This window comes from Homo sapiens, chromosome 7 (assembly GCF_000001405.40).
Source record: "Homo sapiens chromosome 7, GRCh38.p14 Primary Assembly".
In the NCBI taxonomy this organism is placed as follows: Eukaryota; Metazoa; Chordata; class Mammalia; order Primates; family Hominidae; genus Homo; species Homo sapiens.
This window is the reverse complement of record NC_000007.14, coordinates 19,669,977-19,918,539: the sequence shown is the minus strand read 5'-3', so window position 1 is coordinate 19,918,539 and position 248,563 is coordinate 19,669,977. Positions and strand designations below refer to the sequence as shown.

The window sequence follows — 248,563 nt, the reverse complement described above, 5'->3', positions numbered from 1 at the left end:
GGCTAATTTTTCAAAGAGAAGAGACTGACAAGTTTGTATAGATATTGCATCTTTTTGAGTGTTGAGTCATAAACTAATTGTATAAGTCATTCTTCTCAGGATAATCCATAAAACTGTTAGCAATTTTGAAGTGACTGCCTTGTCAGAGATGCTGTTTTAATATTGATTATATCATACTGGCTTAGAATATGATTTAAAGACTTCACATTTAAGACACTGCTTAGCCTGGAGGATTAAGAGCAAGGAGACTGAAGAGAACCCACTGAGAAAATGAGATGTCCAAGGGACGAGGTATGAATTGGAATCAAGTCATCAACTAGGAATAATAATATGGACACTGATAACAATAATAATAATAATAACTAATATTACTGACTGCTTTATATATGGTAGGGATTGTTATTTAATTCTCACTACTGTCTCTATGAATTAGGAACTTTTACCATCCAATTTTACAGATAAAGGAACTAAGTGGTTTTGGACTTGTGGGGCTTACATTTTCTATAGGGATCCAAATTGAGTTGCCCGATAGGCATTTGGACATATGAATCAGAACCTCAGGTGGAATATCTGGTCTGGAGTTATAGATCTGGGAGCGAGCTGTTAGACTATAATTGATAATTCAAGTCACAGAAGTACATGAGATAAAGTTTTACGCCACTGGATGGGAAATTACCTTTGGATTTTTGGTCATTAATGATCACAGTAAAAACTAATTTGGGGCAGGGCGTGGTGGCTCATGCCCGTAATCCCAGCACTTTAGGAGGCCAAGGCAGGCAGATCACCTGAGATTGGGAGTTTGAGAACAGCCTGCCCAACATTGTGAAATGCCATCTCTACTAAAAATACAAAAATTAGCCAGGCATGGTGGCACACGCCTGTAATCCCAGCTACTCAGGAGGCTGAGGCAGGAGAATCGCATGAACCCAGGAGGCGAAGGATGCAGTGAGCTGAGATCGTGCCTCTGCACTCCAGCCTGGGTGACAGAGCAAGACTCCTTCTCAAAAAAAAAAAAAAAAAAGACTAATTTGGAACCATGGAAGGGACCAAAGCTATGTGGTGCTGGACTAAAGAATGAAGTGTACTCTTCTAAGATGTTTACCTATTAATAAAAAAGAGAAACAGATTAATCATAGTTTCATTTTAACAAACTATCTGGCCATGGAGAAAGTTGTTAAATAGGCACATTGACTGATAGTATGACTGGAAGTGCCAACATCTCAGCTTTTATCTAACAAATAGGCCTTTGTTACCTTTTGAAAGTAGTAGAAATACAGTATTAAAACTGCAGCTGTTTCTTCCATCTTCTTCAGTCTTGGCTTAGGAAAAGAATACCATGCAGAACCCGTGATGAAATAAATTATTAACAGACCCTACAATCTTTTTACCTAGACCTTAGAAAAATAATTATGAATCCCCCAATTACATGTTAACAATGAGCAATGATTGATATGAATTTGAGGATCTATGTTTATTAGATGAAGATCATCACTAAAAAATCCAATTTATTCATAAATAAATGAATAAATTACCCTTTTATTTATTTGTCTTTGTTGAGACTTACAACAGTCTCATGTTCACTCATTTTAAGATTCAAATAACTAAGCAATATTGCACTTATATTAGAAAACAATCATCCTTCTGGATTTTCTGTCTAATAACAGACAATAAAAATGTGCAAAATAATTAGCAATTTAAAATATAAGTGAGAAATTTTGTACATCTTACAGAATGATTGGATAAATTTAAAATTATATTTTAGTAATCACTGGTAATGTCATTGCAAAGATATGAACTTGCATGAAATTGTTCTGGCCCTTATTCTGTAATGGGCATTGCCATCTGTTCAGCATAATCAGTTCTTTCATACTTCCCTGATAAATGAAAACAATACAAATTTCTATTGAAACAATATATCAGGGAAAGAATATGTTCTACTGAATGAGGAAACTAAAAAAAGAAAGTCATATTCAGCAACCTGGGATGATTTCTTTCAATTTTAAAAGTTCTGAGACCAATAACTTTCCTTAAGAGGAAAGCTTTATAAAATTGGTTGAAAATTCAACAAAAAATAGCTCCTGTTATCAAGTCCATAAGTATCTTATGTCCATTTAAAAACTGAAGGAATAGCTTTTTCCATAATCCTTTGACATTTTTATGCGCACTGCTTCCATGATCAAGCCATTTGGCAGTAATAAAACAGAAAGCTGGCTCAACCATTATCCTCCACATTAAAAAAAAAAACTGTTTTGTTCTTTTCTACTAATGCCAACTCATTTGATGATCTGCACACACATTAATTAGAGCTGTTAGGTATGTGCAGAATGTAATGTGTCAACCAGGTCAAGGCTGATTCTAGATGTGACTCACAGGCCAGAAATGAATGGCAATTTTTACTTTTCCTTAAGTGTGAATCCACACTTTCAATCAGTTTTTATCACCATGCATAATTCCACCTTTCATCTTCATTTTTATTACCAATAAAAATATCAGACCCTAACTTTCTATATGAATTTTTTTTCTGCTGCCTAAAGTCCCCATTTTCCTTCTTAAACTGTCAATGGCATTTAGTTTTTAACTTTTAAAATTACTCTTCAAAGGTTTTTATTGATTTGACACTTCTTCTCAATTTATTGGGCTTCTTCTCAATTCAGAAGTAGACAAAAAAGGAGACAAAAAGCAACTCACTGCTGTAAAGGGTGATAATAAAAGGGAAAGTGCAGAATGCTGCTAAATGATTGATAAGGAAATTCCAAGGTAAGTCTCCTGGGAACAGGAAAGTCCTCCTTGAAAATGCAGGCTTTAGTTAGAATCTTAAAGGAAAGGAGTCAGCTAGGAAGAGTCAGGCAAGGGGATAGAGAGAGTGTTCCAGGTAGAAACAGAATGCACAAAACATGCAAGATGAGCTTTTTTAATTTTTATTTTTTAAAGGCATATATGTCTCTGTTTTCAGCTAAATTGAGATCCCTGTGGACAAGAAGACAAGGCATAGATTTTTTCTTCTGTCTCTCGTATCTTTTAAAACACCTCCACTTAGTAACTTAATACAGGAATATCTCATTTTATACTGTTTAACTTAATTGTGTTTCACAGATACTGCAGTTTTTAACCAATTGAAGGTTTGTGGAAACTCTGTATCAAGCAAGTCTATTGGGGCCATTTTTTTTGTAACAGGATGTGCTCACTTCATGTCTCTGTGTCAGATTTTGATAATTCTCATATTATTTACAATATTTTTATTATTATTATACCTATTATGGTGATCTGTGATCAGTGACCTTTGATGTTACTTTTGTAATTGTTTGAGTGCACCATGACAATGAACTAAATCAATGAATGTGTGTTTTCCGAGTGCTCTACCAAATGGCCACTCCCCCATTTCTCTCCTGCTCCTCAGGCCTTTCTATGTCCTCAGACACAAGAATATTGAAATTAGGCCAATTAATAGCTCTGCCATGGTCCTTAATTGTTCAAGTGAAAGAAATGGTTAGATGTCTCTTACTTTTAATCACAAGCTATAAATGATTAAGCTTAGTGAGGAAAGAACATTGAAAGTTGAGACAGGTCAAAAACTTAGCCTCTTGCACCAGTTAGCCAAGTTGTGAATGCAAAGAAAAAATTATTTAAGAGAATTAGAAGTACTACTCCAGTAAATACATGCAAATAATAAGAAAGCAAAACAAACCTATTGCTGTTATGGAGAAAGTTTTAGTGGTATAGATAGAAGATCAAACCAGCCACAACATTCCCTTAAGCCAAAGTCTAATCCAGAACAAGGCCCTAACTCTTCAATTCTGTGAAGGCTGAGAGAGAAGAGGGAGCTGAGAGGAAAAGATTGATGCTACACAGGTTGATTTATGGGGATTAAAGAAGGAAGCCATCTCTAGAACATAAATGTGGAAGGTGCAGCAAGTGCTGATGGAGAAACTGAAGCAAGTTATCCAAAAGATCTAGCTAAGATAATTGATGAAGGTGGCTACACTAAACAACAGATTTTCAATGTAGATGAAACAGCCTTCTATTGGAAGACGATGCCATCTAGGACTTTCATAGCTAAAGAGAAGTAAATGCCTGGCATTTACTGGATAGGCTGACTCTCTTGTTAAGGGCTAATGCAGCTGGTGAATTTAAGTTGAAACCAATGTTAATTTGCCATTTCAAAAATCCCAGGGCTCTTAAGAATTATGCTAAACCTATTTTGCCTGTAATCTATAAACAAAACTACAAAGTCCTGATGACAGTACATCTGTTTACAGAATGGTTTCCTGAATCTTTTTAAGACCATATTGAGACTTACTGCTTAGAAAAAATATTTCTTTCAAAATATGACTGGTCCCTGGCCAGGCACTGCGGCTCACACCTGTAACCACAGCACTTTAGGAGGCTGTAGTGGGTTGATCACCTGAGGTCAGGAGTTAGAGAAGAGCCTGGCCAACAGGGCATAACCCTGTCTCTACCAAAAATACAAAAATTAGCTGGGCATGGTGGCAGATGCCTGTAATCCCAGCTACTCAGGAGGCTGGGGCAGGAGAATCACTGGAACTGGGGAGGTAGAAGTTGCAGAGAGCCGCGATTGTGCCACTGCACTCCAGCCAGGGTGACAGAGTGAGACTCCATCTCAAAGGAAATAAATAAAATAAAATAAAATATTACTGCTCCTTGACAGTGTACCTGGTCACTCAAGAGCCGTAATAGAGTTATGCAAAAATATTAATGTTGTTTTCATGTGTGCTAACACAACATTCATTCTATGGCCCATGGATCAAGAAATCATTTGACTTCCAAGTCAGATTATTTAAGAAATACATTTTGTAAAGCTATTGCTGCTATAGATAGTAATTCTTCATATGAATCTTTGCAAAGTAAACTGAAAACCTAGAAATGATTCACCATTCTAAACGTCTTTAAGAACATTCATGATTTGTAGAAGAAGGTCAACATGTCAATATTAACAAGAATTTGGAAGAAGTTCATTCCATCCCTCATGGATGACTTTGAGGGGGTCAGGAATTCAATGGAGGAAGTCACCGATTATGGGATAGGAATAGCAAAAGAACTGCTGAAGATATTGTGAACATTGTTGAAATGGCAACAAATGATTTAGAATATTACATAAACTTAGTTGATATAGAAACAGCAGGGTTTAAGAGGACTGACTCCAATTTTGAAAGTTATTCTGTGGATCAAATGCTATAAAACAAGATTTCATGCTCTTTTGTGATAGGAAAAGCCAATCGATATGGCAAACTTCAATGCTGTCTTATTTTAAGAAATTGCCACTGCCACCTTGGCCTTCAGCAACCACAACCATAATCAGTCAGCAGTCATCAACACAGAGGCAAGACACTCAACCAGGAAAAAGATTATGGCTTGTTGAAGGCTGAGATGATTGTTAGCATTTTTAGCAGTAAAGTATTTTTTAATTAAGGTATGCACATTGATTTTTTAAACATAATGCTATTGTACATTTAATATACTATTGTATAGGGTAAACATAACTTTTATATGAACTGAGAAGCTAAAAACTTCAGTGATTTGCTATATTGTGATACTTGCTTTATTGTGGTAATGTGAACTGAGCCCACAACATCTCTGAGTCGTGCCTGTAGTTGATTACTAGTTGATGTAGAATAAAAGTACACAAAATTTCAAATGTGTGACAGTCATAATTTTTTATTTAAAGAACCACTTTGTAGATTGAGTTAAAATTGTTAGCATTAGACTCAGTGCTTCTCAGGGAAGCATAGAAAAGTGGGTTATGGGAAGCACATTAAGTATTGTATAAAAAATTTAAGATCATTTGGAGGGCTTAAAGCATTTGTCCCATCCAGACTCTTATTTTTGAAAGTATTAATTTTCCATGCTTATACTAGGGGTGAGGGGAGCAAAAGAAAGGAATGGAATTGAAAAGTATGTGCTGATAATCAGGTACCCACTAGTAAAAGCTAGAGATTATAACTGTATATTTCTTTAAACATTTAAAATAATATTTTAGCTACTACCAATAAGTAGATATTGTAATTGTGAATGTTCAAAGCTAATCTTTGCAGACACAACACCAACAACAAAATAATATTTATCCCTTCAAGTTCATAGTGGGAATATCTCTATATTTCTAAAAAGAGCCCAAGAAATGCTGAAAAGCCAGTAACATAAAGAAAAATATAAACGAAGTTGGTGTAAAACAAAAATCATTACTGAACAAAGACAATAAGATACATATCTTAAAAATAGAAATTTATTCTGAGCTACACTATATAGGAAGGTATTTTAAGGTATTAAAATAACATTCATGAATTGTTCCTGCCATCCCAGCACAAGACTCTGTTACAGCAGCCTTTTGTACAGGTCACAGGGGACCAACTTGTTGGCAATACCTAGCAACAAGTCTCCCTAAATGACTTCTGCCAACAATGCCTTCTGGTCCTCAGCAAGACTTGTTAATCAGGGCTCATTGGCTCTCTTTCCTTTGATTTGTAGCCTAAATTCACAGTTGAGGGGAAAAGGAAATCAATACAGATCTACATACTGTATATTAGAAATAGATCTTTGCTAATTATGTTTTAATACAAAATATATTTATTAAGTTTTTCCATATTTGACTCTGTATTGTTTAATGACACATTTCAAAAACAGATATGTCTATAGAAAATGTTATATTTTAGATTATTAATTCCATGAAAGACAGAGACCATGATGTATAAATATTGAACTGAGGTGGCAGTAGACATACTCTTTGAAAATGTAATAATAAAATACTGCTGTTAATACTTATTATCATTGGTTACATTTATTAATAACATTCTTTTGTTAGGTACCATCTATAAACCAGGAATTATGGGTTTTTTTATTTTAGTGGGTACATACTTGGTATAAATACTTATGAGGTATTTTGATATGGGCACAAACTGTGTAATAATCACATCGTAGTAAATGAGGTATCCATCACTTCAAGCATTTATCTTTTATTTGTGTCACAAAAAATCCAATTATTCCCTTTTGGTTATTTTTAAATGTACAATAAATTTTTGCTGACTGTTCTATCAAATACTAGATCTTATTCATTCTATTTAACATTATTTTTGTACCCTACCATCCCCACTCCCCACTGCCACCCTGCCTACCCTTCCCAGCCTCTAGGAACCATCATTCTACTCTCTATTTCAATGAGTTCAATTGTTTCATTTTTTAACTCCCACAAATAAGTGAGAACATGCAAAGTTTGTCTTTCTGTACCTGGCTTATTTCATTTAACATAACGACCTCCAATTCCATTCATGCTGTTGCAAGTGACAGGATCTTATTCTTTTTTATGGCTGAATATTGCATCATTGTTTATATGTACCACATTTTCTTTATGTATTTGTATACTGATGAACACTTAAGTTGGCTCCAAATTGTGGCTATTGTGAATGGTGCCACAATAAACATGGGATTGCAGTTATCTCTTTGATATACTAATTTTCTTTTGAGTACATACCTAGAAGTGGGATTGCTGGATCATATGGTAGTTGCATTTTTAGTTTTTTGAGGAACCTCGAAACGGTTCCTTATAGTATTTGTACTAATTTACATTCCCACCAACAGTGTACAAGGTTTCCTTCTTCTCCACATCCTCACCAGCATTTGTTATTGCTTCTCTTTTGGATAAAAGCCATTTTAACTGGGGTAAGATGATATCTCATTGTACCTTTGATTTGCATTTATCTGATGATCAATGATGTTGAACATCTTTTCACATAGCTGTTTGCCATTTGTATGTCTTCTTTTGAGAAATGTCTATTGGGATTCTTTTGACCATTTTAAAATCTTATGAGATTTTTTTATTGAGTTGTTTGAGTTCCTTATATATTCTAGTTATTAATTCCTTGTCAGGTGAAATATGACAGCAGATTTGCAATCAAATGTCAGTTTGAAATATTTTCTTCCATTCTGTGGATTGTCTCTTCACTTTGTTTACTTTGTCAGGCAGAAGCTTTTTAACTTGATGTAATCCCATTTGTCCACTTTCGCTTTCATTGCTTGTGCTTGTAGGGTACTACTCAAGAAATCTTTGTTAAGTCCAATGTCCTGGAGAGTTTCTTCAATGTTTTCTTTTACTGGTTTTATGGGTTGATGTCTGAGATTTAAGTCTTTAATTAATTTTGATTTGATTTTTGTATATAGTGAGAGATAAGGATGTAATTTTATTCTTCTTCACATATATATCCAATTTTCCCAGCACTATTTATTGAAGAGACTATCCTTTCCCCACTGTATATTTTTGGCACCTTTGTTGAAAACGAGTTCACTGTAGGTTTATGGAATTGTTTCTTGGTTCTCTATTCTGTTCCACTGGTCTTATGTGTCTGTCTTTATGCCATTACCATGTTGTTTTAGTTACTACAGCTCTGTGGTATAATTTGAAGTCAGGTAATGTGATTCCTCCAGTTTTGTTCTTTTTGCTCAGGATAGCTATAGCTACTATGGGTTTTTTTTAATATGTATAAACTTTAGGGTTCTTTTTTCTATTTCTGTGAAGACTGTTATTGTTATATTGACAGGGGTTGCATTGAATTTGTAGATTTCTTTGGGTAGTATAGATGTTAAACAATATTGATTCTTCCAATCCATGAGTATAGAATATCTTTTCATTTTTTGTGTCCTCTTCAATTTCTTTCATCAATGTTTTATAGCTTTTATTGTAAATATCTTTCATTTCTTTGGTTAAGCTAATTCCTAGATGTTTTATTTTATTTATTTCTTTTTTATACTGTTTGCTTTGGGCATGTAGAAATGATATAGATTTTTGTATGTTAATTTTGATCAGTTCTAACAGGTTTTTGGCAGAGTTTTTAGGGTTTTTTTTAAAATATAAGATCATACCATCTGCAAACAAGGATAACTTGATGTCTTCCTTTTCAATTTGGATACCCTTTATTTATTTCTTTTGAATGATTGCTGTAGCTAGGACTTCCAGTATTATGTTGAATAACAGTGCTGAAAGTGGGCATCCTGGTCATGTTTTAGATCTTAGAGGAAAGATTTACTTTTTCTCCATTCTTTATGATATCAGTTGTGGGTCTGGTGTATATGGCTTTTACTGTGTTGAGGCATGTTTCTTCTATACCCAGTTATTTGATGGTTTTTACCATGAAGTGATGTTGCATTTTATCAAATGCTTTTACAGCATCAAATGAAATCATCGTACGGTCTTTGTCCTTCATTCTGTTGATATATTACATGGATTGACTTCTTTTATGTTGAACCATCCTTGCATCTCTTGGATAAATCCCACTCGATCATGATGAGTGATTTTTTTAAATGTGTTATTGAACTCAGTTTGCTGTATTTTTCCCAGCACTATTTATTGATTTTCTGTCCAGTGCTGAATTTTTGCATGAGTGCTCATCAGGAATATAGGCCTGTAGTTTTCTTTTGCTATGTTCTTGTCTGGTTTGGATATCAGAATAATACTAGCCTCATAGAATGAGTATGTATTCTTTCCTCTTCTGTATTTTAGATTATTTTGAGTAGGACAGATATTATGTCTTCTTTAAATGTTTGGAATAATTTAGTAGTGAAGGCATATTTTCCCGACTTCCTGGCTTTCCTTTGCTGGGAGACTTTTTTTTTTTTTTGAGATGGAGTCTCGCTGTGTCCCCGAGGCTGGAGTACAGTGGCACGACGTTGGCTCACTGCAACCTCCACCTCCCGGGTTCAAGCGATTCTCCTGCCTCAGCCTCCTGAGTAGCTGGGATTACAGGCATGTGCCACCACACCTGGCTAATTTTTTATATTTTTGGTAGAGATGGGGTTTCACCATGTTGGCCAGGCTGATCTCAAATTCCTGACCTCAAGTGATCCGCCCACCTCGGCCTCCCAAAGTGTTAGGATTACAGGCGTGAGCCACAGCGCCTGGCTGCTGGGAGATATTTTATTATAGCTTTGATCTCATTACTGGTCTGTTCAAGTTTTGGATTTCTACCTGGTTCAATCTTGGTAGGTTGTCGTTTCTAGGAATTTATCTATTTCTTCTAGATTTTTCAATTTATTGTTATATAGTTGCTCATAATAACCTTTGTTTCTTTGAATATCTTTGGTATCAGTTGTAATTTTTCATTTTTCATCTCTGATTGTATTTATTTGGGTTTTCTCTCTTTTTTTCTTAGCGAGTCTGGTGAAAGATTTGTTAATTTTGCTTATCTGTTCAAAAAACCAACTTTTTCTTTCGTTGATCTTTTATATTGTTTCATTGTTTTAATTTCACACATTTCTGCTCTGATCTTTATTATTTCTTTTACTAATTTTGGGTTTTGTTTACTCTCACTTTTCTAGTTCTTTAAGATGCATTGTTAGGTTGTTTATTTGAAGTTTTACTACTTTTTTGGTGGAGATGTTTAGAGCTATAAACTTTCCTCTTAGTACTGTTTTCGATATATCCCAAAGATTTTGGTATGTTGTGTTTCCATTATCATTTAAGACTTTTTAAAATTTTGTTCTTAATTTCTTCATTGATCCACTGGTTATTCAAGAGCATACTGTTTAATTCCATGTGTTCATATGGTTTCCAAAATTTATCTTATTTTGATTCTGCTTTTATTTTATTGTGATCAGAAAAGATGCTTCATATAATTTAAACTTTGGAACTCTTTAGGAGTTCCTTGTGTCCTAAAATATGGTCTATTCTTGAGAATGATTCTTGTGCTGAGGAAAAGAATGTGTATTCTGCAGTCATTGGATGAAATGTCCTGTAAATATCTATTATGTCCATCTGGTCTATAGTGCAGACTAAGTCCAATGTTTCTTCATTGATTTTCTGTCCAGTGCTGAAAGCAGGATGTTAAAGTCTCCATATATTATTATATTGGGGCCGATCTTTTTATCTCTAATAATGTTTTCTTTATATATCTGGGTGCTGCATTGTGTGTACATACATATTTACATTTATATCCTCTTGCTAAATTGACTTTTTCATCATTATATAATCACATTGTTTGTTTTTATAGTTTTTGTCTTGAAATCTATTTTGTCCGATATAAGTACAGCTACTCCTGCTCTTTTAAAATTTCTATTGGCATGGAATATCTATTTCCAATCCTTTATTTTCAGTCTGTGTGTGTTTTTACAGGTGAAGAGTGTTTATTGTAGGGAATAGACTATTGAATCTTGCCTTTTTATACATTTAGCTACTCTACGTCTTTTGATTGGAGAGTTTAGTCCATTTACATTCAATGTCATTATTGATAAGTATTTATTCCTGCCATTTTGCTATTTGTTTTCACGTTTTTTGTGTTCTTCTCTTTCTTCTGTCCTGTCTTCCTTTTAGTGAAGCTATTTTTTCCTCAGGTGATATGTTTTCTTTTATTGCTTTTTATTTGTGTGTGTGTCTATCTGTTGTTGTTTTTGATTTGAGGTACCCTGAGGCTTGCAAATAGTATCTTATAACCCAGTATTTAAACTGATGATAACACTGATTGCATAAACATATTGACTAACTGACTAACAAACAAGGAAAGAGAAAACTAATAAAACTGCATTTTAACTTTGTCCCCCCACTTTATTACATTTTGTTGTTTCTGTTTATATCTTATTATACTGTTTATGTATTTAAAAATTACTGTATTTATTTTTGATGGGTTCATCTTTTAGTATTTCTACCGTAGATATGAGTAATTTATACAGCCCAATTATGGGATTATAATATAACCTTAAAAATATAGTGTGCATCAAAAGCTGTCAGAAGATGTGCAGAAACACAAGAGGTCTATAGAGAACTGTCTTTAAACAAAGGGTAACAAACAGTTTGTGGATAACTTGCCACCCACGTTTAGAGAAATAGGGTTGTATCTCAACTCACAAAAGAGTTAACATGGGGTGGTGGAGCCAAGATGGCCAAATAGGAATAGCTCCAGTCTACAGCTCCCAGTGTGAGCAATGCAGAAGACGAATGATTTCTGCATTTCCAACTGAGGTACTGGGTGCATCTCACTGGGGATTTTTAGATAGTGGGTGCAGGACAGTGGGTGCAGTGCACTGAGCCTGAGCCAAAGCAGGGCAAGGCAGCGCCTCACCTGGGAAGCAAAAGGGGTCAGGGAATTCCTTTTCCTAGCCAAGCAAAGGGGTGACAGATCGCACCTGGAAAACTGGGTCACTCCCACCCTAATACTGCACTTTTCCAACGGTCTTAGGAAATGGCACACCAGGAGATTATATCCCGTGCCTGGCCCAGAGGGTCCTATGCCCACGGAGCCTTGCTCATTGCTAGCACAGCAGTCTGAGATCAAACTGCAAGGCAGCAGTGAGGCTGCGGAAGGGGCGCCCACCACTGCCAAGGCTTGAGTAGGTAAACAAAACAGCTGGGAAGCTCAATCTGGGTGAAGCCCACCACAGCTCAAGGAGGCCTGCCTGAGGGTAGACTCCACCTCTGGGGGCAGGGCATAGCCAAACAAAAGGCGGCAGAAACCTCTGCAGACTTAAATGTCCCTGTCTGACAGCTTTGAAGAGAGTAGTGGTTCTCCCTGCACACAGCTTGAGATCTGAGAATGGGCAGACTGCCTCCTCAAGTGGGTCCCTGATCCCCAAGTAGCATAACTGGGAGGCATCCCCCAGTAGAGGCAGACTGACACCTCACACTGCTAGGTACTCCTCTGAGACAAAACTTCCAGAGTAACGATCAGGCAGCACCATTTGCTGTTCACCAATATCCACTGTTCTGCAGCCTCTGCTACTGATACCCAGCCAACAGGGTATGGAGTGGACCTCTGGCAAACTGCAACAGACCTGCAGCTGAGGGCCCTGAGTGTTAAAAGGAAAACTAACAAACAGAAAGGACATCCACACTAAAACCCCATCTGTACGTCACCATCATCAAAGACCAAAGGTAGATAAAACCACAAAGATGGGGAAAAAACAGAGCAGAAAAACTGAAAATTCTAAAAATCAGAGTGCCTCTCCTCCTCCAAAGGAATGCAGCTCCTCACGAGCATTGGAAAAAAGCTGGACGGAGAATGAGTTTGAAGAGCTGAGAGAAGGCTTCAGAAGATCAAACTTCTATGAGCTAAAGGAGGAAGTTTGAACCCATCACAAATAAGTTAAAAACCTTGAAAAAAGATTAGACGAATGGCTAACTAGAATAACCAATGCAGAGAAGTCCTTAAAGGACCTGATGCAGCTGAAAACCATGGCAGGAGAACTATGTGATGAATGCAGAAGCCTCAGTAGCCAATTCAATCAACTGGAAGAAAGGATATCAGTGATGGATGATCAAATGAATGAAATGAAGCAAGAAGAGAAGTTTAGAGAAAAAAGAATAAAAAGAAACAAAAAAAGCCTCCAAGAAATATGGGACTATGTGAAAAGACCAAATCTACATCTGATTGGTGTACCTGAAAGTGATGGGGAGAATGGAACCAAGTTGGAAAACACTCTGCAGGATATTATCCAAGAGAACTTCCCCAATCTAGCAAGGCAGGCCAACATTCAAATTGAGGAAATACAGACAATGCCATAAAGATACTCCTGGAGAAGAGCAACTGCAAGACACATAATTGTCAGTTTCACCAAAGTTGAAATGAAGGAAAAAATGTTAAGGGCAGCCAGAGAGAAAGGTCGGGTTACCCACAGACCTTCTGCCCATCAGACTAACAGCGGATCTCTCAGCAGAAACCCTACAAGCCAGAAGAGAGTGGGGACCAATATTCAACATTCTTAAAGAAAAGAATTTTCAACCCAGAATCTCATATCCAGCCAAACTAAGCTTCATAAGTGAAGGAGAAATACTTTACAGACAAGCAAATGCTGAGAGATTTTGTCACCACAAGGCCTGCCCTAAAAGAGCTCCTGAAGGAAGCACTAAACGTGGAAAGGAACACCTGGTACCAGCCACTGCAAAAACATGCCAAATTGTAAAGACCAGGAGGCTAGGAAGAAACTGCATCAACTAACTAGCAAAATAGCGAGCTAACATCATAATGACAGGATCAAATTCGCACATAACAATATTAACCTTAAATGTAAATGGGCTAAATGGTCCAATTAAAAGACATAGACTGGCAAATAGGAAAAAGAGTCAAGACCCATCAGTGTGCTGTATTCAGGAAACCCATCTCATGTGCAGAGACACACATAGGCTCAAAATAAAGGGATGGAGGAAGATCTACCAAGCAAATGGAAAACAAAAAAAGGCAGGGGTTGCGGTCCTAGTCTCGGATAAAAAAGACTTTAAACCAAAAAAGATCAAGAGACAAAGAAGGCCATTATATAATGGTAAAGGGATCAATTCAACAAGAAGAGCTAACTATCCTAAATATATATGCACCCAATATAGGAGCACCCAGATTCATGAAGCAAGTCCTTACAGACCTACAAAGAGACTTAGACTCCCATAGAATAATAATGGGAGACTTTAACACCCCACTGTCAACATTAGACAGATCAACGAGACAGAAAGTTAACAAGGATACCCAAGAATTGAACTCAGTTCTGCACCAAGTGGACCTAATAGACATCTACAGAACTCTCCACCCCAAATCAACAGAATATACATTCTTTTCAGCACCACACCTATTGCAAAATTGACCACATAGTTGGAAGTAAAGCACTCCTCAGCAAATGTAAAAGAACAGAATTTATAATAAACTGTCTCTCAGACCACAGTGCAATCAAACTAGAACTCAAGATTAAGAAACTCATTCAAAAACACTCAACCACATGGAAACTGAACAAACTGCTCCTGAATGACTACTGGCTACATAACGAAATGAAGGCAAAAATAAAGATGTTCTTTGAAATCAATGAGAACAGAGACACAACATACCAGAATCTCTGGGACACATTCAAAGCAGTATGTATGGGGAAATCCATAGCACTAAATGCCCACAAGAGAAAGCAGGAAAGATCTAAAATTGACATCCTAACATCACAATTAAAAGAACTAGAGAAGCAAGGGCAAACACATTCAAAAGCTAGCAGAAGGCAAGACATAACTAAGATCAGAGCAGAACTGAAGGAAATAGAGACACAAAACACCCTTCAAAAAATCAATGAATCCAGGAGCTGGTTTTTTGAAAAGATCAACAACATTGATAGACCACTAGCAATACTAATAAAGAAGAAAAGAGAGAAGAAACAAATAGATGCAAGAAAAAATGATAAAGGGGATATCACCACCGATTCCACAGAAATACAAACTACCATCAGAGAATACTATAAACACCTCTATGCAAATAAACTAGAATATCTGGAAGAAATGGATAAATTCCTCAACACATACACTCTCCCAAGACGAAACCAGGAAGAAGTTAAATCTCTGAATAGACCAATAAAAGGCTCTGAAATTGAGGCAATAATTAATAGCTTACCAATCAATAAAAGTACAGGACCAGATGGATTCAAAGCCAAATTCTACCAGAGGTACAAGGAAGAGCTGGTACCATTCCTTCTGAAACTATTCCAATCAATAGAAAAAGAGGGAATCCTCCCTAAGTCATTTTATGAGGCCAGCATCATCCTGATACCAAAGCCTGGCAGAGACACAACAAAAATAGAGAATTTTAGATCAATATCCCTGATGAACATCGAAACAAAAATCCTCAATAAAATACTGACAAACCAAATCCAGCAGCACATCAAAAAGCTTCTCCACCATGATCAAGTGGGCTTCATCCCTGGGATGCAAGGCTGGTTCAACATACGCAAATCAATAAATGTAATCCAACATATAAACAGAACCAACGACAAAAACCATACGATTATCTCAATAGATGCAGAAAAGGCCTTTGACAAAATTCAACAGCTCTTCATGCTAAAAACTCTCAATAAATTAGGTATTGATGGGATTTATCTCAAAATAATAAAAGCTATCTATGACAAACCCACAGTCAATATCATACTGAATGGACAAAAACTGGAAGCATTCCCTTTGAAAACTGGCACAGCACAGGGATGCCCTCTCTCACCACTCCTATTCAACATAGTGTTGGAAGTTCTGGCCAGGAAAATCCAGCAAGAGAAAGAAATAAAGGGTATTCAATTAGGAAAAGAGGAAGTCAAATTGTCCCTGTTTGCAGATGACATGATCGTGTATCTAGAAAACCCCATTGTCTCAGCCCAAAATCTCCTTAAGCTGATAGGCAACTTCAGCACAGTCTCAGGATACAAAATCAATGTGCAAAAATCACAAGCATTCTTATACACCAATAACAGATAAACAGAGACCCAAATAATGAGTGAATTCCCATTCACAATTACTTCAAAGAGAATAGAAACCTAGGAATCCAACTTACGAGGGACGTGAAGGATCTCTTCAAGGAGAATTACAAACCACTGCTCAATGAAATAAAAGAGGATACAAAGAAATGGAAGAACATTCCATGCTAATGGATAGGAAGAATCAATATCATGAAAATGGCCATATTGCCCAAGGTAATTTATAGATTCAATGCCATCCCCATCAAGCTACCAATGACTTTCTTCACAGAATTGGAAAAAACTACTTTAAAGTTGATATGGAACCAAAAAACAGCCCGCATCGCCAATTCAATCCTAAGCCAAAAGAACAAAGCTGGAGGCATCACGCTACCTGACTTCAAACTATACTACAAGGCTACAGTAACCAAAACAGCATGGTACTGGTACCAAAACAGAGAGATAGACTAATGGAACAGAACAGAGCCCTCAGAAATAATGCCACATATCTACAACTATCTGATCTTTGACAAATCTGACAAAAACAAGCAATGGGGAAAGGATTCCCTATTTAATAAATGGTGCTGGGAAAACTGGCTAGCCATATGTAGAAAGCTGAAACTGGATCCCTTCCTTACACCTTATACAGAAATTAATTCAAGATGGATTAAAGACTTAAATGTTAGACCTAAAACCATAAAAACCCTAGAAGAAAACCTAGGCAATACCACTGCAGGACATAGGCATGGGCAAGGACTTCATGTCTAAAACACCAAAAGCAATGGCAACAAAAGGCAAAATTGACCAATGGGATCTAATTAAACTAAAGAGCTCTGCACAGGAAAAGAAACTAGCATCAGAGTGAACAGACAACCTAAAGAATGGGAGACAATTTTTGCAATCTACTCCTCTGACAAAGGGCTAATATCCAGAATCTACAATGAACTCAAACAAATTTACAAGAAAAGAACAAACAACCCCATCAAAAAGTGGGTAAAGGATATGAACAGACACTTCTCAAAAGAAGACATTTATGCAGCCAAAAGACACATGAAAAAATGCTCATCATCACTGGCCATCAGAGAAATGCAAATCAAAACCACAATGAGACACCATCACACACCCGTTAGAATGGCAATCATTAAAAAGTCAGGAAACAACAGGTGCTGGAGAGGATGTGGAGAAATGGGAATACTTTTACACTGTTGGTGGGATTGTAAATGAGTTCGACCATTGTGGAAGTCAGTGTGGTGATTCCTCAAGGATCTAGAACTAGAAATACCATTTGACCCAGCCATCCCATTACTGGGTATATACCCAAACGATTGTAAATCATGCTGCTATAAAGACACATGCACACGTATGTTTATTGCGGCACTATTCGCAATAGCAAAGACTTGGAATCAACCCAAATGTATAACAATGATAGACTGGATTAAGAAAATGTGGCACATATACACCATGGAATACTATGCAGCCATAAAAAAGCATGAGTTCATGTCCTTTGTAGAGACATGGATGAAGCTGGAAACCATCATTCTCAGCAAACTATCGCAAGGACAAAAATCCAAACACCGCATGTTCTCACTCATAGGTGGGAATTGAACAATGAGAACACATGGACACAGGAAGGGGAACATCACACACCAGGGCCTGCCATGGGGGGGAGGGACAGGGGAGGTATAGCATTAGGAGATATACCTAATGTTAAATGACGAGTTAAATGCAGCACACCAACATGGCACATGTATATATATGTAAAAAACCTGCACGTTGTGCACATGTATATAAAACAAAAGAGTTAACATGAATATTTAGGAGAACTAAATGTAAAGAGTAATTTTTTTTTTACAGAAAATACCATATAGTATCCTTATTAACTCAGAGGTAATTTCTTAAAAAGATGTAAACATTACAAATTATTATATTGAACTATATGAAATTTGGATATGAACAATTCTTAGACAATGAAATAATAAGAGAATAAGACCCACTGTTCTACTGCTGTGTGACTAATCCTAGCACTGTTTGCTGTTTCTGAGTAAATCTCTTCTGCTCCAAAGAAAGGTATAAGAGGAAGGACAGTATAAACTGTGCATTGCTGCCTTAACATTTATACCTTATACATGTCTCTAAACATGTATGCAGACTCATAGATTTGATTTATTTCCCACTCTCACCCTCATGAAAGACATACCAAGGTCTATGTGTTTTTTATTCTCTTAAGGGAAAGAGAACAATATTCAGAAGTGATTATAACAAAAGAGGTCTTGAAAACGTAAACAATAATGACCCCAAACTGGAATCAAAGGTTTACTTTAAAATACAACCAAATGATTTGTTAGTAGGCTTGTTCTCTATTTAGGATGACATTTTTTCAGTCAGAGATTTGTCAAATTTCCATCGAGTTATTCTTTTTCTGGGACCCAGAAAAGTGAGGGTTGAGAAAAACCAGCTGATTTAATAATTAACTATAGGCCTGCATTTTCATAGGCCTCAGAAACCCTAGAATTATAGAACAAATAGAGGTCATGCAATATGTCATCACTAATTTCCACTTTATCCCTGACTTGCTTTCTCAAAACCACAATTTGGCTTGCGTAAACATTCTATGATTTGTCTTTGGATTCATGCTAGTTTGTAATAAAAGCCAAATGTCATCAGAGGAATCAGAAAATAAATAATCTGGTAACCCATTTTTCCTCATGTTGTTACAGCAAAGCCAACATTTCTAGCCGATGAGCAGGGATCTGTACCTCCTGCCGCCCTCAATTAATAATTTCCCAGTTCCCACAGTGTGTAAAGGGCTGTAGCAAAGGAGGACACTCTTTGTGCCTTTAAATGCTCTACTACATACCTTTTAAGAAATAAAAGCACCCACTTTTAAATAAACATGTTATGCAATTGAAGTTAAGTTATCTTTGGTATGCCAATTAAGTTAGAACAGGTAGCCGGACCTTAGAAGAAAGGTAAATGGCTAGAACACCTAGTAATGATGAGATCAAATCTTAAGTTCATACTAGTGGTGGTCTCTTAAAACAATAGAAAAAAGTCTTCAATTTCCTTTAAGAAAATTTTTGACAGATAATTTTAACATGCTAGATACATGAGAAGTCATGCATTGACACGTCTTAATATAAAAAATTTAAAAAATATATTTTCAAAGAGACACTTCTGAAGTTAGCATTACCTTTTATATGTAAGTCCTTTTAAAGTTTCACACATTATGTGATTTCTTTCACTGAATTTAATTTGAAGAGCAAAGTTATATTTGAAGAAGACATTATAAACCTGACTATATTCAATGCTAGCTTTCTTGTCACAGAATTTATGTAACAGAATCTGTTTTTATAATTTAATAAAAAGTGTAGGGGAGGGGATTTTAACATAGATTAATTATTCCTAGAGATATAATCTCATAGTTGCATGTATGTAAACTAAGCTTTTAAAGATCATTTTCAAAAGCAATAAAATACATGCTTTGGTATGGAGAGCATAGGTAATGTACCTACAAACCCAGCTATACCACTACAGCTGAAGCATTGGTCAAAATGTGGAAGTAGTTCTGTGGTTCCCATCTACCTATTCCTCAAGGGCCTATATTCTGTGTTTGCTTCTCTCTCAGGGCCCCATGGACCAAGACTTGCTGAAGAAACAAAGAAAAGATAGAATACCTGGCATAGAGGGGGCCATCAGAATTCTGCTTCAATGCTGTGGCTATTTTTATTCTTATTGGTCAGCAACCACGCAATATCAGTTGATATTCTGAATATAACCTTTAGCTATAGACACATAAAATAAGAAAATTTTCGCAACCTACTCATCTGACAAAGGGCTAATATCCAGAATCTACAATGAACTCAAACAAATTTACAAGAAAAAAACAAACAACCCCATCAAAAAGTGGGTGAAAGACATGAACAGACACCTCTCAAAAGAAGACATTTATGCAGCCAAAAAACACATGAAAAAATGCTCATCATCACTGGCCATCAGAGAAATGCAAATCAAAACCACAATGAGATACCATCTCACACCAGTTAGAATGGCAATCATTAAAAAGTCAGGAAACAACACGTGCTGGAGAGGATGTGGAGAAATAAGAACACTTTTACACTGTTGGTGGGACTGTAAACTAGTTCAACCATTGTGGAAGTCAGTGTGGCGATTCCTCAGGGATCTAGAACTAGAAATACCATTTGACCCAGCCATCCCATTACTGGGTATATACCCAAAAGACTATAAATCTTGCTGCTATAAAGACACATGCACACTTATGTTTATTGTGGCATTATTCACAATAGCAAAGACTTGGAACCAACCCAAATGTCCAACAATGATAGACTGGATTAAGAAAATGTGGCACATATACACCATGGAATACTATGTAGCCATGAAAATGATGAGTTCATGTCCTTTGTAGGGACATGGATGAAACTGGAAATCATCATTCTCAGTAAACTATCGCAAGAACAAAAAACCAAACACTGCATATTCTCACTCATAGGTGGGAATTGAACAATGAGATCACATGGACACAGGAAGGGGAATATCACATTCTGGGGACTGTGGTGGGGTGGGGGGAGGGGGGAGGGATAGCACTGGGAGATATACCTAATACTAGATGACGAGTTAGTGGGTGCAGTGCACCAGCATGGCACACGTATACATATGTAACTAACCTGCACAATGTGCACATGTACCCTAAAACTTAAAGTATAATAAAAAAAATTTAAAAAAAAATCCAACTCTTGGTTGTGATTATTTTTCTGTTGCTTTTCTATTATATATTTCATTAATTTCTGCTGTAATATTTATTATTTACTCCTTCTGTTAACTTTGGGCTTAGTTTGTTCTTCTTCTAGTTTGTTGAGGTGTAAAGTTAGAGATATTTTTTCTTTTTTAATGTAGGTATTTATTAGAAATGCTTTTACTGCATCTAATTAGTTTGGTATATTGTGTTTTCGGTTTGTCTCAAGATGTTTTCTGATTTTCCTTTTGATTTCTTCTTTGACCCATTAGTTGCTCAAAAGCTATTGTATTGCAGTCTTATAAGTTAAGAACTTTTGACACACACACACACACACATACATACACACACAGACACACACACACACACACACATATATATATACACACACATATAACAAACTTCCCATTTAAGATGTAGACTATTTTCATCTCTTCAGAAAATTATTTTGTGTCCCTTTATGATCTCCTGTCCCCTCTTCACAGCTCTCAGGCAACCAATGATCTGATTTCAGCCAATCACTGATCTGATTTCTGTCATCATAGATTAGTTTTGCCAGTACTATAAATTCTTAGAAATGAAATCATACGTATATAATCCCTTATGTATGGACTATTTTGCTTAGAATAATGTATTTGCTGTTTATCCATGTTGTTCTATGTATAAGTAGTTTGTTTCTTTCTATTGCTAAGAATTTCATTACATGGAAATACCCCAATGTATTTGTTTATTTATTTGTAGTTGGTGATTTGTGTTGTTTTCCAAGCTTTTTACAAATAAAGTTGCTATAAATATTTGTAAAAAAAAAAAAAAAGAAAGAAAAAAGAAAATTTTCGCAACCTACTCATCTGACAAAGGGCTAATATCCAGAATCTACAATGAACTCAAACAAATTTACAAGAAAAAAACAAACAAACCCATCAAAAAGTGGGTGAAGGACATGAACAGACACTTCTCAAAAGAAGACATTTATGCAGCCAAAAGACACATGAAAAAATGCTCTTCATCACTGGCCATCAGAGAAATGCAAATCAAAACCACAATGAGATACCATCTCACACCAGTTAGAATGGCAATCATTAAAAAATCAGGAAACAACAGGTGCCGGAGAGGATGTGGAGAAACAGGAACACTTTTACACTGTTGGTGGGACTGTAAACTAGTTCAACCATTGTGGAAGTCAGTGTGGCGATTCCTCAGGGATCTAGAACTAGAAATACCATTTGACCCAGCCATCCCATTAGTGGGTGTATACCCAAAGGACTATAAATCATGCTGTTATAAAGACACATGCACACGTATGTTTATTGCGGCATTATTCACAATAGCAAAGACTTGGAACCAACCCAAATGTCCAACAATGATAGACTGGATTAAGAAAATGTGGCACATATACACCATGGAATGCTATGCAGCCATAAAAAATGATGAGTTCATGTCCTTTGTAGGGACATGGATGAAATTGGAAATCATCATTCTCAGTAAACTATCGCAAGAACAAAAAACCAAACACCGCATATTCTCACTCATAGGTGGGAACTGAACAGTGAGAACACATGGACACAGGAAGGGGAACATCACACTCTGGGGACTGTTGTGGGGTGGGGGGAGGGGAGAGGGATAGCACTGGGAGATACACCTAATGCTAGATGATGAGTTAGTGGGTGCAGCACACCAGCATGGCACATGTATACATATGTAACCTGCACATTGTGCACATGTACCCTAAAACTTAAAGTTTAATAATAATAAATAAATTAATTAATAAGCAGAGTATTATTATTATTATTATTTTATATAGTTAGGTACAGTGAGAGCATCAAGCATGAACTTAAGCTATTCTGAATTTTGAAAACCTTAGATACAATAAGAAAGAAAAGTGCTTTTTTAAAAAGGTATTGCGTGATTCAGAAAGGACTCTGCTGATTACTAATAGTCCAAAGTTGAAAGTACCTAAGAAAGAGTGAAGTGAGAAGAGTAAAGTTATCCAGATGGCAAGATAGAAGGTCCCCAGAACTCATTCCCCCACCGAAACACTAATCTGGCAACAACTGATGGATAAAATCTCCTTTGGGATACTGGTAGGAGACTGTGACACTCCAGCGGAGCCCAAAACCGAGAAAAGCCACTTTGAGAAAGTAAGCCCATGTTCCTGGCAGCAGGTCTGCCAACTGTGAACCTGCCTGCAGGACCAGAAGCAGCACCAAGACCTGGCTCCAACTTTGCTCTATGGTGGTCCTGAAAGCAGTCCCATTTGCCTAGAGTTTTATAAGGGCCACACACTCCATCAAGCCCCTGGTAACAGGCACATCTATGAGGCACCCCATTGTAAACAAAAGTAACTCATGACCCAGCTTCAAACCCACTTAACCATTGTCCCAGCAGCAGTCCCATTCTCCCTGGGGACTTGGCTGGAGCCGTAATTACAGATCTGAGGGGAGAAATAGACAGCCATATAATAATAGTAAGATACTTTCACATCTCACTCTCAGTAATGTATAGATCAGCTAGAAGATCAACAAGGGAACAGCAGAACTAAAGACTAAATGGACTCAACAGACATGTACAGAACATTCTACCCAATAACAGAAAAAAATACGCAACCTTCTCATGTGTACACAGTACATTTTCCAGGATAGATCACATGCTAGGTTAGAGAATAAATCTTTATAAGCTTAGAAAGTTAAAATCATTCCAAGTATCTTTCTGAAAAACAATGGAATGATGTAGAAATCAATCATAGAAAACAGAAACTTTCAAAAATATATAAAAGTTAAACAACACACTACTAAATAAGTATTGGGTCAAATACAAAAATCAAAACACAAATTAGAAAATATCGTGGGACAAGTGAAAATGAAAACACAACATACGGAAACTTGTGAGAGGCAACAAAATCAGTACTAACAGGGAATTATGTAGCAAGAAATTCACACATTAAAAAAAAAGAAGAAAGGTCTCAGATAACCAGACTAACTTTATACCTCGAGGAACTAGAAAGTTAAGAAGAAACTAAACACAAAATTAACAAAATAAAAAAATTACAAAGAGCAGAAATAAATTAAATTGAGAATAGAAGAATAATTTTAAATGTCAACAAAACTAATAGTTACTTTTTTAAAAGATATTTTAAAAATTAATAAACCCTTAGCTAGACCAAGAAAAAAATAGAAGATTCAAATTAATAATATCAGAAATGAAAGAGGAGTCATTAAAACTAAACAATTATATGCCAACAAATTAGACAACCTGTAAGAAATGGAGAAATTCATAGTAGCATACATTCTACTAAAAGTTAATCAAGAAGGAATAGAAAGGCTGAAGCAAATAATAGTAAATAAGAGATTGAAGAGTAAAACAAATGAAAACTTCAAACAAAGAAAATCCCAGGATGAGATGGCTTCACAAGTAAATTCTACCAAACTTTTTTTTTAATACTTTAAGTTCTGGCATACATGTGCAGAATGTGCAGGTTTGTTACATAGGTATACGAGTGCTATGGTGGTTTGCTGCAACCGTCAACCCTTCATCTACATTAGGTATTTCTCCTAATGCTATCCTTCCCCCAGCCCCCCACTCCTCAGCAGGCTCTGGTGTGTGATTCTACCAAACTTTCAAGGAACTACCTCTAACCCTTCTTAAACTTTTCCAAAAGACAAAAGAAGAGGGAATACTTCCAAACTCTTCTGTGAGGCTAGTGCTATCCTGATACCAAAGACAGACAAAGACACCACAGGGAAAGAAAATTACAGGCCAGTATCCCTGACGAACATCAAAGCAAAAATTCCCAACTACTAGCAGACCAAATCCACCAGTACGTTAAAAGGATTATACGTGGTGACCAAGTAGGATTGATCCTTGACATTCATGAAAGATTCATCAAACAATATGATAAACACCATGAAGAGAAGGTGGGATAAAAATCATACGATCATCTCAATAAATACAAAAGAAGCATTTGACAAAGTTTAACACCCATGACAAAAATGTTCAACAAATTAGACTTAGAAGGAATTTAACTCATCAAAGAGCAACATATGCAAACAACACAGCCAACATTGTAAGCAAGGTCAAAAACTAAAATCTTTTCCTCTGAGTTCCAGAAAAGGCAAAAATGTCCACTTTCATTACTTCTGTTTAACGTAGTACTTAAAGTCCTATCCAGAACAATTAGGCAAGAGAAGGAAATAAAAGGTATACACATTAGAAAGGAATAAGTTAAATTATCCCTGTTTGCAGATTACATGATATTATATGTAGAAAACCCTAAGAACTCCACCTAAAAGTTTTAGAACTAATAAATGCATTAGTAAAGTTGCAGGATACACAAGTGCCATGCAAAATTCCATTCATTTATATACACTAGCAATAATCTATCTAAAAAGGAAATTAAAATACAATTCAATTTACAATCACATCAAAAGGAATAAAATATGTAGGAATAAACTTAACCAAAGAAACAAAAGACTGTACTCTGAAAATTACAAAATATTAATGAAATAAATTTTAAAGTAAATGGAAGGGCATTTCATGTTCATGAATAGGAAGAATTAATATTGTTAAAATATCTATATTTGCCAAGGCAATTTTTATTAAAATCTCATAGCATTTTTATAGAACTAGAGAAAGCAATCTTAAAATTCATTTGCAATGAAAAAAGACCCTTAACAGATGAAGCAAACTTAAGCAAGAAGAACAAAACTACAGGTATCATGCTCCTGATCTCAAAATACATAACAAAGTTACAGTAATCAAAATAGTATGACACGGTATAAAAACAGACATATATACCAATGGAACAGAATAGAGATCCAGGGATATAAGCATGTATATATGATCAACTGATCTTCTACAAGTGTGCCAGTAATGCAAAAAGAGGAAAAGAAGTCTCTTCAATAAAGCATCCTAGGAAAACTGGATATCTGCATGCAAAATCAATGAAGTTGGACCCTTATTTCACAACATATACAAAAATAAACTTAAAAAGGGTTACAGACTTAAATGTAAAACTTGAAACACACCAAAACTCTTAGAAGAAAACATAGGAATAATGCTTAAAGACAGTAGACTATGCAAATTTTTTTTGGATATGACATTAAAAGCATAGGCAACAAAACCAAAAACAGAAAAGCAGGATTATAATTGGACTAAAAACCTTCTGCACAGCAAAGGAAAAATTAAAATGAGTAAATTATCTATGAAATAGAAAATTTTGCAGACCAAAAATTTTATCTATCTCTATCACTGTGTTTTATATTTTCATATAATTTCATGATATTAATTACTTTCATTTCATTTTTGGTTGAAGAACTTCAAGCATTTTTTGTAAGGCAGGTACAGTGTTGATAAATTCTCCAGATTTTGGTTGTCTGAAAAAGACTATTTCTTCTTAATTTCTGAAGGGCAGTATTACTGAGTATAGTATTCTTGGCCACCATTGTTTTTCTTTCAGGACTTTGAATATATTGTCCTATTCTCTTCTTGCCTGTGAGGTTTCTGCCGAGAAATCTACTAACAGTCTAATGGAGATTCCCTGTTATGACACTTGATACGTTTTATTGCTACTTTAAAATTTTTCACTTTCTCTTTAACTTTTGATATTTTGATTATAATGTGCCTAGATGAGGTCCTCTTTAGGTTGAATCAGTTTGAGAACTTTTAAGCTTCATAAACTGGACATTCACATCTCCCTCAGGACTTGGGAAGTTTTTAGTCATTATTTCATTAAGTACGCTTTCTGTGACTCCCTCCATCTATTCTCCTTCTATAACCCCCATAATGCAAATATATATTCACTTACTGGTATCCCATAAGTCCTGTAGGCTTTCTTCACTGTTTCTTCACTCATTTTTCTTATTTTTTTCTTCTTTTCCCCTGTTTAACTATACTATTTCAAAAGACTTGTCTTCAAGTTAACAGAGTCTTTCTTCTGCTTTATCTAGTCTGCTATTGTATTAGTCCATTCTCACTCTGCTATAAATAACTATCTGAGACTGGGTAATTTATAAAGAAAAGAGGTTTAATTGACACACAGTTTTGCATGGCTGGGGAGGCCTCAGGTAACTTACAATCATGACAGAAGGTATATCTTCACAGGGCAGCAGAAGACAACGTAAGTGCTGAGCAAAGAGGGAAGCCCCTTATAAAACCATCAGATCTTGTTAGAACTCACTCAGTATCACAAGAACAGCATGGGGGAACAGGCCCCTAAAAATTCAATTATCTCCACCTGGTTCCACCCTTGATATGTGGGGATTATTACAATTCAAGATGAGATTTTGGTTGGGGATGCAGAGCCAAACCATATCACCTGGTTCCCGCCATTACATTTGTACCAACCTAATATAATGCTAATCACATGTAGGAACATAAATGTTTAATGATTTTACTTAAGCACAAAAAATATGTGCAGAGTGCTGGGAAGATCCCAGAAATAAGAATTAGTAATTCTAGTTTGCTGGAGGTAATATTTGAACTGAGTCTTAAAATTTAGGTAGGAGCCCTCTTTAGAAAAATGAGGAATGGTACTTTAGGAAGATAAATAGCATGTACAAAGGCAGGATATTTACAATGAGCTGCACTTTACTGAGATGCAATAAGCACGCCTGTAATACCTGGGAAGACAGGGCTGAAATAATATAAGGATGAGAGGTAGTTAGCTACAGAAAGACTTTTGAGCCTCTTGGTCTTGAGCTCTATTTTTTAAGATATCTACATACAAAGGTTGTAGAGTAATAACTTCCAACACACACTTTTTCCACTACATATATATTTCAAAAAAATAATTAGGAGTTAGTACAGCAAATAAATCCAGTATAGTTTTATTTTACCTTATCAATTGGAAGTTTTACGGGCCACATAAAGATAATTTCTTCAGATAACTCTCTAAGTACTTTTGGCATAAATCTACAACCTATTTTAGTGTCTGTTACATAGTGCATGTTGGCAAGCAGTTCTCTAATTGATATTGTCACATATCTTAACTTCATTCCTAATTGCCTAAAGGGTTTTCATCATGAAAAACAGACAAAAATAAAATCACACAAATGCATGCATCCCCAAATAATTAATGCATCCCCAAATAATTAAGTGTGGTATGTTTAAATAATGAAACTATTTTACAAAAAGAAGAATGCTAAATTAGAATTTGTCCCACTTCTAGAATTTTAAGTAAATTGATATTTAAGGGTATGTGTTCCATAAATTCACTTAAAAGTAATTTAAAACTGCCTTCATAGTTTTTCTGGGTTCTATGTAACGTGAACAGTGAATGAGAAGTTATTAATAGGAAGCCACAAAGACTTGAAACACTATATCTGACCATTGTCACTAACAGTCATAAACTGTTACTGTGTTCTCTGTGGTGCCAAATTATTTTTATTGGCAATAATTTTATTGTGGGATTTGAAACTAAAATAATTACTGCAGCTAAATTTTTAGAAATCAGAACACCAAAATCTTAGCAAAATGATATATTAATGCTAGTTATTGTAACCAAAAAAGAAAACGGGGTGGGTGGAGCCAAGATGGCCAAATAGGAGCAGCTCCAGTCTACAGCTCCCAGCATGAGCGACGCAGAAGACGGGTGATTTGTGCATTTCCAACAGAGGTACCGGGTTCATCTCACTGGGGAGTGCCGGACATTGGGTGCAGGACAGTGGGTGCAGCGCAACATGTGTGAGCCAAAGCAGGGCGAGGCACTCCCTCACCCGGGAAGTGCAAGGGGTCAGGGAATTCCCTTTCCCAGTCAAAGAAAGGGGTGACAGATGACACCTCGAAAATCAGGTCACTCCCACCCTAATACGGCACTTTTCCAACAGGCTTAACAAAAGGCACACCAGGAGATTATATCCCACACATGGCTTGGAGGGTCCTATGCTCACAGAGTCTCGCTCATTGCTAGCACAGCAGTCTGAGATCAAACTGCAAGGTGGCAGCGAGACTGGTGGAGGGGCGCCCGCCATTGGCAAGGCTTGCGTAGGTAAACAAAGCAGCCTGGAAGCTCAAACTGGGTGGAGCCCACCACAGCTCAAGGAGGCCTGCCTGCCTCTGTAGGCTCCACCTCTGGGGGCAGGGCACAGACAAACAAAACGCAGCAGAACCTCTGCAGACTTAAATGTCCCTGTCTGACAATTTGAAGAGAGTAGTGGTTCTCCCAGCATGCAGCTTGAGATCTGAGAACAGGCAGACTGCCTCCTCAAGTGGGTCCCTGACCCTCGAGTAGCCTAACTGGGAGGCACCCCTCAGTAGGGGTGGACTGACACCTTACACGGCCAGGTACTCCTCTGAGACAAAACTTCCAGAGGAAGGATCAGGCAGCAGCATTTGCAGTTCACCAATATCCGCTGTTCTGCAGCCACCGCTGCTGATACCCAGGCGAAAAGGGTCTGGAGAGGTCCTCCAGCAAACTCCAACAGACCTGCAGCTGAGGGTCCTGACTGTTAGAAGGAAAACTAACAAACAAGAAAGGACATCCATGCCAAAAACCCATCTGTACGTCACCATCATCAAAGACCAAAGGTAGATAAAACCACAAAGATGGGGAAAAAACAGAGCAGAAAAACCAGAAACTCTAAAAATAAGAGCACCTCTCCCCCCACCAAAGGAATGCAGCCCCTCACCAGCAACACAACAAAGCTGGACGGAGAACGACTTTGATGAGCTGAGAGAAGAAGGCTTCAGAAGATCAAACTACTCTGAGCTAAAGGAGGAAATTTGAACCAATGGCAAAGAAGTTAAAAACCTTGAAAAAAAATCAGATGAATGGCTAACTAGAATAACCAATGCAGAGAAGTGCTTAAAGGACCTGATGGAGCTGAAAACCACGGCACAAGAACTACGTGACAAATGCACAAGCCTCAGTAGCTGATGTGATCAACTTGAAGAAAGGGTATCAGCGAGGGAAGATGAAATGAATGAAATGAAGCAAGAAGGGAAGTTTAGAGAAAAAAGAATAAAAAGAAATGAACAAAGCCTCCAAGAAATATGGGACTATGTGGAAAGACCAAATCTACGTCTGATTGGTGTACCTGAAAATGACGGGGACAATAGAACCAAGTTGGAAAACACTCTGCAAGATATTATCCAGGAGAACTTCCCCAATCTAGCAACACAGGCCAACATTCAAATTGAGGAAATATAGAGAACACCACAAAGATACTCCTCGAGAAGAGCAAGTGCAAGACACATAACTGTCAGATTCACCAAAGCTGAAATGAAGGAAAAAATGTTAAGGGCAGCCAGAGAGAAAGGTCGGGTTACCCACAAAGGGAAGCCATCAGACTAACAGCGTATCTCTCGGCACAAACCCTATAAGCCAGAAGAGAGTGGGGACCAATATTCAACATTCTCAAAGAAAAGAATTTTCAACCCCCAATTTCATATCCAGCCAAACTAAGCTTCATAAGTGAAGGAGAAATAAAATACTTTACATACAAGCAAATGCTGAGAAATTTTGTCACCACCAGGCCTGCCCTAAAAGGGCTCCAGAAGGAAGCACTAAACATGGAAAGGAACAACTGATACGAGCCACTGCAAAAACACGCCAGACTGTAAAGACCATCAAGGCTAGGAAGAAACTGCATCAACTAACGAGCAAAATAACCAGCTAGCATTATAATGACAGGATCAAATTCACACATAACAATATTAACCTTAAATGTAAAGGGGCTAAATGCTCCAATTAAAAGACACAGACTGGCAAATTGGATAAAGAGTCAAGACCCATCAGTGTGCTGTATTCAGGAAACCCATCTCAGGTGCAGAGACACACATAGGCTCACAATAAAAGGATGGAGGAAGATCTACCAAGCAAATGGAAAACAAAAAAAGGCAGGGGTTGCAATCCTAGTCTCTGATAAAACAGACTTTAAACCAAAAAAGATCAAAAGAGACAAAGAAGGCCATTACATAATGGTAAAGGGATCACTTCAACAAGAAGAGCTAACTATCCTAAATATATATGCACCCAATACAGGAGCACACAGATTCATAAAGCAAGTCCTGAGTGACTTACAAAGAGACTTAGACTCCCACACAATAATAATGGGAGACTTTAACACCCCACTGTCAACATTAGACAGATCAACGAGACAGAAAGTTAACAAGGATACCCAGGAATTGAACTCAGCTCTGCACCAAGCGGACCTAATAGACATCTACAGAACTCTCCACCCCATATCAACAGAATATACATTCTTTTCAGCACCACACCACACCTATTCCAAAATTGACCACACAGTTGGAAGTAAAGCACTGCTCAGCAAATATAAAAGAACAGAAATTATAAAAAACTGTCTCTCAAACTACAGTGCAATCAAACTAGAACTCAGGATTAAGAAACTCACTCAAAACCACTCAACTACACGGAAACTGAACAAACTGCTCCTGAATGACTACTGGCTACATAACGAAATGAAGGCAGAAATAAAGATGTTCTTTGAAATCAACGAGAACAAAGACACAACATACCAGAATCACTGGGACACATTCAATGCAGTGTGTAGAGGGAAATTTATAGCACTAATTGCCCACAAGAGAAAGCAGAAAAGATCTAAAATTGACACTCTAACATCACAATTAAGAGAACTAGAGAAGCAAGAGCAAACACATTCAAAAGCTAGCAGAAGGCAAGACATAACTAAGATCAGAGCAGAACTGAAGGAAATAGAGACACAAAAAACCCTTCAAAAAATTAATGAATCCAAGGCTGGTTTTTTGAAAAGATCAACAAAACTGATAGACAGCTAGCAAGACTAATAAAGAAAAAAAGAGAGAAGAATCAAATAGATGCAATAATACTGATAAAGCGGATATCACCACCTATCCCTCAGACATACAAACTACCATGAGAGAATACTATAAACACCTCTACACAAATAAACTAGAAAATCTAGAAGAAATGGATAAATTCCTCGACAGATACACTCTCCCAAGACTAAACCAGGAAGAAGTTGAATCTCTGAATAGACCAATAATGGGCTCTGAAATTGAGGCAATAATTAACAGCTTACCAAACAAAAAAAGTCCAGTACCAGACGGATTCACAACCGAATTCTACCAGAGGTACAAGGAGGAGCTGGTACCATTCCTTCTGAAACTATTCCAATCAATAGAAAAAGAGGGAATCCTCCCTAAGTCATTTTATGAGGCCAGCATCATCCTGATACCAAAGCCGGGCAGAGACACAACCAAAAAAGAGAACTTTAGACCAATATCCTTGATGAACATTGATGCCAAAATCCTCAATAAAATGCTGGCAAACCGAATCCAGCAGCACATCAAAAAGCTTATCCACCATGATAAAGTGGGCTTCATCCCTGGGATGCAAGGGTGGTTCACCATATGCAAATCAATAAATGTAATCAAGCACATAAACAGAACCAAAGACAAAAACCACATGATTATCTCAATAGATGCAGAAAAGGCCTTTGACAAAATTCAACAGCTTTTCATGCTAAAAACTCTCAATAAACTAGGTATTGATGGGACAGATCTCAAAATAATAAGAGCTATCTGTGACAAAACCACAGCCAACATCATACTGAATGGAGAAAAACTGGAAGCATTCCCTTTGAAAACTGGCACAACACAGGGATGCCCTCTCTCACCACTCCTATTCAACATAGTGTTGGAAGTTCTGGCCAGGGCAATCCGGCAGGAGAAGGAAATAAAGGGTATTCAATTAGGAAAAGAGGAAGTCAAATTGTCCCTGTTTGCAGATGACATGATGGTATATCTAGAAAACCCCATCGTCTCAGCCCCATATCTCCATAAGCTAATAAGCAACTTGAGCACAGTCTCAGGATACAAAACCAAAGTGCAAAAATCACAAGCATTCTTATACACCAATAACACACAAACAGAGAACCAAATCATGAGTGAACTCCCATTCACAATTACTTCAAAGAGAATAAAATACCTAGGAATCCAACTTACAAGGGATGTGAAGGACCTCTTCAAGGAGAGCTATAAGCTACTGCTCAATGAAATAAAAGAGGATACAAAGAAATGGAAGAACATTCCATGCTCATGGGTAGCAGGAATCAACATCGTGAAAATGGCCATACTGCCCAGGTAATTTATAGATTCAATGCCATCCCCATCAAGCTACCAATGACTTTCTTCACAGAATTGGAGAAAACTACTTTAAAGTTCATATGGAACCAAAAAAGAGCCCGCATCACCAAGTCAATCCTAAGCCAAAAGAACAAAGCTGGAGGCATCATGCTACCTGACTTCAAACTATACTACAAGGCTATAGTAACCAAAACAGCATGGCACTGGTACCAAAACAGAGATATAGGCAAAATGGAACAGGAAAGAGACCTCAGAAATAATGCCGCATATCTACAACTATCTGATCTTTGACAAACCTGACAAAAACAAGCAATAGGGAAAGGACTCCCTGTTTAACAAATGATGCTGGGAAAACTGGCTAGCCATATGTAGAAAGCTGAAACTGGATCCCTTCCTTACACCTCATACAAAAATTAATTCAAGATGGATTAAAGACTTACATATTAGACCTAAAACCATAAAAACCATAGAAGAAAACCTAGGGAATACCATTCAGGACATAGGCATGGGCAAGGACTTCATGTCTAAAACACCAAAAGCAATGGCAACCAAAGCCAAAATTGACAAATGGAATCTAATTAAATTAAAGAGCTTCTGCACAGCAAAAGAAACTACCATCAGAGTGAACAGGCCACCTACAGAATGGGAGACAATTTTTGCAACCTACTCATCTGACAAAGGGCTAATATCCGGAATCTACAATGAACTCAAACAAATTTACAAGCAAAAAACAACCCCATCAACAAGTGGGTGAAGGACATGAACAGACACTTCTCAAAAGAAGACATTTATGCAGCCAAAAGACACATGAAAAAATGCTCATCATCACTGGTCATCAGGGAAATGAAAATCAAAAGTACAGTGAGATACCATCTCACACCAGTTAGAATGGCAATCATTAAAAAGTCAGGAAACAACAGGTGCTGGAGAGGATGTATAGAAATAGGAACACTTTTACACTGTTGGTGGGACTGTAAACTAGTTCAACCATTGTGGAAGTCAGTGTGGCAATTTCTCAGGGATCTAGAACTAGAAATACCATTTGACCCAGCCATCCCATTACTGGGTATATACCCAAAGGATTATAAATCATGCTGCTATAAAGACACATGCACACCTATGTTTATTGCAGCAGTATTCACAATAGCAAAGACTTGGAACCAACCCAAATGTCCAACAATGATAGACTGGATTAAGAAAATGTGGCACATATACACCATGGAATACTATGCAGCCATAAAAAACGATGAGTTCGTGTCCTTTGTAGGGACACGGATGAAGCTGGAAACCATCATTCTCAGCAAACTATCATAAGGACAAAAAACCAAACACTGCATGGTCTCACTCATAGGTAGGAATTGAACAATGAGAACACATGGACACAGGAAGGGGAACATCACACACCAGAGACTGTTATGGGGTGGGGGGAAGGGGAGGGATAGGATTAAGAGATATACCTAATGCTAAATGACGAGTTAATGGGTGCAGCACACTGACATGGCACATGTATATATATGTAACAAACATGCACATTGTGCGCATGTACCCTGAAACTTAAAGTATAATAATAATAAAATTAAAAAAACAAAGGATGTGAGTATCCTTGATTTTTAAAATATGTCCTGAATAGTAAAGAAAATCTGAAAAGGGACTAATAACTACAGACTCACTTATATTTGTAAACAAATCATGTTTCCACAGTGTTTACCTCTAATTCACATATAATATTATAGAAAAGAAGAATGAGATTGGGGGCAGCCAAGATGGCCAAATGGGAACAGCTCCGGTCTACAGCTCCCAGCGTGAGTGACGTAGAAGATGGGTGATTTCTGCATTTCCATCTGAGGTACTGGGTTCATCTCACTAGGGAGTGCCAGACAGTGGGTGCAGGACAGTGGGTCCAGCGCACCGTGTGCGAGCCGAAGCAGGGCAAGGCATTGCCTCACTTGGGAAGCACAAGGGGTCAGGGAGTTCCCTTTCCTAGTCAAAGAAAGGGGTGACAGACAGAACCTGGGAAATCAGGTCACTCCCACCCTAATACTGTGCTTTTCCCACGGGCTTAAAAAACGGCTCACCAGGAGATTATATCCCGCACGTGGCTCAGAGGGTCCTACGCCCACGGAGTCTCGCTGATTGCTAGCACAGCAGTCTGAGATCAAACTGCAAGGTGGCAGCGAGGCTGGGGGAGGGGCGCCCGCCATTGCCCAGGCTTCATTAGGTAAACAAAGCAGCTGGGAAGCTCGCACTGGGTGGAGCCCACCACAGCTCAAGGAGGCCTGCCTGCCTCTCTAGGCTCCACCTCTGGGGGCAGGGCACGGACAAACAAAAAGACAGCAGTAACCTCTGCAGACTCAAATGTCCCTGTCTGACAGATTTGAAGAGAGCAGTGGTTCTCCCAGCACGCAGCTGGAGATCTGAGACCAGGCCGACTGCTTCCTCAAGTGGGTCCCTGAACCATGACCCCCGAGCAGCCTAACTCGGAGGCACCCCGCAGTAGGGGCAGACTGACACCTCACACGGCCGGGTACTCCTCTGAGACAAAACTTCCAGAGGAACGATGAGACAGCAGCATTTGCGGTTCATGAAAATCCGCTGTTCTGCAGCCACTGCTGCTGATACCCAAGCAAACAGGTTCTGCAGTGGACCTCTAGCAAACTCCTACAGACCTGCAGCTGACGGTCCTTTCTGTTAGAAGGAAAACTAACAAACAGAAAGGACATCCACACCAAAAGCCCATCTGTACATCACCATCATCAAAGACCAAAAGTAGATAAAATCACAAAGATGGGGAAAAAACAGAGCAGAAAAACTGGAAACTAAAAAGCAGGGCACCTCTCCTCCTCCAAAGGAATGCAGTTCCTCACCAGCAACGGAACAAAGCTGGAAGGAGAATGACTTTGATGAGTTGAGAGAAGAAGGCTTCAGATGATCAAACTACTCAGAGCTACAGGAGAAAATTCAAACCAAAGGCAAAGAAGTTAAAAACTTTGAAAAAAATTTAGATGAATGTATAACTAGAATAACCAATACAGAGAAGTGCTTAAAGGAGCTGATGGAGCTGAAAGCCAAGGCTCGAGAACTACGTGAAGAATGCAGAAGCCTCAGGAGCCGATGTGATCAACAGGAAGAAAGGTTATCAGTGATGGAAGATGAAATGAATGAAATGAAGCGAGAAGGAAAGTTTAGAGAAAAAAGAATAAAAAGAAACGAACAAAGCCTCCAAGAAATATGGGACTATGTGAAAAGACCAAATCTGTCTGATTGGTGTACCTGAAACTGACGAGGAGAATGGAACCAAGTTGGAAAACACTCTGCAGGATATTATCCAGGAGAACTTCCCCAATCTAGCAAGGCAGGCCAACATTCAGATTCAGGAAACACAGAGAATGCCACAAAGATACTCCTTGAGAAGAGCAAGTGCAACACACATAATTGTCAGATTCACCAAAGTTGAAATGAAGGAAAAACTGTTAAGGGCAGCCAGAGAGAAAGGTCGGGTTACCCACAAAGGGAAGCCCATCAGACTAACAGCTGATGTCTCGGCAGAAACTCTACAAGCCAGAAGAGAGTGGGGACCAATATTCAACATTCTTAAAGAAAAGAATTTTCAACCCAGAATCTCATATCCAGCCAAACTAAGCTTCATAAGTGAAGGAGAAATAAAATCCTTTACAGACAAGCAAATGCTGAGAGATTTTGTCACCACAAGGCCTGCCCTAAAAGAGCTCCTGAAGGAAGCACTAAACATGGAAAGGAACAACTGGTACCAGCTGCTGCAAAATCATGCCAAAATGTAAAGACCATCGAGACTAGGAAGAAACTGCATCAACTAACGAGCAAAACAACCAGCTAACATCATAATGACAGGATCAAATTCGCATATAACAATATTAACTTTAAATGTAAATGGACTAAATGCTCCAATTAAAAGACATAGACTGGCAAATTGGATAAAGAGTCAAGACCCATCAGTGTGCCGTATTCAGGAAACCCATCTCACGTGCAGAGACACACATAGGCTCAAAATAAAAGGATGGAGGGAGATCTACCAAGCAAATGGAAAACAAAAAAAGGCAGGGATTGCAATCCTAGTCTCTGATAAAACAGACTTTAAACCAACAAAGATCAAAAGAGACAAAGAAGGCCATTACATAATGGTAAAGGGATCAATTCAACAAGAAGAGCTAACTATCCTAAATATATATGCACCCAATACAGGAGCACCCAGATTTATAAAGCAAGTCCTTAGAGACCTACAAAGAGAGACTCCCACACAAAAATAATGGGAGACTTTAACACCCCACTGTCAACATTAGACAGATCAACGAGACAGACAGTTAACAAGGATATCCAGGAATTGAACTCAGCTCTGCACCAAGCAGACCTAATAGACATCTACAGAAATCTCCACCACAAACCAACAGAATATACATTTTTTTCAGCACTACACCACAACTATTCCAAAATTGACCACATAGTTGGAAGTAAAGCTCTCCTCCGCAAATGTAAAAGAACAGAAATTATAACAGACTGTCTCTCAGACCACAGTGCAATCAAACTAGAACTCAGGATTAAGAAACTCACTCAAAACCACTCAACTACATGGAAACTGAACAACCTGCTCCTGAATGACTACTGGGTACATAACGAGATGAAGGCAGAAATAAAGGCGTTCTTTGAAACCAACGAAAACAAAGACACAACATACCACAATCTCTGGGACCCATTCAAAGTAGTGTGTAGAGGGAAATTTATAGCACTAAACGCCCACGAGAGAAACCAGGAAAGATCCAAAATTGATACCCTAACACCACAAATAAAAGAACTAGAAAAGCAAGAGCAAACACATTCAAAAGCTAGCAGAAGGCAAGAAATAACTAAGATCAGAGCAGAAATGAAGGAAATAGAGACACAAAAAGCCCTTCAAAAATTAATGAATCTAGGAGCTGGTTTTTTGAAACGATCAACAAAACTGATAGACAGCTAGCAAGACTAATAAAGAAAAAAAGAGAGAAGAATCAAATAGATGCAATAAAAAATGATAAAGCGGATATCACCACCGATCCCACAGAAATATAAACTACCATGAGAGAATACTACAAACACCTCTATGCAAATAAACTAGAAAATCTAGAAGAAATGGATAAATTCCTCGACACATACACTCTCCCAAGACTAAACCAGGAAGAAGTTGAATCTCTGAATAGACCAATAATAGGCTCTGTAATTGTGGCAATAATCAATAGCTTACCAACCAAAAAGAGTGCAGGACCAGATGGATTCACAGCTGAATTCTACCAGAGGTACAAGGAGGAACCAGTACCATTCCTTCTGAAACTATTCTAATCAATAGAAAAAGAAGGAATGCTCCCTAACTCATTTTATGAGGCCAGCATCATCCTGATACCAAAGCCGGGCAGAGACACAACCTAAAAAGAGAATTTTAGACCAATATCCTTGATGAACATTGATGCAAAAATCCTCAATAAAATACTGGCAAACCGAATCCAGCAGCACATCAAAAAGCTTCTCCACCATGATCAAGTGGGCTTCATCCCTGGGATGCAAGGCTGGTTCAATATATGCAAATCAATAAATGTAATCCAGCATATAAACAGAACCAAAGACAAAAACCACATGATTATCTCAATAGATGCAGAAAAGGCCTTTGACAAAATTCAGCAACGCTTCATGCTAAAAACTATCAATAAATTAGGTATTGATGGGACGTATTTCAAAATAATAAGAGCTATCTATGACAAAGCCACAGCCAATATCATACTGAATGGGCAAAAACTGGAAGCATTCCCTTTGAAAACTGGCACAACACAGGGATGCTCTCTCTCACCACTCCTATTCAACATAGTGTTGGAAGTTCTGGCCAGGGCAATTAGGCAGGAGAAGGAAATAAAGGGTATTCAATTAGGAAAAGAGGAAGTCAAATTGTCCCTGTTTGCAGATGACATGATTGTATATCTAGAAAACCCCATTGTCTCAGCCCCAAATCTCCTTAAGCTGATAAGCAACTTCAGCAAAGTCTCAGGATACAAAATCAATGTACGAAAATCACAAGCATTCTTATACACCAATAACAGACAAACAGAGAGCCAAATCATGAGTGAACTCTCATTCACAATTGCTTCAAAGAGAATAAAATACCTAGGAATCCAACTTACAAGGGATGTGAAGGACCTCTTCAAGGAGAACTACAAACCACTGCTCAATGAAATAAAAGAGGATACAAAGAAATGGAAGAACATTCCATGCTCATGGGTAGGAAGAATCAATACCGTGAAAATGGCCATACTGCCCAAGGTAATTTATAGATTCAATGCCATCCCCATCAAGCTACCAATGACTTTCTTCACAGAATTGGAAAAAACTACTTTAAAATTCATATGGAACCAAAAAAGAGCCCGCATCGCCAAGTCAATCCTATAGTGACTTCAAACTATACTACAAGGCTACAGTAACCAAAACAGCATGTTACTGGTACCAAAACAGAGATATAGATCAATGGAACAGAACAGAGCCCTCAGAAATAATGCCACATATCTACAACTATCTGATCTTTGACAAACCTGAGAAAAACAAGCAATGGGGAAAGGATTCCCTATTTAATAAATGGTGCTGGGAAAACTGGCTAGCCATATGTAGAAAGCTGAAACTGTATCCCTTCCTTACACCTTATACAAAAATTAATTCAAGATGGATTAGAGACTTAAGCGTTAGACCTAAAACTGTAAAAACCCTAGAAGAAAACCTAGGCATTACCATTCAGGATATAGGCATGGGCAAGGACTTCATGTCTAAAACACCAAAAGCAATGGCAACAAAAGCCAAAATTGACAAATGGGATCTACTTAAACTAAAGAGCTTCTGCACAGCAAAAGAAACTACCATCAGAGTGAACAGGCAACCTACAAAATGGGAGAAAATTTTCACAACCTACTCATCTGTCAAAGGGCTAATATCTGGAATCTACAATGAACTCAAACACATTTACAAGAAAAAAACAAAGAACCCCATCAAAAAGTGGGTGAAGGACATGAACAGACACTTCTCAAAAGAAGACATTTATGCAGCCAAAAAACACATGAAAAAATGCTCATCGTCACTGGCCATCAGAGAAATGCAAATCAAAACCACAATGAGATACCATCTCACACCTGTTAGAATGGCAATCATTAAAAAGTCAAGAAACAACAGGTGCCGGAGAGGATGTGGAGAAATAGGAACATTTTTACACTGTTGGTGGGACTGTAAACTAGTTCAACCTTTGTGGAAGTCAGTGTGTCTATTCCTCAGGGTTCTAGAACTAGAAATACCATTTGACCCAGCCATCCCATTACTGGGTATATACCCAAAGGATTATAAATCACGCTGCTATAAAGACACATGCACACATATGTTTATCGCGGCACTATTCACAATAGCAAAGACTTGGAACCAACCCAAATGTACAACAATGATAGACTGGATTAAGAAAATGTGGCACATATACACCATGGAATACTATGCAGCCATAAAAAAGCATGAGTTCATGTCCTTTGTAGGGACATGGATGAAATTGGAAAATATCATTCTCAGTAAACTATCGCAAGGACAAAAAACCAAACACTGCATGTTCTCACTCATAGGTGGGAATTGAACAATGAGAACACATGGACACAGGAAGGGGAACATCACACTCTGCGGACTGTTGTGGGGTGGAGGAGGGGGGAGAGATAGCATTAGGAGATATACCTAATGCTAAATGACGAGTTAATGGGTGCAGCACACCAACATGGCACATGTATACATATGTAACCTGCACATTGTGCACATGTACCCTAAAACTTAAAGAATAATAAAAGAAAAGAAAAGAGAAAGAAAAAGATACTTGCACACTCATGTTTATAGCAGCACAGTTTGCAATTGCAAAATCTTGGAACCAACCCAAATGCCCATCAACCAATGAGTGGATAAAGAAACTGTGGTATATATATACTCTACTCAGCCATAAAAAGGAATGAATTAACAGCATTTGCAGTGATCTGGATGAGATTGGAGACTATCATTCTAAGTGAAGTAACTCAGGATTGGAAAACTAAACACTGTATGTTCTTACCGATATGTGAGAGCTAAGTGATGAGGACACAAATCCACAAGAATGATACAATTGACTTTGGGGTCTTTGGGGGTAAGTGCGGGAGAGAGGCAAGGGATAAAAGATTACAAATAGGGTACAGTGTATACTGTTCGAGAGATGGATGCACCAAAATATCACAAAGCACCACTAAAGAACTTACTTATGTAACCAAATACCACCTATGGAAAAATAAGAAGAGAGGGGAGGGGAGGGGAGAGGGGAGGGGAGATGAGAGAGGAGAGAGGAGAGGAGAGAGGAAAGAGAGAGAGGAGAGAGAGAGAGGAGAGAGGAGAGAGAGAGACGAGAGAGGAGAGATCTCACCTGAAGCTACTCCTACCCCTTATCTTTTCAGATATATCAGCCAATAAATTTCCCTTATTAAATAAAAAAAAGAAAAGAAGAATGAGATTAATTTCAAACTGCAAACCACAAAAAAGTAGTCCTTTATATTTTTAAATTTAAAATTATAATTAAAGACAGCTTATCAGCAATAATGGAGCTGTTAATAATCAAAGATATAGAGGGATGGAGAGGGAAATGAGGAGGTTTTCCGAGATTTTCATATAGCACAAAGAAAAAGCACAGAGATCAAAATATCTAATGTTCATTTAAATGAGCCACATTTAGTATGAAAATTGGGCAGCAGAATGATATGTTGAGTGGATAGTATAAAAATTGAAAACTATGAATAATTATATCAAATAAATCTTTAAAGAAAGAAACACAGAAGCTTGATTTGCTAAGACTTTAGCATCCCAAGTCATGTATTCACTGCATATAATATGGATTTTTAAAATACACTGGCGATGAGAAATTTGAGCCTGCAACTTACATGAAACATTCAGCCAAACAGCGATTGTCAGGTAATGAGAAAACAGCTCTGTGGTGGTAGTCTTTAATATTACAATTACAAAAGATGTGTGTCCAGGAGAATCCTAGTGCTAATCAGATAAATAAAGCAAACTCCTAGGTATCCATGTGCTCATTCTTTTTTTTATTTATTTAATAAACTTTATCTGCTGAGCTTTACCTCATATAGGACAAACACATTGATCATATCTCTCTGAGACTTCCGTCAGGCCACCTTCTGGAGTTCAGTTCCAAAAGATTACAAGGTGGACTCCAGAGAGTTTCCATGGTAACCTTGGTATGTTCCCATCTAAATAGCCAGAACTCTGACCCCTCATTCGCCTGTTAGCTCATCCAGGAGACCCAGAGCTTCCAGGGAACTCTACTTCCTTAGAACAGAGGTAGTAGGTAAAGTAATGCAAAGGGCAAGTGCTGGAACAAAAAATTTGACGACAGCAGTTTTATTTACCTCCTAGGAAAATGACTTTTCGTTTGATGATAACCATTTGTTATGGACCATGAAGAACTCACGAAAATGCAAGCTATTTCAAGATCTTATTGTGTAGTCACAATAGGCTTTGGTACTTAAAGTGTCCAAAGCAGACCTATTCCTCTTGCAGCCAACACAGGACTGCCAAAACAGGGCTCCACTGAGGGGTTTGCTCTCAGCTTCCGAAACATAATAGGTAGAATGAAGTGACTCTCAGACTCACAAAAATGTTAGAGATCATTTCAAATCATTCATTGATTGTTTGCCGTCTAACAATGTTATAAATAGATTCTTAACTTCTAAAAATATATTGTTGGAAAATATAAGCACCAGTATATAATATATATGCATATAAGAGCCGAGGAGTTTATTGCAGCTTTGTAGTTTTGTTTATAGTCAGAGGTGGAAGAAACTAAACTTAAGTACCCTGAATAACTATCAATAGAGAAATAATTTTTAAAATATGGTATTAAAATATGGAATATTATACCATTGTTAAAAATAATAGATTTATAGCTGTTGAATTAGGTAACTGTCTATTATGCATTGTTAAGAAAGAAGAGTAAATTGCAATATTTATTTGGACAAGCATGGAGAAAGTGTGGATGATTGACATAAACTCATTAATAAAATTTTCTCAGGAAAGGGTGAGAATAGGAAGAAAGGGCAGTCAGGGAAATAAAAAATAAAAGCACACTGGAAAAGTATGCACATTATAATAGTTGAAGTGTAAAAAACTATGGCATTTAATATTACTAAAAATGTTAAAATATGCATGAACACAAAAATTAAAAGTAGCAAGGATATATAAAAACATTGGTTTGAATTAATGATAAAATTTGGGATGTTTTTAATTTATTTTGTTATGTCAGTATAATCCTTAAAGAAAATGTCTTGTTTCTGGCTTTTAGTGCTAGAGTCTCAAAATCTGTATATTTTAAAGCTCCCAAGTTTGGAAAATACTTGCTGATATAAGAGAAACAAGTATTAGAATCTTTGTAGATAAGGGAGCCAAGAGATTTTAATAGTTTTTGAAGACACGACTTAGCTTTAAACAGTACATAGTTACATTCCTGGGACTCATATATATCATCAGTATTTTCATATATATCTTTTATAGTTATTATAAACCCAAGAGAATTAGTTTCATATTTTTCAGAAAACTCTGAATTCAGTTTAGCAGAATTATGTAGATTTAACAGAGAAACAAATGGAGGATTGTTTATTAAAGTCAATGACCTTTTTTTTTTTGAACTGTATATTGAGGCCTGTCATAGGAAAACCGTGAAGGAGAAACTTTCACTTTTCTCTTCCTGCTTCTTGTGATCGTTTTTTTAGAGTTCTTTCCCCATTCCCTTCAAAGACTACTCTTAATAGTTGCTCCCCTCTCCTTTTTATAAAACCTATTCTCCCCAAATGATATGGACCTATTATATCAAGAAGTAAATGACTGATTAGGTTAGTTCTTATTTTTTCCTAGACTTCAAGAATTTCTAATTCAATGGCCTTCCAATGTCTAATTTCTTGCCTTACTTTGGGTAGCTGTAAAATATTTAAGAGAGTCATACTCCAAGCTTCTGAACTATAGTAGCTTACAAGAGAAGTAGTCTGACCTTACTTGTGGACAGAGGTTTTTCATTCTGAGCTCAAAGCTGGCTTATAAGTTGCCAACATTTGAAACAGTAAAAGTTTACTTACCATTTGGATTATGTGGCAGAAATAAAAGGGGGCAACAGAAAATGTTCAAAGGCATAGGATTGAGTGATAGAGCAAGAAGTCCTTCAGACAATGAATAAGGCAGTGACATGAGTGGCACATCCCCACTTCAGCCATCATTTAATAATTTATCTGCTTCTGAGGTGGAGCTATAAGACTAGCAGAGAATGATGATATACTGCCATTTATAAAAGGCAAGACTTCCACTGTAGATTGGCCCAGGGTAAAATCTGAGGGACATCAGAATAGTGGGTCAAGAGATGAAAACTGAGACACATGTGAAAATGTCCTTCTTCTACACAGCTGAATTTTTTTAACTAATTCATAGATGAGAAAAATTAAACATTTGTACCAAACCACTACTGAATGTGCATTTTGATTATTATATATAGCATTATATATAGTTTCATGGTAAATTAAGCAGTTCTACATCTATTATGAGAGATGAGCAGAGCTAAGCAAAATTTTTTTACAAAATCCCAATTTATGAAACCCCTCAAGAACTATTAATTGTTGGGTTTTGTTTTGGGTTTTCGTTTTGTCATTGTTTTTCAGTTGAATTTGTCCCAGTTTAACAATGCCATCAAAATTCTGGTATCCAGAATGGGTAGCCAAGACAAATATGTCACCCAGCAAAATGCTGTCCTAAACTATTTATTCTTAAGTGGGTTCCTCATTACAGACACATAAACTGAAGACATGAAACTTTAATATCAGGGAGCAATGAGGAAGCAAGTATAAATAAGGATTTCCTAGGATAACAATTCTCTCCTCTGCCACAAAATAAATTTAATCAATTTGTATATCACAATTCCATAATCTGTTAGCTAATTAGAGTATGTATTCTCCCTTATAAGTAACATAAAAAGTAGATAAAAATAAAGTAAATGAGAAAAATCCAACTTCAAGCTCACAGAACATATCTTTAGTCAGGACTCTAGTTGTGAATGACTGAAAGCTAATTCAAACTAAATTAGAGAGATAGAAAACTATATTGGCTCTTGCAATCAAAATACAGGAATTGCTTTCTAGAGCTAACTGCAGGGCCAATCAGCACTAGTGACTGGACTCCATTAGAACCCTCTCGGCAGTCCTTATTTTTGCTTCTTTATGTGGGTTGCCTTAATTTCCTCCAACCTTTCCCACATAGTAGAAATGCCCACAGTATTAGTCTGTTTTCATGCTGCTGATACAGACATATCCGGGACTGGGCAATTTACAAAAGAAAGAGGTTTAATGGACTTATGGTTCCACATGGCTAGGGAGGCCTCACAATCATGGCAGAAGGCAAGGAGGAGCAAGTCACATCTTACATAGATGGCAGCAGGCAAACAGAGAGCTGGTGCAGGGAAACTCCCCCTTATGAAACCATCAGATCTCGTGAGACTTATTCACTGCCATGAGAACAGCATGGGAAAGACCTACCCCCATGATTCAAATATCTACTACCAGGTTCCTCCCACAACACATGGTAATTCAAGATGAGATTTATGTGGGGACACAGCCAAACCATTTCAGCCACCAACTCCAGATTCATGTATTCTCTACCAGAGAAGGACTGAAATACATGCTACATGGTGCCAAGTTTAAAGATACTAGGGAAACGATCTGATTTGCCTTCCTTCAGATAGATACCCAAACCTGAAACAATCAACTGTGTCCATAGTTACAGAGTCTGAAAATGGGGCAGCATGCACTCTAACCATATTGTTAACAGGAATATTTCTCAGAAGGGGAGTGAAAAAGCCATCCTGTCCACTATGGGTTATGATGTTTAATACACATAATATGTATGGGTAAATAATAACCCATACAGATTAAAAATTTTTAATGTTAAATCATAACAAACTGAAACCCAGAATTGAAAACAGGAAACTCTGTCTGAATGGTAAGCAGCTTATTCTGTGTGAATGTGTATGTGTGTGTGATGGATAAATAAGAGCCTGAGAGAGGCAAAGAGAGAAAGAGAAAGGAGACAGACGGAGTGAGAGAAAAGAGAAAAGCAATGCAATAATAGATTTGTAGAAAGCCCACATTCAGCACAGCATAATATTACAAATGCTGAGTAATCATAACAGTGAGCTTTACTCACCAAGAAAAAAGATCATTAAGCAGAATAATATTCAAGCAGATTCTGCTAGTACATTGAATAAGTTCCACTACAAGGTGATGAAATATAAGTAGCTCAGGTTTCAGCTGTCTTTTGCAGAAATAAGCACAGTTGAAGGTTAAAATACTTTAACATGAATCCAGTCATCTGTAGATGTTTTGTTTCTTTTATTGTTCAAGAACATATATTGGATGGCAGACTATGATTTAGAGCAGCAGTCCCCAAACTTTTTGGCATCAGGAACTGGTTTTGTGAAATACAATTTTTTTCACAAACTGGAGAGGGGAGATGGTTTGGGGACAATTCAAGTGCATTACATTTATTGTGCCCTTTACTTCTATTATTATATTATAATATATAATGACATTATTATACAACTCACCATGATGTAGAATAAATGCGAGTCCTGAGCTTGTTTTCCTGCAAGTATACAGTCCCATCTAGGAGTGATGGGAATAGTGACAGATCATCAGGCATTAGATTCTCATAAGGAGCATGCAACCTAGATCCCTCACTTACACAGTTCAAAATAGGGTTGTGCTCTTATGAGAATCTAATGCCACTGCTGCTCTGACAAGAGAGGGAGCTCAGGCAGTAATGCAAGCAATGGGGAGTGGCTATAAATACATATGAAGTTTTGCTTGCCCACCTGCTTCTTATCTTCTGCTGTGCAGCCTGGTTCCTAACAGGCCACAGACCAGTACTGATCCTTGGCCAGGGGGTTGAAGACCCCTAATGTAGAGGGCACTGTAAAGTGTAATTTTGGAGTTGTTTTATAGATTGCAGAAGAAACGGATGTTACATTTTGTTATCTCAATTAAAAAAATATTACCTCTCTGATTCATACTATTGGTGCCTCTTGACACCTCTACCCAAGTACAAGGAATTAAAATATAGTTTCCTGCCAGGTTTAGTTATTATCTAATTTGCCTCAGTATGCAAAACACTGTACCAGGTGCTGTCCATAGTTTCTGCACTGGTAATTTACAAACTAACCGGAGAGAGAGAACAAGTATGATAGTCTCTTTCATTTCCTTTCCTATTGCCAAGCCTGGAAATAGGGACTTGAGATCTGTAAGCATATTGTTTTAAAGTGAATTAATGAGAGTAGATGAGATACCAAGGGATATTCAGAAGAGCAGTAGAAGAGCAAAAAAACAGAAACATAAAAAAAAAAAAAACCATTTCACCTAAAGAGCTCTCTAAAGAGACAATGAAGGAGCATTCAGAGAGGTGGAAGAGAATCTACTGAGAGGTGTGCTGCGAAAACAGTGTTTCTGTAGCCAAGTGTGGGGAATTACATAAAATGCTACAGAGAAGACTAATAAGATACGGAGTAAACTGCATCCACTGGATTTAGCAACCAAGAAGTTATTGGCCTTGGAAGTGGAGGAGAGCACTGGTGGAAGAGTAAAAGGAGATGAAACTGAAGGTTGATTTCAAAGAACTGAAGAAAACTGAAGCTGTTAATGTACACTATGCTTTTCCCAAAATCTTGGCTGTGAATGCAATGGAAATAAAAGAGTAGACGTGAGAAGAGGGTGTAAATATGAGTGGGATGCATCTTAAAACATAGGAGAAGATGTAGAAAATGAGAAGAGAGTAAGCAGAAGTGCTAATGACTCTGAGAAGGTGGGAGAGATGGCACAGAAAGTGCAGGGAGGGAACTGAGGCTTCATATGCAGAAGGCAGCTCCCTTTCCAAGAGAAGGTAGTGAAAAATGTAGGAATGAGGACAGATGCGTGCATTTGTATTTGTCAGGAAGTTAAGGAAATTCAGATATAAGCATCTCAAATTTTAGGGAAGAAAGAGTAAGATCACCTGATAAGCTAATGAGAGAGGGGTGGAATTAAGTATTGAAGTGGTGTTACTATGTTACATGTCTATGGTGGACAATAAGAATATGTTTATCTGCTATCTGCTTGCCTGTCTACTTGTTTTTCTAGCCATCTCTTATTGCCCTGAGTACCCAGCTGACATTGCTTAGGAATAGAAGATTGAAAGCATTAGCTAGTGATGATTGAAGTGGCGCTCAAACAATAGAGACTCTAGGTTCATCGTTGAAGGAAATGAATGATAATGAAAAAAGGAAGCGAGAAGAAATTGGAGGCTTTGTTAATGTTGACCATTAAGACAGGAAGTAGAGTTTAGGCATTAAAGTTATGAGAAATATCTAAATTCAGAATAATGTCAAGGTTTAAGGTGTTGCTGTTTATGAAAGTGGCTAAGCTTCAGCAAAGGTAAAAACAGTCAGAATCCCAGCTGGATTAAGAAGCATTGACACTAATGTCGCAGATGAGTCTACCATATAGATGCCATGGTCACCCAAGACAGTCAAGAGAAGAATGTAAAAATCTCTGTAAGGCAGATGTCAAAGTCCTCAGGGATTCATGGGAGGGATGAGATATTGACAGATGACAGTGACAAAAAAGATTAGAGAGAGGTATTGCTTAAGGAAATGAGTCCTTCAAAGAAGAGAAGTTTGTTTGCACAAAGGAAAGAGTATTGAGCTGGAAGTGACACCAAAAAGTGGTGGATGCTGGAATAATATTGATGCAACCTCTGGGATCTGTGGGACAATGAGAGAGCTCTGAGACGGCCCAAAGGTAGGGGATGAACTGGTTCCAATCAAGACAAGGAGGTGAAAAGAGTAAAGAACTCAAAAATAAAATAATTCTCCTCCTCCTCCTCCTTCTCCTCCTCCTTGTTCTTCTCTTCTTCCTCTTTCTTTTGTATTTTTTACTAGTTTTTGTAATGTTGTGAGGATACCTGAAACAATAAAGTAAAGGGCTGAAAGGAAAATCAGTACAGATATACACTCACACAATTGGAGGTTGGTGAAATGGAATTTCTTCATGGACATTTTGCTTAATATCTCTGCAAGTTGTAATTTCCCCTTACTTGGTGATAACATAAAATTTAAGCTTCTTCTATTAACTAAACACTGTATTGGGATCCTTTCACTATGTTTTATATTTTATAGTATTTCTAAATATATGTATGCTCCTTGATTTAACAACCCAGATTATCTTTATAAATAATCTCAACACGCTTAACAGAGTTTTCTGCATGTAACTGGTACTCAATAATTCAATATCTCCTTACAAATTTTAGTTGAAAACACACACATGTAAATAATTTTAGAATATTTTCAAAGTTAATTATTAACAAGTATCAATCTGTGTGAAATAAGCCATATGGCACAGAGAACCAATGAACATTCTCCCCTTCTTCCTTAGAAATAAATATCCCATTTAAACTGGACACCTGATCACTCAGAACAGAGGCTACTTTTCCCAACCATATCATCATGTGATTAAGTTCTGGTCAATAGAATGCAAACAAAAGTTTCTTTTTAAGGTTCTGAAAAGTTTCATACAAGGGAGGGGGAATATCCCTCTTTCTACTTTCTGGAATGTGGATGTGATGACTGAAGTTCAAGCAAGTTTTATCGTCAATGAGGTAACACATGTAAACTGTGTGAGAGGCCACAAAGTAGAAGTAATACTGTAGAATTGGCATACTACCCTCTCTGTGCACCTCCAGACTTTTCCAACATGATAAAATAAAACTGCATATTGTTAAGCCACTTTTAATTCATTTGAGTTTTCTGTTACTTGCAACCAAATGCAATCTCAATTGATATCATGGATATCTTTGGAATTAGGTAGTTTAAGTGTAGCATTTTAAAAAATCTTTAGGCTAATATGTACAACTTTTCATCAAGATTGCAATGTAAAAATTCTTTTCTTTTGTAAAGTTGATATAAAGTTATTTTCCTCTTCCTGATATGAAAAGTTCTGAGTGACTTTTTGTTTCTTTAGCTTTCACCCTTTTGATTGAAGCAAAGGTTAAAATGTCCTATTAGAAATTATTTGCAGTAAAGTTATCATTACAGAATCAATGGCAAAATCTTATTCAAATTTAAGCTCTGGAAAGGTAATCAAAAGAAGAAAGCAATAGAATAATGAAATGTGTTTTCTTTAATAAAAGAAAAGAAAAACATGTGAGTATTTTACCCACAATGATCAAACTTACTCCTCTGATGTTCAATTTATTTTTTAAGTATTTAATTTGCTAATTCATTCTTGGTTTTACAAAACCTTCATACATTTAACACGTGCACAACTTTTTATTTTCTCAAGCACAGTGAACAAGGTAATTTGTTAATAATCTCAATATGCCTATGAATTAATATTTTCCTCTTTACTTCTGAAACTATGTAGAAGTCACTTTCTTAGAGGAACTGCAGAGATCGCTAAGTAGAATTGGGGCTGGGGTCTTGTATGCCTTAGTCATCTATTGTTGCATAACAACTACTCCAAAACACTTAAAACAGCAATCATTTTATTATTTCTGATGATTTGTGGGTCAGGAATCAGACAGGGCACTGCACGTATGATCCGTCTCTGCTCCATATGGTGTCTAATGGGACTGTACATTCAAGGTGGCTTCTTCACTGGAACCTCTGCTTGGGTAGCTATTCAACTGGGGTTAGATCTTGGGCCTATCCACTGAGTTTGCCAGTTCTCTTACATGTAGTCTTATCGAGGTTGTTGAGTTTTTTCTACGACAGTTTAGCACCCAAAGACCACAAGGGCAGAAGCTGCCCGGTGTCTCCAAAACTTATGCCTAAAACTGGCAGTGTTATCACTTTTGCTACATCCTTGTGGTTTTAGTAACAAAAGACCCAGTCCAGATGTAAGGGATCGGGGATATACTAGTGTGTGGGTATAAGGAGCTGCGTTTCATTAGGGGCCAGTGCTGGAGTTGCCAGGTAAAATATAAGATATTCAGTTAAATTTGAATTTCAGATAAACAATGAATTGTGTTCTAGTGTAAGTATGTGCTATGTAATATGCAGGATATATTTATACTAAAATATTATTTCTTATAAATCTGAAATTCAAATTTAACCTGGCATCCTGAATTTTTATTTGTTAAATCTCACAACCCTAGGATTTCCCATTGTAACAGATTACTAATGAATATAGACTGATATTCCCTTTAGACTTTCCAGAAGCACATTAGCAATGTGTATCTTAGTGAAACCACTCAGAAGACGCTCTAACTGCATCTTCTAATTCATATATTTACATTCTTAGCTATATCTCTGAGTTCAGCAAAAGTGATGATGGCAGTCAAATGAATTAATGAAGTGGATCTGAGCTGCTGGGAAAAGAGTCATTGCATTTTTCTATAAAGAAACTAGAAATAAGATGTCTAAAAGTAGCTTCCATACCCGAATTCTTCTGAGAAAATACCTTAAGCAAATATGATATTTTTCTAACATCTTTGGTATGAGTATTAGGTAGCATTGTAAGACATGATCTTTTGTTGTTGCTCTTTCATTTAAGCTAAATAATATTATGTAGGAAAGTAGTATCTTAAGACAAGAGACTTTACAGGATCCCTTTATACATTTTAATGATTAATTTTACTTCTTATTCAAAATATCTTCTAATTTTGATCTTTAGAAAATTATACTTCTAATCAGTTCTGACTTAGAAATCCTTCCTTTAAATGTTTCCAAAAGAGAATAACTAATCTGTCAGTCATTTGATCTAATCAACACTAGTTAAATCACCATAATCATTAGAAATCCACTTTCCTCTGCCAAGAACTCTTGTTCCATGTGATGTCACAAGGGCAGGTACCTTCAAAATTATGTCAGAGGTTGCATATAATTTTCTTGCATAAATATAATCAATTATCTAGAAAATTTTTATTTAAAATATAATAGTTTTCCATTGGGTTGACACTTATTTATCTAATATTTCTCAATCCCTTTTTAAACTTGACTCAAATTTTATAGCCACATTTTCAAAGCAAAGACACAGTGTTAGGCAAAAAGAATGAAGGAGAAGCTTGAGGCAACCCAAAGTCTTTTCCAGGCCAATACTATCCTCCCTAAATGTTCCATTCTTCTCACATCTTCTATCATTCCTGTTATAAGTTCAATAGTCTTTTTGATATTCAAGAATACCTAACATTGGCTATAGGACCTATGTTTAGAGAATAACCCATTGTCCAGACTGTGTATTAGAATCTTCCTAATAAACATGGAGACTCCCCATCCCTCAGAGGATTTGTGAGTAAGAAGAGACTGCTATATAGTACTTTATTCTGAAGGAATTTTGTTTGAAGTCTTTTTCAGCTGTTAAAGATGTGATCTCCCAAAGTATTAATATTAATGAAATAGTTGAGGTGGCAATGCTATAAAAGTTTATAAAACATTTGATAGCAATGGGTTCTTAGAGATTATACAATCCATGTGTGTAATTGTACAAAGAAAAATACAGTACAAAGAAATTCAGTGACTTGTCCAAAATTATGACAACATTGAGACTAATGGGACTGCAAGGCTTCTTAACTTCAACCAAATGTTACTTTCACTGAAGTATGTCCTAGTATCACTAATAATATACTACCTAAACACTGTATTACCTAGTCCTGTAACACTAATACATTACTTAAACACTAAAAGTAATGGCTTCTAAAAATCCATTTGCTTTAATGCTTTGTGCCTTCAAGAAAAACGTCTGAGAAACACTCCTGAAACACTTGTGTCAATAATTTTCCATTCATTTAAGGTACTTGGACACATGGCAGAAGTTTGAAGTTTGTGGCTACAGGTAAAACTTGTAACCAAGGTTCATTTTAACAATATGTGCATACAATTACCTGTTTACACAATGATATTTCATTATAAAAGTGTGCTGATTTTTATTTAACCAGTCTCTTCTTAATGATCATGTTGGTTTTTCCAATCTTTTGCTATGAAATACATCATTTACCATATGTGAAAGTATAACAATACATACATTTCCAGAGAGGGTTCTTACTCAAATTAATTAATTTCCCCTGTTGATTTGTTTTTGTGATATTATAAGCAATAAATAACTCTGAGTTGTGAAAATATATATATATACATATATTTGAGAGAGAATCTTGCTCTGTTGCCCAGCCTGTAGTGCAGTGGCATGATCACGGCTCACTGCAGCCTCCATCTCCCAAGTTCCAGTGACTCTCCTGCCTCAGCCTCCCAAGTAGCTGGGATTACAGGCACCCATCACCATTCCCAGCTAATTACTGTATTTTTAGTAGAGACAGTGTTTCACCATGTTGGCCAGGCTAGTCTCAAACTCCTGATCTCAAGTGATTCGTCTGCCTCAGCCTCCCAAAGTGCTGGGATTACAGGCACAAGCCACAAGCACCCGGCCTGATTATGAGTATTATGATGATGTTTAAGTGCTGATTTATCTACTTGAAATGTGAGATATCATTTTTTAAATTTTTTTCTCCCTAGATACATGACTATTATTTTAACTCATTTCTCATTTGAATTACCATTTTCATTTGGTTCCAACTGTTCAATTGGTGCAACCAATTTTACATAAAAAGAGAACCATGAATTTTCAGAGCCCATGAGATATGGAAAAATGGCCATCAATGACTGTACAAGGACACACATTAGTTTCAGAACTAATTTCAGATAGAAGCTCATTTAGTTTCCAGCCCAAATTAAGTGACTTTTATGTGACATAGCAGTTAAAAATCAATTTATGAGCTTTCTGGAATACCACTTAGAGCAAATATGCAGACATCCTCTTATTTAAAACCTGGAACACTGACAAACTCCAGCAGATTGAGTCTCATAGGTATTGAAACTGTGGGAACATAAACAATGGCAGTAGATCTACTTTTCATTTTCTAGATTCTCAATGACTTAACCGTGAAAACAGTGCAGCTATGTGCATAATTGAAAGTATTGGTTAAAATAAAGCTTTGGGTTAACTGAGATTTCAGCAAACTGTTTTATTCCTCCTTCTTTAATTAAAAACCCACTTTAATTTTTATTAATTCATATCTGCCAAGTATTGTACAGAATTAGGAATATAATAAAAGAGGGCAAGTCGGTATATGGGGCTTGTTTGGGAATTTCAAATTGTTTAATCACAAAACATAATTTTTTTTGAGAAACTGGATTTCAACATTAGTTATCTCAAAGAATGATTTCATTCATTAAACAGAAATATAATCATTTTGAAAGAAAAAGTGTCTGGTTTCTTCATATCCTTTTTTAATTGTATGACTTTTACTTGACTGAAGGAAGGTAATATCATTAGGCATTCCAGTTCAAATAGCACACTCTCAAATTCTGTTTCATTAAGAATATTTCATAGAACATAATCCTAAAGGTATGCTTATATTTAAAAAATATGTAGTTAAATGTGTTTGAGAAGCTTGGAAATTTCAGTATACATTATCATCTGAGGCTCGGAGAAGTCCTTAAGCAATGAAAATAGTTGAAGTGGGTTAAGTTAGTTGATCCCCTAAAGCACTGGTGCTCAAACTTTAGTGAACACTAGATAAATAATCATCTGAAGATCTTGTTAAAACTGATAACTGAGACCCACGTACAGGCTTTCTGATTCACTATGTCAGGATGGAGCCCAAGAAATTGAATTTCTAATAGTTTTCCAGGTGATGCTTATGCTGCTGGTATAGGGAGATACTTTGAGTACCACTGTCTACAGACCACTCCTACACTGTCTCCTACACTCCTAGGAGGCCAATTGAAATAGACATAATGAGTGGTTAAGACAGGCTATCCTGGTGGAGTGCAGAGATGGTAGATCAGAAACAGAGGCTGCCGCTCCACTGTGTCATACAGTTGCTTTCTGGAGGATCAGATGTAATTACTTTCATCATACTGGAGGAGGGTCTGTTCTTCTCCACTCATAAATACTAAGTGGCACAACAGAGCTGGAGGCAAGGTTTCCATTATGTCATAGCCATAACTTCAAGGCTTGGGTCTCAGTGTCTAATATCCCAGGGAAGGGAAAAGTTTTCCAACCAATAAATTTTAAGTTGGAAAAGTAGGGTTAGAGGTCAAGTTTTTCTTACTTTGTACTTTTATCTGTTGACTGCCAGCTCCTGATTATATCCTGTGAAGTTATTATTATGTGTCAACTTACAGGGCCTGGGGATGCCCAGACATTTCATCAAAAATTATTCCGGGGGAACCTGTTTCCTATCTGTTCTTTTTCTCTGGAGAACCCTGATTAATACAGCTTTTGGTACCGAGAGCAGTTGTAGAGGGACAGAATCTTAAGGATGAAGTCTCTGAATAGGTTCTGGGGTTTCTGGAATTGGCTTTCTAAATATAATTAGATTATATTTAAATATGCAAATCACTCTATTTCCAATAGTGAAAAGAGCACTCATAGTTCATGATGTGGTCTGGAAATACAGACACGCAAAATATCATCATTGGATATTCATAATCAACTGCTTATAAAAAATCAAGTATCTGGTTGACTGTATATAATATTATTGAACATTTTTGTCAAATTAACAAATAAAGGATTGACTAGTTGCTCCATTATTGTAAATGGGGAATAAATCCTTTTTGTGGGGTCTTTAAGGATTATTTCAACACAAATGGAGAAATTATATTCAGAGAGTGATTATTATACACACAGGTCCTAGAGGCAGCAGGCACAGCATGCCATGCAGGAGGCCATATGGGAGGAAATCTCAAGGAGTGAGCTCAATCAAGTAGATGAGGGCCTGAAAGAGAGAGAAGTTGGGGAGGGAGATTGGACCCATGGGCAAATGCTTTTACTGGGGGACAGGGTGAAGTACACAAGCAAAAACCATGAGGAGATTTTATTGGTGTGTTTGAATGTCACTAGGTCAGTAAAGGAAAGCCAAGAAGGGAATCTTGTGGCAGAGACCAGACTTACCCACACCAATGTACCTGGTTGTGTGGGCAATGTGTTTACAGATTATTTGTGGGGATGCTGAAGCATCAGGAAAACATAAAGTTTAAAAAATTTATAATATACTCCTAATGTCACCAGACAAAGTGCAAAAAGAAAAGGATAAGCTTAGGGATTTGAATCCCCAGCTCAAGAGCCTTACAAATGATCTGTAAGCTTCTACATATGCCCTGAATGAGACACTTATTGCCAGTAGTTGCAGGGCCGAGATTGCTGAATACCAAACCCCGAATCCCCACATTGGTTCCTTGACCTGTGGAGTGAGAGCTATTATTGTGGAAAGGGCAAATCCAATCCACTGGAACTACCTGTACCTAGGAAAATAATAAATTGAAAGCAATACCACATTCCTCAAGTGACTGTAGAATTGTGTGTCACTATGATGGATTGAAAGATGCAGGTGTGGTGATTTTCACCCATCACAATTCAACTCACCTATTTGGCCTATGCTGAAGACAGACAGATTTTCAAGAATAACTCTGGATTATCATAAGCTTAGCCAAATGGTGACTCAAATTGCAGCAGCTGTGCCACATCTGGTCTCACTGCTTGAGCAAATTGACACAGCCTATGGTATCTTGGAAGTACAATTTTTCCATCTCTGTTTATAAGGGCCATTAAAAATAGTTTGCTTTAGGCTGTCAAGGCCAGAAATATACCTCACAGTCTTTCCTTAGAAAGACACAATGCTTGTGGGTCTTTGGATTTTGGAGACACCATATTCTCATTTGTGTACGTTATCCAATCTTGTACCAAGTGACCCTAGAATCTGCTGAGTTTGAGTGGGGCCCAGAACAAGTGAAGGTCCTGCAACAGATTTACGCTTTTGTGTAACCTGATCTACTATTTGGCCATGTGATCTAGTAGATCCAATGGTGATTCAGGTGTCAGTGCCAGATATGGATGCTGGGTAGAGAATTTGGCAGGCCACTGTAGACGAATTGCAGAGCAGAGCCCTAGGGTTTTAAAGCAAAGCCTTGCACTCTTCTGTGGATAGTTATTCTCCTTTTGAGAATCAGCTCATGGCCTGCCACAAGGCCTACATAGAGACTGCCCATTTAACTATTGGTCACCAAGTTGCAATGAGATTGAGTTGAACTACCTATCATGAACTGAATGTAACATGATATATCAAGCCATAAAGTTGGGCATGCCCAGAACTCCATCATCAAATGGAGTGGTATATGCAATATGACTGAGCCTCATCAAGCACTGAAGCCACTTATGAAGAAGTGACCCAAATCAAAAATTGTATCCCTTCACTATGAAATTAGAATAGCAAAGAGATTAGTCAGATGGGATGGTCCCCAGGGAAGTCACCGATCAACTGAACCAGCAATCCCAGGACCATTTGATAATTTAGATCATAAATTGATGCTATTATTTTTTCCAAAGGCAAATTTTCACCACACAATTTAAGTATTAAATGAATAACTTTGTTTACTATTGGCATAAAAAATATTACCTGTCTAGACAATTCTGTTGGTCATTCAAGAGGATGTGTTTCTCATAACCAATATATCCTATAGAATATGGATTAACTGAGCTGGTTGGACAATAGTTTGAATCCAAGAGAGGTAAGGTAGTTGTTTTTAAGGCTTTGGGTGTTATTCTTACTCTTCCTTTCCTGTTTATTATAGGAACAATCCTCCAATGTTGCTAAGAGTGATATTAACAGGTACGATCTCAGCTTCTATTTGTTGAAATAGTACAGGTTGCTTAGAGAGGAAGGTGTAGTGTGCAACCCTTCAGTCGGGAGGGTGAGCTGAGAGGTAAGTGTTAATTTGACTAATTCCTTGCAAGTAAGACTCCCAGAAAGAGTGTTGACTTTTGTATTAAAATTAATAGAACTATACACAAATAATTGTTCATTTTACTGTTGATAATTTAATGGAGGAACAGTTTTACTTCCTGTCTGATTTTTTTTTCTTTCCTCTTTCTCTTTCTTTCTCTCTCTCTCTCTTTCCTTTCTTCCTTCCTTCCCTTCCCCTTCCTTCCTTCTTTTCTTTCTTTCCCTCCCTCCCTACCTCCCTCCCTTCCTTCCTTCCTCTTTCTTTCTTCCGTTCTTCCTTTCTTTCCTTGCCTTATTAAAATGTCTAGAACCTTTAGCATAATGTTGAACAGAAGTGGTAAAAGTGGACGTTCTTGCCTTTCTCCTGATTTTAGAAGGAAACAATTGATCTTTCACCACCAAGCTTAATGCTAGCTTTGCATTTTTTGTAGAGGCCACACATTAGATTGAGGATGTTCTCTACTAGTCTTATTTTATTGGTGTTGAAATTTGCAAAACACTTTTATGTATCTATTAAAATTATTACAGGATTTTTCTTTTTCTGTTAATTTTGCAAATTATATTATCAGCTTTCAGATAGTAAATCAACCTTGCATTATTAAATAAATGTAACTTGAGTTTTTATACCCTTTACATATTGTTGGATTTTATATGCTAATATTGCATGTTAAGTATATATTTATTAAGTAATATTGAGTTTGTCTATATTAATGAAGGATAACTTTGAATTTTTAATGTCTTTTTATAGTTTTATTAAGGTAAACTTTATTTTCAGTAAAATTCACAGATCTTAAGATTATGATTAAATGAGCTTGATATGTGATACTTCCCATGTAACCTCTAGCTCTATGAAGACATAGAAAATTTCTATAACCCCATAACATTTTCTTATGCCCCTATACAATCACACTGTATTTTCTTTTTATTCTCTTCAACTTTTAAGTTCAGGAGTACATGTGCAGAACGTGTAGGCTTGTCACATAGGTAAATATATACCATGGTGGTTTGCTGCACAGATCATCCCATCCCCTAGGTATTAAGCCCAGTATCCATTAGCTATTCTTCCTGATGCTGTCTCTCCCCTGGCCCTCCCTGACATACCTCAATGTGTGTTGTCCCTCCCCAATGTGTCCATGTGTTACCATTCTGCCCCCACTTCCTAGTGAGAACATATGGTGTTTGGTTTTCTATTCCTGCATTAGTTTGCTAAGGATAATGGCTTCCAACTCCATCTGTGTCCCTGCAAAGGGCATGGCCTTGTTCCTCTTATGGCTTCATAGTATATTCCATGGTGTTTATGTACCACATTTTATTTATCCAGTCTATTATTGATGGGCGTTTGGATTGATTCCATGTCTTTGCTATTGTGAATAGTGCCGCACCAAACAAATGCATACACGTATCTTTATGATAAAATGATTTATATTTCTTTACGTATATACTCAGTAATGAGATTGCTAGGTCAAATGGTATTTCTGCCTCTAGGTCTTTGAAGAATCGTCACACTGTCTTCCACAATAGTTGAACTAATTTACACTCCCAGCAGCAGCGTAAAAGCATTCCTTTTACTCCTCACCCTCTCCAGCATCTATTAATTTTTGACTTTTTATTAATAGCCATTCTGACTGGTGTGAGATGTTATCTCATTGTGGTTTTGATTTACATTTCTCTGATGATCAATGATGTTGAGCTTTTTTTCATATGTTTGTTGGCTGCATGTATATTTTCTTTTGAGAATCGTCTGTTCATGTTCTTTGCCTGCCTATGTTTTAATTGGGTGGTTTGTCTTTTTCTTGTACATTTGTTAAGTTTCTTATAGATTCTGGATATTAGACCTTTGTCAGATGGATAGATTGCAAAATTTTCTCCCATTCTGTAGGTTGTCTGTTCACTCTGATTATAGTTTCTTTTGCTGTGAGGAAGCTCTTTAGTTTAATTAGATCTCATTTGTTAGTTTTTGCTTTTGTTGCAATTGCTTTTGGTGTTTTTATCATGAAATCCTTGCCAGTGCCTATGTCCTGAATGGTATTGCCTAGATTTTCTTCTAGAGTTATTATAATTTTGGGCTTTACATTTAAGTCTTTAGTTTATCTTGAGTTGATTTTTTGTACATGGTTTAAGGAAGGAATCCAGTTTCAATGTTCTGCATATGGCTAGCCAGTTCTCCCAGCAGCATTTATTAAATGGGGAATATTTTCCCCATTGCTTGTTTTTGTCAGGTTTGTCTAAGATCATATGGTTTTAGGTGTGCAGTCTTATTTTTGAGTTCTCTATTCTCTTCCATTGGTCTATGTGTCTGTTCTTGTACCAGTACTATGCTGTTTTGGTTAATGTAGCCTTGTAGTATAGTCAGGTAGCATGATGCCTCCAGCTTTGTTCTTATTGCTTAGGGTTTTCTTGGCTATTCTGGCTCATTTTGGTTCCACACGAACTTTAAAATAGTTTTTTCTAGTTCTGTGAAGAATGCCAATGGTAGTTTAATGACAGTAGCACTGAATCTATAAATTCCTTTGGGCAGTATGGCCATTTTCACAACATTGATTCCTCCTATTAATGAGCATGGAATGTTTTTCCATATGTTTGTAACATCTCTGATTTTTTTGAGTAGTGGTTTGTAGTTCCCCTTGAAGAGGTGCTTCACTTCCTTTGTTAGCTGTATTCCTAGGTATTTTATTCTTTTTGTAGCAATTGTGAACAAAAGTTCATTCATGATTTGGCTCTCTGCTTGCCTGTTGTTGGTGTACAGGAATGCTGGCAATTTTTGCACATTGATTTTGTATTCTGAGACTTCGCTAAAGTTGCATGAGCTTAAGAAGCTTTTGGGCAGAGACAATGGGGTTTTCTAAATACAGGATCATGTCATCTGCAAACAAAGACAATTTGACTTCCTCTCTTTCTATTTGAATGCCCTTTGTTTCTTTCTCTTGCCTGATTGCCCTGGCCAGAACTTCCAATACTATGTTGAATAGGAGTGGTGAAAGAGGGCATCCTTGTCTTGTGCCAGTTTTCAAGGGAAATGCATCCAGCTTTTGCCCATTCAGTATACTGGCTGTGGGTTTTTCATATATGACTCTTATTATTTTGAGGTATGTTCCTTCAATACCTAGTTTATTGAGAGTTTTTAACATGAAGGGATGTTGAATTTTATTGAAGGCCTTTTCTACATCTATTGAGATAATCATGTGGTTTTTGTTTTTAGTTCTATTTATATGATGAATCACATTTATTGATTTGGGTATGTTGAACCAACCCTGCATCCAGGGGATGAAGCCAACTTGATCGTGGTGGATAGGATTTGTGATAGTCTGCTGGATTCAGTTTGCCAGTATTTTATTAAGGATTTTTGCATCCATCTTTATCAGGAATATTGGCCTGAAGCTTTCTCTTTTTTGTTGTATCTCTACCAGGTTTTGGTATCAGGGTGATGCTGGCCTCATAAAATGAGTTAGGGAGGAGTCCCTCCTTTTCATTTTTTTGGAATATTTTCAGTAGAAATAGTACCAGCTGTTCTTTGTAGCTCTGGAAGACTTCATCTGTGAATCCATCTGGTCCTAAGCTTTTTTTGGTTGGTAGGCTATTTATTGCTGCCTCAATTTCAGAACTCCTTATTGGTCTATTCGGGGATTCAATTTCTTCCTGGTTCAGTCTTGGAAGGTTGTATGTGTCCAGAGTTTTATCCAGCTCTTTTAGATTTTCTAGTTTATTTGCATAGAAGTGTTTATGGTATTCTCTGATGGTTGTTTGCATTTCTGTGGTGTCAGTAATGATATCCCCCTTATCATTTCTGATTGTGTTTATTTGATTCTTCTCTCTTTTCTTCTTTATTGGTCTAGGTAGTGGTCTATCTGTTTTATTATTTTTTTTTCAAAAAAACAGCTCCTGGATTTGTTGACTATTGAAGGGTATTTGTCTCTGTCTTCTTCAGTTCAGCTCTGATCTTGGTTATTTCTTATCTTCTGCTAGCATTGGGGTTTGTTTGCTCTCGGTTCTCTAGCTCTTTTAGTCATGATGTCAGATTGTTAACTTGTCAATCTCTACTCTCTATATGCAAACACTAATTGTGTTATTAAGATTTGTTTTGCCTTTTGAAAATCTTTGTATAAGTGGAATTACATAGTATTCTTATGTGCTTGACTTCTCTAACCCAAAATAAGATTTTTTTCTGATTTATCCATATTGTTGCATACATAAGTACTTTATTTATTTTTATTGCTGAGTAATAGTTTTGTCAGTAAGCATGTATATCACAATGATTTTTAAATGTATTTACTGATGGAAATTTGTGTTACTTCCAGGGTGTCACTATTAAAAATAAAGGTGACATAAACATCTTGGTATAAATCTTCTGTGGATGAATTGATTCATTTATTTGAGTAAATACCCATAGTAAAATTTCTGAGTCATAGTGTATATTCAGCTTCATAAAGAAATATGAAATGAAAATAATGGAGATGAAGTCCATAGGATAAAATTTAAAATTGTAATAAAAGTTCCCTCATCACTTGACAGAGCTGTGCTGGAAAGGAGGGATTGGTAAAGTACGGTACATGAACTGAATCTGATACTCTACCTATTGTTTTGTGTCATTTGAACTAAGAATGTTTTTTTCTTTACCTATTAAAGTGTGAAATTTAAAAACACTATTTGCCTTTTGTCAAGAACACTTTCTTGATTTTGGCTTTCGGGTCCTAAGGCCTTAAATATTTACCAGTTGGTTTTTAGAGAAAAATTTGCTGACCCCTGGGTCTAGTTTTAATAGTAGATACAATTATGGACTTAAAGATTATTCTAAGAATAATAATACAGATTGGTCAAGAGAAAAAAATGATTTTGAACCAAAAATATTATGAATAAAATATTGATTCAGAGATGATACATGAAAAAAATTGTTTCCAAAGATTAAATTGAAAGACCTAATAGATTCAAATATTGCCAAAGACAAACTAGATTGCCTACTATGACCAAATATGCCAGAATTATTAATTACTATGGAAATTAAATGTTCTATAAAATGAAAAGTAAAAATAATAGGAAAAAGGAGAGTCAAATAGAAAAACCACACCAAATTAAAACTACTATATCCAGGGCAATACTGCAAGGGAAAAAAAGGAGGACAGAAACCAATGATGATGATGATAATGATGATGATGGTCATGAGGAGGGGGAGGACAAGGAGAATGATTCATTGGAATAAAAAGGAAGCACAGAAATAATCAAAATTTCAAAGTGCAAAACCACCAAGCCATAAGAATAGCATAGTCTTCAAGTTGTGGTCATGTCAGGGAACAATTTCAACTCTACTATATCTGTACGTAAACACACTCAGTATTTTAAAAGGACCTCAAGCAGTATATAGGATCAATAGACATAGAATCCTAAGTAATCATAATCCTAGATGAATTTAGTCTTTGGGAAAATTTTCATGAACATAGGAGAGAAGAGTTGGGAGAATCTATAGCAAAAAGCAGCAGCCAATGCCTTTACTAGATTGACCCAAGGTTATATTAACAGCCCAGTAATACTGCATAACTTATGTAGAGAAAATGCCAATAATTTTAATAAAGGGCCTGGTATAATACACTGTATATATGGTATCATGATCAAGGGAAAAATAATACTTGCAAAGCAGAGAATGGTCATTAGCACAAGGAAAAGTATAATAGACAGAAAACTTAATACATTTCTTAAGAATAATTTGATAATCCAAAGGGGCAAAAGTGGTATTATCTTTTAAGCAGAAAATTGTGAAAATAGTTCAAAAGATAAAAAGAAAGATGAAAATTTTACCATCTGCTTGTTGTTATATAAAGATCTACTCACTTGGAAATTCTTATATGGGATAACAAGAAAATCCTGAGATTTTAAATGGACAGAAAAAAATGAAAGAATATTATAGGAAGTCAAATAGTCAATACAATATTCTATTTCCTGGTCCCTACACCAAAGAATCTGATTTTAAGTTAGAAGAAATTACCCAAAATAAATATGGATGTGGGTTTTACAGCTGAGACTATTAGGAATTAGGATTAAATCATATCAGTCAATTGGGTTTGAGCCTGAAAGATGGCAGAATCAATAGTTTGGTTTTCTCTGTTAGAAAAAGTGGCATGGACCATTAATGATCACTAAATAGCCACTGAAATCTTAACTAGTTCTAACTTAGTTAACCTTAGAACTCAAGTGCTAATCATCCAATGGGCCAAACTGGTACCATAACAAATAAAAGATGTGGTACAGCAGAATATGTACAATGGAAAGGGTACATCTTATAATGGAACAAATCCAGCCTTTCAGGTGTCTCATCCTTACATCATGAGGTTGCTGCTATTGAGATGTGCTTACTGAATCTTGACTAAATTTGAGGGTGTTGCCCTGGTTGGGATCCACAAAGAATTAAGGCAAAGAGTAGTACATGGATGAAGAAGCTCTGTTTATAGCAGAAAGCACAAAATAAAAAGCTATTTACTAAATGTTATTCCAAAGATGGAATAACATTAATCCAGGAAAGGAGACAGACTGTAAAGCAGACATGGCCATAAAGTAAGTAATAGAAAAATCCTCGAGATTAAAACAAAACTCAGTTATATTTACATGGACTCCTGAGCTGTTATTAATGGAATTCCCATAAGGTATGCTCAATGAAAAGAACAAAATTACAAAACTAAGTGTGCTGAAGTGTGGGGTAAAGACATTTGCTAAGTATTGAAAAAAAATTCAATACAGCCATACATCACTTAATGACAGAGATAAATTTTGAGAAATATGTCATTAGGTGATTTTGTTGTGGGAACATCATAGAGTGTATTAACATAAACTACATGGTATAGCCTATTGCTCCTAAGCTACAAACTTGTACAGTATGTTACTGTACTGAATACTGTAGGCAGTTCCAATACAATGGTATTTATGTATCTATGCATATCTAAACATATAAAGGGTACAGTAAAAATACGGCATAAGAGATAAAAAATGGCATTAATGGAGCTTGCTGGACTGAAAGCTGCTGTGGTTGAGTCAGTGTGTGAGTGAGTAATGAGTGAATGTAAAGGCTTAGGACATTACTGTGTACACTTAGGCTACACTAAATTTATTTAAAAACAAAGTAATTGTATTAAGATGTTATCACAGCTATGATGTCAGTAGGTGATAGAAAATTTTCAACTCCATTATAATCTTATGGGACTACTGTCATGTATGTTTTCCATCACTGGCCAAAAAAACCCCACAATTTTGCAGCACGTGACTGTATATGTAGGTCATGTTTCAGCCCATGAAAGGGAAGTGTATCCAGGCGTGGTGGCAGGTGCCTGTAATCCCAGCTACTCAGGAGGCTGAGGCATGAGAATTGCTTGAACCCGGGGGGCAGAGGTTGCAGTGAGCCGAGATCATGCCACTGCACTCCAACTTGGTGACAGAGCGAGACTCCGTCTCAAAAGAAGGGAAAGGTAGAACAATCAAATACAATGAGATGATGAACCAGTTGACTAGGAAGCCTCAATTAAAGAAAGTAAAGGAATGTACACAGCAGTTGTTCATTGAGCCTATGAGAAATTTTGACATTTAGGAATCAATGTGTCAATCCAATAGGTTAAAAAAAAAAAAACAAGAAACTCTGATAGGGAATCAGACTGTGAGTATATGATAAATAATTATTGTTTCTGCAAAAAGTCCAAAACTCTAAAACACAAAATAGAAGCAGCTACTATCCATAGGGATTACAACTCAATACAAGTAATTCAGGTTGATTGCATTGTACCTATGTCTAAATTGTAGGAGAAATATGCCATCTTACTATTGTAGATATTTATCAAAAGTGAGGATGACTTACTTCTCTTATAGGATTAATGCCTATACCACAATAAATGGACAGTGTAACAAACAAAAAGTTTACCTTGTGGGAGCAATTTATTGAAAATCACCTATAGATAATTTGTGGAGATAGATAAGGGAAGCAATTTTAATACCAAAAATTTGAGTAATCAAAATAATATAGTTTTAAAAAATCCATCTTGTAAATAGTCTCAATGAAATAAGAATCAGTGAGAGATAGGACGGCCTCCTAAAATGCAGATTTAAACAAAGCTTCTGGCTAAAGAAAATACTAGATATTGCATGATAGGCTAATCAAATCAGGGAGATAAGTGACAGAATAAAAGCAAATTTACAACCTTTGAAACATACGGTCATTTTGCAACCAATCCTTATGATGGAACATGACAAAGATAATGGCATATCACTCCTATAATTACATTGTTATATAAGAGTTTGTCTTAGCTGTCTGAAGAGAGAGGCTTTCCTGCTGGCCTTGAAGAAGTAAAGTGCTATGATATGAAGTGTTTATGCAGGCAGTCACATGACAGATAAATGTGAATAGCTTCTGTGAGCTGAAAGCCTCAGTCATAGCACTGCAAAGAACTGAATTCTGCCAAGAACCTAAATGAGCTTGGAGGTGACCTAGGTAACATCTTGATTGCACTCTATGAGAAAGACCTGAAGCAGAGGACTCAGCTAAGCAATGGCTGGATTTCTGCCCACAAAAATGGTGATATAATAAATGTGTTGTTTTAAGCTGCTAAATTTGTGGTAATTTGTTATGCAGCAATAGAAAACTAAACAGCTATTTTCATAAACATATGGCTATCTCATTAATAAAAGAAAAGGATCTGTCAGCGTTTAAGATTTAAACACCCCTAAAACTATAAACATATTTATGTAATACCTAAATTATAAATAAGCAACATCTGCTGTACACATCCCTAGGAGTAGAAGATACTGAGAAAGATGGTACTTGTGTACGAGAATGTGAAGACACTGATAAGAATAATGCAAGTTTCATTAAATAAAATATTAGGCATGTTGAAAATATCCAGGTCTCCAAAGAGCATAAAAGCCAGAATGCAAATGTGACACCACCAACCAAGCAACAAGTTTCCAGTATGCCTTCCTGGGTATGTCAAGTGAGCTATGAGTCATCTTTACATTGGCCATAGGGCAATCCTAACCCCTTGCGCAGATTGAGCAAACAAATCTTCCCATAGCGGCAGGTAGACAGTTGGGATGAAAATTGATAGATGAGGTTGAGAGACTGAGATTGACCAAACCCTGAGACTTAAGTAGTGGGCTTTCCTGTTTTGTTAGGTCATATTGCCTTTTAAATTGCTTACTTGAATTATTATTTGATCAACTTACTGAGTGTAAATATTTATATGGTAGACAATAAATGGTTCAAAGTTTTCTTGGTTGGCTCTTTTGATTAACATATTCTAACCTATTCTTTGTAGTTATGCAAGTTATAAAGCACATTCTCAAGTATAATAGTTGGCATTTGACTCAAATACAGTATGTATACTTTCCTAAATTTATTTCTAAGTATTTTATGGGTTTGATGCTATTACAAATGGAATTTTTGAATTTGATTTTCTAATTATTTTATAATAATATGAGGAATAACATTAAATTTTGTATTTTGATCTTGTATCAAGTGGTCTTCCTAAATTTACTTTTTAGTTCTGGTAATGAACTTCTTAGGATTTTCCAAATAAACAATGATGGCATATGTGAATAAAGACAGTTTTATTTCTTCCTATAGAATTTTTATCAATTTTATTATTTTTGTTTTATTGCATTAACTAGAACCATAAGAACAATGTTGAACAAAAGCAACCAAAATGGGTAACTTTTGCTTGCTCCCAAGTTTACTAGAAAATAATTCGATATTTTACCATAAAATGTGATACAAGTTGCAGTGTTTTTTGTTTGTTTGTTTGTTTGTTTGTTTGTTTAATAGAGGCTTTGTATCAGAGTAAGGAAGCTCCTTTCTATTGTTGGTTTGTTGAGAGATTTTATCATAAATAAGTGCTGATACTTGTCACATGCTTTTCTTGTATTCCTTGAAAGCAATGTAGAGCTTTCTCTTTTTCCAGTAAGATGGTACATTACACTAATTGGTTTTCCAGTGTTATGTCACACTTGGTGTTGCTAAGAAAAAACCCATTGGTTTATAGTTATTACTCTCTTGATGTATTCCTGAATTCAAGTTTCTGATATTCTGTTTCTGAAGTGGTTTTTAATCCTGCTATTATTTTTTTCCTATGCTTTAATCTTATCAAATATTTTTTAAATTCTATGTTAATTTTTATACTGACTTTTGTGTTTTTTTGTTTTGTTTTGTTTTCGAGAAGGAGTCTCACTCTGTCACCCAGGCTGGAGTGCGGTGACACCATCTTGGCTCACTGCAACCTCCACCTCCCAGGTTCAAGCAATTCTCATGCCTCAACCTCCCTAGTAGCTGGGATTACAGGTGCCTGCCACCACGCCCAGCTAATTTTTGTATTTTTGGTAGAGACGGAGTTTCACCATGTTGGTTGGCCAGGCTGGTCTCGAACTCCTGACTTCAGGTGATACGCCCACCTTGGCCTCCCAAAGTGCTGGGATTACAGGTGTGAGCCACCGTGCCCAGACTATATGACCTCTTAAGTATACTTTCCAGTATTTTTTATAGCTTCTCAATATTGTTTTTAACTTACCGCAGTAAACTTAGATTTGATACTCTACCACAGGAAATGCTATTTTTGACATATAATTGAAATTTACATTTGTTATATACTTCACAACATGCTCTCTCTCTCTCTCTCTCTCTCTCTCTCTATATATATATATATATATATATATACATATTGCTTTCAATAATTGTATTTTTAAAAAATTAATGGGAAAAAGATATTTTGTTTTACATTTACCAATACATTATGTTTCATGCTCTGTTCATCCCTTCATGTGTATCATTTAGTTTTAATTCACTTCACCCAGGAGGACTTCCTTTAGCATTTCTTATAGATCAGTTTTCCTGGTGACAAATTTTCTAGATTTCATTTATTTGAAAATGTCTTTATTTCATCTTTATTTTTGAAGAATACATTTGCTGGTTATGGAATTCTGGGTTGATAGTTGTTTTAATTAATTTTTCTTTTGGATTATTATTTTTAATAACTCTTACTGTTTTTAATAAAGAGGCAGTATAACTCACTGTTTCCTATAGGAAAAATGTCATTTTTCTCTGGCTGTCTTCAAGATATTTACTTTATATTCAATTTTCAACAGTATGACAATGGTGTGCCTACTGTCAGTTTTCTCTGTATGTATGTGGCTTGTGATTTGCTGAGCCTCCTGTATCTGAAGGTTGTTTTACATTATTTTTGAATGCTCTCAGTAATTAAATCTTCAAGTTTTTCTTCTGCTGTATTATCTATTTCTCTTTTCTGGGACTACAAATCTGTAAATGTTAGACTACTTGGTATTTTTGCACAGATCAGTGAGGCTCCATTTATTTATATTCAATATTTTCTCTTTGCTGCTCACATTGAATAATTTTAATTAATCTCTTTCCAAATTCACTGTCCCTTTAATTGTCCATTTTCATTCTTAAGTCCATCTACTAATTTTTTGTTTAGGATATTGTTTATTTTAGTTTTTTTCATAGTTTTCACTTTTTGCTGAGGTTTTCCCTATGATCATTCATTATGGTCATCTTTTTCTTTATATTCTTAAACATATTTGTAACAGTTGCTTTCAAATACTTGCCAGTTTTACACCTGGGTCATCAATGTGTCTGTTTCTATACGTTCTTTTTTTTTAATTACAGATAATGCGATCCTGTTTGTTTGCAAGTATGGTAATTTTTATTGAATGTTGGACTGTTGGTTTTGGGGAAAAAAAAGACTGGCTAATTACCTTGAACATATAGCAGTTTGGTCTTACCTATCTTAAAGATGGGTCTGCTGCAATTTTTCCCTCAGTCTCAGTCTACAGATTTTTTTTTTTTTTTTTTTTTTAGGTGTAATCTCGCCTTTGTTGCCCGGGCTGGAGTGCAATGGCATGATCTTGGCTCACTGCAACCTCCTGCCTCCCACGTTTAAGCAATTCTCCTGCCTCAGCCTCCCAAGTAGCTGGGATTACAGGCATGCACCACCACACCCAGCTAATTTTGTATTTTTAGTAAAGAAAGGGTTTCTCCATGTTGGTCAGACTGGTCTTGAACTCCTGACCTCAGGTGATCCACCCACCTCAGCCTCCCAAAGTGCTGGGATTACAGGCATGAGCCACCATGCCCAGCAGTCTACAGATATTTTTTGTAGTTCTGTTTATAGTATTAGTATGAAGGTGACCCTTCTGTGATTTCAATGGAAAGCTCAAGTTATATGAACAAGACTCAGATCTTAAATTCTATCTTCTCTGCAGCGGACAAGAGCTAGTTATTTGCCCTGTTTTTACAAATATTCAGCTATTGTTTTACATTAGACTTCTTGGAGTTTTCCTTGTGCTTTCAAAAGTCAGCCAAAGATTTGAAGGGAATTTATATGCAGATTTGGGAACATATTTCCTGTGGTTCCTCCTTTCTCAGAATTTTTCCTTTCAATTTACAGTTGGTCTGGTAGCACCAAACTCCCTTCTTTGACACTTAAAGCTAATAAAGCAGATTTCTGCTGGAATTATACCTGTCCTGGCTGATATGAATTGGGAAGTAGCTTCAGGAAGAATGCCAAATAAATGTGAATCTGACCCAGTGCCATTTAATTCTGGGCACAGAGATTGAATCCACTATCATTTCTGCCGGCTCTTTGTCATTTTTAAATGACTTCAAATTGGTTGATAGATTATTTTGTTATAATAATTATTTGCAGCAGAGTGAGTCTTATATAAGCTACTCTGTCTTACCCATAATCTAAACTCATTTTCCTTGTGACAATTACAGGCATTTCTCTATTGCCTTTTAGAATTGAAAGTTTCTTTGAAGTCACCAACTTCAGGTTGATTTTTATCCCCCTCCTAGTTAACTTAATGTTTTTGTTTTGACTTTAAAAGGATTTTTCTCTTTGTAGCCAAGGAAACTGATGAGGTTATCTCTTAACATATATTGCCACATATTAATTTATTTATTCTGCAAATATTTGTCACCTACTGTGTGCCAGCGATAAATCTTTAGAAATACAGCAATGAGCAAAACAAAAAAATTATATTACTATAGAAGATCTATTTGGTAGTAAAGGGAGTTAAAATTTTTTTTATATAAATTTCTTTAGAAAAAATAAAGAGAAGTGTTATGGAGAAAAATAAAGTTAAGGATACTGTGGAATTATACTATCTGCATATTTCTGTTACTTTTTTACTGCTGCTATAAGTACATCATAATACTTTATAAATACATTGTAATTGATAATAATTCACAATAGTATAGTTTCTTTTTGTCATAAAATGTTCTAATTTACCAATAACATTAAATATATCTGATATTCATTTTTGTAATTTTTTTCTATGAGAGTATTTTTTTTTTATTTTGGAGCAATGTAGTTGCCTTCCATAAAAATTTTATGGAAACTTTTAGAGAAATTTGATATTTTATATTCTTCAATCCATACATGAATATTCATCGATATTTCTTGAATAAAATACCCATGCTTCAATCTCACTTTTACTGTGAAAAAGAGAAATATTCCTTTTTAGGATAACAAATATGATTGCTTGGTTCCATGCTTATAATAAAGCAAAGTAGAGTAAGTGGAATTTCTGACTAAGTAGGAAAAAACTACACCCACAGTTAGTTACCAGGGCTGATGCATGCACATAAATGGTCACATATCTGTGCTGTAAGTGCAAAGAGTAACATAAAGACATTTTATTTGGCTTTGGGATGGATGGTATATTTGCACATGTGTGCACATGAAATATATTAACACATTTTCTAACAACTCAGCTTTCTTTTTATTTGATGTTAAAAGTTATTATTGATATATACATGAAATTTAAAAGGACCAAAATTAATTGTACATAACAACAACTAAAAGTATCTTAATCTTAGTAATAATGTATTAATTACTGTAGTTTTCATTTTTTTAGTTTAAAGTTAGCCTTTTTCTCCATCTTCTTCATGTTGTCTCTGCTCAACATTTCTTTATTTTAAAATTACTTTTGAAATAGAGAGGAGTTTCTATGAAATCGAATATTGTACTTTGTACCTGTCAGTAGGCTACTGATTGTTCCCTGCCTTATCATTCCCTTGCATTATATGTGCTTCATTTCTTTTGCTTTCTTCTTCTCTGGACTAGAAAAAGTCAAAGATCTGCCAACATTTCACTCACTCTCAGACTGTGTCCACATTATAGTGGAAACAACTCAGTCGAGTCAGCCAAACAGCTGGTCAGTTCATTCACACCATGAGTTCAAAAGATGTCTGTTCTAATTCTATTGATTGGTTACATAAGATGAAGCTGTCAATTTTAGAACTTTGACTAGACATGAACTCGGTCTGACCCAATATGATTTCGACCCAGTTCGAAGCATTGGCTTGTTACCTGAGGGGTTCCAGTTGCAGCCTCTTGCTCATTGCCCTGTTTCAGTACTTTCTGGTTTATCTCTACTACAATGTCCTGGAACTGAGAAGGAAGTTTTGATCCTATTCTTTCTTATTTGCGTTGGATTCTAAAGAGTGATGGGTAAGGATAGGAATATAGGCTCTTCTGAACTATATAATCAAAATTTTATAAGATAGTAAGGAGGAAGAGAACCTAGTGTTCCCCTTATCCACTTTGAAACTTTGATCACTGGGCTTCTAGCATTTTTCTGAGTTGTCTTAGAGGCTAATAAATTTGTGTACACAGTCAAGATGAGTGGGGTGGGAACAGCCTTAGAGGTTGCTCAATGAACCGTATTTTCTCCTTCCTTGAGGGATACAAATCGCCACACCCATACATAGACATGTAGACATATTTCCTGTACCAGTTCTGGTTTTATCGGTTTCATATAGTGGAGTTCCATAAGAGATTACTTTAGAAAAAAAGTTTCTTTTGTTTAGAAATGTTCTAACACCAATAATTTAATTTACATCTGTCATTTTACAAATCAGAATATTTGAAATCAGAGAGGTTACGAGTTTCCCAGGGTCATGCTGCGATTTAATATTAAAACTACACCACCAAACACCAAGAAAAAAAAAAAAAAGCTTATTCACCTAGTCTGTAAACCAAGTCAAAAAATTTGGGGGCACAGATCTCTGTTTAATTAGAAAAATTAAAGGAAAATTTTAGTTCAATTTAAGGAGTTCAATTTGTGCTGGCTGTAGTATCAGAAATTATTCTTACCTGTTTGATTTCTATTAGATACTCAATTTGATCTAAATATTCATTCTTCAAATAATTATAAAAAGGTTGATTATGGACATGTCATGTGCCAGGCAGTGAGCTAGATATTGAGGATATAAATCTGAGGGAAAATAGACTTAGTCTCTGTATTTATATATTCTACATTTTATTGATATATAAATAACATATAAATAAGCACCTTAGGGCATAACATTTTTCACTGTGATTTGAACAATAATAAAACATAGCCACTGTTTATTGAGAGATATGGCTGTTTCAAACAATATGTATGAATGTGTGCATATATATTTTTTTCTTACAATTCTACAAAATGGTTATTATTTCTTTTTGTAAATTTAATTTTATTTTCAGTTCTAGGATACATGTGCAGGATTGTTACAGAGGTGAATGTGTGCCATGGTGGTTTGCTGCACCTATCAACCCATCACCTAGGTATTAAGCCACATATGCATTAGTTATTTTCCTGATGCTCACCCTCCCCTCTACCTGCTGACAGGTGCCAGTGTGTGTTGTTCCCCTCCCTGTGTTCATGTGTTCTCATTGTTCAGCTCTCACTTATAAGTGAGAACATGCGGTGTTTGATTTTCTGTTCCTGTATTAGTTTGCTGAGGATAATGGCCTCCAGCTCCATCCATGACCCTACAAAGGACATGATCTCATTCCTTTTTATGGCTGTATAGTGTATGTGTTCCATGGTGTGTGTGTGCCACATTTTCTTACCCAGTCTATCATTGATGGGCATTTGGGTTGATTCCATGTCTTTGCTATTGCGAATAGTGCTGCAATAAATAAGTGTGCATGTATCTGTATAATAGAGTGATTTGTATTCCTTTGGGTTTACACCCAGTAATGTGATTGCTGGGTCAAATGGTATTTCTGCCTCTAGGTCTTTGAGGAATAACCACACTGTCTTCTACAGTGCTTGAACTAATTTATATTCCCACCAACAGTGTAAAGGCTTCCCATTTCTCTACAGCCTCACCAGCATCTGTTGTTTCTTGACTTTTTAATAATTGCCATTCTGACTGGTGTGAGATAATATCTCATTGCAGTTTTGATTTCCATTTTTCTAACGATAAGTGACGTTGAGCTTTTTTTCAAATGTCTTCTTTTGAGAAGTGTCTGTTCATGTCCTTTGCCCACTTTTTAATGGGGTTGTTTGTATTTTTCTTGTAAATTTATGTTTCTTATAGATTCTGGATATTAGACCTTTGTCTAATGGATGGATTGCAAAAATTTTCTCCCGTTCTATAGGTTGTCCATTCACTCTGATATTTTCTTTTGCTGTGCAGAAACTCTCCCATTTGTCATTTTTTGCTTTTGTTGCAGTCACTTTTGGTGTTGTTGTCATGAAATTTTTGCCTGTGCTTATGTCTTAGATGCTATTGCCTAGATTTTCTTCTAGGGTTTCTACAGCTTTTGGTTTTACATGTAAACCTTTAATCCATCTTCAGTTAATCTTTGTATAAGATGTTAGGAACGGGTCCAGTTTCAATTTTCTGCATATGGCTAGCCAGTTTTCCTAACACCATTTATTAAACAGGGAATTCTTTCCCCATTGCTTATTTTTGTCAGAGTTATTATTTCTATTTTACAGGAAAAGATATCAAAGTACTTAGGGGGTTAAGTAGCTTATCCAATATATAAAAAACTAACTAAATTCTAGATCTAGGGTTAAATTTATGTTAGTCCAGTTCTAACCTCTCAGCTGAACATAGGGATTTTCTGTATTTAAGAAATTCTAGTAAAAAATATTTATAAAAATAACATTTCGGTCCTGTTGACACATTGATGAAGGTAAAGAGAAGAGATAAATGGTTGCAAGATTATGTCTGGATTTGAAAATTTTAAAAGAAAATGCAAAGGTTAGAAATATATAACATTGTACCTAATTCACATTTTAACTGCAACTTAGGCCTGAAAAAGCAACAGTCTGATTAATAAACAAATTTCTCCAGAATGTGTTAAAGTATGTAATATATGTAAATCTTTAATTAACCATGCCCCTTAACTTTTGGAAATTAAATATTAATGCAAAAGCTTTGTTCCATAAGTGAAATTAAATTATTTGGAGATGTTATACACATTTGCAAACTGTAGTTAAATTGTGGTCCTTTGAACACACTAACATTTTATTTTCCTTTGGCATCAATTCTTGGTGTTCACTATTCTTAATGGGAAACAATTATAAATGAATTATTTAAACCTGTAGTTTTAGGAACCTAGAAGAATCCTTATGATTATCAAAGCAAAGACTCCAGCAGACAGCTAGAAAGAAAAAAAATATGGACCAATGAGATTTTCCATATTCCTTTTTGTTTTTAAAACTTAATCTAACAACACCTGATATGTTAAGGTTAATATATCACTAACTTAGTCTTTAAATTATCTTAATAATTTTACTTTTGTGAGGACTACTAGTCCATCTTCTATATAGCTTCTATTTCTTTACTATGACAATTGGTCCAATATGACACAACATTTTTATTACCAGTGGTGTATTAGTAAAGATCCAATTATAGCATTTGGTAATAGTTTACTTTTATTGAATCTAACATTATTGGTTGTCAGATTAATACATTATTTTATGTTTATTAATAATAAATGAATTATTATTTTATATACTGCTGGGAAAGAAAAAAACACTTCTGCTTCAATTATAACTCAATTGTTTGTCCCTTAGCATTTTATATTATCCCTAAATAACTATTTTAGATATATTTAGACATAATTTTATACTATAATCCCTCATGCCTATATGAAAAGATAAATGTAAACAAAATAATTGTTTGAAACATTTCTAAATTTTTTTCTCAGTATTTCATTTTCCTGAGTCACTTTTTAACTCAGTCCTTAATATCCAGATTTTTCTCCCAGTAGCATCTTCTCTGCAATGAAGAACAAAAGTTATGCAACATTTTTTAAAATAATAGAATTTATTCTAAACCAAACATCATGCATTCCACAAATTTTAGTACTATCACTTTCTTTATCTTGCCAGGAAGTGTCAAAGTACCTATATATTTTCTCGGTAATATGAACCATCAAACTGGGTTCTCATGATACTGCAAGGTATCATGAAGCAAAGCTAATGGAGGGAACACAAACTTTGAGATCAGAAATAGCTGGTATAAATTATTGCTCTGTGTTTAAATTAGGAAATTTTAATGAACCTCTTTGATCATCAATATCTTCATTTGTAAAGTAAGGGGGATGATGCTTGCATACAAGATCTTGTGAGTATTGGAGATAATGTAAAGCCCTTTGCCCAGCACCTGGTACATAGCAGGCAGTTGCATATTTCTAATGGCAGGCACTTAATATATTTCTAATGCTAATGTTAGAAGAAATGTGAATCTTCTGCTAATGAGTATAAAAAGTTAGTTATGCAGTCTGGTTTGACTTTTGATATTACAGTGAATTTAAGCATTACTTTTCCCATCTTAATTTGGACATTATTCTTTCTCAAACTTATTTTAATTCTAACCCAAAAGCAGATATTATATTTAGCCATTCTTGCTTGCTAGTCCAAATTTTACATGTATATTTTGAATAGACCTATTTTTTCTACAAATTTGACATTAAAGAATATCTATTTTAAGAAAATATATAATTTATTAATTAGAAATTCATATTTTAGGTAATTTGAATAACTGTCAAAGTAATTGCATTTTAACATGGTGGCAAGAAAAGCATGGAAGAAAAGATAAATTGATAATTACATACTTTCACATTTTTGAAAGGAGAAAACAAATTATGAAGTGTTTTAGGAAGATATTTGCTATATAATATGACTTAATCCATATAGTCATGAAATCTGAAGCATGGTTGTCCTAGATAGGGTAATAATTTGTCACCTCTTCAAAACCACTGAAGGGAAATTGCTTATCATTCACAAAATCCCATTCTTCCTTTTTCCTATATAATATATCTGTGGCTAGTTGACCAACTAAGCTTTCTTTGCCTCTAATGAAGTCCTGAGTGATTTCTAGGATTTAAGACATTACACACACCTCCTCCACACTCTCTTCTTCCTTACTGCTTGCTGGAAACTGAACATAGCCACTGTCCAGCTTCCACCATACCAATGCCGACCATCTTGCCTGGGCTGCAGGGGCTGGGAAAGTAAAGCTTGTAGGCCAATCTAGCCCATGATCTTTTTGTGTGGTTGCAAGCTAAGCATGGTTTTTACATTTTAAAGGATTTATAATAAGAACATAAATAAGCAGAATTGCACAACAGAGACTGTACGTGGGCTGCTCAGCCTAAAATATATACTGTGATCCTTCACAGAAGAAAAAAGTTTGCAGATCTATGTCCTAGGGTATAGCAGACCAAAAACTTGAAAGGAACATGAGTCTCTGGATAACTACAAAAAGCATAATTTCCTTGGTAGTCTAGACAGCTTATAAAAGTCTGTGATATGAAATAGAAATAAACTGAAAAGGTGGGTCCCATTACACAAAAAAGAACAATATGAATGACAGCTGACTTCTCCAAGAAAGAGTGCAAACAAGAAGACAATGGGACATTGTTAACCTTTAACGTGATGAGAGAAAAAAAGTCAACCTAGATTTGTCTATCTAATGAAAATGTCTTTTACAAATGAAATTAAAGATGTTTTTAGAGAAACAGCAGTCAGCAACTCTGTTTCCAGCATAATTATGAAACAAAAGGTGCAAAATTGTCTTAAAGCTGAAACAAATTAATACCAAATAAAATCCTAAATGTACAGTCAGTCATCAAGAATCCCAGAAAAGGTAAATACTTAGAAAAATATATAACATCTTTTTAAATTATAATTTTGTGTGTATATAGTTTTAAATTTATGTAAAAATCTATTGATTGTTAAAAATAAAATAATAATAAGGTACTATACATTGAAATAAAATATAAAAAAATAAGGATAAAATTAACAGCAGATCGCAAAAAGAATTTGTTGCAAAGCTTTTTACAATATTTGTGAAGTAATATAAAATAATATTATTTGAAGTTAGACTGTTTTAAAGATTCTTATTGTATCTTTAGAGAAACCACTAAAAATAACAGAGCCTGAATAGCCAAAGCAATCCTAGGCAAAAAGAAGAAAGCCAGACGCATCACAATAACTGACTTCAAACTATACTAAAAGCTACAGTAACCAAAAGAGCATGGTACTGGTACAAAAAAAATGGACACATAGGTCAATTGAACAAATTAGAAAAATCTAGACATAAATCCACACACCTTTAACCATGTCATCTTCAACAAAGTCAACAATAACGAGTAATTGGGAAAGGACTTTGTATTCAATAAATTGTGTTGGGATAACTGTCTGGTCATATGCAGAAGAGTGAAAATGGACCCCTTCTTTTACCAATAGAAAAATCAACTCAAAATGGATTAAAGACTTAAATTTAAGACCTAAATCTGTAAAAAGCCTAGAAGAAAACCTAGGAAATACTATTCTGGACCTAGGCCCTGGCAAAGATTTCATGAGTAAGACTCCAAAAGTAAATGGAACAAAAGCAAAAACTGACAAGTGGGACCTAATTAAATTAAAGAGCCTCTGCACAGCAAAAGAAACTATTGAAACCATTTTTAAAACTATTGAAATTAATGGAAAAAAACACAATTACTTTTGCACCAACATAATACCAACAGAGTAAACAGACAACCTACAGAATGGGAGAAAATATTTGCAAACTATTCATATGACAAATGTCTAATATCCAGAATCTGTAAGGAACTTAAACCATCAAGCAAAAAACAAACAACCCCATTAAAAAATGAGCAAAGGACATGAAAAGACACCTCTCAAAAGAGGACATACACATGGCCAACAAGCATATGAAAAAATGCTCAACATGACTGATAATTAGAGAAATGCAAATCAAAGCCACAATGATATACCACCTCACACCAGTCAGAATGTCTGTTACTAATAAAATAACTGAGGTTGACAAGACTGCAGAGAAAAGGAAATGCAGTGGGAACTGCTGGGTGGAATGTAAATCAGTTCAGCCACTGTAGAAAACAGTTTGGAGACCTCTCCAAGAACTTAAAACAGAACTACCATTTGGCCCAGCAATCCCATTACTGGGTATATGCCCAAAAGAATACAAATGGTTCTACCAAAAAGACAAATGCACCCGCATGTTCATTACAGTGGTAATAATAGCAAAGGCATGGAATCAACCCAGGTGCCCATGAACGATGGACTGGATAAAGATAATGTGGTACATATATACCATGGAATACTGCACAGCCATTGGAAAGAAAAAATATGTCCTTTGCAGCAACATGGATGGAGCTAGAGGCCATTATCCTAGGCAAATTAATTCAGGAACAGAAAACCAAATACCTCATGTTCTCACTTATAAGTGGGAGCTAAACATTGAGTACACACGGACACAAAGATGGGAACAATAGAGATGGGGACCTACTTGAGGAGGGAAGGAGGAAGGGGTTGAGAGTTGAAAAACTACCTATGAGGTACTATGCTCACTACCTGAGCGACAAAATCATTTGTACACCAAACCCCAGGGACACACCATGTACTCATGTAACAAACCTGCACGTGTACCCTCCGAACTTAAAATACAAGTTAAAAAATGTAAAAAAGGCAACATAGAAGAAAACATGATATGTAAAAAAAAAAAATGATACACTCAAATGAAGAGAAAAAAGCTGAAACAGGGACAAATGAGATGAATAAAAACAAACATAAAAATGGAAGGCTTAAACCTTAGGATAGCAATACTACATTAAATGTAAATTAATGGACATTGTAACTCCTATTAAAAGGCATAGAATGTGACTGGGAAAAAAAAGAAAGACTTGTCTCTATGCCATTTTGATGAAACATATTTTAACTTGAAAGACAGGTTGAAAATGAGGTGTTAGGTATGCTGTATTATATTAACAGAAGAAGTGAACATGAGAAAGCAAATATGGCTGTATAGATGTCTGACAAGGTAGAATATGAGATAAAGTATATTAATAGTGATAAAGAGAAACATTTCATAATAACAAAAATATCAGTTTATTAAGAAGACATAACTCAAATTACGTCTGCATTAATTAACAGAGTTTTAAAATATAAAATGCAAAAGAGGAAATCAAAAAATTCTCATTTATAATTGGATAGAAGAGTAAACCAAAAATTCAGGAAAAGTATAAGAGTTTTGAGCAACAGAAATAGCAATCATGGGCCAGGCACAGTGGCTCACGCCTATAATCCCAGCACTTTGGAAGGCTGAGGCAGGCAGATAACGAGGTCAGGAGTTCTAAATCAGCCTGGCAAACATGGTAAAACCCCATCTCTACTAAAAATAGTAAAAAAAAAAAAAAAAAAAAAAAAAAAAAAAAGTAGCTGGGCATGGTGGCATGCACCTGTAATCCCAGCTACTCAGGAGGCTGAGGCAGGAGAATTGTTTGAACCCGGGAGGCAGAGGTTGCAGTGAGCTGAGATCGCACCACTGCACTCCAGCTTGGGTGACAGAGCAAGACTCCATCTGAAAAAAAAAAATTGCCATTATGTTTGTATGCTCATAGAGTGATTCCATAGTGAGTAAAAGGACTGTTGAAATAGGAGACAGGAGAGAGAATTTGTGAAGATTTTTTTTCTTGAGTTGGAGAAGGAGTGCTATTGAATTACACAGCAGAATAGATTGTTCATTTATAGACTCTCTGTTCTTGAATAATAGTTAGAAAAACAGATGTAGTAGAGAGTGTTTTGGCATTCCAACAGCATTTACAATCCTTTTTATGCTTTGCACTATATTGCATAAATGTAATGCTGAGTATTATGTTTCTCAAGCTTCCATGACAATATTCTTCTACCAATGAGTGACATTTGTATAACATTTTGAAGTAGAGAGACAGAACAGCCATTAAAGCTCTGACTATAGTGGATAGGCATGAGGGCTTCCCATATATAAGGTTTGTCATAAGCTTCAAGCATTTTCCTGCAAGTTACTCACTTTAGCATTGCAAGACCCTGAGGTCTTATATGGAAGTTTCCTGTATTTCTTCTACTCCCTGATTTCTTTGGTTCTAAGAGAAGTTTCCCTAAACTTCACTCTTCTAGTCCTTTTAAATCCCTATATTGAATTATTTTCTTCTTGAAATACTCAAAGTAGGTTTTGTGACAAAATTTGTATTTTATACCATAGTACATGGGTAGAGAGGCTGCTAGATGGTTCAATGTGGTGGTATGAGTCTGCAGAGGTTTACTTCCGATTGCTTGTATTTTCTCAGTGAAGTAGAAAGTAAGTCTTCCAGTTCAACATAAGGTGAGGGAGGAAATGAAAGAGGAGAAGATATGAGAAAGGAGGTGTTTTAGGAGTATAGTTAGAAGAATGGACTGTGATTTCTGGACACCATAAAGAATGCTCTTGAGGGAGGCTGAGGTAGGAGAATTGCTTGAACCCGGGAGGCAGAGGTTGCAGTGAGCCGAGATCGCACCACTGCACTCCAGCCTGGGTGACAGCAAGACTCTGTCAAAAAAAAAAAAAAAAAAAGAAAGAAAGAATGCTGTTGAAGTTGCATGATTATGAATTAAAAAAAAAAACTGGTAAATGTGATTTTGTGATTTTCTTCCCGTAGGTCATAGGTAAAAACTGCAAGGCCATTGACTGCGAATCCAAATAACTCAGGGTTTCTCAGCCTTGTTAATACGTTAGACTTACTTGAGAAGCTTTTAAAAAATACCAGTGCCTGTTTTCTCCCCGTGAGGTTCTGATTCAATTGTACTAGAGTGGAAGCTGGTCATCGAAAAAAAAAAGATAATTTTTTTTTTTTTACTACCAGGAAGATCCCAATGTGAGACCAAAGTTGAGAGTCACTTTTTTTGGACTTTAAGAGTTCTTGAATTCAGAAACTGTGTCCTATTTATACTTTATTCTTAGTGCTAGGCACAAGGGAGAAAACCAATAAATGTTCGTTAAATTGAAGAACAAATGTATGAAAAGTCAGGCTTTAAGGTTTATTTTCATCTTTTAATTTCCTCCTTTTAATGATTTCCCACACCCTGTAACAAACTGAAGTCTGTAGTACATTAAATTTGAATGCGGTTATGCACTTCCCTTACAGAATGAGCAATTAATATATTCATGATTAAAAATTTGTGGCAAAAGATCTCAGAAATTGGTGCCAGAGATAATCTACTGCCTCATACATAGACATTTCAGGTAGAGTTGGTTTGTTGGACATTTCCTCTTATTCCTAAGCACACAGCTAGTTTACATTTCCTGGTTTCTCTCACTGGAAGACATGGCATGTGACGGGATTCTAGTCAATGGAATGGAAGTTGAGGTGATGTGCACCACTCTAAGCCATAAAATCAATCTCACATCCATCTTTATTTTGCCCCATCTACAGGCTCATAGCAGATGAAAAGAGTGAATGTGGAAACCACACTATAAAGATGGTGGAGCCCAAGATTTAAGGATTCTGGGTCTCTGAATCATCACTTACAGAAAAATTACTCTGAGATCAAGAACAGCTGCTTTAAACTTTATGTGAGTGAGGAGTAAACTTATACTGTGAGCTATTATATGTGGTTTTATGTTTATGCAGTGTTGAAAGTGATATTTGTTTCTATTGTTTTCGTAAAATGTCTCTCTGTAATTAAATATTTTACCCAGTTGGGCTTATTATCACTGGTAAGAGACATCATTTTAATTTCAAATATCATTTTACAGCTAGAAATAAAACAGGAAGAAACATAAATGATGTGCTCTTGGCAAAAGTTGATAGCCTAACTATCTAGTAAAAAATTCCAGATTGTGGGCCTTAGGGCAATGCTTCTCAATCCAAATGTGTGCATTTGAATAAATAGGATATTTTTGTTTAAATCATATGCTTATTTTCAATAGGACTGAAGTGAAGCCTGAGATTCTGAATTTTTAATAATTTCTCAGTGACACCCATGCTTCTGTTCTGCAAACCACATATTAGGAGCAAGGCTGTAACTAGAGCATTCTCATTCCCTTTCTGTATCTGAAATCTCTAGTCTTCTCTGTGTGTTTAACTCTTCTGGTCAAGCCTTCCCTTTTGTTGAAGATTGACTTGTGTTTCCAAAAAAGATATATTGAAGCCCTAACCCCTGGTACTGGTGAATTACACTTTATTTTAAAAGAGGGTCTTTGCAGATGCAATCAAGTTAAGATAAGATCATTGGGATGTACCCTAATATATATGACTGGTGTCCTCATAAGAAGAGGGAAATGTAAACACAGAGCTTCATGGGGATTGCACCATGTGAAAACAGAGATTCAAGAGATGCATCTATATACCAAGGCTTGTTGGCTGTCCCCAGAAGCTAGGAGCAAGGCATGGAACAGATTCTCTCTCAAAGTCATCGGAAGGAAAGCACCCAGTCAATACCTTGATTTCAGACTTCTAGCCACTAGAACTGTGAGACAGCACATATCTGTGGTTCTAAGCCATTCGGTCCATAATACTTTGATACTACTGATATATATATATATATATGCCTTTGTCGTAATGTTGACTTGCTGGGATTTTTAGCACAATACTTGTCTATGAGAGAATAAAAATAACTTAATCAATATATATGTATATTTCCTTTTCTTTGCAAATAGTGAAGGAAAAGAAGGGATTCTTAACTTGTCAGCACTCACACAAAAAGATTTTTCATCAGTTAGTCATTGCTTACCTAAGAAGTCAAGAATGTTTAACTTCTTTGTAAAAGTTAAACATCAGAGCTCTAATTTGTTTTCCTGACATAGTTTCCTTAATGCATTTTCTACCTGGTTACTTTCTCTAGATGGAGGAGAGCAATGTGATGTTGAACTGCGTCAGGGGCTCCAGAACTTCTGGTACAGTTATACTTCCGAAGAATTTGGCCCCAAACCAATTTTTCTCAGATTTCCAGGTGATAAAACTATTAGCATCATTTTTTTCATTTTTTTAGTGAGTCACAATGGATGTCAATTTTCTAACCCTTTTTATTTCTATTTTCTTCCTGCTCTTTGCTGAAATTTTTCACACAGATAATAGCTAGGCAAAGAAAGTCCAGATAATTTTCCCCCTGCCTACTGTATGTAGGACAAAAAATTGTCATATATTTCTTAGAGAAAGGGAACATTTGGTATAATTAAATAAGGAATCCAAGGTAATACAGCATTAAAAATATTTTCCCTTTTTAATCTAAATTGCTATCCTAGAAGGAAGAAGATAACATTTTCACAATGTGGATGAGTAATTGCAGTGTTGAAAGTGGTATTTGTTGCTGTTATTATTGCATTGGCAAAGTGTCTACCCATCATTGAAAATTTTATCTAATTAAACATATTAGCAGTGGTAAGAGAAATCATTTTATTTCAAGTGCCACTTTGCAACTAGGAAAAGAAAAGAGGAAAAATTACAAATGATGTGCCTATAACAAAGTATGCCAGGGGAAAACAAGAAACTGAATTCAAATCGTGGCTCCTAGGTCCTTCTGCTTTTTGATGACTATATTTTACCAAAGATTTTTACCCTGAATTTTCCTACAATAAAGAATAATGGCATAAAATTTGGCACAAGATATTGCTACTGAATTGGCTTAGTTTATGTTTTGGATAATGCGTTGCCTCTTTTCAGGATGAAAACATACTCGTTTCTCCAGGTGTTGGGAATGTTGGTCACTAAGGGCTCTCAGCTGAGACCCTGTGCTGGAATTGTGTCATCCATAACCACACCCCTTTGGGCCACACCCCTTGTCTAACGACTGGTTGATAAAGGAGTATCAGGGCCAAAGCTTTTTGACTTAGAGTGGGACAAGTCCAAAAATCCATGCCAGCTTCAGAGCTCCCCATGATATTGGCAAGGCCTTTGTTGTAACTGCATCAAAATTCAATACCTCCTGTATCCTGTGTCCTTTACTGCCTGACTGGTGTTCATCCTAGAAATGCTCCCCTCCTTTAAATCTCAGAATCTCAACCTGTTTCTCAAATAACCAAATTTGTAAGGCTTATACATTCTATATATATAAGACAAACAGTGAAGGCTACTGATTTTATTTAGTGTACACACACACACACACACACACACGTTAGATACAATAAGGACCCTCCAAAGATGTCCACATTCATATCCTCAGAATCTTTGAACACATTACTTTCCATGTCAAAAGGGACTTTGCAGATGGGTTGAAGAATTTTGAAATGGATACTGGATTACCCATGTGAGTCCAGTGTCATCACAAAGGGCCTTAAAAGTAGAGAAAGGAACAGAATAGAGTCAAGAAAATATATGTGATCGTGGAAATGAAGTCGGAGTGATGAAATGTGGGAAGAACTCAGCCCACTGTTGCTAGCTGTGAAGACAAGAGAGGGCCACAAACTGAGGAATGCAGGCAGCCTCTAGAAACTAGACAAAACAACCCAAAATCTCCCTGAGAGCCCCTAGAAAGAAAGGCAGCTCTGCTGGAACTTTGATTTTAGGATTTCTAAGCTACAGAACTGTAAGATAACAAATTTGGGTGGTTTTAAGCCACCAAATTTGCGATATATTTTCTACTGCAGGCAGCAGTAGAAAACTAATAGCATATACTTCCTCTTTATTTTTCCAAGGACATGATAGCATGATTAATCCTGATATATGGCTTTATGAGGATGATAATAATGACTCTAATATACAATAGTGAATGATGGATGTCTGCCTGACACAGTAGTTCCCAAACAAATTGTTTGTATTATTTAATTTAATCTATGTAAATGCTGTGAAGTAGTTACCATTACCTTATCTTGTGATGAGAAAATTGGGTTTAGGAAATATATAAAACTTGTCTACAGTTCACATAACTAATGCACAGCAGATTGAAACAGCCTGTCTCATTTCATGGCCTGTGCACTCTTCAATTTTTCCATCTCATACTTCATTCTCAAAGTATGGGGCCAGCCTCAGGCTAATGGCCTCCTCATTATTTAACATATGTAATCTATAAATGGGTATATATTTCAATATACATGCATTATATATTCAATATATATACATTATAGATAGCATTTAAGATTTTTTGTAAGTTTTTCTTGACAATTAATAACTTGTAATTTTCTCTCATTTGAATTTTATTTGACTTGTCCTCAAAATCTGATTTCAAGTAAATATGGTAAGGAATATAGTTTAAAGGTTTGTCACCATAATGCTACTATTAGAAAGCAAAAACCACCTCGTTACCTCAGTGACCAAGCAACAGAATAATGATTTTGTCCCTACACCAATCAAAATATTTGAAACAAGTTGTTATATCATGATTTATCATTAAGGTACTAACTTTCAACAGTCTTTCTAAAAGTTAGAGTAATGGCCCATAAGGAAAAAAATTCTAAAGAGAAGTATCCTGAAATAGGCAAGAACTTATTTAGGGCACAATTTCTCAACCTTGGCATGATTAACATTCTCAGGCTGTCCTGTGCATTATGGGGTGTTTAGAGTGTGCCAGTGGCACACTCCTCATTTGTGACAACCAAAAATTTCTCCTGGCATTGCCAAATGCCTCGTGTGTGTGTGTGTGTGTGTGTGTGTGTGTGTGTGTGTCTGTGTGTTTGATTATGGGTGGGAGGAGGGATGGTAATCATCCTGGTGTGGAAGCACTGACTCAAGGTAATGATATCTACGTATTTGCTAAACCATCTAAGCTCATTTTTCATCTTCTTCTTTGTCTTTTTTTTTTTTCTGTGTATGGGCCATTTTATATACATGTTTCCTTCATTGGATAAAGAAATTTGAATTAAAAGTACACTTTATATGCTTAAATTAAGTTCTAAATTTTAAAAATGACAAAAATATTGTACCCCATCCCAAAGTGAAATGTATGCAAAAAAATTCCACTAAATTTAGACATCCAACAGAAGAGTGATTTCTATAAATGATTTGCCTACATGACTTTCTGCATGTTAAATTCTGTAAGCTGTATATTAAAATCAGTTTCATCATTTTATGATCATTAACATAGGTAACTTACTCTGCATGGGGTCCTGAACTTGCTGTGAATTAACCCTTCACTCACTGCCTGCCGCATTTTGGTGATCACATTTTGTTCTCTGCCACTTCCTGCTTGAGAGTATGATCTACAGCCAGCTAGACCATATCTGGATGAAGCTTGAGATATAACCACAGGTTCAGAACACCCTGTTATAAAGGTAACATTATTAGGGGGTCTCGGGTCATGGTCACTGTAGTTCTTTGGATCTTGGTCTAAATCGTAGCATTGTCATTTTGTCATTTACTAGCTATGTGTCCATAGGTCAGTTACCCAAACTCTCTGAGCCTTCTTTTTTCATACATCAAATTGGAGCAATGTCTATCTTACAGAATTGTTGAGTATTAAATTACATCAAATTCTTTCACAGTGTCCAGCACAGAACAGGTACTTAATAAAGGTTATTTTTATTATGACAACATAGTTTAATGGTTAATTCCACAAATGTTTTGTGACTCCCTACTGTACCAAAAATTGTTTGCTCAAGTTTCTTAATCATCACGTAAAAATATAACTGAAATTGGTCTTCAAGATTAGGGAACCCCAGTTCAGGCCAATACCTATTGCTGTGTCCACAATTAATACTTAATGTTAATTAAATACATTAATTCGTTAACAAATGGCTTTGGTAATTTTTATTCTTATTTTTAAATGTATTTTTATATTGATTGGAAGCCATATGAAAACACCTTGTACCAGCCAAAAAACACTTGAACCACACACAGAGTATTTGATGAAATCAGCATTTTCTCTACAGCCCCTGAAAAGATGTGATTGGGGTGGACTTCATTGCAAAAGGAGAAAAAGCTTTACAAGATTTGAGGGTGTGATTAAAATATGTATGTTTGTCGTTAGGTTATTTGAGTAGAACAACTTATACATATTCAATGTTTCATTAGAAAGCACATTCTTGCTCAGAGACATAACATATATTTACAATGAAATGATTCTATGTAGTTTCTCTTACAAATTTTGCCAGCACCACATGGAAGAACACCAAAGGATTTACTATTTTTATAAATCCATTCACCTAACTTTCAAAGACATTTTTCTAAACACCAATTAAAATTGTTTTTATTAATTTTATTTCTTCTTGAAATGCTTATAAAGTCATCAAAGGAACAGTCGTCAAAATTTAAGGCAAATATGAAGTACAGCTATAAAAGCTCAATATATCAAATACTAAGAAAACATTTTTTTAAATCAAAATATTTGAAGAAATAAAAGGAAAGGCTTAGGAGCTATTTTGTGAAATCTAATGGAAATGGATAAATATATTTGAGTATAAATATTTTAACAGATTCATTTATTTCATTTACAAAGAGAGAAACTAGTAAAAATCAAACATACATGAGGAAGAAAAAATAGGAAATGTTTGCATTGATTTTTTTTTTTGTCTTATGATGGTTAAATTCTATATTCTCAGCAGAGAACAGGGCCATCATTATCTTTGAACATGTCTAAAATAATTCTTTAGGTCTTTGAGAGGATTATAAAACCAATTTTGAGATCTTAAACCATTAAGGTTAATATGAAATTATTCACAAAGTATTAAGATTGCCAAAGGAGCTTTCAAAATAGGTTAGTAGAAAACTCTCATTTTATATAAAAGGAAATTGAGGTCCGAGGAGATGTGCTATAATCCAGTTTATGAGTCAGCCAAAATTAGAAGACTCAATATTTAGTTGTCTAACCTTGATTTTTGACCCTGTAGGTGTATCCAATGTTATTACCACCTCACTTAATAGGCTTAGTGGAAAATGACTTTTGACTGTTTTCTAAGATCAAGTCCATATTTAAAAAGAATTTGCTCCTAAAGTTTTTCCAAGAATATGCCCCAAAACTTTGAAAGTAAATAACAGTGACAAAATATTGCCCTGTCAAGTTAGTATTGTCTAGATAGCACTACCTAATAAAAGCATTTTCTGACAGATACATGGAAAAACTAAAAAGAAACAGGTAAATAAATGTTAATAATTTATTTTATTTAACTCATCAAAAATTTAATAATTTCAACATGTAAAAAGTGTTTAAAATTCTTAGCTTATATTTCATATTCTTAGTTTCTTACTTAGTCTTCAAAATCTAGCATGAATTTTATACTTACAGCACATCTCAGTTTGAACTAGACACATTTCAAGAGCTCGCTAGCCAATTGGGGCTTGTGGCCACCATATTGGACAGGGCATATCTAGAGTGACAATCATTATTCAAATTCTGCATTAAAATTAAATTTCTTGAGTTTAATTACAAACATGGACAATTGTTGAATAAATATTCAGTTGGTAATTTTAGATGCCTAAAATATTGGAAACTTACTTTGTTCTTATTTTCTGAATTTCATATTACATGTCTATTGGATTTCCCATGTCGATGTTTTTCCTTTTATTTATTTCCTCACCTTTTTCTGCTCTACTCTGGCAGATTTCCTCCAAAAGCTCTTCTAATTCATTGGTTAATTTTCCATTGTATCTTATCATATCTTAAAGTTTCCTATTTTACATTTAAATTTGATAATTTGGTTTTTCAATTGAGGCACTATTTGTTGATCCCAGAGTATTCTCCTTGATAGATTTCATTTCCCCTTGAATCTGATATTATGGATTATATATTATTAATTTTCTCCCTTTGGATTTATTTCATTTGATCCTCAGAATAAGTTTTCCTTCTTTGTATTTGTATTATTTAACCATTACATGGTTAAATATTATACTTATTATATCATATGTAATATATATTTATATATTATATTATGCAATATATTATATTAATATTATATTGGTAATGTATATCAAAATGCTGTGGCAAAAATGTGGAATGCATGTATAGGTTAGTTAACATTAGTCCACATCCCAGGCACAGGTAGTCAGCCACTGAAGCAACTAAGTTCCTTAATCAGCAAAGGTTTTCAAATAACATTATTTAAATATACACCAGAGGGATCATTAACATAAGAATCGTTGGAATTTATTTGGTGAATTTTTGAAGCACTTAAGATATATAAAATGATTGCACGGTCAACACATCTCTGGCATGAACAATATGCAAATAACCAGTATTCACAGGAGCTGAACATCCTTGGAGCAACACATGACATCTAGAACTCTACATGGTCCAAGGTCTGTCTCACAAGGAGGACTGTGTAATTAAAGCTAACTACAAACTAAGCTGATTCTACTGTCAGGTATGTTTGCATTTACCTTTGAGTGATTTAGCAGTCAAGGTCCTAGTTAGTCTGCATTCATCCCCAAATTTGCAAGAGCATGTTGTATGATTGTTTTTATTGTTGTCTTCTTATTAATAAATGTTGCTTCATTTGGCAGATTTGGTCCAAACCTACTTTTCTTTTAACAACCTGGTAACCAAGTGCCATACAAGATACACTGAACTCAAATCTACAGAGACTATCAATCCTTGAACAGCAAGTTCAGAGCAGTTGAATATGACAATAGGTTCAGTCTTTTTTCCTACTTTCTTTTCATAATTAATTGACAAATAATTGTATATGTTTACAGAGTATAATGTGATGTTTAGATATATGTATACATTATAGAAACGTTAAATTAAGCAAATTAACATATCCATTATCTCACCACCTTATCAATTTTTTATAGTGACAATGTTTAAAATCTATTCTGTTAGCAACTTTGGAATATATAATGCATTATTAACTATGTTCACCATTCTGCATAATATATCACTAAAACTTACTCCTCCTAACTAAAAATGTGTACCCTTTGACCAATTTCACACCTTTCCTCATGCCCCAGGCCTCAGGTAATCATCATTCTACTCCCTGTTTCTATGAGATAGACTTTTATAGATTCCAAATATAAGTGAAATTATGTAGTATATGTCTTTCTGAGCCTGGCTTATTTTACTTAGAATAATGTCCTCCAGGTTCATCCACGTTGTCTCAAATGACAGACTTTTCCTCTTTTTAAAGATTATATAGTACTCCTTATATATATATAGGAATATATATAATGATATATATATAATGATATATATATAGATATATATCACATTTTCTTTATTCATTTATGGACAGAAACTTAGGTTACTTCCGTATCTTGGCTCCTGTGGATGATGCTGAAATAAACATGAGAGCTTAGATATCTCTTCAACATAGTGATTTGAATTTCTTTGGATATATACCTAGAAATGAAATTTCAAGATTATGTGGTAATTCTATCTTTTTAGTCTTTTGAGGAGCCTCTATACTGTTTTCCATAATGGCTGTATTAACTTTCCCATAAACAGTTTACCAGGGTTCCTTTTTCTTGACATGCTAGCCAATACTTGTCATCTTTCATTTTTTTTAATTATAGCCATTCTAACAGACATGAGGGGATATCTCACTTGGATTTTACTTTGCATTTCCATGTTGATTAAAGATTTTGAGCATTTTTTCATATATCTGCTGGTCATTCCTACGTCTTCTTTTGAAAAATGTCTGTTCAGGTCTTTTCCCCATTTTTAAATTAGATTCAAGAAATCATAATCCTATGACCTATTCAAGAAATCATAATCCAGACCAATGTCATGTAGCTTTCTTCTTATATTTTTTCTAGTACTTTTATAGTTTCAGGCCATATGTTTACGTTATTAATTCATTTTGAGTTAATTTTTGCATGTGGTGTGTGAGTTCCAATTTCATTCTTCTGCATGTGAATATCCAGTTTTCCCAAGCACATTTATTGAAGAAATTATCCTTTCATTGTGTTTTCTTGGCTCCTTTTGCTTTTTTTTTTTTTTTTTTTTTGAGACGGAGTTTCCCTCTTGTCATCCAGGTTGGAGTGCAACGGCGCAATCTTGGCTCACCACAAACTCCGCTTCCCGGATTCAAGCAATTCTCCTCCCTCAGCCTCCAGAGTAGCTGGGATTACAGGCATGTGCCGCCACGCCCAGCTGATTTTTTGTATTTTTAGTAGAGACGGGGTTTCTCCATGTTGGTCAGGCTGGTTTCGAACTTCCTTTTGTTCTTCTAATAATCTCTCTGAAAATTATCACATGATCTCACTGAATGCCTACTGTACAGTATTTTTTCAAAGAATATTTTAGGTGTGCATTATAATAATACGAGAACTGCTCAATTACATAATCACCAAAAGATTTGACAGAGAAAGAAAACTGAATTTATCACCTCATGTCTATGATTTTATTTTTAAAGTCTTAAAGTGTGTATTCCATATGCATGAAAAATAACCTGACACATTTTTATTTATTCAATACAGAATGTTCTATTTTTAAGTCTGTACATTCTGATAAAATTTGTTTTCCTTTGTGATGATCTTATAATAAGGAGGCTACATAATCGTAGGAGTAATAGATTGAAAATAACTGGGAGTCTCTGAAAAGATGTTAAATATCCTGGAACCCTAAATGACTCCAAAAATGATACTTCATATTCCAAATGAAATAAAAACAAGATATGGTGCTAATTTTTTACTCAAAATATTTGAAGCACTGTCTTTGATAGAAAGAATTGTTGGAAAGCCATTTTTTAGATTGTAGAAACAGGAGCAAAAGTCTGTAGTTCAGGTAGAATGAATATGGATGTCAAAAAGTCATCCATCAGGAGGAAAATTCTGAATCCTGATAGTTCTCATTTCCAATTATAGTAACAGATGCAGTATTTTAAAAAACGCTGCAGTAAAATCCAAGCTCTGTCCTCATCTGACAGTTTTTCATCTGCTGTTTTTTATTTAGCAAATTAGTCTTTATAGTATATATACATATATATGTATATATATACATATATATGTATAAATATATATACATATATATGTATAAATATATAATTACATATATACATATATATGTATAAATATATATACATATATATGTATAAATATATACATATATACGTATATATGTATAAATATATACGTATATATGTATAAATATTTATACATATATATGTATAAATATATATACATATATACATATACATAAATATATATACATATATGGTATTATATATTTATACATCTATATGGTATAATATATATGGTGTAAAATTCTTGCATTTATGTCATAAGAGTTTTTCCTCATCTGTAGTATAACATATTTTTATATGTGATCAGCTACTTTCTGCTTGAATCTTTTTCATGCGACAAAGCATTACATTTAAAATAAAACTTCTCACTGTTACTTTTCAAATGTCAACTTCAGAACAAGCCTGAAATATTACTACAATTGGTAAAACTACCTAAAGGGTGATGAATCTTTATTAGATATAAAAATAATGCAGAAATAGGTCAACCAGTCTCATGAATATTGCAAACTAAAGGAACATTCATTAGGATAAAACTCAGCAGAAGATAGGGAGACATTCTGCCTTTAAGCTAAGTATGTGATTATTGTGGCACTACAGATTTATAAAGCATATGCCATCATTTCATTTGCAGTTGTATATGTCAATGTATTCAAACTCAATGACCAAGACATTTTATTGAAATGTTTTCTACCTTTGATTTTAGATCAGATGCACAAATGTAAAAGAAAAAAATTACGTAAGAATTTACTTTTTAATAAACAAGCTTATACAAGTGAAAAGAAAGTTTAATTATGCTTTCCTTGTATCCTTCCTCACCCACAGATATGCAGTGTTAATACAATGAGACTTACTACATAAAACTATAGCATAGTGACACCAGGAAATCATTAATTAGTTAAGTCTTAACTAGTTAATTAATTAGTTAAGTCTTAACTTGTTAATTAATTAGTTAAGTCTTCTAATTAACTAAACATATTAATTTTTTAATATTTCATTTTTCTCACTATGACAACAAAGCAATAAAATATGTGATACATACAATTTTAATTTCAAGGTTTGAAAGCAAAGTATTAGCATGGAATTAACCAACAACATTAAACTAAGCACTTCACTCAATTGAAGTTTAAAATGGTGTTGGACTTTGAGTCTAATTTATTGTCATTTAGGCTTATTTTGTTAAATTATATGAAGATAACCATGTTAATGCGAATAAATTTCCAACCAAAATTTTGTTTAAAAAAAAGAAACATATTGGCTCATAGCTGATGAGCACAATAAAATATTTTTTCTCTTAACCTTTTCTATTTTATCTAGCCTGATTATCTATTTGAGGTGCAGCTCTTGAAAAGCTATCCAATAATAAGTAGAATGTCCCTTTTGAAAAGGCACAGTCTTTAGGATTTAGGAATGTGGTCCTGAGGATTAGAGAGAATTTACTTAGAGAGGAAATTATATAGTGATTAAAGCACAGAGCTTTAACAAATTATATCAGGGATTTTACAGAAGGATTCTATTTCATTCCTTAAATACTACATAGTTAAAGCTTAGAGTATGATGTTACCAAAGAGATTATACTATTAAAAATAATGGTGAAACTCAGTTAATAGTATGAGAGGATTACACTGATATTGTCAAGGGTGGCCAGATTGTTCAATATTATTAAAGCCAATGGTAAATGAAATTAAAAAAAAGCAAAAGGAGTAATCTTATCTACCATAACTGGAAAATATTTTATTTTCAATACCCAAGTTATGGAATTTAGACACATGCGCACGTGTGCATACACATGCATAAATACATACTGGTTGACTATCCCCATCCAAAAGGCTTGGGACCAGAAATGTTTCAGATTTCAGATTTTTTTTTGTATTTTGGACTATTTACATATAGGTAATGAGACATCTTCGGGATGGGGCCCAAGTCTAAACATAAAATTCGAGTTTCAGACACACATTATACACGTAGCTTCAGGGTAATTCTATAGAATGTTGTTAATAATATTGTGCACCCATCACGTGAGGTCAAGTACAGAATTTTCCACTTGTAATGTTAGTTTGGTGCTCAAAAAGTTTCAGATTTTGGAGCATTTCATATTTTGAGTTTACATGTTAGGGCTGCGCAACTTTTATGTTATTTTAATAACTCATTCACAGAGACTAGTTATTAATAAATGATGCCTACAAATTGGCACTAGTTCTAGCATTAGTAACTCATGAACTTGCGACTTTTTATTTTGATGCAGAGAGTAATATTTCCCAGGAGAAAAAATGTGTAAATTAAAGTTCTTTCCAGTTCAAAAATTTTATAAACCAATAAACTGGAATTTGGATGCGTTAGTAATCCAGATTGAAGATAAACCCAAACCTTCTTAACAAGTATTTTAATCTAGGAACCAACCTAAACAAATTTTTACCTTTATATCCAAGACCTTACAACAGAGTATTTATAAAAAATAAACAATGTACAATGAAAGCACTTAAAAGTTAGCTTACAAGGAGCACAAAATTGTGTTCTGCTTATTGGAGTAGCTTTTTTAAAATTGTCGTGTAACACATGAAAGCATTCTTTTGTTATAAATTTTTTTTTTTTTTTTTTTTTTTTTGAGACGCAGTCTCACTCTGTCGCCCAGGCTGGAGTGCAGTGGCGCGATCTCGGCTCATTGCAAGCTCCGCCTTCCGGGTTCACGCCATTCTCCTGCCTCAGCCTCCCAAGTAGCTGGGACTACAGGCTCCCGCCAACACGCCCGGCTGATTTTTTTGTATTTTTAGTAGAGACGGGGTTTCACCGCATTAGCCAGGATGGTCTCGATCTCCTGACCTCGTGATCCACCCGCCTTGGCCTCCCAAAGTGCTGGGATTACAAGCGTGAGCCCCTGCGCCCGGCCGTAAATTTTTTAAATAATAAAAAAAGTTTGATATTCTATAGGGAACACACTCAACTGAACCTGTTCATATCCTCCTCTCTTATTGTCTCCATTGAAAAATCATCTCTATAATTGCAAGGCTACTCATTCACAAGATATAAATATGATATATAATATATTTTTATTTATTACCCATATGTAACTTAGAAAAAAGAGATTTTTGGCTCTTTGAAGTAGTAGAACATTTTTTAAAATAATGGGAATTTCCATACATGCCAGCAACTTAACTCAGCTTTTTCGTACATGCCTATAACTAGGAGAGTTTAGGACAAGAATGTGGGTAAGTAGGCTACTTATTTTCATTTCCATGAAGATTGATTAAAGAGCATGAGTTGAGTCATACTTATAAGTAATGATTTTTTAAATTTTCCTTTTCTTCTATTTTCCTTGGTAGTAGGTGCTTAACGATATTTATTTACATTAAAAAAAATGTAGCTACGATTCTTGTTTCTCATTAACCAAGAGAACCAACACAACTTTTCAAAATTAAGCTGGCCGTTCAAATACAAGGAAGCTAAACAACATACTTCCGAATGACCAATAGGTCAACTAAGAAATTAAGAAGAAAACTTTAACATTTCTTGAAACAAATGAAAATGGCAACCCAACATACAGAATATGTGGGATCCAGCAAAAGCTGTACTAAAAGGGAAGTTTTATAGCAATAACTGTCTACATCCAAAAACAGAAAAACTTAAATAACCTAATGATGAACCTCAAGGAACTAGAAAAACAAGAAAAACCCAAATAACTAGAAAGAAATGATAAATATCAAAACAGAAATAACTGGAAATGAGAGGAAAAACTACAAAAGATCAACAAAACAAAAAGTTGAATTTTTTGAAAAGGTAAATAGAAATGACAAATCTTTAGCTACACTAAGAAAAAAACACAAACAAAATCAGAGGTGAAAAAGGAATCATTACAACTGATACCACGGAAATACAAAGAATCATTAGTAACTGCTATGAAAAACTACATGCCAACAAATTGGAAAACATGTAAGAAATGGATAACGATTGGATACATAAAACCTGCCAAAACTGAACCATGAAGAAATTAAAAAACTCGAAGTGACCAATGGTAACTAAAGAAATCAAAGCAGTAAAAATAATAATAATAATATCCTATCACAGAAAAGCCCAGGACCTGACTGATTGACTGCTGAATTCTACTAAACATTTAAAGAACTAATACCAATTTTACTCAAACTATTTGAAAAAATTGAAAAGAAGGGAATATTTCCAAACAAATTATTTGAAGCCAGCATTACCCCAATACCAAAACCAAATAAGGACGCAAAAACAAAAGAAAAATAGCTATAGGCCAATATCCGTGATAAACACAGATGTAAAAATCCTCAACAAAATACTTGCAAACTGAATTCAGCAACACAATAAACAGATCATTCACCATGATCAAGTGGAACTAATCCCAGAGATGCAAAGATGTTTCCACATATGCAAATCAATAAATATGACATATCACATCAACAGAATCAAGGACAAAAATGTGATCATTTTAATCAGTGATGAAACAGTGTGCAATTAAATTCAACATCCCTTTGTAATAAGAACTCTTAACAAATTGGGTACAGAAGGAATATATCTCAACATGATAAAGGCCATATATGACAAACTCACAGCTGTTATTCTGAATGGTAAAATAATGAAAACTTTTCCACTAAAATCTTGAACAAAACAAGTATTCACACTTTCGGCTGGGTGCGGTAGCTCATGCCTGTAATCCCAGCACTTTGGGAAGCCAAGGCAGGCAGATTACCTGAGGTTGGGAGTACAAGACCACCCTGACCAACATGGAGAAACCCATCTCTACTAAAAGTACAAAATTAGCCCAGTGTGGTGGCACATGCCTGTAATCACAGCTACTCCGGAGGCTGAGGCAGGAGAACTGCTTGAACCTGGGAAGTGGAGGTTACGGTGAGCCAAGGTGGCACCATTGCACTCCAGCCTGAGCAACAACAGTGAAACTTCATCTTGGAAAAAAAAAAAAAAACCAGTATGCACACTTTCACCACTTCTATTCAACATACCACTGGAAGCTCTTTCCATAGCAATCACAAAAGAGAAATAAATGGAGATCAAAATTGGAAAGGATGAGAATAAATGAAACTTGTTTGTAGACAACATGATCTTATGTTTATGAAAACCTAAAGACTGAAGCAAAAAACTCTTAGAACTGATAAAAGAATTCAGTAAAGTTGCAGGACGCAAAATCAACATACAAGAAAAATCAGTAGGATTTTTATATGCTAACAGTGATCAGCCTAAGAAAGAAATCAAGAAAGCAATATTGTTTATAATAGCTACAAAAAACACCCAGGAATAAATTTAACAAAAGAAGTGAAAGATCTCTACAAGGAGGATTATAAAACACTAACAAAATAAATTGACGAGAACCTCCCCCAAATGGAAAGATATCTCATGCTTATGAATTGAAAGAATTAATATTGTTAAAATGTCTATATTAGGTAAAGAAGCTTCAATGCAATACCCATCAATACCAGTGTCATTCTTGACAGAAATGGAAAAAAAATCCTAAAATTCATATATAAGCAGGAAAGACCCCAAATAGCTAAAAACACCCAAAGCAAAAAGAGCAAAGCTGGAGGCATCACACTACCCGATTTGAAATTATACTACAAAGCTATAGTAACCAAAACAACATGATACTAGCATAAGAACAGACACACAGAGAAATGGAATGGAGCCCAGAACCCAGAAATAAATCCATACACTTACAGCCACCTCATTTTTGACAAGGCACCAAGAACTAGAAAGTCTCTCTCTCTCTCTTTTTTTTTTTTTTTTTTTTTTTTTTGAGACAGAGTTTCACTCTTGTCACCCAGGCTGGAGTGCAATGACACGATCTCTGCTAACTGCAACCTCTGCCTCCCAGGTTCAAGTGATTCTCCTGCCTCAGCCTCCTGAGTAGCTGGGATTACTGTCACCATGCCTAACAAATTTTTGTATTTTTAGTAGAGACGAGATTTCACCATGTTGTCCAGGATGGTCTCGAACTCCTGACCTCAGGTGATCTGCCCGCCTTGGCTTTCCAAAGTGCTGAGATTACAGGCATGAGCCACCACGCCCAGCCAGGAAGTCTCTTTAATAAATACTGCTTGGAAAACTGTGTATCCCTATGCAGAAGAATAAAATTATATCTCCATCTTTCAACATATATAAAAATCAACTCAAAATGGATTAGAGACTTAAATATAAGACTGGAAACTATAAAACTAGTCAATAAAAACATTGAAGAAATGCTACAGAACATTGATCTGGCCAAAGGTTTTTTTGGTAAGACTTCAAAAGCACAGGCACCCAAAGCAAAAATTTAAAAATGGTATTACCTCAAGCTAAAAAGCTTCTGCTCACAAAGGAAACAATCAACAAAGTGAAGAGAGAAGCCACAGAATGGGAAAAAACATTTGCAAAGTATTCATCTAATGAGGTATTAATACCCAGAGAATAAATAAGGAATTCAAACAACCCAATAGCAAAATATTAATAATAATATGATCAAAAAGTGGGGAAAAGATCAGAATTGACTTTTCTCAAAAGAAGACATACAAATGGCCAACAAATACAGAAAAAAAAGACTCAACATCACTAATCATCAGGGAAATGCAAATAAAAACCACAGTGGGATATCATTGTACTTCAGTTAGAATGGCATTATAAAAAGATTAAAAAATAACAAATGGTGACAAGGATGAGGAGGAAAGGGAACACTCTTACAACTACTGGTGGCAATTTAAAGTAGTACAGCCATTATGGAAAACAGTATGGAAGTTCCTCAAAAAACTAAAAATTGGGCTACCTTATGACCCAGCAATCACACCACATATGTCCAAAAGAGAGGAAATTGGTATATTGAAGAGATATCTGCACTCACATACATATCACAGCGCTATTCACAATAGTGGATACATAGAATCAACTAAGTGTCCACTAACAAATGAATAGATAAATGTGGTATATATATATATATATACACAGCTGAATTTATATATATATATATATACACACACAGAACTGTATGTATATATAGAACTGTATATATGTAATTTGTAGCAACATGAACACAACTGGAGGTCATAATAGTAAGTAAAATCAACCAGTTACAGAAAGACAAACACTGAATATTCTTTCTCATATGTGGAAGCTAAAAAGTGGATTTTTTTTTTTTTTTGAGACGAAGTTTTGCTTTTGTCATCCAGGCTGGAGTGCAATGGCACAATCTCGGCTCACTGCAACCTCCGCCTCCCAGGTTCAAGTGATTCTCCTGCCTCAGCCTCCCAAGTAGCTGGGATTACAGGCACGCACCACCATGCCAGGCTCATTTTTGTATTTTTAGTAGAGATGAGGTTTCACCATGTTGGCCAGGCTGGCCTCGAACTCCTAACCTCAGGTGATCCACTTGCCTCCACCTCCCAAAGTGCTGGGATTACAGGCATGAGCCCCAATGCCTGGCCTAAAAAGCAGATCTTATGAAGGTAGAGAATAGAATAGGGGTGATATGGTTTGAATTTGTGTCCCCGCCCAAATCTCATGTCGAATTGCAATCCCCAATATTGGAGGAGGGGCCTGGTGGGAGGTGATTGGATCATGGGGCTGGATTTCCCCCTTGCTGTTCTTGTGATACTGAGTTCTCAGGATATCTGGTTGTTTTCAAAGTGTGTAGCACTTCCCTCTTTACTCTCTCTTCCTCCTGCTCCAGCCATGTAGGATGTGCCTGCTTCCCCTCTGCCATGATTTTAAGTTTCCTGAGGCTCCCCCAGTCATCTTTCCTGTACAGCCTATGGAACCATGAGCCAGTTAAACCTCTTTTCTTTATAAAATGCCAAGTCTCAGGTATTTCTTTATAGCAGTATGAGAACAGACTAATACAGAAGGTAACAAGAGGCTGGGAAGAGGGGACAAAGAGGGGTTTGTTAAGGGGCACAAAAATACAGTTAGATACGAGGAATAAGTTCTAGTAATCAATAGTAAAATATGGATATCGTAGTTATCAGTAATTTATCATGTATCTTAAAATAGCTAGAAGATTCGTAATGTTCCCAACACAAATGAAGGATAAATGAGGTGAAGGATATCCCAATTACCCTGATTGGATTATTACACATTATATACATGTGTCAAAATATCATATGTGTCTCCAAAATGTGTACAGATTTTATATGTATTATATATAATACATATATATGTATTTATACATACACATGCATATATATGTACATATATATATGCATGTGTAAATATTCTACTCTTCCTGAAAAGAAAGAGCTGGAGGAATCCTGTTTCACCCAAGATCATAGTGATGACAGCTTCCTAAGAGCAGAGGACATTACTGACATCAGCTTGGTTTGTGTTTGAGAATATTCTATGTATTGCTTATAACACTTCAAATCCAATAGAAACAACTCTTCTCAGAGGTGTAAAAATTTAGTTAACCATGGTGAACTACATCTGACTCCATTATTATAATTCATGCCTGTCTTCAGCTTTAATGCTATCAATGAGAACAAGAATATTTGGCTTATCTTCAACATCTTCATACCATCAGATAACTCCAAAGTTAACACAGGTAACTCTACTTCTCCTCTTAAACCTAACTGAATCATCCATTGGACGTTTGTACATTTAACCAATATCAACTGTATATTCCATAAGACCAACACTCTACCAAACTGAAAGACCCAAAAGTAAACACATTAATTCCTATGTACCCCTTCTCTATCTCACACCTAATATTCTGTTAATATACTTTTTCTTATTGTTCATAAAATATCTGTTAAAGAAGTGTTAATTGTCTGTCTAATAATCATTTATCCTTCTTGTTTAGTAAGCCAATTCCAAATAGTCCATTTAGAGTGGCAAAATATTCAGAAAAAATTAAATATTTCCCAGCCAACATTGCTGCTAGGTGTGACCATGTTGCTAAGTTCTGGCAAACAGGTTAGGTGGGAATTCAGTGAACCTTAGGAAAAAGAGAGAAAAGACTGGGCTTTTTTACTTCTGGCTCCCTGCCTTGTATATGGAAATAAAAGTTGAGCTGCAGCAACTATCTTGGACAATAAAAATTGTCCAAGAAAAAAACATATGGTGGAGCTAAGTGATCGAAGGAGCTTTTGTCTCTGTTGACATTGTGTTGCTATTATCTAGGTCTAGAATACTTACCTTTATACTTGGATCATCAGAGAGAGAAATCAACTACTACTTATTTTCGCCACTGTTATTTCTGGTGTCTGTTACTAGCAATAGAAGAGAATTCCTCACATAAGCCAAGTCCTCAAGAGTTTAGACTCTCTCTCTCCTATATAACCAACCCCCATAGCCAATTAATCTCTAAGTCTTGTCAGTTTAATTTCTTAAATTGATTTCAAGTTTTATCTTTTCTCTCCACCCCCATTTTCATTACTTTAGTTCAAACACTCATCACCTGTCACCATACCATTACAGTGGATCTAATTCTGCTCCCATCTTGCTTCCCTAGGATACGTCATCCACATTGCTGCCAGAGCATTCTCTCTGAAATGATTATCTGATCATCATCCTCTCTTCTTCTCCACAAGCTCAAACACTTTCAGTGACTGATTTGAAACCAGGTATATTTTTTAGCGTGGCAAAAATATGAATCTTGGGTATTAGCCTTCTATCTGGCCTTATGATATAGAAATATCAAAACACTGGTAAGTATCTAAATACACCTTCTATGCCTTGTCAATGCCTCTTATTTTCTGGAGTGCCTCATTTCAGATTGTTGGCTGTAAAACTCTTAATCACCATAAGACTCTTAAGTTTCTCTTTGAAGATTTTATGACTCTCTGACTTTTGAAACAATCTTCACTCTGTAACATTCATTATATGCAATTCTTTGTTGTATATTATACTGTAATATTATTATTTATATGCATCTCTATTTCCTTTACAAGACTATAGGCAATCTGAAGTTAGACAGAATATATTATTCATTTTTATACCTCAAATTCCTGTCTCGGTGCCTGAGGAATATACAGGGCACTTGGGAAGTATTTGAGGAATTTGGATTGTAGCGTGGCTTCTCTCTGGGATACTGTTAGTCAACCAACCCTTGAGGGATGGTGACATCATGGATCATTCTAATTAAAGCCAAAATCATTCAGGATTATAATCATCTATGTTAAATGACCTTTTGAAATTACCTTCTGCTAAGAGCTACTGCCATGGTTGGGCTGATCAGAGAGGGCAATGGTCTTGGAAGATTCAAAGATAAGCAAAACAAATGGTGGTAGAATAATGTAAAGACGATTTTGGTCATGTGAGTTATAGCCAGCAACATCAACTCACCTTTGCAAGAAAATAAAACAACATGATAATAAATTAATATTTTGCTAAAATTCTTTTTTATCAAGTTTTATTACACAGAATTTATATTCAGTCCTGTATTTATAAACTTCATTTCCATATGCTTCAGTTGTGGTTATCATTTAATTCAGACCCAGGCAATAGATTTTTAGTTCTATTTTTTAAAGTTCAGCAAATATAGCTTCTCAGTACTTAATATGACTACATGTCTTGGATGTTTAGAAAATATTTCAAATAGGCTTTTCTACTGTTTTGAAATATTTACAGCCTCCTTTCCAGATACATTTATGATTTTAAGAGAAACAGTTAGTTTAACTACATTGGATAAAATTTTTTTGGCATTCATCTTCAGTATGTAGTGGCTAGTAGAGAATCAATCATTTTCTCCTAATACGTTACCCATTAGAATTGAGTATTTTATTTCCCTCATCCTAATCTACGATAATCACTACCAGATGAGCCCAATTTTAAGAACAGCCCATTATTTCCATAGTACTATTTGTATCCTCTATGTATGCTAAATAAGGAGGCCAAAAATCTCAGTTTGGAAGCTTATTCAACAAATGAACTTGATGGCTGGTCTATTTATTACTCTGCTTTTGCAGATATAGTGCTATGACTAAACTCAGATGCAGGTAAACTACAACACTATGTTTTTCAGCTTCAGGGACTCCAGCCTATTCAAATACATTTTTATAAATAAAATAGATTTTTAAAAAGTCTTTAGAGATATATCTTTTAAAATTTGTGATAGAATTTCTTTCCTATCTGACTTACTGTTGACCTCATTAAAATTACTGGTACAGAAAAGCAATTCCAGTCCTAGTTCCAAAAGAAAATAACATGTAAAGACACAGGAGTGAGTGAGAGGATTAAAAGATATTTTGAAACTCCTTTTTAAACCATATGCCATTGCATTTTCCCTTGCTGAATTTTAGGTAACTTCCCAAAGATTACAGAACAAGCATTGGAGACAGGTCTCATTCCTGGGTTGGCTGGCTCTGAAGCTGTACATTAAACATATTTTCCTGCATTGTCTCCCGTGGATATTAGATTAATATTTGACAAAGCATGTTCAATTAGACTCAAAACAATTCAACAAAATTTGAGAACCTACCATGATCCAGTTCCAAGACGCCTGACACTGTAGAGCTCACATTCTGGTAGGGGGAAACAATGAACAATAAACATAATAAATAAGTTATCCATTGTATTGGAAGATTATATACGCTATGGGAGAAAAATTGCAGATATAGAGGATGTTGGAATATTTGTGAATTGATTATTTTTGAATTGTTTTAGATTTGTTAGCTTGTACCCCCCATGGGAAACAACTTTATAACCTAGAATACGGTGATTTTATCTGGCTTATATTGATAATACAGAGTGAAATCTTACAGTCTTCACTCATTTCCAAAGTTACTTAGGTAACTTTGCAATCCAAAGTAGTTACCTAAAGTTTGCTGTTTTGTGTATATGTGTGTTTACTTTTATTGTATATTTGTTTTTCTAAACTCTTCGGCACAATTTTCTGGGGGCATTCAGACTGCCACAATATAAGTCGGGAGAGGACGTTTTCTTTGTACTGCCAATTCTGATCATTTAAATTTTGGTTTGTTTGGGTTGTGACTTTTTTGAAGTCTGAGTTCTTTATTTGTAACAATTATACTTTTATTTTTCTATGTCCTCTAATGCCAGTTTTTTCTCCCCCCTCCCCCCAACCACGTCTACATTCACAGTTGTACCGTATTATTAGGAAAGGCGCCTTGATGAAAAGATCAGGATAGGAGCTCTGACCATTCGACAGTGTTTTCCCTAAAGTAATAAAAATAAAATACAATAAAAAACCCAAAGAGCATCTTTCCTCGTTTTTGTTTGTTTGTTTGTTTGTTTACATCTCTTGTGCTGCATCAGTAGACAGAACTTTGGTCAGTTTCATGAAATGCAATATCTAACCCCTTGTTTTCTGGGAAAGGAAAAAGGAACTGCAATGACACGAAGTTGAGAATGTGGATACCGCCTCATTCACCCACACTCATTCTCAGACTGTAAAAAAATTCCTTACCTTCCTTCTAGCTGGCAGGCATACAGTACCACGTGGCAAAGATACAGAGAAGGTGGGCTTGAGACTCGGCTCCATCTTTCTCCTCAGTAGCAAAGGTCAGGCTGCCTTTTACAACAAAGCACCACAGCTGACACAACCCCTCCTCCTCTCCCAAACCAGTCATTCCAATTGGCTCCGGCCAGAAGGCAGAAAAGCTACTTCTAGCCTCTCCTGGGAAGAAATAGTTGTGTTTTTTGTTTGTTTGTTTGTTTTTTGTTTTTCTTAAATAAGTAACTCCATTGTTTTTCTCTTTTCCAAGATGGCTGATGTTCTGGTTTCTACGAAGTCGGTGCTTACTTAGGTCACTAACACCACTGCTGTTGGTGGCTGCAGCTGCTGCCGTGGCAGGATTTTCAATGTGGTCTGTTTTCAAGCATCACTCATTTATCCTCTCATTCCCAAACATTCAGCATCCTTGCACACTCCTCACTTATATTTTAGCTCACCTCTTCAGGGAGATTGTGTTCTTAATTGTGATGTGATTAGATTTTTTATTACAGTCTGCATTCCATCCTGGATCCCATGAATTCCTAAATAATTTTAATTAGAAACAACAAAAACAGATATATCAGCCTTGGCAACATAGAGAGACCTATCTCTACAAACGAATTTAAAAATTAGCCAGGTGTGGTGGCACATGCCTTAGCTACTCAAGAGGCTGAGGTGAGCAGATTGCTTAAGCCCAGGTGATCAAGGTTACAGTGAACTATGATCGTGCCACTGCACTTTAGCTTGGGTGACAGAGTGAGTGCCCATCTCTAAAATAAATAATTTTAAAATAATAAGGTAAAATAGAATTATGTACATTAAGGTATGATCTTGGTGCTGTAAAGTTGTATGAGTTTTGAAAAATGCACAGTTTCATATACCAACTGCTATAGTATAATTCCAAATACTTTTACCACCCCCAAATCGCCCATGTTTCACATATTAAACCCCGAGCTCCTCCTGCAGAACTTCTGACAATCACTGTTCTTTCTACTGTCTGTCTCTATAGTTTTGCTTTTTCCTAAATGTCACAAACTCGGAATCATATAGTATATATTCTTTTCTTACTGGGTTCTTTAAGTTTGAATATACATTTAAGGTTCATCTATATCATTTGTGACTTGATAGGCGTGATGATTAATTTTATGTGCTCACTTGACTGGGCCAGGGGGTATCCAGATATTTGGTCAAACATTATTTTAGATTTTAAGATGATATTAACATTTAAATAGGTAGACTGTAAATCAGGTTTCCCTCCCTAATATGAGTGGCCCTTATGGCAATCAGCTGAAGGCCTAAATAGAACTACAAGTCTGACTCTTCTATCAGTAAGAGGGAACTCCTCCTGCCTATAGTTAAAAACAGTCAATGCAAACAGCTGGAATGACAAAAACTGAATTGATAACCAAAACTCTTCATTAATGAAATGAAATAGTGTTAGCCAGATTGTGATGAGGTATATGATACCACGGTCCCCACATTCATGATGTGAGAGTTTGCTGAAGCCTCAAGCCCAAGCATCCAAGTTCAAAATTTGGAGTCTTCAGGAAACCTTCCCTCTCAGGTCTGGCTGCTATCTCATTAAGAAGATTTTAATTTATCTTGCTCATGTGAATACCATTCACCAGCTCTTCCTAAATTGGATATTAGCAGTTTCCTTAGTGCAGCAGAACTATTGTGCTGAGCAGAAAGAAGGAAATGCAAAATGTGAAGTTCAGAAACTAATTTTCAGTCTTGCCAATTGGGTCTCCAACTCCCACGACAGTAGTAACCATTTCTACACCTGGATGTCATTAAATTCATGTTGTTCTTCATGCCAAAATGAAATCAGAGCTTAACATGGACAGTAAACACCTGGGACAAAATTGCTGAAATGTTTTCACATAAGAAAAACCAAAAACAATCAAATAAAAACTGCCTATGGCCTTTGCTCTACTGCCAATACTTTTAATTCAGTAGGAAGAGGTAGGTTCTACCACTAAGATACTCTTCATTAAAATGAAAAGAAAATTAAATAACTACCTTATGAATTTGATCTATGTAGGCAGAGAATATTCTAGCTGAGTAATACCTTCAATGGCAGGGCAGAAACACTGTCCTTAATGTGTGTTTATTACCAACATTTACCTGGAAAAAATAGAATGTATATAAATGAGTATATTTTCCAGTTTTTCTCTCTCATTCTCTAAATGATGGTGTTCTCAATCAGGGGAAAAACTGTGTCTGGGGAAATACAAGAATCTTAAAAGTAAGTAGAGCCTGTTCTTTATGTTCAATAAAGTACATTCAAATTAAACAATTATAATTTTGAAAAAAAAACTATTGCTTTTTTAAATGCAGTAATGCTCAATAAAGCATACCCTATCCCCTTTACAGGAGGATATATCAAAATCTCCTGGGGGGAAAGCATAATATTTTTAGATCATAATAATATGCAGACAAGGGTTTAAAAAGATCTAAAATGTTTTACTGCAAAATATGGCTATTTCTAAATGGCACTTCTTTTCGTAATTAGACATATTACATTTTGCATGTTTTACAAGGACCTTCAACCTTTTAAAAGAACTATGGTCTAAATATTACCATAAACATTGCTCAAACCATTTGAAAATTCTCATCTTCAAAAAGCTAATGTAACTGACAAGCAGGATAAGAAAATACACCACTTTCCTTTACATTCCTATACCTATAGCCTATATTTGTGTAACTGTGCAAAGCCATTGGATCTGGCCCCACAGTATACTATATATTAACCCAATCGTGTTTTAAAGTAGTGGTTTATTAAGAAACTAAAAACCCTATAAAAATGCAAACTCCTGGGCCTTAACCTGAGAAATTCAGATTCATCTAGTTATTTTAGAAAATTCTGAGGTAATTTATGGGAAACCATGCATTTTGATAAACATTACATTAATGAATGGAAATCTGCTTCCATGAAGGAAAGCTAGAAGAGCATGCCAGAGGCTCCGAGGACATTTTAAAATAACATCTATAAGTAGCTTTGGGCTATGACACCAACAGTTTAATAAGTGCATAGTCTTCCCAGTTAATAAACTTCAAGGCAGAGTTTTCTTGAATGCTTGAATTGTAAGTTCATCTTTCTATGAAACCCACTGTGCCATCACTTATGGTATAGTCTAGGGCATGCTATTTCTGGCCTCTTTCTTCACTGACAGAAACCCTCTGGACCACGATATATTATCCCATGCACAGACTACTGTCTTCTGTGCATGGGATGATATGCCTGGTCTCCGGTGATTTTTGCTACCTGCCCTCTTCCTGCATTCTTCCATTCTTCCCCAGCTCCACATTATTTGGAGTTTCCCAGCTAGTAGCACATTTTGACTGTTAGGAAGAAAAGCTACTATCCATTGAATAACAAGCTGGGGAGCTGCTCAATAGCAGTCCCTAAGTGCCTGCCACCTTCCTGAGTAGAACACATTGCCTGGAGGAAAAAAAAAAAAGGAAATAGTTCCAATAATTTTGTAAGTTAATCATTTGCATTAGGTATAGACAAACTTTTGACACTTAAGATTGTAAAATATTAAACATGTTATAGCTTTCTCTGGAAGCCTCTAGGATGATTAACATGAAATTCTACTGGAAGTCCAAGGGAGAAATTTTGAGTTTCTGAGAGTCATGTTGTTTTCTGCTTGTTTCCTTTTGCCAACTGGGAAGGATTATCCCCATCTGGATTATTCTTGTTACTCCCCAAGGGCCAAATGTCTTTGGGTTCCTTAGTTTGAGAGTAAAGGATGGGGGAGAAGGCAGGGGACAAAGGAATGCAGATTCTTCACTCCATACTGTTATCAGACATTCTTGTTGATCCTTAAGACTAAAAACTGTGTAGTGCTCACTCTAAAATATAAACAATCCTGCATTCAAATTGGAAAAAAGTTTATATTTTTAATATACATTTTTGACAAATGCAACTTATCACTTAAGTTACATTATTACTGAATTCAACAAAGCTGTAATCTGAAATAGATTTTTAATACTTCTCCCAAGAATATTAAGTCAATGGCCTCTAATAATATGTGTGTATTTTGTTTACAAAGAAAATGAGCATGGATATTTATTTCCAGATGTGCTTAGAATATCAACTTTTGTATATTAACAAAAGGTTGTATCAGCTTATCCCTTTCCTTAGTTTAAAAATAAAGCTTTTATTTTTAAAACCTTCTATTTCACAGTTTTTCAGTTATCTACGCATTTGAATTATTTCTAGCATTCTTTCTTCTAATTAACATACTCCTGATAAAAAAAATTGATAATATTTATAGTGTTTATGCACTACCTGCAGAGCATTGATTCCTAACTAGGGTAATTCATATGCCAAAAACCACTTGGGCTTAGATTAAAGTAAATCAGACACATACAGCACACTGTACTGAAACATTTTAAAATAAATTACTACATGAACAATTTAACACATTCTAAGAATATCAGCTAAATTTAAATTCTAGAACAATAGCTATTTGAAATTTAAAAATCTTTGTGTCACCACAGGCATCCCACAGCAACTCAAATGCAACATGTCCCAAACCAGCCATTCCTGTGCCCCCATTTTCAGTGAAAAAAACCGTGGGCTATAACTGTGCATTATATTTCATTCTTTTTGCTCCTTCACCCATCACAATATAAATTTCCAAAATCCATGAATTCTAACTACCGAACATCATGAGCATCCATTTCCCTTTTTCATTCTCAAAGACCCACTCTTATTCCAGGCAGTCATTTTTTTCTCCACAGGGTTTCCACAGTATTTTCTTAAATGAGTTCCCTGCATTCAGTTTTCTCTCTCAAAATTATCCTACAATTCCACTAATCTCTCTGAAGCGGTAGTACTATTCTCTCATTTCTGCTCCTGGGCCACTTTCACCACCTTAGCATAGGGTCTTCAGGAGTAAGGCCCTTCAGAATCTCATCTTGGCTTATTTCTATACCCTTGAGAGTCATTCACTTCCTGTTTTCTTCTCTAGTACCCATCTACACAGCAATTCTTTTACATCTTCAAAATGTCCTATTCTACCTTGCCTCAGGGCTGTGCACATACTATTTTTGCTCCTGAAACAACTCCACCTACCCCCAAGCAACTTCATTGCTTTATTTGACTAGCTTTTCATTTAGGGGTTAGAGATTATTTGTTCTAGAAGTTTCCTTTATCTATGTTTTAACAGCATCTGTGTATCTACTGCTGTGACTCCTCTCATACTCTGTTTGCCATAGACTATAACCTCCAGGAGGGCAAGGAGCAATATTAATGCTGTTCATTATAATATATCCAGGCACAGTGCCTCACATATAATATATATATTTAAAATATACTTTTTGAGTAGACTAGTTCATTTTAAGTATCCATTTTCAGGGTATAAAAGCTGCATCTTCTCTATTGATAACAATGCTCAGGTTTATACACAACATATAAAGAGCAACATCAAGATAAATAGCTCCAGACTCAGTACCTTATGTGATGGTCATGATTCCCAGAAGAAATAGTCAAAATACTTAACAACTGGTATGACATGGCAGCAACCAATCAGGACAGACCACCAAGCAATCAGGCTCAGCCATAAACAAATAGAATTGCTGCACTGATGCATACCCACTAAAATATACCTTTTGTCAATACCTCACTGAAATTTATAAATGACATTGTCATCTAAACAAATTATTGATTGACTGCATCTCTCATCTTTTAGGTACTGAATTGTCATAACAAATCCTGACTCTTGAAGGAGTCATTCAATGAGTGGTAGAAGGAACTGGGACTTTGGAGAGGTCGAGGCTTGACGCTTCTTCCTAAGGGCTGTGGGTCCTCAGGCATCACTTACCTCTCAGAGTCTGGAAACAGGGATCATAACACCTACTTTTCAGAGGCTTATGAGGAGTATATCAGTGTGTGTCTAGGTCCTCACTGTGGTTGACACAAAGTAGGAGTGATCTTGGATGATATTCTTCACTCCTCATGGCCCCTGCATGGATTATTTTCTTTGTTTCTCTAACCTCTACTTCTCCAATAGACTGTTCCAAAAAGGAAATAAAGAGATAAGCAATATATTTTTCTTAGTAATTTTTTTATTAACCCTATTCTAATTCTGGTTTTCTTCTCTTCTATAAACTTTGCATTTGTTGCTGATATTCATCATGCTACTATCTGAAGCCTCAAGAAACAGTCTGGCCAAAAAGTCTTTAGACAATGGCTCAGGGCCTTTTGTCTTATAAAATTCAACCTGCAGTGAAATTCCATTGAAAGATATATTCTTGTTGTAGTGCCCAACCCTCAAATGAATATTCCCGAAGGATCTATCTTTGTTTGTTTCATAGTCTTACACTCATGACTTCAAGTGATATCTCCCAGTCTACGTCTATACCATGTGCTCTTCATCTGACATACACACTTGTTTTTCTCTTGATTGATTATCTCAGCCCTAATGTTTCAAAATAATTATTTCTCCTCCCATTCTACATTTCCAAAGCTCTACATCATCTCCCTCCACCAAATCCTACCCTTAACACCTACCTAAGTCAACGAAATCAGAAATCTGCGACCCACCTGAGGTTGCTCTATCTCTCATCACCTCTACCTCAGACAATACCTGTCCTTTCTGCCTTTAATTAATTTATTTACACACTCATTCATTCAGTTATTTAATGAGAATTCACTGAATGGCTATTATATTTCAGGTACACTGAGGAAAACAGGAGACAAAGACAGACTTGGCTCCTGCCCTCAATGAGGAAAAGGGAGGAATCAAAACATGACTTGGTTTTGGGATTTTCTTCTTACTTCAAATGATTCAAATGATTTTTGTGAAGCTCAAACTGAACAAATAGGTAAAAATACATTATAAATTTGCAATAGTCTATTCTGCCTTGTACTATAGTTAATTTTATGTATGTCTATCTTTTTTCCCCAGATAAGTGAGGGGGCCACATGCCATTCATCTTGGCAGAGTGTCTTGCACCTAGACTATAATTAATGAGTGTTCACTGAGTTAAAAGAGTGAGATGAAGTGAATGCTGAAATGACAAAAACTGTATATGATAAATAATCTCCATTGAGAAATATATTCACAACTTTCCATTTCAGGCTTTTAAAAGTAAATTGTAAGTTATTAATCATTCTTCCAGCTACATTTTTAAGCATCCATGAATGGAGTGAACCAAGCACTTAATGACACAGTACTTCCCTGAGGAATAGTCAGGGTCAGTGAATTGAGATATGCGTTGAATCACCACCTGGTTGTAGATATTTGGGAAAAAAATTAAATGCTTCCTCTCAAAACCTAAGTTCCCTAAGTGCTTCCCCTTTGATTAGATCCTCTCCCCTATGAATTGTCCTAAATTTATTCGTAAAAGACACTTATTATTATTAAGTGGCTGCGAGCAAGGCCATGGCTTCTGCAGACACCACAATTTTGACCTCCTAGAAACATGGCTTCCCAGACAGTGGTAAGAAGCTACTCTGTTAATGGTCTCAACACAGCAGGATAGTAATTTGCCCAAGGATAAGTCTTAAACCTGCAAGGAAGAACATTTAATGGAATAAAAAAATCCCCTTCCCCATATTTGCACCTGACACAATATGTTATTATCTTTATAAATATTAAATATAAGAGTAGACAAAGAGTTAAAAGAAAGCCAAGAGAAAATATAATGTGTGTGCTCCATTTCGAATTCCTATGATTTATAAGTTGTTTTTAACCTGCTTATTTGTTTCTGGACTGGTATAAAAATAGCATGTTCAGTGTGTTCTCCCTCTTAAGAATACTAGAGGAGTTCAATGGGAGGGAAGGGAATAGAATAAGTAATGAAAAGTTTACCATGCAAATTTCAGCTCAACAAATAATGCAGTACTTCTTCTTTAGACTAACATACATTTTATGAGAGCTATTTTTAAATGTATGCCTTCTCTGTTGACTTTGTACTTAAGGGAGTCTACAGAAAACATTTGTATTGATATTTCTAAAATGAACTTACTCATTTGGTAGAGTATTTCTGATTCATCCATCCTACTCTTTTAATATGAAGTAGCCCTACTTTGATTAGATATTAGCTGAGTACTCTTTCTTCTACTATATTTAGGTGACTACTCTTTCTTCTACTCTATTTAGGTGACTACTCTTTCTTCTACTAAGGATACTCTATTTATAATTGCTAATTAAGGAGAAGTTAAGGCTCATCCACAATTCCTCCACAGGAAGAACAGCTTATGTAAGACTTGTTCAAAACAGCATGCGTATTTACACTGTGACTAGAAATCAAACTTCTCCACTGAGACAGACTCTTGCCTGGCCAGCATCAGTAATCTCCTATCCCATTTCTAGTAAGAGAACTTCAGTTTTCAGGCTGGGCGCGGTGGCTCACGCCTGTAATCCCAGCACTTTGAGAGGCTGAGGTGGGCGGATCACCTGAGGTCAGGAGTTTGAGACAAGCCTGGTCAACATGGCAAAACCCCATCTCTACTAAAAAAAAAATACAAAAATGAGCCAGGCATGGTGGCGCACCTTGGAAGGCTGAGGCAGGAGGTTTGCTTGAACCCAGGAGGCAGAAGCTGCAGTGAGCTGAGATCACGCCCCTGCACTCTAGCCTGGGTGACAGAGTGAGACTGTCAAAAAAAAAAAAAAAAGAGCTTCAGTTTTCCTTTAGAGAACTAACTTTCTACTCTCATTCAATCAGAGCAACTGTGATCGGTTCAGAATGGGCACAGGATACAACTTGAGCTCAAGAGTCCCACTCTAGAATTTCACTACTTGAAAAAAGCCTTTCCTTCTTCTGATGTTGCTAAACTTTTAGAAAATAATTCTCAATTTTTCAGGACCCTTGCATAGAATGAGCCAATCTGAGAAAAGAGCCAATGCAGAAGAATACAGAATCCAAATATAGAGAAACATTTTCGTGAAGTTATTGCTGAGTTCTTAGATCTACCTTTGATTAGAGCTCACAGCATACCTGCTTCCTTAGTTAAATAAGCCAACATAGATGCTTTGTTTAAGCTAGTTTAACTTTTAGTTGGGTTTTCATCACTTACAACTCAAAACAAAAATTCTCACGCATTTTCTTTCTGCAGAACTAGCAGGTTTTAAAGGGTTTTCTGTTCAACCATCCTAAAAGATAACAAGAACTTTTTCCATAACTGAGCTGTAGTTGGTTGAGTCCTGACTCATCACTTAATATGCAAGTGAAAATTGAACGACAGTATTAGATGGTTGATACTGCCTTAAATATCTAGTACAGTTTTCATTAGAGTTTTCTGAGTAGCAGATGTACAAATGCTTACCTTTCCCTTACAGCACACTTTTATAGGTTTTCTAGAAGTCTTGCTGGATATTCCCAACTATAATTCCCATACTGGGACACTGTTCCAGCTCTCCTCTGTCTACTGGTAGTACACTCCTCTACTGAACATCTCTCTGTGGTCACTTCAATAGTCTAGAAACTCTCTTGGGAAGAATCTTTTTTAATAACACACCTTGAATTGACTTTTGTATATGGTTCAAGATGCGTTTAGTTCTCTACGGATATCCAACAGACTAAACACCATTTAGGTAAAATAACTTCCTTCACTCATTGTACTTTGTCATAAAACAAATGATATGTGTTTTCTCTCTTCATGATGTTTTTCCCTCTTTTCTGTAAGGAAACAGAGGGACAAATCATTTGAGTCCTTAGGGATGAGCTGACTCAAAATAGATTTACAATCATTGTAAGTCTTAGTCACCCCTGATTTACTCCATTAGAGAGTAATCCTTCAGGATTCCCAGCTGAGAGATTCAGGCATATCCTCAGCAACCTAAAAAAAACAAAACTAGCTCTTCTTTCTAGTTTCCCTCTGGTAGGATTCTTAGCTGCTTACCCTGCAGAACTTAGTCAACAGAAGCACCAAGGGTAAAACTGATGTGGCATATTACTGTCATTTGTCTGTGCCTCTCTTTTCTCAGAAATCTTGCAACTTCAAGTTGTGAGTGCTTTTGCAGCCTTATATCCGACTTTTTGGCTCCTCGGTCATGTAAGATTTCTTAAAATGCGTTGGCCTCTCATAACAAGCTTTTCAGCCTCTTTATAAGCCTTGAATTGCAAAATGCCCCAAGAACAAAAGCAACATACGGAGAAAACTATTAGATCACATGTCAGTGCAATTAAAAATAGGAAAACAATAGAGCTATGAATAAAATAAAAAACTGGTTCTTTGGGGAGATCAGTAAAATTGACAAATCTCTAGGTAAGCTAAACAGGAAATAAGAAGGGAGAAGGTACAATTTACCAATATCAGAAATAAAGTGAGGTCATCACTGTTGATCCCATAATACGAACAACTCTATGCTCACAGATTTTATAACTTAGATAAAACTAACAAATTTCTTGAAAGACACAAACCACCAAAACCTCAAACAGGGAGTAATAAATCATCTGAATAGGCCTACATCTATTAAATGGATTTAATCAACAATTAATAATGCTCCACAAAAGAAATAATTAGGCCCAGATGGCTTCTCTGAATTTTATCAAGCATTTACAGAAAAATATGATACTTGTCCTCCACAATTTATGCCAGAAAATAGAAACAGAAGAATGCTTGCTAACTTAATGAGGTCAGCATTACCCTAATACCAAAACTGAAGAAAGACCAGTATCTCTCATTAACATAGATACAAAAACCCTCCTCAAAATATTAGCAAATTAAATCTGAAAAGGTATAAAAATGTTTTACACCATGACCAAGTAGGATTTATTCTAAGCATACAAAGCTGATTCAATGTTGGAAAATCAGTGATGCATAAAAAGCATTTGACAATATCTGATGTCTATTTCATTCAAGAAAAAACTCTGAGCAAACCAAGAATATGGTGGTGTTTCAACTTGATAAAGAACATATACAAAAAGCTGACAGCTAATATAATACTTAATAGTGAGTAATTGGATGCTTTCACTCTAACATTAGAAACAAGGTAAGTTTGGCTTTACTCACCACTCCTATTCAACATCATACCAGAAGTCCTAGCTAGTGCAATGAGACAAAAATAAATAAATAAAAGGTAAACAGATTGGGATGGAATAAATAAAACTCTTTTTGTTCACAGATCATTTGGTTCTATAGGTAGAAAAATCTCAAGAATCAGTAAAAATCTCCTGGATTAATAAACTATAATAGCAACATTGCAACATACAAGGTAAAGCTTCAAAAGTATTTTGCTTTACTATAAGCCAACAATGAACAATTAGTATTGGAAATTTTCAAAATATACGTCAGTTAAAACAGCACCCTCAGAAATGCAATACCAAAGTATAAATCTAATAACATATATATGATGTATAAAAGTAAAGAGATAATCCATGATCATGGAAGGAAAGATCCAACTGATTTGAAATATTACATCCATACAAAAATCTGAACACAAATGTTTATAATAACTATGTTTATAATTAGCAAAAGATAGAAACAACATTCAAGAGATGAATGAATAAACAAACTGTAGTACCCTCATACAATAGAGTATTATTTAGGGATTATCTTAGTTTATTTGGGTGCTATAACAAAATACCTTCAACAGGGTAATTTAGAAATAGTAGAAATTTATTCTTCACAGTTCTGGAGGCTGGGAAATCTAAGACCAAGGCACTAGCTGATTCAGTGTCTGGTAAAATTTCACTCTCTGCTCCATAGAAAGCACTTCGCTGCCATGTCCTCACATGGCAGAAGGGGCAAGGCATCTCCCTTCAACCTCTTTTATATGGCACTTATCCCATTTATGAGGGTCACCTCCTTAAGACCCCACCTTTAATATTATTGCATTGGGTGTTAGGTTTTATTTGAATTTGGGGAGGACATCAACATTCAGACTAAATAGCAGCTATAAAAACAAAAGAGCAATCAAGCTACAAAAAGATATGGATAATTTTTACATGCATATTGCTGAGTGAAAGAACCAAGTCTGAAAGCCTATGTAGTATTTGACTACAATTACATGGCATTCTGGATAAAGTAAAACTATAGATATAGTAAACAGTTCAGTGGAAGATATGGGTTCCACAGAAAGGTTGGATAGGTGAATCATGGGGGTTTTTTGGAAGCAGTGAACCTCTTCTTTACGCTATCTGATGGTACGTACATGGCATTATAAACATGTCAAAACCCATAGAACTTTCTAGCATGGAGGTAACCTTAATGTTTGCAAATGTTATAAAAATAATTTAGGAGGCTGAGAATCCCAGGAAGTAATGTAGATTGCCACAAGATAATCTAACTGTATTACAAGTGTTGGAAACAATCTCACAGAACTGAATGGAGTAAAAGGTGCTAACCCAAATAACTTTAGAAGTGAGTGGAGTCTGTAAGACTAAAGGCAAAAGGAACTGCACTTAAGCCCTATACCTCAGGTGATAAACTTCATTCCTACAGGGGTACTGGATAGCAATTCCAATACTGCTATACCTGTATACTAAAACTGAACAATTAAGTAAATGTATGTTGGATGGTGGGAGTCATGTCCTTTATTGTTATATGGAAATGTACAAAAAGTATAGGGAGGAGGCTAAGATGATCCCTGTGGAAATGGATTAGAGTTACATACCAGTATGACTTTAGGTTTAGCTTAATACAGATACTGAAGGTTACATATAGTTATATTTATAGATGTATGTTTATACACAGGTTGGTATACATGCATATATTATACTTTCTATCAGCTGAGAGGGTCCACAAGTAATGATAACCCCTAGCAACTAGCATACAATGCACACAAAATTTGCTTTCTAATACCCTACTCCAAAAAGAAAAAAACAAAAAAACCCAAAGCTTCTTGGATAAATCACTGATTCTAAGACTAAAGACAGAGCTTAATGGCCAAAGCTAGAAGAGGCAAGAAACAAAATATTTTTATTTTTTTTAAGTAGTATTACACCATAACCCAAACTAAAAATAAATATCTATACATTTATACTGATATAAATGAATGATTAAATAAATAAATATAAATAAGAACAAGTAAATCTCTGTGCAGAAGAATTTTCAAAAATTTGTGTAGACACTCCTCCCACAAAGAGGGAGAGTGTAACTATATTATAACTGACATATCTGTGTATCTCTAGTGTATATATATATCCCCAGAGACACACAGTCCTTGGCTCAGTGTCTGGAACATAATAATTACCAATAAAAAGGAATACTTGTGATGATAGGTGACATAATTGAAATATAAACATTAATATTAATTATTTAATAATAATAAATACAGAGGCACTGGTAGAACCACTTGGAAATCTGTTGGATTATACCTACCAAAGCTAAATATTTGTATAATCTGTACCTCAGCAATCTTATTCCCAGGTAAATCGAAATATAGATGTCAAACCTTCCAAATGTGCATATTTTATCAAATGGCATGTATTAGAATGTTTATAATAATATTATTTATAATAGGCCAAAACTATAACTATCCAAATGCCCATCAACAATAGAATGTATGAATAAATTGTGGTATATTCACAATCCATGGAATAGCATAAAACGATGAGACTGACAATCTACCACTACATGGGACAATACAAACAAATTTCACTAACATAAGTTAAAGAGGCCAAATATAGGGGAAAATATACTATATAATGCCAATGATATAAAATGCAAAAACAGGAAGCAATGCATGTTGTTAGAACTCAGTATTCTAGTTATTATTGAAGGCTGATGGGATTGATAGTGACTAGAAGTAGACATAGGGGAGTTCTGGGTCTCTTGGTCTGGACGCCGATCACATGGATGTGTTCAATGTGTAAAACCCTATCAATCTGCAAACTTAGTAGCATTTTTATATACAGTTTTTTTAAAAGATAAAAACATAGAGAGGCACTATGTTGTAATATAAAGTACATTGCATGTATGGAAGATATCAGTAAGTAGCTGCAAGAGCCTAAGCAACTTCAATTCTGAAACTGAGTTTCTATATTTACAATATGTCACAGTGTTATTGTAAGGATTAAATAAAATCAAAGTACAAAAATTAAATCAGTATTAACGATGACTGACTATGTAATGGCTTTCAGACTGCTGAATTGTATCATTGATGTGGAGAAATGAGTGGTATATTATTCATTTTCAACTACATTCCAATTTTTTTTATCCAGAGAATGATTATGTCAAGCTAAGTCATCCATGCGGTCCTGTACTTATGAACTCATGCCACACGGTATGACTGCCAAGTGAATGTAAGGTGAAATAAGATAAAAATTGCTTCCTTATAGTGTCAAAGGATTCTGATGCTATTTGGGGCACTGTGTCATGGTGAGAGGATTATTATGACTTTCAAGATGACCATGTTAAGATTGCACCTGGAGAACTTAAAAAAAAAAACTGGCAGCTCAGAAGCCTCCAGCAGTACATCAAGTGGTAGGAGGCTTAGGATGCAGTACAAAGAAAGATAACCTATGAAGTTCCATACCTGTAAGAAATAAAGAAGAATGATGGGTTAAAAATGCATATAGTTTTGCTTTGTCAATGAGAATGAGTATAATAGCCCATAAATATCAGAAAAGCATAAATTCTAAAATAAGAGAAGAATAAATAATTACAATCAATTGAATAAGGTATATCTGAGTATTAGAATAGCATCTTTAAGAATATCAATTTATGTTAAACACCAGAAAGAAAAGCCTGAGATTAACAACTGTTCAACTATGGAATATTCATTTAAGGAAGACAGTGTGAGTTCTATTTCTCAAGACAATGCAGACAAAAGCAGGCTAAGCAGCCGGGGTGACTTACAGGTAGTAATACTTTGTAAATGAGATGTGGGTTTGGTTTATCATCTAAAATTCTGAAATTTGTCTCGTTTAAACTTATACTAAAAGATATTTAATTTCAGATAATTTAAGGGTTGGTTTTGATTTGTGGGTTTGGTTTTAGCCTGTTTTGTTAACAAATGTTGGTATCTGAGTAGGTGGATAAGAAAGATAAAAGATCTGTTTTATGGAAGACGTCAATGTATCCCTGTAGTGTCATTAAAACTAATGCTACTTTAAAGTGTTTTTTTTTGTAAAAAGCAGGGTTTTTTTTTTCTATTTCCAACTTTTAAAACAGTACAGGACACCTCGTATATAGACAATAAATATTTTTGGATAAATGATAAAAAGATTGAACTTAGAGAAAAACACACTCCTAAATTAGGCTCATTATTCAATATAAAATGAACAAATTATTATGCCATGCCAAATCCAATTTTCAGCACCATATTGAATCTTAGCTTTTGTTAGGATATTTAAATGCTGTGGAATAAATCCAATTTTTATATATTTTGAAATCAGTTATTTTGTTTTATTTTGTTCCTTAAAACTCTTTGAAGTTTTTTTAAATATTAGTACAGTATTAAATATTCTATGTGGAAATTAAATTACAATAATAATTTCAAAGTCTACCAACCTCTACCTACTTAATATTTTGTAAATGTAAGTAACAATAAAGAATAAAACTATATTAGTTAAAATAGACACGTTGCCATTTTGTTGGAATACCACTTTCCACACAGAGGAAATCTGTTTTGCCAGATTCTTCTTCAATCTCCCTCTATAAGTGAATGTTACACATATAATGCAAAGTATGATGGTAAGGATGAAGCAGATTTCATCAAAGACATATTAAACCTTAGAGGATAATTCCATTCTCATAAAAGCAGCATTTGTTTACTCTTTTGCTGTCTTCTGGATTATAAATTATCTATTATATATTATTGATATAAACATTCTCCTTAAAATTTATATATTAATAAACAACACATTGTTTTTTAATTCAAATACTTCAACCTAAATCGTTATTTCCAGGATTTCTAAGCAAAGTCATTATAATGGGAGGCAGAGGGAGACATTCTTTTCTTCCAAAAATTGTTATGGCTAAGACTCCACAAAAACAAACACAGGCAACAAAAATTAAAATAGGCAAATGGAACTATATTAAACTAAAAGATCTCTGCATAGCAAAAAAAAAAAAAAAAAAAAAGAACAGAAAAGAAAATCAACAAAGTGAAGAGACAACCTGTAGAATGGGAGTAGATATTTGGAAATTATTCAATCCAACAAGGGACTAATATCCAGAATATACAAAGAATTCAAACAACTCAACAACAACAACAAAACCCTCAGTAATCCAATTTAAAACTGAGCAAAAGAATTTCAAAGAAAAAATACAAATGGCCAACAAATATATGAAACATAAATTCAGTATTACTGGTCATCAGGAGATGACAATCAAAGCCAAAATGAGACATCATTTCACCCCAGCTAGAATGGCTATTAGCAAAAGGGGAAAAAAATAAGAAATGCTGGTGGGCATGTAGAGAAAAGGGAACTCTTATACACTGTTGGTGGGAATGTAAATTATTACAGCCACTGTGGACAATAGTATGGAGGTTTCTTGAAAAATTTAACATAGAACTGCTATATGATCCAGCAATCCCATACTGTATATTTATCCAAAGGAAAGGAAATCAGTGTATCAAAGGGATGCCTGCACCCTCATGCTTATTGCACCACTATTCACAATAGCTGATAAGTGGAATCAACATAAATGTTCATCAACAGACAAATGGATAAGGAAATTGTGGCAGCTATACACAATGGAATACTATTCAGCCACAAAAGAATAAAATCGTGTGGAACATCACACACCGGGGCCTGTTGTGGGGTGGGGGGAGGGGGGAGGGATAGCATTAGGGGATATAACTAATGTTAAATGATGAGTTAATGGGTGCAGCACACCAACATGGCACATGTATACATACATAACAGAACTGCACGTTGTGCACATGTACCCTAAAACTTAAAAGTCTAATTAAAAAAAAAGAATAAAATCATGTCACTTACAGCAACATGGATGAAACTGGAGGAATAAGTCAGGCACAGAAAGACAAATACTACATGCTTTCACTCATACTTGGGAGCTAAAAACAATTTTGAGCGCAAGAAAGTAGACAGTAGAATTGTGGATACTGGTCACTGGAAAAGATGTGGAGATAGGAGAATGGAGAGAGAATGGTTAGTCAATACGAAATTACAGCTAGAGATGAGGAACAACTTCTGGTGTTCTGCAACGTTCTAGGGTAAATATGGTTAACTATAATTTATCATATATTTTCCAAAAGCTGGAAGAGAGGATTCTGAATAGTCACAATACAAAGAAATTATAAATGTATGAGGTGATGGATATGCTAATTTCTCTGATTTGATCATTGCACATTGTATACACATGTTGAAATATCACTATGTATCCCATAAATTTGTACAATTATTATGTGTCAACTAAAAATCAAAGAATTGTATCAGAGTTTAGAAGAGCTTTCACAATGCAAAAAGTTGGAAAATGAGGTTTTTCTTGGCTCATCCTGTTCTTTGAGAAGGTCATCGTCTTAATAAGCCCTCCTCAACCAAGAGTTCCTTAAAAGTTAAGGCCTAAAGCCCTAAGGAATTCATTGTATATAATGAGTTAACTTTTCTCCTATGTTTCTAAATGGTGTTTTCTATAAACCATCCCTGGGAGAATTGACAAAATACTCATTTCCTATGGGGCTTAATTCTGATGCCAAACAATGGTAGAGAAAGGGTCCTTTAAATCCATGTGGTTCATTTTAAGCCTATTCCCTGATTGCTCACAGCATCAATTCATCTCTCAGCCATTGAAACCTTTTGATACTTCCAAGAACCTGTACCAGCAATCATACATAACAGTTCCATCAGGTGTCCTTCCAACTCCCTGGGCCCTGCCTAGTTTGTTCAGAGTTCTAATTATGAATGAATATTGAACTTTGTCAAAGGTTTTTTTCTGTAAAGATAAAGATGATTGTGGGTTTTTTCCCCCTTTCATTTTGTTAATGTGGTGTGTAAAGCAAATTAAAATGGAAACCAGACCTTGAAAAATCGCTGATAAGACAAAGCCACTTAAGCATTGAAATTAACCTTAACCTTGTTTAAATTGCAAACAAAAGTAGAACAACTTGGACCACTATATTAGTCAGGGTTTCCCAGAAGGACAGAACTAAAAGGGTAAATGTATCTATGAAGGAGAGTTTATTAAGGAGTACTGACTCACAGGATCACAAAGTGAAGTCCCACAAAAGGCCATCTGCAAGCTGAGGAGCAAGGAAGTCAGTCCAAGTCCCAAAATCTCAAAAGCAGGGAAGTGGACGATGCAGCCTTCAGTCTGTGGCTGAAGGCTGGAGAGCCTCTGGAAAACCACTGATGTAAGTCCAAGAGTTCAAAAGCTAAAGAACTTGGAGTTCGAAGTCTGAGGGCAGGAAGCATCTAGCACGGGAGAAAGATGGCGGCCAGAAGACTCAGCAAGTCTCCTCTTTCCACATTCTTATGCCTGGTTTATTCTAGCTATCTTGGCAGCTGATTAGATGGTGCCCACCCACATTGAGGGTGGGTCTGCCTCTCCCAGTCCACTAACACAAATGTTAATCTCCTTTGGCAACACCCTCACAGATACATCCAGGAACAATACTTTGCATCCTTCAGTTCAATAAAGTTGACAATATTAACCATAACAACCACTTTTCATAAATGTTTCTATTGGAGAAAAAGAAAACTTTTCTAGCTCAGCCGATCAGAAGCAGCCAACTAAATTTACAGTTATATAACTAGGTACTTTCTAGTGGGAAAGACAAAATAGGGAAACTTTATAACTGTAACCAATCAAATATTATCTTTGTTTTACTTCTGCATTCATCCCATAAAAGCCTGACTTCCTTCAGTTTTTTTTCTGATTCAGAAATCATCGTTTGCTCAAACTCTTTAAAATGTTTATTGTGCCTCAATTTTCTTTTAACAAATGTTTTCACATTGATTGATTTGTGTATATTGAACCATTCTTGCATCCCAGAGATAAATCCAACTGGTCATGGTTTATAAATCTTTAAATGTGTTGTAAAATTTGGTTTGCTAGTGCTTGATTTAGCATTTTTGCATCTATGTTCATCAAGGATATTTGCTTGCAGTTTTTTCTTGCAGTATATTTATCTGGTTTTGATATCAGGGTAATAGTATCAAAACTAAGGAAATTAGTTTGGAGGCATTCTCTTCTACTTTTTCAGGAGTTTAGGAAGTATTGGTATAAATTCTTTGACTGTTTGGTAGAATTCACCCGTATAGCTATCTGGTCCCAGGCTTTTCTTTGTTGGGAGGTTCTTGATTACTGATTCAATCTCCTTTTTACTTGTTGTGCAATTCAGGCTTTTTAGTTATCCTTGATTCCCCTTTTATAAGTAATATGTTTATAAGCATTTGTCTACTCCTTCTTGATTTCCAATTTGTTGGCATATAATTGAGTATAATAGTCCCTTGTGGTCCTTTTTAGTTCTGAGACAGCCATTATAATATCGCCTCTCATTTCTGATTTCATTTTGAGTTTTCTCTGCCTTTTCCTTTGTCAAGATAGCTAGTCTAGTTGATTTTGTTTATTTGTTTCCAAAACTAACTCTTAGTTTTATTGATGTTTTCTAATGTTTTTCTAGTCTCTATGATTTATTACTGCTGAAGTCTATGATTTATTACTGCTAAAGTCTGTATTATTTCCTCTCTTCTGCTACTTTTGGATCAGTTTCTTCTTTTTTTCTAGTTCTTTGAGGGGTAAAGTTAGGTTATTAGAGATCTTTCTACTTTTTTAATGTGGATATTTATTGCTCTAAGCTTCCATTTTAGTAGTACTTTTACTGAATCTCATAGGTTTTGGTATGGTGTGTTTTCATTTTTGTTGGTCTCAAGGTATTTTTTAATTTCTCTTTCGATTTTCCATTTGACCCAATGGTTCTTCAAGAGTGTGTTGTTTTGAGTCCATGTATTTGTGATTTTTCCCACTTTCTTACTGTAACTGATTTCTAATTTCATTCCATTTTGGTCAGAAAAAAATATTTGAATATATACTGTCATTGTGATACAGAAGTTAAGAAGAAATTACTTAGGCAGTTAGTGAGGGTAAGAAGTCTTTGGTAAGGTTTTCTTTTTAGTAAAAAGCAGTCCCAAATTATTTTCCTTTCTAACAAAGAGCAGCCTGTAAAATCGTGCTGCAGGCATAGATGCTGGCAGTTGTGCCAATCACGTTCAAGATGGCGACTCCTTCTTCCCTTCTCTTTATCAGTCCCACGTGCAGTAAGGAGCAGACAAGGTGGTGCCAGCCAAGGGGAAATTTCATTTGCATAATAAAATTAGGGTGATGTGGCCAGCCTTTCCCATGTGCTATGTAAAGAACCAATCTGTGAGCCCTCTGTAAATCAGACATCACCTCCTCAAGTCTGACTCTAAAATCTGGCACATTCACCTCTGGCCGGTGTTTTCCTCTCGTAAGTCTCCTCTCTCTCACTAGAGAGAGGGCTGTTTTTCTTTCTTTTCCTTTCTCTTGCCTATTAAACTTCCACTCCTAAACTCCTTGTGTGTCTATGTCCTAAATTTTCCTGGTGCGAGACGATGAAACCCGGGTATTTATCCCGGACAATGTAGACGCTTCAGTTGGTTAAGACTTTTTTGGAATTAGCATGTGAGCTATCCTGGATAACGTCCCATGTGCACTTGAGAAAACTGTATTCTTTGTTATTGGGTGGAAAGTTCCGTATATGTCTGTTAGGTCCATTTGCTGTATAGTGTTGTTCAGGCCTGCTATTTTCTTGCTGATTTTGTGTCTGGATTATCTGTTAATCACAGAAAGTGAGTTACTAAAGTCCCCTATCATTGTTGTATTACTATCTATTTCTCTCTTCAGTTTGCTTTAGATGTTTAGATGTTTATATATTGGGTGCAAATATATTTACAATGTTATACCTTCCTATTGAATTGACTTTTGTATCATTATAGAATAAACTACTTTGTTCCTTGTGACCAAAAAGAAAAGAAAAAAAAGAAGCTTTCCTCAGGTTTTGCCTTTACAACCTCCTAGATTTTGCAGCCTGATAACTGGATCCCAAATCTTCCACAAAGGCACTTTTATCTTTGGATGGCTATCAGATCATACCTTGAAAGGACACATGTGAGATGGGAACCTCTTATTCCACCATCTTGCTGACATCACTATTCCTACAAATGTAATTTTTAAATTTCTTTTTTTCAATTTACAAATTTTATTCAATGCAATAAATACTTTTCATGTTAGTAAAATATAATTATGTCGACAAGAGTGTAGATTTTAAGCAATTAACTATGATTTCACTGATGTTAATTTGAATTCTGGGGGCTCAATATATAGATTATATTGTTACATGACATTGCTCAAATAACTGTGGCAGACTGCACATGCAGGATGGCGATGAGTTTGATTTATTCTTATAGATATGGTTATTTTTTCCAGTTATCAATCACCTGCTGGTATTCCTTAAGGAAAAATTTGAAGCCTATGTCTGAATATGTGTAGTGCACAGTGAAGGAATGGAAGTTAACAATGCTTTGGGCTGATTTTCCAAAGTGAATTTTTTTTTTAATTATTATTATACTTTAAGTTTTAGGGTACATGTGCACAATGTGCAGGTTAGTTACATATGTATACATGCACCATGCTGGTGTGCTGCACCCATTAACTCATCATTTAGCATCAGGTATATCTCCTAAAGCTATCCCTCCCCCCTCCCCCCACCCCACAACAGTCCCCAGAGTGTGATGTTCCCCTTCCTGTGTCCGTGTGTTCTCATTGTTCAATTCCCATCTATGAGTCAGAATATGCGGTGTTTGCTTTTTTGTTCTTGGGATAGTTTACTGAGAGTGATGATTTCCAGTTTCATCCATGTCCCTACAAAGGACATGAACTCATCATTTTTTATGGCTGCATAGTATTCCATGGTGTATATGTGCCACATTTTCTTAATCCAGTCTATCATTGTTGTACATTTGGGTTGGTTCCAAGTCTTTGCTATTGTGAATAATGCCGCAATAAACATACGTGTGCATGTGTCTTTATAGCAGCATGATTTATAGTCCTTTGGGTATATACGCAGTAATGGGATGGCTGGGTCAAATGGTATTTCTAGTTCTAGATCCCTGAGGAATCGCCACACTGACTTCCACAAGGGTTGAACTAGTTTACAGCCCCACCAAAAGTGTAAAAGTGTTCCTATTTCTCCACATCCTCTCCAGTACCTGTTGTTTCCTGACTTTTTAATGATCGCCATTCTAACTGGTGTGAGATGGTATCTCATTGTGGTTTTGATTTGCATTTCTCTGATGGCCAGTGATGGTGAGCATTTATTCATGTGTTTTCTGGCTGCATAAATATCTTCTTTTGAGAAGTGTCTGTTCATGTCCTTCACCCACTTTTTGATGGGGTTGTTTGTTTTTTCCTTGTAAATTTGTTTGAGTTCATTGTAGATTCTGGATATTAGCCCTTTGTCAGATGAGTAGGTTGCGAAAATTTTCTCCCATTTTGTAGGTTGCCTGTTCACTCTGATGGTAGTTTCTTTTGCTGTGCAGAAGCTCTTTAGTTTAATTAGATCCCATTTGTCAATTTTGGCTTTTGTTGCCATTGCTTTTGGTGTTTTAGACATGAAGTCGTTGCCCATGCCTATGTCCTGAATGGTAATGCCTAGGTTTTCTTCTAGGGTTTTTATGGTTTTAGGCCTAACGTTTAAGTCTTTAATCCATCATGAATTAATTTTTGTATAAGGTGTAAGGAAGGGATCCAGTTTCAGCTTTCTACATATGGCTAGCCAGTTTTCCCAGCACCATTTATTAAATAGGGAATCCTTTTCCCATTGCTTGTTTTTCTCAGGTTTGTCAAAGATCAGATAGGTGTAGATAAGTGGCATTATTTCTGAGGGCTCTGTTCTGTTCCATTGATCTATATCTCTGTTTTGGTACCAGTACCATGCTGTTTTGGCTACTGTAGCCTTGTAGTATAGTTTGAAGTCAGGTAGCATGATGCCTCCAGCTTTGTTCTTTTGGCTTAGGATTGACTTGGCGATGAGGGCTCCTTTTTTGGTTCCATATGAACTTTAAAGTAGTTTTTTCCAATTCTGTGAAGAAAGTCATTGGTAGCTTGATAGGGATGGCATTGAATCTATAAATTACCTTGGGCAGTATGGCCATTTTCATGATATTGATTCTTCCTACCCATGAGCATGGAATGTTCTTCCATTTGTTTGTATCCTCTTTTATTTCATTGAGCAGTGGTTTGTAGTTCTCCTTGAAGAGGTCCTTCACATCCCTTGTAAGTTGGATTCCTAGGTATTTTATTCTCTTTGAAGCAATTGTGAATGGGAGTTCACTCATGATTTGGCTCTCTGTTTGTCTGTTATTGGTGTATAAGAACACTAACATACCAGAATCTCTGGGACACATTCAAAGCAGTGTGTAGAGGGAAATTTATAGCACTAAATGCCCACAAGAGAAAGCAGGAAAGATCCAAAATTGACACCCTAACATCACAATTAAAAGAACTAGAAAAGCAAGAGCAAACACATTCAAAAGCTAGCAGAAGGCAAGAAATAACTAAAATCAGAGCAGAACTGAAGGAAATAGAGACACAAAAAAACCTTCAAAAAATTAATGAATCCAGGAGCTGGTTTTTTGAAAGGATCAACAAAATTGATAGACCGCTAGCAAGACTAGTAAAGAATAAAAGAGAGAAGAATCAAATAGACGCAATAAAAAATGATAAAGGGGATATCACCACCGATTCCACAGAAATACAAACTACCATCAGAGAATACTACAAACACCTCTAGGAAAATAAACTAGAAAATCTAGAAGAAATGGATAAATCCCTCGACACATACACCCTCCCAAGACTAAACCAGGAAGAAGTTGACTCTCTGAATAGACCAATAACAGGCTCTGAAATTGTGGCAATAATCAATAGCTTACCAACCAAAAACAGTCCAGGACCAGATGGATTCACAGCCGAATTCTACCAGAGGTACAAGGAGGAACTGGTACCATTCCTTCTGAAACTATTCCAATCAATAGAAAAAGAGGGAATCCTCCCTAACTCATTTTATGAGGCCAGCATCATCCTGATACCAAAGCCGGGCAGAGACACAACCAAAAAAAGAGAATTTTAGACCAATATCCTTGATGAACATTGATGCAAAAATCCTCAATAAAATACTGGCAAACCGAATCCAGCAGCACATCAAAAAGCTTATCCACCATGATCAAGAGGGCTTCATCCCTGGGATGCAAGGCTGGTTCAATATACGCAAATCAATCAATGTAATCAAGCACATAAACAGAACCAAAGACAAAAACCACATGATTATCTCAATAGATGCAGAAAAGGCCTTTGACAAAATTCAACAGCTCTTCATGCTCAAAACTCTCAATAAATTAGGTATTCATGGGATGTATCTCAAAATAATAAGAGCTATCTATGACAAAGCCACAGCCAATATCATACTGAATGGGCAAAAACTGGAAGCATTCCCTTTGAAAACTGGCACAAGACAGGGATGCCCTCTCTCACCACTCCTATTCAACATAGTGTTGGAAGTTCTGGCCAGGGCAATTAGGCAGGAGAAGGAAATACAGGGTATTCGATTAGGAAAAGAGGAGGTCAAATTGTCCCTGTTTGCAGATGACATGTTTGTATATCTAGAAAACCCCATTGTCTCAGCCCAAAATCTCCTTAAGCTGATAAGCAACTTCAGCAAAGTCTCAGGATACAAAATCAATGTACAAAAATCACAAGCATTCTTAAATTTCTTATGATAATGTGAATGCTCTTCAAATTCAAGCTGATTTTTTGGTATCAAATGTTTCCCAATAATGATCTCTAGTTGGAAAACTGCTTGCAACTGGCTTGCATAACACTAAAAGGGCACAAAGGTCACATAATAATTTTCCAGTAAATGGGAAGACAGAGGTTCAGCACTACCCCTAAGATACACCCTCCAGATAACTTTACCTGGCCACCTCCTCCTTTTGTACATTTGACTCTATCACCTTATGGTGCTTCAGTGATTCTTAGTCCCCTTAGCATTCTGTCACAGGCCACTTTTCTCCATGAAGTATGTTTGTAGCTGGTTACTTAAATAGATTCCCAAAAGACAGAGCACCTTCTTGGCAATGCTCAGTACCACAGAGGATAGCAGTAAATACTAGGTAATACTGAATACTCTGCTGCCTGTGGTGACTGTAGATTGCAACCCACAGTGGGAAGTATCCATCAGTAGGTATGGGAAAGGTGATAAGGTGATGAAGGAGGGTCTTCATTCACACTACACTCCACCCCACAAACCACTGTAAAGACTGAGAAGGCAAATATTTGCTGGCACATGTGTAACACATTGACTATGCTGCAAAGCAATTACACATTAGTACAAATCTTTGCCTTAGGCTATTACAAGAGCCACTCTTCCTAATTATCTCCTGTTCAGTTCTTTGACATGGTTTCAGTGTTTTCAATCCAACACTATATAAGAAGAATGCAGTTGAATACTATATATTTTTTTAAAAATTCAGATTCTTCATTGTATGATATTGTCAAAATGCACTTCTCACCACTTCCAATACTGCATTTGTAGTCCAAGACTTGCCTTATAATTGTAGTAGACTCCTATTGCACCTAAACCCACTCCATCTCGCTACAGTTATATCTACAGCCAGCAGATTAGCAGACTGATTTAATTAAAATGTAAATCAGATAGTACTACTCCTCTTCTCAAAACCCTCTAATCTACCTACTTAGAATTAACTAAAACATTATCATAGTCAAATGGCCTTAAATAATCTAATCTCTGCCTATTTATTCAATCTCATTTTCAACTACTTTCCCCCAAACTCATAAAGTTTTACCCATTTTAGAAATACTCAATACTCCTTTCGGTCCTTTGCCTGCCATCTTTTTTCCTCAATTCTTCCTATGGTTCACACACTCACTTCATTGAATTATCTCTGATCATGTGTCACCTGCTTGATGTTCTATCTAAAATAATCATCTATCACTTCTTCATTCTCATACTTTGGTTTAATTTACTTTGCCATCTGAAATTACATCATAAATTATTTCTTTACTTTTTTGTTGCATGAATCACCCACAGAATGAAAACTGCCTAGGAAACATTTTCTATCTTATGTGTTATCCTCCATTTTTAGAATAGTATCTGCTACATAGTAAGCACTCCATAAATACTACATCTTGCTTATATTCAATATTGTTTCATGAATCGGTCTTATCCTGCACTTCTCAGAATAGGTTTTTAGGGTCTGAGCCCACTATATCACCCCATTAAGATCTGATGTGTAGGTGTGCATTTACTAATTAGAATAACTCAAAAGAAAAAATATTTTAATCAAACTTGTTTTTGCATTATATAGTATCTATCTCCTAACCTAGGCTTCTCCAAATAAATCTGACCTGCTTATTTAAATTTTCTACAATTATAGACAATAAAACTGTCAAGTCCATCAATAAAACTACAGCTTTTAAGCACCATTGGCTACGTACAAAGATCTAGACTAAGAACCATTCCTAAGTTATCAAGGAAATGCAAAAGTTTTATTTTTTGGGATTTTGCTAATTGAATATGTAGAAAGTTAAATAAAATAATTATTTTTATCATGTATCAATTACCTGAAAAAACGTCAATAGTACTTCTGTGTTTCTTATTTACTCCCAGTAGTTGGCATATGTGCTAAGAGAACATAGTATTGGCTGAGCATAAAAAGCTTTCATTGAAATCTGCAGAAACTTTATGAGTATTTAACCCTATGGCATATGATCTAACACAGTTACAGCCTGTCAGTGGAGGAATGAGCTTTAAACATTATTGGATTGTCCATATTCTTTATCCTTCCTTAATGGCAAAAGAATACATATTTTTTAAAGCTTAAAGATTTCTAATAAAGAAAATTTTTAAAACTTTTCATTTATTTCCCTGGCTTCTTAAACTAGGCAAATTAAACACAATATAACCTTAATTTCCATTCAGCTCTGATTTTTATTTCATGTCTTCTGGTAGCTTTGGGGTTGGTTTGCTCTTTTTTCTCTAGTTCCTTTAGTTGCAACATTAGGTTGTTAATTTGAGATCTTTCTAACTTTTTAATGTGGGCATTTAGTACTGAAAAGTTTCCTGTTAACACTTCTTTAGCTGTGTCCCAAAGATTCTAGTATGTTGTATCCTGTTCTCATTAGTTTCAAACAATTTCTTAACTTCTGTCTTAGTTTCATTCTTACTCAAAAATCATTCAAAAGCAGGTTGTTTAATTTTGATGTAATTATATAGTTTTGAGCAATTTTCTTAGTATTGATTTCTATTTCTGTTGGACTGTGGTCTGCGAGTGTGGTTGGTATGATTTTAGTGTTGTTTAATTTGCTGAGGGTGGTTTTATATTTTATGTGGTAGATCTTAGAGTATGTGTCATGTGAAGTTGAGAGGAATATGTATTCAAAATTTTGAGTAGAGTGTTCTGTAGATGTCTATTAGGTCCATTTAATCAAGTGTCAAGTTCAGGTCCTGAATATCTTTGTCAGTTTTCTGCCTCAATGAAATCTGTAATATAGTCATTAGGATGTTGAGGTCTCCCGCTACAATTTCATGGTTATCTAAGTCTCTTCATAGGTTTCTAAGAACTTGCTTTATGAATCTGGGTTCTCCTATATTGGGTGTATTATATTTAGGATAGTTAGGTTTTCTTGTAGAATTGAACCATTTGCCATTATGTAATGCCTTTCTTTTGTCTTTTTTGACCATTGCTCATTTAAAGTCTATTTTGTTCAAAATTAGAGTAGCAACCCCTGAATTTTTTGTTTGTTTGTTTGTTTGTTTGTTTGTTTGTTTGTTTGAGACAGTTTCACTCTTGCTGCCCAGGCTGGAGTGCAATGGCACAAGCTTGGCTCACCACAACCTCCGCCTCCCAGGTTCAAGCAATTCTCCTGCCTCAGCCTCCTGAGTAGCTGGGATTACAGGCATGCACCACCACGCCCAGCTAATTTTGTATTTTTAGTAGAGATGGTGTTTCTCCACGTTGAGGCTGGTCTCGAACTCCTAACCTCAGGTGATCCACCTGCCTCAGCCTCCCAAAGTGCTGGGATTACAGGCATGAGCCACTGCGCCTGGCCTGAATTTTCTATTTTTTTATTTGCGTGGTAGATTTTTCTCTATCTTTTCACTTTGAGCTTATGAGTGTAATTGCGTGTGAGATGAGTCTCTTGAAGACAGCAAACAGTTGGGTCGTTCTTCTTTTTTCAACTTGCCACCCTGTGCCTTTTAATTGGGGCATTTCATTTAAGGTTAATATTGATGTATGCAGATTTGACCTTGTCATCATGTTGTTAGCTGGTTATTATGCAGACTTGTTTGTGTGATTGCTGTATAGTGTCAAGGGTCTATGTACTTAAGTGTGTTTTTGTTTTTTTTGTGGTAGCCGGTAACAGTCTTTCCTTTCCTAGTGGTAAAGAATTCCCTTAGCACTTGCTTTTCTGAAAAGAACCTTATTTCTCCTTCAATTATGAAGCTTAGTTTGGATATGAAATTCTTGGTTGGGATTTATTTTTTTTTTTTGAGAATGCCCAGCATAGGCCTACAATCTCTTCTGGTTTGCAGGGTTTCTGCTGAAAGATGTACTGTCAGTCTGATGGGGTTCCCTTTGTAGGTAACCTGTCCCTCCTCTCTAGCTGCCTTTAACGTTTTTCTTTCATTTTAAACTTGGAGAATCTGATGGCTATGTGTCTTGGGGATGATTGTCTTGTATAGTATCTCAGAGAGGTTCTCTGTATTCCCTGAATTTGAATGTTAGCCTCTCTGTTGAGACTAGGGAAATTTTCATGTACAATATCCTGAAACATGTTTTGCAAGTGGCTTGCTTTCTCTCTTTCTCTTTCAGGGATGCCAATGTGTTGTAGATTTGGTCTCTATACATAATCCCGTGTTTTTCAGAGGTTTTGTTCGTTCTTGTTTAGTCTTTTTTGTTTTCTGACTGAGTTATTTCAGAGAACTTGTCTTTGAGCTCTGGGATTCTTTCCTCAACTTGGTTAGTTCTCCTGTTAATACTTAACAATTGTATCTGAAATTCATAAAGTGAGTTTTCCAGCTTTATCAGATCAGTTTGGCTCTTTCTTAAAATAGCCATTTCATCTTTCACCTCCTGTATTATTTTATTTCTTAGAATGTTTGGATTGGGTTTATACTTTCTCCTGAATCTTGAAGATCTCCCTTCCTATCCATGTTATTAATCCTATATCATTTCAGCCATTGTAGCCTAGTTAGGAACCACTGCTGGGGAACTAGGGTAATTGTTTGGGGGTAAGAAGGCATTCTGGCTCTTTCAGTTGCCAGGGTTCTTTTGCTGGTTCTTTCTCATCTGTGTGGGATGATATTCCTTCAATCTTTGAACTGAAGAAAATTCAGAGTCAAAAGATCAATGAAGCTAGGAGTTTGTTCTTTGAAAGAACAAGTAAGATAGATAGACTGTGAGTTAGACTAATAAAAAAAGAGGGAAGATCCAAATAAACACAATTAGAAATAACAAAGGGATGTTACCACTGATGCTACAGAAATATTTAAAAAAACAGAGACTACTATGAACATGTATATGCACACAAGCTATAAAACCTAGAAGAAATTGATAAATTCCTGGAAACATGCAACCTCCTAAGATTGAGTCATGAATAATTTGAATCCCTGAGCAGACCAGTAATGAGTTTTGAAACTGAATCAGCAATAAAAAGCCTACCAACCAGAAAAAGCACTGAACCAGATGGAATGACAGCTGAATTTTACAAAATGCATAAAGAACTGGAAACTACTGAAACTATAACAAAAAATCAAGGAGAAGGGACTCCTCCTTAACTCATTCTATGAGGCCTAAATCATTCTGATATCAAAATCTGGCAGAAACACAACAAAAAAAGAAAATTTCAGGGCCAATATCCTTGATGAACATCAATACAAAAATCCTCAACAATATACTAGCAAACCAAATCCAACAGCACATTAAAAAATAAGTTCACCTTGATCAAGCAGACTTTATCCCTTGGATGTAAGGTTGGATCAACATATGTAAATCAATAAACATGATTCATCAAATAGAACTAAAAACAAAGAGCACATGATCATCTCAATAGAAGAAGAAAAGGCTTTTAATAATTAGGTCCCTTCGTGTTAAAAATTCATAACAAACTAGGCATTCAGGGAATGTACCACAAAATAATAAGAGCCATCTATGAAATACCCATGGCCAACATCATCCTGAGTGGGCAAAAGCTGGAAGCATTCCCCTTGAAAACCAGAGCAAGACAAAAATTTCCTCTCTCTCCACTCCCATTCAACATACTGGAAGTCCTAGCCAGAGCGATCGGGCCAGAGGAAGAAATAAAGGGCATTTAACTAGGAAGAGAGGATATCAAACTATCTTTTTGCAGATGATATGATTCTACACCTAGAAATCTCCATAGTCTCTGCCCAAAAGTTCCTTGATCTGATAAACAACTTCACCAAAGCCTCAGGATACAAAATCAATGCACAAAAATCAGTAGCATTCCTATACAACAAGAATTTCCAAGCTGAGAGTCAAATCAAGAATGCAATCCCATTCACAATAGCCATAAAAAGAATAAAATACCTAGGAATACAACTAACCAGAGAGGTGAAACATCTTTAAAACAAGAACTACAAAATTCTGCTCAAAGAAATCAGAGATGACACAAACAAATAAAGAAAAATGTTCCATGTCCATAGATAGAATCAATATTGTTAAAATGGCCATATTGCCCAAAGCAATTTACAGATTCAGTGCTATTTTTATTAAATTACCAATGACATTCTTTATAGAATTAGAAAAAAAAATTAATTCATATGGAACCAAAAATGAGCCCAAATAGCTAAGGCAATCCTAAGCAAAAATAACAAAGCTAAATGCATCATGTCACCCAACTTCAAAGTGTAAGTTTTCAGTAACCAAAACAGCATGATACTGGTACTGAAACAGAACATGAACGAATGGAACAGAATAGAGAGTCCAGAAATAATGCCACATACCTACAACCATCTAATGTTTGACAAAGTTAACAAAATCAATCAATGGCGAAAGAATTCTCCATTTAATAAATGATGTGATAACTGGCTAGACATATGCAGATTGAAACCAGACCCCCTTCTTACACCGTAAAATTAATGCAAGATGGTCAGAAACTTAAATAGAAAACCTCAAACTATTAAAACCCTGGAAATACTATTCTGGACATAGAACCTAGCAAAAATTTCATGATGAAGATATCAAAAGCAATTTCAACAAAAACAAAAGTTGACAAATGAGACCTCATTAACAAAAGAGCTTCTGCACAACAAAAGAAACTATAAACAGAGTAAACAGACAACCTGTAGAATGAGAGAAAATATTTGCAAAGTATGCATCTGACAAAGGTCTTATATCCAGAATCTATAAGGAACATACACAAATGAAGAAGCAAATAAACAATCACATTAAAAATTGGGCTGAGTATATGAACAGATACTTTTCAAAAGAAGAGACATAAGCAGCCAACAAGCATATAAAAAAATACTCAAGATAAAAATCAGTAGAGAAATACATATCAAAACTACAATAAGATACTATCTCACACCAGTCAGAATGGCTATTACTAAAATGTCAAAAAATAACTGATGCTGGTAAGGTTGTGGAGAAAAGAGAATGTTTATACACTTCTGGTGGAAATGTAAATAGTTCAGCCATTGTGTAATTCAGTTTGGAGATTTTTTGAAGAACTTAAAACAGACATACTCTTTGATCCAGCAATCCCATTATTGGGTATATGCCCAAAGGAATATAAATTGTTCTACCATAAATACATCTGCATGCATATCTTTATCACAACACTGTTAATAATATTAAAAACATGGAATCTACCTATATATGCCTATCAGTGGTGGACTGGATAAAGCAAATGTGGTACACACACACCATGGAACACTACACAGCCATGAAAAACAATGAGATCATATCCTTTGCATCAACATAGATGGAGCTAGAAGCCATTATCCTAAGTGAACTAACACAGGAACACAAAACCAAATATTGCATGTTCTCACTTATAAATGGAAGACAAAAATTGAATACACATGGAAACAAAGAAGGGAACAACAGACACCAGCACCTACTTGAGGGTGAATGGTGGAAGGAGGGAAAGGATCAAAAAACTAGCTATTGGGCACTATGCTTATTACCTGGGTGATGAAATAATCTATACAACAAATTCCCATGATATGCAATTTGCCTGTATAACAAACCTGCACGTGTACCCCTGAACCTATAATAGAAGTTAATAAATAAAAATATAAATAAAAATAAAATAAAAAACTAATAAAAATTTTAATAATAAAAATAGAAAACTTTAATTTTCAAGCATTATCATTAACTTAAATTTTGAATTACATTTTAATATAATGAAGTTCTCATGAGATATTGAGATTCATAGACATTTTTCCACCAACATTAAACAATTCCAGATTGCTGTGCTTTTTATTTTTTGTTTCAGTTATATGACATTTTTTAATTAAAAATCACGTTTTTTGTTCACAAGTTGAAAAGTACAGAATGTATAAAAGAGAAAAGGAAATTATAATCACCATCTAATGCACTAATGAGTGTGTAACTTCTTACAGTGTTCTTTATATTCATACTGTTAAAGAATATGAAGATTATTTTGTTTACATGCATAAATAAAACATGTATGGCTTTAAAAATATTTTTGAATTGTTATAGCTAGATAACACATGATTTTAAAATGTAAATTTTAATGACTAAATTATTCTATTTTATAGTTTTACCATTCTTTATCTCAACATTAGACTTTAATTGGAAACTTAGGCTGATTTTTATTTTTTTAAATAACACTGTTATACACATTTCTATATTTAAACTCTGAATCATAAATGAAAAAGTGTATTAGAATAAAAATGAGAAAAAATTCCTGAGTCAAAGTGTGTACACATTTTCAATACTCTTGATGAAGATTGCTAAATATATATTTTAAATGTTATCATTTACATTTCCAATAGTATTTTTGGGAACAACCATTTTACTTTGTCATAACACTAATTATTCTTTTAAAATTCATATTTTTGGTCCAATAAGAGAAGTTGTGACTGATTACACTTTTTGTTTACTACAGAGTCTTATCATTTTCTAACATGTTCATTGGCCATTTTTAATACTTTCTTTGAGTATGAAAATTTCCTGTTCATTATATTTTCCATCAGGTTGTTTTCTTTTGGGTTTGAAATAGCTACTTGTGTGTGAAGAATAAGATTTTGTCATAAATGTCTCAAATTTTTTCAGGTTATAATTTGCCTTTACATTTTGTCTTTAAATGAATAAGTGAAAAAGACAGGGAGGGGAATCATGCTGATTTGAAGTGTTGTAGTTAAATACAAGTAGTTTATAAAATTGAAGTGGATAAAGTATTTTAAAAATAACATTTCTCTTGCTTATTTTTTCATCAGTTTCCTTTTTCCTTTTATTTTTCCATATATTTGTACCATAAATGTTTATTAAGTATTTGTTCAGTGAGTCCTAAGTTAGTGTCATCTTAAAATTCTAAACAACATAGGAAAGAAGCTTTGACGTGATATAGCAAGACATGTATCATCTAAATCTCTGCAATATCTGAGATGTGTCCCTGGCCAGATACTTTAGTTGTAAGAAAACTAATTGAACAGGAGGAGGACCCTTGAAACCAAAATTCTGATAACTACAAATTCTCTGTGCACCAATGAAATGAATAAAATCTATTAAATCTTGTGCCTGCCCTAAGATAAGCATACAGTTTGAAGGAGATATGAAAAGATGAAAGGTCAGGAATATGACCTTTACTCAATGGTAAACCCTAGAGTGGCAGGAATTAGAAGGCAGTGATAGTAAAGGGGGGAGCTATACAAGTAATGCCCCAACTCTATTCATTTTTAAAATGTCTTGTTTATTACAGTTGTTAATTTTTACTGATGTATTTTCAGATTAACTTACTCTTTCTTTTAAACTTACTTTTTCTTTGCCATGTCCTTTTAAGTGTGAAACCCTTCCAGTGTATTTTGTTCTTTGATTTTTTTTTTAATATCCAAACATATTTTTAACTTCTAGAATCTCCATTTGGCTATTTTTATTGCTTTTATTACCTGCTAACATTTCCCAGTTCTCTGCTGAAATATTAATTGGTTGAAAAAATATTCTGTTTTAATTCATTAAGGATAGTTATAATTACTCTCTTAAAATCTTTATTTGTTAGTTCCAAAATGTGGTTTATTTTGTGGTCAGAATCAATATTTTCTCTTGAAAATATTGTCTGTTTTCTTGGTTCATCGTTGAACAATGTTTTATTATGCCTAGGATATTATAAATGTTAAGTTGTGAAGATTCTTGATTCTCTCATTTTTCTCTAGTAAACATAATTTATTTTGTTTTAGCTACTAATTTTCTTGGTTGTGCTGGAACTGCAGATTCTGTTTCTTACATAGAAATTCTGGTCTCAGTTTACGTCTTCGAGCCAGTTACATACATGTGCAGTGCAGGGGTCTACCAAAGATTGGAGATCTATTCTGTGGTTTCTTCCTTTACAAGTGTTCCCTATTCTCAGAGGCATTGACCGTTGTCCAGATTCAATTTCCTGGTTATCCCAGCCAGAAAGACTCCATGCCATGGCCCTGCCATGGCTGGTTGCCATTATACAGCCTGCATCTAGGCCTAGACTGCAAACCACAGAGTTGGGGAGTTACTTGTATAGCTCCCCCGTTATTATCACTGCCTTCTAATTAGAATGGTAAAACTACTTGTTTCATTGTAACTATTGATATGGTCAGGGTTGATCGTATCATCTTGATATTTGTTTTTTATTTGTCCCAACTATTCTTTGTTCTTTTTTTCATTCCTTCTTTAAATCAATATAGTAATGTCTAGTATTCATCTCCATTTTTAGCTAATTTTCTGTGTTTCTTTTTATCATCATTGCTTAGTAGTTGCTCTAGCTTAGGGCTGATAATTGCATCTTTAACTTATCACAACTAATTTGAAATAATATTATAATATAAGAACCTTACAACCGTCTATCTTGTTCTTTCTATTGACTGTGCTATTGGTGTCATAAATTAATTATAAATGTGTTATAAACTCCAAAATATGTTATTATATTCTCTTTATGCAGCCAATTATTTATTAAATAAATAAGTTGAAAATATTGTTTACAATTACCCATATATGTACCTTTATGATATTCAGCATTCTTTTGTGTAAGTCTAAGTTTTCTTCTGGTATATTTTAATTGTTTGAAAATATTTATTTTAACAACCTTTTTTTTTTTTTTTTAGAGGGTGTCTCACTGTGTCACCCAGGCTGGAGTACAGTGACATGATTTCAGCTAACTGCAACCTCCGCCTCCCTGCCTCAGCCTGCAGAGTAGCTGGGATTACAGGCGCCCACCAATACGCCCAGCTAATTGTTGTATTTTTAGTAGAGAAGGGGTTTCACCATGTTGGCCAGGCTGGTTTCAAACTCCTGACCTCAAATGATCCACTCACCTCAGCCTCTCAAAGTGCTGGGATTATAGGAATGAGGCACCACGCCCAGCCTATTTCAACAACTTTTATGGTGAATATCTTACGTTAGAAAATTCTCTCAGCTTTTTTTAGTCTGAAGAAGTCTGTTTCCCTTTTATTTTTAAGTTATTTTTGCTAGGCATATAATTCTAGATTAATAGGTTTTTGGGTTTCTTTGGTTTTAAAAAATATTTCATTACTTTAAAATGTTACTCACTTGTTCTCTGGCTTGAATAATTTCAGATTAGAAGTCTAGAATTGTTGCCTTTGTTCCTATCTACCTAATGTGTCCTTTTTCTTTTGGCTGCTTTTAAGTTTTAATCCTTATCATTGGTTTCCAGCACTTTAATTGTGATATGCTTTGGTGAGGTTATCCTATCTGAAATAATTTGTGTGTATCCTATGGGTTTGTAGTTTTCACCAAATTTGGAAAATAATTGACCATTATTATCACTTCAAATACTTTTATACAGCCCTGTGGAATTGCACCCTACAATTTTGTGGCTTGGAATTTAGCAACAGGCTCGAGGAATCCTTATGAAGATTTATGGGTCTCTCTTTCTGTGAAATACCCTCATCTTCCTGAAAATTTTGGCTATCTCAATGTCTCAGTCAGTTGGAGCTGCTATAACGACATACCATGGACTGGATGACTTAACAACAAAAACCTACTTTTCACAGTCCTGGAATCTGAGAAATTCAAGATCAGGGTGCCAGCAGATTTGGTATCTGGTGAGGGCCCACTTGCTGGTCTGCCGTCTTCTCATTGTATCCTCACATGGTAGAGAGTGAACACTAAACTCTTTCTCCTCTTCTAAGAAAACTAATTCCGTCATGGAAGCTCCACCCTCATGACCTCATCAAACCTAATTACCTCCCAAAGGCCCCACCTCCTAATACCATCACATTGGGGTTTAGGGTTTCAACATCTGAGTGTGGGGAAAGGGGGGAAACAAACATGCAATCCACAACACTCAGCCCCCAAGAACTCTGCCATTTGTCTCTGACATTTTGTAAGCCCACCATTCTCTGCCTGGCACCCTTCTTCCTGGATCATTATATATTAAGGGCCTGTTGTAAGAAAACAAGCACAGCAAACCTTGTTACTCTCTTACCAAGGATCACAGTTCTGTGCTGCCTGCTATGCAGTATCTGAACACTATTATATTTTGTATGCAGTTGGAGAGTAAGTCCAGTCCACCTTTCTTTATAATGGCCAGGAGTGGAAATACCCATACATTTCATGAAACATTAGAATTTACTATAAACTATCCGTTTGTTTGCATGTTTACAGGTTATTAATAATCAGAAACTATTTTGAACATAAATGAGAAAACGTGCTAAATATAGTATTCAATATGACACTTTCTTTGATTAATTTCCACAAGCACTGAAGTTACTATTGGATACTGACTTCTGAGCTACATTATTACTAAAAGCCAAGAAAAGGCAGAAGATAAATTCAGGTTTTATTATCTCTGTTTCTTGACCATTAAATAAAAAATAAAAACTCCAGATGTGGGCTATTTTTCTGTTTTAGCAAAACTAACTACTCCATCAAATCCTGGGTAGATCCAATATTTTTTAACTACACTGACAAGAGTATTAAATATTAGATGAACTTCTAGCTAAATGATTGAACTACTAAAAATTTTATGATTTTTCTTTTTCTAATTTTTTGTACTGCATTGGCAATTCAGCCCAGTGCCCACGACCACCATATAAATTTTGCTTATAATAGCTTAGATACATTAAATCAGATCTTAAAATTAATCATTTCACATTTTTAGCTTTTTCAATAACTCTATATTAATGTGGCAGCATTGATGATTTTGTCAACTTACTTTATTATATTAAGACAGGAGACATTAGTGTACTGTCTACCCATTCCTGGATTTTCCTTCATCCAGATACTAAAATTTCCATAATCTAATTTGGGTAAATGGGTGAATGAGAGAACCTCAGAATTCTTGAATATTTACTGGAAGTGCTTAGGTCCTTAAAGTTAGCCACTATAAAGATGTTTTCTTTTATTAAGGCATCTAATAAGAATTATTTTGAGGCTACTCACATTCACTTGTATCATGCATAAGCCAGCAGATGGCAAACTTGAGATTTTTTGTGCTATTGCTCTTGCCAAAGTTGTGGAAATATTGAATTATCTATCAATGGATCTCATGAATAGCTCTTTTGGTGTACTACAGCGTTAGAAAAATCAAATTCAGAAATTGTGGAGCTACTGGTATTTGGATAGTGGTGTGCTTCATATGATTTTTTCTTGATTTATAGTTTTTACCCTATAATTATTTGTCTAGCAAATAATTTGGAGGGATAATTATAATAAGAATCATAAATAATTTGTCAGTTTGAACTCTTTTTTCTTGATTTCTGTATTTAGGAGGAAATTTTAGGTGTATTTGGATTTATCTTAGGAGGATCATTACATGATATTTAAAAGGCACAAAAAATATCCTTTGTGTCCCAATAAAGATAACGTAATTTTTTTTGAAAATTTTAACACTGATGCTCATGTTTTAAAACTCAAAACAGCAGTTTCCTCTATAGAAAATAATTGTTTTTATTTGTAAAAATATTTGTTTTATTGTGAATTATTGTTAGTTACTTATGTGAAGATGAGTTGAATTTCTTCCATATACAAAATCAAAAGTTTTGGATTTCTAACCAATGACCCAGAATCAATCAGGATTGGTTTTTATCAGGCATATGATAACCAATCTTATATTCCAAGCCATCACATTCAGAGATAAAATGTTAACCGCAATATATGTTTTGTTTGTTTCTTTTTCTCTGTGAAATTCAACTATTGTTAATACCATCCCTGTGTTCTCTACAAAAGTTTATTTCCCTTCCTATATGTCTCCATTAATCAATTCATTTAATATTACAACTTGTTGTCTTCCTAACAGAGAAGCATTTTTTTCCTAAAGAAAAGAAGTGACTAAACACAAAGCAAAACTTCAACAACATATATGCTGTATTATTTATGCATATAAATTGGATCATTTAGATGACTTCTGTATTATTTAAATTAAATAAACTTTACATCATTAAAGCCATACACTAATGAGGTACTTTAGCATGTCTTTGAGGATTTAAAAGCATAGAAATGAATCCACTAATTATCATTCAGTACCAATGTTTATTTGTACTCCAAATATCACAATAACTGAAGCTCTTTAAGGCCTAACAAATTGTAACTCTTCTTCCTTACATTTGTTTTATTTTTAAGAGAAAAGGATTCAAATTTTTAAATTATAGAATATAAACATATGAAAAAAATTATAGTGTAGAATTGAGTTTAAACTCTAAAAGAAGCCCTTAATCAAATTTAAGAAAACTGAAACTGGCATTTATGTTACAGAACTTATGCTATAGGTCACCGAGCTTTTATGTTCTCATCATGGGAGCTTTAAGAAGCCTCTAATAGAGGCGCCTGCACTGCACTGATGTATAGAAGTCAACATTCCCTAGTCTTGTGTTATTGTACCCTAACCTCATCTTCCTTTGTTCTATTTTCCTTCAGTCCATGTCGAACTGGAGAACCCAGTTTTTGAGAAAGATGACCCACACCCAAAACCCTCTCTTTATCCCACTTCCTAGATCTCCTTGATAGAATACCTTGAGATTTTTCATAAAACTAGAGTAATGAAAATGGGGTCTAAACACAGCGATCCCTAGACATCTAGAGTCTCATAGGCATCAAAAGACAATGCAAAAATATCCCAGGCCAAGCTGGACTGGCCCCTGCCCTAAAGATTCTGATGAAAGTAGACTGTCAAAAATAATTGTGCATTAAGCCAGACGTGTTTTTTTTTTAAATAATGCCTGTTCTAATGCATACACATCTCTTGAATTTTGTTGAGAATATATAATCCCAGCTCAGTTGGGTCTAGCTATGCCTCCCAGAACGTGTGGTCACGCTCCTAGGGGAAAGCAAGGGTCTGTGGCTGGAGAGGAACAAAATCACCGTGGAGGTGTGGCCCCCATCAACTGCTTCTTCGCCCTACGACACGGAAGGTGACAGGCTGTGATGGCCGGGAGTGGACATTCCTTGTAAGCAGGCTTGAATCTAGCTCTCCTAGACAGGGGAGTTCCTTGGTGAGGGGCCTTGAGAGTCCTAGTGACATTAGGAGTCTGGCTTTTTCCACCCCCCTGGGGTTTCCGTCTTTCTTTGCTCACTGCTCCCCCTACCCCGCGTACAAGCTAAAGAAAGTTTTTCTCAGAATGAGCCCGCGTTGACGTAGGCATCGCCTCCCCTCTCCGCTGGATAGAAGCCCAGAAAGGAGCCACGGGGAGAAGCGGAGGTAGGGGTCGCCTGGATTTCTGTTGCTGCGGTCCGGGGGCGGGGCGGATCAAAGGCCAGCCAAGAGTACTGGTCCTGGATCTACAAATACATTAGGCTTTTTCCTCCTCCGTCAACCTCCTAAACCCCAATGAGGTCATAGCAATGAAAGAGAATCAGCTCGAGAGAAAGGAGGAGGAAGAGGACGACGACGAGGGAGAAGAAACCCAGACGGAAAGAGGCCATCAGACAAGGTCGCTTTTTCTGGCGACAAAGCAACTGCAAGGAGCGTGGTGCTGAATATCATCCGCCCGCTCTGCCTGGGGACCCAGAGACTTGCAGAAGCACTTCGCATTGCCACGAAAACAAAGGAGAGGTGACGAACGGGAGAGGGAGAGAGAAACTCGGAGCGGTTCCCTTTGGATCTCCGGGAAGCAAAGCTCCTCTCCTCGGCAATAAAACAGAAGGGACCCTGTGAAAGGGTCTAGTAGGCTGAGGAGGGCGCGGGTTTCCCTGCGGAGATTTGGGACGCGGCAGAACTCTGGACAGCGCCTGGGGAGCAAGGCTCGGAGCTCCCTGGGCTCCTCCAGGTTTTCCGCTGCTTAAAAGCCCCGGTACCGGTGTGCAATCTTCGCACCACCGAACCCAGGAAGATCCTTCTACGATCCCTATCTGAACGTGCCAGGGGGTGGAGCAGCTCCTTTGCCTCTGGCCCAGCCAGGGAAGGTCTTCGTTTCTGGAAATCCAGCCCTTGTGGATAATGCCTCGCTCTTGAAGAAAGAAAAGTTTTGGGATCTGGTAGGGGGTGGAAGGGGTAAGGAGGATAGTGGAAGAAAAAAAGGTAGATGGTTGATTTCCCTCTCTGATCTGGAAGGAAGATGACCGAGGAAGGATGTGCACCAGCGGTCAGATTATTGGGAGCCTCTTGGTGCTCTCCGTGCTGGAGATAGGGCTGGGGGTGTCCAGCGTGGCCGTGGGGGCGGTCAGCTTCAGCCTGGCCCTCCGAGAGCACAAGCCGCAGCTCGGAGACTCGTCCCCGGTATGGAGCGGGGTGTGTGTACGTTGAGCCATTTCACTCTCTCTTTACCTCTTTACGGTGATGGTCAGGGTGCGCGCATTAGTCACTCCCTCCCTGGGAAACAAAATCATAGATCTCTGGCTTGCATGTAGGTTCATGCTGACAAGCTATGCTTCTTTATATTGTCCTTTATTCGTTTTCTGTTTTGTTTTGTTTTGTTTTGTTTTGTTTCTTACTTGGGCTTAAGACCAAATTAAATGGCTTTGTTTAAAGGTGGGGGTGGGGGGTTAGTTTCCACTGGCTGATTCTACAAAAGGCTGCTTTGCCCAGTGGTGCTGTTTGGGAGGCGGGGGGAGGGGGGTGTCACACCTGTCAAGGGCAGGCTCACTTAATCTTTTGTTCCTTCTACAAGGAAAATCAAAATAAGAGTATTCCATCATTTTTTTGTATCAGGGAACAAGCAGGGATAGTTATGCATTTATCCCTGGGCAATAATGCCCAAGGTACACCAGAGGCAACACCAATAACAAAAACAGAAACGTGGTGTGAGTGTGAAAGGAAGTTTGTGGGTGCATTTCATTCCAGAAAACATTGCTGTTAATTTTCCTTTGCTACATTTCTGATATTTCACCTCTGAAAACGCTTTTGTAAGTTCTAGACAGTAAGTTAGAAAAACATCAGATGGTAAGACGTGTAATAACATTCTAAATGGAGAATAATTCTGCTTACAGAGTACCTAACTGCTCAGAGAAACTGTCATAGTTATCTCTAGGTCAGATGTCAGACTCAACAAGCTTCTTTTTTACTAGGATGAATCTCCAAGAAAGCCTTAGAGACCCATTTCTTCCACCAAGATTCAATAAAATAACTCAGCACCATTCCTAATGTGAATCTAATTGTGAAAACCAGTTTTTTCCTTCAAGCTATATATGTGTCATATACTTCTGGATGCCTAGCTTGATCCTACTTTTCAAGATAATTCAATAGAAAGTATTCTGTCACTGATAATCTGTAGCATGTTTAACCATCATGGCTTAATCACTTGAGCTTTAAGTCACTAAAAGAAAATGATTATTACGGAGTTCAAGAAAAATTATTCAAAAGTAATTCATTTTTGAAAGATGCTGTAACTTTTTTTTGAAACTGGCAAAATTTTGCTTTGGATAATTAGATTTATATATTTTTTCAGGTGAGATAAATGTTTTTAAATTGCAGAACTACAAAAAAGAAAAATAGTGTTCAATCCTAACATTGAATTCATCCAAGAATCCTTACTTTGAATTCAATAATAAGTTACTATCAGCCTCCAAATAATTATCTTGTTCTTTGTCATGTAATTTTTGTCAATGTATATATTAAATTTGAGTTTGAAAGGATAAAGATATCTTAAATCTGATAATTGTTCATTTTATATGTGGCAGTAATTATTTGGAGAGTTGTAGTTATTGTTCTTGTTTTTGTTGTTATCATATAAACAGAAATAACGCTTTAAAACTTCATTGAACAACTGTCAAAATGAAGTGTAATGTCAACATTTAGGGAAAGAGGGAGAAAAGGTGATCTTATGATATCTTAATGGGGAGAAGCCTTAAATACTCTACAGCTCAATCCCCGCCCCCAACGAAATTCAACAAATTGAGTCAATTAAGTTAGGTTTTCCCTAGATAATATCAAAGTATCCAGCTTATCTTTGAGAATTAAAAAATGGTTATGTTAGCTTAGTATCATGTAAGAAAAAAATGATTAAATATTTTTTCTTTTTCTCAGACTATTTACTATTATCTAGATGTGTATGTACAGAAAATGAAAATTTTGAATCACCTCATGGAAAAGCAAATAAGTCAGACATATCTACATAGTCACTATAAGAAAGAATTATTTCCTTTTTTAACTGGTTGTTTAGAGTGAGCAAAATTCATTTGGGTTTCTAGAACAATAGTTTTGAATTCTATTGTCTGATTCAATAAAATCAAACAATACATCTGACTGAATGAATGGGTTTGACACCAGAATGACCAAACAGTTGCTCACTTTTATAAACCCATTTAAAAAGTGAAATTTGTGAAGAAACAAATACCCAGTTGGGATCATTGTGTTTATTGGGTGACAGACTGGCTAAGTAGTTTCTAAATTATTTTGGGGAAATCATTTATGGTACAGTCTCAACTACCTCACTTTCTTCAATGATGAATTTATGTAGCCAATATTTGTGGAGGGCTTAGCATGTGAAAGGCATTTTACCATTTACTACCAATACTATAAAGATGAGTCAGAGCACTGTCTTAAAAAAACTACTCCATAGTGGAGGAAACAAAATGGTACATTACTAACTTTGCCAGCAATGAGAAATTAGAATGTGACTTCAGAGAGATACGGAGGCAAAAAAGGGGGAGAAAGATTGGGATGGTCAATGAAATATCCATGAAAGAAGTATTATTTTATTCTTGATCTTGGAAGTTTATCAGGACTTAGAATCAATGTACTGCAGTGTTAACTAATGCTTCACAGTGTAAGATCTGAAGCCATACTACCTGGTTGCAAATCCCAGATCTACCACTTACTTAGCTGGGTGACTAGCCCAAGTTTCCTTATCTATAAAATGGGGTCATTAAAAGGAACAAATTAAATACAGTTGGCCCTCCCTATTCATAGGGGATTGGTTCCAGGGCACTCCTGGTTACCAAAATCTGAGGATGCTGATGTCCCTTATGTAAAATAGTGCAGTATTTGCAATAACCTAGGCACATCTTCCAATATACCTTACATCATCTCTAGATTACTTATAATACCTAAAACATGTAAATGCTATGTAAATAGTTGTTATACTGTATTTCCTTTGTATTATTATTGTTGTTGTATTGTTTTTTTTCCCAAATATTTTCAATCAGAGGTTGGTTTGTATTCATGGATGCAGGACTTGGGAATATAAAGGGCTGATTGTAATGTTCTTAGTAAATTGAATGGACTGTAGTAAGCACTGAGTAAATATGAGCAGCTAATACTGAGTGCACAGACTGGCAGTGGAGGGCATGAGAAGAGAGAGTCTTTCAGTCAGCATAGATGAAGGCAAAAAACTGGGACAGGTTGGGTTGTGGCCCAGGAAGAGTAGGCTCTTCCATTTTTCTGGGGCTTAGGTGTGTAAGAGGAAGATAAGGATAGAAAAAATGATTGGGGCCAGACCATAGGAGACTGTGTGCCAGTTTGAGGTGACAGAATTACTTTCTCATATTTTGAATAATAATAATAATAATACCCATTCTTACTTCCCCTTCCCAAAGTGATACTAAGGAAATGCAGAAGAAAGCTAGATAGAAAATTATTCATCTCTTTGCTAAATTATGAATTAAAAATCTGGATTATTTATAAATGCCAAATAAGATTTTACAATAATTAACCTGTCACAATACATGTAGTCTACAATCAAACTATATTTTGATTAGTGCTGTAAAACTCCTTTCAACACATTAATATCATTACTATAAGATTGCTGAATTAAATTTAAAAGTCAGTGGAAGTAAAAGCTGCACTATAAAAGGATTATTTTTATATAGAGAGACCCTAAAATCATAAGCTTTTTATCTAGGACAAGTGCATTAAGGTTTTAAGCAACTGCTGCATTTTGATTTTTTGGCCCCGAATATGGAAATACAAAAACCTGAAAGATGGCTTAAAAATAAAGATAAGGGCTTAAAATGTATGAGAAGGATGCTTACACAGATTATTTCCAGGCACTATTTCATCTGATTAATCAGGCAGGGATGCTTCCTGTGATAAATTTTTAAATATGGGCAATTAGAAGGAAAAATCAGTTAACTATAATTTCATAGAGAAAGAAAGCTATAGGTGTCATTATAGCATTTTTGTTTCTTCTTGATTCTTTGTTATAGCTGATATGGTCATCTACAATGAAAGCACAAAATCAGAGGCATAACTGTTAGATAACAATTAATAAACTATTGAGTAAAATGCCTTGGAAAAGATATAGTCATGTGAATTATAACTGATGTATCAGATTTATAGACAGGAAGTAAAATGGACAGAGCTCTGTTTCCAAGTTGCTGTGTGAAAGTCACTCTTCTCAGCCTCCAGTGCATCATCTATAATGGGAATGGACTAGGTTTAGTAGCACACAGATTTATAAATCCCTGAGAATTTTATTGCTGTAGGTTGAGATTTGGAAATCTAAAGATTCAAATGATGGTATCCAGAACAAAATATGATGCTAAGTTGTATTTTATATATATTATGCTAAAATTCCATCCATCTATTAACATATCTGATAATATCCTGTAAAACTTAATTTATTAAACAAACTTTTCTAAGCCTAGTTCTCCCACATGTAAACCACGAGGTAGTATTTTTAAATATTTAAAAGTTTTCTTATCTAAATCATTTAATGTTTACAGGTTTTATTGCTTATTTTTCTGGAGCATATTTGATCTACAAATTATATCTTTATCTGCTTAATAAATCTGATGTTTTGCTTCAGCGAAATTTACAGCATAGCCAACACACATACCTTTTATGTAGACTGTTGGTTTACCATGGCAACAACTCAGCCAATTGTAGGATTTTGTTGAAATTCACCTCTGTGCATTCTGATCTATATTATAGCAATCCAAATGAGATGCTGTATATAAATCATAGCTGCTCCAAAGTATTATTTTTAATATTTAAGCTTTTAAAATATATTTAATAAAAAAGAAATAAAATAAAGTGAAAGAAACCTCTCAGTTACTGCAAATGTACACAATTTGAAACTAGTGTGTCTCTAACCAGGTAATACATCATTTTTTCTCCCACATCAAGTACTTAACATAAGGGATTCATATCCTTTAGCATAAGATGAAAATGCTGCTCCTATCCCCCCAAAAAATTACAAACGTATTTTTATGGCCCATTTTAAAATTAACTGAAATTATACAAGTAATTTATAAATATGTTCAAAATGTTGTTCAAAGTTATAACTAAAGTCCTTTTCCCTACTCCCTCATCAAAATCAGGCACCATTATTTTATTATAGTTTCACAGACATTTCGCCATGTAGAAAAAATAGTTTTGTTCTGGGCATATAAACCAATTTTCATCAAATTTTTGCATATAATAAAGTCCACTAATGGATTCTGTAGAGCCCAGGTAAAGAATCTCTTTCTTATATGATTAATACTCTCATTTGCAAATGCTACTGATTATCCACTGGGCATAAGCAGTTGGATGATTGACAATCAGATAAGTTAGGCAAGCCAAACTACTGGGAAATATAGTTATTATTCAGGGGGCCATACCATGCGTCAAAAGAGATGTAAATATGTGTTTATTTCTGGTGTAAATTGATAGTGGTATAATAGAAAATTTGGTGAGTTTTGTCACATTTTTCTTTATTTCATGAATTTCTTAGTCTAGATTCTGTTCACATGTAAATCGCACATACTGGAATTTCTATCCAAAGTCCATGACAAAATCTGCTTTGAGATTTTTGTTCTTATTCAAGGGTATAACTGGTCTTGAAGTCTTTGTCCTAGAAACATTAAGAGATAACTAATAATATTTGCATCAGTCACCTACTAATTGACAGTTTGCTTGATAGAAACATCTGAATAAATTCAAAACTTTTAATTTGGACATTTTTGCCTAAAATATATCTTAGTTCGGTCTCTGTATTGCCTTAATTATGAGCCAGATTATCCAATGTGTACTTTGAATAGAACCAAACTATCTAACTTTTTTGTATATTCATTTGGTTTTCATGCAACAATTAATCATATTGGTAGATTAATCCACCCTGAAATGTCTCTCCTTGGCTTCAATAAAAGCTATAATAGATTTTGATGTGTGTGTGTGTGTATGCACTTGCATACACACACACGCAAACTAAAGGTGACCAAAGGTGAGAGAAACTGCAACAGTTTTTGGGTTTGAACCATCATTTTACTTGTGAAGTGATCCAAATTTCATTTCACTACTGCATTAAAAAAGTTATATATATATGTGTATATGATCCTATATTTATCATATGTAATATATATGATCCTATATATTTTATATATATATACACATACACACATGAGATCCTATTCACGCAAATGGAACTCCTGTACCTAAATAACTAGGTCCAGCATTGGTCTAAATATTTAAATTTGTCTTAGTAATCTAGAGAAATTTTCTTGCGGCCACTCTGCAGATAGATGTTCCAACATGCGAAATGGACAATGCCTTGATAATTAGACTCTCATTGAGCATATTTCTAGAAAAGAGAAAGAGAGAAGAAACTGTGTGACTACTTTCCCCTGTAATGTACAAAGCCATGCAGTCCTTATAACTGCAGATCTAATCTATATATACTTCATTAAAATTAAATGACAATCAGATTAGATTTATACATCTCACTCAATATAACGGTATCAGTGGAAAAGTTTTATTTCTTCACCAAATCACAGTCTCATTATTCCTAAAAGGAGGAAAATATTAGTACCTATTTCATGGAGTTCTTGTGAATCTCAGAAAACGATGTTTCTAAAGCTGCTAGTTCTGGGCCTGGCATAGAGTAAGAGATCAGTGAGCATCAGCTGCTGCTTTCTCTCTGCTGGCCTGTGCTGCTCCTTGCCTCCCTAGGACCTAGAGTCCACTAGTGATGCTCTGGCTCTCAATATTTCTCCCACACCTTTCATCAACCCTAGTTTGACCCATTCTTTTTGTTTTCGTTGTTCCTGAATGGTATGTATCTAGTTAGGTTTTGATTTAATTAGGATATTTACATTAGCAACTATGAAAATGTACCAAAATATCTATATTAGAAAAGTTTTGTAAATACTTAGTCTAAAACTGAATGAGGAAACATAAAACACCTCTTCTTTTGTTTTTCTTTTGGAGTGAGAGAGGGTGGTAGAAACTCTATCATAAAGCTACTTGGCAATCAGATTAACAAGATAATTATATAAATTAGGCAAATCGAATAGTGTGAATATGGTGACCATTATTTATGCCATAAAACAAAGTATTCAAAAAACATTTAGAACTATGTAAATACTTGTTGAAAAGTGAAAGTACAAATTAACACATCTAATAAAGATGCTTAATATCTTAGAAACTTGAACTGCCTGAATAGTAGCTTCACAAGCCATGTTTATTACATGATGTATTATTCACAGATACCTCAATTAAATACCTAGATTTCAATAATGACTATTATAACCTTAACTGGTGTCCATGATTTATTAGTACCAATAGTAAAACTCCCAAGAAGCAACTCTAAGTTCCATTAGTTCGTAATCTATTGTTAAATATTGAATAAAACCATGTGGTCAAGGCAAAAAGAAAATATTAATGGTTAAATAAATAGATCAACTTGGGAGATAGAGTGCCCTGATCTATTTACCCTATAGAAATAATTCTAGACATGATTTATTAATAGTTAACTAATGTCCAGATGCTTCCATATGTATTATTATTTCTAATTTTAACAACTTTATGAAAAATGTGGTATTTTATAAAGTTTAAGTAGAAAAAGGAACTTACTTATTTAAGTAATTTAATCCACTGTTATTTAATCAGCTTAGTCAGTACTTTAAGTCAGAGCAATATTGTTTCAAAGTCTATACTTTTTCTATTGTGTTGTGTGGGACTTTGGAAATTTTCATGAAAAACTTTCGCTGAGGCCTGACCTCATTATTTGCTCCCCACCCTTGAATACATGGACCAGGCAGGATGTCTTAAAGGCTAAGTCCCAATCATTCTTTTTATCTATTTTCCGGAAGAGACTAGCACAGTCAATCAATCAACAAGCACAACCTCCATGTTACCAGAATTTTGCATCTAAGATATTGGACCTAAATCGTTCCTGCCATTAAAGCTTAAGCCTTAGTGTTGAATTATGAATCTCAAACTATCCTTAAATATTATGAGGGCTGGTCAGTATAGCACATGACAACAAATTTAAACAGAGTTCATAATAAAAGGCATAAGCAAGAGATCACTTTCTCTTCATCTAAGCCTTGAAGACAGAATAGGTTTCCAGTGGGCAGAGGAGGAAAAGTGTGCAAAGCAAAACTATTAACATTTGTAAAGTCATGGAGAAGAGGTAAAGGCAATGAAATGGAGTCTTTGTGGGTCACTGAGGATATCAGCCTTGTTAGGGTGAGACATGTTCATGTAAAAACTGCAAAATGAAGATCTGCCTCAACTAAAAAAGATGGTACCAGTCTTGAAAAGGTCCTGAAAGAATGCCAAGACTGGTCTGCTCTTGATACCCTGCTAGGCTTGGAGAGCTCTGCAGGGCAGAACTTGACAATCATGAGTTCAAGACAGTTAAGCCCAGGCAATGCTGCTCAATTTCAAGGCAGAATGCCAGCTGGGTTCTGAGATGTACATCCTGGATCAAAAGAAAGACTTGAGGAAATTCTTGAAATTGAGGAAAATTAAATTTACCATCACAAATCTAACCACATTTTCAAGTGTCATTCCTGTTGATGGTAGATTTTTAAACTTGCAAGTTTCTTATGTTCAGTGAATCTCACAGCTGGCTGGCATATAAAAATAGAAATTTGTGCATTTAATTGGAGATATTGGCATAATACAAAGAAGTGAGAATAGGTTTGGAAGCTATTAAGATCTGGGTTCGTATTCTACCTCTAGCACTTTTTAATTGTTTAGGCTTGACTGAGTTACATTATCTCACTGAACAATCAGTTAATTCATCTGCAAAACAGAAATACTATCACTTATCTCATGGAGTTGTTCTAAAAATTAAATGTGATATTTATATTATTCAATATACACATTAGATATTGAAAAACCATGTCTGACCCACAACAATGGGATGCATATTTTTGTCATTTTTCTGGAAAATCTATAATCTGTGTGTGGTTTCTATTCGTCGTTTATAGACATATTTATTTTTATACATTTATGAAGAGGATCTTGCTGTAAGACCATTGATGAAATTGACCTTGGACTCTAGGCTTGCTAACATTTAGGTCATATACCCTCTCTTAGAAACTGTTTACTCTACATAACTGATTTTGTTCCTTAGTAATAGTTGTGATTTGGTGTGCATGTTCCAGAGTCCCAGGAATAATTGTTTTAGATCAATGTTGGAATACCAAGGTATAATTTTTGTTTGTTCTACCAAACAGAGACATATGTTTGATTTTCTTGTTATATTTGGCAGGGTTTTTGGAATTCTTAGTTGCCTTCTTTTTAAATTTGTACCCTGCCAATTATTTTTCCATATGGATTATTCTGAGGAATTAAAATAATATCAATGATGTTGATAACAGCAATGGCAGCTTATGTTTATAATAAACCACATTGCCCAAGAAATCCAACTGCTTTCGTTACACCATTTATCCCAGCAGATAAATTTATTCACTTAAGGGATGAGAGACTAAAGGATTTAGGCTTTAGTGATTTAAGATCAGAAAGTGAAACCAGTAACAGAAGTAGGATAAAAATCAAAATCACCTAAAGAGAGAAATATGTGTAGGAGTCTGTGTGTGCACACCCAGGCACAGAGAAGGTAAAAAGATAAGCAATTCCTAGGAAAAAGTTGGTAATTGTCATCGATATACAATTTAATCTGCATTTAGGCTGCTATTACCCTGACTTGGGGGCAAGTTCCTAATGCCATGACCTTCTGTGCAGCTATGTTTGTTTCCATAACTGGCTAGCTTTCGGAAACCGCTATGCATGTTGGATGAACATTCATCTGTTGTGTTGGCAATTCTTGGGAAGAACATAACTTCCATTCCTTAATCCCCTAGGGTCACTGGCTATTTTCAAATATGTAAGAGCAGGTCACAAATCAGACTCAAAGCTGGCACAACTCAAGGGAGTAATTTTTTTTCTTTCTCCTTCACTAAATTCATCATCTACATTTTAAACCCTATTATAGTTTCCACATGTTTCAAGTTGTGAGCTTTATATCTGAATGTTGTCCTAAGCTATAGCCAAGTACATTTTAGTCATACTTGATGTGAAAGAATCTTAAACATAAAATATAAGCAAAATGATGTAAATTGGAATAACCTACATTAATATAAAACTACTTTAAGTTACATAAATACACTTATTAAATTGTTATTATGAACTATATAATACAGTCGCACAAGTATATAAAAAGTTTAAGTTACTGCAGTAACTAGAATATTATTGATAATATTATCCATACATTGATGCTTAATATTAATCACATTCCTTTTTACTTCCCTCTAGAAGTAATCACTATTATAATGGTTTATATGAATTTAATTTTAAAATTTATTTATTCATTATATTTGACTAAGATAACACAAATTTGAACTCCAAAGAGAAACTCTTCTGGTTTTTTTACTACTATCTATGAGACGGGTTTTCTTTTGTTTTAAGAGCCTATGTGAATAATGACTATAACTAAGATTTATTTAGAAAAATGACATTTAAATATACTGCAAATTCAAAGTTCCCCTTATATAAAATTCACAAGTTTGGTTATGATTTTTCTGTCACTTTTGAAGCAGAAACAGCTCTAACACCTAAAAGCCTTATTTACTTAGCATGCTCAAAATATTCAAGAGATAATTTTTTAAAAAAGAAAAAACGATCACAAAACAGAATTGGAACAGAACACAATGCATAATGCATTAAAAACAAGAAAGCTTCATTACATGAACACTGAGGGGGAGATGTGAAGAAATTGCGTTCTGAGAATTAAGGCTGATCTGTTCTGTGCACTGAAAGATTTGGGTCCTGGGCCAGTTTGAAATTTCTGAGATTTTTTTGGACTTGGATTTCTTTAGAAGTGTGTGCATGCCTGTTAGCTACATGCTATGTCTGGTGATTTCTTCCGAAATTTATTCTTAAGTTCATCTTTCTTTCAGTTACTTTAGTCTCTGAAAAGGTTTCTGTCACTACCTGATGTGCATCTTCATTTAACACCATGAAACTATTCTTTCCATCTCTCTCTTGAGTGCTTCTGGTTTAATTTCTGTTTGCTATAGTTGCATCTTATCTCACCTGGTCTGCTAAGCCACCAAGATGGCTGCCGTTAATGGAGGAACACCTTATCACATAAACGTGTCTGTTGTACATTTTATTGGGATTTTATTTTTCTATGAAGTTGATTACATGTGTGAGAGGTTATGTCTCTTTTGATAAAAGATGTACATTACCCTTTTCCAGTTAAACTGATGGTGAAATTTTCTATAGTGGAAGAAACACGGTGTATGGAACTATATTCTTTACATTATTTCAGTCCTTCATTACAGTTTAAAAAATAAGAAATTAGTTTGAGCTTAAGGAAAAAAGAACATTGCATAATTAGCAGGGTTTTCCATCGACTAAGAAAAGAAAGAAATATAAATAGGAAGATGGAAAGTGGCTTCTTTTGAAGATGTACGCTATGCTAAAATTGCAGAACTGGGAGAGGGGAAAGCTGAAAGCCAAGACCACTGAGGAGGTCTGTAAGTCTAATAAAGGCAAGGAAGGCTCAGGGATCTGGATTGTGAGCCCAGGGAGTGGGACCTGCAGGGATTAGGCTTATGAAGATGGGGCCAAGTCAACGTTGAGGTCAACGGCAATAACACTTGATGGGCCTTAACTCTGTAGTCCACACTGGGTTGGGATGAGACAAAAGAGGAAAAGACAGCGTGGTGTGGAAGAAAGCTCTGCGGGACTCCAGGAGCACAAGCTTCTGTTATGACTCTCATGAGCCACCCGCTTACTCTCCTCGGTTCTCTTTCTTGTTAGATTTAGTGAACAAATATTGATTCCACGGCTACTGTGTTTTATGTTGTGATTTTGTCCTGAGGGTCTAGCAGTAAATAAAATAACCATAATCCCTGATCTTCTGCTGCTTAATTAAAAAAGAAATATAGACAATGAGTAAATAATACACAAATTAAAATTAAAGATTGTGCTATGTTAAACAGGAAAATAGGCTGGGCGCAGTGGCTCACGCCTATAATCCCAGCATTTTGGGAGGCCGAGACAGGCAGATTGGTTGAGGTTGGGAGTTTGAGACCAGCCTGGCTGACATGATGAAACCTCGGCTCTACCAAAAATACAAAAATTAGCCGGGCGTGATGGCATATGTCTGTAATCCCGGCTACTTGGGAGACTGAGGAAGAAAAATCGCTTGAACCCAGGAGGCAGAGGTTGCATTGAGCCAAGATCATGTCACTGCACTCCAGCCTGGGCAATAGAGTGAGACTTCGTCTCAAAAAAAAAAAAAAAAAAAAAAAAAAGGAAAATATATAGGCTTATGAAGAATATAAAATAACTTTCTTAACAGTGGGAAAATCAGGAAAGCATCTCTGAGGAAGCAATATTTTCTCAGGAATGATGAGGCATTAGTCAGACATATAGAGGGAAGAGCATTGTTTCATGCAGAGGAATAGCGTGAGTAAAGATGCTGAGATAGGAAAGCTTTGGTGTGTTTCAGAAACTGAATGAAGTCCAGGGTGACTGAAGTATGACCTGAGGGGGAGGAGGTAGAAGGCATTGAGTGAGATAGTGAGCCTAATAGGGGTAAAAATTAGAACTTTATATACGTGCCACAACATTTAGATTTTTCCGTAATTATAAAAGGATCTATGGAAAACTTTTGAGCAGGAAATGGACAAGATTATAAAGGTCATTCTGGTTTTCAGTTTAGAAAATATATTGATGTCACACAGGAAGTCACAGGTGTAATTAGGAGGCTACTAAGATGTATGATACAATGGTTACTGCAATGAAAGCAGAGGTGGTAAAAAATAGAAGCACAGATAGTTACTTGATAAGACCTTGTGTTTTGTGTTCAATTTTATGCCATTATAGAGGGGATGTATTAAGAATAATTACCAGATTTTGAGATCAAGCAAATGATAGAATCGAGTTTCTGTTTAGTCTTTTGAGAAGTAGATAATTAGAAAAAAACTCTGTGTGCATGTGTGTGTGTGCCTGCGTGTGTGTGCGTGCATGTGTGTGTGTCTGGTGTAGGATGGGAGATCAAGAATCTGTTTGTGACCTGTGAAAGTAGAGATGCTTGTGAGATCAATATAGAGAGATGCTGTGGACTGTTAGATAAATAGGTCTAGAGTTCAGAAGAAAGGGCTGTGCTAGAAATATCAGTGTGGGAGTAATTAGTAAATACAAAATATTTTTAAGGTCATATGTTTGGTTGACACCACCGAAATAAAGCTTTTAGTTACTGTAATATTTAGAGAATGGATAGAAATGAGGAACCAGAAAAAAGGTACTGAGAAGTTTGGCCAGAGAGATATGCTGAGGACCAAAAGAGTGGTGTAAGAAAAGACCGAAGGAGAGACTTCCTTGTAAAATGAAGGCTGAAACATGGCTGTCATTGTTTGCTTTTGCAAGAGTAGCTGAAGTAAGGTAATGGGAACATAGGCCAGGCCAATGTGTGCTGAAAATATAATGAGAATTGAGAATCTAGACATTGTAAACAAGAGGCTTAGTGGTGAAGGGAGATGGGTTCCGTGTAGAGATAGAGCAACAGACTTTGGAGTCAAGGAAGTTTTCTGTTTTTAGGGGAGATTTTGGAACATGTTTACATGCCAATGTGAATAATGGGGTACAAAGGGAAAAAAATAAATATGTAAAGAGAAAAAGTCTTTGAGTAGGTGAAGGGTAATTGGATTTAGAGCTAAAGGGGGAGTTTTTTTTATTAATTCTCATCTTTGTCTACTGTAAAAAAAGAGAGAGCAAGTCAAGTATGAGTGAAGATGCAGGCTAAAGTATGACTAAGTCAAGTATGAGTGAAGATGCACATTAAATGGCCAATGCAGATACGAGTCTTGGACAGCTTCTGCTTTTTTGTGTAGCCTGAGACTCTAGCAGTCAATAGCTGAGGGTAAAGAAGGGATAGAATTCTGAGTACGTGTGCACTGAAAGCATCATTAAAATGTTTTCTCTTCCTATTGGTTGAGAATTATAATTGAGTCATGCAATGAACCAGAGATTTAGAAATAATTTATTCTAAATTCATCATTTCACAAATAAGTAAACTAAAGTCCAGAGAATCAGCATAGCTGGCTAGCTGTAGAACTAGGACCAGAGTCCAAATCATCTGTTTTTTTATTCTAACATTATTTCGACAGATGATTCAAAATATTAACTATCCTTAAAAAAATCTTTCAACCAAAAGGAAAATGCAGTTATCTGGCCACTACCCAAAACTGAACAGGAATGATCCCAAATTATTAGCAGTGCTAAGCCATAATGGAAATATAATTAGTATGTTAACAGATTTCAGAGGTTTCTACCTGTTTGGAAGTTTCAAAGAAATGGCTTTCTACACCAATTTTGGCATCTTTTCCATGGTGCTTTTCCAGACCAAATGAGAAATGGAAGCTAATTTTTAGAAGCTAATATTTTCCAAACCAACAAGAGCTATTGATCAATTTGGATAAGTAAGTGAATTGCCTTCAAGAAGGTTTTTTTAAAAACAGAGTCCAAAGCTCATTTATCAAGCAGTGAACATTCAAAACTTTGGACTGGAAATGTCAAAGTCATTAGGCTATTAACATTTGCTATCTGAGCATTTTCTTTTTAATTCAAATATATATGAATTAAAATTTATAAATTTACTACACCATTTGCCTGGGGTTCTTAGTAAAAAAAAAAAAAAGTATATATATAAAAATGGCTTCATTCAACACTATTTTAAAAGATAAATGCCTTTTAATCATCCTATATGTTTAAAAAGGTAACCTTTTTAATGCTTTTATTTTTAACCATGGATAGAGTACAGCATATTTACTAGTGATGGAGTGGGCTGTTTTCTAATATGAAAGTAAGAAACTAAAATATCATATAAAAGACAAGCAATATTAATTAATTTTATATACCAATCACTTATAATTAAAGTAAAATATTTTCTCAAAGGATCAGTTACTTTGGAGTAAAAAAAAGGAGTAACTTTAACTCATGATTTTGCTAATGTCTTTTCAGCTCCAGCCAAGCTATCTCACTAAACCTCTTAGACCCTCAGACCTACAGAATAGTCTTTTAGAGGGGACATGAGGGTTTAAAAAATACTAAGATGAAAGCATTGACTGGGCATCATGGCTCATGCTTGTAATCCCAGCACTTGGGAGGCCAAGGCGGGTGGATCAATTGAGGTTAGGAGTTCGAGACTAGCCTGGTCAAGTGACTAGGTTAGGAGTTCAAGACTAGCCTGGTCAAGTGAAACCCCATCTCAACTGGTGAAACCCCATCTCAACTAAAAATACAAAAAAAAAAAAAAAAAAAAAAAAGCTGGGTGTGGTGACACGCACCTATAGTCCCAGTTACTTGGGTGGCTGAGATGAGAGAATCGCTTGAACCTTGGAGGCGGAGGTTGCAGTGAGCCAAGATTGCGCCACTGCACTCCAGCCTGGGTGACAAACTGAGACTTCATCTCAAAAAAAAAAAAAAAAGTATCTACTGCAATATAAGATGCAAGTTTTGGGGATATTACACTATAGGTTATCAGAAAACTTATGCAGGTAAAAAGCAAACTGCCTTTAGAGCTAATTTAGGAAAACATTGTATTTTCTGAGTGATAAGATATTTGGGAAGAAACTTGTCTTTTCTTGACTTGTAGCCATTACTGGAACTGTGCCTCATCTAGACTTGCATGGTAAAATGTAGTAGCCAATAGCCACATGTGGCTATTGAGCACTTGAGATGTGGCTAGTGTGAATTAAGATGTGCTTTACACTATTCACCATAACAAAGACATGGAATTAACCTAATTGCCCATCAGTGATAGACTGGATAAAGAAAATGCGGTTCATATATACCTGGGATACTATGCAGACATAAAAAGGAATAAGATCAGGTCTTTTGCAGGACATGGATGGAGCTAGAGGCCATTATCCTCAGCAAACTAACACAGGAACAGAAAACCAAATACCACATGTTCTCACTTATAAGTGAGCTAATGTCTTTCAATAAGAACTTTTAATAAGAGCTCACTTTTAAAGTGAGCTAATAAGACATTAGCTCACTTATAAGAGAGCTAAATGATAAGAACATATGGACTCATAGACGGGAACAACACACACTGGGGCCTTTCAGAGGGTGGACGATGGGAGGAGGGAGAGGATCAGGAAAAATAACTAATGAATCTAGGCTTAATACTTGGTTGAGGAAATAATTTATACCACAAACCACCATGACACAAGTTTACCCATATAACAAACCTGCAGATGTACTCCTACACACGTAACTTTTAAAATAAAAGTTTAAAAAACAAAGATGTGCTACAGGTAAAAAATACATACTAGATTTCAAAGACTGAGTATGGAAAAAAGAATGTAAAATGTCTCAAGTCGTTTTATGTTGATTACATGGAAAAATGACAATACTTTTTATATATTAGATTAAATAAACTACATTGCTGAAATCCCCCTTTTGATCTTTTAATGTACTACTAAAAAGAATAGTGATATATGTGGTTTGCATTTGTGGCTTACATTAGATTTCTATTGCATAGCTTTTGTCTGAATACATTTTTTTTTTTGATCAAAAGAAATGAGTAGCTGGTCAGGAAACTTCATGCTTTTTTTTTTTTTTAAATAGAGTCTCACTCTGCTGTCCAGGCTGGAGGCTGGAGTACAGTGGCACAATCTTGACTCACTGTAACCTCTGCCCACCAGGTTCAAGCGATTCTTGTGCCTCAGCCTCCTGAGTAGCTGGGATTACAGGCATATGCCAGCATGCCTGGTTAATTTTTATATTTTTAGTGGAGACAGGGTTTTGCCATGTGGGCCAGGCTGGTCTCAAACTACTGGCTGCAAGTGATCTGCCTGCCTCAGCCTCCCAAAGTGCTGGAATATAGGCATAAGCCACCACGCCTGGCCTCACATTTTGTTTTGCTAAGACATTAACAATAGATGAGGAAAGTCTTTAAGACAATTTGTGTTATTTTTTGGCATATTCATAAACTGGAAAGGCAGAATTGGCTTATTTGCCTTGTAGTGACACCAGAAACAGGTGTTACAGTACAGCATTTCTCAAAATGAACCCTTAAATTATTTGTACCCATGACACAATACTTTCAATCTTATTTTTTTACTAGTAAAATCAAAGTCTCTCTGTTACTTTTTATTAGTGGGATTTCAAGTATAGTATAATCTGGCAAGTACCAAAAGTGTTCCAGGCAAGGGAAGACTATTTCCCACTTCTCCCACTGAACTGAAATTCATTCACTCATCGATCTATTCATCACCAAACATTCACTGAAATTTTTGTATGTGCACGTCTCATGTTAGTGATAAAGGTTTAATATATATTTTAATAGCAGTCGACCAGGAGGAGTTTAAAACCTTTTGCAATGACAGATATATAATTAATAATTACCAAAAAGTATGATCAGGGCATCAGTGTTAAAATATGCATTAAAACAATATTTTGTTAGATTTTGCCTAAGTAGAAAGGTTAAAGAAAGCATCACAAATAAAGTTAATAATTGCACTGAATCCTGATGTTCAAAAAGAAATTTTTCACATGGAAGGAGGAAGATAAACATTTATTAACACCTGCCATGTACCATAACCCAAGATTGAGCACTTTCACATGAATTGTCCCTTTAAGACCATAGTTACGTGATATTACCATTAGTCTCCTTATTCTTATAAAAAGAATGGAGAGAATCATTTCATTATAAATAATAAGTGCTGTATCAGCTGTGATTTTCATCATGGTAGACACCGAAGAAATGCCTGCTAAAAATGAGTGGGAAAAAATAGGGTTATATAGATTCGTGATCAGAAAATGTCAGAGCTGGGAGAGATTCACAATTTCATGTGATCCAACTGTCTCTTTTTGAAGATGAAGCCCAGAGAATTAATTGACTTGCTTAAGGTAAATAAATAACAAAGGAAGATAGAGTCGCCACCTAGAGGTTCTGTTCTGAATTGCAGAACTTTTTTTTTTCTTTTTCCTTTTTCTTATAGTTCATGGCCACGAGTAGTTAGTTGACAAGCTTTTAGCCCATGACTACAGAAAAGAATTTCATCAAAACCTGCACTCTGGCAACAACACACTTCAAACAATGCTCACGATGTATTGCAAGCTTTCAGATTACTTGTAAAAGATTCCCATCTGTATTCTACTGATTAGAGTTGTAATTATAATATTAACATTTAATCATATTCTCTTTTTGGAAATTCTGATGATTTTTTTCATCTGCTTCCAGTGAATCAATTTGACAAATAATTATTGGGCTAACTTTGAATGAAGCACTTGGCTGAGAATTTGAATATAAATAATAGACTGGACTCTGGATCCAAGGGCTTTAGAGTTGTTAGAAGAAACATACCTGCAAACAATAATAGATAGCGAGCACTTGAATTCTTCCAAGTGACTTATACCTACAATTTTATTTAACATTTACAGCTATTCTATGAAGTGTACACTGTTATGCATCTCAGTAAAGAGGAAACTGTGGAAAAATAAGTAACTTTCTCAAAGCCACACAGCCAGAAAATGGGAGAGCCATGATGCAAACCCAGTCAGTATGACTCCAGAGTAGTCATTCCTTATCACTAAGCTACACTACCTCCTACTCAATCCACATAAATATAGTTCAATACACAATAAAGTGTATGCAAATCCTGTGGATGCACAAGGAAGGTGAAGAGGGTCATAGATGACTTCATGAAAGATGTGCCTTCGGTGGCAAACCTGGAAAAACAAAGTAGAGAGAGCTTGAAAAGAGAGGAGGAGAGATATTCCAAACTCGTGGAGGCAAGGCCTATGAGAGCTTGAGAATGGCCAAGAGAATGTTGGTTTCTAAGCACAGAATGAACAGAAAGAAGGGAGCTTGAAGAGGTAGGCTTGGTCCAACTATGAGGAACCTGAGTATTAGACTATAGGATTTGAAGCCTTCTTCTTTAGAAATGAACAGGTACAAAAAATGTTTGAGGATAAGGGAGACTAGAATCAATTTATTTTAAGAATAATCACCTAGGGAATAGTGTGAAGAATTAGAGGCAGGGGGATTGTGTATGCCTTTAATATTAAAATTAAGAGTCAGAATGAAGGGAACACCAAGAGCAATGGAATTACGTGAAAAATTATAGATGCAGATTCGACAAGACTTCATGGGAGTCACGCTTTTAAAAACATGGGTTGAAAAGATTGGCAATTAAGTCGGACTTTCTGCCTGGGTTAAAGAGAATGAACATGTGCTGAGATCAGAAAAACAAAAATGAAGGCAGGTTTGGGAAGGGGTAAGAAAATGAGTTTAGATAAATTGTACCTCTTTGATTTATTCTGAGTGGGAGTAGGGTGCTGGTGGTGGTTATAACATAGAATAAAAAATAGACTTCTCTTTAAAGTGCTTAAGGGGTAGTAACAGAGATAATAAGCATATAAATATTTATGAGTCAAAACGTAATAAGCCACATAAAAAAGGTACTCTGAGAATTAGGAGAAAAAGATGGGATTTTATCTGAGCAGAGAATTTCAGATGGACCCTGGAGAATAGTAAGAATAAGAATAAAACTGTCCAAGAAGAGAAGTAGAATATGCAAAAAGGGATAAACTGAGAGTGTACAGAATAATTTAAGTGCACTTTGGCTGTAGAAGATCCACAGTAGACCAGTTGTCAAATTGGCTTGGAACCATCCATTTGGGCCCTGATGCCAGGCCAAGAAATTTGGAGAGACATTGATTTTAAAAATTGAACAAAAAGGCCGGGCGGGTGGCTCATGCTTGTAATCCCAGCACTTTGGGAGGCTGAGGCAGGTGGATCACGAGGTCAGGAGTTCGAGACCAGCCTGACCAACATGGTGAAACCCTGTCTCTACTAAAAATACAAAAATTAGCCAGGCGTAGTTGTGCGCACCTGTAGTCCCAGCTACTCGGGAGGCTGAGGCAGGAGAATCGCTTGAATCTGGGAGGCGGAGGTTGCACTAAGCCAAGATCGGGCCACTGCACTCCAGCCTGGGTGACAGAGCGAGATTCCATCTCAAAAAAAGAAAGAAAGAAAGAAAGAAATACATAAAATTAAATTAAAAAAATTGAACGAGAAAATAAGGCACTAATAAGGTGCTAAAAATCATACTAGGAATGAACTTAGAGTGAGTGATATTAGAGAAACTAAAGGCAGAGGGACTCGCTCAAAAGCCCTTAAATAATCCTGTTAAGGGCTGGTGAGGCCTTGAATAAAAGCTAAATTTCACTGTGGATATAAAAGTAATGGCACACTGTAATTAATGTGATGAAAATGACGTAGGAGGAGAGGGGAATCAATAGTGTCTTTGAGTTTTGAGAGAACAGTAATAAGAGTAATAGACACAGGAAAAGTGGTGAGTGGAAACAGGATTGAGATTCATGTTTTGAGTCTGAAGCTGACAATGTAAGTCTAGATCTCTTTCATTAACTGCTGTGCATCTGGCTACATGCACACTGAATTGCAAAATGATTGTAGGCTGAGCCAAAACTAGACATAAGCTTTTATGATGACCAACATCTTATGTTATTCTTTAGTTTCTTGGAGCATCGACACAATCTGAATATAACATTATGCTTTAAAACATGACATTCAGAAACAAGTATGATTGGTAGCATTTCGAAGACTTCCTTTGGAGTAAATAGAAATTAATACACAATTATTTTCCAGAAGACAGTCCACTTACAATCCTTGAAATCTTGTTAATTGTAGCTTAGTGTATTAGGGCCAGAGGTTGCAGAGAACAATGGTACTCAAATCCCTGAGTATATATATTGGTGTGATGTAGGAAAATCTGCCTCCATGGATGAGGAAACATGAGTATTCTGAAGCAAACATACACACAGTTTTGGTACAAGGGAAGATCCTGTAAATAAGAAAATAAAAGTATAAAATATTCTTTATAATTCTGTTAGGAATTCTGACACTGGTCTGTACCCATCAGATGCTCAAAAGTTATAAAATTTTAATAATAATTATTAACAGCTCCATTTATTTATAGTTTATTGGACATTAGAAATATACCAAAAATATCATAAGCATTATCACGTTAATATTTTTAACAGCACTTTTAGATAAGTATCAGCATACCTGCAGGAGTACATCCATTTTACCAATGGGAAAATTGAGAGTCAGAGACTTTAATTAGCTGCTATAAGTCCCACTTGTGTGTGACACAGCCAAATTTACAGCACATGTCTGTCTGACTCCAAAGTCTGTACTCTTAACCATTGTGTCATACTCCATTGGTTTCTTTTAAGCCTTGGTTCTAAAGAGCAGTGCTGGTTTTATATTCCAAACCTTTGTGGACAGCACCTATCAATTAACCTTTTCCCAGAATGAAAAATGTCCTGGAGCATAAATACGGTTCCACTAGTGCTTCAGAAACTAGCAGCTCAACGTGAAAAGCCATTGCAGATACCTCTCTCCCCTGTATAGTTGCATTCTGTTAGCTGTTGCAGAATCATCATGCTATCTATCTTGTCAAGGGAGAGGAATTATTTTCTCTTCCAACATTTATATTTCTTCTTCACATGGTTTAGTGGAAAAATCATGCCATTCTGCATCTTCCTATTTCTTCTCTAACAAGAAATATATAAAATAAAAATAATCATGACATCCTTTATTTCGAATCAGAGAGTCTTTCCTCAACAATGAGGGAGAAACTTCGAATGCATTACATTTTTAACCATTCCTCTTAACTTGATCCACATATTACAGTTACTCCTTTACAGATACCTTTGGAAACAAAACACTTTTCAAGGAAATAGCGTTGGGGAATTACAACCTTTAAAACCAATATTTTAAAAGATATAATATATGATTGTTCTTTTTCAGATATTCTGAAGGTATATTTTTGGTGTAGATTGTGCAAGATTCACTCTATTTCTGAAGGAATGATGTTATTTTTATTGAGTTCTGTAAAAGGATAGAACTGCCTATAAAGGAAATAAATTGCATAATGAATGGTACTTGTTTATAGACTGCTAAGCACTGTAGACCCCATATATTTTAATCTCTGTTGTCCTATTTGGGAGTAGAAAATGGCCTGGTCTCGGTAAAGCACCAGAGGACCACTGCTTAAAAGTATTTACAACCCCAGAGCAACTTTTCACCAGCTTAAGGCTGACATGTGTTAAGGAGTTCTTGTGAGATACGAATATGTGTAAGGACATAATAATGATTAAATACCTCAACTACTTGGAAATTTGCTAAAAAAAAAATCCTCTTCTGACTAACAGAAAAAGGTCTTCCAATTTATTCATTTGCATTGTAGTTTCATTTTTAACTGCCAAATAATAATTGTATATATTTATGGCTACAATGTGATGTTTTGATATATGCTTACATTGTGGTATAATTAAATCAAACTAAGTAAGATATCCATCACTTTGCATACTTATCTTTTGTGTGTGTGACAAGAACATTTAAAATCTACTCTTTTAGAGGAATGGGAAGTTTTGCTGACTCTTAAAGAGAGAGAAAGACAACAGAACGTTTTGGAGAGAATGATCATGAAAATGGCTGAGAAGCTAGGGCATGTTTTTCCTAGGGGAAGATCCAGGGTTAATGGTGCTCTTGTCTTAATGTGTAGACAATGGGTAGACATGCTGGGTATAAAATCTTCAGGCTTAATGAGAGAGAGAACTTTCTAACAATCAAAGTCATTTAGGATATAAAAGGCTGCCTTTGTTAATGGAAGACATTGATCCTAAACTGTGAAAACTTGTCAAGCAAGGAATGAGAGTAGTATAGTTATGCCAGACGAGTTATGATTGCAGGCAAGTTAAGATTGCATGACTCACTGACACTCTAATTTCCACTGCAGCGGGCTGAGCTTAGCCTCAATACGTAGGAGAATTGTTTGTGAGTGTTGTGTATTTGGAGGTACGAACTGTGAGTGAGGGAAATAAAGGAGACAACAAAAATAGATGAGAAAAATCTGGAGAAGTTGTTAATGAATACAAGGCTAACTTACAAAAGGCCTTGTTCTCTCCTTGCATTGAAAGAGATGATGGATATGTTCATTTGTTTCACTATGGTAACCATTTTATTATCTATATGTATCCCATAACATCATGTTCCATACATTTAAATATACACAAAAAAATTTATTTAAAAAAAAGAGCAGAACTTTCCAGGACATTTAGCATTGCTCTGGGTTATTACCAAGGGTTTGTGACATGCGCACAAAGCAAGATGAAGGTGTTTTCCCACTTGGATACTAATTTTGTGAATGCAAATCCCACCCACTTTATAGGTTACATGCTAAATGGATGGCTTTTGGGGAATCTGTGACTTAATTCAAATGAATCATTCACATAGTAGGAACTTAAGCCAAGAGAGGGAAATATTTTGATTGGCTCTCTCCGTATCACGTGTTATAAGTAGGTCTTCCTCCACTTCTAAGAAGGGTGGCTTCTCTTGGTTTATTTTTATCTTGTTCATATATTAACTCCTATAAATGTAAAAGCCATAGACCAATGGCCTAAATAAAGTGATCAGGACAAATTTCTGGAAATATTATACTTAGTATCCTATCATTTTTTACAAGTTTACTGTAGAAAATTGGAAAAATACAAAATAACAAAATGACATTAAAATTGCCAATAATCCTGCCACTCAGAGATAATCACTATTTACATTGATTCATAATAATTTTCTAGTTTAAGAATAAAATGTGCATAAAATGTTATATTCCAATATTTTATTAAATTGAAAATAGTCATATAAACATTTTATTGTGACCTAACATATGCTAAGAAAACATGATTTTAAGGAATAGTAATTTTTTATTCTAGTCTTCTGCTTTCAATTTCATATAATTATTTAAGGCAAATATTGTCTCTACCTCCTAAAAAACTTTCTGCCTTATCTCATTCTAGTAGACCACTCCAAATTTCCACTTGCCTTTTAGCTAAGCAAAATGTATCTTGATCACTATGAACTCATTTCTTTTACTTGTCTTTACGTTGGAGAGTTCAGCATTCTTAGAATTTTGATATTCCCTCCTGAAGTCTTTCTGTACATGTCTTCCCTTAGGCATAGTACTACCATCATCAGACGGAGCATGACACAGAGGAGGGTGGACATGTTTATGTCAGACGACTGGATTTGTGTCCTGCTTCTGCCATTTATGAGCTGTATACACTGCGTTTAAGCGGACAGAATCACTTAAATTTCTCTGAGCCTGTTTCTTGTTCTATAAAATGGACTGGTTGTGTGTATAGAGACAACACACTTAAAGTTCCTCGATTATTGTAAATGCATAGTAATAAGTTAATGCTCAATGATTATAATGTCTCTTCTAATTCTGGTTTGATAAGCTCTCATTCTTTCTAAGTTCTGTCATTACACTGTTTTTTTTTTTTTTTTTTTTTTTTTTTTGGACAGCCACAGTGAACATCTCTGAATCTATAAGGTTGAATGAAGGAAACCTTTATATTGTCATTATGTATAAACTTTGTTATAAAGGAAAACGCAAGGATTTTAACTTAGGAGATGCAGGATAGCATTGTAAGCAATGCCCCAGAAAATCATAATCATAATAAATAATAAATAAATATGCATGGGAGAGACCAGTGGAAATACATGTATTACATGGAAAAATTAATTAATTGAAGGAAGTAATCCTTTTTACAAATCACTCCCAGTTAGAGGTAACGATCAATATTTTAGTTGTTAATTAATTGGGAGCTACTGCCACCAAGTGGTAGGAAAGTACTTCTTCGGAGACTAGAATCCAATAACCTTTAGGGAGAAAAGCTCCCTCACCATACTGTGGACCCAAATGTATTCCATCCTATCCCATCGCATCACAATCACCCAAGATCTGATCTTCATTAAATAACCAGCAGCTGTCTTTGGTTTCTGTTACCACACTAACAAAATATTTTTCTGTCAAGAGACAAAACTGAAGTTTAGTTCTAATAGAGGAAAATAAAACAACCAAATACTGAGAGGGTTCAGGTAAAATCATAATTGAAAAATTCCAAATGAGGTTAGCCTCTAGAGTTAAAAAGGCTGAAGTTCAAACGCCAACTCTGCCACTTGCCTGCTGTATGACATGAAAAAAATGTATCTGAGGATCAGTTTTCTCAGCTGAAATATAGAGGTTCATTTAGATGATGTGTGCAAAATGTTTAGCCTAGAGGCTGTTACCTAGCAAGTGCTTGATAAACATTACTCCATTCCTTTTTATTATTGTAACTATAGATTGTGTTCCTCTTCCCTAAACCTAAATACATATTTAGTTCATTAAAATTATGACATATAATCAACTCAACTGTAAAGAGGTTTAACCTCAGAGAGTAAAAATCACCACAAACATAATAGGGATTTTCTTTTTTTTATTTTTATTTTTTATTTTTATTTTATTTTATTTATTTATTTTTTTGAGACGGAGTCTCGCTCTGTCGCCCAGGCTGGAGTGCAGTGGCGCGATCTCGGCTAACTGCAAGCTCCGCCTCCCGGGTTCACGCCATTCTCCTGCCTCAGCCTCCCAAGTAGCTGGGACTACAGGCGCCCGCCACTACGCCCGGCTAATTTTTTGTATTTTTAGTAGAGACGGGGTTTCACCGTTTTAGCCGGGATGGTCTCGATCTCCTGACCTCGTGATCCGCCCGCCTCGGCCTCCCAAAGTGCTGGGATTACAGGCGTGAGCCACCACGCCCGGCCGGGATTTTCTATGATTTACCTAATTCCAAAGAAAGAACTACAGTGTAAAAGACAGAAATGAAAAAATCTCATACGTTCTAAATCTAGATCAGGCAGTAATAATTCCTTCCTGCTGAGGTTCTGAGCAAGGCAATTAAGCCCCCTTGAACCTCGTCTAACTCAGGCAGTGCTATAAAATATACAAATCAATTAATTATTTTGGAAGGTGGCCCAAAATACAAAATTTGTATGTGGATGCCAATTATAATTTTATGCAATACAAACCATAAAGAGTTATCTGCTATGATCTTTAATCAAAAGAAAAGTAAAAATAGTGTGGTTGTCTCTTTGGTTATAGAAAGCTGTTATCTGGAATTCTGGATTCAGTAGCCTTAATTAACCAATTCATGCATATAGCTATGAGTTCAGTAATTTATATTCACAACAATAAATATCCCAGGACACTGAAATAGCCTAAATTGACTTGTTTTATCAAAGATGAATTACATAGTGCCACATATACGTCACTGAACTCCAATTCTTCGAAAATTGAGCATCTACATTTCTTTGAAAATTGAGCATCTAGCCACGTGGTAAATTACAATTAAAAAGAGAGTCGGTATATTTCATAGGATTCTACTTCAACTTCTTGCCAGATTTGTACCAGTCTTATCCTCTGTACTCCCACGTGGTACTCATTTACTGACTCCCTAAACATTTCCCGTTTAACGGACCTCATTTATGTTATGAGGAAACTTAAGCTATGTTGTGGACAGCTCTATTGATTAGAAATTATTTACTGATGATCGGTTAAAGTCTTCCTCTATATAACTCCTTTCCATTGTTCTTGGAGCTAGCATTTAGATTCAGAAATAATAGGTAACGTTTTAGACTACCCCAATTTCCCAGGTAGGTCAAAGAACAGAACTTTTAGTAGTATTAGCTTCAACCTATGAATGTGCATGTCCTGCAGCACAAAATGTAGTTCTTCTGTGTATCTCACCTTTCAGCAATCATGTATTTTTATGACTTAGCACTTTAAAATAAATAAAATATAGGTCCTCTGAGTTATTTGATTTTTTAAAATCTGGATATCAATCAGAACAAAATGCCAAAAGACCATAATTTTTATTAAAATAACCCATAGAATACGCCAATGGACAATTTCAATTAGGAGCAGATGACCATGGAAGTGGCCTTTGTCTCCTAAGGTTTGATGTCCTCTCAGCATCCCCAGTACTGGCTCACTGGGTGCCTCCAACAGGATGTGGGATGGAACAGGGCCGGCATATTAGATGAATTATGCACCAGGAAGAAGATTCGTGCTTTAATTTTCCTCTTGTACTTCTTTATTTTCTAGCCATGTCTCTTTGAAAATATTAACTTATTTTAGCTGTGTTAATAGATAAATGGAAATAAATTTATTCTAGCTGTGTTAGGCTTTATCCCCAGCTGGGCAAGAGATACAGTGGGAAGCCTAAGTGTGATAGTGATTGTGAGGGAAAAAAAGAATCTTCAGGGAAAGGTGAAAATTAAGGTGACAGGCATACTCATTATCAACCCTTCCCTCCCAGTAAAAATCTTTTTACTGGGAGCAATTTATAATTGATCTATTAAATAGAGTATTTTGTGACAAGGTGTTTCCAATATACTTAGTGCTAATGTGAAACCAAGAATAGTTGGCCCTCCCTATGCGCAGGTTCTGCATCCACCAATTCAACCAACTGCAGATTTTTTAAAAATTGAGAAAAATGATAAAAATAAGAGTACCACAATAAAAATAATACACATAGAAAAACAATATAGTATAACAACTATTTACATAGTAGCATTTATATTGTCTTTGCATTAAAAGTAATTTAGAGATAATTTAAAGTATATAGAAGAGTGTAGGAAGATGATATGCAAATAGTGTGCCTTGTTACATAAGGGACTTGTGCATCATCAGGTTTCAGGATCTACGGTGGTCCCAAAACCAATCTCCTGCACATATGGAGAGATGACTGTAATGGGCACAATAAGGAATAATTAGGAAATCCCAAGCTTCAATTGTCATTAAAATTCTGCCACTGATTTGCTGTTTTGTTGTTGTTGGCTTTTTTTGTTTTGCATCTTTATTTCTCTACACACAAAATAAAAACACTTAAAGAATGTTCTTTTCAGTATTCCCAGAAATATTGGGAGAGAGAACTCAGGTAGTCAGTGTTACAAACTTTTGAAAAAAGTAAACTATTGAAATTTGAGAATTTATTCCAAAAGAATATTCAGAAATGTTTCCATTTGGGGTCATTCTTGATTTAACAGCAAAGTAAAGGAACTGGATGATGAGGGTAAATTTCATCGTTAGATATCTTATAAATTGTTTTTTGTTAAGGCTAAGAATTGTACCCCTAAGGGATATTGATAGAGTGCAGTGTTTAATATTTTCTCCAAAACCCAAAACCCACATGTTTTTTATGCTCCCAAATTATTTCTTTTTGCTACACTATTATTTCTTGCTGCAACCTTTGTGGGTATTTCAGTAAAAGCACACTGTTACTCCAGGAAACAGAAAATCTGTCAGGCTTAATCTTTTTGCTTCTTTAAGAACCAGCACCTATTGTCTGGCTCTGTAGAGAGTATAAGTTATTTTTTATTCTCTGTAGAATCATCTTATAATACTACAAAGACATACAAGTGTTAAATCTTGTATGCAACTGCACAGGCCTAAGAAAATTGCTGAGTAATGAATAAATGAATCAGTGAAAGGCTAGAAAAAGAGTTAAAATTATTTTATGATGGTCCTGTTTATCCAGAGAAAGCTGAAAGCTGTTACATTAACAACACAAATCAACGAGGCTCAGAAACCACCATTCATAACTATTCTTAAATAATTCAGAAACTCAGCATCTTCCCTGGGTCTTTTATTAGCTTAAGTTTATAAATCACCTAGACCATTACTGTACTTCAATTATAACGCTTTCTTCCACAATCTAGTCCTTAAAAACCTCACCCTCCATATTCATTTACCAGAATCTTCTATCTGATTCGGATCAGACAAGATTCTGATTCATGTTCTTGTAAGATCTTATTTTAGATTTTTTGAGACAATGAGAAATGTATAATTACTTTTCAATTATATAAGTCTCCAATATTTCCTTTTGAGATTTGATTTAAAATTCTCCCTATTTGCCTTGTCAAGATTTTAGGACTCTGTGGCAAATCAAATTGAACCAGGTACTGGAAAGATGTAATTCATGTTTGCTTTCCTTTAAAACCAGTTTGAACTTAACAAACTAGGTATGTGGAGAGATGAGATATTTCTCCCTCAGGAAATTTCAAGTGAGTTATAAATAGTGCTCTTTAACTCGTTGATTTCCCATAGAGTTTGGAAACAGCTCATTCTAGCTTACTATTTCCAACCCCTTCGTTTTCACAGTCCAATTATGTATACTGATGACCTCTGGCATAAATGTATTCAGGAAGAAAATCATACTTTTATACCTGATCCAAAATATTTATTATAAAATTGATACAAACAGAGAGAGCATGGCTAAGTAATATAGACTATAATACTGACTCACAGAGTGAGAGTAAAATTCTTCCCTGTGTTTATTTCAAAGGCCTCAAATCAACTGCTCTAGAATCTCTGAAAAGAGAGAGTGAAACAAACAGAGAAAGACAGAAAAAGTTGGGTGAGACAACTACTTTTGTTAATACCTCTTGAAGAGGCCATTCTCTCATTCCTTAGGGGCTCTATCTGGGATGATAGCTCCACCTTCCCTTCAATCCAGGTAGTCTGATCCCCAGAAATGATCCCTCATCATGACAAACAGAAAAACAAACAAAGCTTAAAGAACTTAAAAGCCCAGATATACCACCAGTTCTTTGATGGGGGAAATGAGCCTCTCAAAGACAAACTACACAAAACTTCCCATGCAAAGGCATAAAAGGTCAACAGGATCTAGAGAAAGCAACAGTAACCTCCTCTCCCCATAGCTAATGGAGATAAGTATGAACAAGACACTGACTCCTGACAAGGTGCTTCTCTGACAACTGTCTTAACACCTGGGAATGGAAAGACAAGTGTTCTCTATGAGAGTCCATACCTTTTAGGAAAGAGAAGAACCTTGTCCATCATAAAAGCTTAGGGAGTCCTTAGAGTATGTGAGACATCAATTGCTGCTCCCTTCAGGACTCTTACATGAGTCTGCATTTCTAAAAAGTATCCCCATGTCATTCCAATATAATGGTCTATGGAAGTCATTATTTGAAAAATTATTGTGGATGCTTTGGAACTCAGATTATTCTGACTAAAGTGGGTCCAGTTGTTAAGACAGCCAAAACTGAGTCCTCACAAACTACCTGTGGAGAAGAAACAGGCAAATAGCATCGGCAGCTTTTATACACTGCCTCATTCCCAAGAGTGTTGACACTGGATAGATGCACATTCAGATAGGATTATTGAATAAAACATATGTCGTCAAATGGAGCGATGTCTCTTTACTTTCAGTGATATCTTACAAAGGATTTCAAGCAGAGTCATAAAGTCAGGATTATTATTAATATGACGTAAGCCCTGGGGTTTAAGGAAGTTCCTCTAAGGGCACCATACTCTCCCTGTGAGAGCATACTCTTTTTCCTCGGAAAGGACAAACAAAAAAGATGGCAACAGCTTTGGTTATAGTCCTTCGAAGACCAGTCATTGTTTTCAATCAGAAAGTGAGATGCCTCTCTCCTTTAGGAATTGTGTTTTAGATAGGCATGGCATGAAAAGTATAGTACCTGATGGGTTAAAATAACCATAAGATAACAAAGAAATTGACCCTATTTAAAAATGTATTCTGATATTTTAATGTCCTGAGACATTTTCTAATATATTTTGACTGTTCATACGTTATCTGATCTTGACTGAACGAAAAGTATCTGGATTTCGTCCAGATGCAAGATTCTAGATGATATTAGGATAGTGTGTGCATCAAGGCTAAAAAGGGGTCTAAAGAGGAGATTGAACTACAATCACTCAGAACAGTGAACCAGTCAATAGCAGGTAATAGCATCTCAGCATTCAGATGAAAGTGCTAAGACGTTGTCCAACTTTCAGTTTTGCCAAAAGGGAAAAGCTATTCTGCATAAATTCTGAAGCCAAACCTGGTGTTTGAGAGAAAGTGAATCAACTACTGGAATATATTCTCTTAGGTAAATTTTGCAAATCATTTTCTGTCTTAACAATTAAAAACAGAGTCTTTTCTAGTTTGGGAAATTACTTCTCATCTCTAAAACATATTTTTGCAATCATCACTCAGTGCAAAAGTACTGTCTTTTTCAGTGACTTTTATGTAGAAAAGTCTATTTGTATTGACATCTCAACAACATCTGAGGACTGAGAAAGAACTTTCTGAAACACACAGTGTCATGACTGTGACATGTGGAAGGTCAACACCATCCAAGTTATTTTCAAATGCTACCATTCAGAAAAGAATTAATCTATCATGACTAACCATAACTGTTTTCAAATGTTTAAATTAACTGGATTTGATTCAGTGATGATTAATTGCACCCAGTTATGTGCCTTAAAATTGGCTGAAATTGATTAATTTTTGTACCTCCCCATGGATACTGTAAATACACTCATCAATGCATTTACTGATTCATTCATTTCATCTGAAGTTCCATTATGTCATCTAGAAATATTATTTCAACAGCACAGCTTTGTCAGAGAGGCTATGGCAAAGCTGGATATAACAAGTAGATGATCTGTCACTCTAACAATGCCAGTAATTGCAAACGAAATAACACATTGAATTCCATTGTTTATATGGAGATTCATATGAGGTTTGAAATGGTTTCTTAGATCCATAATTTATTTTCTTCATAAACTCGCCCGTCACAGAGCATAATTCCTTTTTCAATCCATCTGTTTTTTCTAGAGGGTCGAGAGACTATCAAAATGCTTTACAAAATGAAGACTTTATTTCAGCAACTATTATGAATGTGTGGGAACTACAAGCTACTTTCTAAATAAAGATGAAATATGTTAGTTATTGAAGGTGGAGGCTGCATCTACTTCAACATGTAGTGGTTTATCCTTCATTATATTTAAGAAGAAAACTACGCTCAGCCTTCAACCTCAATCTTCCATGATAGGCTTAATTTATTTCTGTACTCAATTCTTATAAACTACTCTATGGAACTTTTGAGTTTGTTCCTGAAATACCTGACCCTCCAGATTCTGAATTCATTTCAATTCCACATGCAAAACCAGCCTTGGATATAGGCAGGCAAAACAATGACCTCGGTGGTTGTGGTTGAAAAAACGCTAGCAGAGCTCCTTGGCCCACCCCAAAAAGGGGTGCCACCCTCTCATTCCAAATACACATTCTGAGTATGTACAGATTAGGGAGTTTTTGTTAGTATTTTTTAAATAGCCACGGAGAACACAAAACTGAATAACAATGAATCTTGATGGGCTATTTTTTCTTAATATTTACATCATAATTTTGCCTTGAGCAAATAGGAGTCAACTTATTTAACTTTTTGAATAAGTAACTCCTAAAAATGGTTCAAATGTAAATAAAACCAAAAGCATTCAACAAAAGTTCAGTCCCCTTGATCAGGTTGCCATCACTCCTCTAACCCAAATAATCACAGCCATTTGTTTCTTGTTTTTCCAGAGTTACTTTACACATGTATGAGCAAACTTGTATATAGATAATTATATATTTCTTGCCTTTCTACACAAAAGGTAGTATATTACATACACAATTTTACACCTTGCTTTTTTCCCTTAACTATATGTGTTGGAGAACTCTCCATATCAGTGAATAGTAATCTTTCTCATATATTTTTAATAGATGCAAAGAATGCCTTTAAATTTAACCAGTTATCTACTGACTGACATTTGGGACTGCTCTTCTTGTGTTATTACTAATAGTGCTAAAATAAATAATATGGCACATGGATCAGTTTGTACACTTGCAGCTAAATCTGTTGGATAACTTCTCACTTGTGGGACTGCTGAGGCAAAGGAGATACATGTGTGCACACACACACACACAAAACACACCTGTATAATTTTGATAATTGTTGCTGAATTCCTTTCAGTAATCAATTTATCTATAAGCATTGTATGATTCTGTAGTTCTCTACATCTTTGCCAAGATTATCGAACAGTAAAGAACAGCATCAAAGGATTTCTGCCAATCTGATAAGTGAAGAAACATATTTGAGTTAGTTTGAAATTGCATTTCTCTTATTACTGATGAGGTTGAGCATATTTATGTTTAGAAGTCATTTGTATTTCAGGGAAGTATCTGTTCATATCTTTTGTGTATGTTTCCATTGAATCGTTTATCTTTTCCTTATTAGTTTTTAGGAGTTCATTTACATTAGGGAAATTAGTCTTTTGCTTATTGTTGCAAATATTTTCCCCAGGCTGCCCAGAGATTCAGTGTCTGTTGAGGGTTCACTCTTTGCTTCAAAGATGGCAACTTCTAGCTGTGTCTTCAGGTAACTGAAGAGATGGACAAGCTCTCTGAGGCCTCCTTTATAAGGTCACTAATCCCATTCACAAATATTCAGACTATAGCAATTATATTTTATGTATTTTCATTTGTACAAATCTATAATATTCTTCATTAATGTTTTTAAGTTTTCTCCTTATTTATACTTATATTACACAATTTATTTTTAGGAATTTTATCACTGGCATATATGAATATTACTGCTTTCTAATATTAATTTGTGCCTTGCTACCTTTCTATATTACCATGTAGAGTTGATTCTCTTGGGAATTTCATATATCAATTATATTGTCTGCAAATAATGATAGTTTCACTTCCACCTTTGCAATTTTCATACTTTTAATTTCTTTCTATTGCCTATTTGAATTGTCTACTGGCTCTGCTCCAATGTATAACACAAGTGGTAATAGTGGGCATCCCTGCCATTTTCATCACATTGTATGAAGGATATGTACCATCAACATGATTTATCACTGTTGGCATTGACCTTGGTCACCTGATTGAGGTGGTGTTTGTTCAGTCTCTCCACCCTAAAGTTACTCTTTTTTCTCCTTTCCCATATGGTACTTTTTCGAAGAAAATCATTACGTGTGGCTCACACTTAGATAGTGGGAAGTTATGCTCCACTTCTTTGAGAGCAAAATATCTACATAAGTTATTTGAAATTTTTCTGTACAGTAGATTTTTCTCTTCTCTCCATTTGCTGATTTAGTCTATCATTCATTTTTATGGCCTCAAGGATATTTATTGTACACATTGGGTCATAATCCCATGCTGTTTTATTTTGGTGCTTGAATTGCTCCAGCCTTTAGTCATTGGAAGCTATTTCAGTTGGCTCCTTTGTCCCTTTGACAAACCTCAATGTGGGTTTTGTTTGTTTGTATGCTCCATGTTCATCTTATATATTTCCTGCCCCAGTCCAAAATTCAGCCATTTCTCCAAGGATGCATGGTTCCTTTTATAGGAGAAGGTATTAGAAACCAAGATCTGGGTGATAGGTGTGCTCATTGATACTGGCATGTTGCTCCTCCTGCGACTTGTCAGTAAACAGAGCAAAGAAATATATGTATGAGTATATGCCAATGTGTGTATAGACATCTATATAAATAGTTATATATGTAACCATCTGTATCTATATTAAACTAAAAATTGCTTAATACTGATACCTACAACTCCAATCCCTTACGATGTGGATCATTCTAGACTCTTACCCTGACTTATTTCTGAACTCTCACTCTAACAGTAAGAAATCTGGCTTTTACCATCTACGCATTTACTTAATTGTTCAATTTCAGTATACATGTATAGTGGTGTCAAAATCATTAACCAGTAACCCTGTAGGAAACAACTTTGTTAAATAGAGTATAATGCTTATATACCATTGCCTTTTTGTCTTTTCTTCAGTTTTACAGATTCCACTTATTTCTAAAGTTACATCTCAGGTCAGCCTTTTCTCCCTGACCCCTTTCATTGAAATTGTCTTATACATTTTATTATAGTTATATAGTATGGTTACATTCTACATTTTATTCTGGGATTCCCTAACCCCCTAATTTTTTAATTTTTAACAAAATTAATTTTAAAAAATTGTTTAGACGTTAAGATTTTTTGTGTTATAAAGTTCTATGTGTTTTGACAAAAGGATAGTATCATGTGTCCACAATTGCAATATCATACAGAATAGTTTTATTTCCTTAAATATATACCCTATGCTTTGCCTTTTCAACCCCCTTTACCTCCCTGAAACCCTAGCATTTACTCTTTTTTTTACTGTCTCTATTATTTACTTTTTCCAAAAGTTTACAGAATTGGAATCATACAGTGAACAGCCTTCTCAGACAGCCTTTTTTATATAGAAATATGCATTTACATTCTACCCATGTCTTTGAGTGTCTTGGTATCTCACTTTTTTTATATCAGTGAATGGCACTGCATTGTATGAATATACCACAGTTTATCCATCTATCTATGAAAAAACATCTTTATTGTTCCTAGGTTTACAAATCATTTCAAATTAGTTAGGTAAATACCTAAAAGCACAATTGTTGGGCCACATGGGAAGACTATGTTTAGCTTTGTAAGAAACTGCCATCTTGTTTTACATAGTGGCTACACCATTTTCTATTCCTATATGTAGCAAATGAAAATTCCTGCTGCTTCACATCGCAAGCAATTGATAACATCAATTGTTTGTTTAATTTTAGCCATTCTAACAGATTCGTCTTGGTATTTCACTGTTGTTTAAATTTATAATTTTTAATGACAAACAATGTTGACTATCTTTTTTATGTTTATTTGCCATCTGTGTATCTTCTTTGTTCAGTTGTCTGTTCAGATCTTTCACCCATATTTTAATTCAGTTGTTTGTTTTCTTATTCTTGATCTTGTTTAATTTCAGTTTATTTCCCTTCAATATTTTTCTACAGTGGTGTTTATTTGTATAGGTGCCTTTCTTTTGCCTATTTCTCAATTCTCAATAAAAAACTGGCCTGATTTACCCAGATAATAGTGTACCATGCCAAATTCTAGGTCTAGTTAACTAAAAGAAAACAGAAAGTTTGAAAAAAATTTAGAAAAGATTAGAGACTTGGGGAAAAAATATGTATTAGCAATGATGAAAGGCACTGAGTGAAATACAGGATGATAAAATAATGATCTCTATGTCTAAGACCTATTACAAACCAAACAACTCTCACTCTTTGACCTTATGTTTTGAACATTGACTCCATGTTTCTCCCTTGAAGAGCGGTTTATCTGGTCTTCATGTTTATTGATATCTCAGTGAGAGTAGTTAAGGAGAATTTCAGTGCTGAAGTGGAGAACCCTAAAATGAATAGGTCTATTGGTAAAGCACTGCTGAAAACACTGCATGTGATTCCCAGGGAAATGGATTCTGTACCTTGACTGTACACTAGAATCACCTGGGAAGATTTAAAAATAATGATGTCTGAGTCCTACCCCGGATACTCTAATTTTTAACTGGTTAAAATATCAGGAATTATGAAAGCTAATATGCAGCCAAATTTGAAAAACAGTGCTTTCAGGCAAGCTTTCCAACTTGATAAGCTTTCTCCATTTTACAGAGATAATTTATATATATATATATATATATATATATATATATATATATATATATATAGTAGGAACCACTAGAAAAGTGGGATCTCAAATGAAACGAAGCACATAACAAAGGAGGCATCCTTATGAGTTGAGCCAGGATATGATGTAAGAAAAACACAATCATCAGCACAATATCAAGAAAACTATGAAATGCTTTTTATGTGCATTTTGTGTGTTGAACCACGAAATAACCTTTCTAAGAGCTTCCAGAGTTATTCTTTAATTAAAAGGTGAGTGAAGTAGAGTAAAACTATTCAAGAACTAGTGGTCTCAAAATAAGTCTTTCAACTTTTAATCCAGGTACAGGATAAATACATCTTTTAGCCAGAACTAGATTCTTTCTAAACAATTTTTAAACATTTAACATTTGTCTGTGTGTTTTCCTGATGATTTTTCTATGCATTTTAAAGAAACGAACTAACGTTATGAAATTAAAGGTTATCAAAGTATTAAATTCAATTCGTGGTTCAGCTCATTATCTTGTGGGTAAAAAAAGTAGTGTTCCTATTTTCTAATGAGTATATCTCCTCTAATAACTAGAGAATTTCAGTGAAACTTATTTCATCTGAAGTAGTTAAATATTATGTGGGAAACATTTTTAATAAGCTGTGTTAAAATAGGATTGGCCTGTCATCTTTTATAATCCTATCAGTTCAACTTTGCCTGCTCTCCTTCAACCTTGCCTGCTCTCCCTGCCGGCTAATAGAACCATTGCTTATATCTGCTTCCACAGTAATCATGGTTCCAAAATTTTCCATTACATAATTCAAACTGGAAAATTCTACCATTGCCTTTTTTACTCTTAGTTGCTCTTTCCCAAAATAAACTTTCTTGTACAGAAAAGAATAGTAATAAGGAACTCATTGACTAGCACCTAGGCCAGTGCAAGAGAAAGAGAGAGAGAAAAAGAAAGAGCGGGAGACAGAGAAGAGAGACAAACTAGCAGGGAAAGAAAAGGGTTTTACTCATTTTAGAGAAATTCTAACAGAGTACTTTTCTGGTCTCCATTTTTCCTCTTGCTAAGAAAATGGAAAACATTCACATTTAGTCTTATTGTTGACTTTATTCGAATTATTTACACCAATTTATTGCATAGTTTCACTTTTTAAATTTTTTTCTAACTTTCCTAATACCTGTTGGTTTAATCTTTGTTGTCATTGCATCTTTTTTTAAAAAATTTGTCTTTTAGTTTTCTGATCTATAATTTAATGCACAAATTTAAAGTTTGACTTTTTAATCAATATCTAAATCTAGTTAGGATCTCTTTATTCAGTTAAGTAATATAAGAATGTTACAAATTTTACTTACATCATCTGTACTCCCACTCAACACATCATAGCTTATGCCAAAACCGCCTGGGGTATTGGCAGATATTAATTTTTTCAATAACGTATTTTCCATATATTTACTGTTTTTTATTTTGTGCTTTTGTTATTTCATTCCTTTCCTGTCTGATAGCTTTCCCTATTTATTGTCCTGAATACTACTTCCAGTAATTCTTTTAGTTTTATGTGGAATAATATTTTTGAGCCTGTATTAGTTTCCTGTTGCTTCTGTAACAACTTTCTGCAAATTTCGTGGCTTAAAACAACGGAAATTAGTTTTCTCACAGTTCTGAGAGGCAGAAGTCTAAAATTAGTCTTTAGGGCTACATTCTTTCTGGAGGCTCCAGGGAGAATCAAATTCCTTGTCCTCTCCAGTGCCCAGAGGTCACCTACATCCTTTGCCTCATAGCCCCTTTGCCTCTCTTCAAAGCAAACAGCGTAGCATCTTCAAATTTCTTCTCCCTGTCTCTTTGTTTCTGTCAACACATAGGCTTCTGCTTCTTTTGACCTTGCCTACCTCTTAAATGACCCTTGTGATTACATTTAAGGCATCCCTGGATAATCTGCAATAATCTCCCCATCTCAAGAAACTTAATTCAATCACATTGGCAAAGCCTTTTTTACCCTATAATATTCATGGGTTATGGGGGTTAGAAGATGGACATATTTGGAGGGCCATAATTCAGTCTACCACCATGCCCTTGGCCAAGTGAACATGTCGTTCTTATAATCTCTTGCTTAAGTAAGAGTTTGGCTGGATATACATTGAAAAGTTTGAAAGTCATTTTTTTTCAGTATTTTGTATTTTATCTTAATATCTACTTTTAGGCTGTTAGTGTGAGAAGTGGAGTCAGTCTGGTGTCAGGAACTAAATGTTGTTTGGCTGTGATTATCTGTGGTGCAAAATAGTCTTCACATTCCTCTAGTGGTGGGCTGTAGTTGCCTTGTGCTTATGTGCTGGAAATTTTTTTTGATGTGAGTGCCCCACCTTCAGCTTGAGCCCCTGTTCATCTTCATCACAGGGTTGGGGTGGAGGGTATCCTCCCATGCTGTTGTCTCCCCCTCATTGGTAGACTGCTGTCAGTTGTTACTCCCAACTGCTAACTCATGGTGAGTGAAGGTGGGGCTGAAGGAGAAAGTGTTTTGTTGTTGTCAACCAGTTTCAGTTTAGGAAGTCCTTGTGCGCCTGATCTCAGGTGTGGGGCTTTCTCAGTATTCTGTACCTTCCTTCCTGAGACAATTAAACTTAGCCTTATATCTGGGGTTGATCTTGGGCGAGAGGCTCCTGCCTCTTCTCCAATGGTCAATGTCCTCTACTTCGTATAGGCATAGGATGCCAGGCCCAAGATGAATTCCTGCCTCTCCCTCTGTATTTTTTTTTTTTTTTAAAAAAGGATCTTCTACTTTTCCTCCAGTTAGAGTGGCAATCTATATTTGAATAGGCCCTGGAAATGAGAAGCTTTGCTACCCTTCTGCCAGAAGCCTAAGCCTTTTGCTTCATAAAAAAGAAGGTCTAGGGAAGGAGCAGGGCTTTACACCTCCCTCAACACAAACAAATGTGTGATGACCAGTGTCTCTTCCTCCCTTACTCTGCAACAGGTGACATAGTGTCAGACCTTTCTTGGAGAAGATTTCCCTCTTTGAATTGAAGTTATCTCATTGTCTTGGAATCTCAACCAGCTCTCTGATGGGCTCTAAAATATCATTTCCTTACTGTAAGAGTGGAAATGACATCTTTGCATCTTTCTGTGTCCTAAGCAAAAGCAGAAACCTCCAAGGACTTTACATAAAGAAAATCCACTCAAAGTGTAAAATACTGTCTTCATAATCATGTCATTTCGTCCAACACGTCACAATCTTAGTTTTCTATTGAATATAATCTAAATTGGAATCAAATGAAGTTCGCTTGGAGGATGAACTAATTTTATTTTATTGTGTAGCACTAGATGCCTTATCATTAGATTGCTACATTTATATCATTTCACAGTAAGATCAACGCAAATAATCCTCCCTGGATTTAAACATCCCATCTTCTCACAAATAAAATCATATTTTCTCATGGTTCAGGCTTTACACATATGCACATACATACAGCTATCAGCTTTACTTTTTTAGCTAATTTGTTTTTTACTTGCTTAATAATTGCCATGATGTGGGTAAGTGCTTTGCATCCTGGATAAAGTTATGTTGAACAAAAGAAAGTGTATTTTGAAATATTATAACAAATTCCTTTATAAAATAAGATGCATTTAATTTTAGAATGTAACACAATTGACTGATGTTCTTATTATTTTGATTACATCAGAAGTTATATCATAAATTAACAATGGTCTTGCAGTTGTAGGTGAGTAGGTATTCATTGAACACTTCTAGTTGGATTTGCTAGTATAACCTACACTGAACTAACACACACAAAAAAAAAAAACTCTAAAAATCACTTCCATTCCGTTTTTTTTTTTTTTGTTTTTTTTTTTTGAGATGGAGTCTTGATCTGTCACCCAGGCTGGAGTGCAGTGATGCGATCTCGGCTCACTGCAAGCTCCGCCTCCTGGGTTCAAGTGATTCTGCTGCCTCCCCCTCCAGAGTAGCTGCGACTACAGGTGACTGCAACCACGCCCGGCTAATTTTTGTATTTTTAGTAGAGACGGAGTTTCACCATATTGGCCAGGCTGGTCTCAAACTCCTGACCTTGTGATCCGCCCACCTCAGCCTCCCAACATGCTGGGGTTACAGGTGTGAGCCACCATGCCCAGCCCATTATTAAAAACAAATTAATTTAGACACTTAATAAAGTCTTAAATTAGATGTGTGATTTCTGACCTTGATGTGTTACCTTGAGCAAGTCACTAACTCTCTGGACCTCTCTGGACCATGTCCCCACGTGTAAACTTCGAGGGATTAATTAAATCATCTTTTAAGATCTCTTCCAGTATTATGACTTGTGGTAAATAAAGATAGCCAATGAAATAAAATATCAATTTACTACTTTGGGGGCCTCTTTTTCTCTTTTCTATAAACTGTGGTGGCTAAATTTCAACCAAGATCTTTTAGATCCTCCTCATAAATCCCATGATTTCATATACTTCCTGTTACATGTGTCCACTTTTTCTCAGGTTACAGCTTTTCTCTAGGACATGTGATTTTGGATACTCTAACAGAAGTAACAGTTGGAGAGTATTTACATTCATCTGCTGAAAGTAGAAAAAATATTGATTGATTCCTCCCCTACTCTCCCTTCCCTCTCCCAATCCTTGAATTCACATTTCTTAGCTCCATCCAATTGAAGTGAGATAATACAAAATAGCAAATTTATTGCCACCTAGATGTTCTAACCAAATGGTTGGATGGAGAACTCTGCTTATGCTCCTGACCACCTCTTGGGCTTTACTGTAAATGAATAATGGCAGTGTTTACAGATTTCAAAACAGATGCAAGGAACACAAAACTACACTGCTTTCAAATTCTTTTCGAATGAGTTCTGGATAAATGGGACTTTCAGGATGAAAATGGGGTAGTCAGGGAAACTTAAGGAGAAGAGTATGCTTGAGCTTTGATCTGAAGCTTGAAGCACTGAAAGGTACAGAATTGGTCCAAACTGGAATTTCTTGAGCACTGCCTTCAAAAATGTGAGATGAAATTAGTAACAGAAAGAGTCCATAAGAGGACATGATCATCTACACTTAGGACACAGTGGGTGGTGAGAAACGGTCACTCTGAAATAGCTTTTTAAGGCTACTGAAAATTATGCAAGTATTCAGGTTTTATAAAGTTCTGAGTTTCTATCTTCTCATGGTTTTATAATACTAAAAATATTTTATTAGATCTATTTCTAAAGTATGTTAACTATTTGGCTATCATATACTTTCCGAATATAATCCCAACATTTTTTGCCTTTGAGTGTTATGTTTTTGACCGTCAAAATTAAATTTTTTCTATTAATAAATACTTTCTACTTTGGTTTATTACTTTGGTGCTACATTTAGAAAATCCTTTCCAGTCCTCTAAAATTATATAAATATTTAACTTTGTTGTCTCCCAATGCATTTAAGCATTTTTGTATAAATACTCAATTTTACATTAATTTTGGTGTATGTTAGGGAACGTTAACACATTATTCTAGCTCTATTTATTGGGCAAATAATCCTTTCCTTTCCATTAATATGAAAGGTCATCTAAATTATATACCAAATTCTTATATATTCTGTGTTCCCTATTTCTTCTTGCTGCCCCACTGCCTGCATAATAATCATTCTGCTCCCTTATAGGAAAAGTTTCTTTGCAACAACTTCCCTTACTTATTGCTTTTTAACAGATTTTCTTGGTACTTCTCACATGCATATTATCTCAGATAATCCTTAGTATATTTTGATATGTATTTGGAAATAAATCTATCCAGGTGTCAAATATTTAGTGAAACAAGCTATATTGTTAGTTCTGACTTCAGATAATTAAACAACAACGACAACAGTGAAAACTAGTTCTCTTTGCGAATAAAAATTTTCTTTACAAATCTGAAGTCCTTTAGTGGACTTCTTACTTCTTAATGAATATTTTATATAGCTATTTCAAGTTAGAAGTATGTGAAAACTTGCATTCAAATGGAACTGTTTCTATTCAAATTAAACTATTTATCATTTTATGATTACTAAAATATCTAATAGTCTCTCCTTGGTAGATAATCTGATGTGACTGCCTTTGCAAAGCAATTATGTCAACAATGTTTTATTTACAAGAAATAATATGCTATCAATTGCTTTATCCCTTTGTGTTCTTTTTTTTTTTTTTCTTTTTTGAGACGGAGTCTTGCTCCGTCACCCAGGCTGGAATGCAGTGGCGCGATCTTGGCTCACTGCAAGCCTCGCCTCCCAGGTTCACGCCATTCTCCTGCCTCAGCCTCCGGAATAGCTGGGATCATAGGCGCCTGCCACCACGCCCGGCTAATTTTTTGTATTTTTAGTAGAGACGGGGTTTCACCGTGTTAGCCAGGATGGTCTCGATCTCCTGACCTTGTGATCCGTCCACCATGACCTCCCAAAGTACTGGGATTACAGGTGTGAGCCACCGCGCCCAGCCTATCTCTTTGTGTTCTTCTGACATATCCATAAGGCCAGTTTCTTGTAGAATAAGGAGGTTGTCATTGTACCAATTGGAGTGGTACAAAGAGTATCTCTATAGAGAATCATCTCCTTGTCTGATGCATTATCTTTTGATTTGTGCAGATTCTTTCCTGTAGTATAACTTACTGATTTCTAGTTGTTAAGTGTGAATGAATGTATCACACCACTTTTCTCCCTGAGAAAGTAGAAAGGAATCAGACGGTGAAAAGAAATGGGAGAAACAAAGCTCTAAATTCATTTACTTAATAATTTTACCTGATGCTAAAACTGATTCAATTACCTCTAACAATCTAGCAAAAAATAAATTTTTATTAGGGTTTATACTTTTATCCTTTACTATTCTAGAATGAGATCTTATCCTCTCCAGGTTTTGAAGGAAATTTAAAATGTTCTATCTTCCCTGGAGAAAGTGTCATGAGTGAACTACAAGCTAAAATCTAGGGGTCCTCGTGTCTTTGGATAAGGAGTAATTGTTCTTCTTTTCCTTTTCAGTTTCTTCTTTGTGGCATTTGTGGAATATTGTGTGCCAAAAAAAAATCAGGACTTGTCGTAAGTGTTTGATTTGTTTGTATTGTGCATTGAGGTGTATGAAACGTAAAATTCTAAAATAGAAATGATGGCTAGCCAGCTTTCATATACTGAATATTGCTAGTTTGAGGCAAAAAAAAAAAAAACTGACAAATAAATCCTGCCTTTTCTGTTTTCAAAGAAAACCATCAAAATTATTAGAAACTATGACAAAAGCCCACCGATGTAAAAAAACTTTAATAAACTCTTTAAATATCTGAATATGCAACCTTTAATGACTGCTACGGATGACAGTCTCTAGTTTTCCAATCTGGAGACTGCCAGACAATCGCCTGAATCCTTCAGTAAGCTCAAGTAGATAAAGCTTCAGCCCATGAGAAATGTAACCATTTAAATATGGAACTGGGCCTAAGGATTATTGGCTTTCTTTGACTGTGAAGCAAGTTTTGCGAAGCAGCAAGACAGCTGTGTTGCTATGGTTACAGTTTAATTCTCAGAGATTTATTTTATTTTCTTTTATTACTGTGAATGCACACATAAGTGTTTTCAGATGTTTTATGGTACTATAGTGGGTTTCTGGGGTATGGAACACACTCCCAGTTAGCTCTGATATTGGCTGGATGAGCCACACTGCATGCTGAAGTGTGGATTCCCCATCGCCTTTCATGATTTTTCATAAGGGTTTGGAAATAAGGAAAAAGTGTGGTTTATTTTACCAAGTATTATGGGAAAGAACATAGACACAAATTGGCAAAATTAATACTACACAGGGACCCTAGGAAGTACCCTTTGAGCCTAAAGAGAGTTTTCCAAGGTGAGGCCAGTTATCTGAGCAGATCAGGGAATGGGAAGCATTGCAGTTATTTTTATTTGACCCCTTTTTCTAATCACATCTTTCTTCGTGAGAACATCTATTATGGCAAAAAGGCTAAAGCCCTCACTGCTTTAGACAGCAATTTTAGATGTAATTTTTAAAAATTACATAAAGGGAAAAATGAAACCTTTAGAAAAAAATGTATTTTTTCAGGCTTGTAACTTGCATTTATGATTCTCCCATCATTTTTTACACATGGTCTTCATTCTCCTTATGCCCTTCCTCTACGAAGACTCTTTATGACTATGTAGGAACAACTCCTTGGGAGAAAGCAAGTAAACAAGCAAGGAAGCATGACAAAAGGAAAGAGAAAGAGAAAAAAGAGAGAGAGAAAGAAAGAGGAGGGAGGGAAGGAAAAAATAAAAAAGGAAGGAAGAGGCTTTTTGTTGTTGTTGTTTTATACAAAGGCAATAGTGGCACTTCTCTGTCTTTCTCTTATAAATTACAAGGAAAAAAATGATGAAATCTGATTTTTTTAAGAAACTACCGCCCAGGTGGTAGCTGTACCTACTATTAGAAGGTACATTATCCTGTGTACTTTCTAAGGTCCCCATTGATGGCATTTAACTATCAATATTTTCTACATTTTAATGAAATTAAAAAAAAATTTCACTCCAAATATATCTGCAGTCTAGAGTCTCCAACCTGGTGAAATTTGAAAATAGTATATGGTTACAGATTTAAACATTTTAATTCCTGGATAAGATTGTTTTGTTAACACATGTTAATGAGGTGTCATGCCTTTAAAGAATTAATCAGAATGACATCAGCAAAGACATGGGCTTTCCTGTAACAGAAAACTAAAGGTATTGTCTGCTTTCTCTATAACAATAATTAATTATTTGAAGCTAGATTTTAATATCTTTCCGTATTTTCAGAGAATGAGTAAACACCAAAATATATCCCCAAAGAACAGCATGACATCCAAATCTACTTTAAAATAAAATATAATTGGTTAATTCTACTAGGCATCTTGAGCTACAAGTTTACACTTAGTAGGATGATTTAATTATTTGGTAACTGATCTTCAGTATTATATTTAATCAAGTATAAAAAGATTTTACCCGTTCATTATTGGATTTTTAGCTCTGATGATATTTACAGATGCAATAAGGAATGCTGAATTAAGTTGAAGAAATGAAATTAACTACTTGTAGTTACTGACCTGACATATTCTCAAGAAAGCCTTCTCCAAAAATCTTGGCTGGGCTAAATTCTTCTCCTCCCTACTCCTAGGGCAACACATGTATCCCTTTCTTAATACTTATCATGCCATGTTAAAATTCTGGATCTTCTCTTTCACAAGATTTAACTATTCTCAAGAGGAATTATTATGAATGATTGATTGTAATGCCAGCAGCTGCTGCACTCAGGGGCTAACAGATGCTAAGTGCTCAATAAGTGCAGGCTAAACTCAACCGTCAATGAAAAATAATATCTGATAAAATAAAATTAAATGTTAAAGTGAGTTACAAAGCTGTTTGACCTGGGGAATTACAACAAAGGAGGAGATCAATAAAGTCCAAGTTAGGACTTAATTTGTGCCTTTCATCCATGAGTCTAAGGAAGAAGCAAAATTATTTCCAGGAAATGAAAAATGTCACTGATGTGGGAATGAGTAACCCATATTGAAGGACAAGAGAGGTGACTGGAATAAGTCTGTGTTCCCGAGAAGAATGGAAATTAGATTGCATAATTCAATTAGTATCATAGTACAAAGTATCATGAAAGCCCATAGAAGAATTTAGACCAGATGCAAAAAGAAAATATAATTATTAAAGTTATTTGACTAGTTAATTAAATTTATTAAATATTCACAAAGTACTTACTTCTCAGAAAGCATTATTCTTGGTTCTGCCAGGGATCCTATGATAGTTGTTGATTAAACCCCCCTAGCTCTATTAATAGACACCGAGATTCAACCAATAGTAGGACCAAAAGCAAAGCCACATCATCTGTTTCTCTAAAACGAACAAACGAACAGTATTTTTGGAACGCCTATTGTATATTCTTCAATGATGATAGTGCCACAAAGTAATAAAATATTTGTAATATATAGGGGTCAGTTCATAGGAGTCCCTAAAGTACTTGCTTAGGAAATACATGCACAATGAAATATGAGTGAACTTTTTTTTAAAAAAAGAGATTTAACTAAATTTCCTAAGCTCACATAGGTAGGAAGATATAAAGATTTGAAGTTAGGTGGAACTAATGACAATCCAAAGAGAAGCTATTGAGATATTTTTGAAGGACTGACACAGTGAAAGTAGATTTGGAATCAGAAAAATCTGGGTTTGGTGCCTAAATTTAGTGTTAGCTATTGACCATTCATTTTTCTAAAACGTATGTTACTATCTCAGAGGCTTGCTGGGAGTGTCAATTGAGATGATATTTGTTAAAGTTCCTAGCATGGTAGCACACGGTAGATGTTAAATAAATATTTAAATCTGAATCTACCTAGACGATAAATTTTGTTTGCTTCAGAGTTTTCATAAGCTATATCCTTGGCTTTAATATAGTCAGCTATCAATTTCTGAAACACTGTGGTATACTCCCTCTGTCTACTGTGAGTCAGAGTGAATAGAAACTTGGCAAAAATAAAATGTAAAAAAAAAATCTCCTGTCCTCTGTGAAGCACCAAAACCGCTTATTCTTCTTTATTGTAGGCTAGTCATCCTTGACATGCAGCCGGACAGGGCAACTGTGTTCTGGTCAGGTTTGCCTTTTCAACTTTAACGCTGCCTTTCTTTTTCTTATCAGATGATCCTCTTTTCAGCCTGCTGTATCTGTGGACTTATTGGGGGCATCCTGAATTTTCAGTTCCTCCGGGCAGTCACAAAGAAAACTTCCTCCCTATACCCACTGCACCTTGCCTCCATGTCTCTCGCGTGCATTGGGATCGGGGGCTGCACTCTCTCTTCCTGGCTCACTTGTCGACTAGCCAGTTATGAACAGAGGAGGATGTTCTCAGAAAGGGAGCATTCCCTGCATCACTCTCATGAAATGGCTGAGAAAGTGAGTTTTGTACCTTTTCCTCTCACTGCTAGCACATGATGAAGACTGAAGTCCACTCTGGGTGAATCAACTTGAAACTTTAGATCACAATTTGAGGAATCAGATTTTATACATTTGGCTCTATTGGGTTAAGAATAGAAATTTTATTTTATTTTTCTCTGCAATTCATGGGTACACCTATTTTCAACAACATTTTGTAGTCTGTCTATTCAAAAACACAGTGCTTAAAATAGTATTTCATAAAATATTGAATACCCTATAAATATGGATTTTTATGTATTATACTGAGGAAAAACACAGATACTAAATACACTCTCCACTCAATAATGCCAGTTTTAGAAATTGCATGAATTCCCTTTTCTAGCTCTTCCCTTGTTCTATTAAGGAGATGCATTTGATTATGTAAATTTGATCTTCAAGTATAAAGGGGCTTTTTAATAAGGTGACAAAAAGCCTTGTCTATCAGTGCAGATATTACAGTCCATATAAAGCTTCATTTAATTCTCATCTAAACTTATGCATATTTGGAGAGCTTTGCCTGTATTTTAAACAGTTGTCCTTGCATAATTGTTTCATGAAACCCATATAAATAGGAAGTTAAATTAATTGTATAAAAGGACAAATGGTATAGTATGATGTCTGTGTTTCTATTACATTTTGCACATATTCCTTAATTCGGTTTCTCCTACTGGATCTAGTAGAGAAGAGAGGAAACATTTGTAAAATAAACTCACTAAGGTAATGGCCACATTATATTTTGCTTCATATCATGGAAATAAAATTGCATAAGCACAGAGGAGAAGTGATAATAGCAAGACTTACTGCACATCTCTTTATAATGTTATTTTGAAGGAAAAATATTTATTCTGTAGCGTTTCCATTTTGTGTACAATCTATACATTCAAATAAGGAGAGCAAGTGTTCTCAAATTGACTCAAGAAAGCAATTTTAAACACAGCTATGCATGTCCTTCATGAAACAGTTAATAATATACATAGCAAGACTCCAGTAATTTAAAGAAATGATTGTTAAAAATAGATGACCATTTTATATGTATATATGAATAGTGGCTCTTTTGTGCTTTATTTTATACTAGTCTGATTTAGTTTTCTGTATATATTTGTGCAATATTTATTGTATGATTGTTATATTTACATTAGAGATTGAGGGCTATTGAAATAACCGACTTGCCCAGCTGCCCGGTGGTGCCCCCGACACCAGAGTTACCTACAAGGTACGCTGATTTCTAGGGAGTTACCATGTTGTAATGTCGCTGCAGAAAGCACTTCCCCTTCCAGAAAGCCATGATGTCAACAGATCAGTCTGAACTGATGTTGTTTAATGTTGTTTCTCAAAGTATCGCTTTCGTAAGCGCTTACTTTGCAGAGCTGACATAAACCTACATGGCCGAGTCTTGCAGCTTGAAAGTTGGTTGAGTATGTAAAATACTCAGCCCGCCTATAAGCATCCAAACACATTTCTGCTTGGATGATTCATGACTCCTTTTATTGTCTGCTACTTCATGGTTCTGACTCAGTATAATCATTCATGGGCCAGAGTTTTGTTTTTAATAATAGATATGTCTGGATAAAGACAAACTGTGTATTTTCCTCATGCTAAAATTGCGTGAGAAGATGGCCAAAGTTGGACACTAATACGGTAAAATTTTGGTATGAAAAGATTCTTCTTGTAAAATTATCTTATGTGATGCATTTTAAATTTAGTTCCCACGTTTCAAATTGCTAAAAATAAATAGTAATGGTTCTTGGTTTGCTCAAACAAAGTAATTGGACAGACAGAAAGTCACATGGATACTATGGCCCATTTGCAGAAAGCCCATTTGCAAATAGTCACATTGGTCCAGCCCAAATTTAAACCACAATCTTCCTATTAAATTAAGCATGCCTATTTGCAAATTTTTTTGCAAACTGGAGACTCACTCATTTTAAAACGAATTTTCACTCTTCTTTCCTATCAGTGATTTTACTGTGTTTATGGTAGAGTGAATTCAGTTAAGAAAATTCTTTTTTTGTAACATTTTAAAAAATTGTTTTACTAAATTCTGCAATAAAAGGTTAATATAACAGATTCACTTTTTATCATTTCTAAGCAGTTTTTGAGTGGAAAGTCATTGTAGAAGGAGAAAAGGCACCTAACGGGTTTATGTAAATTTATTAGAAATTTGATTTTTCTCCTAGTAGGTAAAACAGGAAAAGTAAATTTTGTTGAAGATCATTGGGGGTGGGGGGTGATTCTACCTATTTTGCCATCAATGGTGAGTTCCTCAATGAAGCCTCAAATCAGATTTCTGAGCTATAAACTTAACTCCAGCACATAACCCTAATATATTTTCAGATTTTTCATCACATACCTCTCTAGGAGACTTTCACCATGTACATCTCTAGCAGATTCTCCAAACAGAGCTAGATAGAAATAGATATAGAAATAAAATAATTGAGAAAATAATTTCCACTTCTAATTTTTTTTTTCTGCTCTGTTGCAAATAGGCTTGTTCAAGCATGGAAAGATGCTGCCAATTTATTTTTAGATAATTTTATCAACATAATTTTACTATGGTGCTCTAACCATTAAAATATGAATGGGCTTCATATCCTATCACTTTTTATTGTGTTGGGAAGGGTTTAATATTTAACAAAACATATGAATTAAAAGCATCAAAATTTTTCATAATGTATTTCATATAATTGAAAATGAAACTTTCAATGCTAGTTTGTCCTTTGCATCTATATTTTCAGTGCTTTTCTATATAGTTTTACTTATTAACTTTTTAGTAATTGATCCATTAAAAACATGTTAAGAGACTTCACTGTTTTTGCTTCTTACTGGAAGAGTGATAGTGTCATGAAAAACAATCTTTCCCACTATGATTTTTTAGTGATCCATAGTTACAAATGAGCAATGATGCCCTCGTAGGCCTTTTTCTGTTCTTAGCAAAAAGGCCACACATTTTCCTGTAGAATAAAGGTCACCTCTAGAATGCATTGGCACTTTGTTGACATGCTCAGCAGAGTCTATGCATTAGAAAAACTTGCGCATTTAACCATCTTCTTCTTTCTAGGTGAGGTCTTTCCAAAATTGAGTTGAAGAAAGAAAGAGGAAACTCAGGAAAGTGGGGAGAGAATGGACCGTTGTTGTGGAGAGAATATTTTGGTCTAACTGACTCTTACTTTGGCATTTGCATGTGCTCCAAGATGCCATGAAATTTTATTTCCTCAAATATAACAGCAATATCCTTGTCTTTCCCCAAAACTTAGCAAGTTTTTCAATGGATTGAAATTTCTGTTTTGCAAACTCATTAACCAAAACAATGTCTTACTCCAAAAGCGAATTTTAATTAATCATGTCATTTTTCTAACAGGAAATAACAGACAACATGAGCAATGGAGGACCACAGCTGATATTTAATGGAAGAGTGTAATCAATGTTTTAAAGAATTGAACACTTTTTAGGATTTTCATGAGGCAATGAGACACCAAAGGACTAGAAAATAAAACAGTTTTTGCATTTGCATTTATCTCTCCTGAGCATCCACTAAAATTATTCTTCCTAAAAAATATATTGCCTCACTGGTTTCTCCACCCTTTTTTATGGGGTAAAAAACTTTCCAGAAACATTCTAGTACAATAATTTCAAGAGGCTTTCCAGATTGTTCTAAAGAAGACTTTTCAGGAAAAAGAGATAATAAAACAGAAATAAAATGCATATTCTATACAAACACTATTTGACTAGCATGATTATTATATTTGTAATGACATATTTCATATGAGTAATTGAAAAGTGCAAATATCAAGAAATAAAAATAACTTATTGACGTCTTTGTTCTGAAAGACAGATGGCTTCAAGGATGCTACAATTCAAAACCTCAGTAATGCCTTGTTATAAAAACATTGTAATTATTTTCAACTTGTGAATGAAATATATTTCATAATTTATTTGTAAATGACAAAAAACCTCAAGCATAAAAAAGAGACTTTTTAGAGAGAGAGAATACTAATCTATATGGTATTTTTGCATTTTTGCACAAAGAGTGAAAAGTTATATGTGAATATCATTTAAGAAAATAAACATGTTTTGATCATACTGTGCAGATTGATCTGCATGTTCATGAATGAGCCTAAGAATAAAGTATGTGTGTGAATGTGTGTATACATACTGTAAATATAGAACATGTATACAGCATATATTATAGCATACATGAATGTAAATAGGTATTAGAAAAGAAATTGTGATGCTGTGGGGGTATTATTAAGATTCTACTCCAATAGAAATGGGAAGGCAATTGCTCAAGGCCCTTCTATGCCCACAAAATCACATGTTTAATTTCTACTAAAATTGCCCATTTTTCTTCTTTTAATTAGGTTTTGTGTAAATATCATTGTGGGTGATATTTATGAAGATGAGTGATCTGAATAGTGTAGTATACAGATAGACTACTTATTTGACTATTTCACTATGATTATAGTATTTATGTATAGCAATTAAAATTAATTTATAAACGAACATGACTTTAATGACATACTTCCGTATTTATAAAGATATCATGACTTAAAATTATTGATGATATTGATATTTCAAACACCTTGCAGTCCAGTTAAATGATACAAAAGGGCAGATGATGTAACCCCCCAACAATGAAGTTATAATTACCTTTGCTGTAATCTAATTTAGGTGTTTTGTTTTACGATTCTCATGAAATAATATAGGCAGTCCATATATAAGAAAGCCTATATCCAAAGATCCTGAAAGAATTCTTTGAGGAAAAAGTGAAAAGATAGGCTAACATTTGTATAGCTAGATTCAATCCTTTCCTCTAATAATGGAATGTTAAAATAGCAAACAAGAACAACACATATAAGTGAAAAAACAACATATATCTGAATATATTTATCAGAATATAACCTCTGGCAACAGACAAAGAAATCTATCATTTTTAAATACATAACTCTCACTATATTGTATACTTTTCTTTTTCCTCAAATCTAATCAATTTTCAAGTCATTTTTTATGAGTTACTTGTTGAACCATAGGTAAATTAAAATATTTACTGTTCAGTATGAGAATATAATTTATAAACAAAACATGAGTTTTAATTGTGCTAACACAGTAATGATCATTCAAGTTAATGAAAATTTGAAGGTCTTTTATAGCAACATGATCATCGTTTAACCTATTTAAATCAGCTCACTTAAAATTCTGGCTGTCATCTATTCAACAGAAATAACTGGACTCTGCTTGTTTGGTGCACTTTTTGAAGTCTCCCAATTCCTTTGGATAACTTCATTGCCTAGTAGATTACAGAAGTTGTCCATAAATGCAACCTCATATAGTGAATCAACATCATAACTATTCATTCAATGCCACAAACAGGCATGATCTTTGCCAATGAAAATCTAAATTACATCATGAAGATATTTGTGTGTGTATGGTCCTCCTGAATTCATGCAAGGATGTAGTTTTGTACTGAAAGAATAAACACTGACTCTAATTTTCAGTAGCATTTCTCTATAAACATGCTTGTTCAATACAAAATTATAATACATCAGAAAAATGTTGTAATGCCTTTTGAACTGATCTATAACATAACACATTAAAGGACAAAAGGAGACATATCACTGCTTTGATGTATAGTTAAAAAGAGATGCCATCATCACAATTATTCAAATAGTTTACAGTGTATGTTTAACCAAGTATAGATATATTTTTAAATATGATTATTTCTACCTAGTATTTTCAGAATTGAGTTTAGAATGATTTACTTGGGATGTGCGGCGATTCTTTTTTAGATAAGTGGGGGATGTTAGGAAGACATTGTTCAAGTGCTTGAAACTTTAATTTGGACAATACATTGAACCACATGCTGGAATGTTTTAAGTGACTACCTTATAGTTTTAGTATGAGCCTACCCTTGGAAGAAAGTAAGGTGATACTAAATTAGAAAAACTATGTGAAACTGGAGTGGTGGTATACTTTGGACCATATCAAATAGGTAGAGTATTATAAGCATAAAAGAATAAAATTGGGCTCGCTTTGGAAATTTTAAACATATATGTGTATGTGTGTATATATATGCATATACATACACATATGTGTATATACACACACACAATGGTTTGGAAGTGGAACAGGAAATGATAACTCTACTGACATGTCTATAATAAAATGATGTGCTTTGAAACTATATATGGTGTTGGCTTTCTTTTCATTATAATACAGAAATACCTTCCCCAATAGCTACATGAATAAATATGCTATTCTGAGAGTGGCAAGGGATGGCCTGCTGTGAATGAGGGGAAAGAGACAGTCACAGACGAAGGATACAGAATTAAATAAGAATATTATTTGAGATACAAAAGCTAGAATATGTTCAAGTATAGAGAGAGACTGGTTGAAGCCATCAAACAAAATGATTATAATAAGAATGTGAAGTCCCTGAGGGCAAGAGAAAATAAGACACAGATCATATGAGACAGAATTTACTATGGTAGGACAGAGACTGCAGGTGATGTCACAAATTAAACCACAATATTTAGAGAACCCTGAAGGCCTACTTGAGTTTGTCAAATTGGTTGTTACTGGCATTTGGGCTGAATAATAACTTATTATGCAGACTGTCCCACACATTTCAGGCCATTTAGCATCTCTCATCTCTACCCACTAAATCCCAGGAGGACACTCTTATCATTTTAATAACCAAAAATGTCCTAACAAATGTTTACCTGTTTCTTTGGTAGGGAGATATTAGCCAGTTAAGAATGACTGAGGAAATCCTTTGAACGTAATCCAGAGCAGCCAATTTTAATGCTACCTATAAGTGAAGACTTGAATTGCTCAAGGTCATAAACTCACTGTTCTAAGGTCTACCTACACTGTCTAATATGGTAGCCACTATCCACATGTGACTATTTAAATCTAAATATAAATTAATTAAAACAAAAGAATATTTTTGTTTTTCAGTTTCTCCATCAAACTAGCCATATTCAAAGTGTCAAACAGACATATATGGGCAACAGTTACAGAATATCCCCATCATTTCAGAAAGATCCATTAGATAATGCTAGTCAAAAGCACATAGGAACTTCCCATTTCCTTCAGTCCTTGTACAAGTTCTTGCACAATTAACCAATTATCATTACAATTGAAAATATGAAAAGAGTTAGTAAATACTCCATGGAATTTGAAAGGTGATGCACCAATTATAAATCCATGAACTGGGCAGGGCGTGGTAGCTTACGCCTGTAATCTCAGCACTTTGGGAGGCTGAGGTGAGTGAATCACAAGGTCAAGAAATAGAGACCATCCTGGCCAACATGGTGAAATAATTTTATTAAAGCTATAGCTTGGTTTTTAAGCAATATATTACTTGTGAAATGCATTTGCATTCCTAATAAAGGACTCTTGTATTCAATAAATTGTTTTCCTGGCAAAGGGAGTAAAAAAGAATGGTGAAACCCCATCTCTACTAAAAATACAAAAATTAGCTGGGCGTGGTGGCATGCGCCTGTAGTCCCCCCTACTCGGGAGGCTGAGGCAGGAGAATCACTTGAACCTGGGAAGTGGAGGTTGCAGTGAGCCAAGACAGCACCACTGCACTCCAGCCTGGTGACAGAGCAAGTCTCTTTCTCAAAAAAAAAAAAAAAAAAAAAAATCCATAAACTGAGCAAAACTTGTAATAATTAGCAAATGTGGTAGAACAACCCATAATAAAGTAGAAATTTTTTAAGAGATTTCACATTTAAAAAGTTCTGCTCAGAAAAATTCCACTAAATTATTAAATATTATATGCTTGACAAGCAAAATGAGATGTTGTGTAACCCCTATTTTTGAATATTTTTACTCGACCTATTACATGTGTCAAAGGATACCCTGCATTTCTTGTGTTTAGGGATGTGACAATAACAAATACATGGTCCTCCACTTTATTCTTTGACTTAGTTCAAAAATGGTGTATTTAAAAACCTTATGTCCCAAACTATTTTCAAAGATTATTTAGCAAACATATTTCAGAAACTTAGAGGAGCATCTTAAGTATCATTTAGTTAGAACACTGTTTCCAAATAAAATGTCAGAAGTTGGCATCACTTCACTCTTTTCTTCTTTTAGTCATTTTTTTCTGGAAACATATATAATACTTCTTACTCAAAGTGTATGACGGCCAAGAAATTCAATTATTCCAAATCCATAAATCACAGGTTGTCAGTTACTCATAGCAAGGGAAACCAATTCAGAAATTGCTGGAAATGTGGATGCCTAGCAAAATTATACAGAGGAATTTCTTTTTTACTCCCTTTGCCAGGAAAACAATTTATTGAATACAAGAGTCCTTTACTAGGAACATAAATGCATTTCACAAGTAATATATTGCTTAAAAACCAAGCTATAGCTTTAATAAAATTATTTCAATATTTGAACACTTCAATATTATTTACATCAATGAATTACAGTGAAAAGAGACTCCTTCATTTTAGGCAGAAGGCCTTCATTTAGTTGGAAATCTTGCCATCTTTGCCTTTCTCCACATCAACTAGGGACTATTGTTTTCACAAGATTTTCTTCACTGAAAGGCTCCACCTTCTTCAGCCACACAATACATCGCAAGCCTTTCCCCAAAGCTGAAAGTCATTATGCCACTGAAAATCGCCAAGAAGACTCTAGAACTTGCCTGAAACTTCACAGAAAAATCTAAAATGTTGTTAAAATTTCACCAAGTGTTGTATTAGCTGCAAGTAATCTCATGACTGCTCCTTAGTACCCAATCAGGGTGTTGATCTCCACCTAATCATTCTACAGCATCCATCCCAGAAGTTGGAGTTGGAGTTGGGGGGTGTGGTACACTAAAAGAAATCCCTTGAAATAGCTAGGGTCATTGCCCAGGAAAGAAAAGCTACTGATACCTTTGGGGGTGGCTCTATTAGCCAACACTACCCCTCACTCTGAACTATAACTCAGCCCAAGGATGAGATAACACTCAACTGTGTAATATAGAAGTACTCTAAGGGCTTGTTTAGATAGCAGTCTAAATGTCCACTCCTTTCATTACTATCCAAAAAGGCTTCTGAAAGCCAGACTTCTCTTTCTATCTTCTAAGTATATTAGTATTCTTCTATCAACCTCTCAAAAAACAAAATAAAAGCCTCAATGTTCTCTGTAATAAAATGAATTGCTGGAGAGAAGGTCAAGTTTCCAAGTCTCAATATACTTAGTAGTGGTAATATTAGCCTATTGCCATTTACCAGCAAAATGATGGTGGCACAGCAGGTGAAAATAAGCATTTGTCAATCTCTATTTAGCAAATGCTATTATAATATACATTATCTATAAAGGTGAATATCCCTCTATGATATTAACATCACTTATTTAACATGAAATAAGAAATAGAATAAATAAGAAAAAGGTGGGTAGACATCATTTTACCTGAAAAGTGAGGTCATTTCTGATGGTACTCCTGAATCTTAAAGCCATTCAGCCAAATCATATAACATGTATGTGTATACACACACACACACACACACACACACACACACACACACACACACTCTCATGCTTAGGTCCATAAAACAAACCAACTCTATATGAACCATTCTCCTTTATTTAATCTACTTCTTTTGATTTTAGATTCAAATTTCTGGTTCTGTGATGCTGCCTTGATTTCAGTTTCTGGTCCCTGCACTTGAACCTGAGACTTCATCTCTCCAGTTGTCAAGCTTTGACAGCTACCTTCAGTCATTTCACTCTAGGCACTTGAGTTTGTTTAACAAAACTCCCTACTCCTGAATCAGCCAATTGAAATCCAGCTTTAGTCACTGAGGCAGCAGCAGCTAGTGAGAGAAGCGACTGTTTTAGTCACCTGGCCAGCAAGTATGTACACATATTGAAAATAGGAATTCAAAGAAAGGATTTCAGCCAACTGAAAGAAAACTTGAGCTCCATAAACCTTGAATATAAAGAGGATGGAAAATCTAGGAGGTCATTGGAGACAGGCAGAAAGCTGTAACAGAAACGGAAACAAGATCACTTTTCCCCTAGGCTTTATTGATAAGGTGCTTGGACCTGTAGGCTATAGAGAAAACTAATTTGGTCATGAAAAAAATTATGCCCTTATATTAAAGATATGTTCATTTCTGGTAGGCTCTGGTGTTTTTTTTGTCCTACTTTTAAACATCCAGTTTAGTCTATTCGACTGTGCCAAAGATTTCAGGAGAAAAGGTTTTTTTCAAGCGGAGTTAATACTGTCAGTATCACCCTAAAGCCAATATGGTACAAGAAAACAGGAATCACAACAAAGAATATCAAGGCAAAGTGAGACACAAAGAAATCGAGTAGCTTTCTTTTATTCATTAGTCTTTCATTTTATTCATTAGTCTATCCTACTCAGTGCAAATTTTGGACTTTCAGATATTTTACTAACAACTGTGGCCTTAAAGTAATGACTTAATTTGTAAATTCCTGCAGGGCATTTTTCACAACTGGGCAAGTTCACTTTGCCATTGGACAACGATAAATTCATAACTATAATAATTTCCAAAGCATAGGTGTATTAAGCACCCTGTAGCTGTAACGGGAAGTCTAGAATATGATACATTAATATAAATTGTGTTTGGGCACTTCAGAGTAAATTGTGTATCAAAAGGCACTGCATCTAAATTTCATTTTTTTAATTACCACCCTCAAACTTTCCGTACCACATTCTTCGGAACTATTTAATGTCAAGAATCTTGGAGTTCACATCTACACAGTTTCTGCAGTCAGCAAGTGCTTTATTAAACTACAGCATTAAAGTAATCTTCAAAATATAAAAAAGAAAACTGTTTTCTATTTCTATTCTGCACTGAGCAAAAGACAGGTGGAAGTAAATGAGAATTTCCACAGTCACCCTTGCAAGCATCACAGCCAATTGTATTAGCTTAATTCACTGGATTTGAAAAACTTGAAAGGAGGATGTTGAAATTTGATTGCAGAAAGGTCTGATTAGAGAGGAAATAGGGCTTAGAAGAAATACTAACACTAGTTTTTGTAAGAGGACAATAAATACAGATGGCATCTTGTCCTCCTAAAGTAGACTCACCCCCTTGAGATACCTTGTTTACCTCTTCCCAACCTCTAGAAGCAGTCATCAGTGCTCACATCTACATGTACGCAGACTCGTACACACTCACACACCTCAAATTTATTTTATTATTTAAGCTAATCCTTTCTAGCTGACATCTTTCATCCAAAGTGCTAGGCAGTTGCCTTCTTGGCTTTTACCTAGATAGATAATTGTAACATCAGGAGCTAAAAAATTGGCATGACTTTATTTAGGTCCATATTTCAAAGCTCAGGTTTAAACGATATGTGTGTGTGTGTGTGTGTGTGTGTGTGTGTGTGTGTGTGTGTGTGTGTATGTAATATAATGTGCTCTGTTAATATATTTCCTCATTCTCTTTAGGCACATGTGTATCATGTAGTGTCAACAATCTAACAAGCAAGTAGAAGGAGCCTTCAGAGTCAAAAATTTATCCTAAGTTCTCTGTTGAAGAAGGATTGTAGATAAAAACAAGCCATCAATAAAGTTTCCCTTCACTTTTGTCATTTCTACAGTCCTTAAGCTAAAGCAAAACTTTACAAATTTAAGCTCATTTTTGCCATCTGCTGGCAAATTTGTGAAACACAAGTGGTCTGCATCAACAAACATTTGGTTGATATACCCTGTATTATATATATTTCGGCTAAAACTGGTGCTTGTTTGACACCTTTCCAATCCTACTAAAATGTTAATATTTACCAATTTGGTCAAATATCTTACCTTAGCACTTTTCTAGGCAGAGACTAAATAAAATAAACCATCAATTTTTACAATTTCCTTCTTCATCAGTTTTTGATATAGACATAGAAAAAGTGAGGATCTTTAGTGATTCAAAGCATAAATTATGGGATAACTCATGCCTGGGTTAGATTCCTTTATTGATAAATCGCTGGGTATTCTTGGGAAAGTCATTGGTTCATTCACTCAAGGAGTATGCATTAGGCCCTGGGCATATGACTGTTAGCAATACAGAGAGGATAGCTACCATCATGAGGCTGACATTTCTTTTAGAATACAGGCTTCTCGCTTGTAAATATATGTCATTAGTGTAATCAATTCATAAAGATTATCTGTCAGTGATTTACCTAGGGCACTTGGCATAGCATCTGGCAGGTTTGTAGTAAAGTTTACCTGTGATAATGTTGGTCATTGTGATGTTGACACTCATCACTCATTCCACCAATTTGATATAAACAGTCATATAAGTGTGATTAAATCCTTCCTGTCAGTACTAGTATTGCTCTTTATCCAGGGTGGGCATTCCTAGGGACGTATATACCCCTGATATATGACAGAAGAAGCTTCTGAGCCTCTCTGAGGCAAAGAACAAAGTACATGAGATCAGATGTACCCCATACATTGGATTGACATTGTGGAAGTTCTAGAGTCTAGACAGAAGGTCTTGTGTGCTTCCTGCTCTATCTTGGAAATCTGCATAGCTGCCAGGAGAGCAAGCTCACTCTAGCCTGCTGGAACACCAGACACATGGGGCCACACATGAGGACAGATGCACAAGTGAACCCAACTGAGTGCTGCCCAAATTTGTACCCATAGAATTATGAGTTAAATTAATAGTTTTATTTAAAGCCACTACATTTGAGGATAGTTTGTTATGCAGCAAAAGCTAACTGATACAATGACATTTTTCATGGAATGCTCTTTATAGGAATTTTTTATGCAAACCATTACATATAGTCAAAAATTCCTGTCTGATTCCATCTTCACATAATCCTACTGTAATAATTTTAGCTTTTTGAAAAATGAAAGAAATGTGCCTAACATCACACATCTAGTAAGTGACAGAGCCAGGATATGAACTCAAGCAATGTGACTTTAGCATCTAGGAGGCTCTTCTCCTTGTATTAAGGCTGGTGCAAAAGTAAGCGTCATTTTTCCCACTAAGAGTAATGGCAAAACCCACAATTACTTTTGCACCAACCAACACTATTAAATCATCTAAAACTAGAGTATGTCCTGTAACAACTTAAATCTTCTGATTAAGTTTCTGATTTTTTTCTGTATAAACATTAAAATAATATATAAAAATTCACAAAAATAAAAGGAAAGTATAAATTCATACTCAAGAGATGACTAACTTTAACATATGGTATAGACATGTGTCGCTTAATGACAAGGATACATTCTGAGAAATGCATAATGAGGCAATTTCATCATTGCATGAACATCATAGAGCATACTTACATAAATCCAGATGACATACCTTACTACACACTTACGCTATATGATGTGCTATGCTAATCTCCTCCTTTATCAGCTTTGGTCATGTACATAGAAAATGTGAAGATCTTTAGTAATTGAAAGGATAAGTTATGGCATAAGTCATGCCTGGGTTAGATTCCTTGATTGATAAATAGCCTATTGCTATTTAGCTGGTTGATAAATAGCCTGTAGCCTATTGCTCCTGGTCTACAAACCTGGACAGCCTGTTACTGTACTGAATACTGTAGGAAACCGTAACACAGTGGCAAGTATTTGTGCAACTAAGTATATCTAAACATAGAAACGATACAGTAAAAAGACATGGCATTATAAACTTACAGGGCCACCGTCATATAGATCAGCTGTTGTTGACCTAGATGCATGAATACAATCATGTGCCCCATGATTTTTTTCTAAGCATATAAATGTGCATGTGTTCTGTAACAATCAGAGCATATGTCACATATTACTTTGTAACCACCATTATTTATTTCAGCAAACCACCAATTTTTGCACATTTATGTTGCTCCAGGGATTATCTGATTGTGAGGAATAGAAACACACTAATATAATAAGGTATATGTGTGTGCATGCTGGAGGTGGCAAGGTCAGTGATAAAATAATACAGACAGTTGCACAGGAAATTTTCTCTCTCTTCCTCTGAGGCCATTGGTCATGGGGTCAAAATTATTTCTAACTTTCTTTCTCCTCCTTGTAGAATGAAGATCTTCTCAGCACATTGCCTTTGACTTGACAGAGCTTTTCATGAGACAGGGACCACCAATGCCTTACTTTTTGTGGAACTTGGACAAATTTTAGAGAAAAATAAAATGGTTCAGTTCAACTACAGGTCTTTGAACAAATAAACTTTGTATATGTCTGCAGGGTAGGGTAGGTAGGAGGAACTCATGGTTATTTCTGTTTTCTTCCCTGTGTCGAAGGTGGAGCAGGTTAATTTGTAAAGTAACCCCACAATGGTGAACACTGGCATGCAGGCAGAATCACCTTGTTCGCTCTCAAATCATGCAGAGCATGGATAGCAGCTAATGATCAAGTCAGAATTTTTAAAACTGAAAATGAGAAAATCAGTTTCAAAATTTAAACAAGCAAACTTCTAACTGCAACTGGACATACCTAGGGTTACAAAACTACTGCATGGGTGCACTACATTTACTAGTTGTGAAAGATTATTACTGGAATATTTGATTTCAGGTAACGTTTTGTTTTGATCAAATTGTCATGATGTCCAGCTTGTTTTTTACTAAATTCTTTCTTGGCCAAATTGTTTTCATTCAAATCACTTACAGCCAGTCTAGATCCATCTTGACTGTAAGGTGTAGTCACCTGGAGAGGTTTTGATTGAATTGATCTGTGATGTCATCCGGGCATCAGGAGTTCTTAAAGCTCCTCACCTTAGGTGACTTCATTGTTTAGCCAAGTTTGAGCACATTGAACAAAAGGGTCCTGCACAGGGGTATCACAGGACTTTGCAACAAAATGAAGGTAAAAGCCATTATGTTTCCCATTTATGGACTTAAAAGTGTCTACTATTAGGTTTTGGGGGCAGTCTCATCCCACTATCATCTCATGCTGAGTTTGCAGTTATTTAAGGAATATTAAAGAAAATGCCTTTTATTTATCTTGTTTGACCCTCCTATCATCTCTCTAAGGTAGCAGGGCAAGTATTATTTTTCGTATTTTACAAGTCAGAAATCAGGTTTAGAGAGGCTAAGAGGCTTTTTGCAGTATTTAGGAGATGAGGGAGTATGTTAATACTCACATCACTGCTATACATTTCTCTTGGCACTTATCCAGCATAACCTGTTATATGTTTATGTTTAGATCCCACTTCCACTTAGGCTGTGAGCTCTTTATCACTTATTATTTATTAACTCACTATCAGGTTATTCATTCAAGATGTATTGGTTGGGTTTTTCTTGGTTTCGTTTCTTTGGAGGAGGGATAAATTGTGGGGGGCTACTGTAGTGAACAATACAGATATTATGGTCCCCACTTTAGTGAGTGTAGGAATCTATTGATGGAACAGGCAAGCAAAGACAGTTAATAAAAAATTAACATAAAAACCAACATAGATGGGTAACTACCTAATCCTTATAGAGAAAGAGGAGTGGGGTGCTTGAAAACTCTTTGCAAAGGTATAGAATGTAAAATCTAAGCTAGAAATTCATACATGAGTAGAATTTACCCTTGTGAAAAATGCTATTATATTCCCTGGTGGAAGGAACAGCGTGAGACTGCACAAAGAGAGACCTGAAAGTAGATCAAGCAGCATGATAATATTAGGGTGGGGAGTGTGACAAATGAAGCTGAAGAGAGAGGCTGTGTGCCCACGCAGATCACAAAATGGCCTTGTAACTTATAAGCCATTTTCATGAGTTTGTGTTGTCCTAGAGAAAATGGGGTGCCTATGTAGGGCTTAAACAGGGCACAACACGATCATATGTATTTCAGGGAAGATCTGGCTGCCCCAGAGTGTCCTCCTGACCATTGAGCTAGGCTTCCACAGGCAGGGAGTCCTGCGGTTTTGGCGGCAGGGAAAGAGAATAGTGTCCAAATAGAATGATATTTCCACTTTGGGCAATACAGGTCTTCAGGCTGATTTGATACTTGGGGATACAAAAGAGGATCCGAGGCTGACAGCTTGGCTGTATGATTCCCTGATTTAGCAGTTGCATAATGAGAAGAGAAGCGGGACAGGAGAGAACTAGTGGGTTCGTTTTCAGATGCGTTGCATTACAATTATCAGGCCTGCTTAGGATTCCGTGTACTGCATAAAATATACTCCATAAATATTTTGATTTTTTATTGTACAGTCCAAGCCTGTAAAATTCTACCAAACCCACCTCACTACTGGAAATGATCAAAGTGAGAACCCCCATTTTTAAGCTACCTACTTAATCCAATAAGCCTCTGTGCGAAAACACACATTTGCCTGCCCTTAAAAGAGCAGTCGGTTGGCTTTCCTGCGTGCTCAATGCATTTCCGAGGCTCTAAGCTCCCGTTCTCGAAGCGCGAAAACGCGGTTCCCCCTGCTGGTCAGGGCTGCGTAATGCAGCGAAAAGAGGGGAAATTCCTAGGGGCGTGGTCGTTGGTGGATGGCGTAAAACGAGCGCCGGGGACATGGGATTGTGCTTGCGTCAACGGCGCGCGCCGTGGGAACCTTGACAAGCAGCATGGCTGCAGGTTGCTCAGAGGCGCCGCGGCCAGCGGCGGCTTCTGATGGGTCTCTGGTAGGGCAGGCTGGCGTCCTGCCTTGCCTAGAGTTGCCGACTTATGCCGCTGCTTGTGCGCTGGTGAACAGTCGCTACTCATGCCTGGTGGCCGGGCCGCACCAAAGGCACATCGCGCTGTCGCCCCGCTACCTTAACAGGAAACGCACCGGCATTCGAGAACAGCTTGATGCGGAGCTCCTTCGCTATTCTGAGAGGTACCGATCTCTTTGCCTGTTCCTTCTTTTGTGCACGGGAAGTAAAGCAGGTGGATGTGCTGACGACGCAGCAGAAAGGGGCAAATGGCAAAGGTCGCATTGCCCCCCAGAGCTTAGCCCCCTGGATTTCTAGAGTCGCGATCCGTCCCTCAAGGCCAGTACCGCTCTGGTAAAGATCTATACAGGGTCCCTTTCATAGATAGAGAAGAAAACTTAAAGATGAAGTTCAGGTGTGGGCGGAGGGAGTGGAGATTCTTGCTCCAGAACCCTGGTGTAGGGGTAGGAAAAGACCAGGGATCTGGAGACCTAGTAGGCCCAGTTCTGTTTGGCATTCAACGTTTCATTTATCCCCTTACGGATGATGCTTTCTCATTTGACGATAAAAATCTGGTTTGCAGTGCTTGAGTAGATTCTCATTCCATAGAAGATAGCATACGAAGCATTAGTACAACCGTTCTATTTGTAAAACATGAAGGACCTTTTTTGTTGTTGGATTTCGCTCTGGTAATTTCCCCATTTTCTCTTCTCTTGGACCTGATCTGGGGATTATGAAAATGCCATTAGTTTAGCGGGATTTTGTTGTTTTTAAGAAGATTTATTCAGTCGAACTAGTGAGCCTGTTGCTTTGGGGAGAGAAAAAACCAAAACGTATGCATTTATATTACGGTATTCAAAAGTGACTTGAAAACTTAGAATTACAGAGGTGTGGGGCGGGGGGCGCGGGCATGTGCTTGAGTATTCCTCTGGACTATACTTTGGTTTAAAAGCGGGGTTCTAAAACTAGAGGGAATGGATTCTCTAGGGATTCATGATTGCCCTTCAGGAATTCCTATGTGAAGTTCCTTGGGCACTGCATCGGAAGTTTTTATCAGTTTCTTAAGGGATCCTGGACCTCCACCCATGTCTAGAATCTGCAGATTCTTCCAAGCACCAATATACACTTCTTGTATGTTTATATTACATACCGAACACTTGAGATACAAAAACAAAAAATAAAATCTCTGTTTCAAGGAGCTTTAAGCTGTAGGAGAGATACAAATACAAGCCAATAAATAGTAAAGTGTTAAAATTTGACAGAAATCTAATAAGATAAGGAGTGTAGAATTTGGATCTTGGGACCTTTGAGAACAACTTGATTGAAGAGGGTACTTTAACATGGTAACATTCCAGGCAAAGAGAGTGGCATAAACAAACGGATACTGGATGTGAACTGGTATGCTTTGCCCAGAGAACTGTATCTATTATATAAGTAGAATAAGGTTTATGTCAGGGGAAAGGCATTGGATGCCATTGGAGAGGAGGGCAGGGGGTCAAAGATGACTCAGAGAGGATGGCCATTTTGCTTTTCCCTTCCTGCCATTGCCAGTTTTTGTTATTTTGGGGGTAAGGTGGGGTTGTTGTTGTTTTTCCTTTTGTGTTTCTGTTTTCTTAAGCAGGGTTAGTGCTCCGTCCTCTCAGTCCCTTTAACGCTGAGACTTGGCACACTTTTGAGAAACTAGTACTTCTCTGCAGTCCCTGGCATATCAGATTTGCAGTTTAAGAAACAACATTTACTTAATGGTTAGCTACCAAATAGGATGAGAAAGTGGACAAGGAGAGGAATTAAGATAATGTTATAATTGTCCAAGAGAAAATGATTAGAGAGGATGGATTTGAGAAATTAAAGGATATACAAAGTAGTCATAACATTTGGAAACACAAGCAACTATCTTGTTTTCTGTAACCAGTACTGCCTGCACTTGACAGGCTAGAGGGGGAAATCACGCAGAGTGGCTCTGAACAGATCTGGACACCACTCCTTCCATATTACTTGGGTATGCTGTTTATTCAAGTGCAAATCAGGCACCACACTTTGAACTATGCATTACTAATAAGGGACAAAACATTGAACATATAGTATTAAAGAACTGAAGTGAGGCTACCACCTTGCCCTGATACCTATTTAGGATGGTATCTGAAAAACAAAAGTGAAGGAGGAAAAAGTATATAGTGTTGGGTGCCTGTGTTCACATATCTGATGACTTTTAACAAAATCCCCCTTGAATTTATATACTGCTAAGTTCCTGAAAATTTTAATATATATTAAAACTGTGCAAAGATGACTTTGTGTTGATGTGTTTTAAGAGTTAAATTAGGTGCCTAGCTATTTGTAAATAGATTTGTCCTTTTATTCAAAAGTCAGAGCGAAGGACATTTCCTCATTGTATCAGACTGTCCTGTACATGACAGACTCTTTTCTTCCCTGGCTTCTGCAAAGTTTGTGATAACCATGACTAGTATCACAAATTTCCACATGTCCCCCCTTCCACCAGGGGACCACAGCCCTCCTTCCCCTTGAGAATCACTCTGATACTTGAGAGACAAGGCTTTGATTAGCGGAAATAAAGTCTTGATAATTTGTTTTTCTGTCTAGTATGGCAGTTAATTTTTCTTCCTATTCTCTGTTTTCTGTGTCCCTAACATTGTCTTAGTGATAGGATGATTCCAGCTTAGGAATGCCACATGCGGAAATTAAAACCTCAGAAAATTGCTTTCCCGAGTAAGTCTCTGAGTTAGGGTTTTCCTAATTTGGTAATTCTTAAAGTGTATTTTCTGTGGCTTCTGGCTGTTTTACTAAACAACATCTGTTAGGGATAAATTCTTTCCCTTATTTTATGTGAATTGTTAGAAGTTTGAGTTCAACAAAAAATATTCTTTGCTATCAAAGGCCTTAGAGTCATGTGTGAAATTCAAACATATATACAGATAGGTTCAATACAATTAGATTAAGAACAGTGAGAAAGTTGGCCTATAGGAGTAGAGGAATGATTTCAGCTTTGCCTGGGGGAGTCAGGGAAGTTTTCTCCAACAAGTAGTGGGTGTGGTAATGAAGCCACCAGGTTTTGTTTGTTTTGTTGTTTTTTGTTCCTTTGTTTGAGATGGAGTCTCCCTCTGTCGCTCAGGCTGGAGTGCAGTGCTGAGATCTCAGCTCACCACACCCTCCGCCTCCCACCACTAGGTCTTTCTCCTTAATAGTTATAATTCCTTAAAAGCTAAGAAATAACAGTTTGAAAAATAGTTGTCCCTTAATCATGACTGTTACATTTGTAGACTAAAGTGTCAGTCAGTTCCTAAATAATGTAGTTGTATTAACATTTGCATTTACTATCAACAGTTGAAGTTTGGGATTTTCTCTATTAAGTCATTGACTTTAAAATTCAGGGGCTTCAGCTTTAACCGTAATGCTTCCCTTGTTATACGCCGTCAAGTACTGAAATTCAGTAATGGTGAATAATACCAAAATTGCCTCTTATTCAGTCATGTCCACAGAGATACACATTTTCTTTGCTAAGTCCCTTCTTTCTATCCTAGTATAACTTGAAGAATTCAAATAGTCATGCTAGGATAGAAAGAATGGGACTTGGCCAGGGAAGAAGAGTTGATTTACTGCTAATGCATTAATTGGGCATTTTGTTTCTGTGTATCTTGAGTCATCATTTTAACTTAGCCAACACATCAGAATCCATTGGTGAAATGGGACTACTAAAGTTGTTACAGACTAATCATATACTATTGTTTTTGACATAGGTGGTGTATTTAGGAGATGTGTAAGTTTTGGATAGAATATCTAATCAGTATGAAAATGGCCTGGTTTGAAAGAGTGCAGTGGTGCACACCTATAATCTCAGCACTTTGGGAGGCTGAGGCAGAAGGATCAATTGAGCCCAGGAGGTCGAGGCTGCAGTGAGCCCTGTTGATGTCACTGCACCCTATCCTGGGTGACAGAGCAAGACCCTGTCTCCAAAAACATAAATAAATAAAAGACGATAAAAGGTATCATTTTCAACTTTTTCTTTTTACAGCCTTTTAGGTGTCCCTATTGCATATGATAACATCAAAGTTGTGGGAGAGCTTGGAGATATTTATGATGATCAAGGACACATTCATCTTAACATTGAAGCCGATTTTGTTATTTTCTGCCCTGAACCAGGGCAGAAGCTTATGGTATGTGTATCACTTTTTTCTAGCTCCCTTTGTATAATTCTATAATTATGTAACTTGGAACATTTTAAGAGATAATATATACCTTGGGACTCAAATAAATTGCTATTGTGAGTAAATAAATATTATTTTTAAGGAAAAATTAATTTGTATCATTCAAACGTAGGTAAGTTTTTGAATATCCTCCTAAAACACATACATGCACACGATATATGTCCCATCCACTTTATTCTTTTCATAGTAGCAGAATGATTTTAAGGGCAAAAAAATCAATTATCATTATTATTTCAAAAGTTCTCAATTCTACACAAATACTATTTCTTTATAAAGGATTCAAAGAATATAGCAGTATATGAAACAGGAATTCAAATGGGCCAGGCAGTAATGAAAATTTATCAATGACAGAGGACAGGGCAGCCAGTCTGTGCCTTGGAAATGGAAGCTCTGTGGGAAAGGTCTTCCAGTTTTTCATAAGCTGGAAATGCAGATATTGATACAAAATCTGCTGAAATAGATCCTTTTTTACTCTTTACTTTCTCCTCTCTTCCTCCAGCAGTTCTCTGTGTGTATACACATGTTCGTATGTATACTTGTATGTGTGTGTATATGTTCTTTTCCTTAGCTGATAAATATTTTAATAGATCAGAACTGTTAACCCTTGATATTGTTCATAAAAATATAGATCAATTTAACCATGACAAAACCCACAAGACACTTCCAATTTTTTTCATTTTTCAATATCAAATTAATACAAGTAGTATCCTTTGCCTGTTAAACTGGGATCTTATAACTGGACTACTAAAGTTGGCAGTAGATTTGTATTTGGAAATTAACAAACTTAACTTTCATCTACTTTGTGTAAATTATTATTTTAAATATAAACATGTAGGCCAGCCACAGTGGCTCACACCTACAATCACAGCATTTTGGGAAGCTGAGGCAGGAGGATCACTTGAGGCCAGGAGTTTAAGACCAACGTGGGCAACATAGTGAGACCTCATCTCTACACAAAATAAAAAATTAGCCAGTCATGGTGGCATGCATCTGTAGTCCCAGTTACTCAGGAGGCTGGGGTAGGAGGATCACCTGAGCCCAGGGGTTCAAGGCTGCAGTGAGCTATGATTGCGCCAATGCATTCCAGCCTAGGCAACAGTGAGACCCTGTCTGTAAAAATACACACACACATACACGGAAATAACATATATACATGTACATGGAAATAACAGATTGTAGAAAAAGTATGAAATGAAAAATATCCCTTTTAATCTACCTACTACAAGATCCACTCCTCAAATATTTTTGACCACCCACTTTTCCTTCAATTATTATTATTAATATTTGGTGAGATAAAATTTACATATAATAAAATGCACAGATCATATTGTTCAGTTCAGTGAATTTCGTCAGGTCTGTATACCATTCCATCTCCTTAGAAAGGATCTTCATGCCCTTTCCTGGCCCAATTCCTTCTCTTTATTGCAGATATAATTACTCTTCTGATTTTATCATAAGTTGGTTTTGCTTATTCTATAGTTCCATATTAATGGAATTATTCATTATACATTCTTAAAATCTGCCGCCTTTTGATCAGCATGTTTTTGAGTTTCATCCATGCTGTTGTGTGTATTGGTAGTTTGTTCCTTTTTATTGCTCATGGTATTCAGTTATATGACTATATCACAATATAATTATCTGTCTTCATTGATGGATTGATTCCAGGCTGGGGCTTTTATGAATAAAGCTATTGAAAACATATATTTTCAGACATATGAATGAAAACATACATTTTCATTTCTCTTAAGTAAATAACTAGAAGCAGAAGAGCTAGTTCACAGGGTATTTATATAAAACCATTGTCAGACTGATTTCCCATTCAACACTTCATTTACTCTGTATCGTTATTAACATTTGCTATTGTCCTTTAATTGTACTGATGGGCATATAGTAGTATCTCATTATGGTTTTAATTTGCATTTCCGTTTCCCTCATAAGCAATTTTTCATATATTTCAGTAAGAAGGGCCTGTTCAAGTATTTTGCCCATTTTTAATTGGGTTTTTGTATTTTTATTATTGACTTATAGCAGTTCTTTTTAGTCTTAAAATGAATTCTTTTCAGATAAGTATTTTGAATATTTTCTTCCAATCTGTGACTTGTCTGTTAACTTGTAATGGTATTATTTGATGAACAGTTACTTTTAATTTTGATGAGGTCCAATTTATCATTTTATATGTTTATGACTATTGCTTTCTGGACCCTATCAAAGAAATTTGTCTGCCGAAAAGTTGTGCAGATACTGTTCTGTCGACTTCTACAAGCTTTTAGTTTTAGCTTTTCCATTTAAGTCTGTGATCATTCTCAAATAATTTTTGTGTGTAGTGTGAGGTAGGCCTTGAGATCCACTCTCTCCTTCATGTAGCTTTCCCGTTGTTCTGGATTCATATATTAAAAAACCTTTTCTTTCATTGATTTTCTGAAATTGACATATTTTTAACAGCAGTTTTAGGTTTACAGAAAAATTGAATGGAGAGTATAGAGTTCCCATATAACCACCCCCTTTCCCCTATTATCAACATTAACTTGCATTAGTATGGTGCATTTGTTACCATTTTTGTGCCAATATTGATACATTATTATCAAGTAAAGTCTGTAGTTTACATTAGAGTTCAGTCTTTGTGTTGTACATTCTATGAGTTTCCACAAATGTGTCATGGCATTTATTGAGGTATTGCTCCTCACAAGAGGGCATTAGCTGCGGGGGTCTGCCTGCAGACCTTGACCTAAAAGATGGATGAATGAAACGTACACTGACACACAGATATTGCTTTGCCAGTACTGCTGAGTGTCCGACTGCCTACACACCGAGAGAGGTTTGTCACTGCCGCTGGCCCTGAGTAGTTCACACTCCAGGCATTTATTTCGTATACAATTAACAACAGAAGCTCTGAGTCCACACACTTTTGGATAATTAACATGGTTAAGTGAGTAGTTCTATGAATGATTAAAGCTCAGGTACCGAGGTTTAAAGTAAATATCACTGGGGGCAATATCCCTGCCCCCCCAGAGGCCATCTGACTTAAAGGTTAGTTAACAGAGGTAGGGTAAACAGACTTAACTGGGGAAGCCTCTATTGTCCCTAGTATTTACTCTGTAACTTAATGCTCTAAGGTAAGAACCGGCTGTCTTCGGCCTGTTCAGCTATTACAAGCTATGTAACCTTTTGGCCTTCCAAAAAGGTTTGTGACTATTCCCTATAACTTTCCCTAATATTTCCCTTTAATATTTCTGCCACTATCCTGAGTGAATCCCAACAACTTATCTTCCATTATAGTATGATACGGAATAGTTATCCTCTCCTAAAAACCGCTTGTGCTCCACCTATTCATTTCTCCCTTCTTCCCTCCGTTCCCTGTAATCCCTGGCAACCACTGATCTTTTTACTGTTTCCGTAGTTTTGCCTTTTTAAAGAAGAAGAATAGAGTATGTATCCTTTTCAAATTGACTTCTTTCACTTAGCAATATGCATTTAAGGTTTCGCTATGTCTTTTTATGGTGAGAACTTATTTATCTTTATTACTGAATAATCTTTTATTTTATAGCTGTACCAGTTTGTTTATCTAGACCATCTGGAAACTACCAGTGGGAACACTAGACTTCTGATCATACCAGATAGGGAAGTTTTATTCTGTCACATGTGTAAAGGGTTGCTGATGTTAAACAGCATTGTATACACATCGGCATTATTTGCAGTTTCATAATTCAGAAAATGTGAATTTTTAATATTTCTGAGTCTCATTTATATGCTTTGTATATATTGACCCTGAGAAGAAAAATAAGTTTTATGCAAAGTCTCATCTTAAAATCATATAGCACATACTTTTGTTTTAGTTTTAAAGCTTCTAATAATACTTTCGTGATTTAGCCAAAAAATAGTCATGGTCAATATTTACATTTAAAGGGTAAGCTGTCTTCTAATGGAATGCTTGCATCATGCTAAATTAAATAATTAAAGAATGCATTTTTAAGCTTTGAAATTTGGTCTATTTACAGAAACGTAACATGGATCCCAGTTATAAAACGCATATGAGGTCTTTTTAGAAGTTATATGGGGTTTGCTTGGTTTCAATGTAGCTAAAGAGTAATACTGTCCTCCCTAAGGAATCCTGCAGTGGGGAGTTGAGATGGTTTTTTTTCTTGGACAGGGTGGCGGGGGCAGGTTAGTTTATCCAGTTAGAAAGTTAATGTGCCCAGTTAGACAGTTAATGTGCAATTACTTATATAATAAAGTTTGAGCTTTCTCAAAACCCAGTGGTATTCTAAAGTGATGTTTTGGCATGACATGTGGTAAGTTTTAATTGAGGTAAACTTTTTCCATATTAAATTAGACCATTAATTTGATGTTTGTTCTTTGAAGATTATTTGAAGCTTGTAAAGTTTGGTTCACCTTTTAACTTTGTGGATGTGTTCTTTATGTTACGCTCTTTCTTCCTTCTTCTTCCCAGGGTATAGTTAATAAAGTGTCTTCTAGCCACATTGGCTGTTTAGTACATGGGTGTTTCAATGCCTCCATTCCTAAACCTGAGCAGTTGTCAGCTGAGCAGTGGCAAACCATGGAGATAAACATGGGTGATGAACTAGAATTTGAAGTATTTCGTTTAGACTCAGATGCTGCTGGAGTATTCTGCATTCGGGGAAAACTAAATATCACAAGGTTAGTTTATCATTACGTAATTATCACTAGGTACTTAATTTCTATTTAATTCTGAATTTTAAAGAGAATTTTATTTTAATTTTAAAGAGAATAAGCCTCTCTAAAAATACCTGTTTATAGGAATATTCATGCTTTCAAACCATAAAGTCAATATAAACAATACTCTTAAGTAATCTGTAACAGTGCATCAAATAAATATTCTGAAACACAGACTAGCTAACTGGTCTGTATTTTAATATTTAATAGTTCAATTTTGCTGAGTATTTTCTATTTTGTTGTTAACTTTTTTTTTAAAGTTGACCTCTAAACTTGAAACTACTGAAAGCACAATTACCTTCCTAACTATTGGCCTGCTTTGTTTTTACACACAAAAAATTGTGTTGATTATTGTCTTCTGTGCCAGATATTTTAATTTCTGTATTATTCTGTATAGAAATTATTATAAGAATTAACTCTGATCTTGAGCTTGATTCCATGGGAGCCAAGTTTAAAGGAAGAAGGAGAGAGACAACTCTTAAAATGCTGCTATTGCTAATAATTTTTTCTGTATTTTGCCTTAAAGTTACAAGAGTATGGGTTGAAGTTCTGGAACAGCTGTTCAATTTCTGTAATGACAGAAATACAGTTTATATACATAGTACAGCAGCCTCACTATTGAGCATTGAAATATGACTAAGTCTGACTGAGGAACTGAATTTCTAAAGTTATGTTTTTGGTAGTGATTAGGTACATGTGCCTAGTGCTACTGTATAAGACTGAAGTTCTGGAGAGAAAGCTACTTCATCGATCCATGTTTTATTTTAGTGGTGTAAAATAATTCACAATGTTAAAGTAATACTATCTTAGTATCAGCTAAGTAGAACAATGGACTATTATTTGAAACAAGATTAAAATAGTAGACTGGAAACTCCATTGCTTTGATAAATACCAGATCATATTTTCTATTAGATGTCAGTGGTTTGGTTAATAAGCCTAGGTATTGTGGTGTTTAATGTTCAGTGACCAAATTTTTCTGAAACAACCCAAAACTTGGAAGACATGTTTTGACAAGATTTTTATGTCATTTTTATGTGTGGAAACAGTCTGGGAGAAGTTATTCATAAAGAAAGAATTTAACATTTAATGTTAAATTTAACATTTTTCAATTTAACATTCAGCAGCCCATACATATTTTAGTGGGTTGAGGGATAACAGGATAGAATATTTGGAATTTATGCCATGGTTATGTGTCTTGTACTGGAGTCATTATTTAGAAAATCTTAGCCTGTTGGGATATCTTGATCTCAATTTGTTCTTTGTTTTTTGCTTATTGTTCTGTTAATTTTTTTAACTGTTAATTTATAGTTTACAATTCAAGCGCTCTGAAGTTTCTGAAGAAGTTACAGAAAATGGCACTGAGGAAGCTGCTAAAAAACCTAAAAAGAAGAAAAAGAAGAAAGACCCAGAGACATATGAAGTGGACAGTGGTACCACAAAGCTAGCAGATGATGCAGATGACACTCCAATGGAAGAGTCAGCCCTGCAGAATACTAATAATGCGAATGGCATCTGGGAGGAGGAGCCAAAGAAAAAGAAGAAGAAGAAAAAGCACCAGGAAGTTCAGGACCAGGACCCTGTTTTCCAAGGCAGTGACTCCAGTGGTTACCAAAGTGACCATAAAAAGAAAAAAAAGAAAAGAAAACACAGTGAAGAGGCCGAATTTACCCCACCTTTGAAATGCTCACCAAAAAGAAAAGGGAAAAGTAATTTTCTTTAGTGTATTTTAAACACGATTCAGTTTTTAAAAGATCGATCTACATACAATAGATGAATAAATGTTTTCAGTGATATGAAAAGGTTAAGTATGCCAGTAGTTTACAAAACAGAAAATACTTAACTAGGAGTAGGAGGCTTTATATGCTAAAAATGATAAAACTGACTGTAAATTAATTTGGGGAAAGCCAGTATTGTTAAAATACCATTTTATACAAAATAAAAAGCTGCTCTCACTGTCAGCTCTCATATTCTTCCAGGTTTTGCACTCTACATAAAATTATTTCTACAATGTCAAGACTAGCCAAAGGACTTTATAATACAATATTATATTACTAAAGAATGAGTTAAGTTTGAGATTTTGATGATTTGATTTTGTGTGTGTTTAATAGGCTTCACCTTATTACATGCTATTTTATTTTGCTTTTTTAAAAACTCAGGACATTAACTAATTTTAGGTTTTCCTTTATCATGGCTTTCTACAGTATTTCTATTGTTTAACATAAAATAGTTTGCCAAAGAAGTTTCTGAAGTCTTCACAGCTCTTAAAAGCCAGGCCAGTACTGACTGTGTGGTGGTAAATGCTATTCATTATTTTCTTTTCTTTCTTCCAAGTGCATGTGTGTCCTTGTCTTCTTAAGTCTGAGAGGTTGCTGGAAAGGACTGTTTTCTTGTACTTGTTCATTTGTGCCTCAGCCATTCTAGTTTTGTTGTGTGTTGGAGGACAGTCTAATGAAGACAGGATAAATGTGATTCTGACTAGTGGGAAATTTCAGATTACTTTTTAATGATTGGAATGGGCTATAAGATATTGTGCTGAAGAGAAAACAGTTGTTCTGTTCACTGCTTTCATTGAGAAAATGTGGAATGTCTCTTGACTAATTGACAAAGTGTAATGAAATGACAAGCTGGTTGAAGCTGGTAATCAATGCATGGCCATATTTATTCATTTTCCACACACTTGACCATCTACTTTGTATAACACATTCTGCTAAGGCCCAGGGATACAATGGCAAACAAGATAGATGTAGTTCCTTCCCTTGTGGCATGTCATAAGAGAAACAGATGTGCATATACACACAATAAATAAGAAAATTAATAATTGTATTAAGTGGTATGAAAAAAAGGGGGAGGATTGTTCACTCACTGTTACCTGTGTTAGTATCTGCAAATGCATGAATGGTTGAACTCCCATGTCAGCATTTTTGTTGCCATTTATTTAGTACCAGACATAGTGCTGGTCTCACAGCTTAATATTTGGTAATGAATAAATTCTGCTAGTGGTATATGTTGATCTGAACTTACAATGATGGGATATAGAATTGGCAGAGTGGCAGATGTTCACAATTGTCTACAAGTAGATGTGCTAGACAATGGAAGGATGCAGGCCAACCTCTTTGATTACAATTGAGATTCATGTGACTATTGAGCCCTGGAAATGTAGCTTGTCCAAATTGAGATGTGCTGTCAGTATAAAATACATACCAGATTTTAAAGATGTACCAAAAAATGTAAACTATCTCAATTTTTATATTGGTGAAATCAATATGTCTTGGTATAGTGGCTTAAATAAAACAATTTTAGCCTTTCTCAGTTTATTTTTCTGCAAAAAGATTAAAAATTGTACATGAAGCTCATGTTAACTTTCTTTTGGTCAGTGCTATTTTAAAGGAAGTATGAGTTGAAAAAAAATTGAAATAAACTATATCATATTACTAGGACTTAATATAGTGGCATACCCAGGAAATGCTTAGTAAGTGTTCCCTTCACATTTTAAAATTTGAGTATACAATCATGTTTGACAATATAGAAATTTAATTTTTAGTGAAACAATTCTAAACCCCTTTTCCATAGACACAAGAAAGATGGCAAATTTATGCTATTCCTGGAAAAATACATTGTGGCTTAGCAAATAAGCAAGTTCCCACGTTACTTTTGTTTTGCTTCAAGTAATACTTCTGCCAGTTGTGTTTTATGAATTAAACAGGGAACGGCATGCTGAACTTGAAACTAGATTTGTTCCTGCTTTTTTCACAATGTGAGTAGTTTTGAAAAGTCAGATCTGGCCATTTGTCTTTCCTAGAATAGCATAACTTTGTTCATTGTTTTTTTTGTTTGTCTTTCTGACACAGAAAGACTGATGATGGTGTCCACTATGTATTCTTCAAAACATTTGGCACATGCTGCACTAACCTAGTCTATCTTTTCTATCTTGGAATTTGCTCATACAAACCCTATAGCCTAGACTAGATCCCTTACCCTCTCTCCAGTTCCTATCATTCACCCATTTCACTGTGCAAGACACCTCACTAGTCACCAGTGATACAGAAATGACTTTTAAGCAGTTTCTGCTCTTAAGGGCTTACCGTTTTGTCTATAAGATACACAAGTATAAATGACAAGTACAAATAACAATGAATGTTTAATGCTTTACGTTTAGTGTTTAAGCTTGTTGTTGGAAGAGCAGCATTTTGACCCTTGGAGAAGAAAAACTAGCTGTGGCATTCCAGGTGGAGAACCTGACAGAGGACTAAGAAGTTATCTAATGTAAAAGACCTCAGGCACCACCTTCGCATAAACTTTTTCCAGACAAGGCTAAATGTGCATGCTTCATAACCATAATTCTTATTTTTCTTTAATAAATATTTTTCTACTTGTAACACTGTGCATTATTTCAAACTGTTTACCTGTTTGTAAAGCTTGTCTCTTAATCAAATTTGTCTTGACCAAATAAGTTTCCTGAGGGCTGGAATTATGCCTTAACTATATCTATAGTATTTAACAGTGAATCCTTTGTATAATGAAAGCATCAACAGATAATTTTAAATTGATAAATAAAAAGCACAGTTTCAAATGGTATCACTTGGCCTCTGATGTGATATTATTATTTTCACTTGTTTCAATAAATGCATCTTTTTTTTTTTTTTTGGCCTATATGTAATGTGGTTTTTAAGCACTTTTATCACTTTAGTGTGTCAGGGATAGAATACTTAAAAATGACAGAAATTTGATCTCTTTTAATTTGTTTTATACATTCACCACATGGGTCATCTTTGCCTTTTTTTCTCAAAAAGTAGATATTTTGTTACAAAATCAATATATATTTGTTTAAAAATTCATATAGTAAAAGTATATACATCTTCCCACTCTACCAGTCATTGATCTCCCTCCCTATTCCTCCCCACACCACACACACCCACTTGGCAATTCTGCTTCCAGAAATAACCACTATTGTCAATTCCATGTGTAGTTTTAGAGATTTTTAAGTAGTGAATTTTAAAATGTTTTAAGACATGGAATCAAACTACCTGCACTTTTTGGGTCTACTCTATTTTATAGTAAATGTCTTCCCATATGAATATATAGAGGTCTTCCTATTTTTAATGTTTGCAGAATTTCAGTGTATAATTTATTTCATTTCCCAAGGATAGATATTTAGGTTTGTATTTTCCCTCTTAAAAGGGTATTGTTAACATTTCTAAAAGCTTTCATTGTTAGTTTAATTGCTTATTTCCAGCTGTATTGTACATTGTGACTTCCAAAGGTAAGCTCTGATTCCTACCTTTAGAAATGGAGGTATTTCAGGGGGCCAGTACATAGTTCAGTTTTAAAAAATATTCTTAAAAAATATTCTTTAGGCACTTGAAATGAATAGTTATTTTTTAAGTAGAAAAACACTTTTAAAATAGATTTTATATATCATACAGTGAGAACAAAATTGAAAAATAATGGATAATTCTGCACATTATGTGACTTTTTGTGGTATTTTTCCTGGACAATTCATGGAAAAGTTCAACCCATCTTCAACTCAGAATATCACTGGCTCTCCTTACTAAACATAAAGATCTTCAGATGTTTGGTCTAAACTCTTTTCTCATCCAAATCTCCGCTTTGGCAGTAGGAACTAACTTCATGGCATCATTTTGTCTTCTACTTCTTTGAAATAAATATTTGGTACACTGAATCACCTTAAAGCCCAGTTGTTTTATCTGAATGCTAGACTTGTTCCTACTTACTCACATTGATTTGATAACTCGTCCTGAATATGTTTGAAAATTTTTAGTAAGACAAAAATTTAGTAAGTTATAAAATTGGAGTAAATAGGGGGGAAAGGCAGAATCAACAAACCTAAGTCTACAACCAGGATTTCAATAGCAAATAAGCTGCAGTCTGTATAGTTGTAGGTAATTAGTTCCACATTCATTGGCTATAATTAGAAAATGCTCCGGCACTTATTGAGTCACAGAAAAACAAGGACACATGAAATACCTCGTCCATTCTTAGTAAACAGCTGGAAATAGAAGCTAAAAGCCGTCAAAGAGGACCATAATTTAGCATTTAAAAGTAGAATGCATTAGTAATTAAAATGACCTACAAATTTATGAGATTATGGACAAGAAAGAGCTAAATACAATGTATCTAATACAGGAGAGAAGTTCCTGCTAATTCTGCATCCCACCATAACTTGTTACAGTCTAATATCTCAAATTTGGTTGCCTATAGACAAGATCACCAGTTGCAGAAGATTCTTATAGGCATCAAATATACCATATTTTGTGTGTAATTATGCCTATGTGCAAGGGAGCCTGAAAGAATACCAACTCTCTGAAATGAATGATTAAACAAAAATATTTAAGTGCCTAGTGTTCTAAGATATTCACACCCAATTTTTATTTCTTACTTTTAAAATTTACATGGTAAATGACAGTGATTTAACCCCATTGGGTGGAGTTTTTATAAACAATTTTATTGACCTCTCTAAGCTGTGTTTCTTTACCTATAAAATGAGAACACTGAATTGGAAACCAGATTATCTAAAAGTTCCTTTCACTTAGAGAATCCTGAGTATCATTGATACTGCTATCTATTGAAGGAAAGAACTGTGAAGAGTCTAAGATTTCATCCAATTTGCAAACTAATAAGTTACTCTGCCACAGCTTCATGGATGCTAGCTTAAGACAAAAGACTCCTAAATCAGAGACAAAAGGACTTTAATTATTACTCACTGCACCTCAATAAGCTCCATGTTTGTACCAGCCAGTTCCCATTTGCACCCCAAGTCCTATAGGAACAATGCAGAGTCGTAGGGAGCTACTGTGCATGAAAGGAGTTTGTGTCACAGCTGAGAAACTCCATGCTTAGGGAACTCCAGTGATTTATATAAAATGGATTGCAATCATTTTATATAAATATAAAATGCCCAATCTTTGCCCCAGAGGAAGATATCTTTATTACACTGGAAAATAAACAAATCTTTTTGTTTACTTCTGTATGTTGTCTTCTGCTCTAGAAGGGGCACTGTTTTTATTTCCCAAGGCTTTAACTATCTAAACATTCTTGAAAAGTTAGTCTGGAACAAAATCTGTAAGTACCTCTGTTCACAAGGTTTGCAGAAATTCAAGAGACTTGTGCAATATTGTCTCAGCATCACCTCACCCAAAGGATAAAGTCAGTTAACGTCATTTAAGTAACGCATACGTATACTAAATATCACTACAGATTGTTATAATTTATGCAAATGTACATAATGATATTTTCATATTGAGAGGTGACAACGTGCTAGCAGCCCCCGCTCGCTCTCGGCCTCCAAGTCCACTCTGGCCGCGCTTGAGGAGCCCTTCAGCCCACTGCTGCACTGTGGGAGCCCCTCTCTGGACTGGCTGAGGCCGGAGCCGGCTCCCTCTGCTTGCAGGGAGGTGTGGAGGGAGAGGCACAGGAGGGAACTGGGGCTGTGCTAGCACGAGTTCTGGGTGGGCATGGGCTCGGTGGTCTCTGCACTCGGAGCAGCCAGCCGGTGCCCCCGGCCCAGGGCAGTGAGGGGCTTAGCACCTGGGCCAGCAGCTGTGGAGGGTGCACCGGGTCCCCCAACAGTGCCGGTCTGCCCACACCACGTTCGATTTCTCACCAGGCCTCAGCTGCCTACCCACGGGGCAGGGCTCAGGACCTGCAGCCTGCCATGCCTGAGCCTCCCCCACACTGTGGGCTCCCACTCAGGCCAAGCCTCCCCAACGGGCAACACCCCCTGCTCCGCGGCCCCTGGTCCCATCGACCACCCAAGGGCTGAGGAGTGTGGGTGTGCGGTGCGGGACTGGCAGGCAGCTCTGCCCGCGGCCCCTGTGTGGGATCCACTAGGTGAAGCCAGCTGAGCTCCTGAGTCAGGTGGGGACTTGGAGAACTTTTATGTCTAGCTGGAGGATTGTAAATGCACCAATCAGCACTCTGTGTCTAGCTCGGGGTTCATGGATGCACCAGTCAGCACTCTGTATCTAGCTAATCTGGTGGGGACTTAGAGAACTTTCATGTCTGGCTAGAGGATTGTAAATGCACCAATCAGCACTCTGTGTCTAGCTCAGGGATTGTAAACACACCAATCAGCACCTTGTCAAAACAGACCAATCAGCTCTCTGTGAAACGGACCAATCAGCTCTATGTAAAATGGACCAATCAGCAGGACGTGGGTGGGGCCAGATAAGGGAATAAAAGCAGGCTGCCTGAGCCAGCAGCGACAACGTGCTGGGGTCCCCTGCCACACAGTGGAAGTTTTGTTTGTTCACGCTTCACAATAACTCTTGCTGCTGCTCATTCTTTGGGTCTGCCCTGCCTTTATGAGCTGTAATACTCACAGCGAAGGTCTGCAGCTTCACTCCTGAAGCCAGGGAGACCACAAACCCACCAGGAGCGACGAACAACTCTGGACAGGAGGAACAAATGACTCCAGACTGTAACACTCCCTACAAAGATCTGCAGCTTCACTCCTGAAGACAGTGAGACCATGAACCCACTAGAAGGAAGAAACTCCAGACACATCTGAACAGAAGGAACAAACTCCGGACACACCATCTTTAAGAACTGTGACACTCACCGCGAAGGTGTGCGGCTTCATTCTTGAAGTCAGCGAGACCAAGAACCCAGCAATTCCAGATGCAATATATAATTATGAAAACCATTATTTCAACTTTAATATCAAACTATTAATGCTTTTTCAGTTTTGAGTTTCTTATTAGAAAACTATCTTCAAGTTACTTATTGTTTATGTATTTTTTCTTTTAAAACATATGTTCATTGTAAAATACACTATTAACATCTTGTTATACTACACACACGTACATACAATTTGTATGTATATACAGTCACATACTAGTGGATATCTGCTAATTTTTTTGTCTAAAAAATTGGGTATGAATAGCTTAGAACACTAGGTAGTGAAATATTTTTGTTTAATCATTCATTTCAGAGAGTATTCTGTCAGGATCTCTCACACATGTGCATAAATACACACAAAATATGGTGTATTTGATGCCTATAAGAATCTCTCTTAGAATCCATCTCTCCTCTACTACATGGATTCACATGGGAAGGTACAATTATGGGATCCAGTCTTGGGTCCACTTGTGACCTCAATTCGTGAGTCATATGTCCTAAAATAACCAAGTGATTAAACAAATGTCAGGGTGAGTTTTTAGAATAATTTTGATCCTGCAGGAAAGAAGGTTTTATTGTCTCTTGGACCATGTGACAGCCATGAGAATGCACCTCACAGACCTTCAAAGTGGAGCTTAATTGGCTATGAGCTCTAGCTGCTGTGCTCTGAAATCCATCACCACATCTGCATCAAAGCCATGCTTCTTACTGCCGCTCCCAGCCAATGCTGGCTTGCAGCACAGATATGAAGGCAGACCCATTTCTGGGACATACAGGACTCATAGTAGCCAACTTTGGCTTGACTCCCTGATGGTCCTGCCTGGAATCTTCTGTAAATTACATAGCAGCCTATAATGCTTCCACCTTTCTTTTCCTTTCTATTTCCTTCCGGGTCAAACTTACACTGTGTTCTGACAGCTTACCCTGTCTGTCCCAGTGCCTTTCCCATTTTCTCCCACAAGCATTTTCTCTAATAAAATCCTTGCATGTTTAATCACATTTAGGTGTCTGCTTTTCAGAGGACCTAACATACATCACTGGCTCTTAGTAGGATCTAGAGGTTCTGGTGACTATTTTGGCTGTCAGGTTTTCCCAACATGGAAACACAGAGGACAATAGAGGCAGAGAGATGAAGTCAATGGATAATATTTGTTGAATTCCTACAGTCAGAGAACCTGAAGCCAGAACCATCTTCTTGGACTTCCATAGTACAAAAACCATGACATCCCCTTCCTCTTCTTTTTCCTGTCTCTTCTCCTCCATGAGAGCAGGAACTCTGCCCATCTCCCTTTGTGAGAGTAGGATCAGAATTGGTCCAGATTGCCTCTGAATAATACCAGTGCTGGTACAGTGCTGGTAACATAGTAGATACTCCATACATATTTGTTGAGTAAATAAAATTTAAGAACATTCTAATTCTCCTTGTAACTTCTAACCACTTTAAGGCTGAATTATTACAGAAATACAAAGGATGTCCATGGAAACAAGTATACTTCCTTAGTCCCAGGAATCCAATGGGCAGAACCTTTGTTATGTTCCCCTTCAAATGCAGGCAGAAGGTCTGCACAATCCACCCTTGGAAGAGAGGAGAACTTCTCAAATCTATTTTAAATAAGAAAAGCTCTAATTTTGCTCACTTTCAAGCTACATGTCAATTATATACAACTCTATTTTTTGTTCTGTTTTGTTTTGCTTTTTTTTTTTTTAGAGCCACATTCTCTTCTTGTTCCATTCAATTAGCATTTCCAACTGGATAGGCACTGTTGGAGCAAACAAGAATCTCCCACAAAAAAATTTATCTTCTCCTAATACAACATTTTAATTTAGAATTATTTGTTCCCAAACAAATAAAACCTACCAGAATTTACTAAAGCTAAAAACCAAACTAATGAACTAACAAAAAGCAGCATGAGAATTGCTATGAAAATTCAAGGTGCCATAGGAATTCTGGGACCAGCATGCAGCTAGACCTCACTGCGCTTTTCCAATGGGCTTAAAAAATGGCGCACCATGAGATTATATCCCGCACGTGGCTCAGAGGGTCCTACGCCCACGGAGTCTCGCTGATTGCTAGCACAGCTGTCTGAGATCAAACTGCAAGGCGGCAGCGAGGCTGGGGGAGGGGCGCCCGCCATTGCCCAGACTTGATTAGGTAAACAAAGCAGCCAGGAAGGTCGAACTGGGTGGAGCCCACCACAGCTCAAGGAGGCCTGCCTACCTCTGTAGGCTCCACCTCTGGGGGCAGGGCACAGACAAACAAAAAGACAGTAGTAACCTCTGCAGACTTAAATGTCCCTGTCTGACAGCTTTGAAGAGAGCAGTGGTTCTCCCAGCACGCAGCTGGAGATCTGAGAATGGGCAGACTGCCTCCTCAAGTGGGTCCCTGACCCCTGACCCCCGAGCAGCCTAACTGGGAGGCACCCCCCAGCAGGGGCACACTGACACCTCAAATGGCAGAGTACTCCAACATACCTGCAGCTGAGGGTCCTCTCTGCTAGAAGGAAAACTAACAAACAGAAAGGACATCCACACCAAAAACCCATCTGTACATCACCATCATCAAAGACCAAAAGTAGATAAAACCACAAAGATGGGGGAAAAACAGAACAGAAAAACTGGAAACTCTAAAAAGCAGAGCGCCTCTCCTCCTCCAAAGGAACGCAGTTCCTCACCAGCAACGGAACAAAGCTGGATGGAGAATGACTTTGACGAGCTGAGAGAAGAAGGCTTCAGACGATCAAATTACTCTGAGCTACGGGAGGACATTCAAACCAAAGGCAAAGAAGTTGAAATCTTTGAAAAAAATTTAGAAGAATGTATAACTAGAATAACCAATACAGAGAAGTGCTTAAAGGAGCTGATGGAGCTGAAAACCAAGGCTCAAGAACTACGTGAAGAATGCAGAAGCCTCAGGAGCCGATGCGATCAACTAGAAGAAAGGGTATCAGCGATGGAAGATGAAATGAATGAAATGAAGCGAGAAGGGAAGTTTAGAGAAAAAAGAATAAAAAGAAATGAGCAAAGCCTCCAAGAAGTATGGGACTATGTGAAAAGACCAAATCTACGTCTCATTGGTGTACCTGAAAGTGATGGGGAGAATGGAACCAAGTTGGAAAACACTCTGCAGGATATTATCCAGGAGAACTTCCCCCATCTAGCAAGGCAGGCCAACGTTCAGATTCAGGAAATACAGAGAACGCCACAAAGATACTCCTCGAGAAGAGCAACTCCAAGACACATAATTGTCAGATTCACCAAAGTTGAAATGAAGGAAAAAATGTAAAGGGCAGCCAGAGAGAAAGGTCGGGTTACCCTCAAAGGGAAGCGCATCAGACTAAACAGCAGATCTCTCGGCAGAAACCCTACAAGCCAGAAGAGAGTGGGGGCCAATATTCAACATTCTTAAAGAAAAGAATTTTCAACCCAGAATTTCATATCCAGCCAAACTAAGCTTCATAAGCGAAGGAGAAATAAAATACTTTAAAGACAAGCAAATGCTGAGAGATTTTGTCACCACCAGGCCTGCCTTACAAGAGCTCCTGAAGGAAGCACTAAACATGGAAAGGAACAACTGGTACCAGCCGCGCAAAATCATGCCAAAATGTAAAGACCATCGAGGCTAGGAAGAAACTGCATCAACTAACGAGCAAAACAACCAGCTAACATCATAATGACAGGATCAAATTCACACATAACAATATTAACTTTAAATGTAAATGGACTAAATGCTCCAATTAAAAGACACAGACTGGGCCGGGCGCGGTGGCTCACGCCTGTAATCCCAGCACTTTGGGAGGCCGAGGCGGGCGGATCACGAGGTCAGGAGATCGAGACCATCCTGGCTAACACGGTGAAACCCCGTCTCTACTAAAAATACAAAAAATTAGCCTGGCGTGGTAGCGGGCGCCTGTAGTCCCAGCTACTCGGGAGGCTGAGGCAGGAGAATGGCGTGAACCCGGGAGGCGGAGCTTGCAGTGAGCCGAGATCGCGCCACTGCACTCCAGCCTGGGCGACAGAGCGAGACTCCGTCTCAAAAAAAAAAAAAAAAAAAAAAAAAAAAAAAAAAAAAAAGACACAGAAAGAGTCAAGACCCATCAGTGTGCTGTATTCAGGAAACCCATCTCACGTGCAGAGACACACATAGGCTCAAAATAAAAGGATGGAGGGAGATCTACCAAGCCAATGGAAAACAAAAAAAGGCAGGGGTTGCAATCCTCGTCTCTGATAAAACAGACTTTAAACCAACAAAGATCAAAAGAGACAAAGAAGGCCATTACATAATGGTAAAGGGATCAATTCAACAAGAAGAGCTAACTATCCTAAATATATATGCACCCAATACAGGAGCACCCAGATTCATAAAGCAAGTCCTGAGTGACCTACAAAGAGACTTAGACTCCCACACATTAATAATGGGAGACTTTAACACCCCACTGTCAACATTAGACAGATCAATGAGACAGAAAGTCAACAAGGATACCCAGGAATTGAACTCAGCTCTGCACCAAGCGGACCTAATAGACATCTACAGAACTCTCCACCCCAAATCAACAGAATATACATTTTTTTCAGCACCACACCACACCTATTCCAAAATTGACCACATACTGGGAAGTAAAGCTCTCTTCAGCAAATGTAAAAGAACAGAAATTATAACAAACTATCTCTCAGACCACAGTGCAATCAAACTAGAACTCAGGATTAAGAATCTCACTCAAAACTGCTCAACTACATGGAAACTGAACAACCTGCTCCTGAATGACTACTGGGTACATAATGAAATGAAGGCAGAAATAAAGATGTTCTTTGAAACCAACGAGAACACAGACACAACATACCAGAATCTCTGGGACGCATTCAAAGCAGTGTGTAGAGGGAAATGTATAGCACTGAATGCCCACAAGAGAAAGCAGGAAAGATCCAAAATTGACACCCTAACATCACAATTAAAAGAACTAGAAAAGCAACAGCAAACACATTCAAAAGCTAGCAGAAGGCAAGAAATAACTAAAATCAGAGCAGAACTCAAGGAAATAGAGACACAAAAAACCCTTGAAAAAATTAATGAATCCAGGAGCTGGTTTGTTGAAAGGATCAACAAAATTGATAGACCGCTAGCAAGAACTAATAAAGAAAAAAAGAGAGAAGAATCAAATAGACGCAATACAAAATGATAAAGGGGATATCACCACCGATCCCACAGAAATACAAACTACCATCAGGGAATACTACAAACACCTCTACACAAATAAACTAGAAAATCTAGAAGAAATGGATACATTCCTCGACACATACACTCTCCCAAGACTAAACCAGGAAGAAGTTGAATCTCTGAATAGACCAATAACAGGAGCTGAAATTGAGGCAATAATCAATAGCTTACCAACCAAAAAGAGTCCAGGACCAGATGGATTCACAGCCAAATTCTACCAGAGGTACAAGGAGGAACTGGTACCATTCCTTCTGAAACTATTCCAATCAATAGAAAAAGAGGGAATCCTCCCTAACTCATTTTATGAGGCCAGCATCATTCTGATACCAAAGCCAGGCAGAGACACAACAAAAAAAGAGAATTTTAGACCAATATCCTTGATGAACATTGATGCAAAAATCCTCAATAAAATACTGGCAAAACGAATCCAGCAGCACATCAAAAAGCTTATCCACCATGATCAAGTGGGCTTCATCCCTGGGATGCAAGGCTGGTTCAATATACGCAAATCAATAAATGTAATCCAGCATATAAAGAGAGCCAAAGACAAAAACCACATGATTATCTCAATAGATGCAGAAAAGGCCTTTGACAAAATTCAACAACCCTTCATGCTAAAAACTCTCAATAAATTAGGTATCGATGGGATGTATTTCAAAATAATAAGAGCTATCTATGACAAACCCACAGCCAATATCATACTGAATGGGCAAAAACTAGAAGCATTCCCTTTGAAAACTGGCACAAGACAGGGATGCCCTCTCTCACCACTCCTATTCAACATAGTGTTGGAAGTTCTGACCAGGGCAATTAGGCAAGAGAAGGAAATAAAGGGTATTCAATTAGGAAAAGAGGAAGTCAAATTGTCCGTTTGCAGATGACATGATTGTATATCTAGAAAACCCCATTGTCTCAGCCCAAAATCTCCTTAAGCTGATAAGCAACTTCAGCAAAGTCTCAGGATACAAAATCAATGTACAAAACTCACAAGCATTCTTATACACCAACAACAGACAAACAGAGAGCTAAATCATGAGTGAACTCACATTCACAATTGCTTCAAAGAGAATAAAATACCTAGGAATCCAACTTACAAGGGATGTGAAGAACCTCTTCAAGGAGAACTACAAACCACAGCTCAGTGAAATAAAAGAGGAAACAAACAAATGGAAGAACATTCCATGCTCATGGGTAGGAAGAATCAATATCGTGAAAATGGCCATACTGCCCAAGGTAATTTACAGATTCAATGCCATCCCCATCAAGCTACCAATGACTTTGTTCACAGAATTGGAAAAAACTACTTTAAAGTTCATATGGAACCAAAAAAGAGCCCGCATCACCAAGTCAATCCTAAGCCAAAAGAACAAAGCTGGAGGCATCACACTACCTGACTTCAAACTATACTACAAGGCCACAGTAACCCAAACAGCATGCTACTGGTACCAAAACAGAGATATAGATCAATGGAACAGAACAGAGCCCTCAGAAATAACGCCGCATATCTACAACTATCTGATCTTTGACAAACCTGAGAAAAACAAGCAAGGGGGAAAGGATTCCCTATTTAATAAATGGTGCTGGGAAAACTGGCTAGCCATATGTAGAAAGCTGAAACTGGATCCCTTCCTTACACCTTATACAAAAATCAATTCAAGATGGATTAAAGACTTAAACGTTAGACCTAAAACCATAAAAACCCTAGAAGAAAACCTAGGCATTACCATTCAGGATATAGGTATGGGCAAGGACTTCATGTCTAAAACACCAAAGGCAATGGCAACAAAAGACAAAATTGACAAATGGGATCTAATTAAACTAAAGAGCTTCTGCACAGCAAAAGAAACTACCATCAGAGTGAACAGGCAACCTACAAAATGGGAGAAAATTTTCGCAACCTACTCATCTGACAAAGGGCTAATATCCAGAATCTACAATGAACTCAAACAAATTTACAAGAAAAAAACAAACAACCCCATCAAAAAGTGGGCAAAGGACATGAACAGACACTTCTCAAAAGAAGACATTTGTGCAGCCAAAAAACACATGAAAAAATGCTCATTATCACTGGCCATCAGAGAAATGCAAATCAAAACCACAATGAGATACCATCTCACACCAGTTAGAATGGCAATCATTAAAAAGTCAGGAAACAACAGGTGCTGGAGAGGATGTGGAGAAATAGGAACACTTTTACACTGTTGGTGGGACTGTAAACTAGTTCAACCATTGTGGAAGTCAGTGTTGCGATTCCTCAAGGATCTAGAACTGGAAATACCATTTGACCCAGCCATCCCATTACTGGGTATATACCCAAAGGACTATAAATCATGCTGCTATAAAGACACATGCACACGTATGTTTATTGCGGCATTATTCACAATAGCAAAGACTTGGAACCAACCCAAATGTCCAACAATGATAGACTGGATTAAGAAAATGTGGCACATATACACCATGGAATACTATGCAGCCATAAAAAATGATGAGTTCATGTCCTTTGTAGGGACATGGATGAAATTGGAAATCATCATTCTCAGTAAACTATCACAAGAACAAAAAACCAAACACCGCATATTCTCACTCATAGGTGGGAATTGAACAATGAGATCACATGGACACAGGAAGGGGAATATCACACTCTGGGGACTGTTGTGGGGTGGGGGGAGGGGGGAGGGATAGCATCGGGAGATATACCTAATGCTAGATGACGAGTTAGTGGGTGCAGCGCACCAGCATGGCACATGTATACATATGTAACTAACCTGCACAATGTGCACATGTACACATTTATTAAAGTATAATAAAAAAAATTTTAAAAAAAAAGAGTTATTGGAAAGCATCAGTAGTTTCTCTCAGTCTTTCATATGTATTCCATACAGTCACTTTGCAGTTCCAATCACATGGAGATTAATTCTTTGGCTCTCAGTACCAATTGCAGATCCCCAGGTGGGAGAATCCAGGCCAATTTGGGGATGGATTCACTGCTCGTATTACTAAGATGACTGTCTGATATCCAGATTTATGAAAGAGGGGTTAAAAGGTGAGAACAATTCCCCCCCAAAAGAGGAATTATTATTACTTGGAACACATTCCAAAACATGACTTCTATCCCAGGTACCAAATATACATATTATTTTCATCCTAATAATCATTTTGAAATGATGAAATTTTCTTTTTGTGTGTTTTCTTTCTTCATAGGGTTCTTGACTGAGTTACATCTTCCATTGAGCGAGAAAAGGCACAAGATAGTAGTAGGAACATTATAAAGTAATGGAGAGTCATCCTACTCCATGTAAATATAGCACCAGAATCTACCAGCAAATTGCAAGCTGAGGCTGTTGCTCAATGTATCAGTCAAGTTGGGAACATCAACTTGACTGACGTATGTTCTGTTTTCATGACCTAAAGGTAATATGTACAAGGGGTCGTAACTGGTGGGAGGACTGGGAGAGGCATTTATAAACTTATTTATAGTGATAGAAGTTTGTATTTTATAATATGAAATACATGATCATCCATTTCCTCCTTTTAAAAATCATAAATTAAAAAACATGGGAAGGAAGCTGTATTCGTTTGTTTTCATGCTGCAGATAAAGACAAATGGAGACCATGCAATTACAAAAGAAAGCTGTTTATTGAACTTACAGTTCCATATAGATGGGGAGGCCTCACAATCATGGTGGAAGGCAAGGAGGAGCAAGTAACATCTTACATAGAAGGCAGCAGGCAAAGAGAGAGACAGCTTGTGCAGGGAAACTCCCATTTCTATATAACCATCAAATTTCATGAGACTTATTCACTATCATGAGAACAGCATGAGAAAGACCTGCCCCTATGATTCAATTTCCTCTCACCAGGTCCCTCCCACAACAAGTGGGAATTCAGGATGAGATCTGAGTGGGGATTCATCCAAACCATATCAGAAGCCATTTATTTATTTATTTATTTATTTATTTATTTATTTATTTATTTACAGACAGAGTCTCGCACTGTTGCCCAGGCTGGAGTGCAGTGGCACCATCTCAGCTCACTGCAATCTCTCCGCCTCCTGGGTTCAAGCGATTCTCCTGTCTCAGCCTCCTGAGTAGCTGGGACTACAGGTGCCCACCACCACACTCAGCTAATTTTTGTATTTTTAGTAGAGATGGGGTTTCACCATGTTGGCCAGGCTGGTCTTGAACTCCTGACCTCACGATGCGCCTGCCTCGGCCTCCCAAAGAGCTGGGATTGCAGACTTGAGCCACCCTGCCCAGCCAGAAGCCATTTATTTTTTAAATCACTGATTAATTATTGCCAGCCCTGACGCAGCAAAGTTTATTCCAGTCTCCGATCCAATTTTTTAAGTTACCATAGATACTATAGCCTGGGGTACTGGCACACTGTTTATTGCTCCATACATTACAAACAAATGAAAACAAAGGGTGCTGCCAAAGTGCCTGAGTTGTGGGTGCAGTCAGATCTTTAAAAAAGCTGAGGTATTGTTTCCTCCAGCCAAGCATTAGAGATTGTATACATTTTACCAATCCATGTGACAGCAAAAAAGAAATAATATGTGCTCTTAGCCTAAATTTGGGTTTCTTTGTTAACTGTCTCTACATTTTAGTTTGATTTATTTCAAAATTTATAAAACCTGTACTGCCAACACATTTAAAAAAACGAATGGTGAAAACTTCTCCTTAGTTTCCAAAACGTCCACAATTATTAACACTTCAAAGGCAGGCAGACTTGAACTGGAGGGGATCTAAGCACGAATTTTAAAAAAGAAGAAGAAAAAGAAAAGACTAAGGCCAACTTTATTTCTGACATTTTTCTAATGTCTTGAAAGTGATTATGTGTGTAGTAAGACTTACATTTTAAAATGTATTTTCTATGTATTTTTTTTTCCTCCTCAATCTATTAGTTGTAAGAACACCTATGACTTGAGAAGAGAAGAGAGAACATTGGAGTAGTAAGTAAAATCTCTTCACGTGCATTCCAAAGTGAGCTTTGGATTTTTCCCAAATAGTTTATAGACAGAAACAACTAAAGTCATAAAACTGACTGATCTAACCTCAAACAGAGAACATTATGGTTCTACAAATCATAACTGAAGAGTTTCTATCCATTTTTCTTTGAGACATCTTTATAATTCTGATAAAATGAAAGAGCTTTGCTTGTAATTTATCATGTTCATATGCATAGCTTTTAAAACTTAAAAATTTATTTTCTGTTAATTTTGGTTTCAGGCTACACAGCCTATTTGATGTCACATGATAATGTACATTAAGGCCTAGACTTAATAGTCTCTGGTGGCCCCAAGTTATTTTGTGAGGTAAATGTGAACGTACCCTCACATTAAAGAGCCATTTGCCTTGTGATTGTTGGAGATTTCTGGTTTTTTGTTTGTGTTTTCTTTTTCTTCTGAGCCATTCAGTCATGCAATCAATATTTATTGGATGTCAACCATGTGATAAACTCTGATTTGAGCACTTATTAGGGAAACAAAACAGACAACATTGCCTGCCAATGCAGCATATATTTTAGAAGCAGGAGGAGAACAAAAAAGAACTAAGTAGGTAGTATGCCAGATGATGATAAATGTTGTGGAGGCAAAAAAAAAAAAAAAAAAAAAAGTGGCAAAAGATATGTCAGTGTGGTGAGGGTAACAATTGCAATTGTAAAAACGGTAGTGAGTAAAGGCCTCACTAGAAGGTGAAATCAGAGCAAATACTTGAAAGAAATAGATTCTAGAGGAAGAGAATTTCAAAGTGAGGACACAGTCAATGAAGAGGCTCAAAGACATGAGGAGTGGCCTGGGTTTCATATTTCTGAAAGATAACAAGAGCAACAATAATTTTTGTGTGACTATAGCAGAGAGAGCAAGACGGAGAATGAGATATGATGAGTTCAGAGCAAGTTGATTTCATTTTATATCTTTGTACGTTTGACATTATTCAACCATGTCCAATAATCTAAAGAAACTATTTTGAAAGAAGTACTGTTGTTTGCTTAATAATTATTTGATGATCAATTATATCAAGGATAACTGAAGACTTAATTAGAAAACAGTATTTTAAATGTTTGTGTATTAAGTGGCACATGTAATATGCCTTATCTATTTTGGTTTCAAATTACAAAAAAAGAATATATTCATAGGTTTTCAACTCATATGCCATAATGAGATCAAATAGTATCATTCCTGTTTGACAGATGATGTAGTAGTTTCCAGATGTTAATTTTTGGTTATTTTATCTTCCAGTAAGTTTAAATTATTGATTCCAGGTGTGCTTTCTTTTTATTCTCAGACATATATAATACTAAAAAATCTCTAAAAATACCTAGCCTGGAAGTCCAGTACTGCAATAAAAGCACGTGAGTTAGTAGCATAAGGTAATGTGTGTGTGTGTAATTTAAAATCCTCATTACTGGTAAGTGGCAAGGGAAATGCACTTTAGATGTAACTAGAAATGAATTTCCTCTCTTAGCATTTACATCCTTTTTAACCCAGTTCTGGCCCATAGTCCTAAGAAGGGCAACCTTTGTATCATACAACTACAGTTTTCTAGTCGTATTGATTTGATCATGGATGAACAATGACCCAAGCTGGAATAACCATGTTCTCTTTCCAAAAATGTTGGGATATAAAAACATAGACTGAAACACCATGTTATATTTCTGTTGGAAACTGGAACTGTAAATTTATGGAGAGAAGAGAGAATGTCAGAAAAAGAGCCAACCAGATTCTTCTGGTGCAAGCTACAATCACTAAAAAGTAAAATCTAGAACTTTGCAAGAGAGCATCGTCTATGAGAAAATGATACATTGTATCTTTTCACAAGGATAGAGTGTGAGAGGCTAACTGCCAGGCAAACATCTACTTCATTGAAGGCCTAGCAATGTTGCTTGCTGTTGTGTTCCATGAGATCATTTTTCTCTTTGTGATAAACATCCTATTAACTTGGGCCTTTTTGAAGGGGTTCCATTTCTTTCAACCAAAGAGCTCTTTACTATTGCTAATGACTGGATATAGTAAAGACTTGACATGTTGATGAAGTAAGCTTGTTGAATTGTTTAAGCAGGCTTTCAAAATATTGTTTTAAGTATGATAGAAAGTTGCTCAGATTTCTGATAGATATGCACAGCTAGAATAAGTAAGATACCACTCTTCTCCCTCATTTGAACAAGGCTGAATTTAGTGATTACTCAGCTGCATATGGGCACTGTGAAGATACACTTGTATGTAGCATGTTCACTATTTGAGGAGAATATTTAGACTTATACCTACCCTGTTCTAGATATGAATGGATCTTATTTATTCAGTAATTTGAAACTATAACATCTTTCCTACCTCTTGTTTTTTCTTTTCCCTATTTTATAACACAGTGGCCAAGTTAAATGGATGATTTTGATGAGAGAAGAAGGTTTGTATTACATTTTATTTTTAAACTTTAAAAACTGTGCATTGGCCAGGTGCAGTGGTGCACGCCTGTAATCCCAGCACTTTGGGAGGCCGAGGCAGGTGGATCACGTGAGGTCAGGAGTTCGAGACCAGCCTGGCCAACATGGTGAAACCCTATCTCTACTAAAAATACAAAAATTAGCCAGGCATGCTGGTGGGCGCCTCTAAACCCAGCTACACAGGAGGCTTAGGCAGGAGAATCACTTGAACTCGGGAGGTGGAGGTTTCAGTGAGCCGAGATTGTGCTATTGCCCTCCAGCCTGGGCAACAAGAGCAAAATCCCGTCTCAAACAAACCAACTAAAAACAAAAAAAAAACTGTGCATTAAATGCCTACTATTTGCAGGTGTTCTGTTGAGTGCCAAGAAGGCTATAAGTATGATTAACGGATGGTCCTTACATTGTCTCCTCCTCTACAAAGAAACTCTTGAACTAAAGAAAATCTTTTGAGCAATGGTCCGTTTTGCTCACCACAATGGCCAAATTACGCAGATTGGTTCACTTTCCTTCATAGTAGAGACCCATCTTTGGACAGCCGATTATGTCACCTTTCTCACAAAATGGGCAAGATTTTTTAGAGTAAATCTGGAAGTCACTATGACGTTACTTTCATAAAATATTTAATACATTTCTCAAAGAACCTAAGGAACTCTACCTTAGTAAGATTTAGTTTAGTCTTTTAAACACCAAACCCAAAAAACACATAAAACAGGTATGTATATGGGACGGGGAGCAGATGAACAATGGTTTTTATTATGAATTAGTCAGCAATTGAGTTAGTAAATATTATAAAAATACAGTAGTCCCCATGAGGGATATATTCCAAAGCTCCCAGTGAATGCCTGAAATTGTGGATACTGCCAAACCCTATATATATATATATATATATATATATACATATACTATGTATTTTCCTATACATACATGCCTATGATAAAGTTCAATTTGTAATAAGAGTACTGTAATAAGAGTTATATAAATATGGTGTCTCCCTCAAAATATCTTATTGTACTGCACTTCCTTCTAGTTTTTTGTTTGTTTTTGTTTGTTTCCTTGTTTAAGAGAGAGGGTCTTGCTCTATTACCCAGGCTGGAGTGCAGGGATGTGATCATAGCTCAAAGCAGCCTTGAACTCCTGGGCTCAAGCGATCCTCCAGCGTTGGCTTTCCAAATTGCTGGAATTAGAAGCATGAGCCACTGCACATGGCCTACCCTTCTTGGGATCAAGAAAAGACAGAACAGAACAGTGTGAGATTTCATCAAGCTACTAAAAATGGTGCACAATTTAAAACTTATGAGGTATTTATTACTGAAATTTTCCATACAATGTTTTCAGACTGGTTGACCACAAGTAACTGAAATCAGATAAAGCAAAACCACAGATAAAAGGGGACTACTATATTTTATGCTTTCTAAAGTGAAGGATAAATGAGTTATTTCGAAAGAGGAAACAGTGTTTATAGTTGTATTCTTCCTCACTCTATTTTAACGCTGCAGGACAGCTGGTCTGTTACATTATTATATTTCAGTTCCAATTATTTGTCATTCAAATTCTAAATGTGTGATATAATGAATGTGGAAGAGAGAAGTATTATGGCCAATGTTTTTTGGCAATTGTGCTCATGGTTTTTCTAATGCAAACTATGTCCAATCCTAAAAGTCAATAAGAAAAATATCTTTAAAACTTTCAAGTACTTATTATAGTTAAAAGTTAAAGCCATGCTATTATGGTAAAAAGTATAATAGTATATATAAAACTATGGGCCTAGCTGACAAATTGAAGATTATTTTGAGAAGAGAAATAATTAAGGACCAGACAGATTTAAGCAAGATTAAAGTAATGTAATAACTCAATAATAGGACTTCATGACTGTTAAATGGATGGCAAAGTAACCTCAGAATAACTTGAAGATGTACAAATTAAGGCAGAGTAAAATTGATTATAATAGTGTAAAATTGAGCAAAAAATGTACATAGATCATTACATAAAACACAAGGATAAATGTAATTGGATTAAAGTTATCTCATAGAAGAAGTGATTTTATTTGTAATAAGTCAACTGCATTTTTATCCTTTTTAAAATCTGAAATAAACTTAATAAGACATCATATAATTTTTTCTAGAGGTAACCAGGTAACAAGTTCTAATAGCTCAAGTTTTCTATGAATAGAATGAGACTAAAGAAAGGAAAGTATCCTGGGCCTTCTGAATGTTACTAATGAGTGGAAATAAGAGAACATTAATGAGGAACTTTAATTTCTCATATCCCCATTTAGAAAAATGTATTCATTATTTTTTAATTTTTTGCTCCTGTAGAGAATTAAAATAAACATTCCAATTTTACAATCCACACAGGGAGTAGTAATAATATCTTTCTCATGGTTCTTGTCTCCTAACTCCTCTTACTTTTTCATATCTTCTTTTTTAAGTTCAGGGGTATGAGTGCAGGTTTGTTACATGGGTGAACTTGTGTCTTGGAGGTCTGTTGTACAGATTATTTTGTCACCCAGGTATTAAGCCTGGTACCCATTAGTTATTCTTCCTGATCCTCCCCCTCCTTCCACCCTTCACCCACTGACAGGCCCCAGTGTGTGTTGTTTCCCCTCTATGTGTCTATGTGTTGTCATCATTTAGCTCACACTTATAAGTGAGAGCATGTGGTGTTTGGTTTTCTGTTCCTGCATTAGTTTGCTAAGGATAATGGTCTGCAGCTCCATCCATGTCACTGCAAAGGCCATGATGTCATTCTTTTTTATGGCTGCATAGTAGTCCATGGTGCATATGTATCACATTTTCTTTATTCTATCATTGATGGGCATTTAGGTTGATTCCATGTCTTTGCTATTATGAATAGTGCTGCAATGAACATACACGTCTGTGTGTATTTATAATAGAATTTTTTATATCCCTTTGGGTATATATCCATTAATGGGATTGCTGGGTCAAGTGGTGTTTCTGTAGGTCTTTAAGGAATAGCCACACTGTCTTCCACAATGGTTGAAATAATTTATGATACTGTCTCTTTTTTAATCAAATTAACTTTTCCACATCATTCCCATGTACATGTACCATTTTACCTTCTCTTCTTCTTGCTTGCATCTTTTGTATATTATATAATATAAACAGTCATTCCTATAGCAGAATAATCAAAAGAACTTTAAAAATCAACAAATATAAATGCTAATATGCTTGATGAGAGCTTCCTACCCTTTCTGATTTTTATTTGGAAACTCAGTTCTTCATTTGTTTGATGCTATTTCGTTTCAATTAGTGTTTCTAACTATAAATCACAGATCAACTGATTTATTTTGTTTATTAATATTTCATTGCTAAGTTCTTAATATATTTGGAAATTCAGTGCAATATTTTTTTCTCAGAAAATAATTATCCCTTCCACCTTATGTCTATCTAATTCCATTTTATCCCTAGAGTCATCACACAGATGAAGGAGCTCTTGAAGTACACTCCAAAGTCTTTCACAATATACATTAACTAAAATGCTATCACATGAAAAATAATTACATTTAATACTTTTTAGAGGTGCTTCTGGTTATTGTCAACCAGTGAATTGGCAAAGGAAACTAGAAAGTAATATACCATACAACCAATAGTGAGTTTCTCATTTTTTTCCCCCAGTATCTTCTGACCTAAACTTAAAAGCAGTCAAGAAATGTACACTGGGTGCAGACAGAAAGAGTTCCAAAGGAACCTATTTCTAGGCCATCCGATGAGCAGGAAAGGAGGCCCCTGTGAGTCAACGAGAGTGGGACAATTTTCTTCTTTTTTGTGTGTGTGTTACTTTTGGCGCCACCTTCCAAGTAATCCTGTAGCAGCAATGGCAGCAACAGCATCAGTGAGTAGTCAACAGCCTAAAACTTAAGAGAGTGGCGTTTTATCGTTGACCAGAGAATCTGATCTCAAGAGGGGAGAATGTCCAATAATTTATTTTTCTCTCTTTACCCTCTCACCACTTGGCTCTGGATGCAGACACATTTTCAGGAATGCATGACACAGTAGGAAACTAAAGCCACAGCTTTTTATGAAGAGGATCAGTGAGAAGGGCCTCTGGGAGTTAGAAACCACTGGGAGAGTATAGAGAGGAGAGAGCTCAAGAAAGCAATACTCTAAAGTTTTGTATTTGCTTTTGTCCTTGCCCTGTAACTATTTTCAAATTTGACTCTAAACAGTGTGTAGAAGGATTCAAGAACTGAACTGTGAATTTAGACTGCCATCCACGTCTCATAGTAGCTATCGTGTTGCATTTGAAATTGAACTAACATTGAAACTACAGCCCACAGAAAGCAGGTATAAACTTGCTGCTTTAATCTCACAAGCCAATTTCATGCCCAAACAAGCAAGTAAATAAATAAATGAGTATTTTTCCATAGGACTAAAATAAAACCCAGAGTCATATAATATTCAAAAGACCCAAGATATAATCCAAAATTGTTCAATATATAAGAACCAGGAAAATCTCAGCATGTTGCTAGGTAAAATACAATAAATACCAACACATAGCAATTGAAATTATTAGACTAGGATTGTAAAATAGCTATTATAGCCATGTTCCAAAAAGTAAGTACATTGAACACACCTGAAATGAATGGAAAGCTGGAAAGTCTCAGCAGAGAAAGATATAGAAAGAAACCAAATGGACATTTTGGAACTGAAAATTACAAGTGAAAACAATTTCACTGTATGCTTGACAGCAGAATGAAGATGACAGAGGAAATCAGTACACTTAAAGACAGATTAATATAAATGATCTAATCTGAACAAGAGGAAAAAGATTTTAAAATATTGAAAGATAAATAAATACCTTCTCAGATTGAGAAAAGCTGAGGGAATTTGTTAATAGCAGACTTACTCTTAAAGAAATACTAAAAGATCTTTAGATGAAAGGGAATTGCTACTAGAGAGAAAGAATTTTAAGAATAAAGGGAGAACAATGAAAATGGCAAACATCGGGGTAAATACGATAGATAATATTTCTCCTCTAAAGTTCTATAAAATATATATGATGGTGCTTCAGTGTATATATGTGCAACACTTATGATACCTGCAAGACAAATGAAGCAGAGTAAAGGGACCTATCTATATGATAAGGTTTCTACATTCCCTTTAAATTAAAATATTAATTCAGAGTAGATGATGAAAAGTTAACCATGTCTATTTTAATTCCTAGAGCAACCACTATGAAAAACTATTCGAAGAGATATAGCTGAAGTGGAATATTAAAAATTATTCAAATAATTCAAAATAAGGCAGAAGCTAGGAAACAGAGAAACAAAGAATAAAGAGAACAAATGGTAAAGAAATAATAAGATGACAGAGCTACTGTTACATTCTAAATTTCATCCTAGGAGTCCTATGACCTCTTAAATAATTTTTAAAGAAATTTGCATATTTAAGCCTCTCTTTTTGCTGTAAAGTTCTGTGAGTTTTGACAAATACACAGTATTTTGTATCCATCATTATGGTGTCATAAAAATAGTGACATTGCTCAAAAAAATGCATGGTGCTTCACTTACTTAACTCTTCCTCTTGTTCTAAGCCTCTCTTAGCCACTAATATTTTTGTCATCTCTACAGTTTTGACAGTTCATGAATGGCAAATAACCAAATCATACAATATATATAGCCTTTCAGAATGCTTTCTTTTATTTGGCAATATGCATTTAAAATGAATACATGTATTTTCATGGCTTGATAGCTCATTCCTTTTTATTGCTGAGTACTATTCCACTGAATGGAAGTTTATTTCACCTTTTGAAGGAGATTTGGCTCCTTTCAGTTTGGCAATTATGAATAAAGCTCCTAACAACATTTCAAATCAATTGACTAAATACCTAGAAGAAAACTGCTAAATTGCATAATAAGGCTACATTTTACTTTGTAAGAAACTGTCAAGCTGTCTTCCAAATTTGTTGTACCATTTTACATTCACATCAGCAATGGACTTTCTGTTGCTCTGCAACCTTATCAGTAATTAGTATTGTCAGGGTTTTTATTTTATTTTATTTTAGACATTTTAATGTGTGCAGTCATATCTCATGGTTGTTTTAATTTGTATATCCCTAATGTATATTGAGTATCTTTTCATAAGCTTATTTGCCATCCGTCTATCTCTTTGGAGAGGTGTCTATTTAGATCTTTTGCCCAATTTGTTCATTGAGAGGCTTTTAAAAAAATCTTAACTTGATGGGAATTTTATTAGAATTCCATTAAAGGAAGATTTAACATCTCAGTAATATTACACCTTCAAATTCATTAATATAGAATATCTCTCAATTTACTTATATCTATGATTTCTTCATTCAATGTTTTGCAGTTTCTGCATTCAGATGGTATTCATACTTAGTTAGAATTATATCTACAAGTATTTCATTTCTGGCACTATTGTAAATGTATTGTTTAATTTTAAGTTCCAATGTTCACTGATGGTGTATAGATAAGAAAGTGGCTTTTATATATTCACTTTATAATCTGTGACCTTGCTGTATTAACCTATTGGTTGCAGAAATTATTGCGTAGATTATTTGAAATTTCTGCATAGGCAATCATGTCATTTCCAAATAAAAACAGCTTTTTTCAATATGCATACCTTTTCTTTCTTATTTTAGTGCTCTAAATAGAGCTTCCCTTATGACGCTGACTATGACTGCTGTGAAAGGACATCCTTACATTTTCCCAAACTTAGGGAAAAAGCATTCAGTCTTTCAACATTAAGTATTAATTGTTTCAAAAAGAGGCTTGTTTCAGAATGGTGGTATGTAGATTTTTTTTTTGCATAACTCTTATTTTTTCTAGCAAAAAAATTTTAGAAAATTTTCTCTATTCTTAGTTTGCTTAAAAATTTTATCATGAATTGGATTTTTTTCAAACGTTTTTCCTGCATCAGTGTATGATTATATCCTTTTTCTTTTATATCCTTTGACAAGTCAGATTATGTTGAATGGTTTTTAATGTTGAACAAGGCTTGTCCATATTGAATAAATCCCACTTCATCCAGGTGTATCTTTTTATATTATTAGATTCAACTTGCTAATATTTAGTTGAAGATTTTTGAGTATATGTTCATTAGAGATACTGGTCTGTAGTTTTTCTATTATGTTAGGTCTCTATCTGGCTTTGAAATTAGGGTAACACTGGCCTCATAGAATAAGAGTATTCTTTATGCTTATTTTTTATGGAAGACATTGTGGAGAATTAGTATTATTTCTGACTAAATGTTTGTTAAAATTCACCAGTGAAACCAACTGGGCCTGGTGTTTTATTTTGGAAGGTTATTAATTATTGGTTAAATTTCCTTAATATACTTAGGGCTACTGAGGTTATTGCTTTCTCTTTGGGTATGTTTTTCAAGACATTTATTCATTTCATTTAAGCTATCAAATGTATGGACATAGAGTGTTCATAGTATAACTTTGTTATAATTTTAATGTCAGTGAAATCTGTAGTGGTGACCCTTCTTTCATTTCTGAGACTAACTGCAGCATTTCCAAACAATTTTCTTGAAGCCCTGACGCCTATTGACTATGTCTTCTCCCCTCTCTTTGGTGAGACAGGAAGCCTGGAAGGAGGGCTGAAGTGGGAATAATACCTTGGGGTAAACTACAGCCCAGTCTTTTCTCCCAGAGATTAGGCCTTTATTATGGAGAAGGTTCTCAGAATACTTCAGAATGATTAATACTTCCTTTCTCTGCTAGAGCCACAAGGAATCTTTCTTGGATCTTCATCATATAAACATGCTGTGATTCCTGGAGGCTGCCCTATGACTATGACCTCCAGTAGTTTCTCATATCACACCAGTCCACACTCCATCTCCAGCAATTCATTAAAATGACCATAAAATATTTCTATCAGATTATGACTCCAAGGTAAGCGGATCTTGGCTGTGTCTCTCTGGATGTGTCTGTCTCTCCAGATTTCAGGGTGGAGGTTTGTCCTACAACCTCAGTTGTCTGATGGGTCCAAGGAAAGTCTTGATTTTCAGTTTATCCTTCTTTTTCACGATGTAAGGGTAGGAGTGACAACTTTCAAGCTCTATATATGTCAGGGTTGAAACTGGAAGTCTACTAGTTGATTTAAGTTGCAAAGACATTTCAATAAAGTAAGGACTGTCCTTTGAACACATGGTATTGGAACAATTTTATATAAATCAGTCAGAACACCTCAATCTAAATCTCACACCCTATATAAAATATTAACTCAAAATAGATACATCTAAACAAAAAATTTCAAACTATAAATTTTTTGAATAAAACATAAGTGAACATTTTCCTGACATTGATTTAAGCAGTGTTTTTATGTATGGCACTAAAAGCTTGATCCACAGAGAAAATAAAACCTAAGCTGGATTTTATGAGAATTTAAAACTTTCTTGTAAATTTTTAAATTTGCTTTCTGAAAGACATTTTTCAGAGACTGATAAGACAAGCTCTAGACTGGGAGAAAGCACAGTCGCTTCTTGTTATTTGCGCTGGTTATGTGCTATAAAGTACCATGAACAATGAATTGGTGAGTACCGAATAATTGCTTCTGGAGGAAATACATGGTTAATTCTCTGGTCACAATATTTTCATTAACTGATCAATACACATCCTTGTTATATGTTTGTTTCTGTTTAAATATGCCTTATTTAATAAGTATTGTTTGCTCTTTAACATTGAATTCACGGCCAACAGCTCTAAAGTCACGCCTGAATGAACCTTGTCTAACTCATAACATTTTTTCTGTAAGGCACATCACAGCCTTCTTGTGCTCGAGATC

The 248,563-nt window shown here is 35.8% G+C and overlaps 2 protein-coding genes, 2 long non-coding RNA genes and 1 other non-coding gene across 12 annotated transcripts, besides 7 other annotated features; 4 read left to right on the top strand and 1 right to left on the bottom strand.

Moving 5' to 3' along the window:
- Positions 1 to 83,809: 83,809 nt before the first annotated feature.
- Positions 83,810 to 102,310, top strand: LOC105379720 (uncharacterized). Its single transcript, XR_007060246.1, has 6 exons — positions 83,810 to 83,908; positions 86,975 to 87,161; positions 90,067 to 90,185; positions 90,325 to 90,453; positions 101,234 to 101,316; positions 102,226 to 102,310. It is a non-coding gene; the product is annotated as an uncharacterized LOC105379720 (long non-coding RNA).
- Positions 102,311 to 104,192: 1,882 nt separating this feature from the next.
- On the bottom strand, positions 104,193 to 196,522 carry LOC107986774 (uncharacterized). Its single transcript, XR_001745112.2, has 5 exons — positions 195,398 to 196,522; positions 107,191 to 107,295; positions 105,142 to 105,710; positions 104,822 to 104,891; positions 104,193 to 104,236 (listed from the first exon to the last, which is right to left on the bottom strand). It is a non-coding gene; the product is annotated as an uncharacterized LOC107986774 (long non-coding RNA).
- Positions 144,923 to 199,225, top strand: TMEM196 (transmembrane protein 196). 8 transcript variants are annotated; one of them, NM_001366627.1, is made up of 5 exons: positions 144,923 to 144,973; positions 189,102 to 189,158; positions 192,772 to 193,026; positions 194,187 to 194,260; positions 196,406 to 199,225. In NM_001366627.1, the coding sequence occupies exons 3-5, from the start codon at positions 192,772 to 192,774 to the stop codon at positions 196,410 to 196,412; spliced, it is 336 nt and encodes a 111-aa protein (NP_001353556.1). In that variant the 5' UTR covers positions 144,923 to 144,973; positions 189,102 to 189,158; the 3' UTR covers positions 196,413 to 199,225. The 8 variants fall into 8 exon arrangements, with proteins under 8 accessions (NP_001353556.1, NP_001350491.1, NP_001353554.1 ...); NM_001363562.2 differs by having other exon boundaries at positions 144,923 to 145,990; NM_001366625.1 differs by having other exon boundaries at positions 144,923 to 146,008.
- Positions 209,172 to 209,774: an enhancer, noted in NCBI's record as "NANOG-H3K27ac-H3K4me1 hESC enhancer chr7:19748389-19748991 (GRCh37/hg19 assembly coordinates)". NCBI's record gives its function as "activates a minimal SCP1, AML or CMV promoter by ChIP-STARR-seq in naive H9 embryonic stem cells {active_cell/tissue: H9 hESC(naive)}" and the evidence as "EXISTENCE:reporter gene assay evidence [ECO:0000049][PMID:30033119]".
- Positions 209,351 to 209,630: an enhancer, noted in NCBI's record as "active region_25684". NCBI's record gives its function as "activates an Ori minimal core promoter by ATAC-STARR-seq in GM12878 lymphoblastoid cells {active_cell/tissue: GM12878}" and the evidence as "EXISTENCE:reporter gene assay evidence [ECO:0000049][PMID:35858748]".
- POLR1F (RNA polymerase I subunit F) lies at positions 209,503 to 223,079 on the top strand. Its single transcript, NM_001002926.2, has 4 exons — positions 209,503 to 209,777; positions 213,620 to 213,761; positions 218,260 to 218,468; positions 219,813 to 223,079. Exons 1-4 carry the CDS (start codon positions 209,524 to 209,526, stop codon positions 220,222 to 220,224), a joined length of 1,017 nt encoding a protein of 338 aa, NP_001002926.1. The 5' UTR covers positions 209,503 to 209,523; the 3' UTR covers positions 220,225 to 223,079.
- Positions 209,741 to 209,810: an enhancer, noted in NCBI's record as "active region_25683". NCBI's record gives its function as "activates an Ori minimal core promoter by ATAC-STARR-seq in GM12878 lymphoblastoid cells {active_cell/tissue: GM12878}" and the evidence as "EXISTENCE:reporter gene assay evidence [ECO:0000049][PMID:35858748]".
- Positions 209,741 to 210,379: a biological region, named in NCBI's record as "NANOG-H3K27ac-H3K4me1 hESC enhancer GRCh37_chr7:19747784-19748388".
- Positions 209,775 to 210,379: an enhancer, noted in NCBI's record as "NANOG-H3K27ac-H3K4me1 hESC enhancer chr7:19747784-19748388 (GRCh37/hg19 assembly coordinates)". NCBI's record gives its function as "activates a minimal SCP1, AML or CMV promoter by ChIP-STARR-seq in naive H9 embryonic stem cells {active_cell/tissue: H9 hESC(naive)}" and the evidence as "EXISTENCE:reporter gene assay evidence [ECO:0000049][PMID:30033119]".
- Positions 213,104 to 213,182, top strand: MIR3146 (microRNA 3146). Its single transcript, NR_036101.1, has one exon. It is a non-coding gene; the product is annotated as a microRNA 3146 (primary transcript).
- Positions 226,059 to 226,559: an enhancer, noted in NCBI's record as "H3K27ac-H3K4me1 hESC enhancer chr7:19731604-19732104 (GRCh37/hg19 assembly coordinates)". NCBI's record gives its function as "activates a minimal SCP1, AML or CMV promoter by ChIP-STARR-seq in naive H9 embryonic stem cells {active_cell/tissue: H9 hESC(naive)}" and the evidence as "EXISTENCE:reporter gene assay evidence [ECO:0000049][PMID:30033119]".
- Positions 229,179 to 229,679: an enhancer, noted in NCBI's record as "NANOG-H3K27ac hESC enhancer chr7:19728484-19728984 (GRCh37/hg19 assembly coordinates)". NCBI's record gives its function as "activates a minimal SCP1, AML or CMV promoter by ChIP-STARR-seq in naive H9 embryonic stem cells {active_cell/tissue: H9 hESC(naive)}" and the evidence as "EXISTENCE:reporter gene assay evidence [ECO:0000049][PMID:30033119]".

Bases quoted from the DNA above. Each gene is read 5' to 3' on its own strand.
- POLR1F (NM_001002926.2), top strand. From the start codon at position 209,524: ATGGCTGCAGGTTGCTCAGAGGCGCCGCGGCCAGCGGCGGCTTCTGAT. The intron at 209,778-213,619 runs GTACCGATCTCT...TTCTTTTTACAG, and splicing joins CTCCTTCGCTATTCTGAGAG to CCTTTTAGGTGTCCCTATTG. The intron at 218,469-219,812 runs GTTAGTTTATCA...GTTAATTTATAG, and splicing joins GGAAAACTAAATATCACAAG to TTTACAATTCAAGCGCTCTG.
- TMEM196 (XM_017011928.3), top strand. From the start codon at position 145,844: ATGTGCACCAGCGGTCAGATTATTGGGAGCCTCTTGGTGCTCTCCGTG. The intron at 146,009-189,101 runs GTACGTTGAGCC...TTTCCTTTTCAG, and splicing joins CGGTATGGAGCGGGGTGTGT to TTTCTTCTTTGTGGCATTTG. The intron at 193,027-194,186 runs GTGAGTTTTGTA...TATTTACATTAG, and splicing joins CTCATGAAATGGCTGAGAAA to AGATTGAGGGCTATTGAAAT.